The following is a 288358-nucleotide window of genomic DNA, read 5'->3' as shown; positions in this document are numbered from 1 at the left end:
GTTTCAGTTTTCGTGGTCAAGTAGTTATTTTACTTAGGTATAATTCAATTAAATTTAACTTATCTTCACTGCTTCAATATTAATTAGCTTGCAAATAAAATACGAATATAAGTTGGAAAAAATGTAATTACTACCTAAATGGCATGACATTGATATACATCGACCTAATTTATCTGTATAAAAGATATATAACTATATATTAACAATGGTATATTATTTTCACTTTAAATTAAAATTTAATACAAAATTCAACAACGAACATTTTCTAATTAAAGTTTAATTATACATTTCTAATTTAAAAAGAAAATATTGATGATAATACATTCGGGCTTATTGTAAAATTAATACAACGATTAGTAAATAAATATCGACATTTTAAATGACATTATCAGATTCTTTATAAGTTAAAATCTCGTTACTATTTCTTTTTTGATATTATTATACAAATAATACAAATAATTCTACAAAATTATAAAATTTAAATATTTATTACTTAACAAATAAACTGTGAGTGTTTTACATAAAATATTACTATGTCCCTAAATTTCCATTTAAATACGGAGAATAATATATTAGGCTCAATCTATTTGTCTATTTGATTTTATATAGTGTCCGTTCCGTTATTCGTTTTAATAGGAAATACATAATACTTCGCATATTAGAACTCCCCGATGCCTGCGACATCTTCAAAATATTAATGATAAAACACCTTTTTGTGAAATCTTTCATTGTGTCTTAATGAGTCTCTCTGTATATATTATGAATAGTCATTGACAAAACAATATCAATACCTCTTCACTTTTAGTCTGTTAACTGAAGTTTTTTATTTGGTAGCTGTTGAGAAGCTTTTTACAATAAAACCATTTAAAACATACAAACTCAGTGATGAATAGAGCACAGTTCCATTGAGAGCTATTAACTATTAGATTGTGTTTCTATCGAGGAGAAACAATCACAATAGTAAGTCGAGCTACTAGTAAACTAACTTTGAGATCTAACTTTTGAGAACTGACAATTAGTTTTTGAGATAAAAACATCTCGCAACTAGTTGATTGCTCATCAATAAGACTGCAGCCTTATAGTCTAATTCTGATCACTGAGCGTACTACAGGTTTATATAAAGGTACGATCATCTTTCTAAAGCTACAAATAGGTAGTTATCTTCAGTGTTTGTTATTGTTGTGTTATTTGCATGGAAGATAATGTAGATACATAACAAATATGTTATTTTAAACAAATATACACACGTATTTATATTATAGGTACACATAGTTACAATAGTCGCTTTGGTGTGCATTCTTAATAGCCTATCTTTTTGTGGAGTAAAAATCATAGATTAGTAAAGATTACTCACTCTTAACCAGAAAATGTACCCAGTTTTGAAAATTGATATACTTGCGTAAAAAAGTTTTTCCACGTCTCCGTGCTAAAATGTCCCTAAAATATTTGAAATAATTATTTATTTATTATGTAAATTACGCTGTATTAGTTATTTTTTTGTAAATTTTCCCTATAAATGTTTTTATTTGTCAAGAATTCAAAAAAGAACTTACTAATAAGCCGTTTGTGGCTCCATTCAATTTCAAGGCGGCGAAGTATCTTTACTAATCTATGAGTAAAATATACATGTACCTTTAACGTATGAAACAATATTACTTTAAACTATCGCTATATTTCATATCGTTGCTCTATGAAATGTATAATTTTTGGAGGAAATATCTTTTTGACAGATGTGTAAGCGAGAGCAATTGTCTTATTAAGTGTTTGTATTTTTCTGAATTTTAGCAAAAAATGTACTTACTGCTTGATGATATGATGTAATTTAGCCTGTCATACCATACTTGTTAAATAAAGTTGTAGTACAAATAAATCGTTGTTTTATTTCTCGCCTCATTTATTTTTCATCAACTTCTTACATGCACTGATAGCCTTGTTGTTAAGACACTCGATCTACAGGTCGGCGGTCCGAGGTTCAATCCCAGCCTTGGTTTTTCTACGCTATGTACGTATTAGAAATTAATTGTCATTTGCTTAAATGCATACTTGAGAGTATTTGGAAAAATCTTAAATGTATGTGAAGTACTCAGTTACGCAGTTTTTAAGAGCAGTGTATAATGGCGTAATTCTTCTCTATCTGAGAGAAGACCCGTACTTAGCAGTGGGACAGTAATGGGTTGACTACAACTTCTTACACCACCTTCGAGATGTATTCCTATAGGATTTGGATCACAAACTTAATAAATAAGAATATATTGAAAACAGTAATATATAAATAAAATATATTGTTAAGTATATTGGAAAAAAATATATAATTCTCTCTGAGGTCATTAAACATGCTGTAGTAAAGGAGACACTCTTATCCAAGACGATCCAAATTAAGGTGCGGAGACGCATCTGTGGTCAATCTCGGGTAGGACTATTCTTATCTGGAGTTGACTATAGATGTCCACGGGCGGCAGTAGCCACTTACGAGTTTTGCGTGGTTTGCATGGTCATTGACTATTTTTCTAATATATAAGATCTAAAACATGTCAGTACTCAAATACCTTTATTTCAGCAGTCAGTAAGGAGTGTATACTTGTATAGTAGGTACATTTATTTTGTACAAGAGGCACGTATTCGGGCTGTGACTTTAAAGCCCTCTGAGGTGCCATAAAGCCGAGGTCTTCTGCGATGCGTCGCTTGTTACACATTACTGGTCAGGAAACTTGTAACGTCTAATTGAACATTTCTGTTTTATTTTCCGTCCATTCCACATTTAAGGGTTTTATTTGAGTAAAGTTTTTGTTATTGATAAACCTCAAATAAAATTATAGTAATATATATCTACTTAAATTGGTTTTATAAAGAAAATCTTGTAAAATAAAGTTACATACTTAATTATAAAGAAATTTAAGCGACAATGTTCAATTTTGTTGTATATATTTAGCCTATCAATAAATAAATATACATGGGTAATTTTATCTAATTGTAATGAATACATTAAAATTGGTTAAACTTTTAAAATTTAATCCAAAGTTGTTCAAGTCCCTGTAGTGTAATTGACAATGCGTATAAAACAGCGCGATGCATGTCGCGTGCGTACGTCGGCGGGAGGTTCGGGTTCACAATGTTTCCCCTCGCTGATCACGAGTCAGGCGCGGGGTCGCGCTTGATCGCTCGGCATCCGCGTTCGCATTCGCTTCCAACTATTGCTCCAAGTCGGCAGTGGGCAAAGTTTGTGCGACGTGGAGCGGGAGCCACCCGCCTCCCCATCGATCGAAGCGGCGGCGCGCGCACCACCCGTACCCGATATATAGCGAGTCGCGCGCGTCCGACCCTCACAACGCAAGAGGACGCGCGCGATCGTCAAGTAAAGCCGCTCGCCCGGGGCGCCGCTCTTTCTCTTTTCTCTCTTTTCTCTGTTCGTCTGTTTCTTGCTGATGCGGTCGCGCTGAGGCCGATGCAGGCGCCGCCATGCCGCGCTGCCTCATGGCCAAGAAGTGGAAGGCTGCTCCACCTTCGGAGCTGGCCGACGACTCTGATGAGGAGATCGACGTGGTCGGCGAGGGGCGCGGCCGGAGCCCCGCGCCCGCTGCCACCGCGCCGGGACCTTCGCCACGAGACCCTGAGCCCACGCTTCTCTACAACGGTAAGCACTTGTTACGTCTACCCTCTTAATCCATTATGCGACAACTGGTCTATAACTGTCTCCTGTATCGTCCATACGTGAAACTGTCGAGAAAAAATTCCGCGGCGATCCCGTCGGTGCAGTCTGAAAGGTACGTAAATTTAGGTTATTTTTAGTTAAAATGGCAATAATCATTAACCTTCTACGACCCGACAGATTTTTTTTACCCTAAAATGTATTTTACCTATTTTTCATCAAATAGAAAAAATCATTTCAGAAAAAAATATAAACGACGAAAGCATTGTGTCACTTCATTAATGTTTGCGTTATATAGAGCTCATCAGCATCATCAGCTTTGCATCTGATTTATTTTGATGGCATACACTGCGAATTTATTAAATAGCGAATGCAATTTGCATCTTGCAAATGCGAGATTTTTTCATACACTATAATAATATTTGATGTATCCACAGGTATAACTAAATATGTATATGAATAAACCATGAAATAAAACAATCAAAAGCGTAGGGGACAAAAGAAACATGTATCGATCAGCTTTAGTATAAATGCGCTATATACTCGTAACTGTTTAGTGAGCACTAAAATCGCCATAAATTTTCTACACTATAATAGTTTGTATAGGAATGTATCTTGTTTACGATGGACCTTAAATATTTTACGATATGTGAGATCGATGTTATTAGTGTCCATAGATTTATAATTGGCAAGGAAGCGCAAGTGTATAAAAACGGTAGACAGATCTAATCATTATCTTTACTTTGATTCGGGAGAGAGAGAGAGATTTGAGACATTTTAAATTAAAATTGTCGAACGTAATTTAACATATTAAAAACAGTATCTCCCTCACTCGTGGCGTAGCAAACCAGGGCAAATTATCGCAGTGTCGATGGGTCAGCGATTTTACGTTAATTTGTAATTATGGCTCGATCACTCGCTATTTTAAAACCTTTGGCCATACATATTTCAATTTAAATAAATTGCTCCCGTTGAATGTAATTATTAAACGATGATTGATGATGATAAAGGAAACAGACATCATATTTTGAGATCCAAACGTCAAAAGCACGTCGAGCTCAAAATTTCTTTACAAATAATTACAATGTAGCTTTACTTAAATAAAAATCAATTTCAAAAGGGTAGTACAAGAAATCTTTCTATTCAAAATATCATCTTAAAATATTAGTATTTATTTTTTCAAAATGAAAAACCACATCAGCTGAATAAAGGTAAGTGCTCTGTTTGTGTTCATATAGATTTTATATGTATTTTCGAAAGTTGTGTACCGGATTTTTTACATTTTTGTTAGTCTATTTTTCAGAGGTAATTTGAAAATGGCCATACTGATTTTTTCAGGGCTTTCATGGGGAGTTGTATTTATAGACCCTAACAAAAACTTCTTGTAACTCAAAATTGTTAGAGCGTCCGCGCAGGTTCGGACCTCAAGGTCATATCCTACGTTAAACACTACTATACAATTTTTATTATACACTAATACAACAACAAATAGTATTACATGACCATATTGGTAAAAAAACCCAGGTTACCTACCGGGTAGACAGATGATAAAACCTGAGGAAGACAGTGGGAAGTCTTAAGAATCAGAAGGGATAGGTTAGGTTAGGTTAGGAGAAGCGCCAATTAGGGAAGATAATGTCCAGCTTCAGACTGCAACAGGGTAATAGATAGATGGATGAATTTCTAGACAGTCATCATCAACCCATTTATTTAGGTTCAAGGTTCAGGCCACGCGTAAAGGGAGTTCACATTTTTGTGAGCTTTTTGAAAAACTGTTAGGCGTTTTCAATTATTAAAGAAACTGACAATAAATGTCTTATACACACGTTACTTTAAAAATCAGAGGTCTATAATTCTTACCTTAACCCAACCTACGTAAATTCGTTCTAAATTAGAAGACCGACTTTCATCCACTTGACAACAAATTTAACTATTTTCAAAAGTTAACGGGGAGGAAGAGATAAAATATATCGTGGTTAGAAGGTGGTAGAACCCTTTGTGGTTCGATTCCAGCGGTACCACCGCCACACCTATTCCTGCCTCATAACAGCAGTCTTAAACGCGTAAGGGAGTCATACTTTTCCGAGGCGTTCCAGCTTAGTCTTCAGGAGAAGCGGCACATCTGTAGCCTCAGGCAGGAATATCTAACCCTATCTGCGGTTGTTACAGATGTCCATAGGCGACAGTAGTCACTTACCATCAGGTGGACTGCTCGCCTCCTACTCCTATATTTAAACAAAATCCTATCTTCCATGCGGACAGCGCTACGAACGAATCTGAAATAAAACGCTGATGCAGTACAGCTGTAATGCGCTGTCTAGCTCCAATATATACAATTGCCGTCGGAATTCTACTGAACATAACGTGAATTTCAAAAGGCCAATCAACGTTAAGCCGTTTGTACATTTCACATTGCAGATAAGCAATAGCTTCAATTTCGTGAACAGATAAATCCGATTATGCCGTGGCGTGACGTTAATTCCCGTGGTACCACTAATTTCGGGCTTTCGGGACGTTTATTCGAATATAACTGTGGAACGCCACAGTTATATTCAGTCACTGTTCAGATCAAGTATAACAACGTGAAAGTTTGTTATCGTATTACTAAAATTTGGTTGTTGTTTTGACTAGGAAGATACCAACGCCACACCTATTTCTGCGTAACTAAAGCAGTGTTAAATACTGTGTTCTGGTTTTAAGGGTGTGGTAAGGGCGAGATTCAAGCAATCCGAGATTTCCTTATTTCTTAAGTGTGACAACGCAAGAACCTGACTTCAGATAGGATGCTTTGTCTGGTGGTGATTACAAATGGGTGGCACCAGCCACTTACCATCAAGTGGACTCCACGCTCGTTCGCTACTTCTATCTACTATCTACGAGTACTACCCATATAAAAATGTTCAAAACAAGACATTATTTATTTTTAGGAAACTTAAAATGAGTCATATTTTAGGACAAAGTAAAATTATCGTTCAAGTTTACATTTAAATAAAACTATTAAGCCGCAATAACATGATAGTGCTCTTTTCCCAAAATATCCCTACATAAGTAGAACAAGTTATGCTTGAGAAATTCTTGTGGAGTGTATCGAGGTCGCGGCTACTGCAACGGAAGCAGGTCACTTAAGGAAACACGCAGTCACGGCACGCAGTGCTCCGCTTATCTCGACATGGTTCAAGCCTAACTTTGGTATTCTATTCTAAACTTCTACAGAGGTATCATTCACAAAATGTATGGTCCTTATGCCCAATATTTAAACTATACTACTATCATAGATTAGTAAAGATTACTCAATCCTAACAAGAAAATGTAACTAGTTTTGATAATTGAAATTGTCACTGTCATATATTTTCGTGTTTGAAAAATATTAAAATATGTAGTTTTTAGATCATTTACGAATGAGACGATATTTTTCCGCAATTTTTCTTCGATTTAGTGTTTTTGCCAGCTGACAGAATTGTCTGCCGTTTAAGCCATTTAATGGCTTCCTTCAATTACAAGACGGTGAGATATCTATACTTATCTAGGCATTGAAGATTAATTGTAAACGAATAAAACTATTTCTTAATTAAACTTAACTTCAAGACAGATCTTTTTTTTCATGCTAACTCATACAATCGCACCTGCCAGTGATTATATAAATAAGATCTATGTATTTTAAAAATAACCCAATGTACTAATTTCGTTATAAAATGAGTTTCATTCTATTATCAGCTCGGTCCAGTTCGATTTAGCTTCGGATCTTCTACTATCTGTTTCTTGATATTTCATTTTTGTTTTAATATTCAGTGAAAAGGAACACAAAGTATCCATGTTCTGTTGATAATGTTGGTTGAACGGTTTTCTAGAAACTTACAGAAAATTATCGCTGTCATTATACAATATTGGAAAATTCTCAGCAAATGTAATTCACTGGTTATTATTATTAACAGTACCCTTAGTACCAGTACAAAAATGACGGTTTTTGTATTTGCTTACGTATTTCCCCATACATTTACAATCTGCGCCCCTAGCGGATTGTATCAGAACTGATTAGGAATGTATGGAAAATACATAAACAAATATAAAAACAGTTTTTTTTTTTAACGTAAAAGCTCATACTAAGGGACCAGTTCCGATAGACGTAGATAATAAAGAATGATTTTTAAGTTATTGCTCTACTAGATAATAGATAATAGATAAACCTTTCTGAACAATGTTTCACATAGTTCAATGTCTTGAAATTCAACTAGGACTAGATGTGATCGGTCGGGATCATTAATAGCGTGATTTAGAGGTTTCCTGCATCCATACTCTACTTAGAGACATCATTATACGTACGTTGGACTCGTATTGATCCAATCACTTTAATTTTTATTGCAAAAACAAAAACTTAAGGCTAAGTAATTATGTTTCAATAAAGAGACATTTTATGGCCGAATACTGCCTCATTGTGTTTATTTGGATGAAGAGAATAATTAATTTACGATTTTAGGACTAACAGTCCCTGTTTAATATTTTCCACAAAAATAATATTATTAAATCTAACCTTTAGGGCAGGCCTACAAATCCGTCTTTTAAAAACGTCTTCTCCAAAAACGTATCATGCATCAATCGATATCCTAAATAAATAGAATCAAAAAGTAGTTAAAAAGAAATAGAATCAAAAAGTAATTCTCCATTATAGACACATTAAATAAGTTCAGAAACCTAAAATAGTTTTACAAATTCACTTACATATTCGCCTGAATTTTGCTGCGCACACCAGTAACTGGGCATCGCCGATCGCCGCCTAAATAATCCGCTTAGAACGTTTAAATCCAAAAGTTTGCTCTCACGACCGAGTTCAAAATTGGAGATAGGAAAATATTTTCTATACACTATTAAGGTATCGGGTATCCGATTACGTTGAATAACGTTGGAAAATGTTAAGATTTTCCGAGAAATGTTGACCAGAACCTTGCAGCTGCAATGGAATTAACACATCGTTTAGTTTTGATCCGATTATTGGCTACGTGGTAAGAGTGTGACCGCATCCATTTATTGTATTTTCTGACGCTGTCCCCAGCAAACCACTTTAAACACATTTAACACAATTTATTTCACTAAAGAGGACATTTTCCATTGTCTTTTAGTCAGTCACTTTTAGTCATCAACTTTCGAGAACGTCTGCTTAAAAGCTCATATTAGAGATAAAAGATGGCTCTATCTCAACCCTCCTTATGTCTACTTGACTGTAAGAAGAACGCTTCAAAAATGTCCCGGTTTAGTAATATCTCAAGCAATCCATTAGAGACAAGTATTTCGTTAAGTAAACAAATGAAAATCCCTGCTAATATAATCGTGATTAAATAATGTTAAATCGTTCTTCAGTGCATATGTTTTTAATAGGGCGGATGGATAGGATGGATAACACTGCTCATAAGAAAATAGCACATGACTAAATAAAAATGTACAGCAAAAGCGCAGACAAGGACAAAATAAGCTCGTTCACACGTAAATTTTTGGAATAAACTTATACAATCGGCGAGGGAACATTAAAACGGGGACGAGGTAAATTGTACAGGCATATGAAGCGGAAAGCAACAGCGTTCCCGGGCTTCCCGGGGACCTGTCGTCTGTTCATTAAAGATAATTTGCCGTTAATGCGATTCCATTGTGCCGACAACCGGATTCTTAAACGAGAAAACACGCGCGTACGGTGTATTCACTTTGCAGTGTTTAAGAGAACGTGAAAGCTGAAAGGTAAAGCAGGAGAAAAGTACAGAAATTTCCACTAACTTATTAATTCAACTGCGCAGGGTAATTTTACAAATTGTTATCATCGTTAATACGAAGCTTGAATATTAACGATATCGCATTTTTATATTAGTACTTTAAAATAATAAGTCATTCATTTGATTACTACAGTTCAAACATAGATGCAGTGGGGATGTCAGGTGGGGATGATATCATGGCGACGCTCGAGTTAACAGAGAGCGACATTCTGGTCGGAGACTTCAGCAAGAACAGTTTAATAACGGGAATAGTTATAATACCTCTAATCACTAATGTGTACCTACTTACGTGTAATTGTAATATCGTTACTCTGTACCGTATATGTGACAATATTTATACATGACTACCTTCAAGAAGGCTTCGATCACAAAATTTAAAATTAAATTAATTAAAAATTAACAAGGGTAATTTTTAAAACGTACAAACATACTTTTGCTTGATGTTTTAGGTATTCTTGTTTATCCCTACAGCATCTCATAATAATTAAAATCTATTTTAATATATTAAAATCGTAACTGTGGTGCTTATTTTTTACCGTTTTCATTTATTACTTAAATCTTAAGTACCTAGTTGTTTATTTACAAAATCCAGAGCTTTATTATAAACATATAACTTAATATTTACTGAATTTGAGAGACGCACAGTTGTGTGTCCAGATATTGAAGCTCGAAACATTAACATTTTTTTTATTATAGGTGCAATACAAAAGTAATAAAAAATATATAGTAATAAAAAAATATAAAAAACTCTACAATAAAATATCAAAGCTGTATAAAATAACGAGGGTAGATTGCCGATACAAATTGCCCTCATTATATCAGTGTTTGTAAATCCAACACTGACCAAAACCACTGTAGCAGAATTTTAATTACATAATGATGGCTATTAAATAATTAAACAACAATATATTCGCAGAGGCTAACAAATTATAATTCAACATAAGTTGGTAGTAGCACAAACATAACCTATGTATAGATATATATTTTTTTTATAATATAAGAGTAGCAGACGAGCATGCAGTCCACCTGATGGTAAGTGGCTACTGCCGCCCATGGACGTCTGTAATCAACCCCAGATAGGATTAGATATTCCTACCTGAAGTCGCCACAGATGCGCCGCTACCCCTGAGGACTAAGCTGGAACGCCTCGGAAAAGTCTGTCTCCCTTACCACACCAATTATACTAGATTTATTGTACTCAAAATATTTATAGTTTACTTAGCGTTATTAGAAATATATAGAAAAATAACAAAAATGCCTCGAGGGTTATAAGGAACACAGTGGAGCAATTGTTTATAAAAAGTATTCAAATATTAGCCTAGCCTAGATTTGTAGATACACTTGGACCTAACCTTTATTTTGTTAATGATTAGAAACCCTTCAAAAAATATCGGTGCCGAAGTGAAACCTTGTGTAGGACTATGTCCACTAAGCCTCTCTGCCCCCATGAGCACACCGGAATCTCCAAACGAACACAACCGCGTCCAAACGTGGTGCCTCTAATACCACATATACATTTACGCATACCACACGTTTGGATTACGATTTAGTCGCTTCTTACAAAAGACACCTACAGTGGCACCCATTATGGTCCCGAAACTACAGGGATAACTCGAACTTAACCTTTTTTTTAACTTAACCTACCCCATCCCAAACTGAACGGAAACGAATGTGCTAACATGAAACCACATCAAAATATTAAATACGTTTCAAGATCGTTTGTAGACGATTTAATTAGTTAAAAGAGTAATTATTTAAATAATGTGTAAAGTTAAAACAATCTATCAAATGCCATTAGTTCGCTACAAACTTTTATTTGACAATATACTGAGGTACCTCAAAAATAAAATCTATTTTCTTTCCGTTTCCGAAGGTTTCCTTGTATTACTCGTGAAAATTTTATGAGAAAATTTAAATTTACGTATCACATTTTATGTCACCCTCTTTCGTCAATTTTCCGTGAAAATTTCATTTCATGTCGGCAACAGATTGACGTGCCACTAAGTGTGCGCCTGCGACATGTATATACATATCTATGTATGTATGTACTCGTATATGTGACTGACATACAGACATACCTAGAATGAGATGTATGTATGAAATGCGAGTTCTACGTAGAAGCGTACTATGGAAGTACGATACTAGCTTTTACCTGCGTCTTCGCTCGCGGTGAGAGGTTTTTATTTATCCCTCGAAACTAATACTTTTTTCAGAATAAAAGGTCCTGATGTCCTTTTATGAATCCCAGATAATGTGTGTAAAAAAATCATGACAATGTTAGGTAGTTAAGGCACGAAAGCGTAGCAAACAAACTCCCATTCACAATTATAATATTCGTTACGATATTCTTATATATAAAATTCTCGTGTCACAATGTTATAAAACCGTACTCCTCCGAAACCGCTTTACCGATTTTCACCAAATTTTATAGGCATATTTAGTAGGTCTGAGAATCGGCTACTATATATTTTTCATACCCCAAAGTGATAAGGGTTTTTCCCCCTTACATTTTTTTTATTTATATGGCAACACAACGTTTGCTGGGTCAGCTAGTAATATATATGATGAGAAACGAGATAATGTCTAGTTGGAGGCATGTATTATGATTCATAATAATTCAAATGTAAAATATGTACATCATATGTACATTTGAAGGTGGTAGAACCCTTTGTGGTTCGACTCCGGCGGCACCACCGCCACACCTATTTCTATCATATAACAGCAGTGTTAAGCGCTGCTGTGTTCCGGTTTGAAGGGTGTGGTAAGGGAGACAGACTTTTCCGAGGCGTTCCAGCTTAGTCCTCAGGAGTAGCGGCGCATCTGTGGCCGACCTCAGGTAGGAATATCTAATCCTATCTGGGGTTGATTACAGATGTCCATGGGCGGCAGTAGCCACTTACCATCAGGTGGACTGCATGCTCGTCTGCTACTCTTATATTATTAAAAAAAAAAAATCATCTACTCGCTGTTAGAAAGTACGACAATTTAAATTACAAGTAAAGCTACATACAAAACCCAGTACATTTAATACAGAAAAGAAACCCGCTCTTTAACATTTACTTTTGTTAAATATAACGTAATACGCTCATTAGGATGAACTTGTAAGGAAAGGAAGAAAAGCGCAGGAACTTAATCACATCACTGCAATAGGAGAAATGCGTTTTCCACAATAAAAAACTCTTAAACGACATCCCTGCATGCTCGTTCTAAAGCCAATTATAAAATGAAAAAGGAATAAACGTTGCAATTAAAAAACTAGCGATTATTTTTTTATAATAGGGGAGTAGCAGACGAGCATGCAGTCCACCTAATGGTAAGTATCTACTGCCGCTCATGGACACCTGTAATCAATCACAGATAGGATTATATATTCCTACCTGAGGTCGGCCACAAATGCGCCGCTACCCCTAAGCTAAGCTAAGTTGGAACGCCTCCCTTGGAAAAGTGTGTCTCCCTTACCACACCCTTCAAACCAGAACCCAGCAGCGCTAACCGCTGCAGTTATGAGGTAGAAATAGGTGTGGCGATGATGCCTCCGGAGTCGAACCATAAAGGGTTCTATCACCTTCAAAGTGATGATCTAAGGGAGTATTGATGATCACGTGGGTTTACCATAGATGCATGGGGTCCAGGTTCGACCTAGACCAGACAAACATACAAATGAAGAATTCGTAGGTCTGTTTTGGCTCTGAGTGTTTGTGTATTCGTCTTTGTGTGTCTAGCACCCACGATACAAGAAAAACCGTATGAGGTGTGTGTATAGGAAGCATTATAAGTGTATAAAGCAATATTCATTTATTCACAAAAATACAGACCGGTAAATTATCCTGAAGATAAATTTTGTTTACATTTGACACGTATTACCGGATTTTGTATTTACCGACTGTAAATTAATATTTACTGTACAAACGTGGGGCGACAAATCGGACATGGCGCGACTGAAAGGGCATTAAATTTGTCGAACGTTAAATATCATTTCCGTACATTCCCGGAGCAATATTATATTATTGAGGTGTTCGCAAATTACGAAACGTGTGATAAATATTTAAGTGAACTAATAATTTGGTATTGTGCTCTTATAAAATAATTTATTTGTTTATTTTTTACCCGTTTGCAGAGGGTAATGTTTTTGCGTATTTATGAGTGTGTAATTGTGTGCATATGTCTTAATATTAGGCACGCTATAGCCCAAACGGCTTGAAACTTCTTCGAACTTCTAAATTGTGAGAGTAACTATATGATTTACATTTTCTTCTAAGCAGTCCGGTTTTTTGTTTTTGTAATACCAGTTTAAAAAGGGAGAAAGATAGAATTTCTTATATTTGTAATGTGAGAAAACATGTCTACTACGGACGAATTTTTAGCTACCTCTTCATTCTCATGAGCTCATAACAAACGTACTATTATAAGAAAGAATCGTAATATGAAATTCGAAAAGAAAAATCACCTTCAACCTCAAGGTGCTATATTCTGGGCTCTGTGTATAAGTGGTGTTCAGGAGAAATACGCAGCAATCAATCAGAGGAAGGTCGAATGCTTTATTTTCTAGTTACGTCTTCAATCTTTCTCAGCCTTGTGCTCTACTTTTCCGTGGCGGGTATTAAACACACACTATACCTAAGTAAGTGTTTAAAAAGCGTCTGTACTTAACCCGGCGTAAGTAAGAAGTTTTACTTCTAAATATTATGTTATACATTCAAACTATTTAACGGAGCTAACGATCAATCGACGAAAGTAAATACTAAATATAATAATATTAAAAATGTTTTTAACAACAAACTTTTTAGGGACGTCGTTTTGTTTCTCGTATTGTTCTCCGTTACCACTCTAATTTGATATCTATATCACGGGGGATGATAAAAATCATTAATCATTCCGCCATCTTGGTACGTTTGCAAAATTGGATTTCGAATGACGCCAAAATTGATTTGCATGCAGATGACAATCATCAGAAACAGACATGCATGCAAAATTTCTGCTCAATCAATGAATCAATGCGGTTTGGTTAAAAACAGTTGTAAATTCAACCTATATTCAGACGAAGTAACAAAGTTTTAACGATTTGCGTATTTACTCGTACGTATATTTTATAAGTAAAATATAATAAATTGTGTGTTACATTGACGCACTCTAAAAATACATTTATACGTTTTACACTTATATGTATTGGGTTTAACTAGCTTATAAACCATTGCAAAATTCAACTCTCAAATACCTACATAAGAACTAAAAACCTAAATAAAATATTATAATACATTATGTGTTACAAGTTCCTCCCGCTCGAAAAATACATTCTTATTCGCCTCGGCTAACGTGCCAAAAGTATAACTTCAAAAATGAAGGCATCGACACAAAAAGTTGAGTGTGATTTCTGGAGTGGAGCGTGGCTTTATGCACTCTCACAGGGAGTTTCTTACAGCCTACAATGCATTGGATTGACAGCCCGTCTCCAAGTGGTGGGGGTGGGTTTGGGGCATGCATTGTTTACCCCCGGCGCTTTTTAAGACTTTTATTTTTAGTTTGGGAAGAATCACGCGCTAAGATCGCGACTTCTGAGCTACAAGGACGGTTTCTTCTATGTTTTTTATTTAGCATTTCCCTATTTACAATCATTGGATTGTAATAGCGAAAAAATTCTAAGCCTATGATTACCATCGTCATATGAAATGAAATGAAATATATTTATTTTGTATAGGCCAACGACGCCACTTACAAATTGTCAGTTACAATATTTTTCTTAAACTACTACCGGATCGGAACGCGACCTCTACTGAGAAGATCCCATACCCAGCATTGTCGAATAATTACTGTCCTAACGCCAGCCACAGATATCTCCTTAGATTGAGTTGGTGAAATAGTAGTATACAAAATTTTCAACGAAAGTATTTTGGATTCAAATGCAAATGTAAGATTTTCAATTATTGTCCTCCCAACAATCTTGTTGGGAAGACTATAAAGTTATCTAACTATTAGCATTTTTGTGTATTTCGCACAATTTGATTACAATTTGCAGAAAACATGCAAGTTTCCTCGTGACATTTTTTCAATGTCAAAATAAGTAATTATTCATTTCTGACATTATTTCGTCATGTTCGAAGTCAGGTGTTTCGAAAATAAGGGTGCGTAACAAGAAGGGTTGTTATGGGAGGCCGAATTTAATATAGGTATCGCTTAATATGTAGTTAGTAACCCATAGGAATAAGAATACCTACGCAAAGTACACTCTTTATTATTCATTACAAGTACGAGTACTTTACGAAATCCTGAACAACTGGTATAAAACAATTCATTAAAATAATTCACTTTTCTATCATTATTTTGCCGCTTCCGCTAATTGCAAATTTGTAAAGGTATCTGTTTACAAATTGATAATGTTTGCATCGTTCACAGAAGTCGATATTCATTCATTTTCGATTCAAAAAGTAAATTATTACAATTTCACACCTTTATTATTTCATTCATTGAATAAGAAGATTACAGGATTTAAAATAATCCACGAAATCCAGCGAGAGAAAAATAGGATAGCAATTGAACGGGGAAATTGCTACGTTTTACTGCTTTCCGCAATACAGAGGGACTTAAAAATGCGAGGTATTTTACAGGGGATTATCGAATACATTCCTGACTACGATTGAAACCATATTAATCAAATGTTATATAAGTAAACGGAACGATAAAACGTAATACGTTTTTGTATGGCGATTAATGAAATATTGCGATAAATTTCATTGATTTCATTTTGTTTTCTTACGACAGAAATGTGGAAGTTTATTCATTTCCACCGTTTTTAAATGAAAGAAGTAATAAACGAGCAAGCAGTCCACCAGATAAGTGGCGCCTGCAGTCCATGAATATCTGTAAACAACCCCAGATAAGATTGGAACCCCGGAGAAATACATTATTTAAATCAGAAATCAGCGCTTAACACTCTTGTTATTACGCAGAAATACCAATGGTGGCGGTGACTCCGAAGTCAAACAAGGATTCCAGCACGTTAAAGTGAATTACCTGGATGTAACCATTTAACTAGCCATGTTGGTTTTGAATACAGCTATTTGTTTTAATACACTTTGTGGCATAGTCCGGAGAAGACCAAATTTTGGAGGTCCACAAAATTTACGGCATTTCCACAAACAATTTCGTATAACGGTTAAGCTAAAATGTATGCCTTTATGTTCGGCGCTGGGAAGGTTGTTTAGGTAACTAACTAGCTCAGTTTACGTACTCTGACTCGAACATAAACGAAATATTTATAGTAAAGTAAGTAGGGATATGATAGGGAAAGCAGTGATAGTCCAATGGTTTAGAAACTCGGCCCCTTTGAACGAGTGATCCGAGGTTTAAATCCTAGGCACGCACCTCTGATTTTTTAAAGTTATGTGCGTATTAGAAATTAACTATTACTTGCTTAAAAATGTGAAGGAAAACATCGTGAGGAAACCTGCATACCTGAGAGTTTTATATAAAAACAAATCTGAAAGGTATGTGAAATCTACCAATACGCACTTGGCCAGCGCGGTGGACTATGACCTAATCCTTCTCATTCTGAGATGAGACCCGTGCCCAACAGTGGGACAATAATTAACATGCTGATGACGTTAAGTAGGGAAATACAGTTATCTATTATTCATAGTAATTGTGGTTTCGGTTGATTGACAAGCGTAATTCTCGATTACGGAACCACTTTACTCGTCATGACAGCTTGAGCGTGTATGACGATTGATCGTGACAACTTAATCATGTCCTATCATTGTTAACAAGTCGATCATGATGAAGTTTGCGATAACAGCTTCCCTATTTCCGGCCAAAAATTCAATTTGATTTTAAGTGTGATTGTGGAACGCTCGCGCTCTTGAGGTTCGATTTTTATGTTTTTTGTGTAAAAAGTTTGGATGAAATTCCAATTTTAATTGAAATCTATAAAGTTTGTTTACATTCAAATATTTTTGTATTTAAACAGTAAGGTTATTTTAATGTTCGTTAAAATGAAAGAGAGAAAAACAAGAATGTGCGTAAATATTCACGGCATTAAATCTAAATACAATACAATTTATAATAATAATAATTTATATTCCAATTGTACTTATGAATTTGTTTTAAAAAATAGTTGCTTCGTGTATGGGAATCCCCTTTTATGGTAAACTTTTTTTTCTAGTATTTGTTGTTACAGCGGCCGCCGATTTACCGTTTGGGCGAGGAACCTTAAAAATAGATAAACTATTTCACAAATAAACATAAGTATAATAAGAACAAAAAACCGGAACGCTTAAAAATGCGAGGCTGCCGGCAATGAAACATTAAATCCCGTCCACTTCAATAAAATCAAAAAGTTGGAAGGTCCGCGAAAATTAATTTCGTGAATGTTTCGTGTTACATGACGCACGGTGGGGTGTAGGTTGCGATTTCGCTCACAAAGGCTTGGCCGTTAGTTAGGGTGTCCGGCTATCGGAGGGGTGCTTAACCCTACCTTTCACGATGAGTCGTGCCATGGAAACACCCTTCCGTGTTATATGTCTAAAGTATCGGATAATCCTAACGAACCGAGCAGATACCCTCTCATTATTTGGGTTTTAGCAGGTACTTCAGTCAAGGGAGAAACAGTACAAATTTCTAAGCAGAGGACATACTTCGAAAACTACAACCATGAGTCAATTTTCCTATACTGTTTAATACCCATATGTGACAGAATACTCTACTTAATTAAAATTTAGACAATAATAAGATAAAGAATAAAATTGGCCAAGTACAAGTCGAACTCACACACGGAGGGTTCCGTACCAACAACATTTTCATTGATTGGATTGAATTTATTTAAACTGTAATAATTATTTTTTCATTAATAAAAATATGATACTAATTAAATTAAAAATTAACAACATTTTCATATTTTTTTGTTTTTATTATTTGTTATTATAGCAGCAACTGAAGTAAATCAAATTTCACAATGTGAAAATTTGAACTGTCTAACTATTACGGTTCAGGAGATAGAGTCCTGTTACAGACGGACAGACGGACAAACGGACTCTTAGTAATATATAATATCTTAGTAATAATAGTTTCCTCCCTTTGGGTACGGAACCCTAAAAAAAGTAATCTTTAGAAATACTTGCTCATTCACAAGACATTTTATAATCGAAGTCTACATATTACTCGAACTATTATTTTCAAATACATATTACACTGAAATATTTCATGAAAGCAGTTAATATGAACATTTTAGTAAGACAAGACATAATTTCTCCCTCAGACGTTGTCATATCGCCTCAGCTGCCTCCAGCGGCTAGGCTTCAGCCTGGTTGCTTACTGTGCCACGATGCCAAAACTTATGCAATTAATTTTACATCAGGCTGTCCGGGAAAGACATCCGGTGCGCTACATAAATAAGTAGGTAGTTTATATCCAATATCAACGTAATATCGAAGAAAAGATTTTAATATGAACGTCGTCGAATCTACCTAATGTTTGCCTACAAAAGATTGAAAATTGACAATGTCTATTATGGCGAAATCTTTTATTGGTAGATCAACATTGGATGGATTGATTATTAATTATCAAATTAGCGTAAGAAAATCCAAACTTATTAAAAAACAAAGTTTACATTATCATAATTACTTTCACCTGTTGTTTCCGAAAAAATACTCGTGTGTATTTATACTTTTTCCGCCCTCATTTGTTTCTGTGGCGTTTCAGAAAGTACTTAATAACGTACTTTGGATTTTTAACCACAATTTTATTAGCTTGACCTATGTTATGTATGTATGTAACGGAATCAAGAACCGACAATACACGGTTTTAATAATTTTATTTCATTCTCCTCATCAAGATTTTAAATAGTATTAACCTTTCCTTCTGCAATTTTAGCGTGGTTTTTACTTTTGAACTATAATTATTCTCTATAATTTCAAGTATTTATTGATACTTACATTCAATCGCAAAGCCACATGAGTCAAAACAAGCCACGTCAATTAATTTATAAAACTTGGAAATTTTGAAGCGAGGGTAGAATTTACAAACGCGATTGAATGCAGAATTAAATATTGGTTACAAATTATACGTTCGTAATGAGGGGGTACACCGTAGGTATTCATGTTGGAATATCAATTGGCGATGCCGGCAACAATACGAATCAGAATTAATTATTTATAAATAATTAGCCAAGCATGAGTCGAACGAACACACGGAGGGGTTAAATTTTCATTTAATTTTTATTTTCAGTGTTTGTTATCATTGCAGCCATAGAAGTGAATTTATTTTAAAAATGTGAACTAGAACGGCTCAAAAGATAAAATGAAAACCGCATGACAACCACTAGTTTCTCGTATAGCGACTGTCATTTATTTTGAAGCTTTTGTTTTTATAGTAGTTATAGAGACACATACTAAGTCCAAAAAAAATTGTCTATCTATTACTGTTTAAGAGTTAAAGCCCCGTCACAGACGGACAAACAGACGGCGAAGCTTTAGTAACAAACCATTTTTTTTGAGTACGGAAACTTAAAAAGAAAAACGAAAAATGCAACCCAAAAAAGAAAGCCGTTCCCAAAATACATTTTTAAGAAGCAACAGTTAAAAACGAAGCCGAGTATGAGATTACAGAATAATTTAATAATTCAACAACGTTGCAGTAAAACAAACGGGTCTGCGAGTTGCTGTGGGGAACCGCAGCGGAATCAGCGCAACCTGTCGCTTAGATGATATTTCAGGCATAATTTTCAGTAGCAAATAAATGTCTGTCTGGTTTTCGCATTTACTACTGGCCGCGGCGCTTTTATCTGTAGTACGTGTGCATAAATTGCACTGAACTGAACAAAGGGCGCATTCCGTAAATGAATAATTACTTGCGACGGTTATTTGAATGGTAAATTCTGAGTGAAATAGATATTCTATTGAATAGTAGTAGCAACGTAGCATGCTTCACATGTTTCTGTTTATAATATAGGTGTACGAACATGCAGTCCAACTGATGGTAAGTGGCTACTGCCGCCCGTGGACATCTGCTATTAGACCCAAATAGGATTACATATTCCTACCTGAGCTCTGCCACAGTTGCGCCGCCACCCCTGAGGACTATGATGGAACTCCTCGGAAAAGTACGTCCCTTACCATACCCTTCAAACCAGAACACAGCACCGCTTATAACTGCTGTTATGAGGCAGAAATAGGTGTGGCGGTTGTGGCGCCGGACTCGAACCACAAACGGTTATACCACCTTCAAAAGGTGGTAAGTGGCAACTGCTGCTTATGGACATTTAGATATCTTCAGATGTCATATTAAACCTGACAGCACACAGATGCGTTGCTACCACTGAGGACTTAGAATGCTTAGATAAAGTATTTTTAAAATGGATGAAACTATAACTTCTCCAACCTCCAGCATCCAATGGTTACTCAATAAATATTTGTAAAAAACTTTAATGTGTTCATTGAATTATTCATTTTATAAAGTTTTCAATCTGGATTTTAATTCCAGGCGTTATATAACTCTTCGGCGATGTCGGTTGCAGATATTCGTTTCTACGTCAGTTTCGAATGAATAAGAACGAATTTATTCAATATTTCTCACGAACTGTGGATGAAGTTTTACAATTCGAATATTATCGATTATTATTACAGAAGAATATTACGATAATCAACTATATATCTAAACTTGCCCATAGATCAATTCGGGAAGAAATATTTATTTAAAACGTGACATCACCAAGTTTTTTTCAGAACTGTTGCCTTGCCTAGCTGGCGGTATTTTTCTATATCGTGGTTGTTGTTCAAAAACACTTGTTTCACTTGAAGCAGTTGAAGTTAAACTTTTGTTTTGTTAAAAGTTTAATAGGTCAAACTAAACTTTCTTCCGTACAGATAGTCCTCTCTTAAGGAATTGACGTAACGTAGACAGTAAGGCGATTCGAAAAGATCGAGCTTTTTATCGATTCTAATTGAATTTTCAAATTTTTCGAGAACAAGAAAATCGATTTCGTAATAATCAATCTACTATATTTACTGTTCTGGGAATACAGCGGTGAAAAAAATCAAACATTTTCATTTTTTATTTTAAAAACGTAATTGCAACTAACAAAGACCGATTTTTTAGATCATTTAGTAGCTTCGAATTAAAAATCAATATTTTTAAACAACTGTTCCGATTATTCGATCTCGGATCACCCTACGAATAGTATCAAGTTTGTTTTACGGTTAGGTATTTGTTTGTTGTTGGCTCCTACCCATTTAGTCCAAGTCAAGGCTATACTTCTGGTTCGGTGTTCTCACGCGAAATGTGCATAAGGACAAGGTCGCAGAGGATATGACGTCACGTACGCCATTGATTTAATGGTGCTATGCAGTGTTATTAGGTTTTTGCTACATGTTAATAGTCGTATGGTAATTTGCAGTTATATTTGTTCTGGTACAATAGTACGAGTTGTAATCAAATTTATAAAATGGACTAATTATTATTTTTATTTAACTCTGATATGTACAACTCTCACTTCATTTGTTTTTTCCGTCGGAAATGTCTTCTTACTTTTCTATTGCGAATTAGCAGTGCCTGCGGCTTCGCCCGCGTTTGTTAAAGATCATCACATGATCAAATGCATAGTGTACGACTCTATAAAGAACATACAGATTATTTTTATATATATAGAAGATACGGTTTACCTATAACCCAGGTTTTTTTATTACATTTTTAAATAACCTTACAACAATTAAACCAATTTTACGAATTTTAATACTCGTAATAAACCATTTTTCTTGGCTAGTTAATAGCCGTCAAGACAATTGTCTTAGTTATTAAAGGACAATGCCCATGAAAGTATGGACCGCCGTCCAGAGTTGCATCAAATTGAAACTTGTTGTGGACGATGTATAATTAACCAAATACTATCACCAATAATTATTTTTTAAATCAGCACCCGGGTTCTGAAGTTATTTACCGAAATGTTACATAGCCTCAAAATCGAAAATATCCGACAATAGATTGATGGTCGGTTTTAACTTATAGTAGGTACCTATAATGTAGTTCGATTAACATATTCCATTTACTTTTAAAGGTAGTAGGTAAAAAAAACCTAAAATAATCCTAAAAACCTAAAATAATGAATTCCGAGTATAAAATACCGCCATTTTAATTTTTAAGAACAACAATCAACATTTCGTCTTATTTTATCTTAAATGGAATCCTCTGTTCAAAGAAACTATTGTGATCGACAAATTATGTAAAAAAATCAAAAAATAATTTTAATATTACTTTCATTTTGACGCATGAGAAAAATCAGTACCATGAATGGGCATTCTCCTTTAAAACTAAAATATTAAAGGTGACCAAACAAGGCGCGCCAATGACAGGCTATTGTGTTCCACTCTAATGAACCGAATAATGGTTTATGAACGATAACAAAATTTGCCATCCCAATTTCAAATATTAATGATAACATGTCCGAAAGTAATTGGGTAATAAATATTTTACCTAAATCAGTGGTGACAGTCTGTTAATAAGGCCTTAATTACTTAGAGGGTTTAATAATAAATGTTTCTATTAATATGACGGTGGTTGAATTTTGAGTGGTATTATAGTGAGTGAGTAACAGTACTTAGTAAGTTTATGTAAAAAGGTATTTTTATATAAACACAAGCGGAGATAGTCTTGTGGTTAGAAACTCGAAGAGATAGAAAAACAGGGTCCGAGGTTCAAATTCCATCCACATCCCTCTAAGAGGGATATCGCACGAATAAAATTTAGACATATTAATATAAGCTACGGTACCCACCATGTTAATATGTTTAAATTTTCTTTTAAATAGGTATAACCATCTATGGGGATGACTTTTTTAAACATCCAAAGGCTTCAGAGACCACGCATTATAAAATAGCCAATATTATTGTACAGTGACATTAATATCACATCAACTTTTAACATTAATAAATTAGTCTATAGGACTAAAATCAATATGTAAATCCATAGATGTATTACCTAGTCATTGTATGAATCTAAATCCTCTGTGACAAGCTATCATTTCTCAATTCAGAAGTAGAGTTTGTTGCCAAGAAAAACATATCTATCTACGACAAAGTTAAATTTCAGTCCTGGATTACACTTGTAAATTCGGGCTTTCCTCAGTTTGAGTCGGCACCGCACCTACATCAATCATAAAAAGTTATACGAAAATAAAAAGTAAAACAGAGAAATAAATCTCAGAAGAAAGTGTCAGAGGCTGCGGAGTTAGGGATCAGCACAAGCGATGTTTTGCGACTACGAAGTCGCAAATCGGCATGATATCGCAAAAACGCAACGACGCGTCGTCACAAGTGTCACAACCACTGTAGCACTACCATGAGTTGGCATAGAAACGCCACTATAGAAATTGTAAATAGAAAATTATTGTCATTTTGCTAGCGAATAACATAACTACTATCGTTACGGTATTTCTTGACAACGTCTGTCAAATTAATGACTCATGGGACCGAATTTGTATAGCAATAGATCATAATTACATTCGCTAGCGATTTGATTTCGATAGGTTTTTTACGTTACGAGTGGCTCACACTACGGAATTTAGTTCTACGAGTAACCAGCAGAGGCGCTGTACAATTTTTCATACATTTGTAAACTCATGGTAGTGCTAAACGTCGCCAACGACTGTTAACCGTAATTAATGTCGCAAGTTTGAGCTACAAATTCGTAATACATTCATGTACTTTTTAAAGAAAATATGTAATAACAGATCTTTAATTTATTTCGTGATAGATCCCGAAATCTATGACATCTTATTTTTAAAACAATATCCTTTAATGGTTCTATACAGTTTTGAGATGACCTTGCATCATCGCCACGATATTATTGCATACAAATTGTAGCAACCATATCGAGACTATATCGTTCGGTCAACACACATAAATCGGTCGTGTGTTGGCTGCCTTTCACAACAACTGTTCGGACAAGTTTGCAAGATCAGATGCGCTTTCATGTTGACTTTATACTCGGCTAACTTCAATTTTAGCAATGCAGTTACCATATGTAGGAAAGTCATTCAATAATTCATGCATTCCCGGTTCTAGTGCTATTTATTTTAGACCATTGTGAATGCTTTTCCAAAGGCATCCGAATGTTTAAACGTTTCGGGAACGTTTCGATTATAATGCTTCATAGATCTTTAGCATTGTGATGAATTATGTATTAGAGGAAGTAAAAGAACTTGCAAACACTTTCATTGCCGCTCTTCTAACAGCTGTAAGAAATTCTATATAAACATATGCTATGAAAGCGCAGTGGTTAAACTCTCGCCCTCTCAAACGGGTTAATGAAGTTCGAATCCCACGCATTTCTAATTTTTCGTCTTATGTGCCGTATTACAAATTATTATACTTGCGTAAAAGAAAACATCGTATGGAAACCGACATGCCTGAAGGTTCTTAAAAAAATGATCAGCGTGTTGGGCTATGACCAAACCCCTCTCACTTCGAGGGGCACCAGCAATGGAACAATAACGGGTTGATGACGGAAACGGCGGGCTGTGGCAAATGTTGCTACACCTAATGACTAGGTTATGAGTAGATGCCGCAACATAACAATTATTGCTACTGTATCAGAAGTAGGTGAAGCGTTGACGTTACCATAATCAACACACAGAATTCTACCGCCTTTCAAATGTTTCTAAAGTTTTTTTTATAATATAGGAGTAGGAGACGAGCATGCAGTCCACCTGATGGTAAGTGGCTACTGCCACCCATGGACATCTGTAATCAACCCCAGATAGGAATAGATATTTTACCTGGGGTCGGCCACAGATGCGCCGCTACCCCTGAGGACGAAGCTGGAACACCTCGGAAAAGTATGTCTCCCTTACCACACCCTTCAAACCAGAACACAGCAGCGCTTAACACTACTTAAAGTACCTTAGGTATTCAAGATTGACCTAAGACATGATTACTGAAGTTTACTGTAGTGCATTTTTCAATCAATCATCTGTAGCATTACCATGAGTTGGCATAGAAACGCCACTATAGAAATGGTAAATAACTAAACTATTGTCATTTTGCTAGTGAATAACATAACTACTATCGTTACGGTATTTCTTGACAACGTCTGTCAAATTAATGACTCATGGGACCGAATTTGTATGGCAATAGATCATAATGACATTCGCTAGCGATTTGATTTTGATAGGTTTTTTACGTATCGAGTTATGTTCGTTACTACGGATTCGGTATTCGAGTTACTACGGATTTTAGTTCTACGAGTAACCACCAGAGGCGCTGTACAATTTTTCATACATTTATTTTACGCAGTCGCTAGCGAGTAATACTTTTGTAAACTCATGGTAGTCCTACTGAATAGGTCATTACAATATAAATACAAATTGAGCTACCAAGTGCACAACGCCGCTTAAGAAGTTTTCAATTCAAAATATTAAAATATTTAGACAGTAAATCAGAATTCCATGTAATTCTGCATGGCGAAGTTTCCGGAGTAAAACAAGAAGCCGTTCAGTTAATGTTCGGCAACAAAGTTTGCGCTCTGATAGACAAATTTGAACTACACATTTAATAGTTAATTCGAATTTAATAGTTTTGAGTTTGTCACTTCCAGACACTAAATTGCTGGCATTACCTGTGAAGTGCCCATTAAATTAGTATGTCTCGTTACTCTGTGCTTTGTATTTGAATTTTTATTTGTATTTCTGACACCTGAATTTATATTTCTGGTGTGTTAGGTACTCTTTACACGCCTGCAGAGGGTTATTTATGAGCGTATGTATTTGTGTCTTATTCTTTGACAAGCACTGCAGTGCAAACAGCTGGATGAATTTTAAGACTTTGATTTGATTTGATTGAATTTCTTTAAATTGTGGGAATGACGTAGGCTATATGTATAAGCAGTGGAATGTTTAAATTTTATAAGAATTTTAACGATTATCAAATGAACGGCTACGCGATGGACAAATTTTAGCCGTCCGAACGCACTAGCCTACACGAAACTTTTCAGCGTTTTACATTATAACGCAGACTTTATATATACTTAAAATATAATTTTAAATAACATTCACAGACGAAATTTTCTAATGATAGTGTAGTGCGTACTCCGCTTATTGAATTTTATAAAAAATATATCTGACGACCAAGAATCCACGTTGTCACATATCACTGTAAAAATATCTAAACGCTTAAAGTAGTGCATATATGAGCAGTGCAAAAAAAATTGGTCAAAGAAAATCATCACTGCAGATATGCGATCAACACATAAACGAAAACGAATGGTCAGCGATACACAATACGCAAAGCTAAAAAATATAGCTGAGAACAATTGCAGGAGATTGCGTTTAAATTGGGTGGAAAATGACAAAAGCATTTCCAAGCAAAGCGACGGTTGCATTCAGACAAATAAGCGAGTAATTAGTCACCCGGCGATCGACAAAGCTGAATTAGAGGTGACATAATAGTGCCGCCAATTTGGAGATTGGACCAACCATTGTGCAAACGCAAGCAGTTTGAGACCCGGCGGCCGCAACTAAATGTTAGTTAGTTAGTTCAGTTCTAAAGGAACTGGAATTGTTTAGCTCCGGAGCTGTTATAGTCGTGACAAAGTTTGATTAGAACCAAATTGTAGACACTGTACTCACGTTTGTATTACTGCAACCTTAAGATTTGATAAAGGATAGCTTGAATTTTAAGCTATTTGGGTTGAGAGATTTATTACTTAGTTTTGAAAATATTATAAGCAGCATAATATAAAGGATTATATTATGCTGCTTATAATATTTTAGTTATAATTAGCAATTAGCAGCAATTAGCATAATATAAAGGAGAATGCCCATTCTTGGTACTGATTTTTCTCATGCGTCAAAATGAAAGTAATATTAAAATTATTTTTTGATTTTTTTACATAATTTGTCGATCAGAATAGTTCCTTTGAACAGGGGATTCCATTTAAGATAAAATAAGACGAAATGTTTATTGTTGTTCTTAAAACTTAAAATGGCGGTATTTTATACTCGGAATTCATTATTTTAGGTTTTTAGGATTATTTTAGGTTTTTTTACCTACTACCTTTAAAAGCAAATGGAATATGTTAATCGAACTATATTATAGGTACCTGCTATAAGTTAAAATCTATCGTCGGATATTTTCGATTTTGAGGTTATGTAACATTTCGGTAAATAACTTCAGAACCCGGGTGCTGATTTAAAAAATAATTATTGGTGGGTAGTATTTGGTTAATTATACATCGCCCACAACAAGTTTCAATTTGATGCAACTCTGGACGGCGGTCCATACTTTCATGGACATTGTCCTTTAGATGAATGTTTTTTTAAGAATACGCGTACTTCATTACGCTTATTATATTCGATTACAAAATTACACACAACTTTAGTGCAAACAGGCAAAATTTAATAGTTGTAATATAGCGTATATAATGTACTCAATTTTGTAAACTTTGTGCTTACCAGGTAAGTACTTTTAAACAACAGAATCCCTTTTTAGCGACCTTTTTGGAGGCGGAACGAGGAAAATAGGGAATTTTGTTGGCTTCGTGCGGCCTTCCCGAATACCTCGGTCCGCTTAGAATACGTGGCATTCTTTGTATCTAAGTAGACTTTTAAACAGAATGAATTTTCCTCTCGACTGTCCTGTGTAAAATGGACTGGAATCTTGTTACACAATGATAGTAGGTCTTATGTAACGAGTTTATCTTTAATACTTGCTGCTTTCTTATAGTTTCAAGTCCTGTACCTGTACTCTAGTACAGGGTTAAATGAGGACTTGTATATATATAGGGTATAGTATGAGTAGACTATACCTTGTATATTAGTACACTCTGTACTGCACATTGTGTAGACTGTACTAATGTACGGAGTGTACTGTACAATGTGTACTGTACTCATAGATTAGTAAAGATACTTCGCCGCCTTGAAATTGAATGAAGCCACAAACGGCTTATTAGTATGTTCTTTTTTTGAATTCTTGACAAATAAAAACATTTTTAGAGGAAATTTACGAATAAATAACTAATACTGCGTAATTTACATAATAAATAAATAATTATTTCAAATATTTTAGGGACATTTTAGCACGGAGAAGTGGCAAAACTTTTTTACGCAAGTATTTCGATTCTCAAAACTGGGTACATTTTCTTGTTAGGAGTGAGTAATCTTCACTAATCTATGACTGTACTGTATAAAGAATTGCTAAAATCAGTATTTTCAGCCGGCAAAATTTCACGTGTCTTAGATTCCATCCGCCTTGTGAGATGAGAATGGGTTAAAGATTACACGCAGAAAATTATGTAAGATGCCTCTTTTGTGTGACACAACACGGTAGAACATAAACCTACTTATATATATTACTTATCACATCACTTAAACTTTAAAATACAATCAGAATTATATTTAAAATTAATAACATATGACCGCCTGTTCAGTTAAGTAAAAACAAAAATATAAATAAAACGGTAAGAACAAATTAGAAAGGCAAACATACAAGATACGCGCGAAAAACATAACCCTTCCTTGGCAGTCGGGTAAAAAGTATGAAAGGAAAACACCAAAGTGCTAACGGAACGTTGATTAAAAAAGGTAAAATGTATTTACTCTTAACGATTGAATTTTAGCTTCCAGTAATCTTTTAAAAATGCACTTTTAAATTATGCGGGTTATTTTTTGTACGTGAACGTTGGAACTGGGCTCCGGTGCATTAATTTATTAAGAACTTTTACCGTGTTTTTTACTATTTTCAGTGCCCACATACGGAGAGGGTAAAATGGGATGACGTGTAGATGAGAGTCCGCTGTTTTCCTTAACGCCGTCGCTGAATTATTTATTCCATTTGCCTTTTTACAGACTTTTTTACTATTTAACTTCGTATTGGAAGTCAACTTCAAGTCAACTTTTACTTCGTCAACGAAGTAAAATATTTTAATGGAATTTTTCTGTAGAAAGAGTATCGACAGAAAGAGTAGCGAGTCGCGAATCCCTGTTAAAATTTAATTGTCTTTTTTTATGATATAGGAGTAGCAGACGATCATGCAGTCCACCTGATGGTAAGTGGCTACTGCCGCCCATGGACATCTGTAATCAACCCCAGATAGGATTAGATATTTTACCTGAGGTCGGCCACAGATGCGCCGCTACCCCTGAGGACTAAGCTGGAACACCTCAGAAAAGTCTGTCTCCCTTACCACACCCTTCAAACCGGAACACAGCAGCGCCTAACACTGCTGTTATTAGGTAGAAACAGGTGTGGCGGTGGTGCCACCGGAATCGAACCACAAAGGGTTCTACCACCTTCAAATATGATATAATTAAAGTTATATTGTAACTAACAACTTCACAACATTATCAGACTATAAATTCGTGAGCAAAAAGTTCGAATTGCATATCGAATCGGCGAAAAATATAAATAAACTGTCCAGTTCAGCTTTTAAGCGACACTCGCTTGATCAAAGCCCAGCGGTGTGTTAATCCCTTTATATGATTGCCGCCAATATCGCTGGGTGGACTGCACCTTCCCAACACTTACTGTTTTTTGTGAGCTTTGATCGAGGTTTAGTCGCAGAGAGCAATTTGAATATGCTCTTTGAAAGGCGATGTTGTTGCAAGTGTGATTTAGAGCTCAGCGCTGTTGCATGTATTTATTGCGGATTTTCAACGCTTCGTGTTATTTACATATTTTTAAATCGCTTTGAGTTTTAGTAAGGCCCCATACAGTGCTGTTTTCATAACTCTTAACGGGTTTTCTTTTATGTCGTGGTTTCACAGAACAGTTCCAAACTATACGAGGAATATAATTCAGGTTGAATTCTCCCAATTATGTTAATCATCATTAGATGTATTTGAACAGTAAAAAACAATATCCTTATTATTCACATAGTGGCCTCATGTAGGTAGGTAGGTAATAAATATAATTTATATTGTATGGTATAATTGGTCCAAGTATATTTTACTCACAGAGCAAGATTTATGATGATAATATATGTCCTGCGAAGTTATTCACGTTTTGAGGTACTAATTATCCTCTATCATGATCATCAACAACCCATAACTGTCCCACTGCTGGGCACGGGCTCCTCTCATAATGAGAAGGATTAGGTCATAGTCCACCGCGCTGGCCAAGTGTATATTGGTAGACTTCACATACCTTTGTGATTTTTTTTTATAAATCTCTCCGGTATGCAGGTGTCCTCGCTATGTTTTCCTTCTCCGTTTAGCAAGTGATAATTAATTTCTAATACGCACATAACGTTGAAAAATCAGAGGTGCGTGCCTGGGATTTGAACCGCGGACCCCTCGATCGACAGGCCGAGTTTCTTAACCACTAGGCTATCACTGCTGCTATCCTCTATATAGAGGGTATATTCTCAACATATACATGTAGGGGCATATTACATAGATGTACTATTTCATTTTAGAAATCCATCTTTCGTGTACCTGATTTCGAACCCCTCCTAATCCGGTTTAGAATGCCAATTAGTGTGTCGACCCCACCGGCATTTATAAACAGCATCATTAGTAGGTACTTTGCCGATTTAATGACCAATTACGTTCATTTCATGCTACAACAATTATTTCGATTGAGTGAATGTTTTTGCCAAAATTAAACCCGTCGGTCGAGGAGGCATCCCCAACACAACTATATCTGTTCAGTAACAGTAATGTTAATCGCTACTGTGTTTTGGTTTGAAGGGTGTGGGGAGTGAAAAATACTTACTTTATTTTTTTTTTTTTTTTGTATAGGCCAACGACGGTACTTACTCGTACATGAATCATCTCCTTCTAGCTATCTCTCATCTTTGTCCTCAATGGTATCAAATCTGTTGCTACCTCTGTTAGAACTTCAATATCTAGTATTGAATAGCATAGTCTATGGGTAGTAACCATTTATTATCAGTGACTACGTGCTTGTGATACTTCTCCGAAAAAATCAAGTTCCTTCAATACACTTGAAATACAATAAGCATGTTTAAACTCAGTTATGACATCGCTCTACCGTTGTTCAATTCCAGTCGTTCTCAGCGTCAGGGAAGTTCGCAAGTTCCTCCAAGGTATCTCGTAAGAACTGCATACGTAATAGCGAAACTATTCTAATGTAAAATCACAGGAAGACACCGCATAAAACACAACGTTTGTCTCTTACTATGAACTTATATTAAGTGCCTTATGAATGTTGCGGGCATTCATTAAAAATATACTTCCTTCCCATATTTTGGAAGAAAGAGTATTAAATAGAGACAATAATTTGAGAAATAATTACAATCCAATAGCATTTCAAGTAGCTTTTGATGGGGTATTAACATAATTTGGCAATTAACTTAATGTCTATTGTTTGCTGGCAAAAAAACAACTTTATCTTAACTTAACTTTAACTTTATCTTTGGCAATACAACGAGGTAATGCTGCTAGTGTCTTGGATACACTACCGCGGGGCAGCGATCTGGCTCATTTATTTTATTTATTATAGTTTTAGTTATTTTTTGATTACTGTAAATATTTTTATTTCTATTTGTTTTAAATTTAGTTTAAGTATATTTCATAATAATTGTATCAAATTCTTTTATAAAAAAATATTACTTTATTTTCAATAATATGTTTTATTTGTTATGGTCATAGATTAGTAAAGATACTTCGCCGCCTTGAAATTGAATGAAGCCACAAACGCCTTATTTTAGTAAGTTCTTTTTTTGAATCCTTGACAAATAAAAACATCTTTAGAGAACATTTACGAATAAATAATTAATTTACGTAAAAATTACGTAATTCACGTAATAAATAAATAATTATTTCAAATATTTTAGGGACATTTTAACACGGAGACGTGGCAAAACTTTTTTTACGCAACTATTTCAATTCTCAAAACTGGGTACATTTTCTTGTTAGGAGTAAGTAATCTTTACTAATCTGTGGTTATGGTGTAAAAGTGTTAAACATTCTTAACTGCACTGCTCCAAATATATAGATAAAAATTCTAAGACCTACATAACTTTATTTATTTAAACAATCCTAGTTTATTTCTATAATATAAAAGTCACTGTTACAAGGAGAATCAAAGTACAGAGATGCTCTTCAAAATTTACTACTATTGAGTGCTCTTAACGATACGGCGGCGCCTCGGATAATAAGAATGAATCTTGAAGACAGCGGTAGTAAAAATAACGAATGAAAAAGATGCAAGGGTTCTTATACGAGGCATTTCATTTATTTTTTAAAGTTTTTGAAGGTGGTAGAACCCTTTGTGGTTCGACTCCGGCGGCACCACCGCCACATCTATTTCTACCTAATAACAGCAGTGTTAGGCGCTGCTGTGTTCCGGTTTGAAGTATGGCAAGGAGACAGACTTTACCGAGGCGTTCCAGCTTAGTCCTCAGGGGTAGCGGCGCATCTGTGGCCGACCTCAGGTAGGAATATCTAATCCTATCTGGGGTTGATTACAGATGTCCATGGGCGGCAGTAGCCACTTACCATCAGGTGGACTGCATGCTCGTCTGCTACTCTTTTATTATAAAAAAAAACCACCATGATACGACTCCGGCACTAGCACACCTATTTCTGCCTGGTAACAACAGTGTTAAACGCTGCTGTGTTCTGGCTTGAAGGGTGGTTAGACATACTTGTCCGAGGCATTCCAGCTTAATCCACTTTACCTACTCTAAATTGAAAGATTATTAATTCTATTGACAACCCGCGTGGCGGAGCGGTCACCATACCGGTCTGACGCGCAAAGGGTCCCGGGTTCGATCCCCGGACAAACAGATATCTGAATGATGAATTTAGATTTCTGTTTCTGGGTCTGGGTGTTTGTGTATTTGTCTCTGTGTGTGTCCATGGCACCCACGACACAGGGAATCCTAGTGTGGGGCTGTGAGTGTAGAAAGCGTTTGTTTGTTTTGTTTATTTGTACGTAGCACCTTTTTAAAATCTTATTATTGATCATAAAGAAAAAAAGATCATAAAGAAATTAATTGACGGAACGTACTTAGCAACTTTGTTTTAGTTTCGCGTATACCGCGAACCGGAGAAGCAAGGGAAACTTTTAAGCGGTGTCCGAGCTGAATATTTTGGTAAAACGGTTCACTAATTGATTCGTTTCCATTGTAAAAAGTATTTCGAAAATAGTTCGCTGTTCGTAAAGTTCATTACTTAATTTCAAGTGTGGCTTAACAAATAAATTCCACATTGAAATGAAATCGTGTAACTGTAAAGTTCTTTACGGCTTTTATTTTTGAAGTGAAAACTATAGGCGTATATGCTTTTTCCTACAGGAAAACTTTATGGGTTCCCGTCAGGAACGTGGTAATGTTTAAGGTATATTTATTGTTCAGTTGCTATAATATAGATTGCTTGAAATGTCAATAAATATAAAAATCCGATTAACACTTATCTATTAGTTCAAATATTTTGAAAAAAAAACTTAATATTACAATCTATTCTTGAACTCGAAATACAGTATTGAGCTTCCACTTCTGTCGGCAGTCCTCATGACTGCCTTCGAATTTCTATTTGTAGAGATTCTTAATATTTTCAGAGAGAGATAGTATTCTTCCTATAAAATCCTCTTCCGTGAAACTCTCGACAAAGTCAGCTCAGCTGTATGCCGTTATAAACGTTGTTGGGTGGACAAACAAATAGTCGATAAGGTGGACGACAGAGAAAATAAAACTGGTTTTCGTATTTAAGGACCAAAAATAAGTTTTAAAACCCTTTGGTTTTAAAACTTATTTTTCTTTTATCTGTATAAGATATATGTAGTATGTATCTTTATACATACTACATATATCTTATACAGATTAATAAACAAATAAATAAATACTCAGCTGTATGCCGTTATAAACGTTGTTGGGTGGACAAACAAATAGTCGATAAGGTGGACGACAGAGAAAATAAAACTGGTTTTCGTATTTAAGGACCAAAAATAAGTTTTAAAACCAAAGATACATACTACATATATCTTATACAGATTAATAAACAAATAAATAAATATCTGAATTTCTATTTTTAATATGCCCACGCTAGATTTGCTTTTCTCTCCGATTTCATGGCTACTGGAAGAATAATATTTGTTTTTCTAAATACACTGCATAAAAATGATGAAATAATTTATTAAATAAATATTTCAGATTTCTTTACACATATCGATATTATGGAAGCTATTAATCCACCAGCGGCTTCGCTCGCAGTCAGGTGTTTTATCGATCCCTCGGGAAAGGTTTTTTCGGGATAAAAGCTGTTCTATATCCTTTTTTCAACACAAACGTGTGCAAACTTCATGGCAATCGGTTGCATAAGTAAGGCGTGAAAGCGTAGCAAACAAACAAACAAACTTACATACGAATTTATAATATTAAGTATATCTGAATTGTTAATTTATGAACCCAAACAGTTTTTTATTAAAGTGAACAAGGAAATATCAATGTTATGTATTAAAACTGTAGACATCAGGTGCACACTTTTAGCTTTTCAACGTAAATTCCAAATGAGATTGGGCCGGAGGCCGTTTGAGTACTAGGACCGATTAAAGTGCTGACTACGTCTAATGTTCGTAACGTGTAATTTCTTTGACGACCCGCATGGCGGAACGGTCACCATACCGGTCTGACGCGCAGAGGATCCCAGGTTCTATTTCAGGCCAGAGAGAAATCTAAATGATGAATTTAGGTTTCTGTTTCTGGGTTTGGGTGTCTGTGTATTTGTCTCTGTGTGTGTAGAAAGCGTTTTTTTATGTTTATTGCTACACGGTAAGCTCTTCGCAGCTTCCTCATATCTCTTATTCCATTAATAATAATAACTTCAGATTTCTTTATACATATCGATACTATGGATCACGTAGACTTATGCACGTTATTTTGCTTTTCGACTGAAATTCCAAATGAGATTTGACCGGAGACTGGAGTGCTCGGATCGCTTTAAGCGCGGACTAACGTTTTATAGCTCTTACTAATATTTATTGCAACACGGTAAGCTCCTCCCAACATCCTCTTATCTCTCATTCCATTAATAATAAAAATAACTTCAGATTTCTTTACACATATCGATATTATGTATTACAACTGTAGACATCAAGTGCACACTTTTAGCTTTTCCACTTAAATTCCAAATGAGATTTGGCTGGAGACCGTTTGAGTCGGCACGCTTTGAGCGCGGACTAACGTTTTATAGCTCTTACTAATATTTATTGCAACACGGTAAGCTCCTCGTAACATCCTCTTATATCTCATTCCATTAATAAAAGAATAATAACTTTACATTTCTTTATGAATCGATATCGATATTATGGATCACGTAGACATAAAGTGCATTTTGCTTTTCGACTGAAATTCCAAATGAGATTTGGTCGGAGCCCGTTTGAGTACTCGGATCGCTTTGAGCGCGGACTAACGTTTTATACATCTTACTAATATTTATTGCAACACGCTAAGCTCCTCGAAACGTCCTCTTATCTCTCATTCCATTAATACTTCGAGATTGTTTTATATTCTGTCGTCATCGTATTTTGCAAAGTGAAATTTTGACTTTGGAAAAAGCGGCATGTTATGTTTCAATGAAGTAACATTAGTGAATATAATATTTTCCTATGCGGATTTTTCTTTAATTAATTTCTAAATCAAATTATATTGCGCTTTCAAATGTGAATCCAAATAAAGCTTAATGCAATTGGCATTGAAACTCCATTTCCATTTCAATGAATTTCAGCTCTAATTCAGATACAATAACCAATAAATGCACTACTTTATAAGTACTCATTATCGGATATTTCACAACAAAAACGAAAATACCGCTTCAGTTAAACACAAACGAAACGATAATGTAGTCCGCAGGCACTTTTCCTTGAGTCCCAAATATTATTGTACAGAACAGATGTTGCTAACTTGTCTCCCTCAGTTGTATCTACAAACATAGGTAGCTACGCGCTACGAGTGCTACGTTCATATAGTATATAATACATACGTATAAATTCGTCCGTTCCTTTTGCTACGGCGGTTCTACGTAGTGAGGCATTATATTTGAGACACTCCGAACACTTACGATATTTACGTTTAAACTGTTCATAGGGATATGCTACATCTACGCGAATTAATCTATATTCTTACACCTATATGAACGTGTAGGTATTTGAAATGAATTAAAGTTAAAATTGCAAAAAGACTCGCAAAAAACTGATATTACATTTTATTTGATTATAGTATCTATAGTATTAGCAAGGATTGTTTTTTTTTTAAGAAATAACCTTATTAATAACAACTAACAACTTCGACTTCAATAAAAAATGAGGTATAGGTAGGATAGAAGATTGTTAGCAGATTTTAATGATATTACTATGAGTATATTGCACACGATTCTTTGAGCTAAAATGTATTGTACTTCGACGACTCTATTAGGGAACGGTTAACTCATTAAGACTGAATACACGTAGCTACTTCACAATATTAAAGTTACCTTTTCAACAAGGTTTTCAGTAACATGGCATATTTATTTCGTGTATACAACGATATGGCTCAATATAGAACTGCTTATACAGCGGAATATAGCTCTCCGCTTTGTTTCTCGGCTGATGACCTACAAAAACTAGAGGCTTCTATACAAGTTTCATAGAGCAGATGGCGAAAATTTTGCCGTTAAATTTTGCTGTTACATGTTGGTTCATAGCAAAGAATATGTTCTTTAAAAGTAGCTTATGCTGCTCTTTACAAAATCTTTTCGTGATAGTCCCGCGAAAATCACTTAAGCCGCTTAGCCCTGCTTAGTATAAATGAACAAATGGGGATTTGACGCAATTTTAAAATAACAATAATACTTTTTACCCGCATCAGAAGGCAATGATTTCGAATGTATAGGTACATGTGTTTCAATTCTTTGGCACGCTCTACATCCCAAGCGGTTTGAGAGTTCGAACATATAAGTAGTCTTAGTAGCCAAGTAAGGTACAACAATATTTCGAAAATTCAACGGCGAATGAAACGAATTGTTTGCGCAATCGTTTTTTACCTTTATAAAACATGCGATTTTTACGTAATCAATTTGAAACTTTAAAACTTCTTTTTTGCGACGGGACATATAATAACCTATTTACGGAATCGTGTTGCATCTGTTTGTAAACTTGTGACTTTTACGTAAGAAATTTATAACTTTAAAACGTATTTTTCTTGCCGCGACAATGACGACTTATTTACGCAATCAGTTTTCACGTTTTTGAAACTTGTGACTTTTACGTAAGAAATTTATAACTTTAAAACGTATTTTTCTCGCCGCGACAATGACGACTTATTTACGCAATCAGTTTTCACGTTTTTGAAACTTGTGACTTTTACGTAAGAAATGTATAATTTTAAAACATTTTTAATTTTTTTCTCGCCGCGACATAGATGACTTATTTACGCAATCAGTTTTCACATTTTTGAAACTTGTGACTTTCACGTAATACATTTATAACTGTGAAATGTTTTTAATTTTTTCTCGCCGCGACATAGACGACTTATTTACGCAATCAGTTTTCACATTTTTGAATCTTGACTTTGACGTAATACATAGTTTTTTCTCGACGCTTCATAGACGAGTTATTTACACAATCTGTTTAACGTTTTTAAAAACACATGCGACGTCTACGTAATAAACTTAAGATTTACAACGTTAAATATAAAGCAATTTCGTTTTATTCGTGCCGCAAAAGTTGCCGCTATCGTATCATCAAGCACACTGAGATGGGTCGACGCTTATCTCGTGGCATCTTGACATTTCATTCTAATTGGATTATATTCCTTCGCCACAAATAGAAGTGAATGCATGGAATACCTTAATTTCACTACATTAAACGCTTAAGCTAGATTAAAAGTTAGAAAATGGTTGATCGCTTCGTTTTTTACATTTATTTTTAATTTTTTGACGACCATGGAAGTCTATAATCAATCACAGCTAGGGTAAGAGTCCTACTTAAGGTCGGTCACAAATACTTTATTATCTTTGAGACTAAGTTAGATCGCTTCGTATAAACCACTCTCCCTTACCATACCCCTGAAACAAGAACTCAACAACCCTTCACATTATTGTTGAAGCACAGAATATAGATAGATGTGGTTGTAATGCTTCCGGAGTTGAACCACGAAGAGTTTGTTCATCAGCCTTCATATGTCCACCACTGGACCAAGCCCAACAAAATAAATTTACGCTAATTATAAGTACTTGTAATTCAACAAAACGTCGATTTTAAGGGGCGGAAATATTCACTCCTGCACGAATAAATATTTCAAAATATGAACAGACGCTGCGAAATTATTCACATTCGCAACACCGCGTTGTCTACATATTGTAGCGCTAATTGAAATTTGGATAGACGCGAACAGGATGAAATTTTTGTTAATGGAAAAGGGTTTAAACATATCCCTCTTTATGCCGTGTGTTTGGCATGAATAGAGTACTAGTTATGTGCGTATGTATGCTTTATGCATCTCGCCTGGTGTTTTTGTCCAATAGCCTTTCGACGGCCCTTCATTCCCCCTATGCTATTTATTAATTGAAAGCGCAAACACCGCCGTGCCAGCCAAATAGGGCTTTGATTAAATTTTCTGTATTTTTTTCAATTTTTCATCAGGTATTTTAGGGTAATGATTTGAAACTATACGCTTTGATATTTAACAGTTTAAGCTTGATTGCTCGTTAAAATGTGATTGGTACCATTCATCATTCTTAATTCTAAAAAAACGTTGAATAATACTGTATTTCTTTACCCGACTCATACAAAATATTTTAAAATATGATGTAAGACTGATATTGTAATAATGCAGAATGGATACATTTTATTTTGTAAAAGGTACCCATAATAGGGGTTTTTATTTTTTATTGCCGTTATTTCGACCAAGTTACATGAACCGTGCTCACGGCAAAACTTTGTTATTTATCGAAGATAATTTATTATTAATAAAAGTTTTTATATCAGACTATACACAAAACAAAATACTTTACGTGTATGCATTTTTCCACCGAAATTTTGAAATCGCAAGTATTTTCTCCAAAATTAAATGAATAATTTTTTACTCAAGACACCATTGTATCCGTATCCGATATATAATCTATAATAATATATGAATTGATTGTACTCGTACATAGAGAGTCTGAAAATGTGATCGTGAGAGCAGACAGGCCCCGACTCAGCCGGTCTGCTGGGGGTGAAACATTAGGTGTAAAAGCGGACACGCTGTCATCCAGTTTAAAGTGACACGTACCCTATACCTACCTTTAACCTCCCCTCGATACAAATCACCGTCACTGTTCCCAAAATTTGATTCATAGCGCTAGAAGTGATACGAGCACTCATGTGTTCAGTTTATACGCAGCGAATTTATTGCTACACAAATAGATTGTGTAAAATGTGTTAGGTATATCAGATTATTATTACTTTAATTAATTATTTTGTGTCATTTTCATGACGTGTTATTTTTATAATAATAAGTGCCCGTTTATAAAGTCACTGGCTGGCACGATTGTATGAGTTAGGATAAAAAGAACGCTTTTGACGTTTGAGTTGTATTTTGCGCGGGAATAAAAAATTGTAAATTGCGTCAAGAAATAGTTTTATTCTATTAGGTACTAGAACTTACGAGTAGCCACTTACCGTTTATTAAAGTATATGAACGTTTGCTACGTCAATCTTTCAAAAAAAAAAAACAAAAAAAGTCTTAATTATAAGATTATACCATATTTTTGAAGACTTTTGCTCAAGTAAATAGAGCGTTACTTTCTTCCCTAAATAGTGTTTATCATGTTGTGTGAAAAAATTACCTCCTTATTCATAAGAGCATACAGGAAACCCGTGTTTTTACGAATAACAGTGTGGGGTGAACATACGTTACGATTATTTGCATAATCGCTTATTTCTTATTTGGGTTTTCCGTTTAGTATCTGGTCGTAAAAATAATCAAGGAAAAGGTTTGAAATTAAACTGAAGTACCAAGTCCGTGGTGTAGTTTCTCTGTTTCTTGAGGAAGTTATTGAAGAATGTATGACCGCATTGCTTCGTGTTTCTTCATAATCAATCCAGTATGCTTACTGTGATCCCATGTGAACGTGCGTCAACAAGTACCCCTTGGCCCCAGGGGTGACGAGGGGGACGGGGGCGCCCCTGGGGTGTCTAGGGGTCGAGATTCAACTGGTGCAATGCGGCGTACCCCTCCGCTCATCCCACTGTCCGGGTTTGTTTTTGCTATTGTATCTGCGGCGCACAGTTGGCACGCTAAGCGTTGATTTTGTTAGGTTTGTTTTGTACTAGAACGCCTTAAATGAGGGTGGCTTGCCATTATTCCATTTACTTTTTCCTCCGTTTGACGACAGTGACAGTTTATCGAGTTTGGTCCTGTTAATTGAGACGCCGTTTGAAAGGAGATGTTTCAAAATTCTATGGGACTTGGCCTACAACATGTACGTTTCCGGGTAACAGGGAAATGGACCCCTAAAACTATTTCAAACCTTCGAAAATTATTTGTAAATTTTGTGCACAAGATTTATTTTGAATTTTTTTTCTATTTCATAAATACTGAGTTGTCATTGTCAGGTTTGATAAGTGACAAAAAATAGCAATTTATTATTATTCCTGAAATCAAAATATATTTTTCCCTTTTCTGGTAAGTGTGCAAGTTATAGTCCAAAATGAATACGCGGCTCATTTCCGAAATATCCACCGTTCCAAGTTCACAATTCCGCTAGGCTGCGTTAGCTCTCAAATATTAATTTCACGTTATTAGCTACACGTGAGAAATTATCTAAATTAATGATCTAAATTTTCAGCCCGAACACGTTTCGGCACCGCGTTTAACGCTCAGGTGGCTACACCATGATTTTGATTGAACAACTTATGGTGCAATATTTGATTAATTGAAATTTCAATGCAAATTTAAATTAGTTGCGGAATGGAAACAACGGAATTTGCGCATTATAACATCACGTGCGTGTGTGCTACCACCACGCTATCAAGGTCTCCGTCATTCTCGGAAATACGGCTACTATAAAACTGAGGCGATATAAAGTAATTTCCATTTCATTACAACAACTCCTATGTAAATAAATTGCGGCAACACCGTTTTCACGGAACAATTTATTACGATTATCTAAACTATTTTCATATTGTTCCAAGTTTTGTCGATCAAGGTCTTATCTTCCTTACATACGATTTATCAATCACATCGACTGTTGAAGTTTTCCTTTTCACATTTTTCTAACTTTCTTCAAATTTCACAAATATTTTTACAACGATATACCTCCAAATATTAATACAAACTGAGCAGTTACCAGCAAAATAAAGACAAAGTAAACAGCAACCAGCAAAATAGAGATAAGTATTTCAAATTCTCTTTCACGTCGCTTAGTAAATACAATCGCACGTTACTCAGCGATGAGGTTCCGAGTCAGGTTAATGTATGTTAATTCGAAACATCAACTAGGGAGGCTTAATGCGGGTAGCCGGTTCAGTGCATTGTCCAGCCGCCCAATGATATACTAAAACTATAGATACGTTACATGCTCACTAAATACAAAAAAATAAGTGAAACGCGAGCGCGTTGGCACACACATGCACGTTGTTCATTTTACTTATATATTACTACATAGACAAATATTCTATAAGGGACAGAGTTATTGGAACAATGCGAAAAAAAGAAAATTGTTTGACATTGCGTTTCAAGTTTCATTCATACGTAAATTTTGCGTCTCTATCACTTCACTTTAGGAATACGTTGTTTCTTTCTTGTCAGTTACATAATCATGACGGACCAAATACGTAAATTAATCAAAATATAATAATTTCTCCTCATTTACTTGTGATATGTGATTCCATGAAGCTTGTTTATTTTTGGCGCATAATTTGTCCATTTACGCATTGCATAAGAAAGCATTTTGAGGCATAGAAACCTAAGATAATGACGTTTAACGTGTACAGTCACATTTGTATCAATTACAACGCCGCGTGAGAGCGACGGGAATAGACAAACACCAATTGGTTGCTTTTGTATGTTTCTCGTTTTCTAGGACGTATCTTTAGTTATTGTATGTTTCAAGTTTCACCTGCTAGCAACGTATCTTTAGTTACTATATCAATGCAGTCCCATATATCCAGTCTGAAATAGCCAGTTAGATAACTTCTATTTCACAAAATCGTGTAATGTTTGGCATGGCCTCGGCATGCCGTGAAGGTTATCAACCCCTATATTCGAATGAGACGACTGCAATCGATATGGGGCAGGCACTCATCTCTAGAGCTTTTATTCTCGAACGTGTGTTGTACACCCTAATGATGTGATTTTTTGAGAAAAGAATGCTCCGAACAAAAATTTTATTGAAATATATTTCATAAGATTCGTTAAAAATATCAGGGGTAGATAACATTTTTTGAAATGTTGTTGATTTATATTTAAAAAAAATTAAGAATACACCTCTGTGTACTTGTGTGAACGTAATCTAAAAACTGCATGTTGTTCTTGTTATTAAAGTACAAGATAATTTGTACGTGATAGCGATTGTATAAGTATGTGGTATTAAGTATTGAGATACGTAGCCTACAGAGCCTGTAGGAATGCCTACTAACCTATGTAATACATCCTAAATAATTTGTGAATTTATTAATACGATTTGATTTTTAGTATCGTTACCAATTAACAACTTAAATTAGTTTATAACGCAAGTAAATTAAGCTATACCTATTGACATTTAACATTTAATGGTTTAGGCATTAAAAAATACTTAAATGTAAATTAAGACACATCGTACAATCTGTTGCTTCTTTTAATTTCAAAAAATGATTTAATATAATAAGCATTTGTATTGCGTTTCCCACTACGAAACGGAGTCGTCATACTGTCTGCAATGAACAAGAAAATGAAGAATGGAGAAAAATATCAGAGAAAGTTTCGAGCTGAACGGACAATGCGACGAGAGGCTGCTATCATTTGAAATTTTGCGTTCTTTTTATCAAAACTTTTGTTCATTTTTCATCAGGTCGGGCTCGATAAAAACGACTATTACGATTAAGGCCTGACGGCGCATTAGCCTGACCTTTTCGAGAGCCGACGAAAAAAAGAATTAAGGTGTGCGTACATCGACGCCGCCTCTAATTACGTTCGTTCAATGAGCGATTACTTCTACTTTTTGCTTGAAAGAAATTCTATACAACTAATTTGCGTTTTTGTGTTGTCCTAAATTGGGTTCGGGGTTTAGTAAAGTACGGCTTGAGATCGTTTAACCTTGTGATTTTATCCGTCCCCGGACACAATTCGACTGAAAATCTCATTTTTACTTTCTTGTTACATCTAAGTACTGCAATATACCTAGAAAATTCTTGAATGATCCAAAAGTTTATAAAGTTCACTAAAATATTGTATTGAAAAAATACTAATATCTACAAAATAGAAGGAGGTAAATCTCAAAATACATAGATTTCTTTGATGCATAGAAAGTAACCTATGTATTTGGAGACGTTTATACCTTACGTTTAAAGCCCTAAATACCTACGAGTACATAATAAAATCCTCAATAGGCAAGAATTACCAAGTAGGCAACAGAGCTTAACATTTCAGCACAAGTATGCTATGACCAAATGGAATTTATGAAATGCAGCATCGTACAAAGCTCCGAATAATAATGCAGACGAGAATGCCAATAGAACAATTAACGCAGCATCTACAGACGTTCACCGCATTCGCTCTTACATCCGTTCTGTGTACACGTTAGGAAGGAATATTTAACGTATTTCATGCAAATTCAAAGTGCAACGAAATTAAAGTTCGTAGTGAATTGTTTCTCTATTCCAGTTTATTTTAATGTGAGACACGACCTGAAGTGTCGAAAAATAGCAGTTTATTGTATAAGAACCGCACCTATCTTCAACGTTTTTTTTTTATTTTTAGTACTATTTGTTGTTACAGCGGCCACCATTATACGCCCTCTGTAAAAATTTCAAGTGTCTATCTATTACGGTTCAGGAGATAGAGCCCTGTGACAGACGGACAGGCAGCGGCGGTTTAGTAATAGGATTCCGTTTTTTCGCTTTGGATGCGGAACTCTAACAATCGTAACGGAAAAAACAATCTAAGGTACAAAAAGATGTTTTACTGAAAAAGAAATTAAATAAGGTACAGATGTAGAACCTTATTATGTATTATTTCAATTCAAAAACATAAAGGTTAAAAACAACAATGAGTATGGGATCACAAAAAAACTTTCATATACCGAAAGGATCGTGCTACCAAAAAGCTAAAACTATTCCATCCCATTGTTCATATTCAATACAAAAATTTTACAGGCCCGTCGAAAAATATAGCGCTCGGTATGTCAATACGTTTTAGCTGTCAATGGTATTTTGCCACCGGATAAAAGACAATACCTCTGTGTTCAATATCCCTTTGTGAAGCAGACAAATGAAATAAAATGGTCTAGACCAAGAGTTACCGGTTAAAATGCTTTTAACTGTGTGCGGTTTGAATTTCCGCGTGGTGCCCGCATGCACCGCCGTGCACGATTTTCAATATTGCTTATACACACACATTTATGTATATTAATATAGCTTTGGTGGTTGTTAATAAATTAAAAATAGTAACTAGTGTTAGTAAGTGATCGTACTTTATTATTATTTGAAATACTCATAAAATGTAAATCCTTAATTGGCTGTTAGTAGATTAAGCATGAAAAAATTGTACAATACTTTAAGAGCTGTGGATTTTGTTAATAAATAAAATAAAATAAATAAAAAAAGACGTAGAAATACTTGTATTATAGTCTACAAAGTAGTCTATATTATTTCCGATTTTGAGGACGCCCCCAACGTCCTCAAAATCGTTTAAGCCTGTCTTCGTAGTTTCCGCCCCTTTGTTTCAGAAGTGTTTTCAAAGCCTAAGAGGCTTATATTAAATGTCTCACAAAATGTCTGCATGTCTGCCACTGCAAAGCAAAGACATTCAACGTCTAGGTATTACTATTTAGTAATAAGCTGTTCTGAAATACATTTCAAAAGTAAATCAATCCGAGATAGCGACATTGTAAAGGGGATTGAATTTTTTTGTATGAAAATGTTGACACTGTCCGCTGTATGTCTAATCTTTTACTTATAAAGTTTTAGATACCAGAAAATGAATCCCCGTTTATAGTGTACGTATTCGACTTAGAAACTACAAAGACAATTTAGGAACCACCACATAAGGATAGAAAGTTTTACATCCTACTGTTATCCCGAAAACACATAGTTACTGTACAAACTGACACTACTTCACGGGCGTCGTGAGGCGCGTGCGGAATATAATTAAAGGTTTGCCATTAGAGGGGTAATCTGTAGGCGCGAGTATTTGAGGTGGCAGGTAGGCAGGTAGGCAGGTAGGCAGGTAGGCAGGCAGGGCAGGCCGGCGTGACCGCAATTCGGGTGCTCGCTAACAAGCCTCACACAAGCCTCGCTCCGCAATATGTATCGCTGACTCCGCTCGCGTCGCTAGCAAATTAAAACGCAGACACGAAAGAATTTATTGTATTTCGCTGCATTGTTTATCGTATGATACGTATTGATATTTGATCGTAAATACGTTGAATATTTTTAACAAATTCACTGGACATTTTATTCGATTGGGGAATGTAATGCTTTTCGAACGTATGTCGGTAGGTATGTCTCATTATTTAGCATGTCCAGCAGCCCAAATGGATTTTAACATTCATTATGTCATTGAATTCCTCTTAATTATAGGAGTAACATCTCTTTTCAATCAATTATTTTTAAACAGTCGCGCTTTTTCTTTCATAATAATTACTAGTTTGCTCCATATTTTAGATTAATATTTATATCTAATGGTCAATAACTAGTGGTATAACCATTAGTTATTGACTTTTACTTTAACAATCTATAGAAATAGAAAACGTATTATAAGAGGAGGATTTTAATTCATGTTGGGCTTAATTAATTGGTTTTCTTAGTAATAAACCACCTGCGCTGCTAGAACACGTATTTCTATTTAACAACTCTATCGACTAATTGACAAATTGAACGGGACCATTTCCATTTCCATACAGCTCCGGGGACAATACATTAAAATCGAATGTTTCTAAGCTTCGTAATAGACAGCTATTACGTGAAACACGACTGAATAATACACATCGCCTTCCGACGTTCATTATATTTTAAGTCGGGACAGTTATCACTTGATCGTTTCAATTAACTTAAATGCACGATAAAAAGCTATCGCGAAAAGTTTAATTGAAGTATTTAACTAGTTGCACCAACATAAGTTTTGGCAAACATAACGATGTTATTTCGTGCTGAGTAATGGTATAATTAAAATATAACCCTAAATTGCTAGCGGAACGTTCGCCGCAGTGGACAGGCGTGCGTGTTAACCAATTGTGCTTCGTGTGTTTCTATAAACCAGTGGTCCCCAAACTTTATGTTACGTAAACTACGCTCATTTTTCGATTTTGAATCCGTTTCACGGAGACACGTCCTTATCCGTCGGGGAGAAAATCCTTCTAATCACGATGCTTTGTACTACAAATAGATACCGGATTTTGTAGATTTTTTACCGCGCTAAAACCGTTTCCACTTTTTTGGCGTTAAAGTCCAAATCTGCTAATATTAACTATGGTGTAGAATAGTAAACTATTCTTGAGCTGGTTGTAAGTCAAATTCTACTAATATGATCTTCACTATCGTAGACTATTCTCTTCTACGTCCCCCTATTCTTTACTTTGATTCAAATACACAGGTGCAAGGGGTCTCTAGTAGTAAACTATTCTTGAGCTGGTTGTAAGTCAAATTCCACTAATATGCTATTCACTATTGTAGACTACCCATCTAAACGAGCATGCAATCAACCTGATGGTAAGTGGCTACTACCGCCCATGGACATCTGTAATCAACCCCAGATAGGATTAGATATTCGTACCTGAGATCGGCCACAGATGCGCCGCTACCTCTAAGGACTAAGCTGGAACGCCTCGGAAAGGTCTGTCTCCCTTACCACACCCTTCAAGCCGCAACACAGCAGCGCTTAACACTGCTGTTATTAAGCGTCTACTTTAATACACAGATGCAAGGGGTTATTAAAGAAAGAATCCGTCACTTTGGGCACCAATGCTTTAAAGGAACAGTAACGGCGTAGTTCGGCAATTGTTCCCTCGGAAATCGATTTGACACTTGTTAGCTTCACGCGAACGTTGAACAAACCAAAACTCGATTCCTCGCGCCAACATTCGATTAATTAAAATTGAACGTCCGGCGATTCAACCGCTAGTTGGAGTTGAGCTAGTTTGACAAGCGACACTTTTCATCGCAACTTCAAAGCAAAATACGAATACGAGGATTAGTGACTATTTTATTTACGAACACAAAGGGTAAAAATGGAACCCTATTACTAAGGCGTTGCTGACAGTTCGTTTGCCATAGGGCTCTTTTTTTCAACCATAATGGATTGGCACTTGACATTATTACAAAGTATATGTATAACGGTGGTCGCTATTAAAATTAATGCTAAAAATAAAAAAAGCTAGGAAATAAATGTAGATCGCCGTTCAAGAAACCGCTATTTCGGCGCTATTCACAATAATTGCACTGTAATAAGGAGACAGTTCAAATTTTCACGATGCGTACGGCTACTACGGTATTAAATACTAAAAATAAAAAAAATATAATTTGGTGGTACGGAACCCTCCGTGTGCGAGTTTGACTCGACTTGGCTCACTATTATTGTTATATTGGGGAACCTAGTAGAAAGGAAAGAATAAATCAACAGGGCCTTTATATTTAAAAAATAAAGGCCCCTTAAAAGTTTATCAGACATTGAACGTATCAGACACGTGCCGTGGCAGTTATAATCGTATTTTTTCATAAAATAGGTTAATGGGTACGACTATATAGGCGCGATTCATTCAAAGCAGATATAAATATGTAAAAATAACTATTTCGAACTGTTTACTATCTTAAAATATATATATTTTTTTATAATATAAGAGTAGCAGACGAGCATGCAGTCCACCTGATGGTAAGTGGCTACTGCCGCCCATGGACATCTCTAATCAACCCCAGATAGGATTAGATATTCCTACCCGAGGTCGGCCACAGATGCGCCGCTACCCCTGAGGACTAAGCTGGAACGCCTCGGAAAAGTCTGTCTCCCTTACCACACCCTTCAAACTGGAACACAGCAGCGCTTAACACTGCTGTTATTAGGTAGAAATAGGTGTGGCGGTGGTGCCGTCGGAGTCGAACCACAAAGGGTTCTACCACCTTCATCATCATCTTAAAATATATAATAATAAACTATTCTTGAGTTGGTTGTAAGACTTTCTACTATGAATATAGCCGGTAGACGACCCGGAGACTAAACCTGTTTGTTCGGCTATATTAGGCTTCGCTCTCGTACTCGTAGTTCTTGCCGTATGAGTTCATCGTCACTATATTACTATGTCAAATGTACTGGTTACAAACCGAAACCAGTCTGGCCAAATAATTTTATTTGAATATAATTATTTGAAATTCGAACTCTTTGTGGTTCAACGCCGGCGGCAACACCGCCACACCTATTTCTGTCTATGAACAGCAGTGTTAAATGCTGCTCTATTCTGTTTGGAGGGTGCGGTAAGGGAACTTTTCCGCGACGTTCCAGCTTAGTCTTCAAGATTAGCGGCCTCTGTGGCCGCCCTCAGGTAGGAATCTAATCCTATCTGGGGTTGATTACAAATGTCCGTGGGCGGCAGTAGCCACTTACCATCAGATGGACTGCACGCTCGTCTGCTAGGAGTATAATATAAATAGGATAGGATTAAAAAATAAATATAAGAAGGATTCGCACAGATTGCCATTATTACAAAGCACAGCTTGGATCATCAAAAATTTCAATGTTATATATCTTCATAGATAGATTGAGTTCATCTCAATCCGCTAAATTTCGAATTTGATTTCATTTCTTCGTACATTTTTTCCGATATCCCTTGCAGATAACTAATTCAAGTTTTGCAGGTGTTCGCAGGTTAAAAGTGTAGCCCCGACTTACCACGATAAGTTTGATTAAAATCAGTCTGGAAGATCTGAAGATAGAGCCTCAAAGATTATATGTGCTATTTAAGGTTAAAAGGACTTTGGTATTATGGTTTAAAACGGAAACGTCACAAACTTAAGATCATCTCAGTCATCTTATTTTAATGTAAAGGCCTCTATCTATAAACAAAATACACTTGAAATAATTTCTGTAATTCGTAAATTTCCCGATCTGACACGGATAAATTCCATGAACAAACATATCGTTCATTCATTCCAAAGATAATTTATTATGGCCAGACGGAAACTTTAAAAACTATACTATTTATATGAACTTGAAAAGTAACTTATTTTTAAATTGCAGACAGACACTTCAACTCTATTTAATTGGATAAACGCAAAGGAATAAATGTAGCGATCCAGTAAATTAGTCACACTTACAGAAAGTCAAATAGTCTTCATAATATCCGGTTGCCTTTACACTTTTTCTTCGAAATTAAACATTAGTGACGCTTTTGCCTCGGAGCTTACCTCATTCTCGCTAACTAATCCCGAGTCACAGCAAGTTTCATTTAGGGATGGCGGTCTGAGATCGATTAATCGGAGAGTCGATTACTTTAATCGATCTCCAGTAATGATGGTTTCGTAATTTAAGTTTTTAATCGATCTCCAGTAACGATGGTTAATCGATTCAACCCAGAAAATCGAAATACGTTTTTTTCGTAGTTTATTAAACATTAAAAATCATAGTTACAGACATTTTTCGCTGACGGATACGTATCTCAGTGGTTGTTTCGTCCCGACGATCTTTTTTTTCGCCATCTCGCAAGCTTCGCCCCTGAAAAGATCGAAGATCGATTCTTGGAGAATAGTTTCATTGAGTCTCATTTTTTTTGTGAATCGATTTATCACACGTCGAATCGAATCGATTCAAGAATCGATATTTTTCGAAAGAATCGTCATCCCTAGTTTCATTTACTTTCCTCTTTCCGCGGTAAGCTCCTTTAGCTCCGAGCTTATGTTAGCTAGCTTTGTTTATTTATGTCGTGTGCTTCGTTCGATATTTTCTGACACTAAGCGTCTAAGTTCCCATTCTCCACACAGCTTATGAGATACGATAAACTACTTGGTGTTGTTGCGTTTTATACGTGTTTAAACTTGACTTTTAAGTTTTAGGTTGTTATAACTTAAATGTGAGCGAGGTTCATATAAAGCTACGAAATCATTTGACAATTTCCACTAATGGCAAGCTGGTAAAATGTGCAATAGCTATAGCACTTCTCGGCTATAGCATTTGTATTTTTCGAAAATGGTATAATATTTGACAAGGTCGTTCTCGTGTATCGCATTCGTAGATAAATTTTATTTTATAATATAGGAGTAACAGACGAGCTGAAATCCACCTGATGGCAAGTTGACATCTGTAATCAACCCCAGATAGGATTAGAACTTCCTACCCGCGGTCGGCGCCAGATGCGTCGTCAACCCTGAGGACTAATATGGAACACCCCTGAAAAATATTAGGTGTAAGACGTACACCACACCTTTTAAACCAGATCACAGAATAGATGTGGTAATGTACCGCCGGAATCGCACCAAAAAGGGTTCTACCACCTTCAATCTTCAGCTCGCATCCCAGTACATAAAACATAGCTACGTTGAACCTCACATCAGTGCTAAGTTTATCTTAGCAATCAGAATCTAGAAATCCCATTAGTACATTTGACACGCGTCCATAGCTTAGTATCTTAGCGTATTTGTGGTGGAAAATCAGCTTTACTGTGAATTCATTGTCTATTCAGTCTATTTATTGCGCTGCTTTGTGTCATTGACTGGATTATATTTAGAAAACTAGCCTTTAAAAATAGCACTACTCCGAGCTCAGGTTAAGAATATAGTTATAACTTGAGTATCGAATGAGTGTACAGTTTTAGAATAACGTGCATTTTATGTAAACATATTAAAGCAAATGCAGATCACAAAATTGTATATCTATACTAATATTATAAAGAGGAAAACTTTGTTTGTTTGTTTGATTGTAATGAATAGGCTCCAAAACTACTGGAATTTTAAAAATTCTTGCACGATTCGAAAGCTACATTATCCACGAGTAATATAGGCTATATTTTATACTAAATATATTTGATAAATAGATTTTAAGGCGGTACAAAGTTTGCCGATTCAGCTAGTGAGTTATATATTTATATTTACCACGTTTTGACCCTGCGTCCTCAGCATAATAAATATACATTAAACAAAGCGTTTGTTGGTAAACTATATTTTTTTATAAAATACAGTAGACAAGTTGCACGTCACTGATCTGATAAATCAATTATCGTTCCAGCGAACCGCAATGGCATACCTACGTAACTCGAAGCAAGTAGGTATTGATTGCGTTCATTAATTCATTGTGACTGATGTATAATAATACATACGAAAGCGCAAATACAAGCACATCCTGAATTCGGACTACAAAACGTTTATTCATTTGATGAATGTTTATTTGTTTAAGAGTGGAATCAAAGCAGCTTCATTATATATTTTCAATAGCTGAAAATATTATATGACTTGCGAGCGATTTTCTTATAATTACAGCGGTGTTAATGGTGGTCGGGATAATGCTTTGTTTCACACTTAACGCATAGAGAAAAAGGAAACGCAAATAACGAAGGCAATTTTTTTCTTCCACTAGATGCTCGAATAATAAAATGTAATATCAAGTATGAAAATTTAACGTAAATCTTATGCTTTTTACTGCAAAAGCTATCTAAATTATACTTCAAAATGCTCCAACAATAATAAAGTATCTTGTGGTGTCTTGGAGATGACCGTTCAAATCCGTTCAGAAACTACCTATCCTAGAAGTTGTTCCCTAGAATTGCATTGAGCTAAACTTCTTTAAGTTCGGTTTAACTCGCGCAAACTTTTCAAAGCATAGTACTTGATGACATTTATTTTGAATGGACAAGAACTGTGAAGCAGTGGGAGCGGCTCTACAGGTTAGAGACTCCACAGGTTGCTTCTGCAAGTTATTAACGATCCCGGAATAGCTCTTGTGAACTGGGCTCCCTCCTGACTGCCGGCGAAGCGCAGCGGGGACCTCGCACTTCTCTATTGATACGAAATGGTGCGCTCAACACTCAGCGCGTGAATACCCTTTGCCACCACGTGCATGCTTTCAAAACCTATTACTGAGGTAACTTGTAGTTGTTACTTTCGTACAGTCGAGCTATGACAAAGGTTAATAGTAATGTTAGTGGTTTAGTTAGCTTCTTGAACGATGATATAATTTATAATTTTTAACTTATTTAATGAGACGCATTTTAGTTTTGATTCATTTATCAAAGCGAAATATATTTCAAATACTTCCGTCAACAAATGTCTACCACAACCATACGAACCCAACTAGGATTTTATTTTAATAAAATAATTTCAATACAATACAATAATTGTATTTTTTGTCCACAGGATACACTGAGGAGCAGCCTTCCACGCAGTTCACCGCGCAACTGCCGAGCGAGGTGAGCCCGGCCGCGGGCAACGCCTCTCAGCCGGCGCCTCAGCCTGTTTCTTATGCCCTTCTGCAACTCTCCGCCTCTGATTCCACTGAACAACCCTTCCTTCAAGTGCAGCTCCAGTCTTCGCCTGTCTCCCCCCCTCCGCCACCGGCGAGCGGCAAGTCTCTCTCTATGTGCTACACCAGTACTGGCGCCCTTCTATCTTTGCCGCCCAAGAAGAAGGATATCTATCGCCCCTACTGCCTCGGCGATCGTGCTTACCTTCACCGACCAGAAGAAGATCTGAATGCGGCCCACGCCATCCTTGATCTCAGTCAACACGCCGTTTTCTTGACCCCACCGCCTCGAGTTGAACCTCCTGCGCCCGAGCCGCCGCCGCCGCCACCGCCGCCGCCGCCGCCGCCACAACCGGAGCAACCTCCTCCTCCTCCGCAAGACCAACAGCCAACTGCTGAAAAACCGCGCGAAACCGTCGCCTACACCTACGACGCCTTCTTCGTGAGCGACGGTCGTTCCAAACGTAGAAACTACGCTAACGCCCCGGTGGAGAGCGCGCCGCAACCGGAGCCCAAATCGAAGTACACATGTAGTGAATGCGGCAAGCGTTACGCCACATCGTCCAACTTGTCACGACACAAGCAGACGCATCGCAGCTTAGATTCCGTTGCTGCCAAGCGATGTGGTGAATGCGGAAAAGCTTACGTATCGATGCCAGCTCTCGCGATGCATGTATTGACTCATCAGCTGTCACACGTATGCGGCGTGTGCGGTAAATTATTCTCGCGGCCGTGGCTTCTGCAGGGACATCTGCGCTCGCATACCGGCGAGAAACCTTATGGATGCGCACACTGTGGGAAAGCTTTCGCTGATCGATCTAATCTGCGAGCACATATGCAGACACACTCCTCTGACAAGAATTTCGAATGTCTACGTTGTCATAAAACGTTCGCCCTTAAGAGCTACCTCAACAAACATCAGGAGTCGGCGTGCGTTCGCGATGAAGATTCTTCCGAATCCGAAGCACCCGCTTCCGCAACCGGCTAAGTGCGCATCGGCACTGTTGCAATGAGGGACCGTAACCGATAACTCGTGGTTTAATCGTTAACGTAAAGTATTAATATGAATTTAGCTTGTTAGTCTAATATTATACATTTACAAGTTTAAAAATAAGAGCGCGATTGCGGCCCCTTGCGTCTCACGCCGCACCGGACCGCATCGCGACGAAATCGAGCAACGTTTCGCAAACAACGAATAAAGTACGACCCCGTAGCGCCGCGACTGCTACGGCTGTAGGCCGTAGCGACAGACGTCCTAATAACGTGTAATATTAAAGTATGTATATACTCGTCGATAAAATATACCCTTATATACATAGAAGTAACGAAATACGAATGAAACTAATATCTTTTGTAGGTGATTTTTACAACCGCAAAGTAGGTTAGAGATTTACGGTGTAAGTTTAGCGTCGAGATGCGAGAGCCGAGCGCCGAGCTCGTCAGTGGACGGAGGCGGAGCGCCCGGGCGCGCCGCGTCGTCCGTCTCGGTGAGGAACTTGCCAAAACTTTCCGTCCGAAGCTCCGCACACGCCGCCGCGCCCGCCAGCGCCGGCCGCCAACGCCGGCTACCAGCGCCGGCTCCCAGCGCCGGCCGCCCCGCGACAGTGCCTTAGCGGCGACCGCGCGCCGCACCCGTCCCACGCCGCCCCTCGTCTCCTCCTCGCACCGCAAGCCACAGTCGACCCGTGTTCATTCAAACTTATAATATCTTTCCGCCACTATTTCAAACTTTGACGTGTCGACGCTTACGTGCGACCGCCGTAGTAGCACGTTACTTTTCTATGACAAAACTTATTACAGATGAACGAGTACCTAACATCTTTTAAAATAACTTAAGTATAACTTCCAAAGTGTTTGATAATTTACCTAAAAAATGTTATTCACTGTTACTGTATTAAGGTTTCACATAACGTGTAATTACACTTTCATTGTATTCTTCTTCTATTACAACTAATTAAATTTTGAATGGACGGAATTAATCAATATAAAAAATAGATTTGAAAATAGACACTGACAGTTATATTGAGTATTTTTTATAATGATTTATGAACTGTGCGAATAATACCGGGCGGGCGGCGGGCGCGCCATGTCGGCACGGGGACGGGGTGTGCCGCATCACTCAGCGAGCATGCCTTTAGTTTGAGCGTGTGTTATTAGAGACAAGTCGAACATAACTGGCAATAAACTAACATAGACTAAGGTAGCATTAACACTAATTTAAGGAGGCAAGCACGAGGTGCTCGATGAAAATGGGTATTCGAAAAGCAATAATAACGTAGACATTAGTAAGTCGCACCGCTGTCGAGTAGACGCAGCAGACTTTATCCTACTTCTATCCCCGTAGCGTTCTGTAGCTCTCGTAGATCACCCGAGCGTAGAGTCGGCTTTACAAACCGTGCCTCACTGTCTACGGTGGATAGGCGTTCTATAGCAATAGTGACGTAGCTAGTCTCACGCTTAGGTGTCATCCGCTTGGAGTAGCCGACTCTACCAACCCTAGTTCATTAGATAGTGCCTCGCGAGTCAATTTTTTGTCAATGAATTTAATTTCAATCCTGTCAATTACTCAATTACGAGTCGCCTGTTTTTAAAATACTACATTCTTGTATTTTAACGGAGTTTTGGCGCTAAAGGAACTACCTAACAGGCCCTCGAGGTACGAGGTTACCTGGTTAGATTTCGAACGTGTATATTGTTGACTAAAAATACCTTCTCGATTAAAGTCGTTTGGATACTACGAACCATTATTTTCGTGTCAATTAGCGTGGTAGATGTAGGGCGGTCTTGGACTGAGAGGCACTTCCCTCCGTACTATGTAGTTATATTCCCTAATCCTATTTGTCATAGACGTAGTGTGCCACATTTATTATACCTACCTTCTCTTGATTATTTCGTAGAGAACCTTTCTTCCTCGTTCCGTGATCAATACGATTTATTTTATCAGAAGGCTTTACCAGGCGATGGTTGCGCGTAAAAAGCAATATAAAGTAACTTGATAAGCAATACTACTATAGGGATAACGTAGATAATATTTATTATTTAATAAGATTTTGTAGATTTTTAGATATTTTTGGTGCTTTCGAGTACTATCGACAACATAATGAACGAATCTGACATCGAATATTGAGTAATTCATTTTATATTGTGATATGGTTTTATTTTTCAAAAATGTAGTATTCTATACGTTAGTGTAGTGTTTATCTTTCTATTATTTGCTACTTCATCCTTAAAACCTTCTAGATCTTTTTAGATTTCTAGCCCTTCTCTGTAGTGTATGTAGACTTAATCGTGTACTCCTATGCATAATCCCTTCGATCTATTCTTTAAAATATCTAACTATTCAGTCCTTAGTGGTTTCTTAGAATCGTCATGATACCAGCTTCTTCAAAATCTAAAACGACATATTTTATTCGAATATTTATATTAAAGTTATTGTAATTGTAGTGTCTATAAAGATAAGTAACGTTTAACTATTAATAGTAACGAAACCAACTTATATACAAAAATATATACCTACATTTAAATGTAAATATTTCCCTGTGTACCAAATTTCCTTCTTTACAATTTTTGTAGTCGTAAGTAGATTTACCTATATTTATATAGCGACGATACAAAATATGTAGACGTAACATAGCGAGTCCACTTTAGACTTGTTAGTATCACAAAGTATATGATAACATATACATATACTTACTCATTAAGCATGGACGCGATTCATATTTAGGTACATTTACATTATATCCATATAAGTACGTAATTATAGTTATTCTTACTCCAATCTAAGCAACCGTCAATGTTTTTACAGAGGTGTAATCAGTAGAAATACGTACCGATGTTTTTATATAAAAGTAGTAATACATTACTACTTAAGTATTACGTTACAATATTGTTGCAGGGTACTGTTGGCTCCGACGGTTTTCCGTGCAGTATGACATTTGGGAAATTAAATAGATAATCTGTACAAATAAGGTTACGTATGAAATGTTTAATAGCATTTCGTACTATTTTTTTCGGTTAAAAACGTTTAATTTATCACTAGTGCTTCAGTGGTATCACTAGTACTACTGACCTGGAGTTATAATCTAGGTGTAGTTTTATTCCATTATGTGTCCAGTTAAATTTAAATTAAAAAATCAAATTAACTGAATGAAACTGAATGAAGTTTTCAGTTATTATTACAAATTATTACTTTGTTGTTGTTATATATTCATATAGTCATATTTTTTAGTTTATGACAACTTAAATTTAAAATTCCACTTATATTCTCAATAGTACAGATTCTTTAATAACCCTTGCTGTTACTAAAGCAGTCACAATATTTTAACTGTATTCGTTAAAACAGAGAAAACTAGTTAAAGTTTTCAATTGCAGCGCTACGACGCTACAAGCGCGGCAGCAAATTGTATTAACATGCTATGTAGCGTCAACATTCGTGTAGGCATCTAATACAATTTGTACTTCAATTTCGTATATCGTTGTAGCACCGCACGTAGTATGAAACATCGGTACCGTAACACATCTCAGTTGTAGACTTGCAATACTATTACAAAATTGCAACTCATCAACCCTGATGTGGCTGTAACACTGCCGTCAAACATTAAGTTCGCGTGTAAAGCTAATGTGTTCTATGACGACTAGCACAAGTAAAGTGCTATAAACGTCTAACTAACTAAAAGCAATCTTTCAGTGATATTATAAAAGTTAAAATGTCCAAGATAGCAATACATAAGCAATAAATACATACTTTAGAGTAATATACTTAAACTAGTCGATTATTTATAGTGTTTAGTGGTAAACTAGCAATAATCAACGAAAAGCAATATTCATAAGGGATATCTAGTACGTAAAGCAATAATTGAATGGTGATGTATATACAGTTTACAGTACACGTGACTAATAAGTAGACTGCATTGAAGTGATATAGTATATTTTTAAACAATACCAACATACGATTTGAAGCGTATGGCTTAGAATTGTTCTACAAAAATAACCGAAGCCTTTATCGTAGATGATAAAATAAATCTATAGGTAGGTACTTTTAATGAACAACTATCCTCATGAATATATTATATAGGTCCGCTTGTTACCTATCCACTCCTGGAGGTCGGTCTCCTGCTACTAAAATATTTACTATTTGGGATTTCCAACATCTGTTCCATTTTCTTCAACGGTTTGCAATTGCGATGGCACTACTATATCTGTATCGTGAACCCAGATTTGGGATGAATCTAAGCAGTGCAGCCGAAAATATATCCGATAGAACCTACAACTGTCTGGTTTAATGGACAGAGAACGTGACTTCGAACTCCGCGCGAATTTATCCGTTACGTATACATGGTTGGTTGAAAATTAGATTCTTCACATCGAAATAATACCTAGAATACAATATTGTATTTTAAGTACACGCCTACAGTACCTATTCTCAACAGGACATTACAAAAGAGTGACCTATCGAATAACATGCTATCATTATACTCGATTAGCAATACTGGTAAAATATTTATAATCGTAGATGTAAAAGGCAATAAAGAAATTATAGCAATAATATCGAAGTTAACAACGAATAAAATTATTTACTTCCAATAGTAAAAACTACGAAACATATTTATAGCGTAAAATGCTACATTATATAAATAACTCCTCATTTTAACTTTTACAAATTATTACAAGTAAGTATGACGATTAATTTACAAAATAAGTTCAAATTTTTAGATCCTGCCACCTAATCTACTTGTTTCTTAACGTTTAGTCTCAGATAATCAATAATACTATAATATACTCGTACATAAGACAGGAAATATAACACATACATTTTGTGATACACTATACATACCTACATTCATAGCTCTTCGTTGAATATTTCTAAAGCGCACATACAATTAAAATCGCCGACTTGTCAATTTAAAATATAGATTTAAACTACCTTATCGCGTGAAAGTTTGACGAAGAAACATGCGTTTTTATAAAAAAAATATTATTTTAATCATCAGTTTTGGTTTTTCCGCCGCGTCACCAATACCATCGTTAATCAACATTTTGTAAATATGTCACCTTTTATATGCTTTTTCATTTACAGATACTTAAAGTAAGCTAGAGCTAACTTTCTGTTATCTATAACATATATTTTGTTTAAACTTCCATTTCATTAATTAATCTAGTCATTAAGTAGAGTTCAGAATCTAGTCATTTAGTGGTCAAAAGACATTTTGTAAACATATGTAGACCATTAGAAGTAGGAGAGGTGATTATTACACATGTGATGCATTGTAGCGTGTGAGAGTGTGTAGGCAGTACCGATAATTAGGAAGACAATGGTATGGTGAGGTAAGATGGTATGATATGAGGACATTTAATCAATTTGCCTTAGAAAGTTTTTAATGGAGACAGTGAAAGAACATACTTTGAATTTCGCCTGCGTTGAATTTATACTGAGCGCTTATTGATGTGATTTGGAGCTCGCGCGCTTTTTACTCTTTCCAGCAACATTGTAACAGCTATTCGTGGGAAAGTAGTTAGAAATTCAATTTCACAAGAGCACGATCATCTTAATCTTATACAAGTGTACGGTGCAATCACCGTACTTTACTGCAGTAAAAACAAATAGATCGCAAATATGTGTGTTATGGGAAAAATGCTTGTTCTTTTCGATGGTCATCAAGGCCACCATCACTACTAACTGTCGTACATTATTATCTAGAACAAGCGTGAATGACATTTGTTAAATTTATGTGGTATCTATTTATAAAAAATTGAGACCAAACGTAATGCATTTAAGGCTTCATCATCCTTTACATCGTGGTTTTCATAGTTGTAGATATCGTACCTAAAAGATTACGTCGACTATTTGTCATTAATTTTGAAAAGGTTAGAAAAACTAACTAACTAATTAAGTAACGTAATACGTATACTAAGCGTATAATATACCCAATTAATTATGCGTAGAAAGTCAATTTTTTAATTCAATCATTCCTTCCTATTATTCAATTATTATATACCAAAGTACCTACAGAGTTAGATAACTTTGCATGAATAATATAATGATATATATTATTAATAGCATTATAGCTATATGTAACGTAAGTCAATATAACGCTAGCGGTCCTCGTCCTATTGTAACTCATTTAATGTATTGGGTTTTATAATTAAGATTGTTTTAAGTTCACTCTGATAGAGCACTCTATCAAATCTCAATCCTTCACTGAACACGTAACCCTAATAATGTTTCATTAAAATACAAGTCAACCATAGTATAATGAAACATACATTGCTTTACAATATTTGGTCTTCCTATTTAGACTCAGTCCGTTTTCGGATTTTCACTGACCACCGTTTTCACGTACCAGATTTTTCCGGTACGTGTGAATCGGTTAAGTTATTTAGGTTACTCAATTTTCATAACTAGATTTGATAAAATGGCAATGAAGTATCTAATAAAAAAAATATTTATTAGTTGTCGAAAGGATTATGGTGTCAGCAAGTCTATTTAACAAGATTATAATGGAAAATTTAATAATAAAATTAAATGTTAAGCATTTTGCTTATCTCCATATATCCAATACATTAAGGACACTTACAATCGACTCCTAATCATTATAGCAAATAATCTTCGCTCCATAATTTTAAAACGTCTATACCATGTATTACTTACTATCCTTAGGTATTAAATATGGATCGACTACGTACATTCATTTTTAGACTTTTAAGTTTTAATTACTCGTAGCTTAAATTGTGACACATTTTTTCATAACACAATAATCTATAGCGAACAATAATACCATGTCATATTATTTATTTTTCTATGTATCTACTACTTTATTATTATCGACTTCACTCACGAAACACCTAAGTGAAAATAAGAACCAGAAGTCTACCTAACTAACAACACAGGTTCATTATTGTCTCGCAATATATAAGAATGTAGGCACATTTTTATTTATCACAGATCGTATTAAAATTGATGAATTTATACGCTAATAAAAACTTAAAGTCTAAAAAATGTACATTGAAATTGAAGGTTTTGTATCTATATGCCTTAGTAGCCGTGAATGAACAAAACCATGATGGAAACGTAATTTTAACTTTAAGAAAAATGTCTTCAAACCAATCAATACTTCCATGCAGCCTTTAAATATTATAATTGATTAGCGGCTAATCATTAGCTAGTAGTCTCTATCATATATCTACAGATTTTTAATACTTAGCATATTATTATACCTAATGTATTGACTTTAAATCTTTGCGACATAGCTATTGTACTGAATTTGTAATCAGACCTTTAATAAATAATTGCAAGACAAAAATATGTATCAAAATAACACCAATTAGGTAAGAGTTATGCTCTATACGCAGTAGAGTATCTTTTCAAATGTGAATGTTATCATAATATCATTTAGGACCTGCATTTTAGGTTGAAAAGCTAAATGAAAGTAAATGTTAACGGACGAAAAGTTAAGCATTCGATGATTTCTTTTTGATAACATCAGAGGAATTTGCAATAATCCTGTAGGTACATAATATATGTACGTTCTAGGACAATGAGTTCAATTGATGTATTAATAACCCTTGGAATAATTCGAATTTTGAGGAACTTGTTATAAGTAATTCTCATTTTAAACATTTACATAACATTGAATTGACGTAATACTTATCTTCCTTATTAATAGACCGGTACAACAAAACGTGTTTTAAATTTTGGAAATACTTTAAATATTGATTATAAAAATTGAATTACTAATTTAAGTTTATAAAATATATCTAATGTTATGTTGCACTTGTTTACGTTCAATTTTGGCATGTTTTTTAATTGTTACCATCTTGTTTTTGTTTATTATGTCCGAAAAAATTGAAATAAGTAATTAATAAGTTCCCAAGCATCAAATCTCCAGTTACATATAACCGTGAGTGGAAGGAGAAATATTTTTACCTATTTATCAAATAATGTGTTTAATCACTTAGTATTAAGGAGTAATCGCCTGTCGTGGCAATGTAATCGTTTTCTAGTTTCAGGCAGGTTTAGTGTTGCGAGTCGTAATATTACATAATCCCCAAATATTGCGGCTCTACATTTAATTTAATCATATTAGAAGATATTGTAAAATGTAGGTATTTAATGCACAAACAATCACAATATTATATTTTAGAATAATCCTTTGCAATTTATGTAAAATTCAAGTACTTCACTCGATCTTACCAACTATCTACGTGCCTATGGGCAGTGCCTGATAGGCAAATGCCTATTACCTATGCTACTTCTCACTAACGTTTTACGAATTTTAACTTTCAATAGATACTTATTTAAAGTGGAATATGTATGGATCATACTAATATTAACTAGTAGGTAAACAACAAAATGTACCAAATCATTAATAATAGATTTGTTTTTTTACAAATTTCTTAACTAAAGTGTGCAAAATGCAATCCTAAAAATAATACCAAATAAAAAGTTGATTAAGTGTAACTCAATACAAATTTTAAAAGAACTATTCACCTAGTGAGCCATAGAGATATTACGGAAAACATCGTAAAAACATGGTTTTGGATTAGACCACCACCTGCAACATTAAATTTTAAATATAAAGAAGTCCAATAAACTTTGAATTTTGGTAGAGCTCATAGCGAACTAATTTTAAAGTAGTAAAACTAGTATTCCACGTAATTACCAGGCTGGCTGAATGTCACTATATTCTGATGTAATTATTTCGAGCGGTACACCCAATACGCAATAAGCAACGTAAATAACATGCGATCGAAGCAGAAAGCATGAAAAGAACAACTTACCTACTTATTACTTGTAATCGCTTATGGCCGACCTGCATGTAGACCGATGACCTGAAGAATACAGCACTTGATTCAATGGTCAGAACCGACTTGAGTGACGTTAATGAGTAGAGACCTATGTACTGCAGTGGACTACAAGTGTTGATAGGACTTACGTAAAACCGTGTTTTAAGTAGGTACATGATGGTTTTCTCTAAGGAGATCTATTAAATTCATTAGTAATATAATTGGCCAAGTGCAAGTCGAACTCGCTCCCGGAGGGTACCGTACAGTCATAAGAACATGCATTGCTATAATTTGAACTTGTTCAACAGATAAACCTAAAAACGTCGGAAAATAGTGGTTTCTTATATAGCGACCCATTTACTTTGAACTTTCTTATATTTTTAGTATTTGTTGTTATACCATTAAACATACCTACTCTGTAAAGATTGCCAGTGTCTATCCATTACGGCTCAGAAGATAGAATCCCGTGATAAACGGCCATGCGGACAGACAGCGGAGTCTTGGTAATATGGTTCCGTTTTTACCCTTTGCGTACGGAACCCTAATAAAGGTGACGATTTAGTGAAGTACTTGCAATTAATATTGTATGCATTGGATTTATGTCTTTGTGTTGAAATCACAACGCTGTATTTAGTTCTTACGAGTTATTATTTACAAATCGAGTGTATAATTAGAGTTGCAAGCTGCCCATGTATTTATTTGTCGTAATATTATTTTTATTCTTCATAAAAATAAACTGTACTGTAATAACCATTTGTTTTCTTTCTACCCTATATCCCTATAGCCCTATATCCTCAGACCGATTAGGAATAAAACTGTACTAAGATGCATATCATATATTTTGTCTGAAAATTCATCACGGCCACTCATGAAAATTGAAAATTGCCTATTGTCTTAAGACTCAATGAAAATGTGCGACTTATGCAAACATTTTTGAATTAAAAGTTTTTAAGGTAACTTGCATTTTAAAGGAAAAGCCAGAAAAAATGTGTCACTAATATATTTTTATTATAAAATGATATTGAATAAGTTTAAAAAGATAACATAAGACAATCGCACAAGAGTCCTAAGATATCTAAATTTAAAACAAGATATTAACATTAAATACACTATCTTTTAAAAAAACCTAATGTTATGCATGACACAGTTACCAAGAAAAGTACAAAGGGGGAAATTATTAAACAGACAATAAAACAAATATTTTCAATTGATAGCATTCGTTTATTGATTGCATAATACAAACAAGAAAATCTTTATCCACTAATCACTTGTTACATGACTGGTTATCTATCAAATGGATTGGAATATATAATAAGGGGTAACATTATTGGAAGGGGTAACCACAATCATTACACAGATAATGGATTCTTATATATCGAATTAAATATTATCATAAAAATTGTCAATATGTCTCCTTCATTTCGTACAATGCATAGAAAATAAAAGGTGCAAACCACCATTCAATAAAATATAATAAAGTTTTGTATAAACTATAGTATTAAAATGATAAGTACAAAAAATAAAACAAATATTACACCGAACTTAGATAGATTACGTGAAAATATATCGAACATTGCACACTTATATAGTCACATCGAAGACATTTACTGTAGAAATGAAATATTAAAATACATTAAAATTGTTTTGCATCGTGACATAAACAAGAAGATACAGATACACGGAGGCCACACACGCGTCGTATTCCATTTCATCAGTCACATAACGCGTATGGTTTCTCTTACTTCACTATCCCATTAATGCCCGCAACAAAACTCACGCCGTGTAGGTATATTAAGGCAAATCCTATCCGCATCACTAACGACCGCTAATGGATACGATTTTTATGTGAAACGGTACAAGCTTAGCTATTATTATACATCTACCTCGTTTGACTAGGGTTTACAGCGGACGCTGGTCGCAGGAAGTCCGCGAAGGCCGGCATACGTCACACTCAGCCGCGTAAAGCGCTAGCAGTAACTATAAATCCGATTACAATATACTATACAACTACGACGTTCCTACGACCGGCGTCCTCTATAAGTATTATTAACTAATAAAATTACTGCAACACTAAAATAAATTATTGATTCCATAATATAATTTTTATAATAAAGGTAATAATAAACGCTTTAAATTATAGCACGCTACCTATGAGTGTGTACATACATACATACACACTGTAGGTATGGAAAATAAACACATCATACATTCGCAATAAATTAGATTGGTAAATGGACATTCTTAATTTACTTTTGCACCATTACATAGATAACTGTAAAAATAATGTTCAATACTGTGCCGCCACGCTTGCCTCGGTTCACATTGAGATCCATTTAGCTATTATTTTAGTAGAATGTCAGTCTATTCGATATATTTAGATTTCGTTGTTTAATAAAATTAACAATAGTTACACAACATTGTTATATCGTGGTTAGCTGTTTTTACAATTACAACTTCCAAATCCCACATTTTACTATTCAGAACAATTTTGTCACATCTCAATTCAGATTCGAAAACCCGATAAAATACACAATTTATTAAATGTGTAACGTGATACCATGTTACGGGCGACACAGTTACATCGTACACAAAGTAAACCGCGTAAAAACTAAAAACACAACACTAATCTTCAACGAGTGCTATATATTATCACATTTCGCATTAGAATATTAGTCTTCATATCATTAGCATATTGTACACACTCGCGAAAGATTACAACTAACGTCTAAACAATATTAAAGTTACGTAAATTGTGATGCAGATGTCAACCGCAGTCCACGATAGGCGGTCGAGATGGAAGCCGACCGCATGATAAGTTTTGTTTGCTACTACATATTACAAAATCTCCAATATTAAATTAATATTATCTATCATCTAAAACTACGAAACTGAATTATTTGGTGGTTATATCTTGTACATTATTCCTAAATGAGATTAAGCTTACAACTAGGGCCGGTTGAAGGTTAAAGATACCTAATACATTTTGTACACCGACCCGTCACTTAACTATATAGCTGGATCGCAACCAGGGAACTTAAAACGTTATGAGTGAAAGAGGCTTTTCAAACATAGTCGAGTTACCATCGAGTTTTAATAAGTCTCATAAAGGGGCGACGATCGAAGTGAATAAGATAATACAAAAAAAAAAAATGTCCAAAACATGAAGCGCTGGTAATTAGCTAAAAGTAAGCACACATAATAGCGATTACATGAATATCAATAAAGTGTTCAAAGTCCATGAAGAGCCGTGCACTCACTATTCCGCGAGAATCAGAAACGTTTTATGTATGACGTGCGTCGTTTGATATGTGAACGTAAGTATGATGAACACACACACATAACTTGGTGAGATGTAAATACGATCCGTATTATAGACACACCAATGTATTTCCTCTTTGTATGCCTATAACACGAACCAACGAAGTGAATAGGTAATAATGGATTTCGAGGGACCAACACTGGGGTAACATAAATCAATTCACAATTTGATAATCTACCAAACGCTAAGATTGAAGAATACTACAACGACCTGGTTACCATGAAAATCCTGTTATGTCAATAAACTGGGGGTGTACACTGGCTTCGAGATACACGGAGCAGAGTATCAATCGAAGAGGGATTTTAAGAAGTGAAGTTAGTTACACCCCCAGTGTTGGCATCCTATTCACGGACGACTTACACGTTGAGGAGCGTCGCCGGCTTGGTCGACGTGCACACGTAAACGTAATCTGACTCGCTGTCGAGGCGCGCGCGGCTGGCCCTGCGCTAGGCGGTGGCCACCTGCCACACTATCAGGTGGCTCTTGGATGCCCTCTCCGCCAACGAGCTGTGCCCGCTGGACGCCCCGTCCTCGGCCACGATCACGCTGTCCTCCATCTCCGAATCCGCTGTCGAAACGCAACATTATCAGCTCAACTATTAAAACGTGCGAACCAAATGATTTCACTGTCGTTAAGGCGACATACATTAAAGCGTTGCAGTGCCACCAAAATCAACGAAACCGTACGTCGCAATGTGAACAGCTTTCATATTCTATCGGCGGATCTTTGATAAATATACAAAAGATACGTTGAAATAATACAAAAATGTTATTCCCAAGTAATGACAGCACCACACTTTGCGACACCTTATCTCAACACTTAACACTACAACGCATTGCGTTACAGCAACACTTTTATGTATGTCTGCCCTTACGCATATAATGCCTGAGCCGTATTCGTCCATTCATTAAAAGAACATTGTAAAATCATTATAACATAATAAAAAACTAAATCATAAAATTTAATGACGAACCAATGTCAGTATTTACAAAAATATCACCGCTGAAGCATTATATTACAACTGATGGCAGTACAATCACTTGACCCATACGATATGATAAACGTAACATCCTGCACCCAATAATAGAAATTCTAGCCATGTATAGAAATGAAAACATAGCAAGTGTTTAATTTATACAGTAAGTAAACAGCAATTTCATTAAAACTCCTCACAAACAGAGTGAGAACATAAAAAAATCTAAAACGTTATATTATTTAACGATATTCACATATTAATCGAATAAATAAAAGAAGGCCAAAATATTATACAAGTAACTCCTGTTGGGAACATCTAAAATGACTACACATCAAATGAGATTGCTCGCTAACAAGCAACAAGGAGTAGCTATCAAAGTTAAACTATCTAGTTCCATCCAACTTGTAGATAACTTAATCAATCAAATGAACTCGCTTGCAGGTATCGATAACTTTATAAAGGTATTACACAATATCTGGAAATTGATGAACGTTTCAGTGAAGTACACTTAGGATATCTGTGGAACATAAATTACATGACACATTGACGTTTCGAAATTGCATAGACAATATTAGCAATACACACGTTAGCTGATTAAGAAAAATTAACATTTCAAGTTCCTCGCTACAATTAGAAAACGGACAATACAAAATTGAACATTACCAAGTCCGTTTTTTCATTTTAATATCTTCATTCAGTTATAATGTAAACTGATCTATGTTAATAGCTACTATTTAATCATATGTTTAATTTTAATAATGGTTGCGTCCAACATTCAAAGCGTATGACTGTTGAAGTAAGGCTTATTTACAGCGAGCGTGCTAAGTGCATTGCGAGCGGTATCACTTTATAATCCGATTCATAATTAGGTGTCCAAAATGTAAACAAAGGTGTTGACCTATCAATAAAATACGTTTCAAATGGTAGTTTCTTATTTTTGATTATGTTAAAACAATACAACGATAATAAAATAATAATCTAAATAAATTAAGGTCAATTCACATTTTCTAATATTTATATTACCTCAATTTCGTTCCATACAATAATAATAAAAACAAGGTTTACGGTAGATAATTAAAATGTGACATAAATGGTAACACAATCGGGACCCAAAACATTTTTAGCTTTTAAGTATCGTAGCTAATGTTATTCATTTTCGTGATCGTGATCGAACTCGAATGTTTTCTCGTTTTCATGTCGTGTTAAATTGTGTGTAGTCGTAAAGTTTTTGTTTGTTGTTAATTTGTGAAGGTTTACAATATCTGCAATCGTATTTTGACAATGACATTTCTTTGTTTACATTTTGGACACGCAATTATGAATCAGACTATAGAATTGGCGTCCAGCTGTAACGGCCGCCCACACTGACGCGACGCTTGCACAATTTACATACAATTTGCCGGCTCACGCGTCGCCGTGGCGTAGCACCGCAACGATCTATGTATGTAAATAGGCATTTAAGCTGTAACTTGCCCGTGTGACTGCTACATGCGTTTAGTGTACACCCTGCGTGTTAGCTTCGACGTTATGTGTTACGATCCCCAAGCGACATGCTCATTTTACTAAAATTCAAACACAACGTACCGCTGCTTACATATTACGTGTTTTTGTCTATATTCTATCAGGTACGTTCAGGATTCGCTTACAATCTGCCAAACAATGAGGTGGGAGGCAGTGTCTTGAATGTCATCTGCATGCTCTTCTAATGAGAAAAAAATGGAAAAATCAAAATGAGGGTTCCACCACTCAAAGTTTTCAATAAAGATATTTAAATGAAACTAAATGTGTGTTCGGTTTTCACTTTACTTAATCCAACTATGTTTTAGCCAAAATGTTTATTCAACCCAAACAATAGGCACAGATTTTTGAAAAGGTTAAGTTGTTATTGTACCAATGAAGGCCTGACTCTGTCCTGAGTTTAAAACAATGAGGTATACTTAACAGTGATTAAAAAAATTGTCAATTAATGAGTCAAAGTGAAAGTTGGTTCTAAACTACACTACAAATTATAAAACTAAACAAAATGACGAGTTACAATACTTGTACACAATATTTCAATGACAAAATATAATTGTATTTATAAGTACGTAGTTATTATGTCGTTTAGGCGTGTTCACCCTGAGACAACACTATGCAACATTGTACTACGCTAGACCGCACTTCATGCCAATATGCCACATTTCGTTGCAATCGTGCAACAATGCATAGAATAAGAAGACAGATAAAGTTATGAAGTCTATCAAAGTACTTATAATTAATTAAAATGCAATAGAAACATTTATAAATCGAAAACATTTTAACGGGTAGCACTCCGGGAGTTCCGGCAGAAGTGAAAACTTTCGAAACCTAACCTGAATAATGAAATATAAAAACAATGTGAGCCGTCACGGGACGCCTGGCAGATGTGAAACATCGACATTATTTTGTAAAAGTAATATGCAGAAAAGAACATATTGTGATAGGAACTAAATATGTCATAATGATAAAATAAAATATTATGATTTTTGCGCATGGCGATGCGTCGCCACATCGTACACACTACTGCATATAGACTGTATATGTATATATACCATCGTATAGCGTGGCGACGCCACGGCATGCATCGCCACGCCAGAAATCGGTTTTACGTGCGGCTATAGATGTTTCACATCAAAAAAAATCTAAAACAGATCATGCGGCTGATTAAAATAAAATAGTCAGAAATTAAATCACGAATCTTTACAATATTAGTGTAGACTTTTAATCTTAGAAGCCAATTTAAATTATATTTGCCGTTAAATTTACTTCTTGTAGCAAGCACCTCAATTTCAAACATGTTGACTAAAATTGATATATCGAGCGTGACGCATAAAGTAGCCAGCACCATAGTTTATTAAATGTCCCTGTATTTGACGTACACACAAGGACACAATACGGCGTCCGAAAAATATTTGCCGCATGATCCATCGATTATATGTCGGGCACTAACTACCGGTCAAACTGGTCCTTCGTAAAGTTTACCACGATGCTGTCATGTCACGTGACGATATAAACGTCACGTTGACGCAATAAGGGAACGTATCCATTCCAAATGACCCGGTTTTAACAATTTTTAACTCTCTCCCCTCCTGGTGGCCATCCGTAGTATTTTCTAAGAGTTTTCACGTCGTCATAATCATAATCATCATTACATAACTGTCCCACTGCTGGGCACGGGCTCCTCTCATAATGAGAAGGATTAGGTCATAGTCCACCGCGCTGGCCAAGTGTATATTGGTAGACTTCACATACCTTTGTGATTTTTTGTATAAATCTCTCCGGTATGCAGGTTTCCTCGCTATGTTTTCCTTCTCCGTTTAGCAAGTGACAATTAATTTCTAAGGCGCACATAATTTGAAAAATCAGATGTGCGTGCCTGGTATTTGAACCTCGGACCCCTCGGATCGAGAGGCCAAGTTTCTTAAACAGTAGGCTATCACTGCCTGAGTTTTCACGTAGTAATTCAGAAGTGTGGTTGAAATATTTTTTTACCAAATAGCAAGTTAAAAATATAGTTTGCCCACATTTGTCTTGTACGAACTTCATTTACTGAAGTATGAGTATTAATTTTTTTTATTCACGTTTGTTTTTCATTGACTACATGACGAAACCTACGACCACCCCCTCCCCCCCCCCCGCGACCAAGCATGTTACTTTTAAAGACCCCTCCCCCCCTTAAAAAGGTCACGTAGTACGGGAACGTTCCCTAACGTACCCTAAAGTGGCATGATGCAGTTACAATGTCACATGATGTTCCCTCACTTAAATTGCTTTATAAATATCGTATCATCAATATAATATCTAAAATCTGCTATTCGAGACCCAAGCGATACCACTAACTAACTTTATAAGCGTATAAGCGTTACACCACTACAACAACTACAAAACTATGAAAGCACAAGCTTTTCAGTCATTTTCTTGTAAGGAACGTAATATTATAGTCGATAACGTGCATATTGCTTGTTTGAATGTATACTGTTATCTGTATTAACTACACCATAGATCTTTAGGAACAATGCACGCACATTTAATAAAAATAAATAAATAAACGCTTTCTACACTCACAGCCCCACACTAAGATTCCCTATATCGTGGGTGCCATGGACACACACAGAGACAAAAACACAAACACCCAAACCCAGAAACAGAAACCTAAATTCATTAGTTAAGATTTTTTTTTATAATCTTTAATATATGTCTGGCCGGGGATCGAACCCGGGACCCTATGCGCGTCAGACCGGCATGGTGACCGCTTCGCCACTCTGGTCGTCAAATAAATAAAAAAAATAAAGATTGCTGCCTTGAATTGTTACTTTTATTAAATGTGCGAGCATTTTTTAAGCATGACAATATAATAAAGTTTAGTATGAACGGTTTTTGCTTATCTATTTATGTCTTAACGTTCTTTATTAGCGACGTAAACATTTTTGTCACATTTTGTAAACAATTTATTACCTTATGAGGATGGGGTTTCATATTAGTGCGTAAACAAAATTAGTATGAACCACAAAATAGATCGTCTTTTATATAACATAGGTGTAGCAGACGAAGATGCACTCCACCTGACAATAAGTGGCTACTGCCCACGGATATCTATAATTAACCTTGGTAAGATTAGATTTCTGCCTGAGGTCGATCACAGGTACGCCGCTACCCCTGAGAACTAAGCTAAGGTATACCCTCAGGAAAGTATCTCTTCAAACACGAACAAAGTCTCACTTAACACTGCAGTTAGGTAGAAATAGGTTTTGCGGTGATGCCACCAGAGTCAAACCACAAAGGGTCCTACCACCTTTGACAGATTGTGATATCCGCACACTATCAAATCCATTCTTAACGCATGCACGCACACATGGCTGCACCAACCGAGGCGAGATATTACTGGCCGGAGGCGAACACCTTAACATCCGGAATGGTTTCCGGGTGACGGGAATTGATGGAGATCAGTGTTTGTCAAAGTGGACGATAACGGAAGAGCCTTGAGCAAAATGGAGGCGTTCTAGCGATTTGGTGAGAGATTGTTGATGTCTCGGTCTACTAATTGAAAATAAAATCAATACCTAAGTTCCTTAGCTACATCGAATATTTACTTCATATATCTACCCTCTTTAAAATAGCTAATTTTAAAAAATTCGACGCTAGCAATAAAATTTACGTACGGGGCGTTAGAAAAATTTCGAGGGGCGCTAAGTGATTGATTGTAAAATTGCGCGGTAGATAAATTAACTTTGAGAGCCCCTGATACCCATGATTGGCAATCGTCGATAAGCTAATAGACACAATCTCCTTACAGGTGCGACGCTGGCATCTCGTGCATTTGAACTACATCAAAAATGTTCGTCGCAAAATATAAAATTTTCGTTGTATTTATCGAATAATAATTTTGTGATTGTGTAATTTATTTCGCGAATCCCTGTTAAAATTTAATTGTCCTTTTTTATAATATAGAAGTAGCAGACGATCATGCAGTCCACCTGATGGTAAGTGGCTACTGCCGCCCATGGACACGTGTAATCAACCCCAGGTAGGATTAGGTATTCCTGAGGTCGGCCACAGATGCGCCGCTATCCATGAGAACTAAGCTGGAACACCTCGGAAAAGTTCGTCTCCCTTACCACGCCCTTCAAAACGGAACACGGCGGTTAACACTGCTGTTATTAGGCAGGAATAGGTGTGCAGAAATAGGTATATACCTGCCAAGTTTAACCTACCAAGCAATGAATGTTATAGTCACGTTTAAAAATGGATATAATTAATGATTCCAAAACATCCCTTACTTTTTTATAATTTTACAGTAGCAATCGACCATGCAATCCACCTGATAGTAAGTGGCCAACTCGCCCATGGACATCTGGACTTCTTCCGCAGATGCGTTGCTACTTATTTGGAGCTTATTTAGTCCTTACCACACTCTTAAAACAAGAACACGGCAGTGCTACTGCTACACTGCAGTTATATCAGGAATAGGTGTGGGAGTGATATCTCTGAACCATGTAGTTCTATCACAATTACGATTTAATGACGAGCAATCGTCGAAAGGTCAGTTAAGTTAGTGACGCGCACCTAATGCAACATTTTGATACTCGTCGAACAGACGAAAATTTGAGTTAATTGTTTGCTGACTCGTATTTGGTCTGTTGTTAGCGCGAATAATTATGCAATTAGGTTTACTGGTTGAAGTTTATATCCATACGCGGGGTTTTCATATTCGTCAATATTCTGTGTAATTATTCGTGAGTATATAAAAGTTGCATTAAATACTTACTACGTATATGTAGAGGTGAAAACAAAGATGTAAATGAGTTACTCGGGTGTATTTGTTGTTACCGCAAACTCTTCGCATAATGACGGGTTTTAGGCGCGCGTATTTATGCATTTACATTGTATTGTTCGGCGGATTGTTCGCAATTATACGCGGCGGTCTGACGCGCGACCCGGGTTCGATCCCCGGCCAGACAGAAATCTTGATTAATTTAGGTTTCTGTTTCTGGGTCTGAGTGTTCGTGTTCGTGTATTTGTTTTTGTGTGTGTCCATGGCACTTACAGGGAATCCTAGTGTGTAGCTGTGAGTGTTGAAAGTTATTATTATTATTACAACAATACCATAGTAGTAGTAACATGACTCACCTATTCTAAAATCGATGTACCCCTCGCCGCCGGAGATGACCAACATCGGTGGCGGTGTGGGGCTGTGTGTCGGGGAGTCCGGGGACCGGGGCGACCCGGCGGCCCCGGGGACCGCCACGAAGAACGTGACGGCGTCGCGGTGCCCGTGGAAACTGAGCTGCGCGTGCGCCATCGAACACCACGGGATCGCGCCCGTGGGAGACGCTGAACGGGCGCGCACTAGCGACGCGTGACCTGGTTTTTATAATTCATAATCTTTCTTTAGTAAATTTTTGGGTTACAATGTATAGGATGTACAAATAGTCAAAGAAGCACCAATTTAATATGCCGATTGAGGCGTTCTAGACATAAATATAGTTAAAAAAAACTTAAAAACACGCTTTTATGATTAAAACAACTAAAAAGTAGAAAATAATTTTCAATCTAGGAATCAATTAAGGAACAGTAAATAGTTGTGAAAAATGGGTGGGGTGCTCCATTTATCAGTTTTCGAAAAGCACCCCACACTTTTTCCACAATTATACTATTTATTGTTCCTTAATTGATTCCTACAAGATCACTACTTCTAGATAGCCATTTATTCTTTGCTGCCCTCGATATGAGGCTGTTTGAACTAGAGGAGCCTTACTACAAAAAACATGATTCACAATATAGAGAAAATTAAAAATAAATATAGTCCGCTCTGAAGTTGCTAGGAAGTGTAGTCATACTATTTGCTATGCCGACGCAATTAATTTCTATATTCAGAGCGGACTAAGGACTTCTTTGCGGGGAAACGTTTCTTTTAATGTAATGATGCAATGTTAATTTTTATAACAATGGGTCCCGTAACTCATTACAGCATTTTTGCTATTCCTTACTTTCCGATGTACTCATTCACGCGTACTCCACAGAATCACCTGCACACTTTTAAACTCATACAAATCCAATAAATATATCATACACTAACAAATCATCTCACCGGGGACATTAGCACGAGACGTGATGGGCGGCAGGGAGCCTCCTGTAGAATCACGACTGGAACTCTCCGACAGCGGCACGGATATCACCACTCCATTACTGGTGCCTATCCACAGACGTCCGGAGCTGATCAGCAGCGCGGTGATCCTCACTAGCGAGAAGCCCAGCTTGCCGGTGCCGAGCATCTTGCTCACGTACGGCTCGATGTCCACGTCGATCAGGTGTTTGTATGTGTGCGCGTGGTACAAACGGAGAGTTGAGTCCATTTTTATTGATACCTATTTGAAGATTTACAATGGAGATTAAATGTTTTATAAGTGTGTGCGTTTCAGAACTTATAAATAATATCTTTTATATTTTATTAAAAATACACATTACGAGTATAATCAACGTGCGTAGTAATTCTGATTGTAAAAATTTATAAAATATAATTTTACGTACATAAAGAAACAACACAAGAAACAAAGCTAAATATTACCAAAATAAAATACGAAAAATACATTATGTGTTACATGGCAACTTCGTCCAAAACCTAAAGTACAAAGTCATTTGTTTCGCAACGCTCCAAAAAAGTATAACTTCAATAATCAAAAAGATTATAAAGTGTAATAATGACGGGATCTAAAAGAAACACTATTCGTAAATTTCAAAAACAAAACGTTAAATCACGAATTCACTACAAAACAATAAGTAAATAGTAAATAGTAGACGATGGTTCTGATATTTACTTTTACATTACACTAATACATATAAACAAATAACTCACCCATACACCATCTCCATCGCAGGCCATCTGACGCACTTGGCTCTCCTGGCGTGGGTGGGCTTCGAGGGTGTGCAGGAGCGCCCGCGTACGAGGATCGATGACATGAACCTTGTTCCGATAGCCGCACCATACGGTACACCCGACCGCACTTAGACAACGCACTGTGTAAAAACATTATGTTATAAAAACAATCAACGGGTTGCACTCCGGGAGTGCCGGCAGACATTAAAACGAGAGTAACTCTGTCTGTCTGTCTGTCTGGTTGTATCTTCTTGACGCCTAAACCACTGAACCGATTTTAATGAAATTTTGTACAAAGATAGTCTGAGACCCGAGAAAGGACATAGGATAGTTTTTATCCCGGAAATCCCACGGGAACCCCAGTTCCCCTAGTAGTATCGATCTTCTGGACCCAAAACATCGATTATTTTAATCGATATTAGTAAGGATTGAGTCGTAAACTATCCATTTGATCAAGTGATGATCTTTAGCAAAGTTGAAGGTACGAATTTTCAGTTTTATGTATGTAAGTATGTTATATTATTTTCTTTTAAACGCGGGCGAAGCCGCGGGCAAACACCAGTAAGGTATGAAACGTGACATATGTTTTTCGATACTGACACCGGATGGCATATTGAGTTTTGCAGCATGCTTTGCCGTCTTAAGAATTTTCGACCAGGACATTTTTTTTTTTTTTTTTTTTTTTTTTTTGTTTACGAGGGGGAAACCTTCAAAAGGTACCCGGCGCCGTGGGAGCGACGCAGGGTTATGTGGGATTTTTACCGCACTAAAACCCCCCCGGTGGCCGTCCTCGGCGCTGCGTTGAGGGCTCCGGGATCTCCAAAGGAACGCAACCGGAGTCCTCTTAGCGCGTTGCCCCGTCGGGCTCTGCCCAGGTGAGCTTGACGCTCGCCACACCGTCTGGTGCGTACGACGGTATGCGACCACACATACCGCCGCCCTTCCCGGGGTCGCTTACCGGGCGGTTCGAGCTACCCACTCTTGCCGCCCGCAACCCCGGAAGCCCCCTTTTAGTCGCCTCTTACGACAGGCAGGGGATACCGTAGCCCTATTCTGGTCCCGAAACTACAGGGACATGTGATCCTGACGGAAGTTTTACATTTTTTTTACCCATCACTAAAAGTGCACAACGCTACTAAAGAAGTTCAACGCACTTCAAAATATCAGATTTAATAAAATGTATTCAAAAACACTGCTACTTCAGACTTGTATAGAGTTGGATATAAAAGAGATCTCGAAATCCTTTTTGATATTTTTAGATCCCATTCATTTCATTCATTCAGTCGGTTTTAATTCAATTTTATAAAACTAACATGTTCTATACGTTCAATTAAGGAACCCCTTCGTGATATCTAATAAAAAGGGCCCATTGCGTATTGAGTATCATAATTAGTATCAGTATAAAACTAGAAATCAATGGCCCACTTGTAATGTCCGACGCTACGTGCCACGCCTCTGCAATGTACATCAAAATCAAACTCAACGTTTTCTATAGCATACTGACAAGACTCTCAATCGTAAAATACTATTGGATTGCAATCAAAAGCAAAATTGCAAATTGTAACTGTATGAAATTTAAGTGGCAAATATTAGAATTTCGCGAAATAAACAAAGAGTCCTATATATGATTTTTGCAAAACAAAAAGGTGTGTGTAGTCTACAAACTGCACTCGGTCTATATGGAGGACTAAGGTCTAAATCCTATCATTCTGAAAAGAGACTCGTGCTTATGTCTGATTTTCCATCAAAGATGTTTGATGTAGCTAACCTAATGGAAATTTGGTGTAATCAAATTCCAGCAATCCTATTGGTCGACTTGACAGACCTCATACGTCTCTGTTGGAAACTCATGAATAGGTCTCGCCAAACTTCTAGTCCGCTCTGAAGTCGTTGCGCGCAGGTGTAGTCAGACAGCCACACACAACTACAACGTCGAACACAACTACAAGCATATACTCCGTAACAACGTAAGGGCACACTAACGCAGCCATGTACCCGCGGGCGAGAGCGGGCAGCGGAGGGTGCCGGCTACAATCTGCTATTGCGACGCGACTCATTTTCATATTCAAAGCGGACTAGCAGTTTGGCGCGGACTTTACTTATAATTACTTAAAAATATAAGCATACTTACCGGAGCATTTAGGGTCGCCGAGTGTCAGCAGCCAGTACTGCGTGAAGTCCCACTGGCCGTCGGCGGCGCGCGCGAATATCGCCACCGTGCCGTCCGCGAGAGCTACGATACAGCGGGACGCGCACGCGACGATCGAGAGAATCGCGTCGTTCAGCTTCACCCTACACAAGAGATAAAGATTTAATTTTTTGTTTGTTACCTTTGTTCTTTTTCGTTTTTGTTCGTTTAGTTGTAATTATTATAAAAACAAAAACCCGTATACTTAAAATTACAGCTTTACGTTACTGACACCTGATATGTTGCAGACCTCCACCTAATGGTATAGTACGCGCAAAACTGCTAGTCCTCTATAAAGTTGTTGCGAGCAGGTGTAGTCATACAATTTGCTATTACGACACGATTCATTTCTATATTCAGATCGGACTAGCAGTTTTAGGCGGACTATAAGTGGCCAATGCTGCCCATGTACTTATGTAATCAACCCCAGATAGAGTTAGGTTCCTATCTGAGGTCGGCCACAAAGTATCTCTTATAGCACACCCTTCAATCCAGAATACAGCAACTCATTAATCCGCCGTTTTTAGGCAGATAAGGTATGTGGCGATGATGCTGTCGGAGTCATACCATAAAGGGTTTTCCCACCTTTAAGAAATAAGAGAAGAGACCCATGCACCAAGTATTTCTATACTTGGTTCTCCATTGCGCCCAATTAATATATTAGAATGATTATTATGAACGGGCGTGACTCAATCCAATGTTAACTTACCTCAAACAATACTTGTTGCAGTTGCACTGCTCTGGGCGAACGGACAACGCTCGGTGTTGCTCTACTTCTACGTTACTAAGACAACAACACACCTCGCCAGACACTTGCTGTAGTTGCCCATGGCGGAGTGCACGTAGAGGTTGCCGCTCTTGGTGCCGAGCCACATGGTCGCCATCACGGTGGACATCTTGCGGTCCTGCGGGACATCCGCGCGGCTCTCCGCGTTGCACTGCTCCTGGGCGAACGCATCCACGCCCGGCTCGGGCGAAGCTCGCTGTTGTTCTGCTTCTATCACTAGGAATTTTACCATCGTCATCGTTATTATATAGCTAGAGAATTATTATAAAAATATATCCTATGTCATTTCCGCAATTTAGACGAATATAACGACACGATATGTGTTGAATTCCGTCAACCGGTTTGGGATGCAATGCCAGCCAAAAAATTAAACATTCATACATACATACGCTCGAAATGACTTATTACCCTACAAATATGTTCACTTGGTATATAGACAATATATCCCAATCCTAACTAACAATACAAATGTAAATGTGAGTGTTTTTGCTACACTTCCATGCCTTAACTACATCTATACTAATATTATAAAGAGGAAAACTTTGTTTGTTTGTTTGATTATAATGAATAGGCTCAAAAACTACTGGACCAATTTTAAAAATTCTTTCACCATTCGAAAGCTACATTGTCCACGAGTTACATAGGCTATATATTATATGTAATATATTTGATAAATAGATTTTGAGGCGGTACAAAGTTTGCCGGGTCAGCTAGTAATCGATAATCATAAAATTCTGTACAGAAAAGTTTCTTATATCCAGAAAAGAGTGTCGTTCCCGAGGAATACATAAAAACTTCTGACCGCGAGCGACGCAACGGGTAAAAGCATACTAACAAATATAACGACGATACCAAAACGTAAACCCGAAAACACTGTCGCCTGCACCAAATCTGACTTTTAGCTGCTCCGTAATTCGCACGTGTCCGTGTTTGTATTTATTTTGGCAGTCAGCCCGTCCGTTTGCACGCTGATTTGTTTGCGCGAATCTCTCACACATTTATGATCCATATTCGCAATATTTATGCATTGCATTTGTCGTGTTACAGAGCAAATAACTCGGGGACATTTCGTTAATTAACACTTTTGACCCTTCCGAATCGTAAATTGTATAAATATTGATTTTATGCACGATACGATTACTGACAAATGAATGGTGAATAAGTAGTTTAGTTAAAAACTATTGCAATTGTAAACGTATGTATACCGTATGAAGGCAATAACGAAAAAAGACATCCTCTTTATATGTTTGTAATAAAGAATAGTATATTACCGTAAACAATTCTTTGCCTGACTGCGAAATACTTTGTGTAAAATCAATTCATTGCGAAAGGGTTGTCATGCAAAAGACACGAAATGAGACAGATATTTTTTGACATGCATTTTATAGGAGGATTATTTCGCGTAAATATTTTTTTCCAAAACAATATTCTGCAAACAGAGCGTTACGCTGAAGCATTATGAAAAGGATACTTTTGAGACAAACATTTCGAATAAAAGACATTTCTTGAAAGATAGACTTCGCGAAAAAATATCATAACCAGGAAACATTATAAAATACATTCTACAACCGAACTATACCTTACATCGACATAATATTTAATTATCTTACATGCAAGAAGCATTACTTATATTATTGTTACAGCCACATCACACTGTTTCTGTGTACACCGTATAACATAATTGCTGTTGATTATTTATGTCACTTTTGTATACTTTTTATATTTTTGGAACCCTCAGACTTGCTTTGAGTCATGAAATGATATCTGATTTTCGCAATGTCTTTGTAATGAAAGTACGATAAAGAAGTGGATAATAAGATGTATTATTGTATTTTTTTTATATAATATAGGAGTAGCAGACGAGCATGCAGTCCACCTGATGGTAAGTGGCTTCTGCCGCCCATGGACATCTGTAATCAACCCCAGATTGGATTAGATATTCCTACCTGAGATCGTCCACAGATGCACCGCCACCCCTGAGGACTAAGCTGGAACGCCTCGGAAAATTCTGTCTCCCTTACCACACCCTTCAAACCGGAACACAGCAACGCCTTACACTGCTGTTATTAGGTAGAAATAGGTGTGGTGGTGGTGCCGCCGGAGTCGAACTACAAAGGGTCCTACCACCTTCAAAATCTACATTTATTAAAATGTATCTACATTTGGAAGACTATATAATATTTTTGGAATACCTCTTGAGGGTTTTAACATACTTACCATTAACAGGAGTGGAGCTGAGAGGCGGGCTTTCCGCAGGCGTGGTTTCTTCGTCCGCTTCGTTGATGGACTCCTTAGGCGCCTCGGGAGGCGGAGACTCCTTCACCGGAGTGCTCGGTGGTGTCAGTAGTGTTGCTTGCACCTGGATAAAGCATTTTGTATTTAGATATGTTTCTGATATTTTATTAAACGACTACAAAAAAGGAGGCTTTGTATTCGACCACTATGTGTGTATGTATTTGTGTATCTATGTGTGTAGATACATACACACAGATACATGTAAGTATGTATGTGATGTATGTATGTCCGTAATTTTCTTAGAAACTATGACCTAATTTGGATGGAGTTATGGTTCTTATCGATTTAGTTAGAAATAGTAAATGAACAAACTATCAGCCTGATAACTAGCCAATGGATATCTATATTCATCCCATGATAGGATTGGTGTCCACTTAACTTCGAAGTTATTATAAATATATCAGTTAATTTCAAAAACAGTCTTGGGTGGATTTGCTTGTTTGGTCATGTAAATGTAAACCTACGTTTTTTTGGGTCCCGTACCAAAAGGGTAAAAACGGAACCCCTGTCCTGTCCTGGCCTGTCTGTCCTGGCCTGTCCATCTGTCTGTTTGGCACAGGGCTCTATCTCTGGAACCGTCATAGATAGAAACTTACATTTTTACAGAGGATGCATAACGATGACCGCTATAATAACTATACTAAAAATAAAATAAAGTTAAATATTAAAGGCTGGTTTGAGCCACCAGTCTCTTCGGAGGCGTGGGTTCGAATCCCACCGCTGCCACCATGTAGTGAAACACACGCAAGTTGGTTTGACACTCTTTATTAATAAGGTACCCTCCAGATTTAACAAATATACTACAAAAGGGGGTCCCAATACAGCAAACTGGTAGTTTTCGATATTTCTCGAACTAACAGTTGAACCGTTATAGATAGACCGTTCAAATTTTTACAATGTACTTAAATGGCTACTATAAAAACAAATACTAGAAATATAAAAAGGAACATTTTGGTACGGATTTTAGTACGGAACCCTCCTGTTGCGGGCTCGACTTGCACTTGGCATATTATTTATGTAACAGAAACCATTGGTTAGTCTTAAATCTGGTTTATGTTTCTTATTAATACAAGAGTAACAAAGAAGTAATATTCGACTTCATGATAAATGGTAACTGCAATCCATCGACAAATATAATCAACTACAGATATGATTAGAGTTCTACCTGAAGTTGGCCATAGATATTATATTTTCAAGGTGGTAGAAAATCTGTTCAGCCATTTCAGAGATTAGCCAGAACAAACAGACAGACAGACAAACATTGTAAAAAATGTTATTTTGGTATATGTACCGTATGTATATTCATATGCATGTAGTAAAAAGCGTTTATTTCAATATTAAAAACAGACACCCAAATTTTATTTATATGTATAGATTATATAATAAATAACTTACCAGTCTAGTACTTCCAATGACGACTTCCTTGTCGCCGTTCTCTCCATTGCCACCGCTAGCAATGGGCAGCCCATTCGTCTGGCTCTCCACAGAGTCGCTCTTACCCACGCAGAATAACGATTGCTATTTCAATAATATGGGATACATTATTATTTTATAACATAAGAGTAACAGACGAACATGCAGCACACCTGATGGTAAGTGGCTGCTGCCACTGCTTACTGGATGTCAGTAATCAACCCCAGATAGAATTAGATTCTCATCTGGTGGGAATCTAATCCTATCTACATATGCGCTGTTGCCCCTGACGACTAAGGTGGAACGTCTCGAAAAAATGTGTCTCCCTTACATCACTTTCAGACTATTACAATAAGGGCACTTTCAAATTAAACGATTCGAGTCAGTCGAACAGGTGCTGCATGACGGCAGGTCGGACGTCTTGTCCCTGTAGTCTCGGGAATAGAATAGGGCTACGGTATCTCCTGCCTGTCGTAAGAGGCGACTAAAAGGGGGCTTCCGGGGTTGCGGGCGGCAAGAGTGGGAGCTCGAGCCGTCCAGCAAGCGACCCCGGGAAGGACGGCGGTATGTGTGGTCGCATACCGTCGTAAACACCAGATGGTGTGGGAGGAGCCAAAAGTGCTCCCCCAGGGCAGAGCCCGATCGTGGCATCGCGCTTGGAGGACTCCGGTTGTGTTCCCTCGGAGATCCCGGAGTTCTCCAACAAGCGTTGAGGACGGCCACCGGAAGGGTTTTAGTGCGGTAAAAATCCCACATAACCTGGCGTCGCTCCCACGTCCCCAATTTTAAAATTACTTAAATAAATTGTCACATTAAATTACTGCAAAAAAAAAATAAGTTCCTAAACCCAATTATCCTCAATTCATACCGAATGACGTTTAGTTTCGTTGTCAGCTGACATTCTCTCCTCGTACTCGCGGTAGTCCTCATCCACCGCCCCGGGCACCGACGCCACGCACAGAATGTGCTTGTCGCTCACGGAGAACGATTCGATCACCTCCGCTGGATTGTTTGCGTCGATGATCTGAACACAAATTTAAAATATTAAAAAATGCTCTTTTTATAAGGTTAAATAGCAAACAGACACATAAGTAATAATGTGCCTGTCAAATGTGAAATGTTTAAGATCAGTTACGTTATAATCAACTCGAAATATAATAAGAGTTCTACTTGAATACGAAACATGATAATTACATTCTGTCACTCTAACCTATGATGGTATTTCATTAACAGTAGAACATAGTCTACTGTAATTGTTTAAAGTTAATTGGTAAGGCAATTTTTCTTATATGATCGATTCATCTTTGTCCTCGGGATTAATAACTCATCTATCCATATCTAAGAGCAGAGATGCAACATGCATTCTATGACAAATTGCGATCACAATTGTTTAAATTATTATAAAAAAAAACCTGACTACTTAAAAGTATAGCCTTTATCATTCCCACAATTTAGACAACTACAACCTCTTCCTACAAGTCGTCATATGTTAACCCGACTGCTTAAAATCATAGCCCTAATTATTCCCACGATTTAGACAACCGCAACGAGACCTCATACGTTAAAATTTTTAACCCATTGGCCACACCTTGAAGCTTGAGGAGGCAAGAATAAAAAAACATACATTCTAACGCTGGCACACATTGACTGCCAAAGAATGATACAAACATATACTCAAAAAACACAGTCTACTCTACAGTCAACTAAAAACAAATCTCACCATAACCACGCCTTTGTTCTGCGTGCTAGAACAGATCCACACGAGTGAAGACAGATTCTTCTCGAAGTGTTCCACGTGTTGCGTCGACTGCAACTGCCTGCAGATCTGCTCAACTTCTGGGGAGTGCATTGACTGCGCTTTGCTCATCTCGTAGGCTGCTCCAATTTAAAATATTATCGTTAGGAACATTTAAATTGAGGTAACGGACAAGATAGCAACATTATAATTAGTTTATTACATTCCACGCAACATTATAATCTTTTAATGTTTTTGGATGCAAGATGTTTTTAAGATTTACATCTGTACTCCAAGTATAATTAAATAGTGAGAATATATTTCACAAACGATTTATCATTAGAAATAGTAACAACTAATAACAAGTTAATAACTAATAACTGTTTTCTGTTTTAAAAAAAACTCGTAATATAGTACTAATTATGCGTTGTCATTAAAGTATTTATTGACTAAATGAGGCCTTTATGTGTCCCGGGAACTTATGAGAGACAGCATAAGACTGGTATTTATTTTTTAACTACTATAACTGATAATAAATTTACAGAGAATAACATAAAATCGACCGCAAAATCTTAAAAGTGTGTTGTACTTGAATACGTCTACGTAATAATAGACTTTGACGACAGCCGACTATTAAAACTTAAACGAACATTATAGCTTCTTCAAGCCAAAAATTATACTAATTTCAAATCTCGATACGAAGCAAAAAATCACCACAATTAATGAATTCTTTGATCCTTTAGCAATCCAGTGGTAACTTAATTTTAGATTCCGAGGATAGATTCAAAACTACAACGTCAAACGGTAGCCCGCGATATTATCAATAGACTTTTGAGATCGCCCCCGTATAGCACCAAATTTATCGACGTATTCAGGTCAAAACTTTTAAGAAAGGATTCCCTTTTTTATATTTATACCTATCCGATGGGGCAGACGGGCCACCTGATGGGAAGCAGTCACTGTCGCCTATGGACATTTGCAACGCCATCGAGTCGCCAAAGCATCGCCGTCTTTGGATGAGAACTCTTTTTGCACCTTTTTTTAAAGAGCCTCCTTGAAAAGTAACCAATACCGAACTGAACTACAAATAATTCAGCTTCGCTTTTCAAATTTCAAATTCCATTTCTTTTTGTTCAAAATATGAACTATTTGAACGTCAATACAACTACCGCCACTTCACAAGGTTTCGTTATGAAGAAGCTTACCCAGGCACATGGTGTTCTCGGCCTTATCCTCGTCCTTCGCGTAGAACACGCTCTCGCCGATCATACACCCGCCGTCCGGAGTGCGACCACCGTTCAGGTTCACACCGGCCGCGCACAGCAACGTCATACGGGGCTCCGCCTCCGCTATGGGCCTGATTAACAGAAACAATCACGGTTTCTTCAATATATCATAGTAACAAAAACACGTTTTTTTTAATGTTATGATAGAAGTAGCAGACGAGCATAAAGTCCACCTGATGGTAACTGGCTAAGCGGCCCATGGACGTCTGTAATCAACCCCGGATAGATTAGATATCTCTACCTGTGTCGGTCACAACTCACAGATGCGCCGCTACCCCTGAGGAATAAGCTGGAACGCCTCGGAAAAGTATGTCTCCCTTACCACACCCTTCAAACCAGAACACAGTAGGGCTTAACACTGCTGTTATTAGGCAGAAATAGGTAGCGGTGCTACCGGGGTCGAACCACAGGATTCTACCACCTTCAAAACACTTATATTATTATACTCGTACTAATACTAAAATCCTTTACCAACGAGTTTTTATTGGTGTTTTTTTCTTTCTATAAATTATCAATCTGGCACACTGTTAAACCGTTGACATTATACAACATTTTACACCACAAGTAACTTTATTGAATGACACAAAAAAATGTTTTTTGTGGCAAAATTGTCAACTGCCCTGATAAGAGTAAATGCAACATTTACCGGCAGAACACCGGTACAGGGACTGGCACTCCACCAGACGACAGTGAGATGCAAGGGCTGGGTCCCTTCGGCCCTTGTCCGCTCTTGCCAGGCAAGCTCCACCCGTAGGCCTGGGTGCGCCCGTCCTCTTTACGCACATGTGCACGAACCTACGAAAAAATGACTTCGGTTAAAGAACATCCAATATTAAATCCTCTACGCGATACAGTTTGTTATTTGACGGGAAAAAGCGACAAAAATTGATACACTAATAACATTGAAGTATAAAGCTGGCTTTCAGTCTAATTTTATCAATATTAATTGGGTTTTGAAACATATGCAATGTTCTATAATATAGTAACATTTTACCTCTAGGCATACAAATATAAAATGTAGCTACTTGGGGATGTAGATACATATCTGGATGACAATATGTGTATTACTTGCCGAAGGTTAGGTCACAAAGCCCGAATCAGACAAATAACGACCGGTATTATTTATTCTGTCATATTTATTCAAAAATCATAGGTAGAATATAATTATTAATTATTTTCCAATAATTGCAGCACGATGACTATGTGGCACACCTCTGACTTGCGCAAAAAGCACACAAGATGTACAAAGGTAATCCTCAACAGTTCCATGTTCCACTGTCGGGCATACTGGGAGGCAACAGTCCACCGTGCTGGCCATGTACCACTAGATAAGCTTCACATATACTTATGAACTTTTTAAAGAGCTCAGGCGTGTAAGTTTCGTCACTATAATATCCTTCACCATTCCAGCAAGTGAAACTAAAAATTCGTGCCTGTGAGTCAAGCACAGATTTCCCGACTGAGGCCTAGTACCCACAACTGAGACAACACAGCATTCTTAGTAATAATCAATGAAAGGGACCTCAGGATACCTATTGAAGAATTCTTCACCTTAAGAGTGTAATGTCTACGAAACCGCACTTGAATTACTTCATACACAAAGATATTTACTAACAGAAAGCCGTTTACCATAATAATATAACAGTATATGGATATTTTATTTTGCAGCATAAACGCTCATTAACAGCTAAAGACAAGATTGTCAAGAGAAATGTGATTTTATCAGCCTCCCTCTGTATTTGACACACTCAACGTTACAGACATAATCAGAGCCAATTTTTTTTTACAATTCACTTCTTTAGATTATTTATTTATTAATGAGACCATTATTGCCAGAACTGTTCTAATTTTATAATCAGAGCTCTAGTTAATCTTTCATAAGCTATTTCAATCATGTTTTTTCTTACAGAATTCATGTGACGAACCCTGTAAGAAAACGTTCCTTTTAAACATATTCTCCTAGTATACAATACGATAATACAAAACTTGTTGATATTTATTATACACCGTTTTCCATTTAAACCAAAATACCTGTGAATTGGATTTCGTTTGTTTATACATATTTATACATAATTCAATAGTGAATGAGTAACATTCAATCATTTATATTCCCTGATAAATACACTGATAATGACAGGATTGGGATAGACAGGATTGGGGCTCATTTGCGGAATATGTAAATGAAAAAACAAAAAGTAAGAATATGTAAAATTATATCAAATTTATTGCACACATTTACAATACATATATTTTTCTTAAATATAATAACCGTTTCTTTGTTTTTCTGTCTATCTTGCCGTTTCAAAGATAAAACAAGAGCTATTTGAAGGATTATTTCTTAGTATGGCCAGGTTTGTGCCCCTATCTTGTCACGCCGGTTAATGATGGCATACGTACTCGTATCTGAGCCGCATTCACCCACTGCAGTCGCTACGAACTGGGTATAGTAAACATGACAGGAAAAGTATCTATGAAAAGATAGGATGAGAGTAACACGCATGTTAATCAGAACCACACGCGGGCAATGTCCCGCGTGATAGGAAAAGGGCCATTAAACGTACACTTGTCTACGATAAATAACCTAGAGCATTAAGAATAAATATTTTCACTTCATATCTGAAGGAAAATCACGACATGGTGCGGTGGAACATCATAACAGAATCTGAAGTGTTATTGAGGTAGGGGGAACTACGTACTCCATACGCGCGGAGCGGGTAAAACTAGTTCACTTATGCATATATCACATTAAGTATATTAAGTATACTCAGTACATGTATCACAAAAATCACTACTTACAATATACAATTAACTTTGATCACCAATCAAGATATCACTGTCCTTATAACTTAACCATAATTTATTTCTAATCTTGCCTTCACTGATTTGAACTCAACTGAAAAAAAAGGGAAAAGGAATAAGGTTTAGGATTAGGAGCAACAACATAATTAATGACATAAACATGAAAATATGATAATTTCACATAATATTATATCAAATTCCAAAATATAATAAAAAATGTATCATAAAATATTATGTAATATTTGGACTTACTAACATTATTGGAAAATACTGCTTCAGTTACTACAGCGAAGAATTGTAAATTCTATTTTGTGTGTTTTGTATAAACAAGTCGAAATGTGCAAATCTTCATTTTTTATAGCTGAATAAACGCATCTATAATAGATCGGGTAACAAACCTGTTGTCTTTCAGGTGATTTTTAGATATAGATAAGTAACGGTGACCATTTTATATCCCACTAGCCGACCCGCAAACTTTGTACCGCCTCAAAATCTATTTATTTTGATAAATAGATTTTGAGTAATATATTGTATAATGTAGCTTTCGAATGGTGAAAGAATTTTTAAAATCGGTCCAGTAGTTTTTGAGCCTATTCATTACAACCAAACAAACAAACAAAGTTTTCCTCTTTATAATATTAGTGTAGATAATATTGTCTACTCTCTTTTTTTAAAACAGTAAACGCCGATGCATTGCTGGCTTTTAAGTAGAATTCTTTTTCAATGCTTTGTTGTAGCATTCTTGGGGTACTTCGAGCACTCGGTTTGTTGGAAGAAATAAACCTATGGACGCGTACAGTGCACGTGCATAGAAGGTTTATTTCTTATATATGTTATAATTATAAGGCGGATACACTGTTGCTATTTGCATGGAGAAATAACCTGATGAACCTATAAAATTCCTCAACTGTTCTTCCCTATTTATCTGATCCATTCGAACACATGATCTTTAAACCGTCAATTACGACGGGGATCACGGACGTTTAATATACATAAGCATAACAAACCTGTCGAGTCGAAACAACTGTTTACGTTATTACACTACTTCAACCCACTAACCTGTCTGAACTGTTCGCTTCTCTCGTGACGCCTGTGATGATGATCACTGAGCTGAGTCTCCAGGAAGTCCGCTTGGGTGCGGGAGTGCCTTAACGCTGGTTGAGGCGCCGCCACCGCCTTCAGGTGAGGCGTGGACAGAGGGCGCTGGGGTCGCTCCGACGAGCTGGAACGATCCGGTTTGCTTATTGAATGAATGGTTAAGAACTATCGAACATTAAGGAGAGATGATGATTGAGCGTAGATTGATTAAATAAAAAACGCTTTCTACACTCACAAACCCATAATAGAATTCCCTGTATTGTGGGTGCTATGGACACACACTGAAACACATACACAAACACCCAGACCCAGAAATAGAAACCTAAATTCATCATTTAAATATCTGTCCGGCTAGGGACCGAACCCTGGACGCTCTGCGCGTCAGACCGCTCCGCCACAAAGGAAGTAGAAATATTAACGATACAGAAAATTAAGAGACGGTTTCAATAACTGAAACTGAAAAATTAAATTATATATAACGGTACGGAACATTAAAGATCAAAATAATGTCTAGTGGAGTCATATCGACCTTAAAGGAATGAATATAATTGTACGATTTAGAGTATAAAGAAAGTATAAATGAAAATATGAAATATAAAATACCGATGTCAAATGTCAACGACATACCGATCATATGAAATTATATTGGATACTATAGTTTATACAAAAAATAATGCTATTTATTTTATTGATATACTTTAGGGCCTAACTAGTTACAAAAGGTCATAGTGACGAAGCCGAGGAAATTATAAAAATCATCTGTTCCCTATTAATTACAAACTAGTAAGCAAATCAACAATATTACTTCTTTTGAAAATACAATATCAAATTCTTAAAAATATTATTGCCTATTTACATATTTTTAAAACTTGAAAAAGCCTTGTTACCAATATATTTGTTTTTTTATTAAAATGCGAATTTTAAAATAGTTTTCATATATAAATATCACATATTATTAGTTTAATAATCACTCATCTATATTGATAGATACATATTTTTTTAATTTACAAAATATCACAGATTATTTAAAAATGGTAGTTCACATATCGCCTCTGCTTATTTATCGCTAATTAACGAGGTAATGTCGAATACACTCACATTTTAATTAATATTGCTTGAGCGCATACACGCATTCCAGTGACAATATGCAGCTATGCTTATTTCAGAACTAAGCGAGCCGGGAGTACAATTGTTAGCAAAAAAAACAATGAAGCTTCAACTGTTTTATATGAAATTTCGAAATAGGCAATAATTAAAATAGCAATAGCTCGATAGTCATACAGCACTCATATGAGTCATAATATTACGAGATCATAATATTATGAGGACCGGCAGATGTTAAGGATGACACAATTATTCCTCGCCCTTTCCACTCAATGTCATTTCACTTTACTCTGATTAAAAAGGTCATCAAGTCATCTTTTACAACTCTAACCCGGAGTAAACTTCACACAATATTCCTCTCTTGTCTTCGAAACAAGTTAATATATAGTACTTGACGTGACTTCCAAATTTTAAAAGTGCGTGACTGTTATTCATCACCAAATCGCAGCCGTATATCGATATTCATACACAAACACACACAAACTCAATCGTCATCACGATCACACACACATATGCAATAATGTTCGCGGAAATTATTATAGCAATGGTAATGATAGCCAAGTAAAAATATACAACATAAAAATAATTTCGCATATGGACAAATAAATAGCAAAATAAAATAACATGTTATGCAAAGTAACTTCTCCGAAAAACAATAATAAGCTTTAGCTCTAAAATAAGTACCTATATAGCTTTATTGCAAGAAATGTATGAGAATATGCACAGCTTTGAGCAAGAAGAGTTTGGTTAACTATAAAACGCGTTTACACAAATAGATAAAGTACAAACAAGGTACGCCATGAACCTTTTCGCGTTACAGATTTTATTCGCATATTTACGTGCCCAGCGGTATGTATAAAACAGTTGGATATTTATTTAAACATTTATAAATCCATAGATTTGACTTAATATTGGTGTTGTATAAGGAAACTTAAGATATATAAACGGTACGAAAATAGTTCTATTTCTAAGAAAATACTTCATATTACATTACGGTGGTAGATTTCTCCGTGGTTCGTGGCGGCACCACCGCCCCACCTATTTCAGCCAATAACAACAGCGTTAAGCGCTGCTGTGTTCTGGTTTGAAGGGTGTGATACAATAGGCATACTTATCCAAGTCATTCCAGCTTAGACATCAGGATTAGCGGCGCACCTGGAGTTTACCAAATATGCGCCGTGATTGCGAATATCTGGGATCGAATACAGATGACAATGGGCGGCAGTAGCCACTTACTATAAAGAGGACGATATGCTCGTCTGCTATTCCTACATTAATTGTTTGATATGTTTTTGTATTTACTGCCTTGTTTGGATTTCGAAGTCAATATAATATCACATTACACACATAAAAAATGCGCCAGCTTTATTGTCTCTCAATATTCAGTGCAGAATTGAGCACAGGGGTCGGCGATTCGGGTTGATTAAAGTACGCCGGTACCACCGCCACACTTATATCTCCCTTATTCCCTTACACAACAGCATCTAATACTGCTATTAAATGCTGTAATGCTGCTATTAAATACTTTAAAGTTTCGGTGAGAAAAGTGTAAGTACACTTATACGAGGCGTTCCAATTTAGTTCAAGTAGTATGTCACCTTATTGGACTCCAATCTTATTTAGGATTAATTACTGATGACCTTGCATGGCAGTGACCTCTTCCCATCAGAAAGTTCAGTTAGTGTCTATAAACACAGCAAACATGATAATTACATTTATAATTTTAGTCAATAAGTAAGATTTCTGATCCAATTTAGTTTTATGATATTTTGTGCGCATAGCTTCAAATATTCGCAATTCACAGATGCGTTGTCCATTTAGTGACACCAGCGACATAGTTTTTGTAATTCATTATAATACAATAATCATTGTACTTCATTATAATATCTGATACAGGTTATAAAAAACACATTTCAATCTCAAGAACTTGTGACATTTTTTCAAAGAGTTTTAGTATATTGTTTAATCACCAAAATGCTACCCCATTGAGACTACTTTAAAGTTAATATGATTTGCTGGGAATATAATGACAATGAAAGAATCAAATAATAATAAAAATCCACGATATACACGAAAATACACGGTAAAATCTTTCTAGAATCATATAACCGCGTTCGTTTTTACTATATACGCGTATGTTAATTCACCACTAAGGCCCATTTATAATAGCCAATCTGAGCCAATTTTTACCCACCATCATTTGAAATAAATGATAAAAAGACAAATTTCGAACTTTAGTGGACAAAAAGTGGATAAAATTGATTATTACTAACGTATGCAAGATATGTGCCTAACGGATAATCAAACCTAGAACTACCGACATCAACTCGATACCGTAACCAACTCGATGAATATAACTCGATTTTTATGTCGCAACACCTAACAATTCCCAATTTCAATGATAAATGTCTCTACGCTCTTACAATAGTACCCTAATACCGTGAAGAACAAATCCATTAATAGAATTAATCAAATGGAATACCTATTCCAGTGAATCCATGAAGTATGAACAGTCATCAATTTAAAATTGGAATATAATAGATTACTTTGTTATTCGCTGACGGTCCATTATAAATATCTAACCCTAATACCTCAGTTACGTTATTATAAACTACGAAGTCAATAAATATTATCTTACCTGAAGAGATTGCTAAAAAACTTCCAAATGCTTTGTTTGTTCTTCTTGTCGATCGTGGAGTCGACGCGGCTGGCGCGCATCATCTCCGTCCAACGAACCGCGTCTTGCAGTTCCATGAAGCGTTCCTGTGAATCATCATCATCATCATCATCATAATCATTATTAAACTCACTCACTGCTGGGTTTTCTGCCATACCACTATAAAGTGCGTATCGGTAGACTTCACACAAGCTTGGAAAATATTTAAAAGATTTCTCAAGGTTTTCTAGCGGTGTCCAAAATAGTAATTATGTATTTCTAATATGCCTTATACTTCAAAAAATGCGCCACAAGGATGCCCCTAGGAGGGCGCACTTTTACTTTTAGAAGTAATTTTCATTCCAGCTTAGTCCTCAGGAGTAGCGGCGCATACCATCAGGTTGACAGCATGCTCGTCTGCTACCCTTATATTATTAAAAAAAAAACATATTTTTGAAATTCCTTTGAGCGTTTAACAATATACGTACCTTGTACTGATTACGTTCCATGAGCACCCTGGCCATCTCGACGCGCGTGAACCGCCTGCGTTGCGCCATCGGTATGTCCGCCTCGTCTTCATTCTCCCCACCGGTGTTCGAGCTCACAGCCTCCTGGAAACAACACCCACTCGAGTTTAGGTCACACATGTACAATGTTGAGTAGGTTGAACATTGCGGTGCTTTTAAAGATTGTAGAGCCATTCGTGATTCGACTTCGCTACTAACTGCTAGTCCGCCCCGAATATAGAAAGGAATCGCGTCGCAATAGCAAATTGTACATATTAGCGGATCGAAGACAGCGCGGGATCCCCCGGCACCCTCCGCTGCCCGCTCTCGCCCGCGGGTACATAGCTGCCTTAGTGTGCCCTTACGTTACGGAGTATATGCTAACTAAACCTGCGCGCAATAACCTCAGAGCGGGCTAGAAGTTTGTCGCGGACTATACCACCGCAACACTGCTATAATAGTAATGTAGCTCGGCCACGTCTGTCTGCTATAAGAGTAGTATTAAAGGCTGCTGTGATCTGTTTTGAAGGGTATGGCAATGAACACACTTACGCAACGCCTCCCTACTAAGTCCTCAGTACAAACAGATGAACAGCATGGTATTTGGAATATTTTGATTCAATATTAAAAAGACACTCATACCCGAAACAAGGAGCAAAAGATTCAAATTGCTTGACAAGATAGTTTTAATATAATACCTAAGTATTCCTATCTAAGAAAGTCTCATTTACGATTTAACAGATCAATTAAAATATGATTATAGCAAAAAAGTAGACGACAACTATTTCTTTCAAAAAATATATATTTGTCATAAAGTTCCTAAATTTCTTTAAGTCAAAAAAATAGGTTCATACATTCAAATGCAAAGGGATACGTGTTTAAAGTGTAGGTATACATTTTATTATTTAATCACTAAGAAGACTTACTACCTACTTATTCATTCTGATTAAATATATGAATAGTTACTTCACGAGTAGTTTCTCTTCGAGTAAGACATATGAGTTTATGAGTAATTTTACTGTTCGCGGTATATTATCAATTCCAATAATAACTTTCTATCACTTGCGCTCATAGACTACTTTATAGATAATTATACTTTTAATGAACAGTTGGACGACTTGAGAGCATTAAATATGTAAGCGTATTTCGATTAAATTCATTCGATTTTAATATTGTATTACACGATGTATGTGACATAACATAAAATTCATTTTATGTCGTTCATGATTCGTGTAAATAAACCAGCGGTTTAAAATACGTTTTAATATTACGTATAGTCATACATTCATAATATGTATATTGTATTTGCTCGTAAAATAACTCCTCAACTTCAAGTGCCTCAGTTCCTCTTCAAGTCATTTTATGTCGTTAATGATTCGTGTAAACTTTAAGGCAGCGATTTTAAAGTCAATTTTAAAATTACGTACAGTAATAATTTATGTTTGCTCGTAAAATATTTCCTCACCTTCAAGTGCCTCAGTTCCTCTTCTAGCTGGGTGACGCGCTCCCGGAGCTTCTCCCTGGCGCTGCTGAGGTTCGCCACCTCCTCCTTCAGGATCTCCTGTTCCCCGGTCAGCTCGTCCACTTTCACTATCAGGTCGTCTTTCACGACGTTCAGCGCGTTCCTGAAATTAAGATATTATTCACATTACATAGCACCGATAGCCTATTGGATCATAGCCTGATTGAAACTCGGCCTCTCAATCGGACGTCCGAGGTTGAAATCCCAGGCAAACATCTTTGATTTTTCAAAAAGTTATGTGCGTATTAGAAATTATTTGTCGCTTGCTATAACGGCGAAGGAAAACATCGTGAGCAAAACTATGTAGTTTTGCTAGGCATGTGCCTAAGAGGTATCTTTAAAAAAATATAGTTCTCACAGGTGTATAAAGTTTACCAATACGTACTTGGCCAACGTGGTGTGTATTATGGCCTAAACATTCTCACTCTAAGAGAAGACCCGTGCTCAGCAGAGAGACAATGGGTTGACGACAAACTACAAACTACTTAAGTACAACCTTTACCGATACCCGGGTTTTCCACCAACACTTTAAATTATTTGCAGACAACTGTACTAATTTGTGACATGTAAACAAAGTTGTAATTTGACACTTTAACGACGTTTTTTAAATGATTGCTAATGATTATCTGAATAAGGAAAGAAAGTTAATTATGTATAAAATGTATATAAATTTGTATGTACTCAAATATTATTTGAGCCCTGTGGGGCAATATACAAAAATGCAAATGAAATTACAAAATCAAAGGTATTAATATAAAAACGGGTACTTACTTAGTGGCCAAGAGCTCATTGTTCTCCAAGATAAGATTTTCAACCTCCTTGCCCATACCTGTAAAAATATCGCCAAATATTCATTCAACGTACATAAAAAAAACCTCATTAAAATCAGTCGATGTTTTGTATTGCTATAATTGTATTGCAATCGGCAAGTCATTGAACGCTGATGATTCATGTTCGCGATTCTTTATTATCTACGTATGACCCAGATAGTTTTAATTACACCCTTCCTATCTTAATGCACTGATTTATGCGAGATAAATAATTGTGTGAATAAATTTAAAATATCTGCAGCCTAATTTTAGTATTCCAAATACAATCTATTTATAGTATGTTGTCATAATAGTGACAAAAATAAATCTATGTACAGTTACAGGTAGTAGACACCAGATTTATTTTTTACGACGCAGATACTAAAATTATACTCCATTACTTATAGAACTGACGCATAAATGTTGTGTAGCTAAAGCCTAGCTAAACCCTTAGGCATTATTTAAGTTTCTCTTATAAATAAACAAATAATTCAACAATGAAAAAATATTTTGCCCTCTAAACATTGCTTTACATAGTTTTATGTGCGTATTGAATATGCGTAGATTATCAGGTCATCTGTCGTGACTTGCCACATGAAGGCTTTGTGATTCTGACAAGTGATAATCGTTATGACCGTAATTATATCCTACTAGCTGACCCGGAAACCTTTGTACCGCCTCGAAATCTATTTATCAAATATATTTCATATAAAATATAGCCTTGTTACTCGTGGATAATGCTTTCGAATGGTAAAAGAATTTTTAAAATCGGTCCAGTAGTTTTTGAGCCTATTCATTACAATCAAACAAACAAAGTTTTCCTCTTTATAATATTAGTATAGATGAATTGTTATAGAAAAGTACGTGTATTGAATATTTATCTATTTTTGTCATGCGCCACAATTTCCGTGCGTAAAATGTTTGACTATTTGTATGTTAACTACTTCGCTATTATTTATGATCTTGTCGAGTAAACATTGTGTTTACTCGGATCATTGTTGCATCATTAGCAGTCGTTCGATCTTCGGTGGCCTTATGAACAAAGACATCCGGAAGGGGTTCGCCACTAACCCTTACCTCCACAGCAAAAGCCCTGGAGCCCTATGGTGAAGTTTGCTCCAGGCCGCCCTCAGGTTTAGGGAAACACCCGCTTTTTTAATATTCTAATATTTTGGTTGCATTATAAAAATAAACAGGAGAATCAATTATCTGGCTAAAGACTTGTTTAGGCTGTTTACTAAAATACACGAACAAAATAAACATTCTTATGATATATTTACAACAATCCAATAATATTAGGAGAATAAATAAAAGGTACTTACCAAAATAGTTATCGTTAACTGGAATGCGTTGATGCAACGTTTAGTTAGAACGCATGAAAATAGAACAAATAGCATTAGTTTCGATAGAGTTAATATAGTAACAAAAAATACATACAAAACGTTATATAATACAAAAAAAAATTACATAATACAGACAACATTTTTAGGTAAATGTAATACAGTCGACAGCAGAAAATATGGCCTTAAAAAGTCGTAAAATGTATTTTTAATTGCTAATAGAGAACAGTTTGTTAAAAATGAAGAACTGTGTGGGATCTATTCAATATACGTGGATGGACCAGTTCGACGTTTCGTAATATCAAGTGGATCGGCTACAATACTCGGATTTATAAACGACTAGCTGACCCCGCCTACTTTGTACCGCCTCAAAATCTATTTATCAAATATATTTCATATAAAATGTAGCCTATGTTACTCGTAGATAATGTAGCTTTCGAATGGTGAAATAATTTTTAAAATCGGTCCAGTAGTTTTTAAGCCTATTCATTACAACCAAACAAACAAACAAAGTTTTCCTCTTTATAATATTAGTGTAGATGGAGAATGATGCCCGAATGGCGACCACTTTTAAGCAAAAGAAATACAAGGCATCCTGCGACCTAAAAAAAAGTAGGCGATGACACTAAGTAGTGGACTATCTCACTCTCATCACTATCTCTTAGAGCTCATAGTCTTCACCCTAAAGCTATTCGGTTATAAGAAAGTCGGTTAATAAGAATAGACGATTGTTCGGTTGTCCATTCTGAGTATTTCCGGAGGTATCTGTTACAGGTCGGTATGACGAATCTATCGCCGCGGACAGAAGACAAAACCGTCAACAAAACAAAATTGTTTCAACCTGAATCTCTTCATCGCAATTAATTAATATGTCTTCTAAGAGTTGGAAAGTAATCATTCTACAATCATAATTGAGTTTAAAAATCTAAGAATAAAAAACAAGCGTTTCTGCTTAACGATCGGAAAAAATCTCGCCTTAATTTTTAACAAAACTAAAACTTGGCCAACTTGATGTCATCATATTTAAATATATTAAATAATCTAGTAACGACTGAGCCTCATTTTCTGCTACTGAGCGTATACTATTATGCATATACAACACCAAATTAAATTACATAACCATATCTGATTATACTTAGATGTATATCATTATAATGTGGTCTGCCAGTTTTTTAACAATTCACAATATAGTGCTCTAATGGCGAATGTGTGGTTAGGTAACAATGAATTATGTATGTGGGCATTAAAAGTACAAATGACGATGCTGAGACCATTTACATGCAAGGCGTAAATTATATTACACATACAGCTACAATGCACCTCTGAACGGCTCTCGCCCGTAATTTTAAAGTTTTGCCGTTAATTTTAAAAATATGCCGTTAATTTAAAAAGTATGCCGTTAATTTTAAAAGTGTGCCGTTAAACTAAGTGTCTGGTTTATTTATATTTATAAAAAAAAATAACATTCCCTAAAAATGTATTATATTTTTTGGATATAATTTATCTGAAATTCAGTGCTTAGTTCTATCTTACCTGATGACGCATATTCCCCGGGATGTACCCAGCTCCCTGTGGATTCAATGATGAGATTGTTAAGTATTTTTCGTGTCTGCACTTAGAATTTTGATTTTACCGTTCGATACGTACAACACAAGCACGAATATAACTTAAAAAAAATGACATTTTAGTGTCTACTGCTTCAGACTGACATGGACGTTGAAAAGGGCGGTACATATCTTTGAAGAGGGCGCCACTGCACTATTACAACAAAATACCTTCAACGTTAAAATCGTAACGCCCCTTTGTTGTTTTAGTAATGTCAGTACAAAACCGCTTAATGTTCTACTACAGATCTAACAAGCAACATAAATCATGAGGTCATGATTGATAACATGTATCACACAACATATGGGAACGCGTGAATCTCCTACGTATAACTGTGCAGTGGAGTACATTATACCTGTGATATCAGCGCCTTCTTCTCCCTCGGCGATACTGGCATCGGTGTCGTGGAAGGCCAGCTCTTGGTATAGAGTGTTGGCGCTGCGTTTCTCGCTCTTGGTCTGTGATTTGCCGGAATTAGAGTTCAGAGGCGCCACTGGAGATGTCGCCTAAAATAGACAAGCAATACACGACACATTTAAAAACATTACCATTTTGTTTTCACACATTGAGATGTAGAATGCCTACAACTATTATTGCTGAATTACGTATAGATTTTCATTCTTTTTATAAAATACTAGCTGACCCGGCAAACTTTGTACCGCGTCAAAATCTATTTATCAAATATATTTCATATAAAATATATTACTCGTGGATAATGTACCTTTCGAATGGTGAAAGAATTTTTAAAATCGGTCCAGTTTTTGAAACTATTCATTACAATCAAACAAACAAACAAAGTTTTCCTCTTTATAATATTAGTATAGAAGTATAGACAAGTACCATACGAATATGTAGTCTATGATATTCAGAGGCTACTGCCGCCTATGGACATCGTGAGCCAACCTCAGATAACATTAGAGTCCTAACTGAGGTCGACTACAATTGCGTTACTACTCCTAAGGACTAAGTTAAACGCGTTAGATAAGAATCTATCCGTACCACACCCTTCAAACTTAACACAACAGCGCTGAACAATGCTGTTATGACATGATCAAATAATATTATTATTAGATATTTACGTGTCATACGAGTTTAATATATCTATAATATGTTTACAGACGAAATGAATGTTTCGTTACACACTAATCAATGCTGAAACGTTAATTTACTAACACCTCAATAATCCAACAGCACAAACACTTATAGGTAATCTCCGTACATTAGTAAGTAGTATAATGTACGAGCTATATTGGATTAAATCAACTTTGGTTAATATAATAATTTATCATGTGGTGTTTTAACGTTACTTTATATTAACTACATATAACGTAACGTGTACTATTCGTGCTATTCGTGTATATAATGCTTCCTAAAAATCCCTTGGCCAGTTTTTATATAGCAGTGACGAGGATGCAGTCCACCTTATTACTGTACCACTTATTAGTGGCAAGTGCCACCGAAGGGCTGCTACAGGTACTATGCTATCTCAAAGTTCAATGCCTCATTAAAATGTTTCGCATGTTAAAAGGCAGGAATAGATGTAAACGTTGTTCTTATGAATCGAACCGCGAGGGTTCATCTTTTAAAATGTCAAATGCTTACCAGAACGCCGTACATAATTTTGCAAAAAGACTTAAATTATAATACCAATATTATCACAAATCGAATAAATTCTATTTCAACGAAACTGTAAAAAAATAATGACAAATGAAAATGACAAACTGTCTTCATACTATTCAAGTAATGGATGTCAAACGACAAAACGTTATTGAAGTAAAATGAAAATGATATTAAATAACTTTTCACTCGCTATACTATTACTATTACTTTTCATGAGAGGAAATATAGCCATAAAATGTTACCAGTGCACGACGTTGCATGATCGGGGGTGTTTTTCACACGATCTGAACAAAGATTACTTGAAGCCTTGCGAGAACAGAAGGGATTTCGGCACTCCTGTATGTAGATCTCTGTCCCAAATACACTTCTTAACCTCGGACCACGACGTGATTATAGTAAGAGAGTGTGCGTACGTATACAAAGAGCCGTTGGGATGCGAACAATCCAAGTTCAGCGGAATACACTACTCATTATCCTGCGAGTGCAACGAAGACGGATGTAACAGATCAGCAATTCGACGAAAACACGCGATTCCTATTACCGTTTTTGTATTGGTGTTTTTGTTAAGTGTATAAGGTATAATATAATATGAATGAAACTAGTAACTACACTTTTCATTACGCAATGCACATGACCGTATATGTTATCCGGGCATTACAAACAGTGGCATTTCAAAATAACGCAGCTTGTTTACTGATAAACCCGGTCTAGTGTTTGAGGTCAATTACCACAATTGATTGATTGTAGCCGGCAACTGCCACGTGTTTTTGCTGCAGGTACCTACATAGTGAATTGAACACAAATTGCCGCCAAACTGTTTCATGCACCGCTCCCCTTATACCTACAGTTTAGTTCCAAGAAAATTCTCGCAAATACTACGGTGTCCTATGAATAAAACAGTATTGACGTCAATAGCGCCCTCGAGGGGTTTAATTATTTATAGGTAAAGGGTGACAATTACATAACCGATCGAAATTTTCCCTAAACATAAAAATAACACTGTTGCTTAAAATAAACTTATCGCAAGTAACTTGACGAAGATTTTTACGAAATTGTTGAAAACGACGAGTATTCAATTACCACTGTCGGCCATAATTAACTGTAACTTACCCTAAACAGGATCTAAGTCCAACCTGAGATGGACTATAGATGTGTATTACTCTTAAAACTAAACTGGATTGCATCATCTAAGTTTGTCTCCCTTACTACATCATTTAAACTAAAATTCAGTAGTGCTGAACACTGCTGTCATAAGTCTGAAATAGAAATAGTTAATGGTACCTCATGAGGTCATAAGTAGAAGTCGGGGTAGAACCCCACCACTATTAAAAATAGAAAATAATAAATGACATTACTCCAATGTATAAGTTTGTGAATTTTTCTAAAAATTTTTAATCAGTTTCGAATTAATAGTATACCTTTACAAGAAAGCAAATTACAATATATAAACAATTTTTCGTCACTCACCTGGCTTTGCTGCTTTATCGGATCAGTCTGGTGCGCACGCTCAACGGTCCTAACTGCTGCCAATTCCGATCCTAATAAAAACATATTATTTATTATATTTATGCAAATAAAATACCATATTCGAAGAATACGGGCTATGTTAATTGTTAAATTAAAAAGTAATTCGAAAACGCAAGTATAAATGATAATACCAATAGGAGGTGAGGAAGGCGAAGATGAGAGACTGACCGGGCTGCCAGGGATACTTTCAGTTTGCTCCACCATGTGAACAGAGCCTTCCAGTGATGCAAAACCAAATGAAATTGGACCTAAAGTAAGAAAGAACAGACTTAGAGCCTTTTTCGTGTCACGCGGGTTAGTGCCCGCGTGCGGTTCCGGTCCACGTGTGCGCCACTCGTATCCTATTGTTTTCTAAGTACTATTTCTGTCATGCAAGATACATGCGGGACACGGTACGGCGGTAAACTGACGCATGCGGGTAAAACACGCACGCAAACATAAACCCGCGTGACAAGAAAAAGGCTCTCAAGAGTGAAGCTGAAAACACTGCATTGTGAACTAAATAAGCTCGTTTTATCAGAGGGTTTCAGTTACTTTTTCTACTGGCAACATGTCAAGAATCTGAATCGGTATCATAATTAACCATTACAATAAGCAACATGAACAAAATGTTTTAAAACTATTAACATTACATATTTATTTTATTTACAAATTCAAATAAAAGTGTTTATTAGTAAAATATGTACAACTAAATTTTCACTACAGGTGTAGCAGAAATGTGTGGAAAGACAGAATTTAGCAGGAAGTTATTTTATTTCATCACTTTAAGCAGGAAGAATAGAACATTTGTTGCTGAAATAACAACTAAAGACATTGCTACCTAATGTACCAACGGTTACAAAAAAGTATAAAGAGGAGCACGTTGACACATATTTATGATCACTTAGCTACATTAATCTCAGAATTAATATACTTACCTACCCTTATATACGAGAAGAGTAAACTACCACACAAAGAGGTTTAAAAAACATTCTATTTACTCACACATATACAAGAAGGCGATATTGAAAGTAAGCAAGAAAAAGAGTGAAGCAGTTTACCACTAGATCTGCCCACAGGGTTGAGGCCAAGCCTACCGCGCACTTCACTTCTGTCGCTGGCCGTGCTGAGCAGAAGCTTGGTGCGCTCCATGTAGTCCATGTGCGTCTTGAAGAGCTCTGTGTAGCGTTCGTGCAGTTTCGCATACTCCTGTTCGTGGATTATGTTGTATGTTAATGATGTAGAAGCCATCGCTAACTACAACTTGTTACTTGTTAAACAATGATGTGTTTGAACTTTATGTTTTTTAATTTAGTTATAATGAAGTTTATTAAACTACTCTGAGTAAAACTAGTCTGTTAAGTCAAAAATTAGTTAATTATACTCTATACTTTCTATGGATTTTCTGGATAGCTTGGATGGTTTTTAGTGAGATGAAAAGTATACCTTCTTGAGTTCATTTTCTCTTTCTTCTAGTCTGCTCGCATGATCCAAGGAGTTCTTGTGTTTCAGTTCCAACATGCGCACTATGCTGTCTAGGGCCTCCAGCCTGGCAGTCAGATCTTTCTTTTCTCCTTCATAGTGGTCTTCAGCTTCTAGCAACTGTTAAACATATGCATTTTATGCAAAAAATACACAAACACTTAAGAAACTTAACCTAGTTTTAAAGTAAATCATTACGACATAATTAAGACTAAATTGGTGACTTAATTATGTGGTTCTTTCATTCATTTATATCACTATTACACTTTAAGAATTAATATTTGTTTCTATATTTATTATTTCGTTAATGTTTATTCATTGTATTGCACACATAATTATAAAATTTAAAGTAATGATTTTAAGCAAAAAACCTCAATGCTGTAGAAAAGACTATTAAAAATATTAATAATTCAACAATAATAAGGTTTAAGTAATTACACGAAGAAATAAAGTTTCGAGTATTTATCGTTGAACAAAACATACTTATTACATATAAATAGTATGAACATATAATTTAACATGTCAATGATTGTGCAGTTTCATAAACAAAGTTAATGAGTGCAGAGCACTTTGCATAAATAGTTGATAACAAGAGTGAAGCAATCTTAACTGTTGCCCTAAACTAAGATGCTGTAATATTATTTAAAAGTATTTTAATGAAGTACCTCGCTTACCTTGAGATTTAGATAGCAGAATGGATGACACATTGAAATGTTCAAACTAAAGTAACTTTACAACTTAAAAGTATTGCACAACAGTCAGAGTACACTAAACGTTTTATAGACTCAAAGATGAATGAACTACTGAGAATGCTTTATTTAGGCTGGCCTTGTACAGCAAAACAAAGGAAATCCAGCCAAGGTCCAAACACTGCAATGTAAAGTTAAAAACTGAACTCACCTTCTGTTCAGAGTGCTTCCTGGCCGCCTTCTCGCGCTCGTACTGCGTGACCAGTTGCTCGTTGTCCTCCCGCAGCAGCTCCAGCTCCACCTCATGCTCTTGGTTCGTTTGATAAGCAGAATCCAAACATTCCAGCACGTTCACTAGCAATGGCATCAACGTCTTCACCACATCCTCGTCGTAGCGGGCGATCATACGCTCGAACTCCTGGTAAATACTTCCTGCTAGCGACTGCACCTTCTCCGACATAACCACATGAGAATCTTCGTGGGAGCCGTATATGGTCTCGGAAGTGCCATAGCTACTGTTTGCGCTGTCGTCAAAATTCATAGTGGAAAATGCAATTGATGGATGTTGCTTCTACTTCTCCCAAGGGCGACTAGTGCATTTTACGCGAAAACATAGTCAGTTGCTTTTGTATACAGTGCACGGAACGCGATCGATGATCACTCAGAAGAATATTTTTCTGAGCATCCCGACTAAATACACGGATAGTAGCACGTAGATGATTTTAAAAATATGCAGTGAAAGATAGAAAAGAATGATGACTACGTTCACACCATTTGTTTGACTGACGTATTTTCGCTCTTCAATGCTACTACACGAAAAAAAATCTTCGATTAGCGATGGATTTTGAAGGAGTTTCCGGACATAAAAACTACTTCCGGCAACACATTTCTACTAAAGACCTGATAAAATTACACCTTTTATAAAATAAATATTGTCTAAAAATGAATTCATTGGAGTTAACTACGTAATACATAAATTATATTTATAAGTCATATAAACGAAACCATATGTAACTTTTCTGATTGGACGAACAATAAATGATGTCATTTGAGCAGGATATTATAATTTGGATACATGTATATACGTTTAGAATTTGTTAAAAGAAATAAGAATCTAAAAATAATTTATTAAAATTCTCTCAATAAACCGACCGCCTCTCTAACTATCACATTCGTTTAGACATTAATTCAATATTTATGTACTCGCCGAGTACAAACGAATAGGTATTCGCCATAATACACATTAATTCTGCTTTGCGCCGTGTCGGTTTTTAACGGTAACTTAGGAGTATACGTCTGTATTCATGATCGACCTTTACACAGTCCTCTTTGTTCGGCAAGTTATTCGACGGATTATTCGTGATATTATAAATTTGGTAACAATAATTCGCCAAGTACAAGTCAAACTCGTAAATAGCCTTCATTTGTGTCCGTATCATCAGTCATCATTTTTTATTTATTTTTATTCATTTTATTATTTTCAACAATACTTAGTTATATGACACAACAATAGATGGCGTTGCGGTGATAATGAATGATACTTAAATTTTCAAAAATACTTATTTATATGACACAGAAATAGATGTCATTGGGGTGATGATGTATGATGCGTAAACAACGTATAATAAAATTAAAATAACTATTATTTTATAGTCATTATTTGTATTTATTATAATATCAGTTATAGAATTAAACGGATTGTAAAAATTTCAGTCTTCCTAGTATGGTTTAACAATTAGATCGAAAGATGCCAAAGAATACTAGTTTGTTGTATGGATACCCCCTTTAATATTCAACTTTATTTTATTTTTAGTATTTGTTGTTATAGCGGCCACCATTATGCATCCTCTGTGAAACTTTCATGTGTCTATCTATTACGGTTCCGGAGACATAGCCCTTTGACAGACGGACAGACGGACAGACAGCGAAGTCTTAGTAATAGGGTTCCGTTTTTACCCCTTGGCAAGACGGGACTTCGTACCCACGGGCCTCTCATATGCCGCGTCTGCGTTTGCAATATGGGGGGGTGGGTAGGGATTATTCTGATCTCGAGGGTACCCTCTTTGCCCGGGCAAATTCTCAAGGGAGTGAATACTCCCCGGATTTTAAATATTCTTTCATAATAATATAATATTATTAAATAATATTATAATATAATGAGACAACATTAAAAATATACCAACCCCGCTGTTTAGCGGGGGGTACGGAACTCGGTCAGTTACCTAGCCAGCAGTCCCCCTCCTGATGGTCGGAGGGAGGAACCAACCCTGGGAGCTCCCGCGGGAGCGGCCACCCCTCAGGTAGTCGATTGTGAAGGGGTGCGAACCCCTTTAGGTGGGAGTGTGGTCCAGCCTCGGCCCGCTCGTACATCGACCGAGCGAGGCGAACCACAAACTCCTCCACGGACTGCATTTTAAGGTCGCGCTCAAACACGTCGTTCCTGAAGTAGCGACCCGCCCCCGCGATCGCTTGCAGGGCTAGGTTTTGCTGCCCCTGAAGACGCTCCCGTTCGACCTAGAGACCAACGCGTACCATGCCGGCGCCGCGTAGGTGAGTCGGGAACGAATGTAGGTCTTGTAGATACCTAGTTTCGTTCGTAACGGTAACCTGGATGTAAGCACCGGTCGGAGCATCGCTCGGGCCACTCGGGCCTGGTTTATCGAGTGCTCCACCTGCGGGGTCATACGCAACGAGCGATCGATGCTACATTCTAGGTATTTAACTTGGGTCTGCCAAGCCACATCCGTTCCCCGGAGACGTAGCGGCGACGGCATGATACGCTTGCGGCTGAAAAGTATTGCGACTATCTTACCGACGTTGACAGCCATGCGCCACTTATCAAGCCACATAGGTAATAGGTCGAGCAGGCGCTGCATCCTGGCGGCAGCTAGCTCTGCTCGGCGGGATGACGCGAAGTACGCACTGTCGTCTGCGAACAACGCGAGCATAACGTCCCGTTCCCATTCTTCCAGTTGACCGCGAAGGGTGGGAACGTCGTTGGTGTATAGCGAGTAGAGCCACGGCGAGAGGCAGCTTCCCTGCGGTACCCCCGCACATATGGGCCTAGAGTTTGAGGCGACGTCCTCAACCGAAATATAAAACTGCCGCTCACTTAAAAACGATGCTATCGACCGTGTCAGCCCCGCTGGGGCAGGTGTATCCATCATTATGCATATGAGCCCACTGTGCCATACACGGTCGAACGCCTTCTCGATATCGAGAAAGACGCCGACGGTGTGACGGCTGTAATTGAGCTCGGATGCCAAGTGATGGATAACCCGCGTGAGCTGTAGCGTTGTAGAGTGGCCGGCGCGGAATCCGAACTGCTCGTCCCTTATACTAAGGAACGGGCGCAGTCGTTTCAACGCCAGCCTCTCAAATAGCTTGGCTGTGGTTGACAGCAGGGTTATGGGGCGGGCTACCCGGGAGACGGCGGTCTTTCCCCGGTTTCGGGAGGACGATTACCTTCCCTAGTTTCCAGATGGTCGGGAAATGGCCGGTGCCGAGAATGCCGTTGTAGACCCGGGTCAAAGCGACCAGGGCCCCTCGGGACAGCATACCAAGCGCCAGGTTGGGGATCCCGTCGTGGCCTGGAGCCTTACGCCTGGGTAGGCGTGAGGCCGCCTTCCTTACCTCTGTGAGAGAGATAAACTCAATCCCTTCGAGTGCCGGTGTCGGATCCTTAAGGAAATCCCTTACTCTACCCTCTACCTGCTCATGGTGCGCGAAGACGTACGGTGCGGGTGGGTGCGGTGAGAATTGCACTTGCGTGTACTCCACAAGCACCTCCGCGCGGTCCTTTGCTGCGTGGAGCCACCGCCCCTCGCCATCTAGGAGGGGGGTGACGGGGAACTTAGCTCGAGTCAGCTGTCAGTTCAAATGGTGAAGTGACGTCTGCGTCTCGCTCGCCTGGTCGATCCTCATCTCCCAGGCGGCACCTCGCACCTTGGGTATGGAACTCTAAAATTCTTCTTCAAAAGGTTTGTCCTTTTTTCGTATATTTCATACTAATATTATAGGCAAACATAGCTTTGCACGTGTAAAGTTTTTTTCAGCAATAGGTTAGTTAAGACATTTTAACAGGTTTTTTTAACAGGTATATTGTGTATACTATACTGCTTCGGTAATTTATGGATTGTACTTATTAGGACTTAAGAAAAAAAGAGATTTAATTTAAAATTTCGTTCTTTTCAACTGATGGAAACATTGGCGGACGTAATGGTCCATTCAGATTTTTGTGACGAGTTCAAAAACGTGGCTTTATGAGAAGATTAACCAATAGTAAGTGGACAAAGCCAAAGAAAACGCTTTCATTGGTTCAAGAAAAAAGTATCTGTAAATTTTCTAAATCTCAATTTAGAAAATAAATTTTAAATTATTGGATCTTCCATAAAATATACATATTTTTTATGAAATAACCGAAAGGATATTTGTAATAATATAGGACCTATTTTAATTATTTATATTATTATAGTATTTAATAATATAAATAATTAAAATAGTATTATAGTATTTTTCAATTTGCTCTATTACGTGTTGTAGATAAATTTCTTGTTAATATATTTGGAGAATTTAATAATAAACAATCCTTTGATGTTATAATAGTGGAATCAAATGTAATAAATCTGTTTGCCTATTTTACTTAAAACTTTTTTTTATGAAATATAATTGCTATCATAGTGTCGTGACTCTTTGGTCGTGACGACTAATGTGCGCTGACCTTTATGTGTCTATCTTTTTATATGATAATTTAAATACAAATATAGCATAGAATCAATTGTTATTATTAAATCAAATTAAATATTTTTTTAAACTATTAAATACCTAACAGTACACTGTTTTAAATTGAAATGTTTCTTAGGTGTGTCCATTACGAGATAGGTTACTATACTCTTTGATTACGAGTATCCGAAACGTATCCTTTTTACTAGTGTTTACGTCACTGTCATTCATGTCAAGATAGTTGCAACATACGTGTTGCAGCGCATACATAGTTGTCAAATCTGCAAAATAGAGGAAGCGGGCACGTCAGTACTACTGAAATTAGAGCGAATAATTAAATTTATTATACGTGGACTGGGAGTTTTCTAAATGTGAGACTAATATTTGTTATTTTCCAATTAATCTCCAGAAATATTTTCATTTCTTTCAATGTAGATTATTATAGAATATAGACTACGTGACATACTATCAATGAAAACTTTTTACAGAATAATGTCTCCAAAAGGTTCGAGTATGCCTAGTCAAAAGTCAGTAATTTGGGCTTACTTGCTATGGCTAGTTGGTGGAATATTTGGACTTCATCACTTTTATTTGAGGAGAGATAGGCATGCCTTTGTGTGGTGGACTACTCTTGGGGGTTTCGGCATTGGCTGGTTGGGCGAAGTGTTCCGAATTCCACGCTATGTGAGGGACGCTAATGAAGACCCCAAATATATGCAGGATTTAGTTAACAGAATTTTACGAAACAAGAAGGTAAGTAGAAACTATGTTATATCAAAACACATGTCGTATTTTTATACTAAATATAAGTTCATTCTGAAAATTTACTACTTGCTACATTTGGGTTAACTTATCATTTTTTAGTAATTCTGCGAAATAATGTTAGCCACATTCATAGTCCATAGTCCATGTATGAACATGGTATGTGGGTTACTAGGTTAAGAATTCAATAATAGTGTCATATACATATTTATTTCTTTCCAGAACTTTTATAACTTGTTTTCTGTAGTAAGAATATAAATTCCAATGAATGTTTTGTACTATAAATTTTTTAATTTTAATTATTTGAAAATAGTTTTTTTTTGCATGTTTTTATCTACTTTTCCTCTCCGATAACAACCAGGTAACAATAATTTTGTTGTATGGAGCATTGCATGCATTATTTTGCCTCAATTGTATTAGAATCTTTTTATTCCTAATTTTACATCTCAAAATTGGTGAAAAATGTCTTAATAGGTTTGATTTTGTAACAAAATGGCAATAGCATATGCCTTTTTAATATCATAGCCACAATGCCATAAGCAAGATAAATTCAGCCTTACTAAATAACTACTGTTGTAGAAGGGCTCATATGTACATTCTACATGTGTACAATTGAACAAACATTGTTTTATCTTGATTAACTAGCCTCTTGAGTTAATATTTGTACAGTTTAAGTATTAAATTTCTTGGAAATGCAAATAACGTACCTCTTACGTGGATATAAGCTATTACTTTAAATCAAAAAATGTTTATAATTATTCTTGTTAGGGAACGTACCCATACTACGTGACCTATTTTTTAATATTTTTCGACCCCTCCCCCCCTTCGGTGACCACCCGTAGTATATGCTAAGACCCCTACCCCCTCCTCAAAATGTTACGTAGTATTGCGAATGTGATTTTTTTGTGAAGCTTTATACAGCCGATCATACAACAACATTATTGTATACGCCTGCAGCACGGATTCTCGTCGACTTGCTTGCTTGCGAGATTTCTCTCGATGAATTCGACTACGTAACAAAAACCTAAGCCCTCCCCCCCCCGCTCCTGTGATTTAGCGTAATATTTTAAAGACTTCCCTCCCTCCCCCTAAATGGGTCACATAGTATGGGTACGTTCCCTTAAAGTTAAAATGTAACTAAATAGGTACCTAATGACAAAAAATACATGAATTATAACACTATGGGTTCTTATGGTGGACAAATTGTACTAACAATCCTAGTCTAAATATATATAACTCAAAGGTGACTGACTGACATAGTGATCTATCAACGTACAGTAAACAAACCACTACAACGTACAACAAACCACTGGACGGATCGGGCTGAAATTTGGCATGCAGGTAGATGGTATGACGTAGGCATCCGCTAAGAAAGGATTTCGATCAATTCCAAACAGATAAAATAGGGGATGAAAATATTACTTAGTAACGCGATCGAAGCCACGGGCAAAAGCTCGTGTTAAATATAACATCAATGTTCTATGGTTTGTAAAACTAAAGAAAAATTTTGGAGAAATCAACACCAATTCTCCCAAGCATGCCTTCAAATTACTTCATTTCGTAATTTGTTTCACAAATTATAATACAGTGTAAACTCTATATAACGGCACTGAAGGGACTGTGCATTTTATGGCGTTATAGAGAGTGGTCGTTAAATGGAGAGAAGAAAAATCAGAATTAGAAAAAGAAAAAAAATATTTCAGTCTAGTGTTAGTAGTTATGTACATAAAAAAGAATCTTATTTGAACGCTATTGCGTGTAGTCTGTTATTTTTGTCTTGCTGACGTCTTTTGCTGCACCAGTAATTTTGTTGTATTTTTTTAATTATTTTATTCATATCTTCTGATATTGAGGCATCTTGGTGACAAAGGAAGTAATTTTCCAATAATTTTGTGCAAGCAATCCAATTTGTAAACAAAAGAACGAATTTCTTAGAAAGTTTCGTATGCATGATGCCGACAGTCGAGTTTATTGCGGGCTAGGATAATAAAGCGACAAAAGAACGTACACAGGTGCGCAGTTTTTACTAATTTTAGCAACTTAAAAGGTACTTTTTGTTTAATTGTGGTCGTTATTGAGAGTGGGTGTAATGCTATGTAGAGTGTATCATTGTATGGAATACAAACTAAACCAACTAAGCCAATTGTTTTCGACGTTTTAGAGAGTTTGTCGTTAAATCGAGTGACGTTACATGGAGTTTACACTGTATATTTGCACTTAATTTACATCATCGGTTGAAAGACAAACCTGACTAATATTTTGTAAACTGTACAAGAATGATTTCTACTTGGAATATTTAGAAAAATATAAAGTTGCAAATAGTAAGTATGCACATAATTTTTGGAGTGAAAATATTTGTGTCTTTTAAAATCATTTCAATCCAACAAGTATGTGAGTTGTGAAACTCGCCCTCTTGATCGAGAGGTCCATGGTTCCATCGCACCTCTGATTTTTCAAAGTTATATGAATATTTAGATTGTTTAAACGGCGAAATTTGGTTAGCGAGGTGGACTATGGCCTAGTCCTTCTCATTCTGAGCAGAGATCTTGAGCAGTGGGACAGTAGTGGGTTGATGATGATTAATCAGGTTTGCCTTTGAACCGTCAATATGGTACTTTATCACACTTAACTGCATTACTATCTGTTAGTAACTAATTAGCAATCGCAAATTACTAACTAACCACTTGCAAATTAATGTCTGTAGTAACTTGTCTTTTTTTATTTCAAGAATATCTACGAGTTGGGGCCTTGTCTGCTCAGGTACTGTAACTAATTTTGGTGCATGTGTTTACTGTTTCAGTTCTATGCTTTACCACTTTTGTATAAAAATGCTGAGTGTGTTGTGATTGTATCAATTTTCTGCTGCTGGGCACTGGTTGGTGTCTTTATGCACATGGAACAATGTTCTACCATATTATGGTGATGTGTTCTTTGGTAAGAGTACAGGTTTATGACGAAATTGTTGAAAAAAGTATTCGAGACAATTGGTTAATTCTGATAAGAGTAATGTAGCCATTTATTGTATGTGTATGCTTATCTGTGAGTGGAAACTAGTTTTTTCATTAAATTACTATAGTAATCACAATAAATAAATATTAAATTGCATTTGTTGCCTTCACATTTTATTCTAGAACTTTCATTTACTAAATAATACATACATATTTTTAAGTACATTTTTGATGTGATTGGCTCTCCCTTATCCCCAGTGTTCAGCAGAGGGATGTAAAAGGTTAGAGTTGCTACAGTACTTTGCATGTAAAGAGACTTGTTTTACTCTATTTTATGTTTTCGTGTTATCCTTACACTGGTTTGTATAATTGTATTACTAAAATTATATTGTTTTTGAAACTGCACTTGTGATGTTATGCTATATCAAACAGTGATATCCTTATTTACTACTTAATGATATTTGATGCATTTCTTTAGCCTCCATTCTCTATGAATCGCTTCACCGGAATGCTGATGGTTGGTTACACGTGGGGTCAAATGATGATGTGGGCGGTGCCTCCTATTGAAGTGTGGAACATCAACTTGCGGTACCTCAACTTCCTGATACCACTGGTAGCATCACTCGGTGAGTTTATTTTTGAATATAGTATCCAAATTGTTTCATACAATTCAATATTATTTAGTTCTTAATCATACGTAGACATATTCAATAAGAACCATAGTATTGCTCTTGATTTATGAGTGATTTACGAGTTAAAAGAATGGATTGTAAACAAATTTGAACGTATTTTGTTACTTTTACTGTGGCTTGATACAATAATGCTATCTCATGTATGATATCAGATTTGTCTATTAAGAATACTATATAGTGTTATTATTAAAACTATGCTAACAGTGTCATGCCGTATGTGGTTTTAATAGTAGCATAACAAGACAAATTTAAATTGAAAGTTGCCCTACTTTCAATTCTGAAAAACATTAGAATTCTCATTATAATTCATGGCTTAGGTGTATGGACGGTTGGCAACATTGGTCGTGAACAGGGCTCCCTCAAGTGGCCCTTGGTGGCTGCGTACATCACGTATCCCATTCGGTACTTCATATACGACGAGACCGTGTGGTTCACTCTGATGGTACTAGCAGCTGCTCTCGTGTTCGACACCTTCTCCAAGGAGTGGAGACGGAAACCGCGGAAACAGTATCACTGCGTTAAGTGAGTATTTTAACTAAATACCTGTTCCTCCCTATTCCTTTTCATTTCTTTGACGACCCGCATGGCGGAGCGGTTGCCATACCGGTCTGACGTGCAGAGGGTCATGGGTTTAAACCCCGATCAAACAGATATCTAAATGATGAATCTATATTTCGGTTTCTGGGTCTGGGTGTTTTTGTATTTGTCTATGGGTGTGTACATGGTACCCGTGACACAGGGATTACTAGTGTGGACCTGTGAGTGTAAAAAGCATTTTTTGTTTTTACATTTCTTGAGTGATCGCATACTTATGGCAATTATGGTGTGACCATAGGTTTATGCATTTTACAGACGTGCAGCGGTGCTCGGCATGTGTGCTTGCCTCTACCTGTCGTTGTGGTGCAGTTATCTGTACTTCTACGGTACAATAACGGACAGCGAAGGCGACGAGATTCCAGTGTACGAAGCGTTGCATCACTTCTTCACTAGTCCATGGTAATTTATTTGTTTCTTTTTAAATATTTTTCACTATTCAGTTTCTTAACATTGTTTATAAAGTATGTGTGTGAGTGTGCGCGTGTGTCTGTATGTGTATATGTATGTGTGTGAGGGTGTGTACGTGTGTGCGTGTTTGTACTATACAAAAATAATGTCTTACTTTTTAATTGAAATCCATCAAGCCATTTACACGAGGGGCTGCCAAATAATAAGACATACATACATACATACTCTACTCTGCAGTTAGATCAAAAGTAAATTGCACTTATGTTAATTCTTGTGTTGTAATAATTTGTAAGCCCTAATTGTAAGTACAAACAACAACAAGACAAGAACAAATCTTGTCTTGTTGTTGTTTGTACACGTATTGGAAATCGAATTTCCAATATCCCAGTAATATATAAGTCGTACATTGAGTAATCAACATTTTATTTTACATAGTATTTTTATACACATAATACAGTTCCAAATTCACACAATATCTAAAAACGATTTACCACTCTTTACCAGGTGGTTAGACGTGAAGCAGTGCCTCATCGACACATACTACTACGCACAGCACCACGGCTGGTATGAAGTCTGGAAGCAGATCATCGAACTCTCGGATCCTCATGGAGAGCAGAATGCTTATAAGGTACAATTTTTATTCTAAACTAGTAGTGCCTGCTGTTTCACCGGCGTTTGTAAAAAAAATTAACATGACCTACATATATAAAGAATTTTGTACTTTCATTAGAATGACAGTGGCACTATCTGTCGAAAATTGGTCGTATTAACCGAAAAATTTTCGTTGGCTCATGCACAACAATTTTGCTAAAGATCATCACATGGTTCGACTGTAGGGGCACCACAACCACACTTATTTTCGCCTTATAACAGCACAGAAGCAATGCTTTGTTCCGGTTTGTCATCTGAGACATTCCAACTTAGTCATTAGGGTTAGTAACACGTTGGTGGCTGATCTCAGATAGGACTTACATCTTATCTGGGGTTGATTACTGATGTCCGTGGCGGCGGCAACCACTTACAACCAGACAGACTGCATGCTCCTATGCTAATACCATATTATATATAAAAAGAACAAGTCTGGTGAAAATAATTAAAAAGCCTGACCTTAATAACTCAAGTTATAGATTTGGTGAGCCCTTCATCCTGATCAGGTAAATGACACATGGACATGAAGCATTTCAACAACAGTTATAGGAGTTTGTACTTATCTGTAGCCAACTTCTCTTAAGATTTGAATCCTATCTAGGGTTGATTACAGATGTCCAAAGGCGGCAGTGACTACTGATATTCAGATGGACAGCATGCTCATTTGTTACTTCTCAAATACAAAATAAATCTTGTTTCATAAACATTTGCTATTACGTATGCACCTCCATAGCTCCTCTATACTATACTATGAGGTGTATGTATGTTTGTATGTATGCATGTATGTATGTGTGTTAACATAGATCCGTGTGTATATAAAACGTCGTAACAATCTTCAGGTGTTGGGATTGGGCCCGGATGCGAGCCAGCAGGAGATCACGTCGACATGGCGTCGCCTGTCCCGCGAGAACCACCCAGACAAGGTGAAGGACGATCACCAGCGCCGCGCGGCTCAGGAACGCTTCATGGAGATACAGGAGGCCTACGAGATCCTCTCGAACAGCAAGCACAGGAGGAGCAGGCGCAACAAGAAGGACAACTCCGAACCGTTCACCAAGTCTCACTCGATGTAAGCTGATTGATTTATACTTAGGCCACTTAGTAAATAGGACGTAGTAGCTACTTTTGGAAGTATTCTATGTATAATAACAATGAATTAAAGATGTATGTTGTTAAAAATATGTGACACTTTTTTATAGATGATCCCTTCATATGGACGATCGCTATGTTTTATTTGTATGGGATTTAAATTTGTTCATAATTTGGAATATGTTCTGTCTTATTTGTCTGAATAATGGTGATTACTTGTCATGCATGTAACAAAATTATTAAATACATTCCCTTTACTTCATATAAAGACATTACAAGTAATAAAATGTATGCCAGCATTTCAGAGCTCCGGAGTGTATCTTTGGTTTAAATATATGGATTTGTGGTATTTTTCTTTATTTTTATATGAATTAATTTGATGTTAACTAAGGAGCCATTGAGTAGCAGTAAATACTGTAGATTTTTTCAGTCATGGGTCGAAAATAGATAATAACTACTTAAAGTTTATCGTTTAAATGTGCTTATTGTAGAGGATTTCTATACAGTCACATAGCATTTAGTGAATACGTTTTTTAGATCCAATTTTTTGAAGCCCTATATAAAATAAAAAGGAATTTATAAATGATTGTTTCTTTGGTTGAAGAAGATAACAAAACGATTTTAAGTTCTCCATTTGTGTTTTTTTGAATTGTAATCGAAAAAAATATTTTTTTATATATGGATCTGAAAACTTATTCATATGTACGTAAGCAATTACTACTTATACCAAATGTAAGTTATATAATTTATTTCTATGTGGTAACTAAATATATAATTAAATAGAGAGAAATCTTATTAGTAAACTTAGGGCGCATTCAAATTAGACGATTTTAGTTGCATTGCTGCTACCGGACAGTCTGACGGTTATCGTATTGCACAGGGCAGGTTGTTTAATTAAAATTATAAAGGTGATAGAACCCTCTTTGGTTTGATACCAACGGCACCACCGCCACCTATTTCTACCTAATAACAGCAGAGTTAAGCGCTGCTATGTTCTGGTTTCCAACGTAATCCAGCTTAGTCTACAGGGGTAGCGGCGCATTTGTGGCCGGTCTGGTCTTGTCTAGAGTTGATTACAGGTGTCCAGGGCGGCACTAACCACTTCTGCACTGTATACTCGCCTGCTAATCCTATATTATAAAAAAATACAAAATAGCTCCATGCGAAATATAATCGAGCTGTCTATGCTGATTTGAAAAAACACGACTGTCCCTGTACAGTACTAAGACCATCCTGCTGTCATGCGGCAGGCCGATTGAATCGTATAATTTAAAAGCGCTCTTACTACAGTACTAGTTATTTTATTTGCTAATTTATATGTAAACTACTCGAATATAGTTTGTACTATGACGTATATGAGTGTCGTAGTACTTACACCTGAGTCAACTTAACATTATGTATACTATACATATTTTCTTCATATAAGTTTGATCGACATCGTTTCAAGTTATTCGTTTTAAGAAAATAATATGTCATCAGCTTTGAGGCTATAGATAAAGAAATTAATATAGTATATATAGTATCACCTTGGAATATAGTATCAGCATATTATGTGTGCATAAGGAGCAGTTAATTAAAGCGCTGTTAATTGAAGGTCTTTGTATTATTTTTGTAAAAGCAAAAGTAACATTGTCTAAGTATATTTTACGGCTAAATCCTTGAACCGATTTTGATAAAATTTAATATGAAGATAGTTTAAACGCTGATGAATGTGGTTTTTTAAATAAAATAAAATAAAAGTCCTCGACATACATTGTCTAGGTCCAGATATAAATTGGACTTTAACGTTTCTAATTACATCAAAAATTCTGGATAAATAGACTGCACCTGCCATTTAACAAAACATATATGTATTGTTTCTTGTAGGATATACCTATCGAGCATTTATTTTTAGATTATTGTGGATAATATTGTTTTTAATTTGGGATGGTAGTCTCAATTATTTGTAGATGTGATGATGGCATAGAAAGTTTATTCTCGTTATTTCTATTATTTCTCGACTTTTCATGTGTAATTTCCTTCTTATAAGAATATATAAACCTATGTAAGTAATTTATAATGTTTGAACTGTAGTACTTATAAGTAATTTAATACTTATAGTAGTTTTTGTAATTTGTACTACTAGATCTACATTTAATGGGGTTAGTGATTTTTTTTAAAGTAGTAATATCGTAGTAATTAGAAGAAAGAATTCAAGAGAAGAAAGAATAGACTATAAATAAGAATCTTATAATAATATCTAACAATGCACATTTTTGAATTTATTTTATACAGACGGGCTTATGTTGAGTTGTTTAGACTGATTTGTTATATTTTATTTAATGAGCATTTCCTTATAGAGTTATTTATTATGATCCGTCCATTGTGTTTTATAGATCTTTGAATTTATTATGATTTATTAATAAATATAATATGATACTATTTGCCCCGGTCACAAATTTTGAGTCCTTAGCAATAGCTGCAATAGCTGCAATAGTTTATGTGCTGTAAAGCTGTAAATAAGTGTTATTATTGCAGTGACAGTGTAGTCTTTTGAAAATTGATGATTAAAGATTAAAATCCTATACAGACATCCAATTATATAAAATTAGAAATTAACCATCACTTATTAAAACAGCGAAGAAAAATGTGTTGGGCTATTGTGGTGTACTGAAAAAAAAAACCTTCAGAGGATTTAAGTTTCGTGACTGGCAGTATAAAAATATGTAAAAGCTTTGGTAGATAATTAATATAAGGGTGTAAGGTTTTATGATTGTAATTCGCATTTATATTACTTTTAAAAATATCTGTATTTATTTTAATATATGGTTTATTATGAATAAATCGTTTTTTTTATTTCCATAAAATGTTGCAAAACTGATGTTATTTAGGCAATATTTTAGGTGTACTGTTACTATATTCCATGAATACCTAAAATCATAAGAAAATATGTGACTAAGGTGGTACAACCTCACTATGACTGCCATGTGTCACTTCGTAAGCAGAAGTATTACTTATATTATACCCCTGGAAGTGACAACGCATCTTCACTTTCATTGGACTCCTATTAGAATCATTTAACATCTGATTGTATTCGTTTGTTTCAAATACAAAAGTTGCATACCTTTTATTAATTATTATGATGTGAAACAAACAGTAAAAAGTATACAACCTTAGTAATTACGTATTTTAAAGAGTGCCACCTTCAAACTTTACGTCATTAAACCCTTTGTCTTTTTTAAGGTTTATGTCCGCATGTCTCACCCGCATGCACTGTCTCACCCGCATGCATTGTCTCACCCACATGCAATGTCTCACCCGCATGTATTAATTCGCCGAGTTCTGCGTGCGTGTGGTTTACTAGAAATGTATGAAACGTTAAGATACAAATGGCACGCATGCTGACCAGAACCGCACGCGGGCATAAACTTTAAACCCTTGGTATAAGAAATGTCCATAAAATAATAATATCTAATCAACAAAAAACTATTTTACCTTAAATCTGTAATCAACTTTTCTCAAGATTCAATCCATTGTAAGATTGTACGAATTGCGACTTCTAATTCCTGGAATCTAACGTCCACTTGAAACCAGATCTTGGCAGTATCTATTTAAATTTGATGTAATACAATAAAATACTTCGTGTACATATAGATAGTGTGTTAAAAAGTAGGGGTGAGAAAACAACAACAACAAATATTTATTTCATTTATTTTCAAGGTACGTGTACCTACACATCCAGTTTTTGTGTATATAGTCTAATTAGCCATTTTATCAATTCATATCTTGTATATTATTTTATTACGTTGTTTTTATACTGCTAATCAGAACGTTGAATATGGTTTAGATGGTCTTAAAACGGGATCAACGGGTAACTAACAACAACTATTCGCCTTTCTTTTATATTGAAAGTGAGGATCAAAACTTCTACTCTACAGAACAATATAATTGGCAAAATTTCTAATCTACTAAGCGAATTTTCAAAGATTTCAAATACGAAAACTACTTCTACTTTCAACGAGAACTTTCTACTGTTAACGCGAACTTTCTACTTTTAACGTCAACTTTCTACTTGTAACGAGAACTTTCTACTTTTAACGTGAACTTTCTACTTTTAACGAGAAATTTCTACTTTTAACGAGAACTTTTCTATTAAACTTTAAACTTTCAACTACTAACTTTGTCTACTCTAAAGTTGTCCGATACATATGGACCTACTGTTTGTTAATAGTTTAGATTGATCTCTCACCACTTTCCAAATTATATAAGTAGTGATTTAGAGTTTAAATTGAAACCATATTCAACGAAAAAATTTAAATGAACTTACTTTAAAGTTAAATATCTGTACAATCTGCGACAACTGAAGTTACAAGAATATCTTATTTGGATACAAAAAAATACATGATCGGTGTATGTTTAATGCAGGCTTTGTACTTGCATTTTGTGAACAAATCACAAATGTTTGCTTAACTTATGAAAATGGTGGTCAGTTTCTCGAAGAATTGCAAATGTGAAGTGTACCGAAATCGCTCATAGTGCTCCGATGTATTCTTTCCTGAAAGTCATACTACAGCTGCAAGGGAACGAGTGCGATTTACGTGATTTTGTTGTAGCAACTTCTCTATCGCAATCCTATTTTAAAACAGACCGTAACACAAAATATCGGGATGTCTATTAGCTTACAAGACTTACAAGGACATGAATGTCTGTAATTAATTTAACATATTATCATATTGTTTCTTCTATTCCATATATGTATATCTTAACTGTAATGGCACAAATAAAATTTTGAATTACATCAGAATGTTTGTAGCTTATCGTAGAATTGGTAGCTTTGTATGTGAGTACTTAGTTGATAGTCGTACTACATTTGCATGAAAACGCGATTATAACAATATATACCTTTACAATAAAATAATTATAGCTTTATAGTATACACATTACCTACATGGCAAACGAATGTTTGGTCTATAAGAAGTACTAAACTAATAAACTAAATAGGTACTTACAATGAAATAATTTTATTGTATATTTGCATTATATACGGGAATCTTTTGAGCTCGCTTTGTGCATAAGACAGTGCTCGAATGTAAAAGATACTTAATTTAATGTCTTTTTCAATCTGCCGTAAATACTTACATACAATATTATTAAATTTTCCTTATAAATAAATCTGTACAATGAACGAAACATAGATTTCTGTGGTGGTGTGCAATAAAATTATGAATAGGTCAGGCAAGTCGAAGCTTAGGTAAAGGCAAGATCGACAAGATACGATATAAGGAAAGTCATCGATTTGTGCAGTTAATATAATGGTTAACTTTAATTCCGTGAGTGGCAAGAGCATGTACCTATAACAAAATATTGTCTTTACATTTTTTCGGAATAACAAACGTACCAACTGCAAAATGTAATTGCATTTAATAAAGGGCACTAAAAAGTAGAAGGGCGTATATTATTTTTTAAAAATGTACGAGTGCCTTATCATAAATTACGATTTCATGTTTAATGTAGAAAGTTATAAAAATTAAAAATTGCATTTTCTCAAGATAAAGACCTGACCATAGTAATTAATTTCACAGGATAGTAACTAAACTAATTATCACAGTTTTAAAATTAAAATTACACGCACTTAAAACTAAAACTTTCTTGAAAGGTAAACATAGCCTTCCTTAGTCTAAATTAATAAATAACTTATATTTTGTAGAGTGCTTCATAACAGCACCCGGTAAGAAATAATTTTTTACAAATGAAAGATTGATAACAGTTCCTTTACAAAAATAAGTAGAAGAAAATAACAAATTGTTTATATAACTATAATAAAATTCTTATTTTGAAGTTTTCTCAACAAACTAAACACTAGCCATCACATAAATGGCACGAGGGGCGCGCGTGCGCACTATTAAGTAAAACAGTCATTAGTTGCGAGAGATCAGTCTATACGCAGTGCCAACACGACGGCACGTTCACTCCGCACTTAAACAGTCGTCTCGTTCCTGCGAAGCGGTTGCAATTCGCGTTGCAGGTCGTTATAGTATTCGTGGTCGGACATGGATTCCTCCTCCACCGACCTCTGCGGCAAATATTTGCTCGTCCCGGGCTGAGGCGTGGACTCACTGCCACTGCCCTCGCTGACGCACAGCGATTCCAGCGGGACTGGATCTGTCGGTATACCCAGGGTTTGCGCTGGTACACTTTGGTCCGACATCAAATACTCAGGGTTATCCACGCACCTCTTTGAACCAACGAAGCTCCCATAACGTAACTTCTCCAAATCCTGTCCTTCTGCACCTTCGCCAATCAAATCCATGTATGCCGAAGCGTTTTGATTTTGTTGCGGTGACGGCATCAGGTAATCGTCTTCATCCAATGGAAGGTTCAATTTGAGGTTACCCACTTGCGCTTCCTTAATCTTTGACATCGTGTCAAAGTTCGCTTCCAATCCTTCGGGTCTTGCCTTCATGGGATCGCTGCAGTATCTCGAACTCGAGCTATCAGATGCACAGACACCGTTATTATAGTAATGGCGCATTTCAGGACCGTCAGGGTTATTCTGCTGACTATATCTCAGAAGATCTTGATCCCAGTTCTCAGGTCGGCTCATGCCATCGGATATGGCACCTTCAGTATGACAGGGAGTGGTCGGCCAAGATGCAGACGTACAAGCTTTCAGTGCAGTGTTTTGCGATTCCATTCCAGGTCCGCCAACGCCGGAGTTGCTAGGTGCAGTACCGGGAACTTGTTTTAATTTCGGTTGCAGATATTCATCAGCTTCGACTAATGATTCAGGTCCATCCATTGCCGATGAAAGATTCCTTATCATCTCCTTCTCATCCTGTAATAATTTAAGAAATAAGAAATAAATTGCAACAATCAATTCAGATACTAAAATAAGAGAGACATAAATATATTACTTTTATTTTGAAAAAGAAAGTATAATAAGATGATTTCATACCTGGGTAGAGTATGATGGCAGTCGCATAAATTTGTCGCCAGGAATGACAAGGTATCGGCCGGGATCTCTGGCCATTTCCGCAAATGTATCGGCAAGTTGTTTAAATGTCGGCCGGCTGTCGGCGTCTAACATCCAACAAGAAACCATCACGCAGTATATGTCTAAAGTGCAAATGGTCGGCTGTGGCAATTTTAATCCATTCTCGAGCAACTCTGGTACATTCCTGGCTGAAATATTAGCGTATGGTCGAGCTCCGTAACTCAAGATTTCCCAAATTGTCACGCCAAATGCCCATACGTCGCTTTTGTGTGTAAATATACGGTGTTGGACACATTCCAGAGCTAACCATTTGATGGGCATTCTACCACCTGCCGCTTTGTACTCATCCTCATTTATATCCAATAATTTTGCTAAGCCAAAATCAGTAATTTTAACGCAATTCGGCGTTTGTACGAGTACGTTTCGCGCAGCCAAGTCCCTGTGCACAAGTCTTTTATCCTCAAGGTAAGCCATTCCACGAGCAATTTGTGTACACCAATTTAGGAAAGCCTTTGATCCTATTTTCTCTTTATGTGTCCTGACATAGTCAAGTAAACAACCAAGAGGCATCAATTGCGTTATTAACATCATTTGATTAGTCATGCATACTGCAAGTAATTGAAGTAGATTTGGGTGGTCCACGCTAGCCATGATGTATGCTTCGTCTAAAAATTCCTTGCTGGTGTTAGCCCCTGTTCCATCTTTTAAAACCTTTATCGCTACAGGTATTTTAACATTTTCACCTTCTGGTACCCAAACGCCTTTGTAGACTTTACCAAAGGCACCAAATCCAAGCATGCCACCTCGTCGGAGTTCTGCTTCCTTAACAATTCGTAATTTTGCTAAATTTGGTTTAACGTTTGTAGGTCGTAGGGGCTCATTATCTTCACATCCGGTTAACACCATTGTCATTTTCACGGCATCTTTCTTAGCTTTCGCTTTCTGTCTGCATGTATATCCGATAATACCAAGAATGACTAGGAGAAGGAATGCAATAACTAAAATGATAACCAATACGGTTGGGATTTTAGCCGTTGCCATAGATGGACGCCCATGATCCAATTCTGAACAATATGGCTCATCGATAGGATTTTGCAAAAAATCGTCAAAGTAGATTTTATAGGGTAGTTCTTTCGGACATGTGTCAGTGCAGTTATAGATCTGTTTATCTTTATTTGAATTGGCATCATTCATGTAAATTTTCAGATTTTTACATTTGATACAATCTGTAGAAGAAGGGCCGGTACAGTCGCGACATTCACTGTGGCACGGTGTGCATACTCTATTCTTTTTGTCTGTGAAGTGATCGGAAGGACATTCATCTTCACATTGGTCTCCTCTTTTAAATCCATTGCAGACTAGACAAACCTGGGCGTGAATACCAAATCCGGTACACTTGATACACAGGGGATGGCACTTACGGCAGACCACCTTGAGTTTTCCTTCGAGTTGTTTGACATTTCCAACCCATTCATTATAGTAACCATCAGGGCACGGCTCGTCTTCCTTAAGGCAGCTTAAAACTGTAGCTTCGACGCTTATTATAGCTTTTTTGCAAGCATTGCAACCACCGATACCGACCATGTTCGCTCCTCCGGTACAGCCATTAATACAATTGTAGTGGCAGGGTTGGCAGGTGCCGTTTTCAGAGGGATATCTGGATTCAGGACATTCTGCGACGCAGTAAGGTCCATCGCGCACTCCTCTGCATTTCGTGCAATTAGCGCGACTAGGGCCAATACATCCTTCTAAGCACTCAGCGTGACACTGCTCGCAGGTGTTTGGGCCGGCTTTGTACAGCCTGTAATGAAAAATAATAATATAAAAATACTTTGCTTGGAACAGACAGAACTAAAGGGTTTAAAATAGAAAATAGTTGGGGCACATGGAGATATTAAATTTAACTAGTAGTAGTCGTAGGTACTAGAAGTATGACGCATTGACACAAATTTAATAAAAATTGTTGACTCGCAAAAATAATTTGTATGTACAATATGCATACGCACAAGACATATCACGTTGCGCAATTTTCAAATAATGTTATTCCATGTAACAAGAGATCAGTCAGCGTGTCTAACGAACAATGAGGCCAGCACGGCGCTAGGCCGTCGAACCGGTAAGAGTTGAGCTACCCACACATATTTCAGTTTTGTTATGGAAATCAACCTCCCATATTTGATGATGGCTGCCACCAGACTTTATTGATGCACTTTAGCAGCAGTTAGTTATTATTTCCAATTACGTTGGGATGGTTTTAAAATAATTATAGAATTGTTAGACTTTTCTTCGTTAGACACCAATGATATAGATAAATAATAAGAAGATTACCGACGTGATGAAATGATATCATGGTATAACATTTGCTTCGTATAATTTAATTTAAAAAATGCATTGCGCACAGCATTTTCAATGCAACATTGATAAATTTATTTAATACCAACCCAGGTATAACGCTGCAGTTCTGAATGCAAGTTTCGTCGAATTTGTAGTTTGCACATGACAGGCACTGGTCTGGACCTGGACCCCAGCACCCATCAAGCGAACATTGAGGATCACACACCATATTTGCTTTCTCTGTTGAAAAATAATGATTATGGAACAAATATTGACATAACAAATCGAAGTGCATATGGACATAGAGAAATAAATATTCATTGCAATACGTTGCTACGCTATGCTGTTAATAGAGTTAGTTTCGAATATAAAAAAGGGAAATATATAAATGTTTTAACCAATTCGCATCAGCATAATGCTCGCGCTAGAAATGTCGCAAATGCTTTTATTAATATACATAAATATTATAGCTAATATGAGGATCCTCACGAAGCGCATTCGCACAAGGACTTACCACACATTCTTTGATCGCCATTTTTCTGTATAATTTGTTTATGATCTTTGGATTTTACTAGAATATTCCACGCAATCTTGTCAGCGAAGCATAGGTTTCGATTTTCCATAATGGCAATTGCGCCAGAGTTCACTCTTTTCAAAGATTTCAACCCAAGTGATTTTAATGATGTCTTTACGATGTAAAGTGATGCGAAAAGATTTTCGACGACTTGACGTCCACCAATAACTTCCAGGTTGCGGAAGTAGGAAAGAGTTGTAAAGTTCGGGTGGAACGCCTGAACATTCAAATATCCAGTGACTTCACGGACCGTGCTGAAGACTTCTAATTTATTTGGATCCATCTGAATATACCGTTCTCCGAACGAATAGTCGGGATTCACATGTTGAAAGCCCGTAAACGTCATTTCCAAAATTTCTATTGAACCGTCGATTATGGTACAATCTTTGAATGAATCGATATTGCCGGAATGTATTGGTTTCTCAGCTCGGCACGTTTTTGGACAAGTTACATTACACGGTATGCACTCTCCGTTTACATCTGTTTTATTTGGTGGACAGCTTCTCACACACGCTCCGTTGTCTTTCAAGAGATGTTCTGGGCAATTTCGGACACATGTTGCACCGTAGGCATACTTTCCATTCGGGTTAGGCTCCCATGAATATGTAGTGGGATTGTATATTTGCATTGGTGGACACTCTTGGGAGCAAGTGCCTTCATCGTAGAAATTTCGACAAGCGAGACATTGACTCGGTAAAGGTCCTGTGCAACCACCAGCGCAAAATGTATTGCAGCAGTCTCGTGGATTTGGACCAAAGCAGCGGCCTTGTGCGCACTGAGGACTGCAATTAGTTTTTGAAAACTTTTGACAGTTTTCGGGCCCATCGCCCCAGCATCCGGCTTCACAACTGGAGTGGCAAGGCGGACATACCCGTTCCTGCGCCGTGAAACTGTATACGAACACATAGGTTGCGTTCACTCCCGTTATGATCTCTTCCCAATTTATCGTTTTAACGTGACAAAGATTATAATTGTTATAGATGCCGACGCTTCCACGGAGAACATCTCGCAGTGCAGGTAGTTCTAGAGTAAAGGCCGAGGACATCGTTACCATCAGTGCAAACTCTTCTTCCCGTACGTTCAGCTTGAATAAGGTCCGCCCGCGGATGATTTGCAACTGTGGCAAAACTATGTGTTTGACGTTTACGTATGCAATCAGTACGTATCCCGTAACTTCTCTAATATGTTTCAAGAACGATAGGTCCATCGTTTCATTCTGTAGCCATGTCAATTCAAGGTTTCCATCCACGTAAGTGCAATTCGTGAAGCGGTCTCGTAGATTCCGGTAATGAGTGTCGCGGTTCGAAGGGACCGACATGCGACCGTTAGTTCCGATGCATACTGAAATAAGAGAGAGTGAGGCAACGTTAGTTAGACATATTATATATTCATTAATTTATTGTTAAATTATTATAGAATTCAATAAGTTATATCTTTTCAAATTTTTGAGTTATTTTAAAAAATATGTCTAATATTTGTCTATATTTCTAGGGCCTTGTACATAAACATAAAAATAAATAAAATAAAAATAAATAAACATAAAATAATAAAAACAAGTAAAATAATCATAATACGAAAATTAAACGGTCTACACAGATTTATAGATAAAGATTGGAATGAATCAGTCGCTCCAATAATTAATTATTCCAATGAGGTTATAGATAGGAGTGTAATCTGATATACACCCCATAAAAGAATATACTCGTATGCGTAAAAAATAGATTTGAGCAATAAGCAAACGGTTGTATATAAAAGTAAGGAAATCGAATGTAGCCATGTATCAAGAATTTTCCATATATGGCCAGTGACAGAAGTTATAAGTAGGTACATGAGAAGTCATTTGTAGTCGATAGATGGACAAGTTTGGTGTTGCGCGCATCCATCGAGGAGGCGGTACTATGTGGGCGGCACCGAAGCCAGTTTCTTCTACTACGCTACACGTAACACCGCTATTTGTGATCAAACTATGAATATAGTGTACAACGACGCTTTGTTGCGGCGAAGGTATCGACCCATAGAACATAAGTGTGTATGTAACACGTAATAAAATAGGTGTCGCGTGCCAGTTTACCGTTGTACAGGTTTTACAATGAACAATTTAATTGAAATAAACAATTGCGATGATTTAGTTTTTATGTTAAAACTAAAACGCGTTCCATTTAAATTGATTGAATTGCTTGAATTGCAACAGTATAAACAATTTATAAAGTTCATTATGTAAATGGTAATCAATACGAAACGTCTATAAAACTTGATTTAAAACATCAAAAATATTTAAAGCCTCGAGTCAAGTACCAGTCGCGCGTAACTCTATAGTCATTTTATGGATTACCTGTTCCAGAAAATTTTCGAACAAACAGATGCAAGGCGAAATCTACCTGCATGGAGGAACAATGGATTTTTTGTTACCATTGTCAATGTTCGAGTACATCCACCGTTCTGGTTATTTGATATTATTCCTAAGTACACATTTAAGTTAAGAGCTTTATCTTAAGCCTCGTTTTAAACATTAGCCTCTAGCTGTGTCTATTTGTCTCAACGTAACGGTAGATATCTATAGTTCTCTAACGTGTACACAAGCGCGATTTTATATAACACAAGATACAGGTTTTACGATAACATGTGACGATGATGTGGTAACTAGTATTACTCGTACTTATTTTTTCAAGGTCTTACTATTTTAAGTATTTGACTTTACTGACCGTTGCATAAATTATTTTGTTCATTCATTCCGTAGCAATCAGTGTCTTAAGAACTTTCAAAAATATCAAGAGTGCTCATAAAACCGACCAATTTAAATATCCCTATGGTTCAATACTGGCACATATTTTGTAAACACCTATATTATTAAGCCAAGGCACTTCCCACGTATATACACGGCCGATTTTAAATGTCACCGGATAGTATAGAACGTGTTTGTGATTTATGATGGTTGAATTTGGTCGTTTAATGTGTGGGTAGTAGAAATCCGGTGTCCGGTCGACCCAGATGTACTGGCGATGACATGAGCGATAGTATTGAAATGTGGAAGTTACGTCGCGCTCACTGCCTCTGGTCCATCACAGGCCGCAGATGGGGGATTAACCAAGCGACAACATAAAGCCTACAAAACTAAATCGTCCCTATCCCACGATCAAGAAGCATACTATAGATACCACTTTCCACAATACATCGACCCGAGAATCCCAACAACTCAAAGAATTACAAAAGGAGCTCAAAGTTTAGCGAATAATATGCCTATTCAATTTTCTTTGCGCAAAGACGAGATCGAGTTCACGAGCGGTCTTTTCTTAACCAATCGCTCAACTTGTGTTCCTATAAGTGCTTAGTGTGTAAAGCTCGGCGACTGGTTTGTCTCAGGGCAATGTTTTTATCCAGTTACTTGCATTCTGAAGCATTGGAACCAGTTTTGTTCCACTAACATTTAATTCGGGTAACTCGACCTTTCACTACAATTTCTTATTGTGTATCATAGCTCGCCCGGCCGCCTAACTTTGGTCTTAGTGGGATGAAAGTAAACCAGCATTGTACATCGACGATCGTTAGTGCACTATAAAATCCTGCGATTGATCACCGGTGACTGAACGGCGTTTCGTAAATTTCCACGTCAGTGAAATGCTTTTTTCGTAGTACCGCGAAATATGATTAAAGGTAAATCAGTTAAATAAAAATAAACCATAGGGAAAGTTTTAACAACCTATCAAGTTCTAAGTAGTAAGTATGAAGATTCAAGTCAAAAGTTGTTTGTATTTTTTTATCATATACTAAATGTTGTATTTGGTCGTAGTATTTTATTTTTGACAAGTTTCATAATTACATAATTTGTAACTAAATAATTATTTCCTAAATACTTATTTGTACTCGATTTATAGAAAACCACAAGTATCTAGCATCATTATCATAAAGTTATAATGATGTTCAACGGAATAGTTTGTTTATGATAAAGCGAGATAGATATTCAAACTTGTTCGTGTTTGGTTCTCAAATGCCAAATGTCTACTCGAACGATCTTTGGTCGAGATTGATCAATGAAATTTTATTAAACCGCTCTTTTTATCTATATGATCACGAAATTGCTCGTATTTTTGTTTGTAGGGTCCCTTTTTAGGGTTCCGTGTTCTAATAACATTTTTTCCCAAGTCGTAGCAGTTTGACAAAGACATTATGATTTAATAGAGTTCTATTAACTATATAGCCAATAAATAAAAACATAGATTATGTGGTATATTCGATTACATTTATTTTAAGTTATCGACTCATTTTTTTCTATGTATCTTTGAGAAGTTCTTCTTTTTAAATCAGACATCTTACAAAAAAGTTACATTACTATTTGGGAGTCAATTATTAAGTAGGTAGGTACTATAATTCGTCCGCCGACCGAATTTCGGTGGATATTATAAATTTTCACAATAATTCCATTGATAATACTAAAAAGCTCGTCAAAAGCTACCAGACAGATCGACAGTAGAAGAGAGAAAACGATACCTATCATAGATATTTTACAAATAGCACAGGTATTAAAATGTTTCAGAATTTTTTGCACATTAACATTAAGTTTAATTCATTCATTTTTATCTATTATACATGAATAGTGAATTGAACACTCGAATGAGAATCTACAAAATTTATGTGTTTTTAACATGAATGATAATAATATAGAAGACTGAATTCTTGTTTTCCATTATCTTTCTTATTCTTGTGTATTCGAACCGAATCACTAACGGCCGATATTTATAATGCTATACCTATGGCAATACACTCATATTTTCTTAATTATAAAGGAGTGTTTAATTTAATGGACATGTTAAGTCATTAAAATGTAAAATTAAGTTTATGTCCTACCCATTCCAACCAGAATCGAAACTAATATTGCACTGATGGTTGTTTACGGTAAGTGGAATCCGGTTATTCAAAGTTTTCGAGTTATTCTGACATTCGATACTCAACACCGTGCCATCGAATGATAGGTCAAGAAACTCTATGAATTACTCGTACAAGCTTGCATACCATTACACCGCAACTGGTTCTAATTTGGCCGTTAATGAAGACACGTGAAGATATTACCTAACTCGATAGGTTATTGTTGCATGGCGTTTCTATTTTTGTCAGTTGCAAATCGGTTGAGGCATGTATTTTTTGCTTTATCTCCACATTTATGTGTCTAGGAAATAAAATTGATATGCATGTATTTGCATATACGTTATTTTCAATTTTAAATTGTTGTACAAAATAACAGGCGTTTTATTACGTTGGTCACACATTTGATTGCAAGTACGTGATATTTAGAATAATCTGTTCCCCGAGGATATTTATGCGTAATAGATAAAAGGTACGCAAAGTTTTAGGGTAGTCTTTGGGCGCCGTCATTATATTTTAATATATATGGTTAGGATACATGTTATGACATATTAAAAGCTTTGCATCTATTAAAAATACTTCTTTAGGCGTATCTACGTTTGTATAGGTATTTTAAATGTCGTGAGTTTGATTAAGTTGGTAAGAGAGCGGTCATTATCTGTGACTATTTTGGAATGGGTTATTGCAATAAAGTACATGTGAAATAGAAAGTAAGAAAGAAAATTCTTTACCTTACTTATAAAATAATTACTAATACGTATATAGAACACAAGGTTACTTTGTATTGTAATGTACCGAATGAAAACCGATCAAAAAATATGACACACCTGTACCCTTACCATGAGTTTTTACGTTTTGACAAATATGACTGTTTTGGTATTTGTTTACGTATTGGCCCATACTATTTCTAAGTTCTGACACAATCCGCTAGGGGCGCTGATTGGAAATTATAGGGGCAAATACGTAAACAAATACCAAACACTCATATTTGTCAAAACGTAAAAACTCATGGTAAGGGTACTGAATATAATAAAAATTAATATATTCTGATTCACGTTCTCTTCTAAGGAAATATGTAAAAACTAGCTTTTTTGGTTGCGCTTATTTACTTATTACTTATTTAGGCGCTTATCATAAATAACTTAAAGACACGCTTGTGAATGGCTGAATAATGTTTATTACATTTTCCACATTCCGTTTTTATATCTTCTACTATAACTAGTTACACGGCTTTAGTATGTATAATCTATTGCATACAATATTATAACGATCTTAAATATGAACAGCGACATCTATTATCATGATCACATCTCGAAGTTTATCGCGCGCTTTTGAGACCATCTCAAAAATCAATATTGTGCTTACTTTGAGTAGGTACTCAATTTTTATGTAATTTTATGGAAATAAAAATTTGTCAAGTGCGAGTCGATCTCAAACACGATTTGTTTTATACGACCCCTACTTGTCTTATTTTTAACATTTTTATGTAAGGGCCATCGTTATACATACTCTGTAATGATGTCAAGAGTCTATCTATTACGGTTAAGGTAGATCTCTGTGACAGACAAACAAACAGCGGAGGCATAGTAATAGGGTTCCGTTTTTACCTTTTGTGTATGAAACCCAAATCAACCACGGAAAATAGCTGATTAAATAAAACTGTCGAAGAACTTAAGCTAAGTTGTATGTAGTGTAGTGTCTGTTAAAGTAAGGACACTAAGTTGCAAAAACTATTAGAGCGAAGGCGCCGGCAAACAAGTTATAAATAAGTGAAACAGCTTCTAAATATCGAGGTACGGCTTAAAGACATCATTACCACATTTCAAAATAACAGGATACAGGTTATTAGTAATAGCTTATCAGTTTTTCTGTTATTGATTACGTATTCTAAAGTTGATGTTAACTTTGGCGTTAAAAGCTGTTAAAAAAATGACTATCTATCAATTTCATTATGTTTTTAATATAATAGTTAAAAAGATTTTACTGATACGATAAGTATCAAAAATTACAATTCCGGTGCATTCGGATTATAAAGCTTAAACTTAATTTGTTTCCATTTGAATATAACTTAGCGCACGTTTCGCTGAACGCCCATACATAAAATATGTACGTGTTACAATAAAATAAATGGTGGAGCTTTCATAGCGAACGCAATAAAGAATCGGAATTCTATAACAATTGGAGCAACAAGCTCATTGTTACGACTCGTTAAATGCTACAAGTTTTGAACTGTAGCAGTAATAATGTATGTAACATTAAACATTAATATTACAATGCTACGTAAGAACAATATCGCCTTGTTTCAAGAAAAACTTAAACCAATGGATAAGATTAGAATGAACTCAATTTTTATAGGAGTTCTATTAGCGCGTTTAGGAAAACAGATTAGGAGTGATTTTTTAAGGGGACGCGAAGATGCGCGCGTTGTAACACATAATAAAATTTTAGCGCGGGATGAAGCTGCCGGTGCCAATGTAACACATAATTTATTTACAGTATTTACTTTCGTTTATTAATCGTTTACATAATTAAAATGTTTTAAGGCCCAAATATATATATTTTTTTATTTATGCTAAAGAAGCATACCTAACCTGCCTGCGTACAGACAAACGCTTTTTTAAGCTACCTACCCGCCAATTTTGAAAATTGAATTTTTTAAGCAAGATATCTGTTTTTTTTAATTTGGGATGGTAGGTATTTCTATTAAAAGTAAATAGTTAGTCAATGATTGTCAATATGTAATTTAGTGCGTGGGCAAATACGACTTAGTGGTACGTGAATTCACTCTATGTATAGGCGGATTAGGCAACAACGTCTCTACAGTCTGCTGGTACATTTCGAGTGTAAATTAAATTACTATATACAAATAGTTGTAAAATTAAGTTTACTGCAGAATAAGGTAAAAAAAATCTGTGAACTGTTAGGGGTTACGTTTTTATAAGTTCAGATTTCGAACGAAATGAAAATTTAAGCGACTACTTATAATTAATAATTGCTTCACAGCGAACGATGCTTCAAAAAACTTAGTTGTTACTGGTATTCTTTGGTGTTATTGGTCAAATTCGTCTCCGATAATAATAAGAGGTAAACAAAGGAAACCATCGAAATGGGAACACAATAAAAATATTCTCTTAATATCTTCAGCGCTTACGGATTAGCCACTAAATAGAGCCTTTAAGAATTATTAACAAAATCCAACTTTTTATTGTTCATAAATATTACTGTGATTATATGACAATTCCTAGGAACGATTACTTTGCGTACCCTTTACCGAGTTGCCGTTGTTTGGTTTGTAGCAGCTCACCGTAGAGCTACGTCTGTTGGGTTAAGATAAGCTTTGTTTATTTTATTCAAGCGATTAGGTATATCGCTTACAGACTTTATTGTCTTTATTGCTTAGTTTCACAATCACATCTACAGTTTAACAAATCTAATTCATTATTTCTTGTTAACTATGTCATCGTAACACGTTAAGAGGCGATGCTCGTTTTTTGACACAGCGTGCCTGTGGGCGGGAATGTGAAAGCTTCGAACGTAACCGAAAAACTCCTCCACAATTGGCGTCCGATCGAAAACAGCACTGATCACATCTCATCCTAGCACAGTCCATGGGTTGGCAAATACTAAGCACATTGGATGTAGGGGATATATGGTGTAGAGACGAGAGCACCGTGGGCGGCACTTACTCTTTCCCTTAACGAACTCCGAGTGTTTGTGTCGGGTGGGTACGAAGTGATGCACGCGGTGACCGCGGGCGGCAGCGGCCGGCGCGCCGAGCGCTAGAAGGCACAGGCACCACAAAAAGGCACGCGCAGCAAACATGCTGCGACATCACTCGCGACGTTGCACTAGACACAACCGTCCTGCACAAAGTTCCATCGTGTACTGGCCCGCCCGGTTTCCATGCCTCACCGTGCGCGGGCGCAACCATAGACCTAAGTATGATTAGAAAGCCCGTTCTATTTACATCACGGTTTGGACGCAAACAAATCTGTTTTGTTATTTTCATATATATTCTTGGTTTCTTATTTTTATTGATGATTTTAAAGGTTATATGGTAGTTATATTGTAAAATCTGTTATAGCGTAATTATCGTGGTAATGTATTGGTTTGAGGTAATTAATTGTTTGAAATCGCAATTGACAATTAATTACCTTGAATTGTCAAACAAGTTAAGTGACTTATTTGACTAATGAAAACAAAATCATGATCCAATTTTATTAAACACGAAATTATTCCACGTTAATTGATTACCTAGTAGGTACATTCAAAAAAGAATTTCAATGTATCCATATTTTCCTTTTCGTGCATAAGTTGCTAAGCTTAAGAAAGCCTTTTAACAAGGGTTATATTTGGGATGTTCTATAAATTAGCAACTCTATGGGCACTGCCCTCTTACAAGCACAGGTAAACGTCGAGAAGGACGCAGGTATGCGCCGGAGTCGATACGTTGACAGAAAAAAGCCACGTACCTAACAAAAGTTTAATAACCAAGTATTGTTATATAGTACTGATTCGAATAATAATTGAAGTCTGTGAAACTGGACCTTAAGGCTTTTTGTGGGCCCGCGAGCGCACGACGGATGTGATCTAATAAACGTTGAAACAATTAATAGACATGCCTTCTTACTACATGAATCACGAGTGGCTTGGTTTTTTGTAGTTTTAACTACTTGTTATAATTTATGTTATAATCGATAGATACAGATTATTAAGCTGCGATCAATAAATTAACAGTTTGCTTTATATATTATTTTATAGTATAAAGAGTTATTGATTGTACAATCGTAATAAAACTGTTTATAGAATACTACCTACAATAAGTAGCTAAGTCACAGGTAATTTAATTATAATAAAATAACATTTCGTCTAAGTAACCGAACAACAATAACTATTTCTAGTATTGGGTCAAGTGTAATGGTAATTATTATTAAATAATAATAAAATTAAGTGTAAAACTACCTATTATTTACCCCAGTTCGTCAGTTTGCGCGAGTGAAGTCTGCGAGCGCGCGTTGAACTCTTTATGAAAGTCGAGTTCTACGCCAATACAACTCGACCGCCCGAGTGCATCAACTCGACGAGCCTATCTATCTGTTTAAGACACATCGCGCGTTCTATTCCCAGTTACAATTTCTCGGTTCATTTCAAACGAGTAATGTATGGATATTACAAATACTTTCTCATGTAACGGGGTCGCGGAATGAATGTTTGGTCAGTCGTAAAGCCTTAGTGACTTCACCTCACATTCCTGAAGACTTCGCTAGAGCGTTTGTATTTTAGAAAACTGTTACATCTCTCATATATTGTTTTGTAAACAAAGCAATATGGTATATTGTCCAAGAAAAAATAATGCAGTAATAATATATAGTTGTTTTTCGAGAATACGCGTAGTGTAGAGTCGTGTAGAGCTTTACCGTGCATTTTAATCATATTACTTATAGAATTTAATGTTTTGGTTCTTATAACTTTAAAGGTCATTTTTTAATGTAAATAGTAATATTATATATAATATTATTATAATTTTAACTTATATACAATATAATATTACTATTTACATTAAAGTTACAATATTATGTACAATAGTATCGATGTAGGTAAATAACCGATTACTTTACGCGCTTATCGATAATATAATATCTCAATAATAATATAGTGAATAACGCTCAAAATTCAGTTCCTCTTCCCTGATTATAGGTATTTAATCTACCGTTTTAAATATATTCTGAATTAGCATCAATTTCAAAGATATAAAGCCTATATTTCCGTGTAGAGCCGCAAAATAAATTTGTTTGAACACTGGCCCTTACAGTCCGCCTACAGTTCACCTCACTTCAACAGCACGGGTCAATAAAGTGCACTAAGTAAAGATTAAGACTAAATATATAATATTAAAGTGTCTATATGTGTTTTATAATAATTGCTATCTTCAGTACCCTTCGTATGAGTTTTTATAAAAATGGCTGTTTTTGTATTTGTTTACGTATTTGCCCATACAATGCCAATCAGCGCCCCTAGCGGACTGTATCAGAACTGATTCAAAATGTACGGGAAATACGTAAACAAATATAAAAACAGTCAATTTTGTAAAAACGTAAAAACTCATACTAAGGGTACAGGTATAAGAACATGAGAGAGGATTGAAGTACACGATGATAACCATAAAAGGTAGTTATTATTTAAGTAATTCTAGGCTCCGGATAAAACCCTATCTTAAGTAGAACAGGGATCAGAATTAACCTAAGTAGACGTATACAGTAAACCTGTCTTAAAACCTTAATCCTTTAGCATTCACCGTAATGAAGCCCTTGAAACAATATAATGTAATTCAATAAGAAAATATTCAGGTAATCGTATCAAATTAAAACATATTTATGTGTTATAATAAAGAATTGTAATTGTATAATTAAATGTAATAAACACACACTCACATGCACGAACACACATATTTAGTGACTGTATCTATAACGTAAAATGTAAAGTATTTTTTGGCTATTACTTTGATATTAAGAATGTACTAGATATCATAGATACATAAAGCTGTGGGTTTACTAAATAAATAAAAAAAAGTTATTTAAAATATGAGCCGCATTAAAACGATAATGGATTTTATTTAAACCATAGTCCAAGATAGGTATAATATACGAGTAAAGTCCGCGTAAAACTGCTAGTCCGCTCTGAATATAGAAATGAATCGTGTCGCCATAGCAAATTGTATGACTACGCCTGCTCGCAACAAATTCATAGCGGACTGGCATTTTGGCGTGGACTATACTAATAATCATAGTCAAAGTCACGTTAATTCTTTGCAAAGGAATACTCAGTACCTACCGGAGCGCCTCTATGTATAATTCATTTGTCTCCAGAATATAAATAAGCAGTCATTAATTAATACCGTGACGAGTTTGTTGTTGGCGTTTCGTAACTATTTTAAGATTCATAGCAAGACCCTACTACATATTTGAGTTTAAATATTTTAGTGTCAATGTTGTTTATAATACAATTTAAATACAAATTGTACATAATTTGCAATTTTAGTTAAAACTCGTAAGAGATTTTTTTGTAAAAAATCGTTTTTTTTTTATCACGACAGGTCTCTGGTATTCGTAGTATTTATTAGCTATTTTGTTAAAAACGGACAAACACGCTACAAATGAATATTAACGTTTTGTAAAAATATAAATATATATTGATATGATACGGAAACTTTTACGAACTCTTATGATACTCTATTTCTTCTAAAACAAAATTGACGCGTGTTTAAAATTATCTAATCAAACTACCTATAAAACCCGTAACCTCAAGTTCGAAGTTTCGAAACTTTCACAGACGCGGTACAAAAAAGCGAATTAAATATGGGGTTTCATTAAAAAATAATAACACGTAGACGGCAAGTAGGTTCATTACGCTCGGAAACTGTGCGGAGTCATTCCGCCTCACGTCCCGACTGGGTGCTCAAAGGTAACAAAAGGTTCTCGAACCACTTGACTGCATTGTGGTGGCACAATGACGTTTTGATTTCGTCCATTGTGCTAGCAGGTACTGGCCACTGCATACGCCGCCCTTATTTGTGGATTGTGTAACAGACACTCGCGTCTTACCAGCAGAAACAACGAGAGTAATTACAGTGTGCGTTGCTCGAAATGCAGAGATATTCTTCTTAACAATGCTCAACATTAATCTCAATACACGTACTTTGATCGAGTCAGGATAAATATAGACGCTTATAGCTTAAGGCTTTCAGACTTATCTCGAGTTATCCTAATTCCCGTAACTATTTATAATCTGACTAATGACTTACTTTAACGAATCTTTTATGGATTGTAGTTCATGTAGAACATTTAATTAAAAGCTTTACAACCCGTCGTTCGTCTACATTTTAACAATCTAACCCACAATATACTTTATATGCACAAAAAATTAAAGAAACAATCGGAGATAACAAACGACGCCGCCACCTAGAGGCATTAAAAATTATGTATCTGATCATTAATATAAAACATATTAAACTGTTAATAATAGAGGCGAATCGTAAATTTTTTGTAATATAAAACGCATTCTTGGGTTTCAACCGTACCCCACTGAGACGGGGTTGGAGATTTCGACGGTGATATACAGCCTCTATCAATACGTTGCTTGTAAATGCATTTTTCAAAAGTATTATATATTAAGGATCAATTTTGCTTGGCGTGAAACATGAGGTACGAGGAAAACACGGATTTTTTTTTTTAATATTCCCATCAACAGTTGATGCATCTTCTCTATGAAGTAGAAAAAAAAGTAACTATATTTTAACTTAGAAGTAAGAATATATTTCCTGACTACCAGAAACATGCAAATAAAACATAAAATAAGTTGCTTTGGTAAACACCTTCCAAGTTAAATTATCTGAAGCGTTTCATATGATTTTCAAATCTAGTAAAAAGTCTGTTAGTGAGCAAATAACCAATAGACAAAAGTAAAAACTATAAATAAAATGTGTTACATTGACGCGCGTAACTTCCTAAAAATACACTCTAATCTGTTTTCCCAAATGCTCTAAACGGGTTATAACTTCAACAACACGTAGATAGATAATACAATATAACAAAACAATACAAGTCCTATGAAATCAACAAACAGACCATCTGCCGACCCCGACCGCTCATCTAAATCGTATCAATAAGTTAGACACGAGTTATTCTTATTCCTATCAATCGATCATTATGTTCAGGTATCGATACCTATCGAGTAAAGTCATTGCTTTTTGTTTGGAAAACGATGTTTCGATGTGCTCGTAGATATATTTTTTAACCTTTTTATAATTACAAGATCGAATCGCGGTTGATCGAATTTGGTGTTTAATAAACTTAGTTGGATGCATTAGTTGACGTGTTGGAGATGATTGTCGTTTATTTGGAACTATTGTAAACTTATTAAAGCTATTGCATTCAAATTTAGGAATTGCGTCACGAAATCTCCGGTTAGGCATGATAATATAAATGCTAGTTTAAATAAATATATTTGTTTGTTTTAAAAACGCTAATCTTATGTAATAAAACGATAAACCCGTTTCATAATTTAAGGTTTAAGTAAAAATAAATATGTACTTAAATTTAGGGTTTATGAAAAGCTTCGAGCTTTATAAAAATTCACTGTGGTATCTATTCATCGTAAAATTGAACAACAGAATATAAATGTTATGCCAAGAATGGATTTTTGCCCCGAGATATGCATCCACTTGCATGTGATTCTAAGGAGCGATTCACATGGTAATGTCAAATATTCTTGGCATGTTCACCCCGACTTTAGACCTTGAGGGCATTCAGATGTTAGAACACAGGAATATTTTATCCTTTGAGCAACAGGACAACAAATATATGCTACACATGCACAGTCAGGTAGTTTCAACTGTAAACTTTATTTTATAATACATTTAAATTTAAAAATTTTCAGCGAAATATGAGTAACTTAAATGGACTCTGACATTTGTGTGAATTTTAAACTCTACTTATGTAATTTTCTACTTTTGGATTATGTATTTTCAATGTGTAAAAAAATGTTTTCAATTATATTCAAGAAATTGAAAACTTTAACATTCATTTCTTTATTCATAAGTGACAAGTAAGACATTCGCTGTACGGGTTAAAATTTTATTATAAATATATTTTTAAATATTGAATATTGAATATCGGTTCGAGGCGTGAGGACATGCGAAAGATTTTTCTCTTTGCAAATGAGCGACGATCGCGTGTCGAAGATAAAGGTGTAGGAGGTATTCAGTTCTGAAATTAAAATGATCCCGACAGATGCACTTTTGACATAGTCACTGAACAAAGGGCTCGCTTGTATTCACACGCTCACGACAAAAGGGCTTTTTTGCGTCCGAAGATTCCGAGCGAAATCTAAACGCGAATCACATTGTGGGAGCGAGCCTTATTTTGAAATGAGGATTTTTTGGTGGAAAACAATTATCCTTCTTTTGTATTTGAGTTCGTTGAAAATTAAAGCGATACGTGAGTATGACATACGATGCCTACATCGTTGAATCAGTATTGTTTTCTATATACATGGTTGTTGAACGTTGTCTTTATTATATAATAAATAAGTACTCGCGAGACAAAGTTTTGACGCTACTTTCTCAGATATTTTGAAGGCAATAAATCTTTAAAATAAAAACCACGCTATGCCACACCGCTGGACGTCGTAAATGGACGATTAAAATCAAAAATAAACTACACCAGAGCCTCCTTTTGTCTTACTCCTGTCTACAACAGGCTTTTATCTGTTGGACGCCAACCTCGTTCCTTATAAATGCCCCTAAAAAATCCCAAAGGTAAAGTGGCGCGCGCAGGTAATGTCGGCCATTTTGTTGGACCGTTTTTTTTTGTTATTCTTTTTTAATAATCCGCATGTTTTATGGCTTGTTAAGTAGTTTGTTACGACGCAAGTTTACTAATTAAATAGCGGGAACACCGGTAGCAGGAAATGTTCATTATGGTCTGTTTTGATTTTGTAATTAATTTTAAGCTTACGTTATGAGTTTTGAGTTTGACCGTTATACTTATAGATTTTATATTCTAGTGCGCATTTGTTAGTGCTTATGTATTAAACTAGCGTGCATTAGGCTATTTTTGTACGTATAGTGAAGAAAATTCTCGGTTGATTCGCTTTCCTATTACTCAGTACAAAATTGAAGGTAATTCTGAGCCTACGTAGTGGTTAGTGTCGAATTATTTATACTCCTCGATCCTTTATAGCACGTAATCACAGTAAATGCCTTAACCACAATCCAGTAGATTCGCTGAGCTATCGTGTTGTACTTGTATTCCTTAATTAAAACAATACGTAGGTACTTATTTCATTCATTAAAGTACGGTCAATACATGTCTTTATAAGGCGTTTATACCTATTAACTGGAATAAATACTGTATGTACAGCATTTCCTTTGTTAATCCGCATTCCGTAGGTTTTCTTATAAAAACAATCAAATAGATTTATAAACATACCGACTTCCGTCAGTGCTGTTAAAACAATGTTTTTAATTGCTTCAATACTAAAGATGATGTTCTGCTTTATATAGATGTTCTTTTTCATGTAGTGTTTATCTATAAAGGCAATACACTATGTAGGTATGTAGTTAGTAAAAAATCTTAGTGCAATAGATAATATTATAAGGGGAGAACTTGATTGTTAGTGCTTTTCAAATATCTTCATAGCAAAAGCAACTCCGTAGAATATAAAAAATATCATGCTACCCTCTACTTTCGTGGCTTCTATTATGTATGAAATCCCTGTTATATATGAGTCCTAAATGTTTCTTATGTAACATTTACAAGTAAAAATTGTTACCGAACTTTATATTGAGCTTACCCCGCGACCCCGCACAACCTTATAAAGACTTCGCGACTTATTAGGGGCTCGAGCCACACTTTGAGAAACACTGGTATACGTGATAAAATTAGAGGATTAAAGACATTACAGCAGGTTTTACGAGTAGTTAATAGAGTTAGTATAGGTAATTCTAGTGGGAATATAAGGAAGAGCATTGAGATTCAATAGATTTATTGGACATACTTTTCCGAGACCTTCCAACTTAGTCCTAAGGGGTAGCAGCGTATATATGGATGATCTCAGGTAGAAATATCTAATCCTATCTGGGGTTAATTACAAGTGTCCAAGGGCAGCAATAGCCACTTACCATCTGGTGGACTACGCGCTCGTCTGGTACTCCTATATTATAAAAATAAAAAATCATGAGTTTTGTTTGAAAGGGTATGTATGGTGAGTTTATTGAAAGGGTCAGCGAAAAGCCTTCCTATACTGAGTCGCACGTCGGTAAGCAAATGGTCCATTTATTAAACAAAATATTGGGCGGAGAAGATCTATAGCTCGCTTCCCCTGGGATCCGTCAGTGCCACGGAGGTCAAACTACACAAAAGACACAAAAATGTCATTATTTAATTTGTAAATATAAAACGATTGCGTTGCATATTAAGTTTAAAAATTATCGTTTCTTTTACGTTGTCACTATATTTAAAACCGAACACTTATTTGAATAAAGTGCCGGCATTCTGTCGGTTAAAGCACGACTTCGATAAGGCTTAATGGGTTCTCACTTCTCCGTACGAAAGCCTCGTGTAACAGGAGTAGAGTACAGTGATTGCGCCCATAACCTAGGCGCAATTTGTTAGTACCTATCCAATAAGAAATTAATGGAATGAATAAAAATAAACACTGTACATTAGTTGGTTTCTATAAATGACGTGAGCCTACCTTGTACTATTTGGTTATATCTATATAATAACATGTAGGATTTAGCTATAAGGATTTTAGTAGAGAAATACGTTTCTTGCGCCAAAAATACGGCAAAGTGCAAATCAATTAAAAAACTATTTGTTTTTTAACTATTTAAAATTATCTGTCAACTGTGCTGTCAGTCATAAATGTGTTGCGACATCTGATGCCTAACGCCCGTTATTAATAAACAATCTATCCATCCAATCATGCTCTCCAAAGATTGACATTTGTCAATGTTTTCATACAAGACATTGTCTTGCGATCTTTGATGGGTAAACATTTGGTTAGGTTAATTATTATTAACGGGCGTACCATGGTCGCCTTATATATGCATAGAAGTCAGCGGGCAACCGACCATTCCATCAAAAAGCAATAATTGCTTTACACTAGTAGTACTCGTAAGTATAGCGGTGGTTCATCCCCTGTTGAACCACTGGTTCTACCTTTCGATTGTGATTGTTGATGATGGTGATATTCTCCTTCAAACGCAAATAGGTTTTTCTTCCCCACAAAAGTACTTTGCAAGGTAATATACAGAATTGAGAGGCAATAGTAACAAATGTGGTATTATAGGACCGAAAAATTATTTGTTTCATTGATAATCTTAGTGATATCCTTTAAATATTATGTTTTTTCCATAATATATTATACTACTGCTATTCTTTTTGCTATTTGTCCTGCACAGTTCTATTTAAGTATATGATATTGACATTGCAATTAAGCGCTGATTTACCGAGTAATTATTTATTACTTCTGATAACAATTTATGTACATACATCTTATGAATTTACACAATACGTTTTGTACACAACCATGGAATAGATATGCAGAATGTATAGGTTTGTTCTATTGTACATTTGTGTGTTCTTTTTATTTTCCACGAAGGTATATTATATTTATTATCTGTTGCACTTAAGACACCGTACAGACAAAACATAAGTATGTATTTTTATTTGTACATATGCATCGTGTACATTATGAACTTTAAAAACTCATAGAAAGACCTAATTTTTTACTAATTTGAAAATAATATAAACGTAATTTGGTCATTGGCTGTGGGATCTATTACTAAGGGTGGGTTGCATCATGTAACTTTAACATTTACAGAAGTCTAACCAACCGTCAAATCCATGGTTAAAAAAATAATTAGTTGCACCATTTTAGTTGAGGTTGAAATTACGTCATAATTAACACTTAAAATTAAACACTCGATGTTGATCGGGTAAAGTTACAGTATTTGTCAAGTTCCCTATCTGTCAACGTCTATTGTGGTGACAGCGACACAAATGACGTTAATGACAAAGAAATTGGTGCAACACGGAATTTTACATTCCACCGCTACCGTCAAAGTTACTGTTATATTTAACTTTAACGCTAACTTTAAACGGGCTTTCGATGCAACCCACCCTTTGTTCATCCGAAGTGAATTTATACTCGTATGATGTTAATCACGTAAAATCAAATATAGAACCGTTTTTTAAAGTGCTTATAAGTCCAAGTTTACGTATTTCTTTGCGATTTTGATAACATTTTTATTTGAATCCTATTGTAAAAATAATTAAAAAATGTAATGTGTTTTTTGCGTAATATATTATTTCGTGTAGTTAGACTTTTGTGTAGTTAGCGCGTTTGGATAGCTAAAAATTGTCAATAGCACAGGCGTGCGTTTTAATTACACAAAATTTCATCATTTGGTGTATTCTTCAGGCTAATGACATGTATTGGTGGTATTTTTGCCACTTTGTAGCACACTTATTTCAGACGTTTTTGTCCTGAGTTACTTTGTAGCTTGTAGGTAAACGGAATTGGCCCTCCCGCGGCCGGTCGTGAGGGCGCGTGCCCGCCTCATCACGCACCGCTCTTGGCCATCTCGCCTAACACTCAACTGTTTCATGCCATTTTCGAATTATTGTAAATTACGTTAATATTTTTAAAACCACTTTACAAGTTTTTTATTAACTTGCCTTGTTAGCTCATATATGTGAGGGTCGAATTTTGCAAATTTTAAACCAGCTAACCCTAACATATAGAGTTGAAACGTTACATACACATTTGGTTTTGATGACAATGCACGATTAGTTTAGTGACGTCATTCTAAATCCAATATAGTGCACAACCCAAAATGGCGGAGCAATTTTTGATGCACTTCCTTCATAGCATAACAAACAAAAAGGTTGCTAACAAGAATATGGAAAAGCTGGATTTTAAAAACTACCTATTTTTAAATTATGTATATTATTTTTTACTATGCATAATACCAATAAAATGCCTTACTTTGCGTTCATAATTAGCACTCAATTAAATACATAATTAAATAATACAACCATAAATATTTAGAAGTTACATTGGGATTAAATAGGAACAATTATCTTGACAAGACGTTGTGTGCTGCTGATAAAACCACATTTAAATATGTCTGCATTCGATGTTTCTAATAATATTACAGAATCAGTCACTATGTTGCCGCTGACGCTGGCTGATATATCGAGAGCGCTTACCGAGACGGTCGTGGACAGAGCTTTTAAAGTGAAAACGGAGAGTGCAGACACCGTGCAAAGAATAAGTGTAACAAGAGCCGCGCCAGCCGGCGAAGGGTTGATAGGCGCGGTGTATCGCATTCATGTAGTTGGCGAACATAACCAGGCTTCCTTTGTTGCTAAGGCCCTTGTTAAAGACGAACTACTATGTAGTACTTTGAATTGCCCAATGTATTTCAAAAGAGAAGTCATATTTTTTTCGAAAATTTTACCCACGTTAGTTGCGACCCAGAAATCGCTGGGTGCAACGGAAAACCTACAGTCATATATTCCTGTGTGTTTCGACTGGCACTGTGATGGACGTAATGACTTCTTGCTTCTAGAAGATCTCGCTGAAAGAGGATATGTATCTATTCAGAAAAATCTAACAATATGTAAAAAAAATGCTACATTAAAAACATTGGCACACTTTCATGCTGTCTCCCTTGCGTTGCGTGTGAAGAAACCTGATGTCTTTAAGAAAATAGCAGATGAATTGGACGAGATTTACTACTTCGAAGAAAATAGGACGTGGTACGATGAGTACCTTCAAGAAGCTATTAAAATAGACGTAGCCACATTAGCTGAATATGAAAATCCAGAAACGAGCATATATTATAAGAAGTTAATAGAGTTACTGAACAAAAATGCTTACACCCTACTCATCAATTTGGCTTCAGAACGCGGCAGTAATCCAGTTATTTGTCATGGCGATGCATGGTGTTGTAACTTTATGTATTCCAACGAAAAAACAGTCGCGATAGATTTTCAAATAACAAGATGTGCATCACTGGTAACTGATTTATCTTACTTTATTTTGGTTTCTAATTCGTGTCGGAACAAGGATGATTTTAATGAAGCAGTTGAAGTTTACTATTTGGCGTTAAAATACTATTTATCTGATATGAAATTGGATGCTAATGAAGTTTTTCCCAAAACCACACTAGAAGCTGAACTACGAAGATATGGAAAGTATGGACTTTTGGCTTGTTTAACAAGTTTTCCACTGTTAGCTAGTGAAAGATGTGATGTATTACAGTCATACAGTTCAAAATATCAGGGATACGATAGAATTCCACTTTTGAAGCTTTGGTATCTAACACCCTTCCAAACAGAAGAAGACAAAACTCAAGTGGTCAATGCAGTACGTGTTGCTGTAGACGTGGGGATAATCTAACATGTCCGTAATATCAAATCTACAAATTATTACAATTCCTACACGTTGCTATATGTTCAATGTTTATCGTCATTTCCAAAACTCACACAACAAAAATGTTGTAGTTTTTATTCCTTTAACTTAGAACATTAAGTTGAGTCATATCTGCAAGTATACAAAGATGGTCGAACACACGAATTTACGATAACGGAACTTGAACATTCAAAATCATCAGCCGCGGCCTCGCAAATGGTTTTGTATAGAAATTCTTTACAAAAACACCTGTATCTTAATGCCGATAAGCCGTAGATGAGTCGGCAGTACACCGTCGGAATGTCCGACTCGTGACCGCTGGAGAGCCGAAAACTAATTATCGCCGAGTTGAGTGGTAACCGACCAACTTCTATGGCGTTCCAACGGTTATGCAAGGTTGTATACGTGTATGAACAGTGTCATTAACCAAAGTGTTGGGTGTAGAATACCTGTGTATCTAATATTTTATATGCACGTTTCTAATAAATATCAAAGTTTTTAATGACTTAAATTTATTTTCCTTTTTATTAGCGTATTTTAATCATTAAAATATCTAAAAAATATTCAATCATTAAAATATCTAAAAATATTTGCGTTAAATTCTCACAACTGCATCACTAAGCAGACGTTAGGATTAATTTTCAGCTTTTTCGTGTTCTACCGACTTTTTTCCTACCATAAGCAGTAGATACGAAATATTTTAATTATTGCATACTTTTGGATTATTAAAAATGTGGTGAATGATCGGTTGTATAGCAAAAGATAACTGGTATTGCAGTTTTTGGAGAGTTGAACCTTACGACAATTTACGGCGCTACTGGATTGCAGAAAACATATGGTCTTAATAAAGAATATTAATAATATTTTTTTTATATACGTTGACTGCAACAAAGTTTTTTATATGAAGCATAAACGAAGAACAGAGTCGAAAATCTTAATTCTGTGCGGTTTCGTGAAAAATCCTCAATAACTATAAAATTCATGTAAATTAGCCTCTCAAGCCCATCGTTGGAATATTAAAACAAAAATGCTAGTCACGGCACGTCGTCGATTCTAAAATACTGCGTAAAATTGCCTTAACTTGTTTTGGGACACGCAATACATAAAACACCAAAATTCATGGCAAATATCTCGCTGCGGAATGTAAATGTGATGAATCTGTTGTATTCAAATGTAATGTTCCACCCTAGGCAAATGTTAAAATGGCAAGGTGACTTTGAATATGAATAAACGATTATGCACATTGATATAATAACTGAAGATATGTCACTAGCGGGCAAAACTTGAAACGTAGGTACAAAATACACCAATTGGTATTTGTGGACTCCAGTCGCTCTCGCAGCGTAGTAATTGATACGTATGTCACTTTGTACCTTAAACGTCATTATTTTAATCTTCTAAGCCTCCAAATGCCTTTTCGTGTTTGCATCGATACTTACGTATGAATGAAACTTGAAAAGCAATGTCAAACACTAGTTGTCTTTTTATCATATTGTTCCAATAGCTCTGTCCCTTATAGAATATTTGTCTATGTAGTAAAATAAAAAATGTGCCTGTGTGTGTCAATGCGCTCGTGGTTCGCTCACTTTTTTGTGTTGTTTAGTGGGCAGGTAACATATCCATAGTTTTAGTATATCATTGATTATACAGGCATTCAACAATACCTAGGAATAATTCAAAAGGATATGGAAAGATAAGTGCAGCTCTAACCTCAAGTTAACCCGAGATGCAAACAAAAGTATTGATAAGAGAAACGTGACAACATGACGCAGTTTTCAAAAATGAAAACAACATTAGAATTTTCGAGACGTAACGCGAAGCTAATACATATGGAGTTTGTACATTCACAAACTTATGACTAAGATATTTTTCGCTACTCAAAGTATGAGTATTTTTTGACATTATTTTAATTTGATTAGATTTTTTATAACATAGGAGCAGCAGAACCGCATGCAGTCCAAATGATAGTAAGTAGTCACTGCCGTCTGTGGGCATCACAGTAATTAAAATTAAAGTTGAAAGCCTTTGAATAAGTATATACAACAACCTTCAGACCAAAGCATAGCAGCGTTTAATATTACTGAACCAGGTGATAGAGCCTTAAATCATAAAGTAGATTATTATTACGATCAGGCGTTATTCAGATTAGTTATACTTTTAAATTATATAACTAAATGTCTATCCTTCTAAGACAGTTCCGCTTTTTGGGATCGCGAGCCTACAATTTCTTACTGATGACAAACCCTCACCAGCTGTCGCGATTTTGTGACTGTCTGTAAGCTTTTTGGAACGATGTATTCAGGGAATTCATTAGATCTGTTTGTTCATCTCGTTCGTTTTTGATCGCGTAATATTTTGCCATTTACTTCTGCCATCAGTAGTAACGTTCGCCGCGTAGGTATCTGATTTTAGAATAGTTAGTATAGCATACTCAGAATTAGGTAGTTACGACTCAAGAAGTATAGATGATATTTACTGCAATACAGTGCTTTATGGATTTAATAACTAAGTACAGCTTGAACTGATATTTTTCTTCGTATAATGTATCGTATCGTTGCACTTCATTAGCCGCACAGTTAAATTTCTGTCTATGTGTGTATTGGGACCATTGACACATGTAAATCTGAAAACAATACAGGCCAAACGGCAGAGGCCACACAAAAATAAAGGTGACTTTTATTTTAATATTAACAGAGGTTTTGGGTCACTACCTGTATGTATGTTAATGCGAAGCGGCAAGTAGCCACTAGAAAATTATAATATTCATTTGCTGAATTTCTAACGAATTTACTTATAGGGTACCGGCTGTGGCATTTATTCCTTAAATTACCCGAAAATCAAACGCTTCACAGAAACTTAAGATTTGCTCAGTTTCAATTATTTCTAGTAAATATATTTACACCTAAGCAGTAGGTAATAATAAGAAGGCGCAGAAGTAACGACAAAAATTAAGTTGTATGTTAATAAGGAAATATATTCTAAATTTTATCATCACATACTCATTTATAAATGGACTTGAATTCGTGCTGTGCAAAGTAGACAAATTATGTGTATGTGAAATAATTGCCGATTGGCGCCACGAGTTGATTATCATTTAGCATAATTTGTTTAAGTTGCCATCCTGCTTTTATTGCAGGCAAAGCCGTTCTCAACCGCGTAACCGACTAAATGTGTCCAACAAAACAAAATAAATTATTCATGAGAGTTGTTTAGTGGCATACGAAACATCAGGAACATTTACATGTATCTTCCAAATACATGGTAATTATTAATAATTTTACATGGCCCATTAACAAAAATGCCACTCGGCGATGTCCCAAAGGAGATGAAAAAAGGAAAAGAATGACCTCTCGACGGGCCTTTTAAAATTGTCAGAGGGCACTTCTAAAAAGAGATAACGTTTTTAACGCTTTTAACATTAAAAAACGTAGAGTCCATTTTGTAAACAGGTTGTAAACGATCTTGTAGTCGTCGTATCCAGACTCGAAACGGTGTAACGCATTATTAAACTGTACCCTTACCATGAGTTTTTACGTTTTGACAAATATGACTGTTTTGGTATTTGTTTAGGTATTTGCCCATACAAATTCGAATCAGCGCCCCTAGCAGATTGTATCAGAACTATAGTGTCAGTAAAGTAACATTAAATGTCTAAATTGACAAAATGGCCCTCTATGTTTTGTCTCTCTTGTTTACGAACATGTGAGCCAGACAAAAAGACTTGAGCACTTACTTATTCTTACGTTTACTCAGTCTGCTGAAGCAAATAGAACAGAATAATGGATTGAGTAAACGTAACGTAAAATTGTGGGATGTTTTGAAAACTCGTGGTAAGGGTACTGCTCTAAATACGATGTAAGCCTTATGCGTATACCTACCAGACAATCCTTTTATTTTTATTACCATAAATGATAAAAAATATCAATTAATCCTAGAAATATAATTTTTTAAATAGAAAAGCATTGTTTAAGTATATTTTTTCCGTAATTATACGCTGAAACTGAAATTGTACAAATATTTTGAGTATTGTTATTTAAGATTTTTTATTTCTACGATATTTTGATTAAAACATTAACCTCATGCTTATAAATAAGTCGTAGGTACACTTACTTCGTGATTCTCCGCCCACGTTTGGTCCCTACACCTGATTCATTTGATATATAAACGAATAATTTATTCGTCTCATATTTTCGGATTTGTCACGTGACTTATTTGGTTATTACTTAAAAGAATACCCTCTACCCGAGCTTAAGTGCTTAAATTATTGTCTTTTCGCAAAATAGCCATTCATTTCGTGACACATTAAAACCATCTGTCAATATTCGTGATAACACCAAATGGTGCATATAATGGAAGTGGATAAAAGGATTTTTGGAAAATATAAAATTAAAACATAATTGAACATTTTGTGAGATACTTTTAAAACATTCGAAAGGTTATGTCAGATTACTTTTAAATATATTATGTTACGATGCGTATATTTATGAACTTTATTTGGATTTAAAATTAGCTATTACCTATTAATTGGTTATATTTTTTTAAAGTTAAAGCTAGATATACACTTAGATATAATATTATCACTTGCTTAAACGGTTAAAATAACATAGGAAGGAACCTGCACCCCATAAAACTTAAGAAAAATGATATCGCATTTGGCCAGCGCGGTGGACTATGGCCTAAAATCCCTCTCACATTTGAGAATCCGGTCTCAGCATTTAACAATAATGGGTAGACGACGACATGAAGACATAAAATTGTCTTGCCTCAACCATACTTTTAATCACGCTTTTTTTAAAGATACGTAGGCTTTGTGCGAGATCATTAAATAGAAAAAGATTCATCTATAATATACCTTACTTTACTAGGTACTAGCATACGTACTACGAGCGGACCGTCCGTGAAATCAGAGAGACGAACGTTGTAAATCAACTGAATGGAGTCCGCATTTTTTACTGTCCTGTTCGTAGGGTGACGCTATAGAAGTTTTTTTTAAGGATAATAAAGGTCTTGAGGTTTGGTAGGCTTTGTCAGATATTATTATTATTGATTAAGTAATAATGTAAAGAATATTATTACGGACGACAACGGCCTAAGAATTTAAATGTAAATGTTGATTAATGTAACTTGTGTATGTAATTAAGACTATGTAAATAAGACATTTTATTGCAATAGATATAAGTCCTACGTAATAAGAATAGATATGTAAGAGTAGGATAGCAATAGAGTGTAAGCATAGAATTGTAAGAGTAAGACAGGCTATGTTAGAAAGGGACGGCAATAGGACGCGGTTGCTGACTGAGCCTGCGCCTGTTGCGGTACCCAAAATAAGTACTTAAGCTCGCCTTTTTGTATGGAAAAATGTGTACGCCTCGGAATAAAAACAAGAAGAAAAGAACTGAAGATTCAAGTTGGAGTTTTATTTGAAAACCCATAATCTACATTGGTCCTTCGAGAAGCCGGATTTAAAGAAGACTCAAGATGAATACGCCGATCGCAATGAACACAAGGGGTCGTGTTCGCTCCGAATCGGGGTACAGCGAGTCAGAAGCAGCCCCGGGCGCTAAGGGTGCGCCAGGGCCATCGCTACACCGAATTTATGAAGATTCTCCGCAGTCGCCGTCGACGGTCGCAGGAAATTCCCAAGAAAAAAGGATGGAGCACTCTCCGCCAGAAGGGGCGAGAGAGACAGCACCAGCGACGTCAACGCGGACGTCCGTCATGGGGCCACCTGCACGACCAGCTAGCACGCCACCAAGGCGTGAAACTTCATCGCCGGTGCGGAAACCTACATCGCCGGTGCGGAGACCTACGTCGCCGGCACACACCGCTCGCAGTAACACTTCAAAGCGAAGCATCGACGCACGTATGAAGATGGCACAATACGAAGCGGAGAAAGAACTCGCGGCTATAGAAGAGAAGCGGCTACTTATGAAAGAAAAGCTAATCAAATCGAGATTAGCCGCCGAAATGACTGCAATCGAAGCCGAATCTGAATATGCGGCGAGCTCATGCAACGAAAGGGTACAAGACTGGGTGGATAGAAGCATGGAACAACCAACGGCGACGAAATACAGGGAAGAACCGGAAGAGGTTCGCCCTCCCGTTAGTAAGCAACGGGGGGAGAACGCGAAATTCCAAGGCATTCAACGGCTAGCCGACACCTTAGAAAAACTAGTCGCCTCAAGACCGTTGCCTCGCCAAACAGCGGAACTACCTATATTCACGGGAGCCGTCGCCGAGTGGCTACCGTATAAGGCCGCCATGGAAGATTCTACAAGACTCTTTAAGTTCTCTCCAACGGAAAATCTCCTTCGACTGCGAAACAGCCTGCGAGGGGAAGCGAGAGAAACCGTGCTGTCACAGCTATTCACCGCATCTAACCCAGATATCATCATGCGCACATTAGAGATGAAATATGGAAGACCGGAATTCATAATAGATCGGGCCATGGAAGAGCTCAAAAAGATCCCGAAATTAGGGAGCGCGAGCACCGATCTGTATGAGTTCGCGGTGAAGATTCAAAATATTGTCTATACGATAAAAAGTATAGATAGAAGAGGCTACCTACGAAACCCGCTACTCGTTCGAGACGTAATGGACAAACTGAGTCCTCATCTCATAAGCAAATGGGCGGAGTACGCAGCCAATAACGAAGCACGCATCATGGAAGATAATGAAATGATAGTACTCTCCGAGTTTTTAATGGCCGAAGCGGACCTTATGATAAGGTACACCCACACAACGAAGCGAAGCGTTCCGGTACCCGTCAGAAGAGAAGTAGCACCAAAGCGGGTTGCTACCAAGGGCGTATACACTGCGGGGGAAAGTCAACCGGAAGAAAGAAAATGCTTCATGTGTCCAACTGGGGGACACTACACTACTGAGTGCGATAAACTCAAAGCACTCGACGTCAACGAGCGATGGAAGTGGGCAAATGACAACAAGATGTGCTTCAAATGCATGAAAAGGAAGCACAGCAGGTTCACATGCAAAGCCAAGGCCTGCGGAGTCCACGGATGTACCTACCAACATCACGCGCTACTACATAAAGAAAAAGTAACGGAGTCTACGACTACAGTGAGCACTCCGGACGACGGCAGGGAAGACGAAGCAGCCGCGCTAGTAATGAGCGTCACGACAAGGAGGTCGCCTATTACATCAGTACTGCTCAAAACCTGCGAGGTGAAACTCAGCGGTCCACGGGGGGAGGTAAATACGTACGCCCTCCTAGACGAAGGGTCTACTGTGACGCTAATAGACGAAGAATTAGCGAAGCAACTCACTAACGGCGGACCGAATCGACCTCTGAACATAAGGGGTATTAACGATCAGAGAAGGATCGACAGCGAAGCGGTCAAGGTTCGTGTCAAAGGGGTACACGAACAAGAAGCCTACTTAGTGACAGCCCGCACAGTAAAAGGACTACAGCTACATCACCAACGCGTACCGCACAACTTAGAACGGTACAAGCACCTGCGAGTTGTACAAGATAGCATCAGTAAGGGAGAAGCTCGACCTCGCATATTGATAGGTGCCGACAACTGGCATCTAATAATATCGCGACAGCTGCGCGCCGGCAAGAGAAATGAACCCGCCGCGTCGAGAACGAAGTTGGGATGGGTACTGCACGGGTCGGTACCCAGGAAATCGATTTATCAAGACCAGGCGGCCGTACTTCACATCTGCGCGAGCGACGTCCAACTACAGAAGCTCGTCGAGTCACATTTCGACGTGGACTCGCTTGGCGTATCGACTAAAGAAAAAATTAATAAGCATGAGAAGAGAGCCAACGACATTTTCGAAGCGACCGCCACAAGAAAGGACGGCCACTTCGAAGTGGGTCTGCCCTGGAAGATAGATAACCCCACGTTCCCAGATAGCTACGAGTCTGCCCTTAAGAGACTACACACGCTCGAGAAGAGGATGACTAAGGAGCCGGCGTTTAAAAAGGAATACGCGGCTCAGATCGCTAACCTTATACAAAAGGGTTACGCGGTGCAATGCGACGGCAGCGAAAGGGATAGCAACGTAAAATGGTTCCTGCCGCACTTCGCCGTCACCAATCACAACAAGCCGGGAAAAGTTAGAATGGTCTTCGACGCGGCGGCTAAGGTGAAGGGAGTCTGTCTCAATGACTTCCTACTAGAAGGACCCGACCTACTAGCTTCACTCACAAGAATATTGTTCGGGTTCAGAGAAAAGAGAATCGCCGTCACAGCGGACATCGAAGAAATGTTCCTTAGGGTTAAAATCAGACCCGAGGACCAACCGGCACAGATGTTTTTATGGAGGGACAAGCCTACGGACCCTCCGAGAAGATTTAAAATGGTCTCCATGATATTCGGAGCCAGCAGTTCGCCATACCTCGCTCACAGCGTAAGAAACCGCAACGCCGTCGACTATGAAAGTAAATACCCAGAGGCGGCCACGGCGGTCAAGGAGCGACACTACATGGACGATTACCTAGACAGTTTCCCATCTGAAGAGGAGGCTATTAAAATGGTGAACGAAGTTACCTACATCCATCAACAAGCGGACTTCAACTTAAGAAGATGGAACTCAAATAGCAAGAGAGTTTTAGCTAGCATACCCGAAGATAAGAAGTCTGAAAGCGCGAATGTAAAGTTAGCAGCACACCAGAAGGAAAAGACATTGGGGCTGCGCTGGGACCCGAGCTCCGACACCCTCACCTTCAACACTGACATCAAGAGGGTTCCCGATGAGGTCAGACTGCGGTTGAGAGCACCGACTAAACGCGAAACCCTAAGCGCGGTTATGTCGGTGTACGACCCACTGGGGCTTATCAGTCAATATACGATCGTCGGCAAGATGATATTACAACGCTTGTGGCTCAAGAAGGTTGATTGGGACCAGGAATTGCCATCTGAAGACGCTAACCTATTCGACGAGTGGATAAGGCGACTCCCAGATGTCTCAGCACTAGCAATACCGCGGTGCTATAGCTACAACGTAACGCCGGAAACTCACATCGAGTTACACGTGTTTGTCGACGCAAGCGAGCAAGCCTACGCTACGGTGGCCTACTGGAGGATCGCACACGGCGATCACATAGAAACAATACAAGTAATGGCCAAGGCGAAGGTGGCTCCACTGAAGTTACTAACCATTCCGAGACTGGAGCTCCAAGCTGCGTTAATCGGGGCACGAATGGCTAACACTATAGTCAGGGAGCACAGCTGTTGGAAACCCAAACGAGTCATATACTGGAGTGACTCCCGCACCGTCCTTCAGTGGATAAGAAACGAGACGAAAAAATACACGCCGTTCGTCTCACATCGCCTAGCTGAGATCGCCGAGCTCACACATACAGAGGATTGGCGATGGGTGCCTACAACACTCAACGTAGCCGACGATGCGACCAGGCTTCAAACCGACGGGATCGACAGCCGGGACCGGTGGTTCACGGGACCGCAATTCCTACGAGCCACAGAAGAGCACTGGCCTACGGAGAACGGGGAAGGTGAAGAGACCGGGGAGACGTGTTACACCGTCTCAGAAGAGGACTCGGACCGCAACGACTCATTACCCGACATTAGAAGGTTCTCCAGTTACCTGAAGCTTATAAGGGCGACGGCACTTACTCAGCTATTCGTCGAGAAGCTTCGATCTAGAGACAAGACTCTACACTTAGAAGTGTCACACTTAGAAGCGGCCGAACGACGGTGGTTTCAACGCGCGCAGCGGGACTCCTTCAGCGAAGACTTAGCGCGGTTAAGTCACAACCAGCCGCTACAACGACACAGCAAATTTAAAAGGCTCGACGCAGTATTGAACGACGGGCTAATAACCGCAAGAGGCCGTATAGGTGCGCTCTATTCTACAACGCACTCTAATGAGCCGGTAATACTCGACGGGCAGCATCCCTTTACTCACCTGCTTGTCGAGCATTATCATCGCCGGGCGGGACACGCGAATAACGAACGAGTCGTCAACGAGCTCCGTCAACGATTCATCATACTGCGCTTGAGGCCTACGGTCAAGAAAGTAGCACGAGCGTGTCAATACTGTCGCGTGTACAAGGCGACTCCGACGACACCACCGAAAGGAGACCTACCTAAAGTGAGGTTGGACTCGGGGCACCGCGCCTTCACCTATTGTGGCGTGGACTATTTCGGGCCCCTAACGGTGACTATCGGACGAAGACACAAAAGAGGTGGTGTGCACTATTTACCTGTCTCACCACAAGGGCCATTCATTTAGAGATCGTCCAGTCGCTCTCTACGGACTCAGCTGTTATGGCGCTGCGAAGGATGGCCGCCAGAAGGGGTTGGCCGCGCGTCATATACTCCGACAACGCCACTAACTTTAGAGGGGCCGACGTCGAACTGAGAAATACATACGGAGCATGGATCGCAGCACTACGGGACTACGGTCTGCAGTACAACACCGACTGGCGTTTCATACCGCCGGGGGCGCCACACATGGGAGGAGCCTGGGAGCGCTTAGTGCGTTCAGTAAAAACCGCACTAAGCACCACGCTCAAAGAAAAGTCGCCAAAAGAAGAGGTACTGCAGACGTTAATCACCGAGGCCGAGTACAGCGTGAACGCGCGACCGCTCACGCACGTCTCCGTGGACCCCGAGGACGAGGAAGCACTAACGCCGAATCACTTCCTCATCGGCTCATCGACGGGGCTACCGCGGACGGGGCCATGCACCGAGGCGGACCGCAGCACGTGGAGAAGGGCGCAGGCACTGGCGGACCAGTTCTGGCAGCGATGGCTGCGAGAGTACCTGCCTACGCTCATTCCGCGGGGGCCGTCCAACGCACAGGCGTCACAACTGCGGGAAGGCGATCTCGTAATTGTGGTCGACTACGCCTTACCCCGCAATACCTGGCCGAGAGGAGTCGTCGAGCGAGTTCACCCGGGACCTGATGGCATCGTCCGGTCTGCAGACGTCCGCACAAAGGGAGGTGTGTTCCAGAGGCCAGCGACGAAGCTTGCCGTCCTTCAGATGGAGGAGGCTTCGAAGAATCTACGCCGGGGGGAGAATATTACGGACGACAACGGCCTAAGAATTTAAATGTAAATGTTGATTAATGTAACTTGTGTATGTAATTAAGACTATGTAAATAAGACATTTTATTGCAATAGATATAAGTCCTACGTAATAAGAATAGATATGTAAGAGTAGGATAGCAATAGAGTGTAAGCATAGAATTGTAAGAGTAAGACAGGCTATGTTAGAAAGGGACGGCAATAGGACGCGGTTGCTGACTGAGCCTGCGCCTGTTGCGGTACCCAAAATAAGTACTTAAGCTCGCCTTTTTGTATGGAAAAATGTGTACGCCTCGGAATAAAAACAAGAAGAAAAGAACTGAAGATTCAAGTTGGAGTTTTATTTGAAAACCCATAATTTACAAATATTATATTATTGGTATCACATAAGTATTATTGTAGAGAAAATGATGTTTTTGCATATTTTTAGAGAAACAAAACAAGTTTATTGAAATCCAGTTGTATTCAGCCCTTAAAGCTTATCATACGCAAATATATGCGTAAGAATATGATTGTAAAGATCAGTATTTGCTGTAAGACATGTAGGTATATGAAGTTCCAAATGTTCTTTTGACAAAAATGAAGATAAGATGTGCTAAGCGACATCAAAGTATATAACAATTTTAAATATTTTGCTAGTACCTTAACCTCATCAATGAATTAATAGAATATTAATTGGTAAAGTATAATAATTAACTAATTATAAGTAACTGGTCTATTTCACAATAGTCACCTTTTATAGTTACTGACTTTAATTAATATTTGACTTTGTAATTTAAATGTATTTAATAATTTTTAATAATATTCAAACGCTGATTATTTTTACACAACGGAACGGCGACGGTACGAGTATATCCGTTTAGGGTCAGAGGATGTTTGTGAAAATCCTTTTTCAATTACATTTTAACCGCCGTGGGACATTCAAAATTTTATTTTATTTTTATATCGTTAAATCTTATGAGTATAGACATAGGTAGATCACTCCTAACAAAAAAATGTAAGCAGTTTTGAGAATTGAAATGTTGCGTAAATAATATTTTGCCACATTACCGTGCTAAATTGGAATACTTATTTATTACGTAAATTACGTAGTATTAGTTATTTAAACGTACATTTTCTCTAAAAATACATTTTACAATTTTTCCATCAATCGCATAAACCGGTGGTCACTGTAAGCACATCTCGGGGCTCTTAACGTTTATCTAAAGGCACGGACACGCGCGTCTTGTTTGTAATCACTTCACTCAAAAAGTCGAGAACATATCATTAGAGCCTTCAGTACCCTAGAGGCTTGTTCAAACTCGAACGTTTAGTACCGTCGAATCTACACAAATAGTTAAAACATTCCAAAATAACACCTAACTTCATTTGCACGATGTTTGAAAACGAAACAAGTTTTAAATATTTTGTTTTTAGAAAATCGCTTTCACGCAAAGGTGTAGTACCTTTGGTGCTATTTAGGAATTTGCTAGTTATCCGTGGAATGTGCACCTCGAATGATACTAACAAAGAATTACTGTTAAGATTACCTAAATACATTAGAAAGACAGCACCATCTTCCTGTAAAGTTACCTATCTATCGCGGTCAGTACATTGCGTGATAACTCTCTTGTTATGTAATAGGAGATCTTCATCCAGTAGGGGGAGTTTAAAGAGTGGGCAGTCAGCATCATGTTGTTAATAAAGTGGTGGTCTTCGGCCACGAAGTGAAATTATATGGAATATTTTACCACGCTTTTAATAGCTTGATCTGTTCCAAAAACCGGTTTCCATATAGATGAAAATCTTTGTGTATGTAATATGTAATCAGCTGAAAAAAGCTCGTAAAGGCCAAACAATCTGTTAAATGTACTCGTACATATATATCAGCGAAAAAAATGTATTTGTCATAACGTCATGACATTTGTAGAAACTTATTAATTATATCAACTTTTTTCCGCCCCTGGCCTCCTTCATCTTCGCCCTGGGTCTGCGGCGATCCGCCAGTGTGAAGAAGCAGTGTAGCAGTAGCTTAGCAAGAAGAAGCAGGAAGCTACTAACGCAATTCCTGCAAACTATTCGAGGTATCTTACGAGAAATGTACGTAATACGTTTCCGTTAGTATGTCGATACATGTGTCATTATGCATTCCGACGTAGAAAATTGCAGAAAACTGCCGCTCTGTGCTCGTTATGATTGCAGACATTGCAAGTATTTTAATTCCGTCGCTGTATGTGCTAAAAGATAAAACATATGTCGAATATCTTTTGACGTCCATACATAACAACTTGACTGACTATTACTCAGGTTCCGAAACGTTTGTCCCTGTAGTTCCGGGACTACTAGTTAGTTGGAAATAGTATGGACCAATACGTAAACAAATACCAAAACAGGCATATTTGTCAAAACGTAAAAACTCATGGTAAGGGTACTGAATAGGGCTACGGTATCCCCTGCCTGTCGTAAGACGCGAGTAAAAGAGGCTTCTGGGGTTGCGGGTGGCAAGAGAGTGAGCTCGAACCGCCCAGCCAGAGGCCCCAGGATGGACGACGCTATGTGTGGTCGCATACCGTCGTACACACCAGGCGATGTGGTGAGCGGCTTGCTCCCCTGGGCGGAGCCCGACGGGGCAACGCGCTAAGAGGATTCCGGTTGCGTTCCTTTGGAGATCCCGGAGTCCTCTACGCAGCGCCGAGAACGGCCAACGGAACGGGGGGTTTTAGTGCGGTAAGAGTCCCACATAACCCTGTATCGCTCCCACCGGGTACCTTTTGAAGGTTTCCCCCTCGTTAACCAAAAAAATTTCCGAAACGTTAGTATGCAATGACTTCATTATCAACCGAATGAGAAGGGTTGTACCATAGTCCACATAGGCCAAGTGCGAATTGGTAGACTTCACATATATTATAAACTTTTTTTGCAATGTTTTAATTTAGCCTAATGTCTATTTAAATTAAAGGTACATCAACTTAATATTTGCTCAGTATCGTCTCTTTCGTTTGGTATATTTTTCTTATTTAATTGGACTACGTAATAAGTAATACCTTCTCTAATGTAAGTTACTGGTAGTAATATATACGTTATCATAACAAATATTAAAAGTTACATTTTAAACCATAATATAAAACGAGGATCCAAATAAAGCATATCCGATAATCATCAGAAAACCCGATACGTTTTCTCAAAGATGGCGGCCGACCCGCCTCAGATTACTAAAAGATAGGTTGACAAATATTAAGTATTTCTCAAAAATAATATCATATTTTGGAAGGTATCACAAAAACATTTTGGTCACTCATATATGTTTTAAAGTTATGTACCAATAATAGACACATCGTTAAGGTCATAGATTAGTAAAGATACTTCGCCGCCTTGAAATTGAATGAAGCCACAAAAGGCTGTTTTGTCAGTATATTTTTTAATTCTTGACAAATAAAAAACATTTTTATTATTATTATTATAGAGCGGCAGTGGCCACCTACTATCAGGTGGAGTGCATGTTCGTTCTGCATAATATATTATAGTCATCAAATTGCCTACAGAGTATAGCTATATGTAGGTGACAATTTGGAAGGGTGCGGAAGCAACATAAGCTTGCTAAGTATTAAGGATTTCTTATAAAGGAAAAAGGGAAACCTTCTAATTAACCTCACTCAACTAACACAGGTGTGTAATTAGTAATAGTATGTGTACCAGTGGTATGTGGACCCATATAAATGAGTGCTAGCTTTCTTATGAACGCTCACCATTACAGGCGTTTTAAGGTGTTTATGGCCACTAGGCCCCCGTAGCTACGTATAGTCCGCGTAAAACTGCTAGTCCGCTCTGAAGTTGTTGCGAGCAGGTGTCGTACAATTTACTATGCCGTCGCGATTCATTTCTATATTCAGATACTACCTAACGTGCGGAATTGTGGAAAGAGACTTTGATTTGGTTTCTACAGGAAGTACCCACATACCTATAGCATAGTTTTTGATCAAGCCAAACGTCTGTAAAGGTTTGAAGTTCACTGCAAACACCAAGCGAGCAGACGCGGCACCTAAAACAAATTGCTCGCTATCTTTTTTATCAGGGGTCACTGGGCTATTGCTAGAATAAATCAAACTATGAACAGGAAAAATGTGAGAATACCTAACCATTTAAGAACGTTTCATTCAGATAATAAGATCTAGTATACCTATAATAATTATGCATATGTGAGTAGGTATCCAGTTATGTACGCTGTGACTAGTGGTTGATATAAGCGTGGATTTTCAATATAATAATGTGTTTTCTATGTTATTACAGATTTGCTTTGGTAAAGCGCGATTGCAATTTCAAAGACTGTTATTATTTCAAAGGTTAAACTGGTTCTTTTAATTGCTAATTAATATTAATTATATAGGTATATGGGAAGGAAAACCTCGAACACTAAAGAATGCACTGTATAAGCGAGCAAAATGATAAACGAATGATTTTTACAAGCTTTTTAGTTTTTAGTTTTTTTTATTTAGTTTCACCTGTCCCGGTGTTTGTAATGAAATCCTGCAAGCTAAATTTCACCCATTTTCCAGTACCCGATTCAGCTGAAATTTGGCGCGCTTTTATTTATAACAAAATGTGTCTGATATAAAAACGCAAATATTTAATACATCGGGTTTAAATTATTTATTTTATTTTTTTATGAACAAGTAATAAGAGCTTGTTTTTGAAAAGGATTTTTCTTTTCATTTTATTTCTCGTAGCAATTACCCCGTCGTAATTGATGGAGCGTAAGATTCGAGTAAAATATGACGTCGATAAAGCATCGATATTAAAACGTGAAGAAATCTGACAATTAACAATCGATATCAGTATCGGAGGCGACGCAGCAGCTCATTTAGGCCTTAAAGTTAAGAAACTTGTTTGGCTGGTCGTTAAAATTCCCCGTAATTCGTCCCGTGGAGGCGGGTCTTACACCATGTTTTACACTTTCGGCTGTTCTGTAAGGCACGTTTCGTAAAGGATTTCTTGTTGCCAACCAAATTATGATCGCTACCGTACGGTGAAAGTGAAACGGTGTTTGCTTATTTACTTTAAATATTAGGGTTCGCCGAATACTCAAAATTCGAACGTTATATCTTCTTATTTTTTTATTTATAAAAATAAGATTGTCAATAGATAGAAACAAAGAGGAAAATCGGTTAACAAAAAAAAGAGATACAGGTATTAAATACTTTGTTTTTGGTTTTCTATAAACGTACCTACAGATTCTATGAATTTCTTCAACAGGCTACTATACGGTACTATATACTGGCGTGACTATCAGTTTTCTGTTATAGAACTTTGATATAAATTAATAATAAAATACCGCGAATCATATATTAAAGGGGAAGTCGTTACTAAAATCTGTTTATTTTCCTTGTCAGTACCGAGAAAAACATAAAAAATGGTGTAAATGTAACTGCTTTATTTAGAGGCCAGCAAGCGGCGGAGTGAAAGCCGATCAGGCTAATTTTAATCATGTAGCATTTAATCACTTATTTTTATGTGAACTGCAAAATATGTCTGATAAATACTGGAAGTGGCCTTTTAATGTCCCAAAGCTGGGCTAGGGGCTGTCTCACTGCTCCAATACCTACCGCCACACCTATTTCTGCGTAATAACAGCAGTGTTAAGCGCTGCCGTGTTCAGGTTTGAAGGGTGTGGTAAGGCAGACATACTTTTCAGCGTCCAGCTTAGTCCTCAGGGGTAGCGGCGCATCTGTGGCCCACCTCTAGGAATATCTAATCGTATCTGTGGTTGATTATATGTCAATGGACGGCAGTAGCCACATACTATCAAGTGGACTGCATTCGTCTGCTTCTATGTAGATTATAAAAATAGTGCTAATACTAAATTACCTAATAATAAGTGCTACGTTAACCTCGAATGTATAGTATGGTAGTATTTACAATGGGCCCACGGTTTTTTCGTCACACCAACACCGAATGAGAGGTGAGTGTGGGCGCTACCTACATGGGACATTAAAAAATAAAGTTGACCTAGCCTAGGTGTAATTTCGGCCCTGACGTAACACTGTTCCGATTTCTTTATACCCAACTAGCAGCACCTGCGGCTTTGCCCGTATTTATAAAACATAACCTGATTTATATATAACTGAAAATATATACGCTAAACAATTTTAACACTAGGATTCATATTTAATGAACATTATGTTCGTTTATACCGAACCGTTTAGTCAGCGCACGCCGGTAAAGCATCACATCTTGCCCAATTTCCGCTGACTTGATATACATATGCCATTATTTTCTCTGAACTTTTTGTGCAATCGTAATCAAATATAGGTTCAGTATTTCCGAAGATTAGCAAACAAACAAAGTTACAAATTACCTCTTTATAATATTAGTATAGATAGAGCTTTATCCGTTTGAGAGACGGAGTTTGTAAGTTTATGCCTAATCGATGCCGTAAGTTAAGGTTACATAAAGTCATCCCGTGGGTGGGTCATTTTGAAAGCTTTGTTTTATTCTCGTACGTAAACGGTTTATTGGTTGTACGTATCGAAACATTTTGTTTGAAGATTAACATGGTATATTTACTAAGACTTAATAATTTCTAAGTATTAGTATAAGTAAGCCAGTGGCCTAAGTATTAGTAGTCTAGTATTTAATCATCGTTTTTAACGGAAAACAAAACATTGTAAGGTAACACACTGAGAATACTAAAAATATTACTTTCAATGGTGTCTGAAGATTCTCAATACGCATTTGGCCAGCGTAGAAGAATTTGAACTAAATCCCTCCTCCCATCCTCACTCTAAGAAGAAATCCGTGCCCAGCAGTGGGACAGTGGGTATCGATGAATAACAAATTCCATTAGAATTGAAGCTTCAATATGGGCCTCTTCATACATTTTAATATGAACGCGTGACTCGATGTATGCAATTGAAATTTACATACATGTTTCACACCTGGATTGGAATGTTTGTGTTAAAATTTTATTTAGAAAAGTAAGAATAGAGGAATATATAAATTTAGAAATTGCGTCATTAGATGTAAGCTCGTAATTCATTTTTAGTCCTCTGAGGTAGAGAGGCAGGTAGATGCGACCTGAGTTTGGGTAGAACCCCTGGACCCTGAGGAGTTACTACCATTTCTTAAAACAATATTATTTAATCATAATTTTCCTTTTTTGCAGGAAATTTAACTTTTTAGCAAAATATGACAATTCCAGTTGGTTTTATACAATGGATAAGTGAAAAATTAATAAGGGTTTAAGTTTGTTCAACTGTGTATGACGGAATATTTTACTGTTTTAAGGAGGAAATAAAACTTTCCTGAACTATGATGGTTTTTAAAAGATGGTGGTAGGCCCCCTGGACTGTCCCTGTAGTACCGGGACCAGAATAGGGCTACGGTATCCTCTGCCTGTCGTAAGAGGCGACTAAAACCCGGTGTCACTCCCATGGCGTCGGGTATTTTTGAAGGTTTCCCCCTCGTCAACAAAAAAAGGCCCCCTGGACTGCATTTGCTACTTCAGTTATTAAACATATTCCGCTTGAAAAGTGTAACAGCAGTTGATATAAAAATATACGGTATCTATTTCTCGAGTGAGTCAATAATGCTTAGTTTGATAGATAAGGTATTATTTAGCGACCTTACCGTTTCCCGTGTCCCATATACGCATAATTTAATCAGTACCTTATATACCCAAGGTCGGCCCTGAGATATCAAGGATACCTAACAAGGATCCTTTCATGGGTATGTTTTAATGACACAAATACGACGTGCGTGTGGGAGCTACAAAAATGTTTACCTTCGATTACAAACAGTATTAGAAATTATTTGAAATATTATGAGCTATCTGAGTGATGTAGGTGGCATTGCAAATCTAACCTTCGATGAGTGAAAACTTGGTTATAATAGTCATGTACACACAATAATAAATTGCTTTATACTTAATTAATGTTTCGTTTCTAGTCATAAAATAATCATAAACTTTCAAGAAATCGATGATAAATAAGTGCTATATTGTTTTTACCCGACTGCCAAGGAAGGGTTATGTCTTTCGCGCGTATCTTGTATGTTTGTCTTTCTTTATTTGATCCGATCTAACAAAAGGCTGGATGAATTTCGACAGTTAGGGTGTCAGTATATACGTCTCAATGACCCGACTGTCCTTAGATAGGTGTTAGAAAAAAATAAATAAAATGGCGGTATTTTGGCCCGAAATAGTAACACATTAAAAAAAAAAAGCTAACCAAACCTATTGAGTAGGGTATCAGTTGAAAGGAAATTAAATTGAAATTTTTAAAAGGTTTTTTATATGTATAGCGTAAATGAGCACTACGAGGATAAAATAGGATAATATTGTTTGAACATCTTTTGATTTTGAAGAAGATACATACTATGAAACTATGCATTTGGCTTTCTGGATAAAAAAAATAAAACGCCTATATCAACGTTTTTGGAAATTCTACTTTAGCTTATAGTGCAGTCGGGTTTTTTGATTAATTACTTGTTTACTTCTAGTTTAATCTTAGTTTACTTGGCGTTGTATTTTTATTTGTATTTTGTTATAAAAGGAAAAAAAAAGTCGGAATATTATTGCAACCTTCGAGCCCAAGAAACCAAGTCGAGTAAGTAATATGCTTTAACCATGTACTTATTTTAAATGAAAAAAATATTTTAATGGTTTTATTTTAATAATTTATTTTTATAATTTAATAATATAATATTTTAATATACAAAATAATAAAAAGAAAGAAAAAAAAGTAAAAAAGTCAGATCAGTCAGAAACGCTTTCGGGTGGGATCGAACCACCGACCTCTCGACTGTTCAGTCGAGTACGCTAACCACTGCGCCACGAAAGCTATAGTAAACACGGCCGAAAATATCCTACAATTAACACTTTTTAACTTTCTTCTAAAAATAACTTATCATAAATGTGTTTAGCTGTACAACCTCAGATTAGGTAGCACTAGCTGTTACTCGTGTTTTTGTCCGCAGAAATTTTAAATAAAAGAGAATATTTGGAAGGAACGAGAATTAATCTGGTTCGACGATGCAAGTACTCGTAACATCAGTGTTTAAATACAATTTTACTTGTGTCAAATATTTTATTCTCGTGATTATGTTTCTCGGCTTGAAAGGTATTAAACAAAGGGTCTGAGGTAAGAATCCCAGGCAAGTACTCCTAATTTTTTGAAGTTATGGACGCGTTAGAAATTATTGATTCAAGGGTGATGGTTAATATAGCGAGAGAACCTACACTCTTTAGGATTCTTGCAAAAATCTTAACATATAATGCTATATATTGTAAAATGTATGAAAAATACAATCTCCGATGAATATTCAACGTAACAATAGTAACGTGAGATCGAAATGTATTGAAGGTTACCAGCGATTAATAAGTAAAAATCGTACGCAAATAACTTGTGGGTCAAGGCGGGGTAGTAGAGCAGCGGGTTTAAGTTTTGTTGTTATGGAAATATATAAATTGAGAATATAGAAATTGAGAGTCTTGTTATACTTGGATGTATGTAATGTTGTGTAAAAGTTTTATACAAAGAGATATACACGACTAACAATTTGCATGCTTAAGGAAGGCTGAATAAGAGACTATTAATATTGTATGTTACATCTTTTCTCACTGTTCAAAGCAAATAAATTATCTTTATCTTTATCTTTAAACGATTTTTGTGTTAAATAATTATAGTTTATAAACTAAAAACCACGCTAAAATCGCACAAGAAAAATCGTTAATTTCATTCCATTCCTGATGAGGTGAATGGGATAAAATTATTAAAATCATGTATTGTTACCGGTTCTTTATAAGTGTTCAAACTTTTAAATTAATCGGACCGTTCAAAGTGGGTAAAAAGCGAGTTCAAAGATTCCGTTACATACATACATACAGGTCGAACTAATAAAAGCGTGGTAAAATTCAATCAAAAAACGTAACAGGATTTACCTTTTGTGACTTTTAATCTGAGGTAATGACGATTTTATGGGGTGAATCAATATCTATCTCTCCCTGGCTGTTGCAGTTTGGACCTTAATACTTTGTTCTTCTCAATAACGAAACACCTTGTGAAGTGGTGGTTGTTGTATTGACATTCAAAAAGTGCTCTGTTAAGAACATATTTTGAATAAAAAAAATGATTTGATTTGTAGCTCAGTATGGAAAGCTTCGCAAGAAGTTCCGAAATACTTATGTACACATGTGTGAGGATTTAAGCCAAATATTCAAATATTCTTTATAATTTTCACTCACTCATAAATAGGCTTATTAGCAAAAATTAAAAAAGTGTGGGTCAAGTCCAAAATATGGCAGAGGTTCAGATTTTTTTATAGGTAATATAGGAGTAGCAGACGAGCATTCAGTCCACCTGATGGTAAGTGGCTACTGTCGCCCATGGAAATCTGTAACCAACCCCAGATAGAATTAGATATTCCTACCTGAGGTCGGCCACAGATGCGCCGCTACCCCTGAGGACTAACTGACTGAGAACGCCTCGGAAAAGTCTGTCTCCCTTACCACACCCTTCAAACCGGAACACAGCGGCGCCTAACACTGCTGTTATTAGGTAGAAATAGGTGTGGCGGTGGTGCCGCCGGAGTCGAACCACAAAGGGTTCTACCACCTTCTACCCTGGATGACGAGAGGCCTGGGGTTTGAACCTCGGTCCCCCGAATGAAAGGGTCTACAGTAGATATATCAAACCTAGTACGCAGGTGTTAACCAGCATGGGTTTTGTGGAGGCGAATAATATCGCGAACGAGGCATAGCGTTCTGATGAGCACACTTTCAACCTGCGTGGGCGATGCGGTCCATGACACGGGAGGGCACGGAAACAATTGGATCAATTTTGTATTGTAAAGGTTCTGTTATTATTAAAATATAGTTAATTAAAAAAGTTCAAAAAATATTTTTAATGCTGGTTGTATTAAAGCTACTTTATAAATAATTTATAATTAAAAAAGAAATGCTGAATTAAACTGTTGTCATTGATGCAACACCCGACGTAATTACGTAGGCACTACATTATTGAATTGCAAATATTTAGTAAAATCCCATTAAAATGCTCCAACTTATTCCGTGTCTATTAAGAAACACAAATCTTCAACATTTGAGTGAATTATTCTTCAGCCCTCAAATTAACATGAATAAAATGGTGTCAAAAATCGCTATTACCTCTAGCTCAGATACGGCCCTGAAGGTACTTAATTTCCGATCGAGGGACGGCCTACAGATTATAAAGTTTTCAAAGAAAGTTCAACGTGGGCCGCGGCGCGTGCTGCCTTACGAAACAGCCGTGGCCCCAAACAGACTATCGCTTACTAATTTGTCATATAAGATACTAGCTGAAACCCGGCAAACGTTGTGTTGCCATATAAATAAAAAGATGTTAAGGGTGAACAACCCTTATCACTTACGGGTTTGAAAAATAGATAGAATATTTGAAACTGCGATGGTAGCGAAGTCTGTCGAATCCAATGTGAAACATTACAAAATCAACAACTACTTACGAATTAAAAATTAATTAAAAAAAACCTTTTCCCACGGACTAAATTGTGAATCTAAACCATTCTCAAGTACCCTTGAACACACACAACAAATTTCATCAAAATCAGTCCAGTCGTTTAGGAGGAGTTCAGTGACATACACACGCACATAAGAAATATATATATAAAGATAGCAAATGAGCATGCAATCATGATGATAAGTGTATAAATATATGTTTATGAAGGTGGTAGAACTCTTTGTAGTTCGACTCTGGCGGCATTACCACCACTCCTATTTCTGCCTAATAACAGCAGTGTTAGCGCTGTTGTGTTCTAGTTTGAAGGGTGTGGTGTGGAGACGTACTTTTTCGAGATATTCGTTACGTTTTGTTACATACATACATGAAATTGTTGAACCCAAAAAAATATTTGTTTGTGGTTTTTAAATTGGATTCTGTTCCCAAAACAAAATGATTGAAATAGTTTTTCTCGTAGCTATGTATGTATATGTTACAAATATTTTGATTTGTTGTCTAGAACTTCTTAATGTAATCTATGAATACGTGAATAGATATCTCCATTACGTTAAAGGTGAGGTCAAAATATTAGCGCTGCAAAATCGCTGTAAATTTTGTAATCCATTTGCTTTACTTGTTAATGCCGTGTGGCAATATAAAGAACGGATTAGATATAATAGTACGACCATCGATTCTAGCCTTTGACACTGTTGCATTATGAAGACATCGCCCCCGCATACAACCAAAAAGCCTTTAAATATTGAATAAATACACCTACAGCCGTTTGCAATGTCATGTAACGCTACCAAATTTATAAGCTGTCTTTACAAACCGTCCGAGACGTGCTCGCGAGCTTTATAATTTCCCCGGTTAATGATGCAGTTGCCCAATAACTCGTAGGTTGCAGAGACTTGGGCGATCCTCGCGTCTAGTTTTGGGTTACTGGTATAATCATTATGGGCTCTATCACTGTACGTTAGAGAGATATTTCGAGTAACATTTTAGATGTACCGTTTTCAAAATGGAATTACACGTCAGTGTACGGTGTCGCAACCGACGCGTGCCACGCCGTTGGAAACTCACTCAACCTGTTGATTGAAATTTAAACTTCACAGCCTTTTTAGGGTTCCCTACGTAAAGGGTTAAAACGGAACCCTGTTACCAGGCCTCAGCTGTATGTCTGTCGATCACATCGCTCTATATCTCGTAACGTAATAGACAGACTTGATATTATTACAGAGGAAGTACAACAGTGGCCGCCTTAACAACAATTATTAATAATAAAAAATAAAATCTTAAAAATAAATCATACAAGAAACCGGCATTGGCATTTTTAGCTTAATTTATAAAACCGTTTAGTTTTTCATAATGCATTCACTTATATGGCTACTAAGTTATCAAATAGTAAAAATAAAAAAATAGTTAAAATTTGATGGTACGGAACCTTCCATGTGCTAGTTCGACTCGCCCTTAGCCATTTATTTAATTGGATATTATTTGGTATGTTTTTCATTTGGTCAACCCGGTTTTGTCCCATTGCTGGGCATATATTGACTTTTAGAGTGAAAAGGGTTAAGGCCACATAAAATTTCGTTGGCAAGTATAATTCGTATTGGTAGATTTTATACACCTTTGAGATCATGATTTTTTTTATAATATAGTAGTAGCAGACGAGCATGCAGTCCATCTGATGGTAAGTGGCTACAGCCGCCTTTGGACATCTTTAATCAACCCCATATACGATTAGATTCCTACCTGAGGTCTGGCACAGATTCGCCGCTACCCCGGAACTAAATCGGAATGCGTCGGAAAAATATGTTTCCCTTACCACAATAAATCATGGTGGAATAATTTCACTCTTTCATCACCATATTTTTCTTCGTCATTATGTTGCTGGTTCTTATTGCTTGTATGTAATGTAATGGAGCCTTATCCATTTACATTTCAAGATATTGAACGTGTCGTGTCAGGCAAAATAAATAAACACTGAGAGCGTTTTTTATAATATATGGGTAGCAGACGAGGATTAAACTGGAACGCCTCGGAAAATTAAGTCTCTTTTACCACATCCTTCAAACCGGAACACAGCAGCACTTAACGCTGCTGTTATGTGGCAGAAAAAGTTGCATCAGCGGCGCCGCCGGAATCGAATCATAAAGAATTCTACCACCTTCGGAAATGAGAGTTTCCAAATTTCGTCAAAGGATGCATTACTGTAAGTACAACATATTTTTCTAGAGAATATTTTGTCAGGCAGGGCACATGTCTGCGTGGTGACATAAGGTACAAGAACGATATGATTATGTTTTGCCACAATTTGTCTAATACAAACAATACCTAGATATAAATGTACCTTTGATGGTGATCGTCTACCACCCAGTTCAAATGCGGTGTGGGAAGTGCGTTGACGTCATCACAATTAACGTCCAAATCCTTCTTACAACGGAACTTTAGATAAGGTTTCGGTAAACAATGATATAATTAGTGCTCTTGGCTTAACTTGTGGCTTACTTATCAATGCTCCATTTTATAGGCCACTCGTGGCTTACCGATAAATGTTAACTTATTTGTCAAAACAAAACCCTAAATCCTCGATTTATCTAAAAGTAGTATTATTGTAGTGTACTGTAAGGGTATATTTTCATTACAATACGTTTTTAATTATTTTATGTTATTAAGAATTATTTGCTGGTGAGTAAAAGGCTGGTCAAGCAGTGATAGCCTAGTGGTTAAGAAACGCGGCCTCTCGATCGAGGGGTCCAAGGTTCAAATCCCAGGACCTCTGATTTTCAAATTAATGTGCGTATTAGAAATTAATTACCACTTGCTTAAACGGTGAAGGAAAACATCGTGAGGAAACCTGCATACCTGAGAGATTTATAAAAAAAAAATCTTAAGGGTATGTGAAGTCTATCAATACGCACTTGGCCAGCGCGGTGGACTATGGCCTAATCCTTCTCATTCTGAGAGGAGACCCGTGCCCAGCAGTGGGACAGTAATGGGTTGATGATGATGATGATGATGATGAAAAGGCTAGCGGCAAACTATAAAAAGAAAGAAGGTTATTCTATTGTTTAGAGATAGATGTCATAGAATGGATTGTCAGAGAAAATAAATAATGGAGCTGTTATTGATTTTTTTATTATATAGAATAGTCTTTCAGGAATAATCAGCTTATAATACGAAGCACGTTAATATATCAAATATGTTACACTAACTAAAAAAGTTAAAACAAATCTCGCCTAATGAAAGCTTCACATTATATTTTACGCGTAGGTCAAGGAATTACAACGTACCACGCATAACTTTTTCTTAAACTGTAATCTGGTTAAAGTTACGTAAAACCTTTGAAATATAAAAAATAAAATGTGTTGTGTTTAAATAAAGCCACGAGAGTAGGTTCGTGAAGGCAATCCACTTATGTTTCTGTCCTGCTCACTCTTACGGGGAATGCTCGTTCCGTCTTACTCTGGCGCAGGCGCAGCCTCCGATTGGGATGGTTTCTCGGAACTCCGAGCGTTCCCTTAGTTAGATGATAGTATCTGGTCTGCAGTTAGTTGTGTTCTGTGTAAATACGTAGCCGTGCCCTGTATTATGTTCTTTCTAGTCCTCAGCTTGATTTTCTTTTATTTTTCTTTTACTCAGCTCAGATTCAAGTATGCTGATACTTTGTTTTTTATTTAGATGTTTTTATCCCTTGATTTACTATTATACACGGGATCTCATATACGAACTGTATCTAGTAATATTATAATAATTAGTATGTCTTATTCCTTTTACTGGCCGTTCTTTGTTCAAATGAATTATCCTTTGTTTGGATAGACTTTATTCATTGCAAATTGGAATATGTTGAAGCTTTAAGCTGTAACCTTTTCGGTAGATACATCAAGATGCTCACAAGATAGATACTCCTCAAGACTAGGTCGGAATACCTCATGCTTATGCTTTAATATATTATACAGAAATGTCTGGCCTGTATATAGCGTCACGATATTTCCACAAACAGTTAACTCTAATAACAATTAATTTCAACTGTGTAATGTTAAGTAACAACGAGAGACAGAAGATTATTATAAAAAAGACGAATTTAGACAAATCCAACAACCTTTTAAATGTAACAATGTGTCAAGGGTTTTGCAGGACGTACCGAAGAAAAAGACAGGTGTAAACATTACCCTCCGCGAGTCCACCAATTCCATTTTTATGTAAACGTCTACGGGCGGACCGCTAGTATAGATTATGAAGTTTTATTTAACCAGCGGGTTTGTTTTGCCAACAACGATGTTATCAAATGGATTTTATTTTTCAAACCTTATCATTCATTCACTTTACACAAGTTTACTATTTGTAATAACTGCGTTTAAGTGGTTTGTTTTGTTTGTTGTTGTTTCATAAAAAACTTGAGTTCAATCTATTTATAAGTTGTGATTGACACTTTTATATTACGACTAGCTGACCCGGCAAACGTTGTGTTGCCATAAATAAGAAAATGTTAAGGGTAAACCACCCTTATTACCCTTATTATTATGGGTATGAAAAATAGATAGTAGCCGATTCTCATACCTACTGAATATGCATATAAAATTTGGTGAAAATCGGTAAAGCCGTTTCGGAGGAGTACAGTAACTAACATTGTGACACGAGAATTGTATATATAAGATTTTTTTAAGGACAAATATTTATAAGTAATAGTGATGTTACATTATGTCCATTTAAAATGATAGATACCTATATTAACTTCTAAAGTAATGGTAATGATTGCATTGCGTTTAATAGTATTTAAGATAACAAATAACTGACACAGTTAAGAAGTTCGAACTCTTATTCCATAGATTATGTTTTAATTTCGAATCCATTACAAGTGTTTGAATCTCAAAAGTATTTAATAGCTGAGACAAACAACAAGTAGAAAGTAACTACTCATAAATATAAATATGGCTCGCGGCAAAATGGCGCGGTAGTAAGCATTCTACTTTTATTTGCTTCTGGCGTAAATTCTCCGTATGTCAACAGCAGAATGACCTAAAACGTAATTTGAACGATGTGGGCATTACGTGTTAACTGGATACTGATAACTGAAGATTACAGCCCACGAAGTCGTTGACACTGATAGCCAAGCGAGCCAACTGATAACAAAAACACATAATCAAAAACACATCACACAATTTTCGTTACGGACGATTAGCGGTAGAGCCGAAATTATACAGGCTGTGTTAATTGTGTGTTAATTTCGGCAGTACTTATAAAATGTAATTTTAATTAATTTAGTACTACATGAAGTATTGTTTACATGAAAGTAGGTTTACTAAGTTAGCCGCGATAGCTGGGTTTAAATTCGGTCTCATAATTAGGGGTCCAAGATATATATATTTTTTTTATAATATGAGAGTAGCAGACGAGCATGCAGTCCACCTGATGGTAAGTGGCTACTGCCGCCCATGGACATCTGTAATCAACCCCAGATAGGATTAGATATTCCTACCTGAGGTCGGCCACAGATGCGCCGCTACCCCTGAGGACTAAGCTGGAACGCCTCGGAAAAGTCTATCTCCCTTACCACACCCTTCAAACCGGAACACAGCAGCGCCTAACACTGCTGTTATTAGGTAGAAATAGGTGTGGCGGTGGTGCCGCCGGAGTCGAACCACAAAGGGTTCTACCACCTTCAAACCCCTTGATGATTTTTCACAGTTATGAACGTTTTAGAAATTCATTATCACTTGCTTTAACGGCAAAGGCAAACATCGTAAGGAAAGCTATATCCCGAAGAGTATTTTTGAAAAGTCTTAAAGGCATGTGAAGACTACTATTTTGCCGTTGACCAGCGCCGTTGACTGGGCTAAACTCTCACCCTAAGAGATCCGTGAACAATAGTGAGACAGTAATGGCTTAAGAATAGATAGTTAATTGGTATTTGATCTATTTATGGAATCTCGCTGATGTAACGGACTTGAAATAATTATGTCTTAAGGCAAATATTCGTGCAAACTGGATCAGAAATATGCATAATACAAAATGCATTGAAATAGCAATTATCATTATTTGTCAGTTAAATGGATATCATTTCCATTACTACTATTATAATGTCTTGTGATACTATTGAAACACAGTATGTTGTGAGAACAACACTTAACTTAACTTATCTGTATCATCAAATAATAATGAATATTTTGCATTCGTAAGAAATGATTGTCAGAAATTTTCTTGTTTCATATTTTTGGAGTTCGATTTTTAAAACCTATTTTTATATTTTATCCTTCCATTTGTATCACCCTGTATAAAACCGGTGGCGGTTGAAGATTTGAAATTAAGTTCTTTGAAGTAAAAAATCATGAAGATTATAAAATATGAAGACGCAGGTACTTTTGCTCAAAGTGGTTATATTGCTGTATTATTTATTACTCTGACTAGATTTGGCGAATTTTGACGATAGCGCAGTGGTCAGTAAATTGGCGCGATATTTCCGGGTTACGGGTTCGATTCAGGGAATCCCCAGACAGATATTTGAATGATTAATCTGAATATTTTTTCCGTGTCTGTGTGTTTATATATTCGTCTTTGTGTGTCCACGACACCCAACACAGAGAATCCTGGTGTAAAGTGTGTAGAAAGCGTCTTTTTATAAGGTTTCCAAGCTTTTCGACGGTAACTTGATGCAGATGTATTTTATAATGGTCATCATTTCGATTTACATTCCTGCCCTTCCTATCCTTACATGCATTCTTAAGAGTGAAAAGAAAGTCAGATTCATCAGATTACGCAGAATTTAAGAAAGTTTAGATAAGACGACCTCGCGAATCTTATCACGATCGCAAACTCGAATAAACCAAATTTAATAAGTTGTCACTGCTATTTTTACCGCGCGAACGATAAATCTCACACATATTTAAATATAGGCTTCCAACGCGGAACTGCCTGTATGGTTACTTCCTTTAACAAGAATAGTTGTTTTTTTTGGGGATAAAATCATTATTTGTAATTGTGAACGCCTCGGAAAAGTATATCTCCTTTACTTCTCCTTTTACTTCAAACCAGAACACAGTAGCGCTTAACACTACTGTTCTGAGGCGGTGAGGTTCTGAGGAGGTGTGGTGAGGTGTGGTGGTGGTGCCACCGGAGTCGAACCACAAAGGCTTCTACCACCTAAATAATTCAAGATGAATTACGTAGAATTTAAGCAGAAACCATTGCAGAAAATTCTCATTAAATCTGTTTGTATAGCATCGATAAAGGTAAATAAAATCGTTTCAAAAACTTTTTTTAAGTATTTGTATCTTAAAAATAACTGATATAACGACCTGAAAACTAAAAGTAGTTAAAAAATACTAGCAATCATTTAAATTTTATTTGTATATACATTTTATGCAAGTTTCAATTTTGACGGATTGCGTGTCGTAAATTGGTATATTCCGGTCCAAAATCAGCCCGTGCTAAATTGCCCCCAGCTAGTTATTAAGTATCTAAATTAAAATCAAATTTACATGCCATTGCTAACTAAAATGCTTTCGAAATGACAGTATCGATTTCCATATTAGTTGGTACGTTATTCACACGAACTTATTAAATTATTTCTGAATAGCTGAAACGGGATCTTTGCTGATAGTTCAATATAAAACATATAGTAGTTGCGATATTCGTTAGAGTCGTTGAACTCTGTGATTACGTTTACATTAGAGTGATTTCTTTTTATAATATAGGAGTAGCAGACGAGCATGCAGTCCGTCTGGTGTAAGTGGCTACTGCCGTCCATTGACATCTGTAATCAAACCCAGATAGGATTAAATACTACCTGAGGTCTACCTGACGACTAAGCTGGAGTGCCTCGGAAAAGTATGCCTCCCTTACCACATCCTTTAAACTAAAATAAAGAAGCGCTTAACACTGCTGTTATTAGACAGAAATAGGTGTGGCGGTGGTGCCGCCGGAGTCGAACCACATGGGGTTCTCTCACCTTCACGATGTTATTTACAAGTAGCACCTGTAAGGTGTATAGTGGCTATGTATTAACATCGTAGGCTATTATATGTGACATTCAAAAGCGGTACTTAGCAATGCTTCTATTATCGACTTTTGATTTACTTCTATTTTATTGGGAGACACTTATGTGAACATTTATTTATTTGAATCCGGTTCCTATTTAGCTACTGAACTCTAAAATGACAACTACTACGTCACTAAAAAGATAGGTACGTTTTTTATCGTAGTTTAAAGTATATCAAGAGATCTACATAGACGTTGCTTTTCTAAAACAATATCGTAAAAATGATGCTTATCTAGTTTTATATCAAGTTTACTTAGAACTGACAATGCTCCATATTCCTCACTACTAAAAAGCAAGAATATTTAAAACGGGTTATATAATAATAAAAAATGTACTAGCATTGAGATTTCAAGTAGAATGTTAGCTGTTTAAATCTAATCTTACCAGTTTTCTAGAGTTCCACGAAGGAGAGTACACGTTAAAGAAATATCAGAGCTGACACTTAAAGTACCTACGTATTAATTAGTTTTTATTAAATATTGTTTATTGTAATTCGAATACCCGAAGCGTGCTAATTAAGTGATAATTACGAGTATAAGTGTTAGCACGCAAAACAAATGTTTTTTTTTTATAATATAGGAGTAGCAGACGAGCATGCAGTCCACCTGATGGTAAGTGGCTACTGCCGCCCATGGACATCTGTAATCAACCCCAGATAGGATTAGATATTCCTACCTGAGGTAGGCCACAGATGCGCCGCTACCCCTGAGGACTAAGCTGGGACGCCTCAGAAAAACCTGTCTCCCTTACCACACCCTTCAATACGGAACACAGCAGCGCCTAACACTGCTGTTATTAGGTAGAAATAGGTGTGGCGGTGGTGCCGCCGGAGTCGAACCACAAAGGGTTCTACCACCTTCAAATGAAATTGTACCACAATTAAAGGTCGACGCTACTCACGTCGGTAAAGATGGTACATATTATGGGTACATACTCGTATTATTCGTATACCTCATAAATTTTGGGATATTACAAATTCGTGCCCAAGTGTTACGTTCAGTTGTAAACCACCTCTGTAGGACTACCATGAGTTTACAAAAGTATTACTCGCTAGCGACTGCGTAAAATAAATGTATGAAAAATTGTACAGCGCCTCTGGTGGTTACTCGTAGAACTAAAATCCGTAGTGACGTAACTCGATACGTAAAAAACCTATCGAAATCAAATCGCTAGCGAATGTCATTATGATCTATTGCCATACAAATTCGGTCCCATGAGTCATTAATTTGACAGACGTTGTCAAGAAATACCGTAACGATAGTAGTTATGTTATTCACTAGCAAAATGACAATAGTTTTCTATTTACCATTTCTATAGTGGCGTTTCTATGCCAACTCATGGTAGTGCTACTGCATGGTGTTTGTGTTCTCGTATTATAGGTGTCTTTATGGCGCTTCATTTCATGGGGGTAAAACCGTTTGTACTCATATTACAATGGAGGCTAACTTCGCCATAATTTTGAAAATTGGCCACATCCATTCCATGGCATGGTGGAAGCTGTTAATTTTAAAACATTTGACTTTGAATTTCTTTTTTTTCTTAAGTTATTTGAGTTTTATTTAATTTAAGTGTATTACTAAATTGCTCAATTGTATTACAAAATGCGAAATTCTCACAGCGAGTCAAGGCATCCAAGAGTTTGGACTGTGAACTGTCGATAGAATTCATGACTAGACTCAGTCAAGAACCAGTTCCACTAATCTACCTAGCCAATTTATATGTAATAGACTTCGTGCGTGTCTTACTAAGGAATGTTTACGTAACGCTCTAGGGCCCTTGCAGACTGGCTACTTTTAAACGGCATCTACACTCACAGCCCCACACTAGGATTCCCTGTGTCGTGAGTGTCATGGACACACACATAGACAAATACACAAACAGACCCAGAAACAGAAATCTAAATTCATGATTTAGATATCTGTCTGGCCGGGGATCGAACCCGGGACCCTTTGCGCGTCAGACCGGTATGGTGGCCGCTCCGCTACGCGGGTCGTGTCTTTTAGTGACGGCGATTGCGCTTTGTCGATTGCATTGCACTGCATCACGTTTTGGTGCACGTTTTGGTGCACGTTTTAATTGCATTAATGCGTATTCGCGTTGAGTTCCTGTGTGTAGCGTTTAAAAGTATGCGATCGGTGCTCAAACGTTTGCGGGTTTAGCGTTTGATCGCTACATTTAGCTTTAGTAAATCAGCTTAATCGTCGATATCCGATGCTAAAAGTTAATGCTAAACTCTTTGTGGTTCCACTCTGGCGGCTCCAATCTCCTTTTATTTATTTAATAGCAGCAGTGTTAAGCACAGCTGTGTTCTGTTTATAAGGGTGTGGTAAGGGAGCCATAATTTTCCGCGGCGTTCCAACTTAGTTTTCAGAGGTAGCGGCGCATCTGTGGACAACCGCAGGTAGGAATGTAATCCTATCTGTGATTTATTACAGAGATCCATGGGCGGCATTATCCACTTCTATCAGGTGGATTGCATGCTCGTCTGTTACTACAATATTATAAAAAAGTAGCTAGTCTGTTAAGGCCCTTAGTCGTTGCAAGCTCCGAGTATTGCCGCGGACTGAATTATATTGAACTGATTTGTTAATGATATAAAGGGCCGCAGTATATGTGCCGCATATGCATATGACATTAATACGTCTCAACCAACATGTAGTCAAGATTTTGTAAATCAGTTTGTTTCTAAACTCTACATTTTACTATACATAATAGTGTAGGTAGCTCTACATACAAATAAGTATATAAAATTTGATCTATTATTTCTAGTACACATATCCTTAATTTTTAGCAAAGTTCCTCTTATCAATGTTCATCCAATTTGAACATTGAAAATTTGGGGAAAAAGTGAGAAAAACTACTCATATGTTTCCATTTTTTATTGATCACATAACTAATATCTGCCAAATAGAAAATCGGTTGACAAACAACAGTTTTCTGTTTACGTTACATTTACAGACAAAATATTTTTACGTTCCTTAAACATGAAATGGAATATAGAGCGATGGAGAAGTACATTAGGCCTGTTTTTGTTCAAAGTACGTTAATGTGGCTGAGATATTTTACTACTGCTACTGCTGAGATATAATATTACAACGATTTAAACTTAAACGGTTTCTGAGAAGGAGTTTGTGCCTGTAGTTACTCACTACACCGTTCTGACAATAATATGTTATAAATACTCAAGCTTTGCACGGCTCAGTCTGTACCCTTACCAGGAGTTTTTACGTTTCGACAAATATAACTGTTTTGGTATTTGTTTCGTATTTGCCCATACAAATTCCAATCAGCGCCCCTAGCAGATTGTGTCAGAACTAGGAAATCGTAAGGGCCAATACGTACTGGGTATAAGTACAAGGGTACTGTTTTAAAGATGGTATTTTTAAAGAGTGTAGCGTATGTAGTGTAGAAGGTTTCTCAATTCGACCGTGTATATGTTTTTTTTTGGAGTTTACTCCTTAAGAAACGATTTGAGTTATAAGGCCCGGTACGGAAATTTTATGAGGAGTAAAATCAAGTGTAACACGAAAAGTTGAGGCGTAACGTAGAAAAAGACAAACATATATATCTGTAGGATTGAACGTGTAAAAGAATGAGATGGAATATTATTTGTTCACGGTTTACTTCGTCGTTTATGAACCGATTTTTATGATTTGAAGTCGGCGTTCATATGGAGACGCTGTTTACACCGTTATCCAACTAAATATATTGAGCGCCGACTTCAGAACTGTGTACAAGTACTAACCAACATTTATTTAATTATTTATTACTTTGTAGTGAAGACATAGAAGTTAGTTAATCCTTTTTGTTAAAAAAAAAATAGTTTCTGTAAAATTTTGTCCCCGCGTGTAAAACAATCACAAAATACGGTTCGCGCAGACAAAACATATTATAGTCGTCACAATTTAATAGGCCCATTTTGACACATGCCATTCTAATGTCATTAATGTTTTAAACTAAATTTTTAGTAGGCAGTTTACGACCACGTGACGGCTAGAACTTGCAACTTCAAAGCATTTGGAAGAAACCGTAATCGATTAACTTTCGAATAAATCGAAACTTAGAATTACCAATAATTAATTATTTATTCCTTTTTCATCATAATAACAATAAAATAATCAAGACTTTGTGTCTTAGTGAACGATAAAACTAAAAGAAATACAGTTTATCTCATTTATTTGTAAGAGTAACGTTTATAGTTTTCAAGAAACATAAAACCAAAGGTACTCGCGGGTCCACCAACTTGACTACGATGTATTTACTTAGGATTAAGCAAATGCCGGTTAGTGAACGATGTTACTTTTACAGTTACTTAAAAGATTAAGTTACAATACCTATAGACTTACCTTTGACCGATTCTTAGAGGATGGTGGGATGTAGCGCCTGTCTAAATGATTCCTTAACATACCTTCGTTAAACCTTTAAATAAGTTAAATAAGTAAAACTTTTGATGGTAGTAGAACCCTCTGTCGTTGTATTCCAACGACAGAGGGTTCTACTACCATCGAAGGCACCACCGCCACAACTATTTATGCTTATTTACAGCAGTGACAAGCTCTTCTGTGTTCTGGTTTGACGGGTGTGTTAAGGGAAAAATACTTACTCAAATATAATTCCTCACGGGTAGCACGTACGGGTAGCACGTACCTGTAAACCGACCTCTGGTAGGACGATACTCTCATCTGGTTGGCCTATACCATCAAATGAATTCTAGGCTCGTTCATAATCATCATCATCAACCCATTACTGTCCCACTGCTGGGCATGGGTCTCCTCTCAGAATGAGAAGGATTAGGCCATAGTCCACCGCGCTGGCCAAGTGCGTATTGGTAGACTTCACAAACCTTTGAGATTTTTTTATAAATCTCCCAGGTACGCAGGTTTCCTCACGATGTTTTCCTGGGCTCGTTCGCTGCTTCCATATTGTGAAACTAAAATAATACGCAAAATAGCTACAATCTCGTGTATGTAAATCTTACTGTACTTTATCATATCTTTATCAGTTCTACTTTATTCCCGTGGAAACGTTATCAATCAGGTATTTTAGAAAAAGCGGGAGCTCTGTTTGTTTAGCGACCGAAAATCGACCTACAATCTAATAAACATCGATATACCGATCAGTCTAATCTAAAACATATAAAAAGTTGGAATAAAATATTTTTACCGTTTGATAGTGGCGCTTAAGTAAGCCGATGGCATAGTGAAGGATTGAGATATTTATTTTTATATTATTAGATTCTAATTTAAATATCATTTCTCATCCCATCGGTAAGGATATGAGGTTTGGATTCTCATTTAAGATATTTTTTTTATATTCTGAGTGGAATTAAATGTCAATATGGGCTGGTTATTAATTCTACTTATCTGCTTAACTTGATTTTTGAGGTCCCAAAATACTGGCAACGTCACCTCGTTAAAAAGCTAGACTACAATTAAAAGACAAATTTAAATGAGACCAAAGGGTGTTTAACAGCGATATTTTTTAAAATATTATGAACGTTCCTGCCCTGAAATAACCTTGCCTGACCTTCTATAAAATACGAGCTTTTGCCCGCGGCTTCGCTCGCGTTACGAAGTAATATTTTCATCCCCTATTTTATCCCCTTTGGGGTAGAATTGATCAAAATCCTTTCTTAGTGGATGCCTACGTCATAACATCCACCTGCGTGCCAAATTTCAGCCCGATCCGTCCAGTGGTTTGGGCTGTGCTTTGATAGATCACTATGTCATTCAGTCACCTTCGAGCTATATATATTTAGATTACGCGTCACATATCTCTCGATAGCGTAGCTTTTAGTGTGTACTTGAGTTAAAGTTCCCGAGGTCCTGCATATTTGCATAGGCTAAGTGATACCTGAATATTATTTATCTTCAGATAAAAATATCAGCTACGCGGAAAACACGATTTATGAAACTTATTTGATTTACATAAACTCGGATTCCAATAAATTCGTAAACACTTCTCATTCAAAATGATAAATAAGGATACTTCGTGTTCAATGTGATGATTTAACGTTTAATATAACCTGATTATATATAGGTACTTATTTATAAAGTATAGCTTACTATGCGTTTAATGGCAGTAATATGGGTAGTAGCATAGATTAGTAAAGATACTTCGCCGCCTTGAAATTGAATGAAGCCACAAACGGATTATTAGTAAGTTCTTTTTTGAATTCTTGATAAATAAAAACATTTTTAGAGAAAATTTACGAATAAATAACTAATAATAAATAAGTAATTATTTCAAATATTTTAGTGAAATTTTAGCACAGAGACGTGGCAAAACTTTTTTACGCAACTATTTCAAATCTCAAAACTGGGTACTTTTTCTTGTTCGGAGTGAGTAATCCTTACTAATCTATGGGTAGTCGTTCGAAATTATTTATTGCAATTACAAACCTAGGGAGCGTGGGCTACGATAAAACAGTGAATTTTTAAAAGAAGTTTATGCTCTAATGTCCGCTTAAAATTTGGAGTAGTTTACAATCTCTACATTGCAGTTAAATCTTTAAAAGATACGTAAGTGGTGAAAATTACTAGTTAGTTTTCATTATTTTATTACAAAAAAAAATTGGTGTTGATTCCATAACATTTGAGAGCTGTTTGTTATAATTATTATCAATATAATTATTGTTAATAACACAAAAAAATACAAAATTAAAAACTATTCTTAATGGATTTATGCTTTGTCTGGTACCTACTCACATAATTAAGATTAATTGTTGAAACTTCAAAGGTTTACAATACGACAAATGTTTGGAGCGTATATTTTGTCGAAATATTAATAAACTACTTTAGCACTATAATATTAAACTCAATTTTTATTTAAATTACCTGTCACGATTTTTCCAAATGCAACAACTAACATAATCAAGAATTTCATATTTCGCGCCATAATTTTGACAAGCTAACCATAGATAAAAACAAACTTTTTAGTAATCATAATACTAAGGCAGTTCCGTTTCATCGTTGTTTTATAATCTGTGATCACGTATAAAGCACAGGAAGTTCATGGCCGTACGATCGCTACTCGCGTACCGTATTCGTAAAGGATCTCTAGCGTCATAAGTATAAGGTCTAATAACTCAAGGCGTGTACTAGGGATGGCGAATCTTCTCGAAAAATCGATTCTTGAATCGATCCGAATCGAAATTTTAATCGATTCACAAAAATCGAGGTCTAAAGAATCGATCTCCGAACTATTCGGGCGAAAAAGGGTCATCAGGATCGAACAATCATTCAAATACGGTATCCTTCAGCAGATGTTTCTTTTCTACACATGTTACTCGTCTCCACAAAAGAAGTAATTCTTTTATGGGTCAATGTATACGTTTTTATAATAAACTTCCTATCAGAATCAGAAATTTGTCAATTAATAAATTTAAAGTCATTATCAAAAGCAAACTTAGTCGTAAAGCTTATTATAAAATTGCTGATTATATTAATGATAAAACAGCTTGGGATTGATCAATAACAAAATTATTTGGTAATTAAGAAAATGTTAAGGTGTAGCGTATCTTGCTGAACAAACTTCTTTTTTTTAGATAAATGTAAAGCAAGATACTGGAGCTAATGCTTTATTAATTATATGTAATAATAATGGCATTTAAAAAAATGAAAAAGAGAATAATTACTTTTAAAATTAAAAAAGACAAACCGACTGAGTTTCTTACCGGATCTTCTCAGTAGAGGTCGCGTTCCGATCCGGTAGTAGTTTAAGAAAATATTGTAACTGACAATTTGTAAGTGCCGCCGTTGGCCTATGCAAAATAAACATATTTCATTTCATTTCATTTCAGAAATTGTCTGTAACACGTTTGTTAATATTTAATCAACATCAAAAAATCGAAGATCGATTTTCTAGAATGAAATATCGCTTCACTGACTCGATCCATTACTGGATATCGATTAAAATAATCGACTTTTGGTCCAAAAGATGGATTCTTCGATAACCGATCTCAGGTCGCCATCCCTAGCGTGTACCAAACGAAACCAGTTCCTACGTTATCTTTCTCTCACTTTCTAACCTTTTTCCTATCGGGAATCTGTTGATAAAAAAGGAATTCAGGCGCATGTTACTACGCGTACGCTATAAACTACAAGGGTACGGTATCAAGAAATTTTTAATGTTGGTAAGTTTGTACATCTCTTGGACTATTATTTGTGTAAAGCTTAAATGTGTCTCTTTATTTTTCACTAGCTGACCCGGCAAACTTTGTACCGCCTCAAAATCAATTTATCAAATATATTTCATATAAAATATAGCCTGTGTTACTCGTGGATAATGTAGCTTTCGCATGGTGAAAGAATTTTTAAAATCGGTTCAGTAGTTTTTGAGCCTATTCATTACAATCAAACAAACAAAGTTTTCCTCTTTATAATATTAGTATAGATAAATATTATTACCTTCTTTGTACATTTTCTTTGAATGCTCATGGACTTTTTATTCGGAATTATTCTAATATGTTCGTTCTTCTTATGAAAGTAATTTATTGGGTGTCTATTTTTTCCTACGTCTTCGGATGCCGTCTTCGTGCATCCATTATCGAATCATCTCTACTCTTAGTGCACGAGCCGACCTGTTCTCGTTTCAGATTTCTCACTAAGTACCTAGTATGACTGCTATTTATTTGACGTGGTCTAGGAGCAAAGAAACTGCGAAATATTTTTATTTATAACCGACTTCAAAAAAGGTTCTGTATTCGACCGCTATGTCTGTAGGCTTGTGAACTTGTATGTCCGTGTCCTCAGAAACTACTGATCCAATTCGGATGGGGTTTTGATTATTTGAAAGCATATCTTATAAGGAAGCTTTTAGTATAAAATACATTACCAATTTTTACATCAATAAATATCACTAATACTAAATACTGTCTCTTAAATGTTATGTCATTTGTACTTCATCAGTTTGAGCTTGTTTTTTCTACTATTGAGTTTGAGATTTTAATACAAAATATTTTTCAAATACTATCGTTGACTCGCCAAATGGCGACTTTTAATAAAATTTTTGAAATTACATTAATCGAATTCATCAATCAATTTGGAAAATCAATAATTAATTGCAATTACAAAATTACATCATTAAAAAACAGAGCTTGCTTATTCATATTCTGTTTATTTTTGCCTAATTACAATTAAGTGCTATTTTAACAGCTTTAATCACGTGAAGGTTAACGAACATGCATTAATTTGCCATTAAAACTGTCAATATAACATTTCACATCTTAAAATTCCATTTATTTAATGATACCCTCGAGCACCTATGTACTACGCCAGTGGCAAGCCCAGTTCATTACACTTACGCACCTTCAATTAGGCACCTCGATCTAAAACACAGGAGGCCGTATCTTTGTTTCTCATGTACTAGTGAAATTCCATAGTTTGACGCGAGCGTGCAGCCTTCGTTAGCCCAAGCACGAGCCTGCACCGTGAGTAAATAGGCGCTCGCAGTATTATTATTTAAGAGCTGTGCTATGACTTCGTGGATTCAAAATATAACGTCGGTAGAACGCCATCTATCGAGCTCAACGGTAAACTGAAATTGTCCGCTCCTTATTTAAGTTATGTTATGTTTTAAGGACTGAAGTTTCATGTTTTTGTGTATTAAATATAGTTTACGGTGATTTGGACTATGTTATGTAGTATTGTCAATTGGGCGACAATAATAAAATAATTTGACTAAATATACGTATATAGTTGTAAGTAAAAGGCTTTTGGGAGGAAAATTACCTCCTTTCATCCTAATACTAGAGATGTACCGAATACTCGTTAACATTTAGGACTCTGCATATTTAATTTAAATAACTTACTTAACTTACATTTAGTTTAACACTGCTTTTGTATTTAAAACAAATGTTATGAAAACGCTCGTATAGGTACATTTTTGATAACCTGACTAATGTAAAAATTGACCAGAATCAATTAACGCGCACTGCACGGATATTTACTCTCCTGTAGCACTACCATGAGTTGGCATAGAAATGACACTATAGAAATTGTAAATAGAAAACTATTGTCATTTTGCTAGTGAATAACATAACTATAGTCTGATTCATAATTAGGTGTCCAAAATGTAAACAAAGGTGTTGACCTTTCAAGAAAATACGTTAGAAATGGTAGTTTCTTATTTTTGTCGATATTAAAGTAATACGACAATAATAAAATAATAATCTAAATAAATTAAGATTAATTCACATTTTCTAATATTTATATCACCTCAATTTCGTCCCCTACAGTAATAATAATAAAAAACAAAGATTATGGTAGAAAATTAAAATGTGATAATGGTAACACAATCGGAATCCAAGACATTTCTTGTGCTGTCATTTAAGTTTCGTAACTGATATTATTCATTTTCGTGATTATGATCGAACTCGAATGTTTTCTCGTTTACATAACGCGTTTGTTAAATTGTGTATATTTTTAAAATTTTCGTTTTTTGTTGAGTTTGTTACAGTTTTTGTTTCTTGTTAATTTTGACAGTGACATTTCTTTGTTTACATTTTGGACACCTAATTATGAATCAGACTATACTATCGTTACGGTATTTCTTGACAACGTCTGTCAAATTAATGACTCATGGGACCGAATTTGTATGGCAATAGATCATAATGACATTCGCTAGCGATTTGATTTCGATAGGTTTTTTACGTATCGAGTTACGCCACTACGGATTTTAGTTCTACGAGTAACCACTAGAGGCGCTGTACAATTTTTCATACATTTATTTTACGCATCGCTAGCGAGTAATAAATACTTTTGTAAACTCATGGTAGTGCTACTGTTAATATTGAGTATCAGAACGGTGTCGCCACAAACACGGTGTTTGCACTGTGTCCAGCGTCAAGGAACACCTATTCATACACCAAGCTTACTATTATAGCCTGACAAACAATATTTAACAAATTATTAAGACTCTCTATTATTCCAGTGTTATCGTCAAATAACATGAGATCTAACATTTTTAACTCGTTTTATTGTATAAGGAAAAATCTAAAAATTTTGTACTCTGGGAAATTGAAGTCGCTGACAATTTGACTGTTTCCGAATACCGACACAGGCACAGAAAGGTTGCCCTGAGCTTGCAAAGAAGCTGTATATAACTACACAGAGCTGTAGTTGGAAAACACCAAACCCCATTTGTTATGACGTTAGGCAACAATGTTACACACGCGACTAGGCACGCAGAGGTAATCTTTACAAATGTCTTTTGGTAATTCGTGAACATCGCAAGAACCGATAACGGCTTTACGAGGATCATAAATTACAACGCATTGGTAATTCTCACCTCGTTTATTATGAGATCCCTGTGTCCATACTGGCTACGGTACATTGATGTTCATAGATGCCCATCATCTTTTTATATATTTTTTTTTATAATAGAAGAGTAGCAGATGAACATGCAAGTCTACCTGATGTATGGCTACTGCCGCCCATGGACATATCAAATCATCACCAGATAGGGTTTCTACCTATTAGGATTCATACCTGAAATCGGTCGAAGATGCGCCGCTACCTTTGAGGACTAAGCGGAAAAGTATATCCAGATCTTCCATATCCTCATCTATCTTAAAGCGATACGATTTGTGCAAAAAAGCATAAATCCATATTAAACCGTCGTATAGCTTTTAAACTTTTTTAAAAGTTTTATTAACATACTTGTTTTATTAACTACATATTTAAGTTTATTTAAAATAGGTAGGTACAAAGTAAATTTTTTTTAGCTCAGCTGCCTGTGCGTATTTTTACAGTCTCTACACAAGAAAGTGTAAAATATTAATGAAATTACATGCATTCCCTGAATTTGGTGGACGCGCAGTCGAGTCTAGATTAAATGACACTGTAGCTGTAATAATTATAATTGAACCGATACGAATCATAGATAATATATATTGTACGTATTTACCATTAAGGATAATATTGTAACACAGAGCTGTCCAACTAATCTGACGAAACAATCTCCAATTTACAGTTGGAGTCGAGTTAAAACAGAATTAAGGCACAATTAAATGTATAAATCGGGTTTAACATACATAAAGGTGCCATCGGTTATCCGATTTACGAAAGTGTCATTACCGGTTAAGTGCGAAGTGATTTCTTACGGAATTCTTATAATTTTTTACGTGTGTAGTTGTTGGACGGGTGAGCGGCCGTATATGTAATATGGTTGCTAAACTATCGATAACTGACGTATCGATAGTTGATATCGACAATTTGTCATAATATCAATAAAGACTAACGTATTTTTAAGTAATAACCTATTTTTAAGTATCATGTTGTATTGTATGTTTTCTAAATAAAAATAAAATAAAATAAGATGTAGCATTAAAATTCAAATTAGCATTCAAATTTTTAAAACAATACTTTCATTATTAATTAATTATTTTTGCCTCATTCATTTTTTAAATACTTTAATTAAATATCGATAATACAGAACTATCGACAGTATCGACAGTGAAAGAAATATAAATACACTTTAAAAGTTTTGGTATCTACGTATTATATAGGTAATATCTATTGTACCTACCAAGTGTTCGTCATAAATAGTAGGTGGTAGAACCTTTTGTGGTTCGACTCCGGCGGCACCACCGCCACACCTATTTCTGCCTAATAACAGCAGTGTTAGGCGCTGCTGTGTTCCGTTTTGAAGGGTGTGGTAAGGGAGACATACTTTTCCGAGGCGTTCCAGGTTAGTCCTCAGGGGTAGCGGCGCATCTGTGGCCGACCTGAGGTAGAAATATCGAATTCTATCTGGGGTTGATTACAGATGTCCATGGGCGGCAGTAGCCACTTATCATCAGGTGGACTGAATGCTCGTCTGCTACTCCTATATTATAAAAAAGGTACTTTTTTGATATACATTATTAATAATAAGTATAGTTTCGTAAAATTGCAATATATTAGACTAGTTTTTGGGGTCGCGACAGGACACAACCTATCGATAGTCATACGATACTTAGACATCACTAGCGAGTGGCGTTCGCACGCAACTCCTGGCGCCAGTCGCCCCGCACGTTCTCCAACATAATAATAAAACCTTATATCTCAGTCACTAGCTTATCCACCGTCCTCGTAAGTGCAAGAATGCAGTGCAAGATAGCCGTGTACTTTTTTCATCTATTTTCTGCGCCGCCGATATCGTGCAGAGATTGTGTCGGCGAAGATTGATCTGCTCCCGTATCGTTAAAACTGCGTTATGCCTTTGATGTTAAAAGTGCAATACAATACGTAGTGGTTTATGAAATAATGCATAGGTCGTCGGTAACTCAATGTCGCACTGCTGGGCACGGCTCTCCTCTCAGAGCGAAAGAGACAATGCGTAGAGTCCTTGCCAAACTGCTAGTCCGCTCCGAATATAGAAACGAGTCGCGTCGCAGCAGTGCAGTTAATGTGCTCTTACGTTACGGTGTATATTCTAACTAAATTGCGCGCAACAACTTCAGAGCGGACTAGAAGTTTGGCGCGGACTACACTAGATTAAGGAGGAATGCAAAGGTGGTCGTTAACTAATTGACCTACTGCTGGGCACGAGTCTCCTCTCAGAGCGAAATAGGTTTAGGCCATAGTCCAACCCGCTTGCCAGGTGCGCATTGTTAGAGTTCACTCAATTTGAGATTTTTTTTAATGAACTCTCAAGTGGTAATATTTTCTAGTGATGTTTTTCTTCACCATTGAAGCATCATATTTAATTTTTAATACGTAATCCGTAATCTAATACATAGCCCGTAAAATCAGAAGTTAGATTCGAACCCCTAATCCTTGAATCCAGAGACAGAGTATCAAACAGAAGGTATCACTGCTAGTGAGCAGTGATACCCATATCCAGTGGGATATGGGTATGAGCTAGTATAATAAGCGAAATATATATTTAGGATTGGTAAATTCATATTCTATCTAAGAAACGACGTGTCAATAAGATTTAGAGGTATTTAGGGCAAGGCATAGATACTTTAGACTTAAGTATACCGAACCATTATTTGTATACATTATGGTCCGGTATTAATACTCAATGTATATAAGTGTAAATATATAGAGTCATAAATGTACATAATTGTAAATATATACGAGTCCTCGAATAAATGAAAACCAGCAAATTTTCCCCCGAAATTTAGAGATTCGTGAAATTCTCAAGATCGAATAATCAATTAAAGTAATTGTCAAATGTTGATCTTTTGTAGGTAAACGGATAGATTAATTATTAATATCGACACTAGGTAACATAACTCAGTTCCGACATGCCTTGGTCGGTGGCCTGCGATACTTTGAAATGAGACACCAGTTCAAATTAGCCAATGCGCTACTAAACTTGAGGTTAAACTATGAATCGAGAACTGTGGTTAATAGCAATAAATTATGTATAGATCACTCGTATTATTTTCCGCTTTCGACAGATAAATGTTCCATAAATAGGTATACATTAAGTGCGCCTGATTGGATTCCAGAGATACTGCCGCCGCCACACCTTACCTATAACTAGTGTCTGTCCAATATTCAAAATTCGACCAAAATCGTAACTTTTGCATCTATGTATATAAGGGAAAGTTTTCTGTATGTTCTTTATAGAATCGTGAACTATGCATTTGATCATGTGATGATCTTTAGCAAAGTTGTTGTGCATGAGCCCACGAAGGTTTCTGAGTTGGTAAGACCAATTTTCGATAGATGGCGCCACTGTCATTTCAATAAAGGTACACATTTACAGTTACATGTACCAATGTCATGTTTTTTAAACTACTCCTTGTAATCCTTGTTTTTTAGAACTTATTATCTACATACCTACAATACAAGACAATACGATAGAACAGTCACAAACCAAATCCTACTTATTTTTTAATCGACTTCAAAAAGGAGGTGGTTATCAATTCGACCGGTATCTTTTTTTTATGTATGTACACGAATTACTCCGCCGTTAGTGAACCGATTTTAATAATTCTTTTTTTATTGTGTAGAGACGAGCTGGAAGTTGGTCCCATTTAAATATGGTTAGGATCCATCGATGGGTTCTGGAGAAAATGAGGGGAACTCCTTCATCCATGTAAATATAACAGCCGTAACTTTCAGAAATATGTACTGAACCAACATTTATTTGAATTATTTTTTACTTTGTAGTGACATAGAAGTCGGTTGTATTTTTTGTTAAAAATTTTATTATTACAGTAATGATATGGATGTATCGAGTAATAATAGGCGAAGGGTGTTTATTTTGGCTCATCTCAGTCGAAAATTACAACGTTGGTGTTAGCTATGTGGGTGATGAATGCCTGTAACGTTTTATTAGCGCCTCTATCGAAAAGACAAAGCGATTCCGAGGAGTTTTAAAATACCCAAATTGTAATTATAAGCTTCGTAGAATCTAATTTCACCACTATTATTTTATATGAACAAAGCTTTGATTGTACTTTTTACAATAAGATTATTTCTTTTGAACTAGTCCTGAATTCAGAATTGTTTTGAATTTAATATATTCCCGTCTGATTCTAAGTAAGCAGTGTTTAACTATACTGTTTAGAATTAGAGTAGAAATTTTATTTATCCAATTAAATGTAATACGTTTCCAAATTCAGGAATGAAGTCATTCGTGACGGTCGCACTTATGTAATCATAAACAAATGTAACTTAACTACGAAACACGTAAGTACAGGGGCCCTAAAGTCGTGTCCCGCGAAGCCGCGATCAAAAGCTATTAAACAATGTGTGTCGACCGCTTTTTATTTTTACGGCCACCGCGCGGCTACAAATTGGTAAGGGCCAAACACGGGTCGGCTCACGCACGAATGTTTTTTACTTATTTTTGATATATTCGTTTTGTACTGGCCTCGGAGCCGCCCGAAGGTCGCCTGACGCTGTTTCAATCAACCGGACTGTCTGAGCCTTGGGGTACTTAACGCCGTGTTAGCGCGTGTTCGACTAACAGATGTTAATATGTGGGCTGGTAAACCTGGCTTTGCAGCACAGATTATGTATATATAGGTACATACTTTGGTACGTCTTACGGAGGGAGAAGAAATAAAATGCAGGTTAGGTTAGGTTGGGTTAGGTTAGGTCTGTGGGCCTTGGGGGTACTTAACGCCGTATAAGCGCGTGTTCGAGCCACGCACTAACAGATGTTAATATGTGGGTTGATAAACCTGGCTTTGCAGCAGAAATTGTGTACCTATATGTATGTACTTTCGAACGTTTTACGCAGGAAGAGTAAAATCCAGGTTATTTGATATTAAGTCAATTAGAAAATATTACACGTATTAGGTATGTGTATACTATGATATGCCTAGGTATAACTTGAAACCCTTCAAAGAAGTGGTTATTCATTTTTGTGTATACAGAAATAAAAGGTAATTAAATTTAAATTATATACTCTGATTCAGGTCCATTTAAATATTAAAGTAATTACGAGTGCCTAAATTAAATCACTCACTTGTATTTTTTCCGGCAAAATATACAAATAGGTATATTTTAAATGTTAAAATGTTGACTTAAATAGTTTTAGAGCTCCACCGCCTCATTTACCTTTGGTAATTTGCATTACTCCGGTAATATTTTATGCTTCGATATACCAGTTAATAAACTATTCTAAGACAACGAAATGCTAATTGCAAATATTAGAACGAGATTGGCGCACAGTGTTTAAGTAGATAGCCTATTTATTCAAGGACTCGTAATGCAAATTTAATTTGCTTCGCGTTTTAGTTACCAGAGAAATGTTAGTGTCATATTCAACCGACATCGTTTTTTAAGAAGAATTTATACAATTTTATTGCTATCTATATGTAAGTAGACAAAGGCTTTGGTTAGATTTGTCTACTGATTATATTCTTTTTTTTAAGATATTGATGGAGCTAGAGCATCATTAAAAAATGGATGTTCGACTTTAGAGACTGTGTAGATATTGGGGAGATCGGTATATATACGTCAAATGTGACGATGTAGTGGTAGAACCCTTTGTAGTTCGACTCCGGCGGCACCACCGCCACACCTATTTCTACCTAATAACAGCAGTGTTAGGCGCTGCTGTGTTCCGTTTTGAAGGGTGTGGTAAGGGAGACAGACTTTTCCGAGGCATTCCAGCTTAGTCCTCAGGGGTAGCGGTGCATCTGTGGCCGACCTTAGGTAGGAATATCTAATACTATCTGGGGTTGATTACAGATGTCCATGGGCGGCAGTAGCCACTTACCATCAGGTGCACTGCATTCTCGTCTGCTACTTCTATATTATAAAAAAAGTTATAAATGTATCTATGTAGATAGGTCAATAATATAAGTTATTTACCTATATCATTGAAATAAGGTACACTTATTTTGAAATATACGCCGACTTAAAAACCTTCAAATATTTGGCTCAGTTTACTATGCCCGTTTGTATAAAAATATTACTTATTATTTCATTCAACGATTTTCATCGAGCATAAAAATAATGTGTACCTACCTTTTTTATTATGCGGTACTGTAAATAACCTCTTTGCAACTTAAGTCGACGCTAATTGCTGTCACTTAGAAGTAGAGACGCCATCTTGCTGAGATGTGTCCAGTGGAAAAATATGCTTGAAAATGGTAATGTATATGTAATGTACCTATATGGCTTAGTAATTAATTATATATTTTGTTTATAATGAGTAAGTATTTGTAAATTTTTATTTTATTTTCAGTTGATTGATATCTTCACATTATCATATTTTAGATACTTTTAAGAACAAAAATAAAGACTTTAAAACTCTTTTCCAAAGCGAACTGCTTAAAAATATATCCAATGTCATTTCTACAGCTTAGACCAACCCAACCAACGTCATAAGTAAAAATCCGTTTGGGTTGTAGGGCCTACCAAAAAATAAGACATACATACAGGCATATACAATACATACGGTTGAAAATTCTTACTTGCTGCGGACGGGTAAAAATAAGGATATTTAGGGTGTTGTAAAGAAACGCTTCGAAGCTAGTAACCGCTTAACTACCAATACAATAATGGCCATGATGACAGTATTAAAAAATCGAAGATTAAATGATTTAATTATAATCAATATGTTGAAAGAATTCTCGGAAATGACCCAGTTCTAATACAAACTTTAAGATTTATTATATTTTCAATAAAATAAAAGTGTAAAATAATGCAGTCGGCCATCTTGTCTGAAACGCTAATCGGGGCGAAATGACGTCATTTTTTGGCGTGTCATCGTATTGCTTGAACTTTTCTATGGGATATCTAAGCGTGACGTCACTTGCGGACGCCATGACACCCGTGAGCGTTTACGCGCTTAATTCAAAAATTGTTTTATAAATGAAAATATTTTCGTTAATACTGAATTTATTGCCGAAATAATATGATTTTTGGAATCAGTAGACATGTACCTAACATGTCTACTGATTCCAAAAATCATATTATTACATTACAGAAGTTGATTTCAAAATTTGTCATCTTGCCCATTACGACATTCCAATAACTACTAGTACACAATCCTGGTTAAAGGGTCAAAGTAAACGGCTGGTTATTATGAGCTGTTATTAGCTCAGTACGCTCAAACTACGTGTTTAATAAAATACAGTTCTAACAATCTACAAGTATGGGTTTAAATCTAAATCATGTGGAATTGTAACCTTTTATGTCATTTATTATATTAGGTAATCATGAAATAATTATTATAGATTTACTAGTTCACTAGAAATCTATAAAAAATAATATAAAATAAATAGATTTTAAACGTTTTAAAAAATTACACGACGAATAGACAAACGAAAGTTGTTTGGGAAGTCAGTTAATAACTGATAACTTTAATTATTTAATTAGAACTTTAAAACACTTATGTGCTTTTATTCAATATTTTTTGTAAAAAAATTGACTTTACTACTTTTATCTACGGCTGTTTTTGTTTCAGATATTGTAAAATGAAAGTTAAAATGAGAGGAATAGTATTAGAATCGCAAGTAAACCTGAGAAAATAGGTACCGTTGTCACGGCGAGACCACACCATTGGCGATGTCACGAACACGACAATAGCTTGTGTGGTCAACATCGCCAGAGTAAGCTGGCCTAGTTTATCTCAAACGCTCCTTCATTATTGCCACTCAAAAGTGAGGGGGGGAGCTCAGCATTAACTGGACGCTCGGGTATATTGTTAGTGGTTCGAGAAAATTATAGGCATAGAGCAAGAAAATGTTATTTAGAGTAATGTGCCTAAATAATTCCTTCTGGGAAAATTAAATGGAGCTATTATATTATATGTTAGACCACCTGCACGTAGTTGGTAATTACGACTGTCTAAAATGTACGTAAAAATATCTTATCAAAAAATATCTTAAAGTTCTTAAAGAACTAAAATAGAAAAAAGTAAGAACATAAATAGGTATCACTATATCGTTAATAGTATACCTACCTCTTGCACATAAAACTATGTAGGTGAGTAATTGACCTACATTCCTACCAACATAAGAATTTAAGTTTTTAAACTAACTCAGTCGTTACTCATAAGTATTTTAATATCATGGTATATATTGATCTAACTATAAAATGACAAATAATTAAGACGTAATTTTTTTTAAACAATGAGTACAGCAGAGCCATCTGTGATGCACGGCGACATTAGACCGCGAATTTAAAAATAACCGCCGGGAAAAGTTTCGCGCCATCAACTCGAGCGGGAAACTTGCGCGCGCTTTCTTGGAAATCGGGTTACAGCGCATGCCCTCGACACGCTTAGAAGAAATAAAACCTACGTGGCATACGATAGCCCGTACAAAACTTATTTGATCGGTCGTTCAACCATGTCGTTGTGCCGTCTCGCTTTACGCCATACCTTCGTCTTCCTCCCACATACCGTTAAGGTGAGTCTGAGTTATGGCATTCCGATGCTACCACCACCTCGGAGGCTGCGCACTGGCCTGTACGTAACAGCGTAAGTTACATGTGGTTTTGCCTTCCTTATTTCTACGAATATGTTTCTTATTACGTGTGAATGCCCTCTTTGGGATTAGAAAACTAATTGAAGCCGTTCGAATTGACAATGCGCTGCATGCGTTTCAATTTTAGTGCTGTTATAAACAAAAATGCTTCGATTTTAATATAACTATTAGTTACTAATAAATTTTACACTTATGAAAGAGCATTTGATTGCATTCTGTTTTTACTATCCCTCATATATCTAATAGTACAATAAAATGTCTTTATTGTTCACGTATTGGTCAAAAACTATAAATTTAATCTTTTTTAGAATAATATAAAAAAAAAAACAGAAATATAAAGGATCTATTGATTGGATTTAGAATAGTTACTTAGAGAATTTAGGACATCCACAGACCACGCAGTTACACTTAAGCCAGAAATTTGTTATTATTTACTGAATTATTTGATATAGTATTATTTTAATTATTATTTTGTGTTATTTTTATAATAATAATTGTCCATTTATATAGTCGCTGGCTGTATGCATTACGCGATACGTATGCATTTTTTTTTTTTGCGCGGGAATAATAAAAGTTGTAAATTGGATCAAGAAATAGTTTTATTTTATTAATACAATGTTAATGTATAAGTAAACAATGCCGATAGGTAAATATGTGCAAATTGCAGTCGCCTTTATAGGACAATCGACATAAGATGACGTAACCAATGAGCGGTGACTCCGATCCTTACGGTGGAAGCATTAGAATATAAATATGGTAGAACTCGCCTACAAATTAATTTGTATGACCCATACTACCCATAAGTTTCTAAGAAAATTACTAGGTTTATACAATTTTGTAGGAAAGTCATTAATTATTTTCGAAACAGAAACATTAGTTAGTTTCTATGTCTTTTTTACTATAGCTAGGCGGCGCATTTTCGGTCCAGAAAATATAATAACATATAGGTAAATATCATAGATAAGATGTAGATAAGTATAGATATCTCACCGCCTTGTAATTGAAGGAAGCCATTAATTGCTTAAACGGCTGACAATTCTGTCAGCCATTTAATGGCTGTCATGGTGTCATTTACGCGCAACAATGCCGACATACGCAGTTAAATGGTGCAAAAACACGTAATCAAAGAAAAGTGCGGAAAAATATCGTTTCATTCGTAAATGATCTAAAAATATTTTTTTTTATATTTTTCAAACACGAAAATAGATGACAGTGACAATTTCAATTGTCAAAACTGGTTACATTTTCTTGTTAGGAGTGAGTAATCATTACTAATCTATGGTGAATATTAACGTCGCTTCTGTTATTTATATTCTAAGATACAAGCATAGATACTAATCTATGGATACAAATACAAACTTCATATTTAGACATGAACAAAAGCATGTCAATGCCTGCCAATTAAAATAATATTACCAATAGGTATATACAAGCTATTTTCAATAACCTGAACTACATAAATGACTTTCACGACGAACCTGATGATAATAAAAAAAAATGAAGCGCACTTATAATCTTATTTTAAAAACCTCATGTGTCCTGACATATTTGCAGTTGTTACGAGTAAGTTTAAGTTAAAGTATGATGAACTTTTTGAAAGGAAAATAATGCAGTTCTACTCTTTTTTGTTTCCCGCATTGTGTTTTAAAATTTTAAGCAACTTTGGGAATATTTTTACTGTTTAAAATTGCTTTAGTTAACTACGTATAATAATATCTATAGTACCTCAGCCCAAATCTATTTAAAATATAAAATCCAGTTAAATAAGTAATGAACATATCATATTCTGATTTTATTTCAAATAGGGTTGTATCTGTTTTCTTCAAGAACCAAGTATCGAAGTATTAGACATCGAAAAAAATTTAAACATGCACTTTATAGAACATGCAGAGAGAGCCATCTCGCGGACAGTGTGTAAACTATATAGTGTTCAAAACGAATGCTATTCGATGTAGTTTGTAAAGCTGTCACTAGATGGCGCTGTTTCAAGAAAATATTTCAGCGCTATGCTTCCTTCGAGTCATTATAGTTCTTATATGTACTGTTAGATGGCGCTGTATCTAAAAGTTATTTGTTGCTTTTGCCGCCAGATGGCGTCCTCATGCTTATAAATCAGCTTAATACTATTTAACCTTGAATCCGTGGACACTATGTTTTCCACGTTCACAATAAATTATTAATTTATGTACCTACTAATGTTTATTAGTCTCTAAAGCTCGAGATAAATAAATTATTATATTTATTATATTTTATTTTATAGAATGTATAAATTTAGTCTCTACCAAATATTTTTGTCAAGATCTTTTTTGTCATTTAAATGGTTTGTTTTCGTATCTTTCTTAAAAAAAAATGGCAAATATTATACTTTACATACTTACATTAATTATTAGGAATATAGTAAAACATTCAGATAAGTAATTTACATAGTTTGTATATAAGATAATTTGTTTTTGACTTGTAAAAGTAAAGTTTATTATAATATAATTTACTAAATATTACATAGTTATGGCATAGCAACCATAATTTGATTTCATTTACAAGGTCCCCATAACATTATCAAGTATATTGTAAAACAATGTACTACTTTAGATGCAATAAATAATTTTTATTATTATTTTATATGTTATTTAGATTGTAGGCACAATATTTAGAATAATTTGCAATTGATATTTTGATACCATTAGATACCTACCTACTCTATATAATTTTCCAGTCAGTTAACTTTTTCTTTTTTTTAATGGCGTAGGATATTTTTATATTATTAGTTATATAATTATCTGGCCTGTTACCTCTAATTTTATTTCAAAGCGTACTTAGTTTCCATATGAAATAATTGTATCGCAGAATGAAGTGTAGATGTGGTAGGGCGTAAGAGCTTCGCGGTAATCAAATATCAATGAAGTGATGCATGAAATTGTGCGCCGGCGGCGGCCGTTGCCCCGAAACGTGGGACCGTTGAGGATCTAACATTTAATTGGAATTTTGTTAACAATGCAAACGACACGAAAAAATCTATATAACTTATTTGTTGTCCGCACATTTAAAAGATTTTGGTGGGACACTTCGTTTGTTAGCGCGATCTATTTCTGGTTCAGGAAAAACGCGGTCTGGGTTTATATTAACTCTTATTATTTTTTTGGATGTTGTGTTTTGGCTATGATATACTTGGAGTTTATACATGGACTGTTTGGGTTAATAACAAATTTGTTTTGTTACTTTTTATATAATACCTGCCAGAAGTTTCAGAGCCTATTCGATGCAAACAAACAAACAATTTTTTCCTCTTTATAATATTAGTGTGACACTAAGTGATAGTTTCTTTATTACTTAGTTCAGCTACTGCAGAGGCGTCTATACAATGTTATAAATAAACTAAATAATAGACCAAATTATTTCAACTTTAACACATAGGTTCTTTATGAATCCGTTTCTGACCAATGGGCTTAACCGTACGCTCTTAAAAACCTCAAGTACATAGTCCACGGTGTTGGTAAACATGAAACATGATTATAAAACTACGTCACTCGATAGAGTACAAAGGATTAGTATTCTAACTTTAATAATGTACGAGTACTTCGAGGTTTTGTTTATTGTACGTTACTTGAATTTCCATTGAAATAAGAATACACCTAAGGCTTTGTTATCTACAAACATGGAACGAATCTGATTTAAGGTTTATTTTTTATATACTAGTAGTAGACCATGAAGTCCACCTGATGGTAAGTGGCTGCTGCCGCCCATGGAAACTGTATTCAATCCCAGGTAAGATTAGTTACCTACCTGAGGTCGGCCACAGATGCGCCGCTACCCCTGAGGACGAAGCTGGAAAAGTACGAGTATGTCTCCCACACATAGAAGACTAAATAATATTTTTACAAACCATTTTTTGACAGGCACTTCCCGTCTGCTCGGCTGTGTTATGATAGATACGTCAATACAAAGGAAAATACTTATTCTCTGGTACGGCAGGCGTCTGACACGCGCTATGTCTGTATATGTCAATGAACTATCTTTTGTTTAAGTAGATTACTTTTAGATTTTACAGTAACATTACATTAACATGATATTCATTTAGTTTCTAACCTTTTTGAAAATATGTTTGTATGATCGTGATTCTTTTACCGAATCTTATAGAATTCTACGAATACATACGTAGGTATTGAAAGAAACATGCCGTTCTTTTGGTACATTAATGTGGCGTACATTTAATCGGTTGGTTCGTTTGAGCCCGTATCTCAAGAGCTGTTCATTTAATTATTGAGGCCCCTCAGTGACGCTGGGGCGCATCACTAGTTTAATTGTGTTAACCTTCCGCGTACTTGGGACTTCAATCAACTACAAAACACAGCGGCTGATTGTATGAGAATCATGTCGCCGTTAAGCTCACAAAGGTTGAAAGTCATCAACCCATTAGTGTCCCTGCTGGGCATGTCTCCTTTCAGAATGAAGGATTAGGCCGTAGTCCACCGCGCTGCCCAAGTGCGTATTGGTAAACTTCATAAACCTTTGAGATTTTTTTAAGATCTCGCGGGCATGCAGCTTTCCTCACGAGGTTTTCCTTCACTGTTAACGCAAGTGACAGTTAATTTCTAATACGCAGAAAACTGAAATATTAGAGGTGTGTACCTAAGGTTGAACCATAGACGTCTCTACCGAGAGGACGAGTTTCAACTACTACGCTATTACTGCCACTTAAGACGTTAAAGCTTGAAAGTCGCTTTTGAGTAATGACGTCACGAAGGTAGAGTTCACTGCATGAGTCACACAAATGCTTAATTTTTACAAAAGATTCCGCATACTTTGTGCTGATGCACAAAAATACTGATGTGTTCAAAATATGTAATTGCAGTCCTTACTAACTGGAATATGATAAAATCTTTTTAATGTTTTAGTTATGTTTAATGCATTTTTTTAAAATTAATGTTATGGTCTTCAGAAAATAAGTTTTATTTTGGTTAATTTCGCAGACTTTTAGTATCAACCAAGGTAAGTTAATAGGTTGTTATAATGTACCTACTACATATTTCTTACTCATTTATGGTAACTTAAGTACCTACCTAAGCTTATTATATTTAATTTATTTTTCATACATAACTATTTTAAATCCTGTTTTATTAATAATTTTTGTATTTCCTTGTTAAATAGAAAGTAATTTTAATAAAAGCAGCAGTTTCCTTTATTCTGTTTGAAACTTCAAGAATTTTTATACTCTGTGAAAAACTTCTCATTAATGCACGCAGGAGCTCCGTAAAACGGGCTACCGTTGATGTTAGTTTTTTTTATGAAATTTCAATTGAAATACCTGTAGGTATATGAACGAATCTATCGATATATTTGTATGAAGATGAAATTTTATTGAGATGTTTTACGAAAAAATATATATTTTTGAATATATTTTTGATGTAGTTAGGTGGTAGAAAAATATGAAACTTTTCAAACAAATAAAAAGTCATATGAGTTCGTTAAAACTAGTCTAAAAAAGTGTAATATCTAGTCTATGTAGTAGTATATGAGTCGCTATAAGTTTTTGTAATCGACCGCGATGTTTTGTACATTCTATTGAATTTAAGTCTAAAAGCTATAGTTTTATCGTTTTAATTTAAACATAGTTATATTTTTTAAAGTGCTCGATGTGTAAATTGCCGGTACCGGTAATAACAAGACTGCCTTATTATTTTCTTGGAAAAACGACATAATTCGATTTTACTCCTATGCAATTGTAGAAAACGAATCCCAAATATATAAAATAACGTTATCAGGAGTGATAAGATTAACTTCCATTAAAGACTTACGGGTTTTGTGAATGTAGATTCGTAAAATAAATATAACGATTTGTTAAAAATGTGTGCATTATACAGTTTAAATATAACAATGAACCAATAAATATCGATAACGAGTTTCGTTAGAAAAGCTCTTTGGCCACGTTTAGTCCAAGAATTGGTCGATTTTTATGCAGAACAGATAACGTATTTTACATACATCGCCAAATAATAGATAATCTTTATTCCAAACGTGATTTGTAATACATAAAACAATACTGAATGCGTATTAAAATTCAAGACATTCCGGAATCTTGTAGAGGCGACATTGCTTAATCATTTTGTACTTAAAAATGAGAAGGTTTTCAATTTTAGTTTTATCTTTGATTGTTAAGTTGTGGTAGCTACATAGTGTCTATCAATTATTTTGAAAATATGTTTAAGCTGTTTAGACGTTGTTACCAGAAATTGCGAACATTTTGCAGTGTTTGTATTGTTTTTTTCATGTGTGTCGGTAGTGGATATGTTTCGAGATATAGGTTGCGAAAGCAACCTATATCTTGACCTTGATTTTTAAAGACGCGTTAAACTAAATAGCAATAACAGTAAAACTAAAAGTAAAAAGTAGTATAATATTAAAATAAAATGTAATACCTTTATAACAAAATATGATAAAGATAATAAATGAACGAAAATTTGTTGTAATGTTTTAGTCCATGACACGATCCATGGCATACCTAACATCGCTCAGCTAAATTATTAAAGGAAACACGAATTTATACACACAAACTTAATTGCATTTCGTATTAAATTCCAACTAAAGCAAAAGAGCCAGAGCAATTCCAATTCGACCTGTAAATTGCTAAACCGTAATAAAATTGTAGTCATTATAATCAACACAGCGTAGGGATGGCGATTCATTCCGAAGAAGATCGATTCGAATCGAAGTGCAATATCGAATCACAAAAAAATTGAGGCCCAAAGAATCTATTCTCCAAAAATCGATCTTCGATCTTTTCAGCTGAAAAAGGGGAAGATAGCGAAACAGAATGTCATCAGTATCAATTAAACAATGAATTCCGCACTGAAATACGTATCCGTCAAATGTCTACAACACATTCAACCAACTTCGAAAAGATCGACTTTCGATTCTCTACAATTAAAGATCGATTTACTGAAGATTATTGAAGATCGTTTAAAATAATCGATTTTTGGCTCAAAAGATCGATTCTTCGAATAATCGATCTCAGATCGCCATCCCTAACACTGTACGGTCCGCAAGCCGGTCCCGGTCTTAATACTCCTATGTTCACATGAATGAACACGCTTCGCGATGCTAACGAAAAAGGCCTAAATGAAATGAACATAAATTTCTTGGTTTATTTGCACAAAACCTGTTCTGATGCCGACGTTACCAGAGATGGAATATTCGTATGGATCCACCGCAATGATGAATACCGAATGATATTACGTTTACTTACTTAATGTACAGACATTAAAGGTTTTAGACACGCGTCGTCGCAGACAAGATCATGTTTATATATATTTCAACAAACTCTGTGTTTTGAGGTTATTTAATAAACATTGTATATCCGAATAATATTTTGTATGACACGTGTAAAGTCTGTACCTAGATATAAATGTAGCCATATGCGTCCATACGTGTCCAATTTCCACGGTTTCTTCGTATGATTAAGTTAAATTGATATCTTCTTACGTCTCCGTCCGCCATTAATAGCTTTATTTACTAAGATTGATTACAAGTTGTATATTATGGTACTAAATGTATGATTCTAAGTATTTTTTGCAGTAATTGGAACCTAATTATGGACAACAGAGTAGTGTATCGTGAAACCACGGGTTTGATATGGTATTACAGCGATTGCTCGTTATAACCGACTAGTAAACTTTAACTTCAGATTGAATGAACACCTACCTACCTAAATAGTTAACTGTAAAACCTATTTATTCTCGAGTACCTACTTATTGTATTATATTTAGTTGTAGTAAATATAAATAACGGGCTAAGTTAACTTCCTTTGAACTAATTTTGTCAATTTTCGGCGAGCTTCGGATATCCTTTGGAATCTTAGAAAAAGAACGCGACATGTGCGAGGCGGGAACTTTAGAAAAAATATGGATTTTTTACATAATTTCATCCCAACATGGCATCTGGCTCAGATATTGGATGACCCGCGATTCCACGTGAGCTGCTCGGCTACACTTACCAAAACCACGTGATACTTTTTAAAATATTTCGAAAAATTATGTGTGTTCTAAGTATAGACATGTCTTCAAATTGTACCGATAATTGAACACTCAATACTTACTACTGAATATAACAAATTGGACATAACTATTGAAATATACTAATAATAATATCTATAAAATTACAAGGTTATGAACTCGCTACAACTATGTAAATATAGATAAAAATCTAAACTATCAATATAAATATGTATAATAAATGATGTAGTATTTTTACAGAGTTAGTTAAAAGATAATTATAAATACTGTAGAGAAAAATATATATATACGACAAAATAACAAGTTAGACATATTCTATAATAAAATGGGTACCAAGTGACATTTTTACCTTAAATAAGTCATACTTAAGACTACGTCCTTCATTGCACGTCTGAATAATCTTACCTGAAACAAAAAAATACATTTTATTAATATTGCTGTACAGTAAATAAACATTGTATTTTTGTCAGTAATGTTTTTTTATGATATCTCAATAAATACACAAATTTCAAATAAATATCGTAAGCTTCGCTAGGAACGAATATTTCGTAAAGCAGATAAAAAATAATGCAGTCATATGTATTGATAATATTTATCATTATATTATTAAATCAAGAACGTCCACGATTAGGCGTAATATCTATCGTTATGAAGCGTTATAAGTAATAAATACAAATGATATGATAATTAATTTCCGTGTTAATATTAAATATCAAGATATCGCGGTCGCGCTAGAATAGCTTGCGGTAAGGTCCGATTCACACAGCCACCCGCACTTAAGTTTTTTCTAACAGGTTAGGTAGGTATCTCCGTGTGTGCGTGGAGCATGCAGGCTTGCTGTGTTATGGTGTGTCTACACATTGCTCCTCGCGCTGCTCCTCGTGTTGCCGCGATTATTTGCGTCGTGGCCACACGCTGCCCTACTCGCGACGTTGTCTACCACTTTTTTTCCGAAGAAATAGTATTTCTTATAAAAACATATCAAAAATACAATACGTACTTTAGGAGAAAATATAGTAGGTACACATTTAGTTTTAAGCGATAATATTATTTCTCGCCACTCTTCGAGTATGTGGCCGAACGATAACGTGCTTTAGGTCGAACTCAGATGACCGACCATAATCACTCGTATAACAATCAGGGATCATTACCTATATTACTTCAAAAGAGAAAAGCTCAATGGACCACCCGATGCTAACTAAGTCGTTACAGAGAAGTAAAGATATATTTACTGCCGCTATAAAGTTGAAAGAAAAGCAGTGATAGGCCTAACGGTTTAGAAACTCAGCCTGTCGAACGAGGGGTCCGAGGTTCAAGTTCCAATCCAAATCCTAGGCACCTCTAATTTTTAAAAGTTATGTGCGTATTAGAAATTAATTATCACTTGCTTAAAACGGTAAAGGAAAATATCGTGAGGAAACCTGCATCTGAGATTTATATAAAAAGTCACAAAGCTATGTGAAGTCTACCAATACGCACTTGGCCAGCGCGGCGGACTATGGCCTAGTCCTTTTCATTCTGATAGGAGACCCGTGCCCAGCAGTGGGACAGTAATGGGTTGATGACGATACAGTTGCAAAATAGTTACTACTACCATGATAGGGATTGGCTGTAAGTTTAGGAAAAGGTTTAATGTGATCGTGTTGGGAGCGATTGAGTGAAGGTTACACTCACAACTTTAATACTTATACTTTTTCAATAATAATAATAATCTACATTCCGATCTATTTTACAAAATGGATTAGGTATCTCAGTTTTAGGTAGGTACTAGGTGTAGTGTATGTATCTATTAAATAGATATGTATGAACATTGGCTCACGTATGCCAGTAGAGAGGGTAGCTGTCAAAGTCAGTCTGGTGACGTACGCGATACGGATCGGACGTGCAGCCCTGCTCGAGTGGAAAAACAGGGCCTCAAATCTGATAACACAAAGTTATAGGAGTATTTAGATTCAATCATCACTTGCTTAAGTTATTCGTGGGTACACCTAAATGCGTAAGAATTCGGTACAAAAAAATTGAAAGGTATTGAAGTACCTACCAATAATAATAATAATGTACCCAGATTTAGACCATAAAATAAAAAAAACATACAAATTCGGTCGACACAAAAGGCGGTCTTATCGCTAAAACAGCGATTTCTTCCAGACAACCTTAGGGTGAGGAGTCTGTATTTTTACAACGTGAAACACCTAACCTTGGCCTAAACCTTCTTAAGATTGTGAGGAGAGTGACAGTAATGGGTTGATGACTTTTTTGAGAATTCATCAATTATTTTTGAAGGTGATAGATATCGCTGTGGTTTTAGACTCCGGTGGCGCTACCTGCCTATTTCTGCCTACTAACAGCAGAGTTAAACGTTGCTGTGTTCTAGTTTGAAGGGTGTGGTACGGGAGACATGGGTCACCCGAGGAATTTCAGCGTTGTCCTCAGGGGTGGCAGCGCATCTGTACCGAACTAAGGTTCCTACCAGAGTTCGGTCATAGATGTACATTCCTATATAACTTTACCTGGGGTTGATTAGATATCAACGGGCGGCATTCGCCACATACCATCAGTTGGACTGCATGCTCGTCATCTTGCTCATTGAATAAAAAATATGTTAACAATTCTTAAAGGTGTTGATCTACCAATACGTAACCAACCCGTTTACTACGAAGACGATGACGTAGTTGAACCGATGAGTTCTACAACCTTTGAGTATCGTTTACTCGCGTGACCCTAGTTTCCGTATTCGGAAACACCTTGCGAATACTACGAGACGTATGTGGGTGGCGAGCGTAGGTACGCACGTGTGGGCTGCAGTCTCGAGTCTCGACCAATGGTTTCACTTTCAAACCTGGGGGGTTACTACCATCTCTTAAAACCATGTTATTTTAATCATACATTGCTATTTCCTACCACGGCCTCGTTAGAGTAAGATTGTTTTTATAATATTATAATATTACAATAAGCAGTTTTGTATTATGTCGATCGAAATTATTCATACTTTTTTTGCAGGAAATTTAATTGTTTAAGTAAAATACGACAATTTCAGTTGGTTTTATACAATGGATAAGCGAAAAATGAATAAGGGTTTAAGTTTGTTTAACTGCGTATGACGGAATACAATACCGTAGTACGAAACAGATGACACTAGTTCCGATGTCTCGTTTCCTCTTGGAATGAATAGACGAATTACTCATTCTTCTACACCTCTCGGCAGGAATAAAACAAAACTGTTTTAAGGAGGTCGTGGTACGAAACAAAATAATGTTGATACAATATTGAAATAAAACTTTCCTGAACTATGATGGTTTTTAAAAGATGGTTGTAGGCCCCCTGTATTGGGATTACGCTTATCGCAAAACTGTATGCGTATTGTAAACATCATGGATGCAACCGGTCTTGTCTGCTTGTCTGTTACTTTTGGTAATGTGAGCAAGTCCTATCTAAGGTTGTTCACAGATGCAGAAGTTTTCTCTGTTACCACAGTTTAAACTTCAAACCCGTTAGAACCAGTTAAATTTTAAACACAATCACTTTAAATGCTGTTATAAGGTAGAAAAAGCTATATATGGTGTTCCATTCTAGATGTAGGTGTTTGTGTATTCGTCTTTGTGTGTGTCCATTGCACACACAGGAACTTGTATGGGGCCAATTTAGAAAGAGTAATGTGTGTATTAATGGTTATTGGCTATTTATCGCATAAAAATATAATTAGATTTTTTTGAGAAACTTTCGAAAATAATTGTAGGGCGCAAGCGGAGCCGCGCGCGGCCGCTCGTTAACAATATGAATTCAGTAACACGATGGGCAAACAAAAACGAGCTCTGTTGTAAACAAAAGCATTATTATAAATATCAACGTATACATCGACAATATTCCAGATCCATTGTTTCGGGACAAGGACCTCTTGTGGTAACAACGCAACGCGACGCTGTTCCGATGAGAAACACTAATGTTGAACAAACAAGAACGCTCTTATGACTGCCAGAATCTCGTAGAGGGGTGATACGAGATTGCGACTTAAAAATTACTTAAAGTTTACTTTCTTTGTGCTTTTTTAGGGTTCCACGCCCAAAATATTACTTTAGTTCAGTTATAATTTAGTTTTGTTTTTATTTTATTTTATTTTATTTTTAAATGTATTTTTTTTATGCTTGTTTGTGATTTGTATAATGTTTATCTTAAGTTTATTTCTGTTACTATTGCGTTTGTGAGGCATTGGCGCAAGCTGTAATCTCGCAAACTCTTTTAAAATAAATAAAAAAATAAAGAGTGAAAATGAAATCCTCTTATATATCGCTGTGCGCTTGGAATTCATGAATTTTAACTATACAGTATGTACTGGCTGTTATAGTCCGCGTAAATCGGCTAGTGCGCTCTGAATATAGAAATGAATCGCGTCGCCATAGCAAATTGTATGACTATACCTGCTCGCAACAACTTCAGAGCGGACTAGCAGTTTGGCGCGGAGTATATAAAAACAAATACTCCAAGTATAGTCAATAATGAAGAGCAATATTTAAATCGTCGAGAAAACGTTTTCTAGATGCTAGAGAAGACTCGACCAATCAAATCGAGAGCTCGAATAATTTCAGAAATATGACGATTTTTTTGCCTGTCTCGATCTATTACGTCCCTTTTGGACCTTAACAAAACTAAATCCCATATTTCCCACCTATCCCTACTTTACAGTTAGACATGAACTTGCAGTTAAGTTCAATTTCATCCGTTGGCGCACTTATAACGAACCGCGAGTCACGTTACGCCTTCAACGAAAGAAACAATGCAGAAAGTGATCCGTGTGTAACTTGATACACATTAGAGCAATGATACGGGAATGTGGACAAACAACTTGATAACCCAGACATTGGGTACGTCACTTTATATATGTATAACTTGTAAACAAAGGCTAGGTTCATGTCTTGCATTTTGTAGTTTTTTATTATTATATAGGAGTAGCAGACGAGCACTCCGCCTGATGGTAAGTGGCTGTCGCCGCCCATGGGCACCTGTAATCTACCTCAGATAGGATTAGATATTACTAACAGAGGTCGGTTAAAGATGTACCGCTAAACCTGAGGACTAAGTTGGAACGCTTTGGAAAAGTATGTCTCCCTTACAACACCCTTCAAACCAGAAGGCAGCAGCGCTTAACACTGCCTAACAGCAGAAATAGATGTGGCGGTGGTGCCGCCGGAGTCGAACCACAGTGGGTTCTGCCATCTTGGAATTGAAGGTTGGAATGAATTGAATCTTGGAGGTGGTAGAACCCTTTGTGGCTCGACTCCAGCAGCACCACCGCCACACCTATTTCTGCCTAATAACAGCAGTGTTAGGCGCTGCTGTGTTCCGTTTTGAACGATGTGGTAAGGGAGACATATTTTTCCGAGGCGTTCCAGCTTAGTCCTCAGGGGTAGCGGCGTATCTGTGGACGACCTCAGGTAGGAATATCTAATCCTATCTGGGGTTGATTACACATGTCCATGAGCGGCAGTAGCCACTAACCAACAGGTGGACTGCATGCTCGTCTGCTACTCCTATATTATAAAAAAAATCTTGGAATTATACATAATTTAACCTAAAGATTACTGGGTCATCGTAATATATAACTTGTAAACAAAGGTTAGGTTCATATGTCTTACGAATGTTATTGTAGTTTTAATTCAAGTTTAATTTATTTGTAGTAATGTATATTATGAATAAGTTTTATATTTTGTTAGAGATGTATCACGATAATGTGTATGAAAAAAAACACTACTCGAAATCTACTATTCGAATATCTTACTATGATTTTCCATTGGTTTCGAAAACGACATAAGTTTTTAAATTCAAAATTAATTAAAAAAATCTCCTACAAGTACTAAGTACCATTTTTAATTAAAGAAATAGCAGGAAATAGGCAGATATAAACTTGATTCATCTTGAAAGTATGGTTTGTTTGGATAGCAGATGAACTTTTACAAAAAGTTTACGCCCTGAACTACTTCCAGGATAAATTTCAAGTAAGACGAGTTTCAAGTAAGAGAAACTTTAACGAGTCTACTTTAGAAATCTACAGTTTTAATCAATACTTTTCATTTGCTACGGATTTTTATATCTGTAACGACATAGAGTACATCTCGATACATGATAGGCATACGCATAGATAGGTAAAGATTACGCACCCCTAACAAGAAAATGTAACCAGTTTTGACAATTGAAATTGTCACTGTCATCTATTTTCGTGTTTGAAAAATATTATTGTATTTTTTAGATCTTTTACGTATGAAACGACATTTCTCTACCTTTTTTTTTTTTCGATTTCGTGTTTTTGCACCACTTAGCTGCGCCGACATGGCATTGTAAATTACACCATGACAGCCATTAAATGGCTGACAGAACTGTCAGCTGTTTAAGTCATTTAATGGCTTCCTTCAATTACAAGGCGGTGGGTATATGTGAATAAATTCGTTTTTAAAAAAGGAATAAATATTAAAAGATATTGCTACAGTCGCATGCATTTCCAAATTTCCCAAATTTCACCCATAGAATACGCTAATTACGATTTAAGTAATTAAAATAATTTTAAATTTTAAATAAAGTTATATAATATAAAACGTTCAAACATGTGTTTAGGCATTGTGTGACGTCAGAGATATTTATTTTACACAAACATATTGTCTATGGAGTAACATGGCTGTCTGCGCTTTCATCCGTTGAAGAAATAAAAAATATTACCGTTTAAGTCCGAATAAAATACATTTTTTATAAAATTACCGAAATTACAATAGGATGTATTTTTAAAAGTGCACGTTGCTTATTCCTTAGGCTCACGGACCGTCGGATGACCATTTACCATAAATAGCAACATCTGTTAGTTCCATTGTTACGTGCGCTTTGTCATCGTCATTTGGTATAGCTAATTATTAGAGATGCGCCGAATATTCGTTTGGTATCTTTTTTACTATTTGTATTCGGCCGAATTATTCGGTTTTGGTGCCGAATATACTCGGTTCGAGTATTTCTATTTTCTTGTGTACACGACATGGTATAGGACTAAAACACGAAACTTCTTATGTAAGATTTATGATATATTACAAGTCAAACTCAAATCCTATGAAGAATGTGTTGATAAAGCTAATAAAATGAAGCGATTAAACTTCAAGTCAACATTTATTTTGATACCCCAAGTCAACATATTTATTATTTAATCTATAGTTAGTATAGTGAACATTTATTTTAAACCTTAAATCCGTATATATTTTAAACTCAAATCAACATTTTAAAGTCTTAATGAACACACATAATTGACAAACTGACAATAAAGAAATGGTTAACCGAATAATTCGGCCGAATATTCGGTTCGGTAAAGGTTAACCGAATATTATTCGGTATTCGGTTATTCGGTGAAACCACTATTCGGCGCATCTCTACTAATTATGAGATTACTACACAATGAAGTAGTGTTGGTTGCAGTCAATTTGCTATAACCGCGTTAAGTTCTTAAATTGCAGCGTTTAGTCCTCCATAATGTCTGTTGTGTTAGTAAATTGTTCAATTACCTTTATATCTTTTTGTGAATAAGTTTGCATTTTCAAATGTAATAGATTTCTCTGAAACTTACAATTTAATTTTATAGTTAAATCCAAACGATTGAGCTGAAATTTAACGTACACGTTTGATTTTTGCACGACGTTTTTCGCTTTATCTATACTTCAATGGAAGTCCTAATGGAAGACTTCCCCATTTATTTTCAACTTTTTCATTTTTAGTAGGTATTTGTTGTTATAGCGGCCAGCGTTATACATAATCCGTAAAAAAATAAATTGTCTATCTACGGTTCATGAGATAGAGCCCTATGACAGGCGAACAGACACAGCCTTAGGGATAGGGTTTTGTTTTGACCCTTTAGGTACGGAACCCTAAAAAGGTTTCGGAGCGAGCATAAATGTTTATTTTGAAAGTGTTTTAAATATTTTATTCACGTTTAAAGCTGCTGGCACCGAATTCGGTATTGTAACCATATCACAGGTGTGTTCGATTGTTGTTACACCGTTGAATATACACGTTCCTTTTTCTCTGAAACAGGTATTGTGAAGAACAATATTGCCACAGACGCGGCGCTATTTGCACTATGTTGTTGTGTTTCGTTAATTTAAATTTAACTACATAAACTGGACGTTTTATGTTGTTCTTCAGTAACAGAACGACTGTTTTAATGTTTTAAATATACGATTTTTATCTAAAACACATACTTTATAAATATACTATATATGGTATGTGTTTTAGGAACTAGGCCTCTCAATTTTGTCCGAAGATCGAATCCCAAGTACACATACCTGATTTTTCAAGTTATGTGCGTATTACAAATTAATTATCACTTGCTTAAACGGTGAAGGAAAACATCTAGATCAATCTGCATACCGGAAAAATCTTAAAAAAAAACTCAAAAATGTGTGAAGTAATACGAATCAGTACTTTGTCAGCGAGGTGGACTACGGCCTAACCCCTCTCTGATAGGAGATCCGTCCTCAGCAATGGGACAGTAGATAGGCTTCGACTCTCAAACGACATATCTTGTTCCAGCTATGTAGAATTAGGGCCCTTTTTGACACACTATTACGTTCGCAGGCGTTTCTTATTCGCGTTTGTAAGTTAATCCACTGCAGTTTCTTGGTGGCTTTTGCATTTGGCTTATATGATAAGAACAGTATCAAAGAAAGGGACCTATACTATTGTTATTGCTAGCATGCATGTGGCTAGATCCTTACGCACAAACATGCGATAGGAAAAATGTGATAGGCCATTATTTGCACATTATTTATATAATACGTAGGAGTGACGAAATGCAGTAGGCTCTTTGCTTTAAACGACATAAAGCATATATGTATAAACACCTATAATGAATTCCAAATAGAAGGGGAATGCAAACTGAAGTATTCCCCTATGGATCATATTTAATTCTTCATATAAGTGTTGGTACTTGTTACGACACTTAAAATACCTTTGAATCACAACCCAGTATCGAAAACCATGTTATAAGCTAAGCCATAAGCCATAAAGAATTCGTTTATTACTGAGTAAGTACTTCAGATTGATATTTTTTATAAACGTTATTTGTCACAAAAATGTACAATGGACCTAACGTATCCAATCTTTCATTCTCAAAAGGGAAAGATAGTCAATTTTTTGTTCGCATTCTCGCTTAGTAACGGTTGTGGCAGAGATGGAAAAGAGCTCGATTTGTAGTAGAAAGAGACGGTTGATTTCATTTTTTGCTATATAGTTTTCACAAATGTCGACAATGTGGTGGTAAAGCCGAGTTCGACAATGGCTGACTGTCTAATTCAGTGGTTTTCAAAGTTTGATGTCGCGATCAAACAAATCTCCTAGGTAGTCGCAATCTTTGTGAGGGGGTTTAAGGTAGTGGTCTCAGTAAAAAAGCAATATATTATGGACTTTAATTATATATCTTTACTAAACTTGTTAAGTAGATAAATATTTTGTAAAATATGTCAAAGTATGTCTGTTTTGGCTACTTAATCAATCGTTATCTTATTATAAAAAATATTATTTGTGTGTTGTCATGTCACGAAAATAGAGTAGCGCTACGGTATCCCCAGCCTGTCGCAAGAGGCGATTAAAAGGGAGCTTTCGGGGTTCGCGGGCGGCAAGAGTGAGAGCTTGAACCGTCCAGTAGCGACCCCGGGAAGGACGGCGGTATGTGTGGTCGTGAACACCAGATGGTTTGGGAGGAGCGAAATCTGCACCCCCAGGGTAAAGCTCGATCGGGGCATCGCGCTTGGAGGGCTACGGTTGTTTTCCGTCGGAGATCCCGGACTTCTCCAACAAGCGTTCAGGACGGCCACCGGGGAGGTTTTAGTGTGGTAAAAATCTCACATAATCCAGCGTCGTTCCTACGTCGTCGGGTACCTTTTCAAGGTTTCTCCCACGAAAAAAAGGAGTTCACAAAATATTTTCACATATCACATATTCAGGGGATCGTGCCATGCAATAGGTTGAATAACACTGACATCTAATGCATGGTGAATGTAAAGTACTGAGCCCGCAAAGTACGCTGGAGATTTGTTTTCTGTACAGACCTTCACCTCTGTTTTGATTGGCATTTTGGTCGGCCTTTTAGAACCTATGGCGCATTACATATTGAATTATTAGTATGAAGTTGTTACTAAGGTTATTATTACTATTAAGCACGACGGTTCTTCAAAGAAATGTCGTCGCGTCTGGTTGACGTTTCTGGAGACCCAAGAGATGGTGCGTACTTTGGCCAAAGAATAAGTTTGGCCATACAACGCGGCAACGCAGCCAGCATTCTTGGGACTCTACCGGGAGGCAGTGATTTGGACTCATTGTTTTATATTTAATTATTTAAGTTTTAATATTTCTTTTTTTCTTTAAATTATATTTTTGTGTATATTGTATATAGATTTTAAGTTTGTAAATAGATAGATATATTATATATAGTTATTACTTAATAAGTTTTTTTTTAATTTAAAGAGTAGCTTTACAAGTGTTCTTAGCTATGCTTAAAGAGAAGCTGCCGAAATAAAGCTTTTTTACAATATAGTTTTTTGAATGGTTAATTTAACTTATGTATTATTTAAACAAAAAATAAATAAAACTTAAGGTAATATAAAAAAAAAAAAATATGTTGTAGATGTATTTGTAGATTTATAAACACGTCTTTTAAGTAGGTTTTTAAGTATTTATGTTTTTTTTTAATAATTGTGGTAAGAACTGATTTAATTCTTAATCGAGACATTTGGTGGTTTACTTCTTTCTACTAAAAATCCTTATAACGCTGTTCCTTGCTATCCTTTTCATTTCTTACTGCTGTGCAAGGATCCCACTCCATAACAAAGGCCAAAGGATAACGCAATTGTATTTATAATAATAATAATAATCCGCTAAAACTTCTAGTCCGCTCTGAATATAGAAATGAATCGCGTCGCCATAGGAAATTGTATGACACCTGCCTAACCTAACCTAACCTACACATGCTCCCAACAACTTCAGAACGGACTAGCAGTTTGGCGCGGACTATGCCATCAATATACTTATCCCATTTAACCCAATATTAGAGTTTGTTGGCAGAGCTTGAGATTTTGACGACGGCGAAGATTTTGGTTTTCTCGCTTCGATTGTAATTTCGAATTCGAATACCATATCAAGAAATAATAGTCACGAAAGTGTATTATTGTATCAGTCGAAAATATCCTTAAGAATAGTTTACAATAATTGTTTTGCTATGTAACAAAAATAATAATAATATATATATATATTGTATGCTCATAAACAATAACATTAACAGTGATATAATATTACAAAAAACATCAAAAAGCAACGTCGGCTTCGTGACAGTAACAACTATGACGTGCGCCACCGCGGTGGGATTCGAACCCACAATCTCCAGTACCAACAACCGGGCCGTTCCCATTGGGCTACGCGGCAATGTCTGTGAACGTTGAAATTCTGACGACTTTCAGGTTTTGCACCAAGTACGCATGCGCCAATAATTACAAGTCTACTGGTTTCGTTTACTACTTCGCCAAATTTGTCGTTATACTAAATAATCATTGTAAATATGTAAAAAAAGAAATAACCTTAATGAAAATTTATTAACCTTAAATTTACTGACCTCCTCAGTTATCTATAATTCAGTATTTTGATTAAAAATAGACAAAATCACGTGCTAACTGATGTGATACAGCCTCCACGGTACCCATCTCGCTTCACTGAGTCTAGAAGCAGGCTCGCCATTGATATTATAACACAATAAACGGTTTGGAAACTATACCTATAATCTATAAAAACAGACTTCGGAGTGATATTTCTAAAGTAATAGTAATGTATGATTTTTTTTTCAAAATCACAATAAGCAGATGTGATGTACAATTTGACTTAACTATCCATAACTCGGCCAGCGGTGGACTATGGCCAACCCTCTCAGTCTGAGTGGATACCCACTCGCAGCTGGTGTATATAGTACCTATCTAATGAGTTGACGTCAACGACACCAAACATTCCTTCTGATACATATTACATACGTACATAAAATGAAATGAACAAGGTTTTATTAATAACAAGAAATTATTAATAATTTCTAAGAGATCTCTATTTTTGTAGAATTTATACCTCATAACTTAACTTAATATTTTTCATACCCCTAAGTGATAAGGGTTGTTCGCCCTTAACATGTTTTTATTTATATATTATAAAAATTATTAAGAAATTACTGTTCGAATTTCGATTACAACTATTGTTGAAAACAATATGATTTCTTATTGTAGTTTAATTAGCTATCAAATAAACAGGAAAATTGACAAACAATGAAAAGAAGGTACTGAATGGATACAGCGCCACCTAGTCTCTTGCTACACCACCCCTGAAACCTTTGAATCTCACCTCCCTACTTAAACCCAATATTTAACAAAATAAGTTGAAAATTAGTATCATTTGTTTCCAAAATCTTAAAAGACTTATTTATGAAATTGTGAGTTTATTTAAACTTTTCTATTGTGTATATTTCAATGTTTTAGAGGTAGAAGTAAATTCCTTAACAACGACATCTGGTAGTGGTGATGGATATTCGCTTTAGATACTATGAAAGAAAAATGTCTGACTTTGAATTCTAGATCAAACATTGAAATAAATTATTTTTATCAATCAAATATATTTAATTAAATATCTTGAAAAAAATAATAATAAAAAAACAAAAAACAAAAAGGACGTTGTACGGAATTACAATGCCGCGGGCTGGATTCGAACCAGCGTCCCCGGACACGTGTCTGTATCCGATGCTCTTACCAACTAAGCTACCGAGGCTGTACTGAGAGTAGCGAAATTGACGTACACTACTAACTAATGTGTTATTGATATTGATATCTATCTATATATATAAAAGCGAAAAGATACTCACGTTCAAAACGTATCGAGGTTTTGACTAAACTACTGAAGCTACAATCATGAAATTTAAAATATAGCTTCATTTTATAATGTAGATGCGCACTAAGAACGGATTTTTTGATATTCCACCGTTAAGGGGATTAAATGGGGGTTGAAAGTTAGTATGAAAGTCCGTCAGTTTTAAAGCAAACTGGATGAAAATTGGTATTTAGCTTTCTGATTTAAATTAATTAAAATCTGATCTAAGGGTTTTTCCAAAATCAACCCTAAGGGTGGTTAAATAGGGGTTGACAGCTTATTTTAAATTTTGCCATTTTGAAAGCCAGCACTATAAAAGTTGCCATTGCTTTACTGGTTAGATATAATAGAACTTTGGTTCTACCGTTTTTTTGAAAATCAACCCTTATGTGGGTTAAATAAGGGTTGTAAGTTTGTATGGAATTCCCCCAGTTTTGATGTGAACTCTATGAAAATCGGTATTTGGGTTTTCGATTAAAAATAATTAAATACCTATTTCACCATTTTTGGAAAATCAACCCTTAAGTTGGTAAAATAAGGGTTGATAGCTTATTTTAAAATTTGCCAATTTGTAAGTCAGCACTATGAAAGTTAGTTACTTAATCAACCAATATCTCATTATAAAAAATAATATTTGTGACAAGTAAAATACATGAAAGAGCGGAAAGCAGGGGGTCACGAAACTAGTATAGGGCTACGGAATCCCCAGCCTGTCGTAAGAGGCGACTAAAAGGGAGCTTTCGGGGTTGCGGGCAGCAAGAGTGGGAGCTTGAAACGTCCAGTAAGCGACTCCGGGAAGGACGGCGGTATGTGTGGTCGCATATCGTCGTAACAACTACATGGTGTGGGAGGAGCGAATTCTGCTCCCCCAGGGAAAAGCCCGATCGGGGCATCGCGCTTGGAGGGCTACGGTTGTGTTCCGTCGGAAATCCCGGAGTTCTGCAACAAGCGTTGAGGACGGCCGGGGGGGTTTTAGCGCGGTAAAAATCCCAAATAATCCGGCGTCGTTCCTACGTCGTCGGGTACCTTTTGAAGGTTTCTTCCTCGAAAAAAATAGGAGGTCACGAAATACTTTCACATATTAAAGGGATCGTGCCATGCAACAGGTTGAACAACACTGACATCTAATGCATGGTGAATGTAAAGTACTGAGCCCGCAAAGTACGCTGGAGACCTGTTTTCTGTACAGACCTTCACCTCTGTTTTGATTGGCATTTTGGTCGGCCTTTTAGAACCAATGGCGCATTACATATTGAATTATTTATATTGAGTTGTTACTTAATATGTTTTTTTTTTTAATTTAAAGAGTAGCTTTACAAAAGTGTTCTTAGCTATGATTAAAGAGAAGCTGCCGAAATATAGCTTTTTTACAATATAGCTTCTTGAATGGTTAATTTAACTTATGTATTATTTAAACAAAAAATAAATAAAACTTAAGGTAATATAAAAAAATATTTAATATGTTGTAGATGTATTTGTAGATTTATAAACACGTCTTTTAAGTAGGTTTTAAGTATTTATGTTTTTTTTTTAATAATTGTGGTAAGAACTGATTTAATTCTTAATCGAGACATTTGGTGGTTTACTTCTTTCTACTAAAAATCCTTATAACGCTGTTCCTTGCTACCCTTTTCATTTCTTACTGCTGTGCAAGGATCCCACTCCATAACAAAGGCCAAAGGATAACGCAATTGTATTTATAATAATAATAATAATAATCCGCTAAAACTTCTAGTCCGCTCTGAATATAGAAATGAATCGCGTCGCCATAGGAAATTGTATGACACCTGCCTAACCTAACCTAACCTACACCTGCTCCCAACAACTTCAGAACGGACTAGCAGTTTGGCGCGGACTATGCCATCAATATACTTATCCCATTTAACCCAATATTAGAGTTTGTTGGCAGAGCTTGAGATTTTGACGACGGCGAAGATTTTGGTTTTCTCGCTTCGATTGTAATTTCGAATTCGAATACCATATCAAGAAATAATAGTCACGAAAGTGTATTATTGTATCAGTCGAAAATATCCTTAAGAATAGTTTACAATAATTGTTTTGCTATGTAACAAAAATAATATATATATATATATATATATTGTATGCTCATAAACAATAACATTAACAGTGATATAATATTACAAAAAACATCAAAAAGCAACGTCGGCTTCGTGACAGTAACAACTATGACGTGCGCCACCGCGGTGGGATTCGAACCCACAATCTCCAGTACCAACAACCGGGCCGTTCCCATTGGGCTACGCGGCAATGTCTGTGAACGTTGAAATTCTGACGACTTTCAGGTTTTGCACCAAGTACGCATGCGCCAATAATTACAAGTCTACTGGTTTCGTTTACTACTTCGCCAAATTTGTCGTTATACTAAATAATAATTGTAAATATGTAAAAAAAGAAATAACCTTAATGAAAATTTATTAACCTTAAATTTACTGACCTCCTCAGTTATCTATAATTCAGTATTTTGATTAAAAATAGACAAAATCACGTGCTAACTGATGTTATACAGCCTCCACGGTACCCATCTCGCTTCACTGAGTCTAGAAGCAGGCTCGCCATTGATATTATAACACAACAAACGGTTTGGAAACTATACCTATAATCTATAAAAACAGACTTCGGAGTGATATTTCTAAAGTAATAGTAATGTATGATTTTTTTTTCAAATCACAATAAGCAGATGTGATGTACAATTTGACTTAACTATCCCTAACTCGGCCAGCGGTGGACTATGGCCAACCCTCTCAGTCTGAGTGGATACCCACTCGCAGCTGCTGTATATAGTACCTATCTAATGAGTTGACGTCAACGACACCAAACATTCCTTCTGATACATATTACATACGTACATAAAATGAAATGAACAAGGTTTTATTAATAACAAGAAATTATTAATAATTTCTAAGAGATCTCTATTTTTGTAGAATTTATACTTCATAACTTAACTTAATATTTTTCATACCCCTAAGTGATAAGGGTTGTTCGCACTTAACATGTTTTTATTTATATATTATAAAAATTATTAAGAAATTACTGTTCGAATTTCGATTACAACTATTGTTGAAAACAATATGATTTCTTATTGTAGTTTAATTAGCTATCAAATAAAAAGGAAAATTGACAAACAATGAAAAGAAGGTACTGAATGGATACAGCGCCACCTAGTCTCTTGCTACACCACCCCTGAAACCTTTGAATCTCACCTCCCTACTTAAACCCAATATTTAACAAAATAAGTTGAAAATTAGTATCATTTGTTTCCAAAATCTTAAAAGACTTATTTATGAAATTGTGAGTTTATTTAAACTTTTCTATTGTGTATATTTCAATGTTTTAGAGGTAGAAGTAAATTCCTTAACAACGACATCTGGTAGTGGTGATGGATATTCGCTTTAGATACTATGAAAGAAAAATGTCTGACTTTGAATTCTAGATCAAACATTGAAATAAATTATTTTTATCAATCAAATATATTTAATTAAATATCTTGAAAAAAATAATAATAAAAAAACAAAAAACAAAAAGGACGTTGTACGGAATTACAATGCCGCGGGCTGGATTCGAACCAGCGTCCCCGGACACGTGTCTGTATCCGATGCTCTTACCAACTAAGCTACCGAGGCTGTACTGAGAGTAGCGAAATTGACGTACACTACTAACTAATGTGTTATTGATATTGATATCTATCTATATATATAAAAGCGAAAAGATACTCACGTTCAAAACGTATCGAGGTTTTGACTAAACTACTGAAGCTACAATCATGAAATTTAAAATATAGCTTCATTTTATAATGTAGATGCGCACTAAGAACGGATTTTTTGATATTCCACCGTTAAGGGGATTAAATGGGGGTTGAAAGTTAGTATGAAAGTCCGTCAGTTTTAAAGCAAACTGGATGAAAATTGGTATTTAGCTTTCTGATTTAAATTAATTAAAATCTGATCTAAGGGTTTTTCCAAAATCAACCCTAAGGGTGGTTAAATAGGGGTTGACAGCTTATTTTAAATTTTGCCATTTTGAAAGCCAGCACTATAAAAGTTGCCATTGCTTTACTGGTTAGATATAATAGAACTTTAGTTCTACCGTTTTTTTGAAAATCAACCCTTATGTGGGTTAAATAAGGGTTGTAAGTTTGTATGGAATTCCCCCAGTTTTGATGTGAACTCTATGAAAATCGGTATTTGGGTTTTCGATTAAAAATAATTAAATACCTATTTCACCATTTTTGGAAAATCAACCCTTAAGTTGGTAAAATAAGGGTTGATAGCTTATTTTAAAATTTGCCAATTTGTAAGTCAGCACTATGAAAGTTAGTTACTTAATCAACCAATATCTCATTATAAAAAATAATATTTGTGACAAGTAAAATACATGAAAGAGCGGAAAGCAGGGGGTCACGAAACTAGTATAGGGCTACGGAATCCCCAGCCTGTCGTAAGAGGCGACTAAAAGGGAGCTTTCGGGGTTGCGGGCAGCAAGAGTGGGAGCTTGAAACGTCCAGTAAGCGACTCCGGGAAGGACGGCGGTATGTGTGGTCGCATATCGTCGTAACAACTACATGGTGTGGGAGGAGCGAATTCTGCTCCCCCAGGGAAAAGCCCGATCGGGGCATCGCGCTTGGAGGGCTACGGTTGTGTTCCGTCGGAAATCCCGGAGTTCTGCAACAAGCGTTGAGGACGGCCGGGGGGGTTTTAGCGCGGTAAAAATCCCAAATAATCCGGCGTCGTTCCTACGTCGTCGGGTACCTTTTGAAGGTTTCTTCCTCGAAAAAAATAGGAGGTCACGAAATACTTTCACATATTAAAGGGATCGTGCCATGCAACAGGTTGAACAACACTGACATCTAATGCATGGTGAATGTAAAGTACTGAGCCCGCAAAGTACGCTGGAGACCTGTTTTCTGTACAGACCTTCACCTCTGTTTTGATTGGCATTTTGGTCGGCCTTTTAGAACCTATGGCGCATTACATATTGAATTATTTATATTGAGTTGTTACTTAATATGCTTTTTTTTTAATTTAAAGAGTAGCTTTACAAAAGTGTTCTTAGCTATGATTAAAGAGAAGCTGCCGAAATATAGCTTTTTTACAATATAGCTTCTTGAATGGTTAATTTAACTTATGTATTATTTAAACAAAAAATAAATAAAACTTAAGGTAATATAAAAAAATATTTAATATGTTGTAGATGTATTTGTAGATTTATAAACACGTCTTTTAAGTAGGTTTTAAGTATTTATGTTTTTTTTAATAATTGTGGTAAGAACTGATTTAATTCTTAATCGAGACATTTGGTGGTTTACTTCTTTCTACTAAAAATCCTTATAACGCTGTTCCTTGCTACCCTTTTCATTTCTTACTGCTGTGCAAGGATCCCACTCCATAACAAAGGCCAAAGGATAACGCAATTGTATTTATAATAATAATAATAATCCGCTAAAACTTCTAGTCCGCTCTGAATATAGAAATGAATCGCGTCGCCATAGGAAATTGTATGACACCTGCCTAACCTAACCTAACCTACACCTGCTCCCAACAACTTCAGAACGGACTAGCAGTTTGGCGCGGACTATGCCATCAATATACTTATCCCATTTAACCCAATATTAGAGTTTGTTGGCAGAGCTTGGGTGGGCTGAATGATTATTGGTTTAATTAAAATGATCCACTTAACTTGTCCGGTCGGATTAGATTTTCGGTTGATTGGCGTCACTGATGATTTTGTAAATAGGTTTATGGATAAATCAGGGACCTAGTATTTTCTATGATGGCAGAAATGGTCGTGGTTCTACTCTGAAAGGCTTTGTTACAGTTATTTAGCCGTAAGTATAAATAACATTAGTGTTATGCTGCTGTGGTATGTAGACCACCCAAAACTAAGGCAACTGTTACTTAATCACATTAATAATTAACCTCAGATTAGATTAGAGTCCTACCTGAGGTCGATGTTGCTATCGCTAATGATAAATTTGGAAAGTCTCGTGTAAGCTATATACTATACTTTAAAGTATAGTATGCTACATACTGTAAAAATAAAACTAGTTATTTTTTATTATTCTCGTTAAAAATATAACTCAAACGTCAAGATGCGTTTATTTCTTCTTTAGTTTGATAATATTAATGAGAATGACATAATTATATAAAAAACACATCACGAAAATAATTAAATAAAATAATATTATGATAAAATAATTTGAATAGTTCTCTAGCAGAACATGCGTTCTAAAATCGTTACCCTAAGTCCTATAAAGGTGTGAATATTGAACGCAAGTGCTTATTTTCCGTTCATTCATAGTGTTGTAGGTATTCGAGGCTTGTCTTTTGTGAATGTTGACACACTTGTACTTGGTTACAATGACCGAATGTTTTGTAAATCGTTTCGCGTCCGTTGTCTATTTATTTATTCGACTCTGGCATTCGTCGTTCGAAAGTTATAATATTTAAACCGTCCTTGTACGAGTATTACATCGTTACTATGGTTAGTACACGAAATACAACACGTGATAGTATTCCGTTATTTCGTCTATTGGATCGTCGAATATATTGATCTTAAAGCTGTGATAGCCTTTTCTTTTTTTCTTCTCGAGGGGGAAACCTTCAAAAGGTACCCGACGACGTGGGAGCGACGCCGGGTTATGTGGGATTTTTACCGCACCAAAACCCCCCCGGTGGCCGTCCTCAACGCTTGTTGGAGAACTCCGGGATCTCCGACGGAACACAACCGGAGCCCTCCAAGCGCGATGCCCAACGGGATCTACCCTGGGGAGCAGTTTTCGCTCCTCCCACACCATGTAGTGTTTACGACGGTATGCGACCACACACACCGCCGTCCTTCCCGGGGTTGCTTGCTGGACGGTTCGAGCTCCCACTCTTGCCGCCCGCAACCCAGGAAGCCCCCTTTTAGTCGCCTCCTACGACAGGCAGGGGATACCGTAGCCCTATTCTAGTCCCGGAACTACAGGGATAAAAGCTGTGATGCAGTGTCTCCCCACGAAAAAACGCACCTCTATCACAGTACAGATAACAACAATTAGAAACTTTTAAAGAAAGCGGTCTGAGTGTTCTTTAAAAAGTTCTTAAGGGCATGTGAAGAGTATTAATCCGTATTGGGTCAGCGCGGTGGATTATAGCCAAGATCTCTCTCATTTTAAGAGGAGGCCCGTCATTAGTGAGGTTATTTTAAATCCAGGTGAATCCAAGGTACTACTGATTTTATTGTGTTTTTACAAAGTTCAGTGTATAATACAAAATAAAATTGAATAAAATTGAAGTGTAATATATCCCACATATACGTAACATGACATACACGATTCTCAACAGAGCATTTCCCTGTAACGCTGGCCGATCGACCGTCCTTTGAGGAATACTCGGAATTTGCTTTGTCCACGGGCGTTTTCACACCTTATAAACAGTATCAGTTTCGACTGTTTATTTATAAAGGCATGTGTATACATGAGTACACTCATGTACTCATGAATACATGGGTATAGTCCGCGCAAAATGGGCAAACTCCGAAGTTGTGTAGTTGTAGTGCGAGCAGGTGTAGTTATACAATTTGCTATGGCGACGCGGTTCATTTCTATATCTAGCTAGCGGACTAGCAGTTTTACGCGGACTATACACACTTAAAAAGTTGTACAGTCAGCTCCAAAAGTAGAGGAACACTACGGTGTCAAAAGTAGCCGAACAGGGAAATATCATATTAGTGACGTTACTCATTTTGAACTGGTGTGCTACTTGTGAACGTTTGGACGTATAGGTATTTTTGGAATTTACATCTGCTCATCTACTACTAGAGCTGACTGTACATCTTTGACATATTTAATAAAAAAGTAAAATAGAGTGTGGAGCCAACACGCTCTAAAGTATTGTTGTCAGTATTGTAAAAATTCACCCTTATCATTATTCCTAATTACGTTAAAAGGAGTATAGCTTCAAAATTAATTATGACTGCAGCGCCACCTGTTGGTACCAAATTCAAAATTTTGTTGAAATCGGTTGAATGGTTTGTGCGTAAACTCAAATTATATTAAGTAAATTAAAGCAATCGTGATTTATGTATTATTACTACGACTAATCGTACAAACTTGTTTTGCCTTAAAATAATTACTTCATAAACAAGAAAAACACACCACGATGATATAAAAACATTGTGGTTTGCTATTTTTAGAACAACACTTGTAGGTATGAAATTAATTACAATAGCGCCGGTCTGTTTTCGAGTTTCGTTTGTACGTAGTGAATGTCTTTGTGCATTTTGCATATTATTACGTATTATTCATTACATATGTACATCACATTTTACATTTAATAACTCAAACTATTTTCTTGATCCAATTTACAACTTTTATTATTCCCGCGTAAAATACAAGTCTCGCGCCAAGCGCGTTCTTTTTCTTGTCTTGTTTTATGCTTATGCACACAATCGTATAACCCATACAGCCAATGACTATATAAATGGGCACTTATTATTATAAAAATAACTCACCATGAATATAACAGGAAATAATTAATTAAAACAATACTATAATTAAATAATTTGAATATATTGCTAACACATTATACTATTTAGGAAACGAAGAAGCAATTGACAAAATATAAAAAACAACGGGTTGCACCGAGAATGCCGGCAGAAAAGTAAACTCTCGAAACCTAACCTGTAGCATTACCATGAGTTGGCATAGAAACGCCACTATAGAAATTGTAAATAGAAAACTATTGTCATTTCCTAGTGAATAACATAACTACAAATTTACCATACAAAAATTTGTATGGCAATAGATCATAATGACATTCGCTAGCGATTTGATTTCGATAGGTTTTTTACGTTACGAGTGGCTCACACTACGGAATTTAGTTCTACGAGTAACCACCAGAGGCGCTGTACAATTTTTCATACGTTTATTTTACGCAGTCGCTAGCGAGTAATACTTTTATAAACTCATGGTAGTGCTACTGTACCCTTAGCATGAGTTTACGTTTTGACAAGAATGACTGTTTTAGTATTTGTTTACGTTTTCGCCCATACATTTCCAATCAGCGCCCCTAGCGGACTGTATCAGAACTGATTGGAAATATATGGGAAATACGCAAACAAAAACACCCATTTTTGTCAAAACGTAAAAACTCATACTAAGGGTACTGAATAATAAAGCATAATAAAAATGAAACTGACAGCCATTGACTTATTTTTTCTATGCTGACACTGGATGACAGCTTGATTTTTGCAGTTTGCTTTGCCGTTTTACGAATGTTTGCGAGTTCATTTTTTACCCATCAAAAGAAGTGCACAAAACTACTAAATGAGTTTTCACTTCAAAAACTGCAATTACAGACCGAAAATTTGCCGGAGTTGGACGAACTGTCCCACAGCGTGGTACAGTACCCTTACCATGAGTTTTCAAAACATCCCACAATTTTACCTTACGTTGTAGACTGAGTACACGTAACAATAAGTAATGCTCAAGTCTTTTTGTCTACCTCACATGCTCCTTAAAAAAGAGAGACAAAACATAAAGCGCCATTTTGTCAATTTAGACATTTAATGTTGCGTTACTAACACTATAGTTCTGATACAATCCGCTAGGGGCGCTGATTGAAAATTGTATGGGCAAATACGTAAGCAAATACCAAAACAGTCATACATATTTGTATGATATACATATGATATACATACATAAAACGTAAAAACTTATGGTAAGGGTACAACCCTCTTAAAGTGAAAGAGGCACAGACCATAGTTCATCGCGCTAATACAAATTGGTAGAGTCCCACATGTTCGAAGAGTTTTAAATAATAATGTGTATTTACGATATTTTCCTTAACCTTTTAAGTGATAGTTAATTTCTAATAGCCTTAACTGCGAAAAATTCAGTCTGGGACTCGAACCTCGGACTCTCGATTGAGGTCGTTTCCACTGTCACATGCATATAAAGTTGTAATGAACACGTCATGTGTTTTATCGGGGACCTACTCATTGTCTGCAGTGTTATCGACTTGCGTGCGACTTTTGTTTACGATCAAACTCCTTGTTTAACTATTTTTATCACTTTTATGGTACGTATTATTAATACGAGTAGCAAGCGAATGCGAATTATGTGTAAAAATAATATGTCACACACGTCGCAATTCTCATTAGGAACCGCGTTGATGCAACAATGCATGAGTAAATAAAGTTAGTGTTAATATTGTTGTTATACGAGTACTCGATCATTTTTGCCGAGTACGTGCAAAATGTGGAATGAACTTCCTCCTGAGGTATTCCCTCAGGACTATGACATGGGGCTCTTCAAGAGGGGTGTAAAAAGATCTCTCCTTCAAAGCCGGCGATGCATTGGCGACTCCTCTGGTGTTGCAAATGTCCGACGGTGACTGCTTTCCATCAGGCAGCCCGTCTGCCTTATCGTTAGGTTACATATAAAGAAAAAAAAAAAAAAAACCTACTAAATTGTCGTAAAACGTCACACATTACTGTCCACTGCTGGGCACGCTATGAGAGCTGCTATGAGAAATTAATTATCACTTGCTAAACGGTGAAGGAAAACATCGTTAAGAAAACTGCGTACCTGAGAAATTTATAAAAAAAATATCAAAGGTATGTGAAGTCTACCAATACGCACTTGGCCAGCGTGGCGGACTACGGCCTAATCGTTCTCATTCTGAGAAGAGACCTGTGCCTAGCAGTGGGACAGTAATGGGTTGATGATGACTCTGGGCACCGGTCTACTCCTACCTATTTATTGACCGTATAAATTAAGCAATCCTAATTCTTATTAAGTATGATTAAAAATATATAAATGTATTAAACATATTTGTATATGTCGATTTATCAACACATTCGCGCCGTGTATGGATAGTTCATAGTCAAATAATGATGGCTAAGTGCGTAATGATACTTTATAGGACCCTTAGATTTTTTTTACATCATTCAGGTTTCCTCACGATGTTTTCCCTTGTCGGAAACGAGTCGTAGTTCATTTATTATAGGAAGAAACTACCGAAGTACCTACTACCCCGGGATCTAAAACTCACTGAATTTGAATTTCAAAGAGATTAAATTTCATCAACAGGACTTCCACGAGTATTACTCGTAATATTGCATGTTAATCTGCAATTTCAAACGTTCTTGTGCAAACAAATCTGGATTCTGTGAAATTTGTAATGAATTTTCGATAAATAGACAAAGTCGGATTTCACATGAAATTGGGATATTTGCTATAATAAATAAATAGCAGAATTAGCAATTGACTGATTGGCAGTTTTAATTAGCTACCTGATATTCGTAATGATGTGCCGAGTCGGCCATTTTTGGTATTCGAGTACTTTAGTACTCATATAAAAAAGAATCGAGTCAGTACTCGAGTCCAGAGTATTCACAAAGTACTCGAGTACTTTGCAACATACAGTCCAATAGCACGGCAGAGCAAAAAAAAAAAAAAAACGCCACTCACTACACAAAATTAACAAGTTTTTACTTGTACGAGTAGTAGTTGTAGTGTACGAGTATCGTCAGTATTCGAGTATCACTGGTACTCGAGTATCACTATTGGTACTGGAGTATGCGAGTTTATGTAAGTACTCGAGTACTGACTCGAGTCGACCTGACTCGGCACATCTCTAGATATTCGGGAAATAACATTTTATTGCTATATCGCTTTTGCGCATTTCGCATTTTGCGCTAATTTGGAGTTTGCAAATTATAGCTATTCTATACAAAAACAAAATTGTTCACCAAATTACAAATAATGAGAGGTATTAGTGTAATAAGAAGCAATTTCATAAAAGCAGTGATAGCGTTATTATTTAAAACTGACCCCTCGATCAAGGGATCCGAGGTTCCAAGCACGCACCTCTAATTTTGTTAAATTTTAGCGTATTAAAAATTAATTAGCTTTGACGGTGAAGGAAAACATGAGGAAACCTGCATAACTGAGATCTTTAAAAAAATCTCAAAAGTATGTGAAGTCTATCAATACGCACTTGGCCAGCGTGGCGGACTATGGCCTAATCCTTCTCATTCTAAAAGGACACCCATGCCCAACAGCGGGACACTAATGAGGTGATGATGAGGGGGAGGTTTGTGTAAAGTTAGAACCATATTTGTGGGCTCATAACTCTTGTCCCTCAGCCGCTATCACAGACCTGTATTTGTATTGGATCCAAAACAAGTCTGTGGCCGCTATCTTGAAAAGGGGTGCAATCGTTACACTCTATTAAGAAATATATCCGTCGCATAAAAAAATATATGAACAATTATGAAATTTGTGACCTCACAAATTAAGATTCAGCTTCTAGCTTCACATATAAATGTAAATACATATTTGTATTTTTTATTACACTTAAAAATCCACTTGAACATTTAAATGAGCCAACTATATAATTGTTACGTTCAGATCAAGATCTTGTAACTATCAGCTGATTAACGTTTTGACGTTTTCCCCATAATTTCCCATTTTCGAAATTTCGTCATAGTCCATGCCATAATAACTCATCGCTCAGATACTAAAACGGGCTTATCCATAGGTTTGTAACATGTATTGATTTCTCGGTCTCCCCTGAAGTTCCTCAAGGGTGCTTTAACGCATGCGTAATAGGCGGTCCTCCAAAACAAGGATAACCTAAACAAAAACTTAAAATCGACTATTAATAATTTTGAAAAAAATATATAAAATTCGTCTCAGCTTCTAGTGTTGTGTCAATTGAACATCTCTTACTAATATTGCTTCAAACGCGAGATATCGGCAAGAATGTGGCCATTTCTGAATCACGCTATTAAGATTTTTACCCTTTTCAGTATATATACCCCGTCCGAATCAGTACTCGTGGGGAGTCCGTTCCATGCAGGAAAGCAGTGGGCGGAGCTGTCCTAAGTCCGTTAGTCCATCGCCTTCGTGGCCCCGATTTGTAACATACTGACTGGAAACTGTGACTCCCTTTTGGTTTTTTTTTATTATAAAATTTATTTGTATATTATTTTATTGAAGTTGTTAAGAAAAAAATAATATCGTCATTCGTCACTTAAAAAAATATTTCTGTAAATAGGTAATTTATCTTGTTTACTTTTTTATTTAAAAAATATATGTTTTAGTTAATATGTGCATTAGATTTATAACATCCAACCAATAATAATGACCAGGAATAATGAATATCCTCCGAGAATAGAAGCGCGCATTAAATTTAGCGACCACCCATCCATCTCCCGACCGCGCCCGACATTGCTTGACTATGTATGTGGCCAATCTTTCTCATTCTGACAGGAGACATGTGCCCAGCAGTGGGACAATAATGTTGAAGATTCTTATAATACATTATTATGATGCCATAATATGACCAGTATCGGATGTTTACTTCGTAATATTTTCATGAGCCCATAAAAATGTTTGCATTTGCAAAAATTTATGCGTGAATCGTCAATGTTTTGCCTTTACATTGTAAGTACGTTAATTACCGCCTCGTCTGTATTTGTTTTTTAAAAATTGATCATAAAATTTTAATTTATTTTTTACTTTTAGTATTTAGTAGCCATGAAGCAAAGTAATGGGAAAATTTGAAACAATTTTTTTATTTTTTTTTGTTGGTATAGTATAGCCAAGGTTATATATACTCTGTGAAAATGTTAAGGGTCTATGTAGTGAGGTCTATCTCGTGAGCCCTATGACAAAGGTCGAAATTTGACACTCTTAGTTGCCTTATCCAAATCACTATTTTTAGGCAAACTTGGATAGCTTTTTGCCTGATTTGTCTTTCGATGTCCATTTTCAGCAACATCGGATAAATTATTAATAACTGGTTTGAGTCTAATGACGGATTGATTGATACCTTTGTACCCATTTCTACCTTCACCTTACTTCCCCGGTGACCATGTTCACGTGATAAAATAAATAAACTACTTTTTGTTGATAACCATGTGGATTTAACCGCTTCAATTTATTGCAATTACTACCTAGAGGCTATGCGGACCGTTAGGATCATAAAAACTAGATGCTGTCCATCTTAGTCCGAACGGTATCAGTTGCCTTACACGGATCTACGTTCCTTAAAGTTGGAACCTGTCTGGTGTCCCAGCAAGAAAGCTAGAAGGCTATTCGACTTTGTATGTACAAATAAATAAATGTATGTACATACTTGAAGGTACGGAGTGTAATATGTGCAGTTGATCGGTAGAGGGAGAGGACCTCAGTACATTATCGATCTAATTCGCATGCATATTAACACATTTTCAGCGCTTATAAATTATGGTTTTGGTGATTATTTAAATAATAATAATAATATAATAATAAAGCTTTTTGTAGTTCGTATATTATATTTGGAGTTGTCTACATGTTAATGAACTCACAGATCAATTTCAATCGAATTTCATATTAGGTACCTGTTCGTGTTAACTATTAAGGAAGTCTATCTATTTTTTGTAATACTATAAAAATACTACACTGTATTAAGTACACAATGTTTTTATAAGCAATAAATACTACATTTGAATCACATTCCTATTAAATACTTGTATGTATAATGATTAGTAACAAACCAACCAGCTGGGTATTTATGTCATTTACAGAAGCGTTATGTGTCATAATTATTTCCATCTATTAGTTATTCAAGGTCCATAGAACAATGAACAAAAATGACTGTCTTCGTCCACCTTTATTGTCCCACTGCTGGGCACACTTCCCAGAATGAGAGGGGTTTCGGCCATTGTCCACCACACCGGCCAAGTATGGAATATTACATTAAATACACTTTTCTCAAGGTTTTTTATTAAGAACTTTCGGCTTGCCAGTTTCCTCACGATCTTTTCCTTTACCGATAATAAAAGTGATAAATCTAATACCTTTAAACGAGCAATTTTTGTATGCTAACTAAATTACTAAATTTCGCCACCATTTACGATGTTAGAATAGCTCGGTCGGGAAATCGGGCGCCTTAAAATCCGGGTTCAAATTTCGTTCCGATTGTTTCTTATATTTTTTCTCTTTTTTTCAAGTTCCTTTTTTATGAGAAAAATAATTGCACTCGTGACTTTTTATTTAAAATAATCGGTATTTTTGTTTTATTATTACAACACCGAGCATAACTCGGTCATCCAGGTATTAATTTGTAATACGCTCATAAGTTCAAAAATCAGTCCTGGGACTCGAACTTAGGACCTGATTAAGAGGCCGAGTTTCAAACCATTAGGCTATCTTTTTATTTTCATGTAAAATTAATGAAAGTTTTTAATTAATATTTCTTACTTTAAGGAACGTGAATAAAATGTATCTACGTAAAGTTATGTTATGGTAGTTTTTACCGACTTCGCTTGCGGTCAGAGGTCAATGGTAATAACTTTTTATCTATTCCTCAAAAACTTTTGGGATAAAAGTACCCTATGCCTTTTTTAGACCACCGACAACGCCTGGCCCGACAATCGATTTAGTTAAAGTTGAAGTTAAAGCTTACTTTCGCACATATAATATTAGTTTATATTACATAGCTTGTCTCTGAACGGGGCACATAGTTACCAGCATGACTTGTTAGAGGTCGTGAACATCGACACTTTCACTGACACAAGCCGGTCTTTACGCAACTTTTCGACACGTCTTTGTTACCGAATTTACGATATTCCACCCGTTAAATTCGATTAGTCAGTTAAAAGCGGTGACGGTAAAACGGTTTCAATTCCGTTTTGAAGTTGGGTTTTGTCTCTCAAAGCTCAAATTATTCTAAGGTTATTGTGAGGATTAATAATTGTATTTAGGATTGCATTTGATACAGGAAAACATTGATAGCCTAGTGGTTAAGAAACTCTCTCTTTCGAGAGGTATAAAACACACCCCTCATATTCTTAACATTTGAAATTGATGTGCGTATTAGAAATAAATTATGAAGGAAAACATCGTGAGGAAATCTTCATGACTGAGACATTGATAAAAAAATATTCTTAAGGATGTTTGAAATCAACCAATTCACTTAGCCAACACGATGTACTATGGTCTAAAGCCCTCTCTGTAAAGAGACCTGTACCCTTACCATGAGTTTTTACGTTTTGACAAATATGACTGTTTTGGTATTTGTTTACGTATTGGCCCATACGATTTCCTAGTTCTGACACAATCCGTTAGGGGCGCTGATTAGAATTTGAAATTTTGAAATTTTGATTGATTCAAATAACTTTTTTTTTTGTTAACGAGGGGGAAACCTTCAAAAGGTACTCGGTGCCGTGGGAGCGATACAGGGTTATGTGGTACTCTTACCGCACTAAAACCCCCCGGTGGCCGTCCTCGGCGCTGCGTAGAGGACTCCGGGATCTCCAACGGAACGCAACCGGAGTCCTCTTAGCGCTGTGCCCCGTCGGGCTCCGCCCAGATGAGCTTGACGCTCACCACACCGTCTGGTGTGCACGACGGTATGCGACCACACATACCGCCGTCCTTCCCGGGGTCGCTGGCCGGGCGGTTTGAGCTCCCACTCTTGCCGTCCGCAACCCCGGAAGCCCCCTTTTAGTCGCCTCTTACGACAGGCAGAGGATACCGTAGCCCTATTCTGGTCCCGGAACTACAGGGACAATGATTCAAATAACTTCGCCATTATATAACTCCAACAATAACTAAACTGAGTTCAACAAAACTGTTAATGCGCGGGACGTTAGCTTTGTACGTCATTTTTATAACTTGTCAGCAAACATTGCGTATTTGTCCATTAGTTATACAACCACAAACACGTACGACTACACTTGCTTTGTGACGTGATAACATACTTACGGACTTGTTTTATAGTATCTTGAACTTAGATCGTCTTGTGACAAAGAGCAAGTGAGTACATTCTTAATTTAAAAGTTCATGTATGTATGTTCAAGGAGACGTCACTTAGCTTATAAACAGCAGACGATCACGACGTTCTGATAGATCATAATATGCCGAATTACGATAAGAAGTTTAAAAGTTATGTATCATGAAATCACATACAATCTGGCGAAAATAATAACACTCCTTTTGGCGTAATCGTGTAAAAATACCCAGTTTACTTAGATGTTTACACATCAATAGACTCAGGAAGGAAAACCTAGTCTAAAATTACGTTTAAAGTCACCAGGATTCCATTTTGGAATACAGCGAAATACGCAACGGGACCAGTATGGGAGAGCTGAAACAATCGAATTGAAATCGATATAAAAACCCAGCGAGAGCATGTGAACTAGATGAGATAACGGCGGTTGATGCATTCATGGGACGCCGTACGATTTATTGCGATTCCGATTACTCGTATATCGATTAAAATCGGACACTTTTGAGACAATGCATCTGAACGCGTTGTAAGTACAGTTACATCGTATACAAAAAGTCCTGCACGGAATGAACCTAAAGGTTCTCCAAATGACCATGGATTTAAATACAAAAAATAAATAGATGAGATTGCAAATTCTACCTTGTCGTTATTTAAAGAGTAAAATTTTCTTTATTACAAAAGGAATATGTATTTCAAAGTAACAAGTACCCAAGCTATGGATAACTTGGGTACTTATTGTACCTATAAACCCAAGCTATCCATAGCTTGGGTTTATAGGTACATACAGTAGTAGTGCGTAATTTGTAGATGAAGAACTAAAGCCGCTTAAAAAGTTTCACTTCAAAACATTCTTTCAGCCTTCAGTTCAATACACCTTTCACGACCTACGCTAATAAACGAATATTAGGGCACTATACAAATACCCTAGATCAACATTACATAATACTCCAAAAATTTACATTCATATTGTTCAGGATTGTTCACCGCGGCCAAAGACATCGATTTACATAATCGGGTAACTGAACGAACTTCAGGACAATACAATGGAGCTATAATGTCGTTTGTTTATAAATAGCTAAGGATAAGAATTCATTCGCGTATTCCTATTAGACGCAAGTTCTAAGAAGTCGCGGGCTTTATCGTCTTCGTGAAACTACATTATACTACCTGGTTGGTAAGCGGAAAAAGTAAAACCTTGAACGAATTGAACTCTGGCAAGCATTTCAATAAATAGTGTTTTTGTCTTCGAAAAGTTATGCCAATCTTAAAATGATTTTACATTAATTTTATTACCATTTTTTTAAATCGTGTTTCTTATTTTAGTCTCTATTCAACATAAAATTTGTTAAAATAAACTTAAAATAATATGAACACAAAATTTTAAATTATTATCATATAATATTACATTTTAGTAATTTATCCTAAAACCGTTTCATAATTAGTCTCATGTCTCAATCTTACGGAATTACAATTTAAGGAATTAACATGCATCCACTATTAATTAAGTTAGTCCTCTAAGGATATTCAAGTCCTCGTAGCCATTTGCAATAGTGCAAAAACGACGTCGGATTCCAATGAATAAGAACCATTTAAGTGCTGATCCTAAAATAAGTAAAACAATCTAAATGCAGACCATAAAGGGACTTTAACCCTACGATATCGTATTCTATAAGCACACGATACAAGCCATCGTGCGCGTGCGTCGAATTCTTTACCGGTTCCACAGAATAACATATAAACGCTACACATTTACATATGCGACACACAGTGATCTTAATACGTCGACGTAAAGATTACAATTCGCTATTTTATTGCTTTTTCATTTGTAATTCAGAGAGATGACCAATCCGGGTATGGCGTACAAATACTGGCCAATGGTGTAAGAAGGCGCACAATTTCGAACCCGTAAGAAAGGTCCCATTTAACGATATTGCGAGTCCTATTCAGACAGTCGGTCTCCGGCCGTTCACTGCATACCAATATTTACATACTTGAATGCTAGCTAGTATAAGACTAGAATTATTTAGCAAATACAGATAATTCTACGCCCAGTCGCGGTCTAGCCGTATTAAATTTCCAATGTGAAGTGACTTGCAGAACACCAATTAAGTACAGTCAGACAGCTTACGGCATATTCTGTGCAAGTAATACTAATGAACATTTGTAGATTTGCTACCAGAATAGACCCAAGCGGTAAGAGAACAATTTCTTGAATATACTTTCTTTATCTCTCTTAGGACTTAAATGTTTATCTATAAAACTGTTATTACATTAATGTTAAAACGATAATTCCAATGCACTTTCTAATCATCCGACAGACAAAGATAAATCGACTGCAACAGTAGATCGTTTCACAAGAACTAAAAAACGAGGAGTCGAATTTTTGAATGCGAAGTTCAATAAACCGGGTACATATTTTTTATGTGCCAGTTATTCGATGTCTTGAAGAGAATAATGTTAAGTGGCCAATAATCTAAATGTTTGGCGGGTTAACGATCACCTGCAATTAAAAAATCGATTTTGCATAATTACAAAATTTTCGTAAGCAAACTTTAAAGCCAGTAACAAACTCGTAAAAATATTTATGGCCGTCGACACTCCGGTAACTCAAGACAATAACCGCGATTGCCGTATTAAGAACTCCAATAAAATCCGAATTTAAACTTGGGAAGCATCGCGAAAAAGTATGTAAAGCAGAAATAAAATCGAATCGCTTAAAGATAAGTATCGGCGCTTAACGTGTAACGGCGACCTATTCGTAAAATTAGCAGTATCCTTAGTATGAGTTTTTACGTTTTGACAAAAATGACTGTATCCCATATATTTTCAAACAGTTCTGATTCTGATACAAGGATTGGAAGCTAGGGGCGCTGATTGGAAACGTATGAGCAAATACGTAAACAAATACCAAAACAGTCATTTTTGTAAAAACGTAAAAACTCATACTAAGGCTACAGTTTGCGTAAAGCCGGAATAAAACTTTTATACCGTTTTGCTAATTTGAATAATAATTACCAAATTTTCGATGGCGTTAATCCGGTTCGCGTCCGGTCAAACTTGATGTCTTTTGAATCTTTGTGCGGATGTGCTGTTCAGAAAGTGATCCAGTATTCCTTCCTTTATAAGCGTTAAACGAAATTGCTAAAAGTTTATGAGAACGTTTCATATTTACATTCACACTACCAAGTTTTTGAACAGTTAAATATACATATTACTTAAATATAAAATGCCGCTGCCAAGAGGTCTATTTTAATACTTAAAGTGGGCTTTTTATCTATAGCTTAACCTATTCCGTTACCATCAATCATTTGTACCAATTTCAGGCAAATAATATCTGAATTTGAGCTTACATTATATTTCTCGATTACAAAAATTCTTAACAAATTACGATTTTTATCAATTTACATACAAATATCTTTCTTGATCTAATGAAATTGTTTCATTCTAATCAAAGTATTAAATATGTATTATTTCAATTAGTACGTAATCTTTACATTTCTTCCTTTCATCCACTACAAAACAGGAACATATTAAATACTAGCTGACCCGGCAAACTTTGTACCGCCTCAAAATTTATTTATCAAATATATTCCATATAAAATATAGCCTATGTTACTCGTAGATAATATAGCTTTCGAATGGTGAAATAATTTTTAAAATCGGTCCAGTAGTTTTTGAGCCTATTCATCACAACCAAACAAACAAACAAAGTTTTCCTCTTTATAATATTAGTGTAGAAAAAAACTTATATAAATAATTCAATTGATTGGTTTCTAATCGCAGTTGTCTGTAACTTGAACCAAGGGTCGTTGCGTGCGCGTTCTTGGTCTCACAAGATTACAGTGCGTTGGCTTCTATTCATGTCCAGGATATATGAATGAAAGTGCAGTGTTGCAGTGAATTCATTAGTGAACGTGTTTTCAAAGACAAGCTCGGAAGTTGAATGTTGTGAGAACGAAGCGGATATCCGTACATCTCATACAGAACAAAGTGATAAGGTAATCATTACGTATGTATAGTTGACGACCCGTGTGGCGGAGCGGCCACCATACCGGTCTGACGCGCAAAGGGTCCCGGGTTCGATCCCCGGCCAGACAGAAATCTAAATGATGAATTTAGATTTCTGTTTCTGGGTCTGGGCGTTTGTGTATTTGTCTATGTGTGTGTCCATGGCACCCACGACACAGGGAATCCTAGTGTGGGGCTGTGAGTGTAGAAAGCGTTTTTTTTTTTATAGTCCGCGTAAAACTGTCCGCTCTAAATAGAAATGATTGTCGCCATAGCAAAATGTATGACTACGCCTGCTCGCAACTTCAGCGTACTAGCAGTTTGGCGCGGACTATAACAAAGTAAATTCTCTTCGAAAATCGCTGGTTTAACCGTACGTTAAAATTAAACAAGGAATGAAAATGAACGTAAAATCAACTTTTAAACTTATTTATCAACTATAGTCATATTTATACTAAAATGCTGAATGGCAGCTGGTTGAAAATAAAAAATCAACAGGTTGCACTCCTGAATATTAAAATATACGAGTAATAAATAAAAAATGAAACTGACATTGCCATATTTTTTCTATGCTGACACCGGATGACATCTTAATTTTAGCAGTTTGCTTTACCGTCCTACGAATTATCGATCAGGCCCTGCGTTCCTGACGCGAGTTTAACATTTTTTACCCATCACAAAAATAGCAGTGCCAAAGATTTCACTTCAATAATAATAAATTAATAATAACTATATTTTACACGTGACGCAAAATATTCAACACAAAAAATCGATAAGTGAGCTCCGATGCAATCGAAATATAAAACATCAATCGTTGCGTCGTGACAATTACAAATAGGCACTTTTACCGCGCAAAAACGAAACGTCTGAAAATGGTCGCCGGCGCAAGATGGCAGCGGCGTTCCCACGCACGCAATGGGAACGACGGCGCATGTCGCGAGCACATGTGTTACGCGGGAAAACTAGCCGCGGCGTTTATTTTTTAGTAAATTCCTAACGAAAATAAATAAACACTTTAATAATAAACTAGTTTTCTTTGTTCTAAACGGCATCTGGACTCCATAATGGACCGCGTTCGAGTTGAAATTTAAATGTTAACGAAAGTTACATAATTACCAACTTATGTACGTAAGACATTTAAAAGATATAATTACGTTAAAGAGAGTTCTATATGATTAAATTTTGAATAAATAATATTCGAACTTGAATTAAATTTGAGATATTAGACAGTTTACGATAGATCGCTTCGTTAGAACTCTTTGTGGTGCGACTCCACATCTATTTATTTTCTGCCTAATAACAGCAGTATTAAGTATTCTGTGTTCCGGTTTGAAGACTGTGGTTAAAAAGCCGACCCGTTTCCTTGAGGACTAAGATCCCGAGGCGCTCCAAGTTAGTTCTCAGGGGTAGCAGCGCGCCTCCTCTTCAGTCAGGGTTTTAGTCTTATCTGGTGTTGATTAATGTCCAGTGTTATTAAGAGCCATTACCGAGGTGGTTGCTCGTTTTTCACTTCAATATACAAAAAAAGATGTTTTCGGACGAAACTAAATTGCAAAGGAATCACAAATTAAGCTAACTAAAGTAACCATGTGAAAACTTTATATTATTTGCAAAAATACGCAATATGTTCTTCCTTATTGCAACTTACTGATTAAAGTTGGACGCCAGCAGTTACGCCTCACGAGTTCAACACAGTCATTATACCAAAACGTTAGCTTTTAAGTCAAACCTCACATTACTTTCCACGACCCGAACGTAGTATTAGCAACCATTGAACGTAAAGCTCTCTTAACCACAGCCATTAAACTTACCGCTTGACACTGAATGTGTGTGATTGTCTGTCATTCTTGACAGGTAAGCGTTATGAAATGATCGCGCTGGGTAATAACTTAATTTATTCAGTTGCTATATTCCCCTACTTTCGTGTCTTGAAAGCAATACACGAAGACGAAAGAACACCTAAACCCTTACTATAATTAACAAACAATTACTATCATTAAATTATTTGCATGTCTAGCTAGGGATCAAACCCGGAACCTTTTGCGTTTGAGAACGGTTCAGTCACCACTCCGCCTCGTGATTATCCTATCATTATATTTTAGATATTATGACAAAAAGAGACAAACCATTGAATACGAGTATGTAAGAAACTGTAGCGAATTTACAAATAAGAGTTCATTTATCTACAGACATTAAACGTGTCAGACACAGACCGTATCTGCAGAAGTACCGTACAGAAGTATACACCGTATAGCAGAGACCGTACAGAAGATAAACACGTTCATACACTTTATTTAGGAAAAAAAAATTGTCTGCCAAATATCGCGACTACGACCCTCTGTGTCTGTAGTATAAACGCTCACGAGGCTACATTTCGCTAAAACTTAGTAATATAAAAGCACTAAATAGTCTTAAAGATGGCGCGAAGTATCATCAGCCGAATAACTAGCGATCGTAATCCGACCCGGGCATCGAACCGACACCGTTACAAACATCCCGTCACAACCTGTTTTCGCTCATTACTCCTCGCGGAGAAACCAAATAAAAATTTATGTAACACAAAATTATATTACTACTAGCTGTGCCCCGCGATTTCACCCGCGTTAAAAAGAAATCTAACAATATCATAAATAAAAAAAATCGTCAACATTAAATTGTCTTTGAAATGTGCCTCCCGGTACCTTAATTTAATATCAAAGTCTTCCTCGCTAAAAGCTACACCTCTGTTATGTCCTTATAAATGTTCGTTATTCTGTTTTTCTGATGTATAAACTATATTACTGGAATTTTCATCCTAATCCGATTAGCCGTTTTTGCTAGAAGTAGGATGCCTTAAGATAAACTATATTACTGGAAATTTCATCCTAATCCGATTAGCCGTTTTTGCTAGAAGTAGGATGCCTTAAGATAAACACTATTATCCGACCACTAGCAGCAGTGATAGCCTAGTGGTTAAGAAACGCGGCCTCTCGATCGAGGGGTCCGAGGTTCAAATCCCAGGCACGCACCTCTGATTTTCAAAATTATGTGCGTATTAGAAATTAATTATCACTTGCTTAAACGGTGAAGGAAAACATCGTGAGGAAACCTGCATACCTGAGAGATAAAAATCTTAAAGGTATGTGAAGTCTACCAATACGCACTTGGCCAGCGCGGTAGACTATGGCCTAATCCTTCTCATTCTGAGAGGTTGATGATGATGATGATGATGGTCCGACCACTAAGATTCCTGAAGTCTGTCAATGTCAGTTGGGCCTTTGCTCAATGCCAGCATGTCTATCATTGCTTTTCGCTAATGATACTTAAACGTTACTATTATTCACTTCATGTAAAAAGCTCGATGACCAATTGGCAAAATTTTCATTTTTATTTTTTAAAGCTTCAAGTTCAAACCAATCAAACAATTGTAAATAATTTCATGAAATTATTAATATTCATTATTATACAATGCTGAGAATTATTTATTGCAAATATTGTCTGAATTATCACGATTTTTTTACATTTTTAAATAAATTTTATAATTTACTTGCTAATAATGTTCGTTTTTTTTTAAATTATAAATCAACATCCCTAATATTAAACAAATATGGTTTGGGATAGAAGTAGAAGACCAACAATAAAGTAACAGCTACAATATAGACAGATATTTCACTTACAAATAAATGAAATTGACTTATGTAATTTGATTCGACCTATTTGCGTTCAAACGCTTAGAAACTTCGCGCAAATCCGGACCGAATGCAAACATCCCTTCGACTCTAGAACTCTACAAAGGTTAGGATGTTTACTAGGAAATTAGCTCAGAAACCTCGAGATTCACTTTAGCTAGATCTAGAACTAGATCATGGAAATTAGGTCTTATTTAACCTTGAATTTGAGGCCTTGGTTGTGTCTTACGATTTAAAGTTTTTGAGTTTAAGCAGTTAAAACATCAACGAATATTTAGATTGCAATACTTTTTAATTTTTCAGTGGTATAGCGAAAATTATTTCACTAATTTACTCATATTATTTATATTTTAAGTTACGTCACAAGAAGTTCAGAATTATCCAAAAACATTCTTCCTACTGAAAATTCATACAATAAGCCTCAGATATACAAATATTGAATAAGCTTTAGTATAGAATGTGACTTAATAAAGAAACAGAATTATATTAACTCTCATTTTTATAAAAAGAGAATTAATCAAGCATCTCACCGTATTATACACATTCATTTTCATATAATTTGAGATGCCATTAGATGTTTTTCGCGTTCTACGTTTCAATTTCGCTTTTTACTATCCATCTCACTTTGACGTGTTACTTCGTGTTCAATTTAGTTAGGCTCATGGGAACAAAATATAAAATCCAATTTATTAAAAATGTTAACAAGAAACTTGGGTCTTGTATCTGAGACGGGTCCGCGTTATTATACGAGCCATAAATGGCACTAGGTCTCGGGAATTTATCAATTCGTATGTGCATTTTAAATTGGGCTGTCGCCTCACTTGCTGTTGCACGGAACCAAATGACTGGCATTTGGTTCCGTGCACTCACTTTTCTGTCCGACTGTACTAGATGTACGAAACGTACAATTCTAATATCAATCAATCTACTTTTGTAACTTTAAAGAAATTCCCGGACATAGAAACTTACATACTTGTATAACGGTCGATACATAACCTCCTTTTTTGAATTCGGTTAAAAATAGTTTTTGTGTGTATAAATATTGTGTTTATTCATGTCATTAATTTCTTATAAATAGATTAGATGCAAATGAAGCGTTTAAAATGAAATTTATATTTAAATAATGTTTTACTTTCTAAATTAGTTTTTGAGTCCAAATGCAATAAATAAAACTCCGTTCACAATATTAAAATTCACGGGAAGTGTTCATTTAGTAACCAGTTCGGTTTATGAGATTTCTTAACGTTCGAAACAGGATTAGAGGTCTGTAATTATGCAAATACTATTACAAAATATACCTAATGCATTACCAACTTATGGATCAACATATCTTGGTTCATCTTTATAGCTTTCTTTATCATATTCTGAGAATTCTTAATACAAGATCCTGGGGATGATTGGGATGAGTTCTTATAAAATATTTTTTTAAAACAAACCTTAATGTTTCTTCTGACTGTCAGTTTGTAGAGGTAAGAAATAAAGTTGTATTTAGTTTTATATTTGAATAATGTTAATATTTCTATTCAAACTATCTTTACACTTGATGATAGAGAAAATTTGAACATGTATTTATATGTAAGAACATTTAAAACGGTTGCTTCGGACAGCTGCTGCAATGGGTCAATTGGCACTGACCCTAATATTACAATCCAGATAAGTTCAGAAGTCGCTCTAGCTCCCAAGAACGTATAAGTGGTAGAGACTTTTTAAAACATCGTGTTTTTAATGTTGTTTAACCGACCAAGTATAAAAGTTCTTTTTAAGACGGTAAAGTAGCGTTGGAGATGGTAAGCTTCTATAATCGTCTTACACACGGTTACATTAGGCCCCGTTCAAATACACGCACATATGACTGTTATTAAGTTCCCGAACTTAGAACATATGCGGGTAACCACGTGTTTGATTTTTTGTACGTTATACCCGCGCTAGGTCGAAACCCCTGAGAAAAATATTTTTTGAATAATTTCCGCTTGAAACGTCTCGATCCCACACTTGAAATGTGAAATAGTTGCGCATGTTTTTAGAATGATAGTAAAACTGCATGAAATGTCGAAATATTTTTTTAAACAAACTTCGCTTTGAGGTTTTAATAAGTTCCAAGAATGTTAATAAATCAGAATCAGCGTTGTCTTAAAAATGAAAAAGCAGCACTCTTGAATGCACAAAAAATTATCGAGTCTTGAGAACATGGAAGGCCAAGATGCTTATACCATTATTTTTATCAACCAACTTTTTCAGGCCATATGAAAATTCTATTAAAATTTCTTTAACTTTTAAGAACAGCGTTAAAAGTGCAGCCAAAAAAAGTTTCATAGTTTGATTGCAATAATTTAAGTTGTTTTTTCCTACTTTATCCGAAGACCTTTCATACATGTGATGATAAGAGGAAGCTTCATGTTTTAATGTAAGTGATTGTATTTCCAGTTAAACATTAGGTCAACGTTGACATTACATGTCTCATTATCTACTAAACGGCTAATTTATTATATGAATATAATTCTGCGATGCGTCATTTGATGTTAGTTAATTTCAACGAAAAATATAAGACAAAAGTTGTTTCATTTTTGAAACATAATTGATAATTCTGTTTGTCGATGTAAAATATATTTTTAAATGAGTCATTATGAATATTTAATGCGTTGCTGCAATATGGAAAAGGATTATAACGGGTACGATGAACACGGCTTCGGCTTTTAAAGAGTGCCATTAAAGTTATAAATAATTAAAATACATTAAGATTTTTTTAATCACAGTATAAAAAGTCCATGTGGTCTACCTGGTAAGTGGTATGTGTAGGTAAAGTGTCGCCCTTGTGCCCCTGTTGTCCCGGGACCAGAATAGGGCTACGGTATCCCCTGCCTGTCGTAAGAGGCGACTAAAAGGGGGCTTCCGGGGTTGCGGGCGGCAAGATTGGGAGGTCGAGCCGTCCGGCAAGCAACTCCGGGAAGGACGGCGGTGTGTGTGGTCGCATACCGTCGTAAATACCAGACGGTGTGGCGAGTCCTGAAGCTCACCTAGGCGGAGCCCGAAGGGGCAACTCGTTCAGAGGACTCCGGTTGCGTTCTGTTGGAGATCCCGGAGTCCTCTTGGCAACGCGGAGGTCGGCCACCGGGGGGTTTTAGCGGTAAGAATCCCATATAACCCTGTGTCGCTTCCACGGCACCGGGTTCATTTTGAAGGTTTCCCCCTCGATAACAAAAAAAAGGTAAAGTGTCGCCCTTAATTTAGAACCAAATCCATAGAGACTGGGGTTTCTACCTGAAGCCGATCACAAATGCGACTCCACTCCTGAGAACAGATATGACCCCTTGTATAGGTAAGTCTGCCTGCAACCACACCCTACCACTAAACCTCAACCACTCTTTAAATAAAATGATAAACCTAATATAAAATTATAACTTTAGTATTTATGCCACAAGAAAAAGATAGGAACAAAGTAGTACACAGTTCATTGTATAACGCAAATTTGATAGGTAATTTATTTTTTGCGACGTTGAACACAGTACTTGTATAAACGGCAAGTAATCATAGTCTTCACAACACGTTTTTCTGTATTTTTTACCAATAGTATGGTATTCTTATATGCATTCTGAATCTGTGAGGGTAATAGTTGGGTACTGTTACAATTATTGCGTGGTTCGTCTGCACGTACTTCATTTGATTTTCAAGCCTGAGTCATGGCTCCCATATATATAATACTAGCAGACCCGGCAAACTTTGTACCGCCTCAAAATTTATTTATCAAATATATTTCATGTAAATATAGCCTATGTTACTCGTAGATAATGTAGCTTTCGATTTTTAGAAATGGTTTTTAGATTTTTTTTTTAAATCGGTCCAGTAGTTTTTGAGCGTATTCATTACAACCAAACAAACAAACAAAGTTTTCCTCTATATAATATTAGTATAGACTATTCACGCGATAGCACGCATTACAAGACGCTCTTTATACTCATAGCCCCACACTAGGATTCTCTGTATCATGGGTTCTATGAACACACACAAAGACGAACACACAAACACTCAGACACAGAACAAATATTCAAATACATCAGATGTCTGTTCCCGGGATCGAACCCGGAACACTTTGCGCGTTAGACCAGTATTGTGATCGTATCGCCACGCGTCATCAAGTCGTCAAGATAAGTAGTTATAGCTAACTAAAATGTACGTAGAGTTTTTAAGTTCGACTGTTAATGAATTCAAAGAAAATACGATGTAAGGAAAACCATAATATTCATAAGTTACGTAAGTATTAATAATAGGGTAAGTATACATGTAAATTTATTTAAAGGTGGTAGAACCCTTTGTGGTTCAACTCCGGCGGCACCACCGCCACACCTATTTCTACCTAATAACAGCAGTGTTAGGCGCTGCTGTGTTCCGGTTTGAAGGGTGTGGTAAGGGAGACAGACTTTTCCGAGGCGTTCCAGCTTAGTCCTCAGGGGTAGCGGCGCATCTGTGGCCGACCTCAGGTACGAATATCTAATCCTATCTGGGGTTGATTACGGATGTCCATGGGCGGCAGTAGCCACATCAGGTGGACTGCATGCTCGTCTGCTATTCTTATATTATAAAAAAAAAAAAAAATAGAATTAAGACATTGTTGTATGTATAGAGCTGTGCCAATGCTGATTGAACTGCAATGGTAGTTTTTTGTTTTTTTATAATATAGGAGTAGCAGACGAGCACGCAGTCCACCTGATACTAAGTGGCTACTGCCGCCCATGTACATTTGTAATCAACCCCAGATAGGATTAGATATTCGTACCTGAGGTCGGCCACAGATGCGCCGCTACACCTGAGGACTAAGCTGGAACGCCTCGGAAAAGTCTGTCTCCCTTACCACACCCTTCAAACTGGAACACAGCAACGCCTAACACTGCTGTTATTAGGTAGAAATAGCTGTGGCGGTGGTGCCGCTGGAGTCGAACCACAAAAGGTTCTACCTAATGGTCTATGATGTCTATGTCTATGATGGTTAGCAGTCACTGCCGCCGAGTCCGTCCACACCATTGAAAAGAAGTACTGCATAACGAATATCACGAAGCATCACGAAAATAGGTCTAACTGTGGTAACACTACGGTTAAATACTGGTTTTACTTTTCAAAACCAAATCACAATTCAGTAACCTGGACGAAAGCAATGCTAGAGGTGCCAGGTGAATTTGCGTAAAACGTTTTCCCACAAGTGGAACTTCATAACCATCTAGTTTAAACTGATTTGATCTGGGTACATTAACTAATGATGAATGTGTCGATGCTTGAATCATCAGCTCAATTGAAATCATTCACGACGGCACGACGTCAGCAACTTGCGTCCAACTGCTCATATTTATTTAATTTCAGTACCGCTGCTACAAATTAGCTGACACATACATCTGCACGTTGAATACGATCGGAATAATCAAACTGTAGCATTACTATGAGTTGGCATAGAAACGCCACTATAGAAATGGTAAATAGAAAACTATTGTCATTTTGCTAGTGAATAACATAACTACTATCGTTACGGTATTTCTTGACAACGTCTGTCAAATTAATGACTCATGGGACCGAATTTGTATGGCAATAGATCATAATGACATTCGCTAGCGATTTGATTTCGATAGGTTTTTTACGTATCGAGTTACGTCACTACGGATTTTAGTTCTACGAGTAACCACCAGAGGCGCTGTACAATTTTTCATACATTTATTTTACGCAGTCGCTAGCGAATAATACTTTTGTAAACTCATGGTAGTCCTACTGTAGTTTTATACATGCGTTTTATACCTACATTTAATTGTAAGCCGCCACACCTATTTCTGCCTCGTAACAGCAGCGTTAAACTGTGCTCTGGTTTTAAGGGTGTGGTAAAGGAGACATACTATTCCGAGGCGTTCCAGCTTAGTCCTCAAGGGTAGCGGTGCATCTGTGGCCGATCGCAGGTAGGAATATCTAATTCTATCTGTGGTTGATTACGGATGCCCATGGGCGGCAGTAGCCACTTACTATCAGGTGAACTGTATGCTCATATGCTACTCCTATATTATATAAAAAAAAACTAAAATTAATATGTATAGGTTGAAACGCCTCGGAAAAGTCTTTCTCCCTTACCACACCCTTCAAACCGGAACACAGCGGCGCCTAACACTGCTGATATAAGTTAGAAATAGGTGTGGCGGTGGTGCCGCCGGAGTCGAACCACAAAGGGTTTGTACCATCTTCTTAACTTTAAATTAATTTAATTTTAATTTAAGTTCAGTTTTAATTTTAATTTAATATTAGAGTGGTTTTTAGTTTTTAAATTATAAGTAATTTTATTTTATTTACAACAAATATATATACTTGACATAAGCGCTGGATTTGTTCGCAAAGTTTTTGCCATTGTTACTAAACCAACGTAATACATATAAACGAACGTACTACATACTATAATAACTATGTTCTTGTGCGGCATTAGTAAAAATTATACAAAAAACATAGTGTAACCTGTGAGGCCTTCTCGTGGGGAGGCAGGCGAGCGTGACATTACAATGGCCGCGTGCGAACTAGTAGAGCCGATTACGGCGGTACTAACGCATGTCTATACCTTGTTAATGATAGGGATGGGATTAAACATCGATTAATCGGAGAATCGATTTTTTGGTCTGTAATACCGATTTTCGAAATCTAGCAACTTATTGATATAGCAAAGCGATGTAGTCTACAAGACATCGTCGTTCGATTTTTGTTGCATTTTTTTTAATTCTTGCAACTTTTTTTCATGTTGCTAATTATTTCCATTGAACATTAAGAACCGGTTATCATATTTTTCATAAAATAAGCTATTAAAATAAAAATAAAAAAAAATCTCCTCGATATATTTCCAGTATGGCAAATAAAATAAATTCAAGAGCGACTTTTGAGATTTTTGTGAATCGATTATTCAGACATCGACTCGAATCGATTACAAAATCGATTTTTGTCAAGATGAATCGCCATCCCTACGTATGTTACGATCAGTACACGACTACACGTGCGTACTACGAAAATGTACTACGGTTTCAAAACATTCGACCTTTCCCACCGAATGAGATCGTTACGCAATTGAATTGATAGAAGGATATTTGCGAACTCATTTAATGGTATTAAAGTAATGTTTTTGAATGGTGATTATTTTTTTAATTGTATGTAATATTCTGAAGCGCGCTAAGCACCTAACGGTCTGTGCATCTTAGCCGATCTACGTAGCACAAGTTGATTACATATTATTATGTAAGGTGCGGCGAAGGAAAACATTGAGAAGAAACCTACAAGCTTGGAAGTTCTAAAAAAGTTTTCAAAAGTCTGTAAAGTCTATTGATCCGCATTTGATCATCACGGTCGAATAAGCCCACGAGAAGAGACCCGTGCCTAATAGAGAGACAGGAATAAACTGACAAAAGGTATATGTCAGATATAATTTCATTACGACTTAATCACACGACATTTTGCGACGTAGTCGGCGCAAATTATTTGCGCACTAAACTTGGCGCATTGTTGCACTCGATAACAAGATAAGAACATATCATTGAAAAATAATCCTATCATAGTCAACTCATTAGTGTTTCGCTGCTAGGCACGTGCCTCCTTTCAGAAGGAGAAGGATTAGACCACAGTCCACCGCGCTGGCCAAGTGAGTATTGGTAGACTTTACACATCTTTGAGATTATTTTTTACAAATATCTCAGGTGTGCAGGTTTCTTCATGATGTTTTCCTTCAACTTTTTAATAAGCCTATACTTGAAATTACTCTAGCACATTTTAAATAGTTGCAGTGATAGCCTAGTGGTTAAGAAACCTTTCCTTCGACACCTCTAATTTATTTCAAAGTTATGTGCTTATTAGAAATTAATTGTCACTTGCTTACACGCTGAAGGAAAACATCGTGAGCAAACCTGCACACCTGAGAGTATATTAAAAAATCTCAAAGGTATATGAAGTCTACCAATACACACTTGGCCAGCGCGGTGGACTATGGCCTAATCCTTCTTACTCTGAGAGGAGACCCCAGTAGTGGGACAATAATGAGTTGAGGATGAGGATGATGATGGTAAATAGTACTAAAAGTAGTCTTACAAGATTTTCCATAAATGAAAATGCAGTTAGGTTATTATTGAATTAATATAACTTTGTGTTCTCAATGTCTGTTTATTAGAACGATTACATCATCTCACGTTGGGTACTGCGCCCGACAATTTTAAAACGACCGTTTTTAGGGTCCCGTTCATAAAGGGTAAAAACGGAACCCTATTACGAAACTGTCACTGTCTTTTTGACCATAATAAATGCACACTCGATTTTTTATAGTGCATTTAAACATACACTGTAAATGGTGGCCGCTATAACATCAAATACTAAAAATAAATACTTCAAAATAAATGAGAGCCGCCATACAAGAAACCACGATTTATCTATGTATTTCGCTTTATCTATTGAACCGTTATAAATTCACAATGCATTAACTTCTATGGCTGGTATAATAACAAATAACAATAAATAATGAAAATTTGGTGGTAGGTACGGAACCCGTGTGCGAGTCCGACTCGAACTTGGGCAATTTTTTATTATGATGTGTCCGTATTATTTCCAAATTAACGAACTGTGACACCCTACAGCAATTTGCGAAATGATGCTGTTATCCCGTTACCTAATCGCATCTGTTGTTCACATGAAGTTAACTGGATAATGGTGAAAACAATTTTTGAATGTTCTTCAAAGATATACTTCTCAAACTTGGTGTTTTTATATAGGTACTTGGGTGTACTTTTTATGTGTATTTTTGTCTTACCTTTTTTTATAATATAGGAGTAGCAAACGAGCATGCAATCCACCTGATGGTAAGTGGCTAATGCCGCCCATGGACATCTGTAGTCAACCCCAGATAAGATTAGAAATTCCTACCTGAGGTCGGCCACATTTGCGCCGCTACCCCTGAGGACTAAGCTGGAACGCCTCGGAAAAGTCTGTCTCCCTTACCACACCCTTCAAACCGGAACACAGCAGCGCCTAACACTGTTGTTATTAGGTAGAAATAGGTGTGGCGGTGGTGCCGCCGGAGTTGAACCACACTCTTGTCACCTATGTATCTATTTCTGCTATATCAGCAGTGTCATGCGCTTAATACTTTGAAACGTGTGACAAGAGGCATGAGTCATTCCAACTTAGTCTTCAGGGGTAGCACAGAATGTAGTCGATTCCAGGTAGTACTTCAATCTTATCTGGTTGATACTTGATGTAAAATTAAACTTTTATTTTAATTAAATGTAGGTAGGTAATGCCGTAAAGTGAAATAATATGAAGTTATTTTTTATGGGGATAGGGAATAATTGTTTGATTATTGAAAAGAAGTGATACCTTAATGGGGAATAATTGTTTGATTATTGAAAAGAAGTGATACCTTAATGGTTAAAATTCTTCCTTTCGGTCGTGGGCTGTGGCCTAACCTTCTCATTATGAGAGGAGACCCGTGCACAGCGGTGGAATAGTAAGCAATGGGATAACAACGACGAATCGCGTTGCTTTTGTAAGTTGTCGCAAGCTTTAAATAAGAGTTCCGTTTATGATTTTTCGTACGGAACTCTAAAAATCTTAGATGTACTTTCAATCATACACCTCCATCAACGTCCATCGACACTATGGCCATCATCATAGATTCGTATTGGACGATATTATTAAGAATTTTCATCGTTGGTTTTTCAGAAATATGTCCTAACCAACATCTTTTGTATATTTTCCAATAACTATTTATTTTTTATTTTTTATTTAATAAGTTTTTGTACACAAAATAAATCATACAATACAGAAGTCATAGAAATAAGGTACAAAGGATTGCTTATTCCCGAATGGAATTTCTTCCAGCAACCCTGGGACAGGAATGTGCATGCGAAAGGCAAAATTAGTGTCTTATCATCAAACTATCTTAATTTTCAACGCAAATTGGCATCGAAAAGTTAATCAAAAAATATCTATTCAGTTCGTTTCGAATACTTGTAACAAAAAATAAAACGGAGTATCGACACAAAAGATAAAAAATCTATATATCGATGATATCTATGTATCGATACTCATACAAAACACATAGCGATGTTTCAAAATCGTGACTTCTTTACAATACGAGTATCTATTGATATTCTAAGAATATACTCTTATCCGTTTTATTGTTTCTGCGAAGAATATCTATGCATCCTTACCTTAATTGACTTATGTTGTTATTGAATGTAAGGATACGTTGTTTGTCTATGTAATATATATAGATAATAATATGTATTGATCGAAATGTCAATGCCAACACGTGTAAGAGATGTTGCCGTTTTAAAATCAGCTTCTCAGTCGGGGGTAGAAAGCTCGAATCCCATTTTTCAAAGTTATGTGTGTTTAGAACTTAAGTATCATTTTGACTTTGAAAGATTGTCGACCTTTGAGAAACCTAAATACCTGTGAGTACTTTAAAATGTCCTTAAAGTTGAGAAAGGGAGTTCAAATCACACCCTTTTTCAAAGTTATGTGCGTTTAGAAATTAAGTACGAGTATCACTAATGAGCGAAAATCATTGAGAAACATAAGTACCTGAGAGTTCTCGAAAAAACGTTCTCAAGTTTGACTACCTTTGTCTACCACTTTGCACCTCTAACACGATTGACTATGACCGAAACTAGCGTAGCGAAACAAATCCAAGTTTATCACCTAAACCCTCTTACTCTCAGGAAACTCCTACCCACCCGGAGAGTTCTTATTTTTTTTTTTATTTTTATAATATAAGAGTAGCAGACGAGCATGCAGTCCACCTGATGTTAAGTGGCTACTGCCGCCCATGGACATCTGTAATCAACCCCAGATAGGATTAGATATTCCTACCTGAGGTCGGCCACAGATGCGCCGCTACCCCAGAGGACTAAGCTGGAACGCCTCGGAAAAGTCTGTCTCCCTTACCACACCCTTCAAACCGGAACACAGCAGCGCTTAACACTGCTGTTATTAGGTAGAAATAGGTGTGGCGGTGGTGCCGCGGAGTCGAACCACAAAGGGTTCTACCACCTTCTGAATAATAGAGTAGAATAATAGAGTAGTAGTAATGTATTTACTATATATCGATCACTGGTTGAAAAGATTCATGTATTACTTTAATTGTGATTAATGGTGTATGAAGTTTTAGTTCCACTATAATTGTTTAGTACCGAAACAATGGTCCTAAGTCTGAATAGAACTACTTATAGCTAAGCTCAAGTTTCGTATGAGAACATAAACAATATTGTGTTACACGGTTGAGTGGCATCCGAGGTTCGGGCGGGGCTAGTGTTACTATGCGATGGGTTTTCAAGGGATTTTTACCAGACTGCGGTAGATAATGTTTTTTAGTTCCTATAATATGTGGGTATGTATGTAGGTATGTGTGTATGTCTCATTCTTTGTCACGTCCTAAAGGCTTGACAGATTTTAACAATGTATGTGAAGTTTTTTTTTTATAATACAGGAGTAGCAGACGAGCATGCAGTCCTCCTGATGGTAAGTGGCTACTGCCGCCCATGGACATCTGTAATCAACCCCAGATAGGATTAGATATTCCTACCTGAGGTCGACCACAGATGCCCCGCTACCCCTGAGGACTAAGCTGGAACTCCTCGGAAAAGTCTGTCTCTCTTACCACACCTTTCAAACCGGAACACAGCAGCGCCTAACACTGCTGCTATTAGGTAGATATAGGTGTGGCGGTGGTGCCGCCGGAGTCGAACCACAAAGGGTTCTACCACCTTCAACAAGTACAAAAATTTAAGTAAATACATAAGAATTCAAGATGGTAGAACCCTTTGTGATTCGTAATCTGAGGTGCCCCCTTGCCACACTTGTACTACTGTTAAGCGCTGCTGTGATTTGGTTTAAGGATATAGTAAGGAAAAAGGACTTTTATTGAGGCATTACAACTTAGTCCTGGGCGTGAGTAACTCTTGACGACTACCAGTGTACTACTGGTAGTCGTCAAGAGTCAATCCAACCTGGGGTTGATTACCTGGGCGGCAGCCACAAACATCAGATGGAATGCATCCTCATTAGCCACTTCTGTAGAAAGGTAGCAAAGGTAGGTTCTGTAGGAAGGTATTTATTTATTTATTTAAACTTTATTGTAAACCTAGTGGTTACAAAGGGCGAACTTAATGCCCACTGGCATTCTCCGCCAGTAGTAGCAGATAGTAGGAGTTTTAAAAATATCCTAGGATTCCAAATATAATGGTCACCACTGACACAGTATCCGTTGAGCTTAAACAATCACGACACATTTAGCCTGCATTGCATTGCGCTGTCGAACACGATGGCGACAAATTGAGAACGTCAGGATAGGCTTAGCCTACATGCCAGTGTTCTTGAAAGATCACATTGAAATTGAAATTATTGGCAGAGGTATCAACCCATTACTATCCCACTGTTGGGCACAGGTCTCCTCTCATAATGAGAAGGATTAGTCCATAGTCCACCGCGCTGGCCAAGTGCGTATTGGTAGACTTCACATACCTATGAGATTTTTTTGTATAAATCTCTCAGGTATGCAGGTTTCCTCACGATGTTTTCCTTTACCGTTTAAACAAGTGATAATTTATTTCTAATACGCACATAAATTTGAAAATCAGAGGTGCGTGCCTGGGATTTGAACCTCGGACCCCTCGATCGAGAGGCCGCGTTTCTTAACCACTAGGCTATCACTGCTTACGGCAGAGGTAACCATACCCGAAATTTGGATATCAGAATATAAATGTATTAAACCGCTATAACCGAATCGGATGTAAAAGTTTTAAATAATTTCGAAATTAGTCAAAAAAGACACAGGCACACGCTTTACAATCAAATCTTTACCTACTTATATGTTTTTCGTTTTACAACTTCGTTATAAAAGGCTATTCGAAACTATTTATATCCGATAGTCCTCAATAATGCCATATTCGGAATCGTATCTGAAAACGATATAATTAATATTTTTTAAATATTTATATCCAGAACCGAAATTTCAGAGCATCTCTAATATTGAGGTATGAAGATATTCGTTTATATTACACGACAACAATCTAGGAGAATGTCAGTATATTACAAGTATTTGAAGGAAATAACATTTTATACTTTTACTTGAAGGAAATGTAACTCTCGTGGTGTGACTCCGACAACATCCTGTTTACAGATAGAATATCATAGGCAGTTAGTGACGTCTGCAACTATGAGTTTATAACCGATACCAGATATCTATATATTTTATATATATTTATATGATCAACACACGTTTGTCTCATAACAGAGCACGATATAGGTACTTTTTTATAATATAAGAGTAGCAGACGAGCATGTATTCCACCTGATGGTAAGTGGCTACTGGCGCCCATGGACATCTGTAATCAACACCAGCTAGGATTAGATATTCCTACCTGAGGTCGGCCACAGATGCGCCGCTACCCCTGAGGACTAAGCTGGAACGCCTCGGAAAAGTCTGTCTCCCTTACCACACCCTTCAAACCGGAACACAGCAGCGCCTAACACTGCTATTATTAGGTAGAAATAGGTGTGGTGAGTGCCCGGATTTTGTACCTAGACCTAATTTCATGCCAATCTGTTGATGTTAAACATTAAAGTAAATAAATAGAATATATCGTTGGATGCAAGTTAAAAAAAACAAAAAACATTTTGTTAAAAATTACCGATTGTTGAATTAAACTTATTCTATTCAAATAATTTTCTGTTGAATTCACATTAATGCTTATACGTAAAGTAACATATGTGGTACAAATAGTAGATAAAACTTTATTTCGCTTATTTGCAATGTTCACGTGTTGCGAAGACTCCCGCTATGGGGTCGCGAAAAAACTTATCGCGCGCTCGCTAGGGGACTGCGTGTGTCAATTGCACATGTGTTTTCAAAACATACACATATTTTGCAAACAACGTACGTTGTAATGTAGATACAAATTAATCGTGGTCATCAACCCATAACTGTCCTACTTGGAGCTCCTTAGAGTGTGATTCAAACCGTAGTCCACCACGCACCATTTTTAAACACTCACGCGTGTATTTACGTCACAATGTTTTCAAGTTCAAGTTTAATGTTTTAAAGGAAATTAATTAATTTCTACTAAGAATAATAAAAACACTATTCGCATAGAAGTGAGTAGATCGGTCACGCGAAAATATCACCGAAAAAAGATGAAAAAGTGTCACATACGCCGCGAATGGTAAACCTTTTTTTTGGGATGTCAATTAAAAAATCGAAAGTACGCGCCTAGGATTCGAACTTCGGACCGGCTTAAGGCAAAATAATCATTAAACTGTAATTGCCTTGAAATTTTGTATACACGTAACCCATTTTAATATTTTGTATATACATTGTCAGGGGTTCATAAAAGGACATAGGGTACCTTTTATACCTATTCCGAAGGATAGTTAAACTTCAGACCACGAGTGAAGCCGCGGTTAAAGCTAGTATTAATAAAGTCAAGTTCAATGTATTATATATGAAGACAAAATATCAGCAATTAAGATACGGTAATGAGGTACTTTACTTTATTGGGCGATAACTCAATCGCATATTATTATTGAATGACTCAAATGGGTATGATAAGTAAAAGCATTATTATATGTTCTCGATTTCTAAAAAAAAATATTGAAATTGTATGGCAGGAAAATTATTTAAGAATTTAACTGATCTAATTTTAAAAGGTAAGTTATGTTTTTACAAAAACCTTATTTTGTACCATGATTCTATTAGCAGTATTAGAGTCGTTTTTTTACTAACACTAAGTATGCCATCAGTAAAATATTTACTATGTTCGATTTTAATAAGACCTTGTGTTAAATATATTTGGAATAATACTACAAAATATCAAATAATAAAGACTATTTCTTATGAAAGTATATGTTGACTATTTACTATGTCATATTTTAAACTATATAGTAAATAGGTTACATAGTTACTGGTAATAGGCAATGCGCTTTCAGTGATAAATCATTTGTCACAATTATGTGTGAATATTGGTCATGGTGCGCGTTATTATGACCTCAGTTTTTGCTCTTTACAATCATTAACCTCGTTTGTGACAGCACGCGATGAGACTATGAGCGAATACCGGTAGTTCTTTTACTTTATTTCAGTTTAATTATTTCACTTGTATACTAGTGCGTCAAAAAGTACTTCAATTATTAGGTTTACCTTTTGTAAAAGCAATTACAGTGGACTGAACGCGTTAATATACTCGTATGTACCGTATTTGTTCAGTATAGGCAGGCAAGGCTTCCGCAAATTTATTGGTTTCGGTGTGTGGGCTTGCCCATAATAAGAGTTCATAATGATTGATGCTGCGGGGATTATAGTATTTATATTATGTTATCGTATAGTATCGAGACTCATGGGTAGGAGACGCGTCACACTCGGCTGGTTAACGGCGTCACGGGCTACCGAACTCCCCGCTCCTCGCCTTCGGGAATCCTCGGTAATCTTCGGAGTTATTCGGCTCCCAATTTCAATTTTTAACTCTTAGGTGCTCGCGCGCTGGGTGACTCAACTAATTTATTAAGATCTACGGCTGTAATAAGGGTGTAATGATATCACTTTACTCTAATTGGTCGTCGGTTTGTAGTTTTCTGTTGCGCTTCAATCCAGATACTGGTAAAATAATTACAAGCGTATGACTCAGGCGGACTCTGTTAAAACTATTACATAAATATGAACAATAATAGCATTTTTTCGGATAGGGATTTTATTTTTATATTTGAAAACTTTTCGGTAGGATCTTGTAATAGTTAAATAATTATATTTAATTAAAATATATTTAAATGAATCTATATTTTGATAAAAAATACATAATAAGAACCAAATAAATATCAAAATAAGAAATTACCCCGATTCCACCGAACACTACACGCAGCAATATTAAGGGTCTATCAAAGTATAATATTTAATCACGTTAGTTTTATAAATATAATAATATTATGTTAATTATTAGAATATTTACAGTCCATACTCAAACGTTCCGATGCGAGCTTGTCATCCTTTAGTTTCATTCGGCCGTTTATTTTATCAACATTGTTCTCTAGTCACAACATAATACTGTATAATTGAGTACCTTTCGAGTTTTCATAACATATTTAGGGCCCTAGCAGACATGCAACTTTTATTTTATATTTTATTTCATTTTATTTTAGAATCAGCGATTCGCGGTTCACGATTGCATCGATCTCATTTTGGCCTGTAACGTTACGTTACGTTACGTTACTGCCTGTAACGTAACTATACCGTATGAGACCCATACTAAATTTATTGCATGGGACCCTAAGAAGTTTTCGCTCACGAATACGTACTATATTGATTGTTTAATCCTAGCGACCTTTTTTTCAAGCATATAGCTATAAACATTTCAAGAGATTTTTTTTTTTGCTGATTGATAAAAAAAATTTCGTCATTTTTAAGCTCGCGGCCTCTTGGGCCGGGGCCCCATGGTATTTTGTCAGTCCTGCCCCCTGTGGTTACACCACTGCATGCTGCCTTCTGTCGCGGTTTTTTATACTATAGAAGTAGCAAACGAGCATGCAGTCCACTTGATCGCAAGGGGCTACAGCCGCTCATGGACATCTGTAATCAACAACAGACAAGACACGATTCCTACCTCAGTCGTCCACAGATGGGTTGCTACGCCTGAATACAAAGTTAAAATCACTGGGATAAGTATGTCTCCCTTACCCCCTTAAAAGCTGAACGCAGTAGCGATTACCACTGCCATTATGAGGCAGAAATAGGAGTGTCGCCTAAAAATGTTTTCTGGAGTCGAACCAAAAAGGGTTCTAAGTAGGTAAATTTTCTTTTGTTTACGAGGGAGAAACCCGGGGTCGTGGGAGCGACGCAGGGTTATGTGGGATTCTCCCGGTGGCCATGGTTGCCCTATTCTCTATTCTGGTCCCGAAACTACAGGGACAGGGGTTCTAGGTACTACCTTCAAATTATCTATCGGTATCTATCGAAAACGCTAATTTAAGGCCTTTTTCAGAAACTGGGGCTGGCGCTAAATTTAGACGTGGTATAGCTTTTGATCGCTATTTGATGCTACGGAAAAGCGACTAAATCGTGTACTGTTGCTAGAAAAGTAGCATGTCTGCTGGGGCACTTACTACATTATAACATTGTATAGTTCGCGAAATCGTCATCCATGAGACTTTCTAATAATTACATTGATTCAGCTTTCTTTACACTGGTCTGATAAGTATACTGTAAGATATACCTATATCTCGTTCAATTTGAAAGTATTTGAGGAAACGTACATATATATACCTATATTTAATGTTCCGTTGGATTTAGTAGGTCCATCACGCTGGCCGTGACCTACCAATCAGAGACTTCACAGTCTTCTCAAATGTGTAAGTTTCCTAGTGATGTAAGAAGAAAATAGAAGGAGTTCCCTAGTGATGTCTCTTTCGTCATTAACGCGAGTGCTGATTAATTTGTAATAAGCACGTTAGAACATTAGAAGCAGAAACTCCGGTTCAAAGTTCAAATCCCCGGCACGCAGATTTAAGCTTTGGCCTGCAATGTTGTAAGGCTTGTTTTCAAACCAGGTAGTCATGCATAGACTTTATTGAACACGGACACTTCGCCGGCGGCACGACCGCCACACCTATTTCTGTCTCATAGCAGTGTTAAGCGCTGCTGTGTTCTGGTTTGAAGGGTGTGGTAAGGGAGACATAATTTTCCGAGGCGCTCCAGCTTAGTCCTCAGGGGCAGCGGCGCATCTGTGGCCGACCTCAGGTAGGAATATTTAATCGCATCCGGGATTGATAACAGATGTCCATCGGCGGCAGTAGCCACTTACCATCAAGTGGACTGCATTCGTCTGCTACTCCTATGTTATAAAAAAACTTCACTATTTGCTAGTTCTTCTAAAACAAAATAAAATATTAAGGGATTATATAAAATTTAACAATTATGTAAATTAAGTTTAATATCCTCGTATTAATCGTTAGCGTTCATTAGTTTCGCGTTCGACATCCGCAGGAAGTCGTTGCGAAAACGGACGGATGTTTTGAACTTTCGAAAGTATTTATTATGCTCCTATTGCGTGTCATAGAAAAAAGTCAAAAACTCTGACACAATTTAAATTAAATAAGTTCAACCGCGGAGTTCAACATCTTTCAATTTTTCAATTTCCTCGAACAAATAGTTTTTAGTTTTCAAGTTAATTTAAGAATTAGTTATTAGAGCATTTACGAATGAAACGATATTTGTCCACACTTTTTCTTCGATTTCGTGTTGGTTTTGCACCACTTAACTGCACATCTCGGCATTGTTACGCGTAAATTACACCATGTCAGTCGGAGACGTAATGGGAAATCAGTCAGCCATTTTACGTATGTGTCAGCCATTTGTGGCTTTCTTCAATTACAAGGCGGTGAGATATCTATACGTTTCTATGGTGTAACCATAAAACTTTGTCAGACTTATACCGTTACTCTAGAAACGCCAGTACACATTGAAAGGGTACCTACTCTTATTTGTCTGTCAGGCCCGCACCAGACACAGCACAAACATTTGAACACATATTTGAACACAGTGAAGCCCTTGCTTCACTGGGTTCAAATATTTGAGTATTTGTTCAAAGCTTGCTTCCAATACTCGCATTTTGCCATTTAGTGTCGCCTTTTCGAGCGCACATCAAAGCGTTCAAACTTCAAATATGTGCGGAGCGAGCTACAGATGCGCAAGTCCAGTTCCTTCCCGGGGTTGTTTTGGCGGACGGTTCGAGCTCCCTCTCTTGCCGCCGGCAACCCCGGAAGCCCCCTTTTAGTCGCCTCTTACGACATGCAGGGGATACCGTAAACCTATTCTAGTCCGGGACTAGAATAGGGCTACGGTATCCGACACGTATCCGATCCGACGGGCTACGGTACTACGGGGACAACCCTGTAAACGCCCCTAGCGTCAATCTCACTTCAAAAATAATTTCATCAACAACAAAATTCTAGCATACTTGTGGAACATCAAAATTTATTACACAAATTCCATGGGGTCAAACGAATCCAATTCTTATTCGTTGGCATTTATACTCGCGACTCAGCAATTAGATTATCAAAGTACATGTACAGTCAGCTCGAAAATTAGGTGAGCAGATCAAGATTTCAAAAATACATACACCTGAAGCATCATAATTTGATGAACATCTTAAAGCGTCAAAAAAGTCGCAAAATTAAAATCGTTAATCTTGACGATTCTGATGAGGAAAATAGGACAAAATAATTGAAATCGTGTATTGTCAGTGGTTCTTGATAAGTTTTCAAAATCTTAAATTAATCGAAAATCAAAGTGGGTAAAAATCGACGTCATTAATATGATGTTCAGTTACTTTTGACACTCTAGTGTTAATCTACTTTTGAGACTTTACGACGTTTATTTAATAATGGTTTGTTCAGCTACTTACGTCTGCTTGGGTGTATTGGCTTGAAACCTTAATATGTTCCTACTTTTGGAGCTGACTGTACGTTACGTGTGTGGAAACTATGTCATATGGCGCTTACGGGCGTTAATGATGTTAATTTGTACGGTATTTATTAAAAGGTATTTCAATACACAACGACCTCTAAATGTTAGATTATAGAACTGTTTGTGGTTCGACTCTGGCGACTCCATCACCATACCTATTTCTACCTAACAACAGCAGTGTTAAGCACCGCTGTGTTCTGGTTTGAAGTGGTAAGGGAGACATACTTTTCCGAGGCATTCCAGCTTAGTCCTCAGGAGTAGCGGCGCATCTGTGGCCGACGTCAGGTAGGAATCTAAACCTATCTGTTGATTACAGATGTCCATGAGCGGCAGTAGCTTCTCATCATCAGGTGGACTGCATGCTTGTCTGTACTCTTAAACACGCTAAGCTAAATCAATGTCAAAATAAATAAATCAATCAATAGCTTAGAAGTATCGTCTAAAACGTAAAATCCTTTAAACCCCATAGATCAGATTGCTAAGGATTATCTCAGGAGCTTTTTTATGACTTCTATTCGTTGTAAATTGGATATGCACTTCCGATATTAGTTTTGTCGCAATACGTTCATCTGGATAACGAAGAGGCAGGGATTAAGCCCTTTTTGCCGGATAGACTATGTCTGTGCATCTAAAAAAAGGAGGGTCAAAAATGGGCCGAATTGCTTCGAGAAAAGAATGCTACGGCCGTGCCGCTGTTTTTGGCTTTGGCTCGACTTGGCAGAGGCACTGCCGTGCCTCCTGATACTCGATTTTTTATTGCTAGGTTTTGCTCAGTATCTCTATATGGAAAAGTAAGTTCAATGGAAATGTATGATGATGATGATGCTTGATTAATTTCCATTGTTGAAAAATAATAATCAAAAGTAGTATTCGCCACAAATAATTTTAACGTTAGTGAATTATTAAACAAATTTTACTTAAAAAATAATTTATTTATCATAAACTATAATTTGTAGTAGGTATTAATATTGTACGAAATAATTTATATTTCTAAATTAATTGGTAATCATTTTTATTTCTAAATTTTAGTTTGTTCCCCCTGTTTGACCTCAAAAAAGGTTCATATTTTTATAATATAGGAGTAGCAGACGAGCATACAGTCCACCTGATGGTAAGTGGCTACTGCCGCCCATGGACATCTGTAATCAACCCCAGATAGGATTAGATATTCCTATCTGAGGTCGGCCACAGATGCGCCGCTACTCCTGAGGACTAAGCTGGAACGCCTCGGAAAAGTCTGTCTCCCTTGCCACACCCTTCAAACCGGAACACAGCAGCGCCTAACACTGCTGTTATTAGGTAGAAATAGGTGCGGCGGTGGTGCCGCTGGAGTCGAACCACAAAGGGTTCTACCACCTTCGAAATAATAATAATAAATAATATTTCTTTTATAACATAGAAGCAGGAAACGACCATGTAGATCCAATCATGGACATCATTCATCCATCCAGAATGAATTCTACCTTACGTCATTCAAAGATGACTGACCTGGCGCGCCACCTAATTACATATAATTTCCCTCTAATACCATACTACGAGCTGTAACAGCCTAGTGGTTGAAACTGTGCCTCTCAATGGGTAGGTTTGAGGTTCGAATCCCAGGCATGTACGTTTTTTTTAGGTTTTTTCAAATATAAATGCATATAAAAAATATTTATTGCTCGCTTTAACGGCGAAGAAAGCATGGTAAATATCTAAACTTTCTAAAAATTATATATCATTAACCCCAAAGATTATTTAAGATATTTAAGAGGAGACCCAAGCCCAGCAGTGGGATAGATTAGTGACCAGACAGCAGACCTAACCCAGCGTTTCCAAGTCAAGAATAGGATAATATCTGTGTAACCTCTCCCAAGTTGAAATTCCCACAGAATACATTGAGACTTACAGATCGAATTGCATATTGATGTCGCATCGCTAGATCATGTATTGAATCAACTTTCTCTCCGTCCATACTTGGCTGGTTGATTTATTTACTTTGCTTCATGATACTGAATTGATTTGGTGTTCATCACAAAGATGTCAGGATTAAGATTATTAGAAATATCCTAGTGTTTATGAAGAAAATTGAAGTTGAAGGTGGTAGAATACTCTGTGGTTACCCCTGTGGATACCTCTGTGGAACCCCCTAATACCAGCAGTGTTAAGCGCTGCTATATTTACTACTACAGCATATTACAGATTTACTACAGTAATATGACAGACTAACAATAATTTGATTACATAGACTGTCATGGAAAATAACTCCAACCAGTTTGACACAGTATCAATAATATATTAAATGCTATATTAATATCTAATTTAAAAGTGACTACATAGTTGTTATTAACTGCATATGCTATACATATATGTATTCTGTTCTAAGCAGTCCTATCAGTACCCTTACCAGGAGATTTTACGTTTTGACAAATATGAGGGTTTTGGTATTTGTTTACGTATTTGCCCATACAATTTCCAACCAGTGTCACTAGCGGATTGTGTCAGAACTTGGAAATAGTATGGGCCAAGACGCCTATCCAGAAAGCCAAATACAACATTTTATAGTAGTTACTTCAAAATTAAAGGATTTCAAAAAAACTGTTTTCCCCTATTTTACCCTCTTAAGGGTAGATTTTCCAAAAGGCCTTTCTTAGTACTTATTCACGCTATATAGAAAACCTATGTGCAAAATTTCAGAACTGTAAGGTCCTTAGTTTAGGCTGTACGTTGATTTCTGAAAAATGAAAAAGTCATTTAGCTAGTCAGTCAGTCAGGCACCTTGCTGATTTATATATATACAAATATGTTTTTATAATCTCTGTTTAATTTCCTTTCATTTGATATCCTACTCGATAGGTTCGGTTAACTTTTTTTTTTACATGTGTTACTATTTCGCGCCAAAAATCCGCCATTTAGTTTTTCTTTTACTAACACCTATGTAAGGACACTCGGGTCATTGAGACAAATATAATGACACCTTAACTGTTGAAATTCATCCAGCCGTTTGTTAGATCGGATCAAATAAAGAAAGACAAACATACAAGATACGCGCGAAAAACATAACCCTTCCTTGGCAGTCGGGTAAAAAAACGTTATAAAAAGTCATAATGGCGTGAGATATTACTGACGTTGGCCGTGAATGAAGCTACGAACAGAAACGGTAGGTCGCAAGCGTGATAGTTGAGCTCAATGATAATAGTTTAATTAATCTGACCGTGGAGTCGCTAACGAGTTGCTAGCTCAAACGCGGTTAGTTCACAGCCTAAACCAAGCTTTGTGGCGCCATCGTAGAGCGAAACGATTGTTAATAATCAATCTATCCATGCCTTTACCAAAGATAGAAATTATGCTTGGTTATCGGTAATCAAGCTCAGATAAGAGGTCGTCAGGTCGGAGGACCAAGGTGTAACGCCTCGGAAAAGTATGTCTTACCTGGGGTTAATTATAGATGTCCATGGGCGGCAGTAGCCACTTACCATCAAGACTTTATAAAAAAATGGCACGGGCGCATATCATGGGCGGCTAAGCCGGTAGTGTCTACCAGTTCGCAGTGGACTATGGTCTAGGACTATACCTTTCACCTGCACAGGAGATCCATGCCCAGCAGTAGAATAGTAATGAATGGACGGCAATAGGTAGGTACTCGGAATTTTACCTTCAAATATAAATAACATAAGGCGCTTCTAACACTAGTCGGCTAAAGCAAGCATTAGTTTTAAGTGTCCGCGTTGGCCCAGTGCGAATTGGTAGACATCACATAACCTTGAAAACTTTTTTTTAGATATCTAAGGTAGGTCTTGGATTTGATCCACGGACCCCTCGATCAAGGCCGAGTTTCTTAACCATTATCACTTCTACTAATAATTGTCTATAAAGTTTAAGCATTCGCATTGAAGCATAGCATGTGGTAAAACCTAGTGTTATATATCGCTATCTGCCACATATCACATATATATTTATTATAAATATTTATTTCATGTCGCGTGGCTATCACACAAATAATTGGCTAAGTGCAAGTCGAATGCGCCCACGGCGGGTTCCGTATCAACAAAAGTGCCATACTTTTTATGTTTAGTATTTGTTATTATAGCAGACATTGATGTATGCATCGTGAAAATTTGAATTGTTTACCTATTATGGTACTACTGTTACTAATATAACTAAAAATGTACGGTTCTCGCAATTTTTCCTCTATCTGTGCTCTAAGATTTCTCTTCGTACCAAATTTCAATATTCTTAGTTCGCAGGAAATAGGAAGGTAGGTTGTAATTCCTTTGCAGTTTATGAAATTTGTGGCATAAACGGCTCTACCTATCTTTTGATTGCGTTGGCTTAGAAGTTTGATTTTTTCACAACTCCAAGGGACAGTAGACCTGAGCATTTGACAAAGTTCAACTTAATACGACGGACAAGACAGTGGTCCTATAAGGGTTCCGTTTTTCCTTTCGAGGTACGGAACCCTAAAAATGGCATTTCAAGCGAATGAAATTGAAACAATATTTTTCTTTGGTATTTGTTGGTTTTGCTCATTCATTTGTAGGGCTTCAGCGTCGATGTTGTGTAAGAAGTTTTCCAAGAAATGGAAGCTGACTTAACAGTTACTTTTATGTAATGAATTTTCTCGCTACCATAATACCCTACATGTAAATAAACATTGTTTCTCTAAGGAAAGTGCTAGCTTTAGTTCTTAACAAAGAATCTTAGGTCTGGAAAGTTGAAGAAATAAAAGTGACTTTAGTTCCTTTTTCTTTCCACCGCATAACAGTTGAATAAGAGCGAACTAACAATGATGAAGCCTCGTAAAGTTTGATTTTGTAGTAGGTACTTATTTTATAACGCTGTTATTTTTTCAAATAGTGCATAAATTGCAGTCCGTCGTCAATCTATTCCTTTCCCACTGCTGAGCACAGGTCTCCTTTTCAAGTGATAGGGGCTTACGACATAGTCCACCGCATTGGCATAGTGCTAATTCTTTCATACTTCAGATAATCCACAAAACTAAGCAACGTCGGGAGTAGTTGAAATTTGAATGGGTGACCGTAAGTGGCAAAAAATTCATTCATGTTTCCATGCTCTGACGAACACGTTAAATCTCCAGTGTCGATAATTGTAGTAAAAAATCATCAGGCCTAAATAAGGCCTGATGGTTTGAATTTTGAACCCTTCCGACATGAATTGGCCATCAAACGGTACCTTCTTCATCAGTATACATTCTAACAACGTGGTGGAAGCTCCAGGCCTCTTCGGTTATGGCGAGATATGTGCTCAGCAGTGGGACATATAAATTGTTACAGCATTTTTAAGACCCATCAAGCCCTTACTAACCCATGAGAAGGTTTAGGCCATAGTCTACCGGGCTGAGTTAGTGCGTTTTGGTAGACTTCACATACCATTTAAAACTTATTAAGCAAGTGATAATTAATTAATAACTTTGAACTATTAGAGGTGCCTGAAATTTGAATAGGACCCCTCGATCAAAAGGCCGAGTTTTTTTAACCACCAATCACTGCTTTTTAAGACTGTTTATTGATAACTATGACCATATGATGTATGCTGATGACGTAGCAATGTAGGACTTTAAAGATATGCCTTGTGGTGTGCCCTTGTCCCGCATTGAATAGCGTCATTGTTCCACAGATATAAACTAATAAATAGGTAATCAGATGTTATCAGTTTGGGAAACCTACGCAATACTGTGCAGTTTGGTATTGATACCCTTGTTGATAGGCTTGCTGTGAGCTAGTTTTAGGGTTCCGTACCCAAAGGGTTAAAACGGAACCCTATTTCTAAGTTTCCGCCGTCTGTCCGCCTGTCACAGTGCTCTATCTCCTAATAGATATACACTTGATTTTTTTTACAGAGAATGTGTACCGGAGGCTGCTATAACAACAATATCTACTAAAAATTAAAAATAATTCACTTAAAAATAACTCACCGTGCGAGTTCGACTTACACTTGGTCAATTATTAAAATTACACTTAAACATTTAGAACAGTTTTAGGTATATACTAATGGAGTTGTGTTGAGGAAAATAATAGAATGAAACCTATTCGTATAATTACTCAAACAATATAAATAAACACGAATGCTTAGGTACTTGAAAATACAACAGTTTCAGATCTATTTTAAGTGCAATGACATATTTAAGTTTCGAAATGTGTTTATCCAATCCATATTTTATGGTATAATACAATTGTTTGCTAAATAAAACTATTCGACGTCGGTATTTTCACAGAATATAATAATAATATGACGACAGAATAAAAAATGTACACTTTATCAAACTATTTTGCCCTTGAATGTTCCCGGAATCCCGTCTCAGTCCGCCAAAATGATAACGAAATAAATATTATTTGCAGCGTTTAATACAAATCTGTGCTCTTTACGTAAAAACAACTGAACGCTTAAATTAACGAAGCACTAATCAGAAGTAAAAATACAGGCATCAATTAGCCGTCGGGTAGAATTATAATAATACCCTGTTCATGGACATTGCACAAGACAAGCGCCTCATAGATATGTATCTGGGCAAGTACATGTAATGATACTGCATTCTTAGGAGATCCGCGGGCACCGTGCAGAAAATCAACCTTAACTTTATAACATGCGAGTGAATAATCCCGCGATCCGGAATCCCGGTACCCAGTATTAAAAGTCCAGAGACTGCACTTTTTTGCCAAGATTTAAAATGCAAATATGTCGTTATTTAATTTAATCATTCATATTAAAGTAGAATAATTACGTATTTATTAGGGAAATTGAATTATTAAGATTCTTTCTTTAAGTTTTTAATTTCTAACTTCTCAGATTGATTATTTTGGATAACTTTCAATAATATTTTTTATTTTGTCTAAAAAAATATTAAAATATTTTTTACATCGTAGCCTGATTTTTATACTCGTTTCATAAGTACCTCGCATGTATGCATAAATAATCCTGAAATCCCGGGATTTAAAAGAGCGAGCATAGATGAGTACATGAGGATAAAGCTGCGAAGAGGGCTTAGTAGATTAGTCAGAACTCCTGTTCAAAAACAGTTAGTAGCATATGGGCAGCGGCGCAATATTACGTGCTATACCTACCTACCCGCTACGTACTCGTATAACTCGGTGCTCAATAGTAGAGCTCTCCATGGTATTTAAAATACGTATATTATATTTATATTAGAAACTCGCAGAATAGGACGATTAGGTATTATTTGAATAATAAGTTAAGAAAATAAAAATATAAAATATATTGAAGTGATTTTGGCGAACTATAGTAATTGTATTGTATTGTAAGTGTATGCGTTATTTCTAACAGGATTGTCTATAAAAGCAGGGAACGTCGCAGGTAACCGACTAATTAACGTTAAAATTAACTAATTGCGTAACGGACGTCAGCTTGGAGGTCGATTACACCGGACCTAAGTAGGCTATTGAAACTTAATTGTTTTTATTGTTACATTAACCCCTGGCGCAAAAAGGCAGAAGATATAAGTTGCGTGTATGTCTGTATGTGTGTATGTATTTATGTACGTTTAACATGTTTTTTTTTAATGTAGGTGTAGCAGACGAGCATGCAGTCCACCTGATGGTAAGCGGCTACTGCCGCTCATGGACATCTGTAATCAACCCCAGATAGGATAAATATTCCTACCTGAGGTCGGCCACACATGCGCCGCTGCCCCTGAGGACTAAGCTGGAACGCCTCGGAAAAGTCTGTCTCCCTTACGACACCCTTCAAAACGGAACACAGCAGCGCCTAACACTGCTGTTATTACCGTTATTACTGTTGTTGTGCCACCGAACCACAAAGGGTTCTACCACCTTCAAACCACCACGTGTGTGTTTCTGTTAGTGGCAAAGTAGATCCTAAAGGACTGAACCGATTCTGATTTAGTTCATGTGTAAAATATGATTTAGTCGAGAGTGATTTAATAATACAGTTCCTTACAAGGACCTTTCTGTCATTATTTCTGTTCTGTTTCTGACACGAAACATAAGTATTATTTAACCATTTAAATATTTGCATTCGGGTTCGAACCTGAAAGTTACTGCGTGTCAAAGTGTGGGGTCCGCTCCGCCTGGTCTGACGCGTTCCGAGTCGATCGATCTCGGTCCAGACCAGACAGACATACGAATGATAAATTTGGATATTTGTTCTGGGTCTGGGTGTTTGTGTATTTGTCTTTGTGTGTCCATGTCTGTTGAGTGTCGAAAGCGTCTTAAGTGTCTTTACCGTCTCATTTTCGAAGTAAAATATAATTCTGAACTTTTATTACTTTGTTATTCGCGAAGACCTACCAGCTATTAGACTTAGCCTTAGACTTCGCGTACTAAACTAGACCGATGTATGTATGTAACTTCAATAAACTAGAACGATGACACTTTGTACAATTCATTTCATACATAAATAATAGTCGTCCGTGTACTGTAGGTTTTTGGGTCAAAGCAAAGTTCACCTCTGTAAATAATTTAAAATGAAATTATAGTTAACGGCTTTGAATGGACGGAGCCTCGCTGATAATATAAAATGCAAACATTATACAAAGAACATTCGCATCAGCTCAAATTTCGAGCATGTTGCGAAATTCAATATTGAGCAGAACGTGCGTGTTGAGTTACCGAGTGGCGTGTTCAATCCGTTGATTCGATTATCTCGTATTTCGGTCGAAAATTTTGTAAAATTCAAAATCGGTCGGTTATGAAGGTTCGGAGTTCTTTGTGCAGTTTTACTAGTATTTGGGGGTTTCGGCACGAAGCGGGGGTTTTGGCCTTATGTTTATTATGGGTTATGTGGGATTTTTACAGCGCTGAAGTCCCCTGGTGGCCTCGGCGTTTGGTGGAGAACTCCGAGATGTTTAACGAAACGTATCGGAGTCCTCCAAACGCGATTCCCTTTAAAAAAATCTCAAATGTGAAGTCTACCTACACACTTGACCAGCGCGGTGGACTATGGCCTAATCCTTCTCAGTCTGAGAGGTGGCCCATACCCAGCAGTGGGACAGTAACTTGACGACTACAAGTAACCAATGTGTAAATTCCACAGACTCGCAGCTTATATTCGTTGAATAAAAGTAAATCAATCGGTAAAGAGATTGTATCGCTCTATACAATAACAATTTAACTTGCTTCAGAAATACTAGAGCTATGGACAATACCGTAAATACCGATAAGATTATTGATAACAAATACTTATTCATATCATTTCCAAGAAATGAATGCACTGTTTACAAATGCAACAGTGACATTATTTTTCACTTATTTACGATAAAAGTGTTTTTCAAAGATATTCTTTTTTTTGATATTTTTTAAATGTAATAGTTTATCAAAATATAAATGTGAAGGCAATGATAAGTCCTTTATCATGATGATACCATAGAATAACAATAATGATGATACCGATTTTCTGTCAATTTTTAAGATATTACAAAATAAGTCACAATTGATCGGCACTTTTGAAACAAGCTTAACAATATTTGCCAAGTGCGAGTCATCCAATTTTCATTTATTTTCTAATTTTTGTATTTGAAAAAATATCAAATTTTGTACGGTTCAAGAAATAGAATATTATTTTATTTATCACTAAATAATATACAATTATGTTCGTGTAAGACGCAGATTCAATCCCATATTCGCACTCATCTGAAGTAGGCATTATAACACTGATAAGCATGACTCGTATTACTAGTACCGAGTACTGTTGACTAGTGAAATCATCGAGCGACGGCCACGAAACGCACTAAGTATGAATCCTATTGAACGAGAATACGCTCTATGTGCACACTTTAAAATCCACTTCGGTACAATCCGTTTACGCTTCTAGTATAATTAAGTTGTAAACCTCGTCGCTAAAGTGCTGATGTGAACCCGTCTGCTAAAACACTTGGTTTTGAATAAAACTTATAAACACGCGTTAAGGATGAATAACGCTCTATTAAAATAAATTATATTTATTTACCTTAAATAGTACACAGCGTAAAATAAGGAATCAGGTCATGAACGCGAGTTTTGTTAAGAATAACATAAATATTGGGATGTTTTAATATAAAACAATAATGAAATCCCAATATTTTTAAATACCATTTTTTAATTGATAACTATAATATAATCTACTCTACCATGATATTGACGGCTTTAAGGAAAGAGATAACGTATTTGTGGCGTATATGTAGGTATATGTATATGTTCCTATTAAATAGAGGCATTACTATCCCTAGTAACTCGTAGCAGCGATAGCCTAATGATTTGAAATTCGGGCACTCATGGTCTGAGGATCGAATCCCGGGCGCGCACTTATGATTTTTGGAAAGTATGTATTTTAGGAATTATTAGCACATTAAAACCTACTCACTAGGGAGTTATTTACCAAAAGTTTTTATTGATTTAACGAGGTCTATTAATACGCACTTCATAGAGACTTAGCATCTAATACTGTGAGTGGGCCAGTGCCCAACAGTGGGACGGTAACAGGAAGACGATATTTTATTTCGCGTAAAGAAATTAACAATTCTTAGGTATGCAGGCACTGCATTTGCATGCGGTATTATCACGAAGCATTTATTATTTTCCTTGATTATGTTACTAGACCCGTTTTTCAGGTTTACGACAAAAGGTTAAATAACTCATTAGTGCCACCCATTCACAAATATTAGGGATGGCGATTCTTGCCAAAATTATCGATTCTTGAATCGATTTGAATCGAAGTGATAAATTGATTCACAAATATATTGAGGCCTGAAGAATCGATCTATTTGGAGAAGAAGCTGCCGAAAAAAGGTCTTCAGGACAAACTATCTGAAATACTTATTAGTCAGCTATATGACTGTCAGCATGTCTATAACACATTTGTCAATATTCCATTGACTTCAAAAAAATCGAATTTCGAATTTCTAGGATGAATTATCGATTCACTGACGATTCAGAGATATCCATTAGTGGAGATCGATTAAAATTATCGATTTTTTTGGGCCAAAACATCGATTTGATTAATCGATCTCATATCACATCCCTAATACTGTAATTAATACACTCATTCATTTGTAAACCGAATTAAATATGTTCAATATTTACGGTAGACAAATATATAAATGTAATACATGCTCATAGATTAGTAAAGATACTTCGCCGCCTTGAAATTGCATGAAGCCACAAATGGCTTTAGTAAGTTCTTTTTTCGAATTCTTGACAAATAAAAACATTTTTAGAGAAAATTTACGAATAAATAACTAATACTGCGTAATTTACATAATAAATAAATAATTTATAATAATAATTTCAAATATTTTAAGGACGTTTTAGCACGGAGACGTGCCAAAACTTTTTTACGTAACTATTTCAATTCTCAAAACTGGGTACATTTTCTTGTTAGGAGTGAGTAATCTTTACTAATCTATGTACATGCTATGATTATTTTTGATGATTCGTACCTACAATGTTTTGTTATATTTAATATTGTGGTTAAATTATTGTCATGGTACGGATCTCTGTGTAATATGTTTACGCCATAGTCCACCATACTGGCTAAGTGCGGATTGGTAGCCATGTAACTTTTTTTAATAACTCGGAGATGTAGGTATCCTGACGTATTCCTTCACCGGTAAGGGCAGCGATAATTAATTTCTTAAACTCACATAGAGTTTTGACAAATCAAAGCTATGTGTAAGGGATTTGAACTTGGAACTCTAGATTTAGAAGCTGAATTTCAAACCACTCAGCTATTATTGGTGATTTACCGCGATTAATATCTAATGCGATGTACCTACTTAATATAAAGTAACTTTTTGGAGTCTTTTTTGATTCCTATGACAAGATTATGACGACCTGGATACCGCAGCGGTCGCCATTCCGGTTTGACATTCGACACTTATGGGGTTCCATCCCCGGTTAAACAAACATGCAAATGAAACTTGATTTCTGTTTTGGGTGAAGGTGTTTATAATTTATATTATTATCATATTACATTTGTCGTAGTTATTTATTACGAGCTGTACCTGGTTTCATCTGTTTAATAATGTATCGTGTATGTATGTAAATCGTGAGATTTCATTTTTAAATTTATTGCGCGGTACCCTAATTATTTTTCTAAAATAAAAGCTTATTTCAGAAGAAAATAACAACCTGTATTAGTCCTTATAACATTAGCTAACTGTCAGTGAAAATCATATCGAAAACGGTCAAACCCTTTCGGAGATTAGCAGAAACAAATAGATTGACTGACAAAAAAAGCATAGAGTATAGAGCTTTTATATGTATTTTGTAAATAGCTATTTTGACATTACAAACGGACAGATCAATTTAATTTACTTATATATATTATCAGAATGACGGATGTGCTAAAATATAATATTTATTTTTATCATCCATTCGATAAACAAGTTAGCACATACTTTGCAACGTTTTGAAAGTAGATATACCTATTTATGTTAATACGAGCATTTTACATTTAATTGACATTTGCAATATTCTATCTAAATATTGAAATGCGATTGTGAAAGTACAACCCAAGAGGAATGTCCGCTTTCTGACGTACTATAATAAGTTAGATAAACACGAATACTTGAAAACCAGGCGTGAATATGTTGAGAGGTCGACCTACAAATACAAATACATATGTTTATATACATGTGTTTGAAATATATCCAAATTATAATTATTTTAAACGCTTTCTGCACTGACAGCCCCACACTAGGATTCCCTGTGTCGTGGGTGCCATGGACATACACATAGACAAATACACAAACACCCAGACCCAGAAACAGAAATTTAAATTAATCATTTAGATATCTGTCTCGCCGGGAATCGAACCCCCTTTGCGCGTCAGACCGGTATGTTGGCCGCTCCGCCACGCGGGTCGTCGTTTAATTAATTATTAGTGATATTTTTATAATAATAAGTGACCATTTTTATAGACATGGGCTAGAACGATTGGACGAGTTAGCAAAAAAAAGAAAACGAACGCTCTTGAACGCTCGTATTTTGAACAGGAATAATAAAAGCGGTTCATTGGATCACGAAATAGTTTTATTCTATTACATGTAGGCTGATTATTCCTGAAAGACTATTTTAAATAGTAAGTAATAATTCAAAAACAGCTCCATTCTTTATTTTCTAGGACATCTTATTCTCTTAATAATATATGTAATATCGTTCTTTATATTTATATAGATTCCCGCTATATTGTTACTCTCCAGCAATGAAATGGACTCTTATTAACATTAATTCAACAAAATTATCTAATTAGACCATTTTAAGCAATCGGGTTTTCTCTAGTTCGTATATGATTTGTAGGTATAGTAATTAGGGTAATCATTAAAATAATTTATTAATTTGTGACAATACCCTCATTCTCCTTTTAAGTAACTGTTGACCATCAGAAACGATGATGTTATAGTATATATAAAATTCACCGACATTTGAGCAAATGTACAAATGTTTCCATGATAAAATTATCGGAAATAATATGGTAGGTACGGCATATTTGCTTTCAACGAAGCCTCAAAACTATTCGATTGTCATGCACAATAGTGACATAGAAACAATATCATGATGCGATCGGAAAATGAAACCTTTGGTATATTAAGCGACCTTTTGTTCCCGGGAAATGCAGTAACGGTAATTGAACAGAAAAGTACGAGAAAAGTTTTAATAAATTTTATGTTTACATAAAGGTTACATTTTGAAGGCTTCTTTGACCTTTAAAAGTTGTTCTTTTATTACTTTAAAAGTTTGTTTACCTTCTTTTTCGAATTACATGAACATTTGTGTTGTGAAATAGCCAAAACATAAATATACATAATTATAGCGTTTCTACAGCGCAAGCGACTGTAGAATGTCAACTTGGCTAGCCCCACAGGTTAGCAACTAGCAACTATTATAAAAAATCCTTAAATATAACTGAAAAGAGAACTAACGTAGCTTATATGCTTTCCCCGGTTTGAAGGAATCCAACGTTACATCCTAATATGTTATATCTGCCAAAACGTTTGGGTTGTACAGTATGCAAAATGAGACACACATAAGTTAGAATAAGTTATTCTAACAACAATTCTAAAAACAAACAAGCAGAAAAAATCTCTCAGACTTAGAATTCATCTGGTGTCTATTAGCGTATTCTATAATAATCTAGAATTTTGTAAGACTTTAGTAAAATAAAAGCCATATTAAATTAAAATGGCAACACGGAATACTTATAACCCCGGAAAGGGATGTGTAAAAAATCTATTTAAAACTATATTAAGATCACCTAAGTGGCATTGGCGCCATATCCGGCGAGCACCGAACCTGGGGCAAAAAGCCCGAACACTTGTGCACGCTGCCTCTATGCTAGGGGTGCCTGTTGCCCTTTCGAAAACAGTAGGTACTCGTGTTCACTTCCGTTTTATTGAATGCCGGAAGTAAGGTAAGTGCATTTTTTGTTAACTGTCTGTGTTGTCTTGTCTTTGTTGTGTGAAATAGTGTTGGGTTGTCTATGGGATTAACATACGGTACGCATCGTAACACGGTGCGAATCGTCGAGATGTCGCGTCGTAAAAAATCACGACACGGACTTTCTTGACTCTTCTTCAAGCGCAAGATAAAAAGAATAGAGAGAAACGCAGAAAAATCAGGGCACTCACATCTCTTACCGTCATGAACAAAGAAATCACTTTAAAAATAACGTATAATTTTTTTTTATTTAGATTTTTTACAATGCACGTATTTTCTATATTCATTGTACATCTCGTGGATTTAAAAGTTCTACTCAAATTGTTAATACCGAAACAAACAAACCTGCAGAAAGAACAACAAACATTCTTGAATTGTGTTCTACTTTAATCGAAAATTATTAATAAAGAAAAAACAAATTGCACAAAGAAAAACAACATACAAACATACTCTTATATTCCTAAAAAACATACATTTTGCATTAATGTATGTTTTTTATAATTTGCATTGGAATCTTAGTAGTTTTTTTTTTTATAATATAAGAGTAGCAGACGAGCATGCAGTCCACCTGATGGTAAGTGGCTACTGCCGCCCATGGACATCTGTAATAAACCCCAGATAGGATTAGATATTCCTACCTGAGGTCGACCACAGATGCGCCGCTACCCCTGAGGACTAAGCTGGAATGCCTCGGAAACCACACCCTTCAAACCGGAACACAGCAGCACCTAGCACTGCTGTTATTAGGTAGAAATAGGTGTGGCGGTGGTGCCGCCAGAGTCGAACCACAAAGGGTTCTACCACCTTGAAAAACGTTACTTTTAGACTTTTATTTTCAATTCAATTATTATTTCCAAAGACAGCGTATAAAGTTAATATTCACGAGCACTTAAACCAGCTCTTATACTTGCAAGTTTTTCCTGATTTCTCTTCCGCTCGACGTCAATTACGCCTGCAGCGATGTAGTCTTAGCACTGTCGCCTAGCTTTTACCCTGCATTATGGAAGTCGTTTCAACGTAAACCTGTATTCTCGTTTCTCTGCAGTTATTAAAGCTAATGCGAATATCTATACTAATATTATAACTACAGTTTGGTCTTGCAACGCTAGTAACAGACTGATTTGAAGAATAGTTGTGTTTTGGTAAATTGAGGAGAGTTTTGGGCTGTAAGTTATTAAAGTCGACTATCAGGAAATGAAGATACAGCTTGACCTCTCTATAGTATGCTTCGCTATATACGGGGGAGGTCAATCAAAATGGTTAGTGAGATTTTTTGCGGGGAAGGTGGCATTAATTGTAAACGCGGATAAAAACGCGTGACATAGCTAGTATATATGCTATAACAAGTATGATATAACATGGATTTACTTAGAATATGGTTTAAACTTTTCCCATAAAGAAAGGAGTCCCGTACTCTAAAGGAAGACAATATTGAGTTAATCATGTGCGTTATCTTAAAAACTAATATATCATACATCATACTAAATATAAATTGATACTTGTTACTTTACAAAATACTTTATCACCCACGACAACTGTTACACCTGATAAATTCAAAAACTAAACCTTACCTTAATAATTATATCGTGTCTTTTTCAAAACATAATATTTGATATCAAATAGCTCAAGTACACTTTACATAATAGGAGCATAGCTGCAACTAATTGTTTTGAACTAGTTTTGAGTCTACTTTAGGTTTATACAAACCTCTTGTAGATTCAAGTGCGCAAATTGAAGCAGTTTGTGTAGAAGATATAAAGGAGAATGCCCATTTTTGGTACTGATTTTTCTCATGCGTCAAAATGAAAGTAAAATTAAAATTATTTTTTGATTTTTTTAACATAATTTGTCGATTAGAATAGTTTCTTTGAACAGGGGATTCCATGTAAGATAAAATAAGACGAAATGTTGATTGTTGTTCTTAAAAATTAAAATGGCGGAATTTTATACTCGGAATTGAATAAGATCTATTAGTGTTTTGATTAATGATTTTTCTCATGCATCAAAATGAAAGTAATATTAAAATTATTTTTTGATTTTTTTACATAGTTTGTCGATCAAAATAGTTTCTTTGAACAAGGGGGTTCCATTTAAGATAAAATAAGACGAAATGTTGATTGTTGTTCTTAAAAATTAAAATGGCGGTATTTTATACTCAGAAGTCATTATTTTAGGTTTTTAGATTTATTTGAGGTTTTTTTACCTACTACCTTTAAAAGTAAATGGTATATGTTAATCGAACTACATTATAGGTACCTACTATCAGTTAAAACCGACCATCAATCTATCGTCGGATATTTTCGATTTTGAGGTTATGTAACATTTTGGTAAATAACTTCAGAACCCGGGTGCTGATCTAAAAAATAATTATTGGTGGTAGTATTTGGTTAATTATACATCGTCCACAACAAGTTTCAATTTGATGCAACTCTGGACGGCGGTCCATACTTTCATGGGCATTGTCCTTTAATAATGTGCGGTTTTCCTTGCTTCATTTGATTTACTACGACTATTTAATAAAGCTTTGATTGCAATCAACTCTCTTATTCAAAGAATTCGTAATCATTTATTTGAAATATTGTCTATTAAGTAGGTGACATAATCTTATCCTTACTAATATAAAATAATAAAATACTACTACACTGTAGCTTAAATCCAGAAGTAGACATCCAATAACTTACATCCTTATCCTTACTAATATTATAAATCCGAAAGTAACTCTGTCTGTCTGTCTGTCTGGTTGTCTCTTCGTCACGCCTAAACCACTGAACCGATTTTAATAAAATTTTGTACAAAGATAGTCTGAGACCCGAGAAAGGACATAGGATAGTTTATCCCGGAAATCCCACGGGATCTAGGGATGGCGATCCGTTAATCGGAGAATCGATCTTTTGGACCAAAAAAAACGATTATTTTATTCGATATTAGTTAAGATTGAATCGTAAACTATGCATTTGATCAAGTGATGATCTTTAGCAAAGTTGTTGTCCATGAGCCCACGAAGGTTCCAGAGTTGGTACCACCAATATTCGCCAGATGGTGCCACTGTCGTACGAAAGTACGAATTTTCAATTTTATGAATAATGAAAAAATGGGACTATTATTCACTTTATGTCTATAATAAGTTTTATTTTATATATCAGAAATAAAAATTACTTATTTAAGTTACAGAACACGTTCAAATGTTTAATTTTTCGGAGAAATATATTGTTATAATACAACTAATAACGATTTAAGTATATTAATACTTATTGCTGAGAATTATCTCAACAAGGTGTGATATAATTATCATCTTTTCGGTTGAAGACAACGGATAAATTTAGCTTGAAGATTTGTTGGGGACATTGGGGAAGAGAAAAGGGACGGTGCCATAGAAAACGGGACATATGGTCACATTGTCATACCGTACAATGAATGAGACACATTGTCCTCATTCTTAGTACCCACATGTAAGAATGCACGAACATAAAAATCTATTGTCTTAAATTTAGTTAACTACTTATAACATTGACACTTTTAAACTACTGGGTTTGATATGATCTCTTTAGCTAGGGGTCTCTTGTGCCACGGATTCAAACTACGGACTAGTTTGAATCCCTGCACAGATTTTAGAAATGTATAAGTATCATCATCAACCCATTACTGTCCCACTCTGGGCACGGGTCTCCTCTCAGAATGAGAAGGATTAGGCCATAGTCCACCGCGCTGGCCAAGTGCGTATTGATAGACTTCACATACTCTTGAGATTTCTTTTTATAAATATCACAGGTTCAGGTTTCCTCACGATGTTTTCCTTCACCGTTTAGCAAGTGATAATTAATTTCTAATACGCACATAACTTTGAAAAATCAGAGGTGCGTTGCCTGGGGTTCGAACCTCGGACCCCTCGATCGAGAGGCCGAGTTTCTTAACCACTAGGCTAGCACAGCTGTATAATTATAGTAGAAATCATTATTATCATTTGTTTCAATGGTGAAAAAATATCGTAAGGTTAGAAAATCGACATAACGGAATTAGGTGAAGCTTCATAATCTTATGAGACCTTACCGTTCTATAATTATTATCCTTTTATAATTAAATTAGATTTTACCCGCAACTTGACTCGCGGTCAGAAGGTACTCTAAGCCTCTTTCAACGTGACAACGAAAACCTGACTACGTGTGTACGAAATATCATGATGATTACTGTACCCTTACCATCAGTTTTCAAAACATCCCACAATTTTACGTTACGTTTACTCAATCCATTATTCTGTTCCGTTTGCTTCGGTAGACTGAGTAAACGTAACAATAAGTAACTGCACAAGTCTTTTTGTCTACCTCACATGTTCGAAAAAAAATTCTTTAGAACTTTTCTTAGTTCAGTTTTGACTACATTATATTATTGGCACGGAAACTCGTATGTCGTAGCGAATAAAGTACGAAGCACCAGTATGAAGCGCCGCTACACTTTACAAGTATGGAGAGGAAATAAACTTATTTCAATGCAAACATGAACACTGAACAGGTATCCACAATGAACGAAGTTGTAATAAGTACTCTCCGCTAGGTGTTGCTGGAATTGTGTCGTACGGTGTAACGATTTCTATTAGTTCGTACTTCACAAAAGCTTCTTTGTAACTACAGTAACGTGTTTGCATGTATAAAGACGAAAATTCTCCGGAAATTCAAGTTAATATTATAAATAAAGCAGTGATAGCCTAGTGGTTAAGAAACGCGGCCTCTCGATCGAGGGGTCCGAGGTTCAAATCCCAGGCACGCACCTCTGATTTTCAAATTTATGTGCGTATTAGAAATTAATTATCACTTGCTTAAACGGTGAAGGAAAACATCGTGAGGAAACCTGCATACCTGAGAGATTTATATAACAAAAAAAAAAACTTAAAGGTATGTGAAGTCTACCAATATGCACTTGGCCAGCACGGTGGACTATGGCCTAATCCTTCTCATTCTGAGAGGAGACCCGTGCCCAGCAGTGGGACAGTAAGGGTTGATGATGATGATGATGATTATAAATGAAAATTATAGCTTGTTTATTTGCTACACTCGCATGCGTTGACTATAGTACCCTTACCATGAGATTTTACGTTTTGACAAATATGACTGTTTTGGTTTTGGTATACATTTCCAATCAGCGCCCCTAGCGGACTATCCGAACTGAACTAAATCGTAATAACTCATACTAAGGGTACAGTTCGGATTGAAAATGACCTATGTGATCATTTACGTAGACAATTGCGTAAGACCCGATTCATTGACTGCCAATTTCATGTTTTCAATCAAAGAACAATTTTCGTACTTAATTTTCTGAAATAATCGTTTAATTAAATATCAAATTTAATTACAATTACTCGCGGGTGTTTTAACCTCTATTATTTTTTATTACATTTCGTTAAAAACACATGAACCTAAAATCAAACAGTGGGTAAGGTTATGATGTAACGACCGACCGTGTTACGTCGTATCCATGAATCAAGCCCCTGTAACGCATCAATGCGTTAGAAGTTCAAAGCATTGATATGTACTATGTAGTGACTATGTTCCCTACATTTTCCCGGCTTCGGCCCCTTGTATTGAATTTTCACAATGCTGTCAAAAAAGTAAAAATCAGCTGTTCTCGTTGCAATATGCTTCATACGAATCTGCTGGAAATACTGGATCTGCGCAGTGAATCACATCGCTCACCTCTCTGCCCCACAGTTGGGATTAAGTTTCCTCTCAGTAATATATTTACCTCAGTAATATATATCTCAGTAATATATATCTGGATCTGCGCTGTGAATCACATCGCTCACCTCTCTGCCCCACTGTTGGGATTAAGTTTCCTCTCAGTAATATATTTACCTCAGTAATATATATCTGGATCTGCGCAGTGAATCACATCGCTCACCTCTCTGCCCCACAGTTGGAATTAAGTTTCCTCTCAGTAATATATTTACCTCAGTAATATATATCTCAGTAATATATTTACCTCAGTAATATATATCTCAGTAATATATTTACCTCAGTAATATATATCTGGATCTGCGCAGTGAATCACATCGCTCACCTCTCTGCCCCACAGTTGGGATTAAGTTTCCTCTCAGTAATATATTTACCTCAGTAATATATATCTGGATCTGCGCTGTGAATCACATCGCTCACCTCTCTGCCCCACTGTTGGGATTAAGTTTCCTCTCAGTAATATATTTATTGTTAATTGACTGAATATTAGCTGTCCCCTAGTAGGACCTCTGAGCTTTTTCTCAGAATAAGATTTACCATTACTACCCCATTGCTGGGCATCTGAGTTTTTTTGGGAATATATTTATCACTGGGTAGTCCTGCGCCATTGCTGTCCCGATTCGAAGTTTCACCAATTGATCGTCGTCGATAAATACTCCCACTGCTGGGATATCTGGGTTTTCTCACAGAATAAGATTTACCACTGGATCGTCATCATTAGTTACTGTCCCACTGCTGGGCTACCTGGGTTTTCTCACAGAATAAGATTTACCACTGGATCGTCATCATTAGTTACTGTCCCACTGCTGGGCTAACTGGGGTTTCACACAGAATAAGATTTACCACTGGATCGTCGTCATTAGTTACTGTCCCACTGCTGGGCTATCTGGGGTTTCTCACAGAATAAGATTTACCACTGGATCGTCATCATTAGTTACTGTCCCACTGCTGGGCTATCTGGGGTTTCTCACAGAATAAGATTTACCACTGGATCGTCATCATTAGTTACTGTCCCACTGCTGGGCTACCTGGGTTTTCTCACAGAATAAGATTTACCACTGGATCGTCATCATTAGTTACTGTCCCACTGCTGGGCTATCTGGGGTTTCTCACAGAATAAGATTTACAACTGGATCGTCATCATTAGTTACTGACCCACTGCTGGGCTATCTGGGTTTTCTCACAGAATAAGATTTACCACTGGATCGCCGTCATTAGTTACTGTCCCAATGCTGGGCTATCTGGGTTTTCTCACAGAATAAGATTTACCACTGGATCGTCATCATTAGTTACTGACCCACTGCTGGGCTATCTGGGGTTTCTCACAGAATAAGATTTACCACTGGATCGTCATCATTAGTTACTGACCCACTGCTGGGCTATCTGGGGTTTCTCACAGAATAAGATTTACCACTGGATCGTCATCATTAGTTACTGACCCACTGCTGGGCTATCTGGGTTTTCTCACAGAATAAGATTTACCACTGGATCGTCATCATTAGTTACTGTCCCACTGCTAGGCTCTTTAAGTTTTCTCACAGAATAACATTCGCTACTGGATCGTCATCATTAATTACGTTCCCGCTGCTGGGCTATCTGAATTTCCTCTTAGAACAAGATTTCCCACTGGATTGTCAACCATTACTGTCCCATTGTTAGGTGATCTGGATAACCTCTTCATTACAAGGATATAGTCCGCACCAAACTGCTAGTCCGCTCTGAAGTTGTTGCTAGGTGTACTCATACAATTTGCTATGGTGATGCGATTCATTTCTCTATTCAGAGCGGACTAGCAGTTTTACGCGCACTATATCTATATTTTAAACTAGGTAGGTAGTAGTATTTAAGTATCACAAGGATTCTCAGCTTCAAAATAAAAGCTAGAAATTCTTTGTTCTAAGTATTTAAGCGAACGAACTCCTTTAGACGTCTGTAGTTAAATTCTGAATAACCTACAACGGAAAGATCTGGGCTCTTCTTTGAGCTACGAGAATTGTTTATTGTACGTTACTTCATTAAAGTCATCATCAAACCATTACTGTCCTGCTGGGCACGGGTCTCCCCTCAGAATGAGAAGGATTAGGCCATAGTCTACCGCGCTGGCGAAGTGCATATTGCTAGACTTCACATACCTTTGAAAACTTTTGTCTTAAGATTTCTTAGGTATGCGGGTTTTCTCACGATGTTTTCACCGTTTAAGCAAGTGATAATTAATATCTAATACGCACATAACTTTGAGAAATCAGAGCTGCGTGACTGGGATTTAAACCTCGGACCTCTCGATCAAAAGGCGGAGTTTCTTAACCATTAGGCATTAGGCTATCATCAAAGCATGACCAAAAGGTTCTAAGTATTTCAGTGAACTCCTTCAGTCGTCAGAAGAACAATTACAAACAACCTTGATTGGTTTTCGAGTATTACAAGAAGTCGAAGATACTTCATTCTTCCTCATTAAAGCAACTCATATGGCAATAAGACTTTCTGAGTATCTGAGATGACCTTCTACATACGTTCGAAGATAATTTCTAGTATATATTTTAATGTATGCATTATTTATAGTTGGTACAATTCTTGTATTCTTTGCAATCGCGACCAACGATGTAAGTTCAAATTCGGTTATCACGCATCACGCATTTGCCATTTACCCATGCATTTCTGTAAATGCTACAATCCTTACATTCTTCAGAAATACAATCTTGGTATTCTACACACCTGCGGCAACTATAAATTCGACTATCACGCATTTGGTCTCACGTATTTACTATTTACCGATGCATTTCTGTAAATGTTTCGGTAATACGCAACTGTCACTTATACCTATATATTTTTGGGATTTATACAATCCCTGTAAGTTCGAATTCTGTTAACACGCATCACGCATTTGGTATCACGCATCATGTTATTCGGTAATACACAACTGTCACTTACCCATATATTTTTGGGAATGATACAATCCTAGTAAGTTCGAATTCTGTTAACACGCATCACGCATTTCGTATCACGCATCATGCATTCGGTAATACGCATCTGTTACTTACCTATATATTTTTGGGAATTACACAATCCTTGTAAGTTCGAATTCTGGAAACACGCATCACGCATTTGCACGCATGGTGCCACGTTCATTAGCGTACCACACAGTACGAATATTTTTTCAAAAAATCCCACTCATAGAGATACGTATTCAAATGTCCATTTGCAACGTAGAAGAAGATTAACTGGTAATGGTCGAAGTAATCCTCAGCTTTGCGAGGCTGTTACGTAGTTGTCTAAAGTTAAGAGAGTAGATATTGAATTGTGAGAATCGCAAAAGAAACAAAATTGGTAAAATAACAATGTACACTATATCAATTGCACAGTTCGTTGTCGAAAATTGTCCAAGCTCAAACAGTATTAGGTAAATAGATATAGTCCGCGCCAAACTGCTAGTCCGCTCTGAAGTTAAGAAGTCCGCCTACTGCCGCCCATGGATATCTGTTGATTACAGATAGGATTAGATATCCTATCTGAGGTCGGCCACAAATGCGCCGCTACCCTTGAGGACTAAGGTGGAACGCCTTGGAAAAGTATATTCCTTACCACACCCTTGAAACCAGAACACAGCAGCCCGTTATCGAAAACAACTAATTAAAATTGAGAAAATTCTTGTATGTCAATCAAGTCATTTTAATAAATAAAATCTCACACCCTTAAGAAATTTCAGGAATGAAATCATTCTTACGATGTTGTCTTTCAACTTAAAAGCGAGTGATAAAGTATTTTCTTAAAGGCATATACCTAATGTATTAATAAATCACAGGTTTGAACCTGGGACTCCCAATGGGTAAGGGTAAATTCCAAGCCACTACACTAATACTTCAACCCATCGACGTAATATAACAGAAAATGCATCTTTCTATTGTATTTTAACTGCCGCCATGGAAATTACTAGTACTCAAATTATGACGTCATTGACTCATTCCTGTCCCACTGCTGGGCAAGGGTCACATCTCAAAGGGTTAAGGCTCTAGTTCATCTCGCTAGCCAAGTGCGCATTAGTAGAATTCGCTTTGACAACTTTTTGCTAGAGAATTCTATGTTTTAATCCACAATTTGAGAGATAATTTGTAATAGTTTAGTTTCAAAAATAAGAATGTCAGGGATTGAACCCCGGACCTTGATTGATAGGCCGAGTAACCGAGTAACCGCTAAGCTATCATACCTTTTAGTACCCAAGTATTATATGCATCTTGCTTTAAAGAGACGCTAATAACTAAGTATGTTTTTAAAGTCACGGACTCACGTAAGACATTTATGTAATAAAATTATTCTTTTCTTAGAATCTTGTGTTTTTACATCATTACTAAAATTTCGACGCGCAATATCTTTGAGCCATTTTCAATTAACTTCTCACCCAATATTGGGCACGGTATGCCTCTTACAGTTATAACTTTACGTAGTAACACCAAGTATCGAATCGGTGCTCTTTGAGAACCTTTAAAAACTATTTCGTTTATATTTTAGCCCGTTTAAACTATATTGTAAGGTATAGCCGTTGCTTTACTGAAAAATCGATGTCCGTTGAAAATTCTTGGAAGGAATCTTTTGAACAAATTCACCAGTCAAAGTTCAGTAGACAATACTATGAAATCATAGAATTGCTAACAAAAATTGTTTTATACATAACGCCAAGAAATAAAATCAAATATTTAACTATCCATCGTCGTCGTTAAATCTTATCACACTTACAAACCAAAGAATAGTTCCTATCTTTCTAAGAAACCGAGTTTATCGTAAGCCAATCATATTTTCATTGATTTTTTTTCTGAGATAACCAAACTGGTTACACAAAAGTTAATTTAACGGAGTTAATTAATATGTATCTTTAAATACACAAGTCTGAACAGCAATAAGAAGAAACTCGTTCGTAAGTAGTTCCGTTGAGTTACACAAAGGTACGGTTGACGGTAAACAATTTCGTTTCCTACAACAGTCGAACACGTTGCTTACTCCATTGTCTTGACGGCTCCAATTGAAAAAATATCTAAAGCGGTCGAACTGTTAGTAGATAATTGGAAGAATTCAACAGTACCCGATAGATATGGCGTCATTAGTTACGTCCAAGAGTCGACGGACTGGTTAATAATTTTGTGGCTGTGCAGTGCGACGGCATACTCTAAATTTTTGCATCCTATTAAAATTTATCCACGCCTAAAATCACATGTAAATTCATGAATACGCCTAATAATTCTTTAAATTCAATGCATATTAAGACTTAGTTTCCGTCCCAAATAACGTATTCTCATTTTTTTGTAAACTTTAAAAACAGAAGCCGAGAACGTTATTTGTTGCATTAAATATCCGAAACGTTAATTAGAGTTAGCCACCCGTAATTAAAGTGTCATTGAGAAATCGCTCAACAGTGCTTAATTAATGCTATAAAGATTTGCTTTACCTACAGCTAAGGAAACAAATAAGTCAACAGTTGTTATTGTACACATCGTTGCTGATAAAGTTGAGGAAATCAACGAAAAAGAAATACTAGATGTTGTTCAACTCCTTCACTTGTTGCAACAGAGGAAAACGGCAGGCAAGGCAGCAAGTAAAAGAGTTGACAGTGCAAAGTTAAAGCAGAAGGCTCACTCACCTCTCTCCTGGAAATCGCACCAGCAGCCACAGGCCGCCAGCAACACCAACAGAGCCTCTTTCCACATTTTGACACGTTCACATGCGGCTAAGATGCATGCTAACAAAGTTTTCAGTTTGACAAACACCACATCAGACCCGGCCGGATCACTGTCACCACAAACGTGCACGCGTCTACCTCGCTCGCAAGCGCAGCTTGTATGATGGCTCTACCCGCTCTACAGCGAGGCGCGTACGCACCGCACCGCGCGCGCAAAGATTAAGCTACACAGAACATCACAATGAAACGTCTGTACGATGCCTCAGCGACAAGAGAATCAAAGACAACGGGCTTTGATTCGTTTTATCTCCTAAATTAGTTATCCTTTTAAATTTTAATTGTATTTAATTTAAATAATCATAACAAGAAAAAAATATTTGGATAAAATAAAAAAAAACGCGTAAATTAAAAAAATACGCTTTTATAAATTGTATATTTATTTAATACATTTTCCTTTTAAATCTGAAAATTTTAATTGAAATAACCACTGGTTGTACTTATTAATTTATGTGCAAAGGATATATAAATAAATTTAAAAACGTATCTTTAATTTATTTTGTAATGTTACACTTATTTTTACGTATTACACTTATTGACTTAATATTTTATTTTTTAAAAATCGGAAAGTTTTTAACGGATCAACCACTAGTTGCACTTATTAATGTTGTGCAAAGAGTATATAAATAAAATTTAAAACGTAAGTTTAATTTACTTTGTGATGTTATAATTATTTCTACGTGTTACACTTTCCGAAAAAATATATTTATTAAAAATCGGAACATTTTAAACGGAATAACCAGTCGGTATAGTAAATTTATTGTGTGATGCTATAATTATTTTTACGCGTAACACTTATTGA

At 36.3% G+C, this 288358-nt stretch overlaps 6 protein-coding genes across 13 annotated transcripts; 4 read left to right on the top strand and 2 right to left on the bottom strand.

Moving 5' to 3' along the window:
- Positions 1–52918: 52918 nt before the first annotated feature.
- Positions 52919–54516, top strand: LOC140743423 (uncharacterized). Its single transcript, XM_073074673.1, has one exon. The coding sequence runs from the start codon at positions 53051–53053 to the stop codon at positions 53921–53923; it is 873 nt and encodes a 290-aa protein (XP_072930774.1). The 5' UTR covers positions 52919–53050; the 3' UTR covers positions 53924–54516.
- Positions 54517–63918: 9402 nt separating this feature from the next.
- syd (JNK-interacting protein syd) lies at positions 63919–104852 on the bottom strand. Of its 7 annotated transcripts, XM_073074664.1 has the most exons (26): positions 104058–104851; positions 103122–103277; positions 102737–102884; positions 101828–101944; positions 101637–101707; positions 98905–99055; positions 98478–98513; positions 96927–96944; positions 95567–95624; positions 94739–94898; positions 93256–93378; positions 92750–92874; positions 88969–89131; positions 85757–85905; positions 85030–85181; positions 83810–83964; positions 82958–83113; positions 82072–82194; positions 80599–80740; positions 78396–78597; positions 77538–77698; positions 75386–75546; positions 74621–74897; positions 73660–73893; positions 68599–68716; positions 63919–66605 (listed from the first exon to the last, which is right to left on the bottom strand). In XM_073074664.1, the coding sequence occupies exons 1-25, from the start codon at positions 104385–104387 to the stop codon at positions 68646–68648; spliced, it is 3639 nt and encodes a 1212-aa protein (XP_072930765.1). In that variant the 5' UTR covers positions 104388–104851; the 3' UTR covers positions 63919–66605; positions 68599–68645. The 7 variants fall into 7 exon arrangements, with proteins under 7 accessions (XP_072930765.1, XP_072930764.1, XP_072930759.1 ...); XM_073074663.1 differs by lacking the exon at positions 68599–68716 and having other exon boundaries at positions 83810–83925; positions 104058–104852; XM_073074658.1 differs by lacking the exon at positions 68599–68716.
- Positions 104853–108804: 3952 nt separating this feature from the next.
- Positions 108805–117451, top strand: wus (TM2 and DnaJ domain-containing protein wurst). The gene is made up of 7 exons (XM_073074672.1): positions 108805–108939; positions 109057–109321; positions 112757–112904; positions 113288–113492; positions 113823–113966; positions 114480–114603; positions 115463–117451. Exons 2-7 carry the CDS (start codon positions 109061–109063, stop codon positions 115694–115696), a joined length of 1116 nt encoding a protein of 371 aa, XP_072930773.1. The 5' UTR covers positions 108805–108939; positions 109057–109060; the 3' UTR covers positions 115697–117451.
- A 1937-nt stretch (positions 117452–119388) lies between these two features.
- On the bottom strand, positions 119389–287666 carry Egfr (epidermal growth factor receptor). 2 transcript variants are annotated; one of them, XM_073074668.1, is made up of 5 exons: positions 287461–287666; positions 125534–126934; positions 125127–125259; positions 122647–124486; positions 119389–122526 (listed from the first exon to the last, which is right to left on the bottom strand). In XM_073074668.1, exons 1-5 carry the CDS (start codon positions 287525–287527, stop codon positions 121669–121671), a joined length of 4299 nt encoding a protein of 1432 aa, XP_072930769.1. In that variant the 5' UTR covers positions 287528–287666; the 3' UTR covers positions 119389–121668. The 2 variants fall into 2 exon arrangements, with proteins under 2 accessions (XP_072930769.1, XP_072930767.1); XM_073074666.1 differs by lacking the exon at positions 287461–287666 and adding an exon at positions 134137–134320.
- Positions 145187–146839, top strand: LOC140743420 (uncharacterized). Its single transcript, XM_073074671.1, has one exon. It carries the CDS (start codon positions 145187–145189, stop codon positions 146420–146422), a length of 1236 nt encoding a protein of 411 aa, XP_072930772.1. The 3' UTR covers positions 146423–146839.
- On the top strand, positions 152292–156985 carry LOC140743418 (uncharacterized). The gene has a single exon (XM_073074669.1). It carries the CDS (start codon positions 152300–152302, stop codon positions 156653–156655), a length of 4356 nt encoding a protein of 1451 aa, XP_072930770.1. The 5' UTR covers positions 152292–152299; the 3' UTR covers positions 156656–156985.
- Positions 287667–288358: the final 692 nt, after the last annotated feature.

This window comes from Epargyreus clarus, unplaced genomic scaffold (assembly GCF_041222505.1).
Source record: "Epargyreus clarus isolate Ecla_fem2 unplaced genomic scaffold, WU_Ecla_fem_2.2 ptg000007l, whole genome shotgun sequence".
Lineage (NCBI taxonomy): Eukaryota > Metazoa > Arthropoda > Insecta > Lepidoptera > Hesperiidae > Epargyreus > Epargyreus clarus.
The sequence above is the reverse complement of the archived record's forward strand: the minus strand, read 5'-3'. Positions and strand labels throughout refer to the sequence as shown.

Excerpts from the sequence above, each read along its gene's own strand:
- Egfr (XM_073074666.1), bottom strand. The coding sequence starts at position 134,272 with ATGTTTGCTGCGCGTGCCTTTTTGTGGTGCCTGTGCCTTCTAGCGCTC. Across the intron at positions 126,935-134,136 it reads GGAGTTCGTTAAGGGAAAGA|TATGCATCGGAACTAACGGT; the intron begins GTAAGTGCCGCC and ends CTCTTATTTCAG. Across the intron at positions 125,260-125,533 it reads TGGCGATCAAAGAATGTGTG|AGAAAGCAAATATGGTGTGT; the intron begins GTAAGTCCTTGT and ends ATTTTTCAACAG.
- LOC140743420 (XM_073074671.1), top strand. The coding sequence starts at position 145,187 with ATGTTGCCGCTGACGCTGGCTGATATATCGAGAGCGCTTACCGAGACG.
- LOC140743418 (XM_073074669.1), top strand. The coding sequence starts at position 152,300 with ATGAAGATGGCACAATACGAAGCGGAGAAAGAACTCGCGGCTATAGAA.
- syd (XM_073074658.1), bottom strand. The coding sequence starts at position 104,387 with ATGAATTTTGACGACAGCGCAAACAGTAGCTATGGCACTTCCGAGACC. Across the intron at positions 99,056-101,636 it reads CGATAAAGCAGCAAAGCCAG|GCGACATCTCCAGTGGCGCC; the intron begins GTGAGTGACGAA and ends TGTCTATTTTAG. Across the intron at positions 73,894-74,620 it reads GTCTCGTGCTAATGTCCCCG|GTCACGCGTCGCTAGTGCGC; the intron begins GTGAGATGATTT and ends TATAAAAACCAG.
- wus (XM_073074672.1), top strand. The coding sequence starts at position 109,061 with ATGTCTCCAAAAGGTTCGAGTATGCCTAGTCAAAAGTCAGTAATTTGG. Across the intron at positions 109,322-112,756 it reads GAATTTTACGAAACAAGAAG|CCTCCATTCTCTATGAATCG; the intron begins GTAAGTAGAAAC and ends GCATTTCTTTAG. Across the intron at positions 113,967-114,479 it reads CACTTCTTCACTAGTCCATG|GTGGTTAGACGTGAAGCAGT; the intron begins GTAATTTATTTG and ends ACTCTTTACCAG.
- LOC140743423 (XM_073074673.1), top strand. The coding sequence starts at position 53,051 with ATGTGCTACACCAGTACTGGCGCCCTTCTATCTTTGCCGCCCAAGAAG.